This window comes from Chanodichthys erythropterus, chromosome 20 (genome assembly GCF_024489055.1).
Source record: "Chanodichthys erythropterus isolate Z2021 chromosome 20, ASM2448905v1, whole genome shotgun sequence".
In the NCBI taxonomy this organism is placed as follows: Eukaryota; Metazoa; Chordata; class Actinopteri; order Cypriniformes; family Xenocyprididae; genus Chanodichthys; species Chanodichthys erythropterus.
The window spans coordinates 7,470,233-7,758,590 of record NC_090240.1 but is presented as its reverse complement, the minus strand read 5'-3'; the positions used below and the strand labels follow the sequence as shown (position 1 = coordinate 7,758,590).

General features: G+C 37.8%; 9 protein-coding genes and 1 long non-coding RNA gene across 35 annotated transcripts; 5 read left to right on the top strand and 5 right to left on the bottom strand.

The window, feature by feature from the left end:
* Nucleotides 1-5,435: 5,435 nt before the first annotated feature.
* vgll4a (vestigial-like family member 4a) lies at nt 5,436-13,023 on the bottom strand. 4 transcript variants are annotated; one of them, XM_067372011.1, is made up of 5 exons: nt 12,378-13,023; nt 11,529-11,652; nt 11,181-11,442; nt 9,097-9,208; nt 5,436-8,854 (listed from the first exon to the last, which is right to left on the bottom strand). In XM_067372011.1, exons 1-5 carry the CDS (start codon nt 12,451-12,453, stop codon nt 8,649-8,651), a joined length of 780 nt encoding a protein of 259 aa, XP_067228112.1. In that variant the 5' UTR covers nt 12,454-13,023; the 3' UTR covers nt 5,436-8,648. The 4 variants fall into 4 exon arrangements, with proteins under 4 accessions (XP_067228112.1, XP_067228113.1, XP_067228114.1 ...); XM_067372012.1 differs by having other exon boundaries at nt 11,205-11,442; XM_067372013.1 differs by having other exon boundaries at nt 11,181-11,412.
* Nucleotides 13,024-19,672: 6,649 nt separating this feature from the next.
* syn2a (synapsin IIa) lies at nt 19,673-39,942 on the top strand. Its single transcript, XM_067371416.1, has 11 exons — nt 19,673-20,206; nt 29,373-29,430; nt 29,515-29,606; nt 36,656-36,812; nt 36,892-36,981; nt 37,083-37,145; nt 37,234-37,376; nt 37,472-37,546; nt 37,639-37,741; nt 37,893-38,030; nt 39,563-39,942. Exons 1-11 carry the CDS (start codon nt 19,890-19,892, stop codon nt 39,695-39,697), a joined length of 1,371 nt encoding a protein of 456 aa, XP_067227517.1. The 5' UTR covers nt 19,673-19,889; the 3' UTR covers nt 39,698-39,942.
* Nucleotides 39,943-54,293: 14,351 nt separating this feature from the next.
* Nucleotides 54,294-78,517, bottom strand: raf1a (Raf-1 proto-oncogene, serine/threonine kinase a). Of its 4 annotated transcripts, none has more exons than XM_067372174.1 (18): nt 78,431-78,517; nt 74,308-74,508; nt 73,799-73,911; nt 71,611-71,713; nt 71,354-71,511; nt 70,805-70,897; nt 68,176-68,329; nt 67,860-67,913; nt 64,654-64,678; nt 64,439-64,548; nt 62,694-62,811; nt 62,516-62,600; nt 62,003-62,179; nt 61,861-61,907; nt 58,900-59,018; nt 58,665-58,796; nt 57,798-57,932; nt 54,294-55,043 (listed from the first exon to the last, which is right to left on the bottom strand). In XM_067372174.1, exons 2-18 carry the CDS (start codon nt 74,482-74,484, stop codon nt 54,903-54,905), a joined length of 1,941 nt encoding a protein of 646 aa, XP_067228275.1. In that variant the 5' UTR covers nt 74,485-74,508; nt 78,431-78,517; the 3' UTR covers nt 54,294-54,902. The 4 variants fall into 4 exon arrangements, with proteins under 4 accessions (XP_067228275.1, XP_067228276.1, XP_067228277.1 ...); XM_067372175.1 differs by having other exon boundaries at nt 68,176-68,293; XM_067372176.1 differs by lacking the exon at nt 67,860-67,913.
* Nucleotides 78,518-81,128: 2,611 nt separating this feature from the next.
* cnbpa (CCHC-type zinc finger, nucleic acid binding protein a) lies at nt 81,129-87,452 on the top strand. Of its 2 annotated transcripts, none has more exons than XM_067371093.1 (5): nt 81,129-81,202; nt 82,345-82,456; nt 82,539-82,604; nt 82,710-82,908; nt 86,910-87,452. In XM_067371093.1, the coding sequence occupies exons 2-5, from the start codon at nt 82,348-82,350 to the stop codon at nt 87,025-87,027; spliced, it is 492 nt and encodes a 163-aa protein (XP_067227194.1). In that variant the 5' UTR covers nt 81,129-81,202; nt 82,345-82,347; the 3' UTR covers nt 87,028-87,452. The 2 variants fall into 2 exon arrangements, with proteins under 2 accessions (XP_067227194.1, XP_067227195.1); XM_067371094.1 differs by lacking the exon at nt 81,129-81,202 and adding an exon at nt 81,246-81,273.
* A 93-nt stretch (nt 87,453-87,545) lies between these two features.
* On the bottom strand, nt 87,546-99,826 carry gp9 (glycoprotein IX platelet). 3 transcript variants are annotated; one of them, XM_067371092.1, is made up of 5 exons: nt 99,728-99,812; nt 98,884-98,911; nt 92,901-96,301; nt 92,583-92,621; nt 87,546-90,879 (listed from the first exon to the last, which is right to left on the bottom strand). In XM_067371092.1, the coding sequence occupies exon 3, from the start codon at nt 96,298-96,300 to the stop codon at nt 95,608-95,610; it is 693 nt and encodes a 230-aa protein (XP_067227193.1). In that variant the 5' UTR covers nt 96,301; nt 98,884-98,911; nt 99,728-99,812; the 3' UTR covers nt 87,546-90,879; nt 92,583-92,621; nt 92,901-95,607. The 3 variants fall into 3 exon arrangements, with proteins under 3 accessions (XP_067227193.1, XP_067227192.1, XP_067227191.1); XM_067371091.1 differs by lacking the exon at nt 98,884-98,911 and having other exon boundaries at nt 92,583-92,656; nt 99,728-99,826; XM_067371090.1 differs by lacking the exon at nt 98,884-98,911 and having other exon boundaries at nt 99,728-99,826.
* A 5,594-nt stretch (nt 99,827-105,420) lies between these two features.
* On the bottom strand, nt 105,421-158,452 carry iqsec1a (IQ motif and Sec7 domain ArfGEF 1a). 8 transcript variants are annotated; one of them, XM_067372201.1, is made up of 16 exons: nt 138,576-138,663; nt 137,947-138,045; nt 135,346-135,398; nt 134,510-134,588; nt 131,023-131,302; nt 129,598-130,799; nt 123,726-123,887; nt 123,452-123,574; nt 123,061-123,227; nt 122,715-122,854; nt 122,444-122,473; nt 121,060-121,185; nt 120,838-120,937; nt 120,420-120,581; nt 119,612-119,791; nt 105,421-108,876 (listed from the first exon to the last, which is right to left on the bottom strand). In XM_067372201.1, exons 2-16 carry the CDS (start codon nt 137,970-137,972, stop codon nt 108,863-108,865), a joined length of 2,844 nt encoding a protein of 947 aa, XP_067228302.1. In that variant the 5' UTR covers nt 137,973-138,045; nt 138,576-138,663; the 3' UTR covers nt 105,421-108,862. The 8 variants fall into 8 exon arrangements, with proteins under 8 accessions (XP_067228302.1, XP_067228301.1, XP_067228303.1 ...); XM_067372200.1 differs by lacking the exon at nt 138,576-138,663 and having other exon boundaries at nt 137,947-138,083; XM_067372202.1 differs by lacking the exons at nt 137,947-138,045; nt 138,576-138,663 and having other exon boundaries at nt 134,510-134,716; nt 135,346-137,706.
* Nucleotides 137,847-227,782, bottom strand: LOC137009742 (IQ motif and SEC7 domain-containing protein 2). Of its 4 annotated transcripts, none has more exons than XM_067372209.1 (5): nt 227,252-227,782; nt 221,009-221,038; nt 220,679-220,786; nt 139,188-139,343; nt 137,847-138,716 (listed from the first exon to the last, which is right to left on the bottom strand). In XM_067372209.1, the coding sequence occupies exons 1-4, from the start codon at nt 227,479-227,481 to the stop codon at nt 139,232-139,234; spliced, it is 480 nt and encodes a 159-aa protein (XP_067228310.1). In that variant the 5' UTR covers nt 227,482-227,782; the 3' UTR covers nt 137,847-138,716; nt 139,188-139,231. The 4 variants fall into 4 exon arrangements, with proteins under 4 accessions (XP_067228310.1, XP_067228311.1, XP_067228309.1 ...); XM_067372210.1 differs by having other exon boundaries at nt 139,265-139,343; XM_067372208.1 differs by lacking the exons at nt 137,847-138,716; nt 139,188-139,343 and adding exons at nt 170,072-170,609; nt 175,267-175,353.
* Nucleotides 191,214-192,484, top strand: LOC137009743 (uncharacterized). The gene is made up of 3 exons (XR_010892954.1): nt 191,214-191,405; nt 191,512-191,549; nt 192,407-192,484. It is a non-coding gene; the product is annotated as an uncharacterized lncRNA (long non-coding RNA).
* Nucleotides 227,783-233,204: 5,422 nt separating the features above from the next.
* Nucleotides 233,205-248,837, top strand: hm13 (histocompatibility (minor) 13). 3 transcript variants are annotated; one of them, XM_067371381.1, is made up of 13 exons: nt 233,205-233,561; nt 235,886-235,984; nt 237,413-237,495; nt 237,591-237,679; nt 237,756-237,841; nt 242,134-242,259; nt 242,359-242,416; nt 242,719-242,802; nt 242,908-242,944; nt 243,036-243,138; nt 243,224-243,309; nt 247,134-247,280; nt 247,953-248,837. In XM_067371381.1, exons 1-13 carry the CDS (start codon nt 233,370-233,372, stop codon nt 248,020-248,022), a joined length of 1,260 nt encoding a protein of 419 aa, XP_067227482.1. In that variant the 5' UTR covers nt 233,205-233,369; the 3' UTR covers nt 248,023-248,837. The 3 variants fall into 3 exon arrangements, with proteins under 3 accessions (XP_067227482.1, XP_067227480.1, XP_067227481.1); XM_067371379.1 differs by lacking the exon at nt 247,134-247,280 and adding an exon at nt 236,647-236,712 and having other exon boundaries at nt 233,209-233,561; nt 247,953-248,834; XM_067371380.1 differs by lacking the exon at nt 247,134-247,280 and having other exon boundaries at nt 233,216-233,561; nt 247,953-248,831.
* An 8,709-nt stretch (nt 248,838-257,546) lies between these two features.
* Nucleotides 257,547-286,705, top strand: si:ch73-181d5.4 (death-inducer obliterator 1). 5 transcript variants are annotated; one of them, XM_067370901.1, is made up of 15 exons: nt 257,547-257,842; nt 261,198-261,955; nt 264,593-264,764; nt 265,465-265,746; nt 272,630-273,035; nt 277,184-277,547; nt 277,732-277,891; nt 277,997-278,080; nt 278,156-278,293; nt 278,470-278,617; nt 279,924-280,401; nt 280,508-280,649; nt 280,740-280,829; nt 280,952-281,147; nt 282,241-286,705. In XM_067370901.1, exons 1-15 carry the CDS (start codon nt 257,795-257,797, stop codon nt 285,999-286,001), a joined length of 7,227 nt encoding a protein of 2,408 aa, XP_067227002.1. In that variant the 5' UTR covers nt 257,547-257,794; the 3' UTR covers nt 286,002-286,705. The 5 variants fall into 5 exon arrangements, with proteins under 5 accessions (XP_067227002.1, XP_067227003.1, XP_067227005.1 ...); XM_067370902.1 differs by having other exon boundaries at nt 257,547-257,846; XM_067370904.1 differs by having other exon boundaries at nt 257,547-257,846; nt 261,194-261,955.
* Nucleotides 286,706-288,358: the final 1,653 nt, after the last annotated feature.

Below are 288,358 nucleotides of genomic sequence, written 5' to 3'. Positions count from 1 at the left end.
TGCCAAAGCCTGTCCCTTGTAAGCCTGTAAAAAATCTTGTGGAAGTGAGAAAACGAGCCTGTCTGCTGGGTAATCCTCAGAGAGAACACTTCATGGGAAGGCTTGTTCGGATCGGTTCGGATGCTGGAGAGGCTGAGGTCATTTTGTCCTTTGTGTTTTGGGGAAGAAAACAAAGTGGTGGATGGGACAGATAGATTTTTTTTTTTTTTCAATATTCAAAAATATATACTTACATTATTTAATAGTAATGGTCACTAAGCTTTTCATAGTTATTATTATTGATACATAACATATCAATAAAAGCTAGAGCAAAGAATTTTGATAAACTGATCAAGTTTTGAATGAGAATACATCTTTGTTCAGTATGTTGGCAGAATGAATCAATGCTAGGTCTACACTGACCTCTGCTGGCTCATTCAGACACTAGGCTGAATTGTGTAATCTAGTGAAATCTAATACAGGGAGCTTCTCATGGTTTGTCCTTTTAACCCCCTTATAATAGCTAGGTGATGCCTTTCTGTCATTTTGACAAATGCAAAAGCATCTAGTCAATTGTGCCTTCTTACAATATGTAATATTAATTTTTCCCCACATCTTGCAACGTGTTTAGTGTATAGTTTTTGTTCGTCTTGGGTCTACTTGCCTTTTAGTTACTGAAACCAGATCATCCAGATAATATAGTAATTAAATGTGAAAGCCAAACATTAAATGTATCAGAAATTATATATATATATATATATATATATATATATATATATATATATATATATATATATATAAAAGCAATATTTCTTGAAAACCAAAACAATGCATTATCACTACTGTGCATTCTGATCTGGCCTTCCTGCATATGTTTTGCAGATCTCTTAGGAGATCCCAGGAGCCGATCTTTTGTCTCAAGCTTCAGTATTCTTACATGTTGACAATATGTAATACTAGTTTGTCATCACATAAATTACATTTTAAAGGTGCCCTAGAATTAAAAATTGAATTTACCTTGGCATAGTTGAATAACAAGAGTTCAGTACATGGAAATGACATACAGTGAGTCTCAAACTCCATTGTTTCCTCCTTCTTATATAAATCTCATTTGTTTAAAAGACCTCCGAAGAACAGGCGAATCTCAACATAACACCGACTGTGACGCAAAAGTCGGGATCATTAATATGTACGCCCCCAATATTTGCATATGCCAGCTCATGTTCAAAGCATTAGAGAAGGGTAGGCAGTATTAACATCTGGATCTGTGCACAGCTGAATCATCAGACTAGGTAAGCAAGCAAGAACAATAGTGAAAAATGGCAGATGGAGCAATAATAACTGACATGATCCATGATAACATCCTATTTTTAGTGATATGTGTAAACTGTCTTTCTAAATGTTTTGTTAGCATGTTGCTAATGTACTGTTAAATGTGGTTAAAGTTACCATCGTTTCTTACTGTATTTGTACATAGCACAGCCTCAAACTCATTCAGAATCAAATATAAACATCCAAATAAATACTGTACTCACATAATCCAATGTTTGCATGCAGCATGCATGACGAACACTGTGTAAAGATCCATTTTGAGGGTTATATTAGCTGTGTGAACTTTGTTTATGCTGTTTTAAGGCAAGCGAGCTCCGTGGGCGGGGGAGTGCCAGATTTAAAGGGGCCGCAGCATGAATCGGCTCATATTTAATGATGCCCCAAAATAGGCAGTTAAAAAAAATAATTTGCTGAAACTTCACAGACACATTCAGTGGACACCTTAGACTTATATTACATCTTGTAAAAAAACGTTCGATGGCACCTTTAAAATAAAATAGAAAACAGTTCTTTAAATTGTAATATTACAATATTACTGTTTTTATTGGATGCACCGATATATCGGCTGATAAAACCAAATTTTCACACTATTGGCCGATAGTCTACAAACAGCAATAGTCAGGGTTGATATATCCTGTCAATTAAAAGAGGACAGGAAAAAGCACTGAATTTGTGCTTTGTGTAATGAAAATGCTAAGAAACCAGTTTGATGTTTCATATTAATAGTAATTATATGAATTGATAACATACAGAAAGTTAAGAAATATTTATTTAATCTTCAGAGTTTAGTCAATGTGTGTTAATATTAATTTGAGTAATGTGTTTGTTTATAACTTATACTAGTTACTGGTTAATCATCAAGTTGATGAAATGGAGAGAATAAAGTTTTTATTTGCATTTCTTTCAAAATATAATGATTAATTATTAATTATAATGAAATTATCATTAATTTAAGGTATAAAAGGCAGAAACCTCAAACTATCACTATCAGTATCGGTATAAGCAGATATCACTCTGAATAATCTGCTATCAGTATCAGTGGAGAAATTTAATACTGGTGCATCTCTAGTTTTTATTGTATTTTTGATCAATTAAATGATGTTATACTGACATGGTGTAATGAGTTGCACCTATGTTTGCTCAGCACTATGAGGTACAAACGAGAGTCAGTTTTAAAGGGGACATATCGTGAAAATCTGTTTTTTTCTGCTATATAATTGGGTCCCCAGTGCATCTACCAACCCAGACGTGGAAAAGTACAACCCAGACTTTGTTTTGGTAAGCCTTTCTCTGCAAGCATGTGAAAAAACGTGCCACTCAGATTCCGTTCCCCTAGAGACATAGGAAGGGGATCTTATTATAATATCACTGCCCCTTAATCTGCACGTTTCCACCCACGACGCCGCCATTTTGTTTTCGCAAGTGACAACGGTGTACCAGTTCTAACACCATGGTTAAAGTTTGAGCAAAGCATGCTTACTGTCATACACATTCTGGGGACACCAGAATATTACATTATTCTGTTATATAATATTTATTCTGTCAATATTATACTACATCTTGTGAAAGGGGGCATAATAGGTCACCTTTGGCTTTAAGTAATCTTCCATTTAAAAAAACAAAACAAAATACCAATGAATAACTGCACACTGGACATGAACATAAGAATGCAGACTAATTAATTTTGCTTTAGAAAATAGCTATATATAGTTATCAGTAGCTAAGAATGAATACGTTGAACTAAATCAAATCTGTATCATTATAAATCCAGTATGTAGAAGTCTAAAGGTGTCATATATGTGGGCTACTTATGTGAAATATTTCGCCTGCTTAAAGAAGCACTGGCAAATAAACTCCATTCATAATAATTCCAGAGCACTTTTTTACAATGCAGATTGTGTCAAAGATGCTTTACAGTGATAGAGTGAACATAATTTTGGCTGTACAGCAGCTCTAGAAGAAAATAGTGTCAAAGTTCAGAGTTGATTTATTTCTGTTGTAAAAGTCATTAGTTATTAATAGTTAATTTATCTAAGCAAGCCAGAGGCGACAGTGGCATAAAAACTATAACCGTGGTATTTTGATTGTATTTTGATAGTGATACATGTGGGTGCAGGAAAATGTTCCATCTCACATTCACAGGTAATTTTTTATTTTCTTTTTTACAAATAAATAAAGCACTTGAATGTAATGGCAATGCCACTCTGTCATTTCAAGATCATTTATATTACTATATATATATATATATATATACACACACTATAGTGCCAAAAGTTTTGGGATGCCTGTCTTTACGTGCACATGAACTTTAATGACATCTCATTCTTAATCCTTAGGGTTTAAAGGTGCCCTAGAATGTTTTTTCACAAGATGTAATATAAGTCTAAGGTGTTCCCTGAATGTGTCTGTGAAGTTTCAGCTCAAAATACACTAAAAAATATCATGTTATCATGGAACATGTCAGTTATTATTGCTCCACCTGCCATTTTTCGCTGTTGTCCTTGCTTGCTTACCTAGTCTGATGATTCAGCTGTGCACAGATCCAGACGTTAATACTGCCTGCCTTGTCTAATGCCTTGAACATGGACTGGCATATGCAAATATTGGGGGCGTACATATTAATGATCCCGACTGTTGCGTCACAGTCAGTGTTATGTTTAGATTCGCCTGTTCTTCGGAGGTCTTTTAAACAAATGAGATTTACACAAGAAGGAGGAAATGATGGGGTTTGAGACTCACTGTATGTCATTTCCATGTACTGAACTCGTGTTATTCAACTATGCCAAGGTAAATTCAATTTTCAATTCTAGGGCACCTTTAATATGGAGTTGGCCCACCCTTTGCAGCTATAATAGCCTCAATTCTTCTGGGAAGGCTTTCCACAAGGTTTATGAGTGTGTTTATGGGATTTTTTTTCTAGCAATCTTCTTCTAGAAGCATATTTGTGAGGTCAGGCAGTGATGTTGGCGAGAAGGCCTGGCTCACAGTCTCCGCTCTAATTCATCCCAAAGGTGTTCTGTCGGGTTGAGGTCAGGACTCAGGACTGGTGCACAGTCATGTTCGAACAGGAAGGGGCCATCCCAAAACTGTTCCCACAAAGTTGGGAGCATGAAATTGACCAAAATGTCTTGGTATGGTATTAAGAGTTCCTTTCACTGGAACTAAGGGGCCAAGCCCAACCCCTGAAAACAACCCCACACCATAATCTCCCCTCCACCAAACTTTACACTTGGCACAATGCAGTCAGGCAAGTACCGTTCTCCTGGCAACCACCAAACCCAGACTTATCCATTGGATTGCCAGACAGAGAAGCGTGATTCGTCACTCCAGAGAACACGTCTCCACCGCTCTAGAGTCCAGTGGCGGTGTGCTTTTCACCACTGCATCCGACGCTTTGCATTGCACTTGGTGATGTAAGGCTTGGATGCAGCTGCTCGGCCATGGAAACCCATTCCATGAAGCTCTTTACGCACTGTTCTTGAGCTAATCTGAAGGCCACATGAAGTTTGGAGGTCTGTAGCTATTGACTCTGCAGAAAGTTGGCGACTTGAAAGTTGGCCCCGATCTGTGATTTTACGTGGCCTACCACTTCGTGGTTGTTCCCAATTGTTTCAACTTTGTTATGACACCACTAACAGTTGACCGTGGAATATTTAGTAGTGAGGAAATTTCATGGCTTTCCTATTTGTGGTACTGATCAGATGTCTGATCCTGCTGTGTAGCCTCTGTAATTCTGTTGGTGAAGTCTCCTACGAACAGCAGATTGTGAGACCATCACCCCAGCTCAAGCAACTGCCCAAAACAAGCAACCATTGAAAATGGCAGCATTTAAGGGTTTTAATCATATTTATAGATGTCTTGACACCACAGTTAACGGAGCAATTTTGTCTTTTCTGTTCCAACTTCCAATACTTATGGAGGGCACTGTATAAAGGAGACTTTGTTCCATCACTAAAGAACCAGTTTAGCAAAGTAAGACAGCTCAACATGATTGCACTTATAACATCTATGTTATATAACTTCTAAATGAATACCTGACGGGAACATTACAAGGGGAAAAAATGAGAAAGAACAACAGTAAATGACAGATCATTGATTATGAGAAACTATATATTTATTCATCACACACAGCGTAATGATTGTCATATTTTACATTCTGAACAAAGCTGTATTGCTTCTCAAAGGGAAAAAAGAAAGACGAGATGAGGGAATAAACTAATTTAGTGTGAATCCTGCATTATTACACAACACACACACACCCACCCACACACACACACACCTACCTTATTACAAAATAGTTCTGGTTACTACAATCAACAAACAATAACCAAAAAATAATAATCAAAAAGGCCACCAAACAAATGCTCCAACAGAAGAAGAAGGTCCACTATTGTGTTTCCATGACTTTCCAAAAAAGGTGGATTACAAAATTGCCAAGTTTACAGTAACTCTCTCAGTAACCACAGCAGTGTCGACTATTTTTTTGTAATTTAATGCCAGCATAATAAAACACAAAATATAGTGTAATACATTTTTAACTGAAAATATAAAAAACACTTTTCTAGATATAATTTTGTTGATCATGGTAGAAATGTCAAAAGGGTCCATAGAGCTGAAACTCAATCAAACCAGCCGCTTACACAGCCCATCAGACTTGTTAGAATAATACAGACAACACTGTCCCAGCAGTTGCTTATCTTGATCATGTCAATGACAAATAAATCAAAGAGAAGAGCATAAAGAAAATATAAAACACATAAAGTCACGCATTAAAGAAAGGTGAAAGTCCCTGACCCTGAGCAGAGCCAGGCCACACGTCTCCAAAGAACAAGATCTTTACATTTTGCGTGGAACCATTTAGAATTTTTGAACAACGACATCATTTTATGACAATTAATCAGATCTTAATCCAACTGTAAGCATTTATCATGGCAGCATTCGCTGTATTGACTTTGGAAATGTGCTCAGTTTTCACGAAAATAATGGCACAGCACAAAATAAAATGTTACTGTTTTGGGGTTCTTTATGCAAAAAACCAAAACAAAATAAAAGTAAACATCTTGCTTTTTTTCTACTGATTTTGGGTTTCCAATATTTGAACACAGTTAGGTAAAAGCACTTGAATGTTTGTCCAATAGATCATGAATCATGACTCGGCTCCACAACTCAAACATGAAATACAGATGACACTTACTGAAACACTCTGATTTGTAGTGAAAACCCCAAAGACACTCCTACACTCTGAGGTTAATAAAACTACAATTAAGTGTTTCTTTGGTTGGCCATCATCTTTAAAGTTTACACTTAGAGCAGAGGTGTAGTCAAGAACAGGGGCCTGGTGTATAAATGTTGCATATGCACAAAATGGGCATAAAAATGTGAGAACGCAATCTTCCACTCACATATCAGGATTTATAAAAGTAAACCAGGCGTAGTAAAAGATTCCAGTAAAAGACTGTGTACGCACTCTTTAATGGAGTGAGCAAAGTAATGAAGTAAACAGAATGATTAAACTAATATACACATTTAGATTAAATATGTCACTCTCCTTAATGGAGTTAAGCACTGAAATTTCATGAAATCACTCCATTTTTATATACATTTTTAATAGAAATATTTGTAGTGGATGCGCTGCTTCTGAACACTTTTCCTGTGGCATGCTTTGTTGTAATGTTTTAAGTACAGCGAGGACTGCTTTGGCGCATGATAATTTCACTTTAAATTGTGTTCTAAATAGCAGAAATCATGTTCTGAGAAAATATTTTTGCACAAATATTGATCAGAAATGCGCGCTTGACTCCATCTAAGCAGATGGTATAGCAACATAGACGGTATAATGACAGAAACCACACAAAGGACTCATTCGTTGATTGGCTGGTCAATTGGCCGGTGTGAATAAGTCCGATGACACAGTACTAGGGCTGCATGATATATCGCACTATACTGCGATTATGAAATCGCAAAGGCTGCGATTGTTTTTTATGCGCAGCTTGTCAATGAAGTATGGCTCCAAATGCTAATCCATCTGAAAGCACTGCGAGTTTGAGTCGCTTATAATGTTCATTTGAAAAAGCAACACGCGTCAAACTTCTTTTCAGACACGAGAAGCATTTATTAGCTTCTTGTCCAACAAAAGACAACATTTAATAACGTGTTTTTACTCCAAACTCACTTCATAAGTTTAGCATCCTTCTGTGAGATGATGTGGCTTCTTACACAGAATAAGGCAGCTGTGTGTTTATTAGTCATGTTTAATTAATCGAAGCATTTCAATCTTCTGTTTATTCAGCTACAGAGATATGATGCATGTTATCTTCTTCTGTGGCAGGGCATTTGAGTTTCTGCGCAAGAGTGCCCTCTGGCTTTCAGTTGGAGAAGCATTTACTACTGATCACAGAGCCGTACAGCTCTGACAAGCTGCGCATTAAATAATCGCAGCCTTTGCCATATCGCGTGTGATTTTATCGCGATAAATCGTGCAGTCCTACATAGTACTGTACAATCTCTGCAGCAATCTAGCTTTTGTGCATACACACACTTTGAGGATGAAATATAAATGAGGCCCCAGACCCTTCAAGACCCAGATCCAGACTAGACCCCTAGAGACTGATACCCAGACCAAGATTAGACCCTTCAAGACCTCTGGCCTCATTTATAAAATGTTGTGTAGAAACAGTCCAACATTTGATCTTACGATCATTTCTCAACTGTGTGTACATAAACATATATAAAATGAACATACATAAAATGAACGTACGCACAGAAAATGCGCGTTTCAGTTCTCTCGCCTAATTAATGTCATTCACATTTTTTTAAAAAATCACCAGTAATCGTCCAAATCCTTTCATTTAAAATGGCGAGCTGCAAGATTAGCCTAGATTTCCTAAAGCCTGCAGTACACTGACAAGGACGTCTGCTCAGACACTGACGTGGCGCTAAGCACTTTTCCACATCACAGACTGTTTTTATAAATATGACAAACTTTTTTTCCTCACGTCTTTCTGTTGGCAGTACTGCTTACAGTTATTCGCACATTAGATAAAGAGATGTGGAAAATTTAAAAGAGCATGACTTGTTTTATATTAAAAAGTTATTTATAGTTCAACAAGCCGTGATGGATAACTCAATTTGGAACTCACATGCTGTGCAATGGGCAGGACGTGGACCAGCAACATATGTATATTTTAGGCTTAACTCTTGTGCATTTAATACACATAGAAAAAATCCTATTTCCAATAAGGCAGCTATTTAATATTACTGAAATGAATGCTGCAATCTTAGTCCAGTCATGGTCTGGGTCTTGACTACACCTCTGAAGTGAGCTAACATGAACAGGGCTAACATCGCCCCTCATGGTTCGGTGCTGTACCGCCACTGCCCTTGGCTTTGATCTGTAGCCAGGCGTCCCCCAGTGCTTTAGTGAAGTGGTCATCCACTGAGCCTGTGATGGACACGGAGTTAGAGACAGGCACGGGCTCCTCGTAGATCTGCCCCAGACTGCGGCGGAAGTGCTCCTCAATCACAGGGTCACACTCAGGGTTTGCTGAGAAAGAGAAAACCAAGAGATCATATAACCTCAACACTAAATCAATTATGGGAGACTTAAAGCCATTTCAAGAACCAATAATGAATTTATTAATTAATTTAAATTAAATCACCTACAAATGTATAAAGAGAAATCACTGTAATGTTATTGTAACGTGAATAATCACACCGGCAAGTAATGATGTGCTACTCAGACCAAACACACACTTCTGATTATGCAATCGTTCAAAGGTGAACTACCGTTGGTCTTGTTGGAGGATCCAGATGTGCAGCTGTTAGGGGACATGTGGCAGCTGGAAAGACTGCAAGGCCGGTTGCTGGCAGGGGCACAGGTGATTACAGATGGACGGTTCTGTTTGGAAACGTGACAAACATTCAACAACATGTGCTATAACAGTGAAGTCACTGATTGAGAATCAATAGTCGCCTTTCCACTATCCGGCACTTCAGCACGGCACGATTACAAACCATTTTAGAACGAGAATTCTCAACTGGTAAAATGGGTGTAGTGGCGTCACAGGATTGGTCTGTTGCCTGGCTGCCAGTTTCTCTGTAGCTGGCCAAGCATGCTATTTGAGTGACGTGAATTACATTACATACTTTTGTGAAGTCACCTTTATTTATATAGCACTTTATGCAATACAGATTGTACAAAGCAGCTTTGTTTGGAATCAGTGGTTCGGAGTGTGTATCAAACTGCCAAAGTCACGCCCCACAGTGTTGAACCATTGAAATTTCAAAACACTTATTACTTAAAGGTGCTCTATGTAAGAATGAAAGCTAGTGGCTGAAATGGGTACTGCAGTCCAAATTCAAAATATTGTTTGCCCCGCCCCCTCCTCTTCAGACTAGAAGCTCTCGCGGGTTGCCAGTTTGAAGACACGCAACAGGAGCGAGCTCAACTGACATTGGAAGGCAGGGAGACTTACACACTGTAAGATAATTTGTTGATTTATGATGAGTTGATATCGCGTTTTAATATGCTCCAGTTCATAGAGATTTTATAGATAGATGCTGAGGCTTTTTTGGTCGGGTAGAATCTGCAATATCTGACCCAGTTTGTTCGCTGGCTTCCATGGCTGCAATTCGCTGCAGGGGTGGCGAAATACTATTGGGTAAATTGGCAATGTGTGGTCTCGCACAGACCAAAACAAAAACAAAAATTTCGACACGGAACGCAATTTTTAAAGTAAAATAACTGGTTGTAGCAATGGTTTTCAGAGAAACATGTATGTGAACTCAGCATGTTTAATAAATATCTGCAAACATAATATGGTATTTAACAAAACCTTGTTTACTGAAATCACATGACTTTGGCAGTTTGATACACACTCCAAACCACTGATTCGAAACAAAAGATTCATAAAGCTTCATGAAGCAGTGTTTTGAAATCGCCCATCACTAGATACTGTTGAATAAAGTCGTTATTTTGTTTTTTTGGCACACAAAACGTATTCTCGTCACTTCATAATATTAAGATTGAACTAGTCACATGAACTGTTTTAAATATGTCTTTAGTAGCTTTCTGAGCATCTGAAATTGTTAATTGTCTTGCTGGCAATGGAGGTCTTACTGAGCCATCCGATTTCATCAAAAATATCTTAATTTGTGTTCTGAAGATGAATGAAAGTCTTACAGGTGTGGGACGACATGAGGGTAAGTAATTAATGACCGAAATTTGGGTGAACTAACCTTTTAATACAAAGTGGGACTGAGAACTAAAGCATTACAAATGATCCGGCTGCAAGAGAAGCATATCTTGCATAAAGAAAAGAGACTCAATGATCTTGTTTAATAGGTATTATATAGTGTTCCATTAAAGCTGTTGTGCATTTAATGCTTTAAACATTTTTATGAATGCATTTATTTCTTAATATTTTAATTCCAAATTCTCAACTGATTAAATTTGATAATTGTTTTTGTATCAATATAAAACATGATATTAATCAGGTGGTGCAACCATGTAAACTCTTGATTTAAAACAACAAATAATAGGTCAAAGTGAACAAATGGCTGAAAACTAGATTGTGATGAATTATTATATTGAATGCATTTTCTGGTATGTGATTATTTTTCTGTCTTTAAAAGTAAAATCAGATGCTAAAGATGCTAAATATCTGGCCACTAGAATGCAATAATAATAGATTTTAAACACTTTGAAATGTTATTTAACAACTGAAACTTGTTTAAACACTGTTCCTGACTCAAAAATATGCATTACGTCATACCTTTTTGAAGCTTTATTTGTCATTGACCCTTACGAAACGAGAACGGTTTGGCTCTATGGTGGAAAAGCGGCTAAAGTTTTAAAGAAAAACTCTTACTATTTCAGACTGTGTAAGTCTGACCTGCTGTGGTTTTGTGCCGGATCCAGGAATAAGAAGCATGCTCCTAGTAGGTTCTGAGCTTTGTTTGGTCATCTCAATTGGTTGATCCACCGCAAAAATGGGGAAAGGTGCGAATACATGACGGCTATGGAGAGCGCTCAGAGACGCCTGTCCAAATGAACTGTAATTCCATGACTCCTGATTTACAGCCTCTCCATTTGGATTTCTCCTAAAAAAATCACGAGAAAAAAAAAACATGCTGTGCAAAAAAAAAACGTTATATGATTTAACAATTCTACAGAAAAATTGTCTGCAGTGTCAATAACAGAACTGCAGCAGACGTACAGATGTGATCTCATTTTGTTCACGTGCTCTTCATCAGAGTCTTCGTTTTCATGGTGTTTTCTCTTTGTTGGGCTCACGGGTTGACAGCCTGAGTTCAGCAAAACCCCAGATGCCCCTGAGTCATCTATCAATAAATCAGATTCAAATTCATATCAAACATTGTGAAGCCTGAATTAAGGCACAATCATTACTGACAGTCTTATTACCCATAATACTAATAATGCTTAAAATCAACCACAAAGACATTAGATCACCATCATGCTATAATATGAAGACTAGAAAATCAATGAGCTTTAATTGTTAATGTGCAAATATTTTATTACAAATCTTATACTTCAGAATAGAGTCAAAAGGTCAGCAGTAAAAATATTTACTCTTAGACTAAAAAATGCAGAATGAAGAACAAAACTTATAAGGTTGAGACCCTTAAAAAGAAAATATCAGAAAATCACAGCAAGGCTTAGCTCAGGCTGAACAATGTAAAGATTTATGAATTATTAATTTTTTATTATTATTATTATTTTTTTTTTTTTTAAATATTTTACCATTTTTTTACATTTTAAAATAAGGTGTACACACACTTGTATTCATTGTGCAAGGAAAATATGTTTCTGAAATTATGTAAATGTTTCTGAAAATTAAAAGTATTTAAAGTATTTCTTTATGTTTTTCAAAACCATATGAAACTAACATGAACACCAAGATTACATTTCTAAGAAACTAACAGAGGCATTTTCATTAGTGCCTCCGACTTTTGGACCCTACTGTTCACAATGGTGCTGAATGATTATTCCATAATCAAATATTAAATATGTGTTGGGTTTAAGAGTTGTGAATGCTGTTACTTACCCTCATACGGATTACAATGCAGCCTGCTGATGTTATTGTTCATTTTATTGGTGTATCGATTAATCAAAATATCCATTTTATCACAAACATCCACATTTAAAGCAGAATTATTATCGGTTACTCCAGCTCATCTATAGAGCTGAATGTGTCGATCTTTCAGAAGGAGAAACATGAGGAAGCTTACAATTACTAATGGTAAGATGTGAACATAATAATAAGTTTACGTTGTTTTTAGCATTCTGGGCTAGCTATGAGCTCGGGCTGCAAGTTACACGCTAACCTGTCAGTCTGAAGTTTACTTTAGTGACTTCAATACAAAATACTAACTCATACTCGTCAAGCACGGACTGTTGCATGTAAAAAAGGTAAATAAAGCAGTCAGGTGATTATTAATTGTCGTGTTGTGACTGTAATATGCGAGTATACTGCTACAGCTGCTCGACAGGAGTCCCGTGCGTTTCCGCCTGAGTAAAAAAAACTGTTAATTTTTCTTTTCCCAAAACTCGATATTTAAATGTTATTTAACACAAAGGTTGGTTTATTTATATATATTACGAGTTATATTTTATATTTTCTGTCAAAGTTCTGTCATAGTCTCAATTAAACTGTATAAAACAGTTATGCAGTCATCAAAGACGACTGCTATTGGCCCATGCAACACGCGCTGAGAAAAGCTATACGTACCATGTGACAATTATACACATATGTCTATGGTTACAGCGCCATCTATCTGCTCTCCTGAAAGGGTAACCGTCTCATGCGAAACTCTCGCGACAGTATGCGTTGACGTCACTTTCCCGCCGGAACACGCATCCCCAGCAAGACTGAGTGGCAAAACATTCTGCAGCATGACTGGAATTAAAACGGGAGTAAAACAAACGAATATCTGCTTGAATTAAAAGCAGTTGGACTCAGTGTTCCTTACAACTCACCAAAGAACCAGTGGTCATGGAAATTGATGTGGCCAGGGATCGGGTTGATCAGGTGGCCATAGGGGGACCTTAAAAATCCTATATGGTGGCAGTAAAACGTACACTGGTAAAAGAAGTAGTAACCTGAATTGTAATCTATTTCTACTTTATCTAACCCACAAAAATCACTTCTACTTTATATAACTCACAAGTCACAAAATTATATTCATTTATTTGATGTAATTTGCTAGGTTAATATATAGATTAAATATGCAGATATATTTTTGACTTGCATGAAACCTGTTCATTTATATGTTCGTACATAAAGTGCATTGTTTAGGAAAGAACTGTAAAAAAAGAAAGAAAGAAAAGAAATGCACTGTTTCCTGTGATTGTATTTCCTGTGTAAATACATTTATACTAGTGATGCACCGAAATTCAAGATTGCACTCGGCCAAAAACCAAAAATGAAAACAAAGTTTATTTAATAACTAATTTATCAAATTTATTTAATAATCAAATAATACTTAACAAATAATAGTTGTGCAAACATTTAAATTTCACATTTTTTTATATCAACGTTATGATATACGTTATTTGTATATATGTTACGTTACGTTATTTTTTTATATCATGTTTTTATATCAACCTTTTCATAATAGAATTATATTTTGGTAAAATAAACATTTAAACAACGGCAGTAATAGCCTAACTTGTGAATATTTCCTGCATATATTTATCAAAATGCTCCTCTCTAGAATTATTTTTCCTAGTTAACTAATGAGTTATGGTCATTGAATAGCTTTACAGAGGTAAAAAAAAAATATAGAAGTGAAATTGTTTACTAGTTGTTTTATTGTTTTTCCACGTTTGAAAAACTGATTGAGTTTTGATTACATAAGATGATACATTTCAGCAATTTGTACTTTATCTATCAAGCTATACCTTCTGATGTATACTTCTGATTGCATCAGTTACTGATGTTTATGGGGAAAACTCAGTTTGTCTTCAAATAATGAAGCCTGAGTTGTTCACATCAATGCACCTGCACAGACAAATGGTATTTTAGCCCACCAAAATGGGTGGGGTCGACTGCCTATTTAACTTGCGCTGATTGCCATTTTCGTCAGAATTTCTTTCCTTCAAGCATGAAGATTTCTTTGCTGACTCCGAAGAAGAAGAAGATAGAAGCCTTTCTGCTCTCCGTTGAAGCAAGCCTTAAGCAACAGATTAACGGCACTGCAGCTGACTCATCGCTTTTTAAAAGATAAAAGTTGAGCCATGTTTGAATGTGGCTCATGCAGGGCTCCTCTGCTTCCTTTGGACACTGAGTATATCGCTTGCTTGGGCCCTGCCTATGCAGAGGCTGCGCTCACAATCACTTTTTTTTTAGGAAAGCGATCCCGCCTTGCACGCTCTCCCATTCTCTTCCCTCTCGAGCCGAGATGGAAGAAACAGCGGAGCTGCAGGACCGAGCAACTCGTGCCTTGCTCTCGAGTCTCTGGTGCTCTCCGCCCACGAAGACCAATGCCCCTCATCTCATGCGAGTGGCATGGTTGGTGGATCCGAGGATGCTTTGATGACACTATGTCTCTGGCTGTCTCTGAAGTAGAGGACTGCGCAAGCTCTTGAGATGACTCAACCCCACCGCCTAAAGAGCCGGATGCAATCAGGCCTCGGCAGGACTCAGAGCTCATCCGCATTCTCACAAAGGTAGTAGAAGAGCTGGGCTTAGAGTGGTTGGCTCCAGAGGAGCCCACCCGCAGCCACCTTGATGAATGGTTGACGGCAGAGAGAAAAAAAGGGTACTCCAGGCTTCTCCCATTGGAAGACGCCATCGTCATGCATCTCTGCCAGCCCTTGGCTGGAAGACTAAAGCAAGTCATCCCTCTAAGCCGTGCAGGACTACATCAGCCCTTGTGGCCAGAGCGTACGCCACAACGATCAAGCTGGATCCACCCTGCATACAATGACGGTCCTTCAGGTCCGTCTGGACTTGACCCAGCAGCCTTTAAAGAGCTGTGCATGGTGACCGACCTCGCCCTGAACACCACTAAGTCCGGAGCCCAAGCGATTGGCCGAGCTCTGGCCAGTTTGATGGTCCTTGAGCGTCACCTTTGGCTTAATTTAAAGGAGAGGACGCCGACAAGGCAGATCTCCTTGACTCTCCCATGTCTCCCTCAGGACTGTTTGGTTCACCCAGATTCATTATGAAGCAGAGACTTTCTCATTGAATAGTGGACGTGATAAGTCCTTGGGCTTGCAATGCCTTATAAGAGTGAGTGCCCACTCCAACAGGGCAATGGCCTCCCCTTGGGCTTGGGCTTGGTCTAGCGGAGTGTCCATTGCTGACATCTCTGCGGCGGCCGGCTGGTCCTTGCCGTCCACCTTTGTGTCCATGTGTTCTTTAACGGTCCGCTTGCAAACAAATGCTGTGACGTCAAACTCCCTTGTGAAAGAAGAACGCCATTGTGTTTACAACTGTGACGAGTGCTTACCAGGATTAACTAAACGCTGGATTTTCAAAAGGCTCCATTGTTGCAGTAAACTTGCACAACGTTCTTGAATGAATAATTTATTTGATGCATGCCGGTCTGTTATTGTAGGTACATCGACTTTACATTTTCACGCCCCTAAACATGACGCGGAACAAAATGAACTGTCAGTCATACTCTTGCATGGTCCTTGGCCTGAGCCCGTCTTGCCGTACAAACTTTTAAAGTCCAATCTCTCATGTAGCCTGCTATGGGGCCATTGTAACTAAGCGCCCCGGGGTACGGTTCGCAGGACAGCCTTCCGTTCTGCTCTAGTGTTGTAGTCTTACGCACCACCCGCAATCTGCAAATCCAGCGTCGGACTGGGACTTGTTTACACCATGTTCCAAATTATTATGCAAGTGACATATCAGTAAGATTTCAGTAGAATAAACGTTCATATTTTAGTTTTTCAAAGAAAATGTTTGTTTATTTTATCCATGTCTTTTTAGATAACTGGTATCAATCTCAGACAAAATAATTCGCCAGGTCTATGGAAACCCTACTTAGAGGTTGTTCCACATTATTAAGCAAGTCACAGTTCTCATGCAATATGGGGAGGAAGAAAGATCTTTCTGAAGATGAAAAGCATGAAATGGTGCAATGTTGTGCAAAAGGCATGAAAACTACTAATATTGTGTGAAACTGAATGGAGATTATCGAATTATCACAAGATTTGTGAGTGTTTTAGATCACAACTTAGTTTAACACAATTTAGAGCATAACTCGGTCAGATAAAGGCTTATTACAGTTTTTCTCAAATGCTAAAACACATTTCACAAACGTTTCCTCCATGTTCCCCAATGTCTAAACACAACACCCTTTTCTAAAGCTACATAAACACAACCACACCTTCTCACTTCAAAACTCAAACTTTCACACCAAAAGAGCAGATCGAGGCTTTCAAAAATGTAAACACTATACACATCATTACACACTACAGCAAAACAATTGAAAACACAATGCTCAATTTGTGAGAAGGTTCTTTGTTTCATAACTGCCAATGCATATTTTTAGAAACTTTACAGTAATGGATGTTCTTAGATCTCTGCAGAGGATTAGGCATTTAGATTTGTGAGTTTCATATGAAGAGTATAAATCTATAGTAAATTCTGCACGTACACTACTGTAACAACTCAATGCAAAAACAGAATCTATTGCACACAACAGTACTCTTGAAAACATGATCAGGGTGTGAAGTTTTTTTATTTACTTCATTCACACCGCACACACACACACACCACAATCACTGTGCGGCATCATGTCGCTGAGCTGCATCGGCCACATCACCTCATCCACATCGCAGGCTATATTGTCTCTTGCCAGGCACCGTGGGAAAAACGCCCTGGAATGGCCAGACCTCATGAGTACCTCTTCCAAGGATGGATTCGCCATCGTGTCCAACTGTAATATCCTCTATGAAAATGTGAAAGTGCACAGGTGTTCAGAACAACAGTCAATCAGGTAGCACAGTATTGTCCAGAAGTAATGCAGGCCACTGAGCAACACAGTATGTCCACTAACTGTACTGTGAACATGGATGTATACTTACTTGTACATACTCGTAACGTAGGTCTTTGTGTCAAAGGGAACCCTATAGACCCTATAGACCCGTTTCATCCGCATCTTTTGGCGCCGGAGAACTCGGTCTATTGTGGCCAAGCTGACATCAAAGCTCTCAAAGTTGACATTATCTGCAATGACTTTGTCTCTGATCTCCCGGAGTCTGATGAGGTTGTTCTCACGAGCCATATCCACAATGCAGGTTTCTTGTGCCGCTGTAAATATGGCAACCCTCCCACCTCTATGTGGCATTCTTTCAACTCTAAAGAAAGAAACATGTGTTGTCAATTGACATGTTTTACAATACAGTAACAACTGATTTGAAACCAATAGACTACTTTCACAGGCTTGTAAAATTGTATTGTGACAAAGAAAGCAATAGAGTACAATACCTGTTGTGTTGTCTGAATGCCCTGATAATGGTGGCCACGGTGAACCTACTCAGGTTTGGACGGACTCGTAGTCCTGCTTCAGCCATTGTCATGCCATGGACAATGACATGGTCAATGACTGTTGCTCGCATCTCATCCGTAATGATGGTGCGAGGTTGTATTGCTCTCCCTCCTGGACCTTCTCCTCTCCCTTGTTGGCCTGCTCCTCTTCCTCCTCTGATTTGAACTCCTCTTCCTCGTTGGCCTGCTCCTCTTCTTCCATGGCCAGCTCTTCTCCCTCCTCTGACTCGAATTCCTCTTCCCCTGACTCTGCCTTCATCCATTCTGTTTGTTTGGAATCTTCAGCAAACTGTGCACTCTGAACTTGCTTTTATACATGTGGTCACAGCATTAGCAACAAGTGTCTTCAATTTTGAGTCGTTGTGTGTAATGAATGATGTCAGGTGTGTTCATTGTGTTCAAATATTGCTGACTGTGGCAAGCATTTTGCATCACATGAGCTTTCATTTGAGAATATGAGCAGAGTTCTTTTGCAACTTGTGTTTTAGCAAAGAAAAATGTGTTAAGATTTATGAGAACGGAGGATTGTGTTTTGTGAATTGTGTCTTCATGTGAAATGTGTTTATGATATTGGAAAATGATAGCTAGATTTAGTAAATGTGTTTAGACAACTGGTCATTTGGTTTAGAGTATTGGCTTTTGTGTTTTAGCATTTGAGAAAAACTGTAATGAAAATTCCTGTCAAAAAAAATATTGTATTAAAAGGGCAGCTATAAAAAAAAAGCCAGTGTTGAGCAGCAAACAGGTAATTGAAGCTCCGGGTGTCTCTGGAGTCTCAAGAAGCTCTCCATGCAGGCTGGCAGTTGTGCGTAAAGATGCATTTCAGCCACTCCAAAGCAAAGCTTTGTAAGGTTTGGTTAGTATGATCTTAAAAGCAGCAAAAAAAACTGTCCTGTTTGCACCAGCACTAGACCATCTCTAACCAGAATAAACCAGTCTGGACCAACATGGAATTCATTCTGTTTTATGCTGGATTTTTCAGCAGGGCTTCTCACTCAACACGTAATCGACGTGGGCAGCGTTGTGGGGAAAAATGCCAAAAACATGGCTGTGGACAGCCAGCAACTAGTGCCTCATCTCAAAATCAATGCAAAAGAAACTTGCTATGATATATTATTTTGAGATATACTATAGATGTGATATTTGTTACAGCAGCCTCTGGCTCTCCTGCTGATGTAGTGACAAATTCAGAAATCAAAGAAATCCAGTCACAAGTGGACATTGAGAGGCATTTAAACACCAGGTGTACAATGTGTCTCTCTTGTCTTGACCACTTGTGATCGGATTGACCTAAACACATCTAGAAGATGTAATGGGGCAATAGAGCGAGCAACCTAGCTGACAAAATCACCAAATTCACATGCATAAGAATTGAACAGAAGGCTAATGATGAATAATGACACTGAGAAACTTTGAGAGACGCTAAATTGAAAATACACAATGAAGCATTAAAACAGGAGCATTTTTATTTGGCCCTCAAGATTGCATATCAATAATAAATTAAGGTCATACTGCATATTCATCAGAACATAAATACATCGCTCAAAGATACTGCAATGTCTTATCTTTTTACATGCCAACAAGAATCAAGTGTAAGCTGTGGTAAAGAATGCAATAAATCATGTAGAACGTGGTGTGAAACATGCACTGCTAGTTAAAGTAATTTCTCTAGGTGTACCTGCGAGAAAATCAAAATAGCACTGCTATGAGGGGAAGCTCACGTGCCAATTTCAGTCTTGTTTTCCCCACACATGTACTGCAGGAAACCTTCTGTCATGAAGGATGTGATCACGCAGTCTAGCATGGGGGAGGGGAGAGAGACCAAGCATCTCATGCAGAGATGCAGCAAGCGTCTGATTGGCTGCTTGCACATGTGACATCAGAGGTTGTGAAAGCTGAGAGGGGAGGAAACACTGCGACGATGCAAGGAGGGATCCCAGCATCTCACTTCGATGGGTGTTCAGCTCTGAGCTGGGGTAAATCCTCTGAATGTAGGCACTTGATATCTCCACATCTATTTCTAAACCAGTACTCCTCCTCCAGTCTGCAGTCATGAACTACCTTCGCCGGCGTCTGTCGGACAGCACCTTTATCTCCAACCTACCTAATGGCTACATGTCAGACCTGCAGAAACCAGATCCTCCTCAACCTCCACCCCCTGGACCAGTCTCAGGACCAGCTCCAGTGTCCCCAGGCCAGGAGAGAAAGCCCATCCAGCCCCAGCCATCAGGGACAGGCTTCTTCAGCTCCATCACCAATGTGGTGAAGCAGACGGCCGCCTCGGCAGGGCTGGTCGAGCAAACGCCTGTGCCCGCATCGTCCAAAAGACTCAAGATCCTGCTGGTCATCGATGAAGCCCAGCAGGACTGGTAAGAGCAATGGTCTTCACTTAAGCTCCTTCATAACCAGGCTTTATTTGGCTTCTCCTTGCATCCTTATTTATTGAACCATATATTTAGTGCTGAGCATAATCAGTATTTTGACTGGTGGAGAATATAGTAAATGCACATGCTTTATTGCTGCTATTGACTGGGAAAAGACAACGCCATCACTGCATAAATCTCAGGTCTCTGATTTACATGGCTAAAGTGTGTTTGATTCTATTATCAAACAAATAACAAATTATGTGATTATCTAGAAAAGAATTGTGAAATAAACGAAGCAGGAAATATCTGGAGCATTTCCAGAGTTTATAAAAAATCATAGACTCCTCAAATTGATGACACTCGTGCTTACATATTATTTCATATCTGATTTGTCCACAATTTCCCTGTAATTTCTTCAAAAGATTAATGTGAGTCTGAGTGAATTCATGCAACTTATCATTTAAATCTGTATTTGTATGCTTGCAGAAGAAATGGTCAGATATTGTTCAGTCAGGCACAAAAAGCTCAGCTGTTGATTTGTATGGTATAGGATGATGATTTTTATGATATAGTATGTGTCACATACCACATATCATATTTTCATGCTTGGTGTAAATAATCACATGACCAGAGTTGTTTAATTCCTGTCTGTCAAAGCTCCATAAAATAAAAAATAATAAGTGTCATGTTTAAAGGGTTTTTCATTAATATATGTATAATATGGATTGCTCATTTAAATCATGTATTCATGTAAATCGTCACAAGTGGAAAAAGCATTTTTTTTTTAGGTTTTTAGTTTTTAAGGTAACTATATAATTCCCAATTATAGAAACAAAGTGTTTGCTTCTCCTTTTTTCTTTCTTTCTTTTTTTAAATATTATGTTATTGCTTGTAGATTTCTATTGGGGCTTATTAAACAGCTGAGCTTTTTTTTTTTTTTAGAGAATTAATGAAATACGTATGCTTAGTTGGGAATAATTTGAGGTGAAATGGGTCACTTATACTCAAAGTGCCCATTGGTTTAAATGTGTTGCTCTAAACATCAATAACCCTGGCCTGAAAGCTCAGGACTGATGGATGACTGTTGTTTTATACTTGGCACGGTGACGATTAGACTACAATTTTAACCCATTTATGTCAAGACCATAATACAATGCTATCTTAAGTATAATTGAATAAACATCATGTCCTTTTTTTTCACTCAAAAAAATGAACTTTCAATGTTGTTAGTTTCACTCTAACCATCCTCGTTCACATTACTTAAAAACTCATGTAACTACATGAACTTAATTTAACCAAGTTGTTTGTACACTCAAAAAAAAAATAATTAATTGTTGGATTTACCTAAAAAAGTAATTGTCAAGTGGGTTTCACGCAACTACATCGAGTAATGTGTACAAATAACAATTTAGTTGTATGAACAAAAAAATACAGTATACTAAAAATGAGTGCTGTCATCTTTACTTAAGTGTTTGTTCAGTCAACTTATATTGCTGAGTAAAATGAACAAATTAATGTTGACATAACTAACTGGGCAGTGGATCTGTAGTTCCCAGCATACTTTCTAAGGGACTGCATTAAGAGAGTAAATTTAGGGATTAAAGTGTTATTTTATGTGTTTTTCAGTAAAGGGAAAGATTATGTTAGTTTATGTTCTTGTTTAATGTTCAGTTATGTTGGACATTTAGAGGAGTTTCTGTAATAAACTTTTATACATTTAACATTATTAAGTAAACTGCACATATAAATATTATGTAACAGTGACAAATTCAAATGATTTGAATTTACTCAAAGAAATTTTGTCAGCTTTACTTGAATTTATTTTGTTCATAAAACTAAATTTCTGTTTGTACAAATTACTCAATATAGTTGCGTGGAACCTCTTGACACTGCTTTTTTAAGTAAATCCAACAAATATTTGTTTTGAGTGTGTCTGCTTAATGTTCTCTTGGGCATATGAAGTATGTTGTCCACTGTGCCTGTCTTTTAGTACAATATCTTTATGTATGAGAGCTGCTTACTTGTTTAGTACATCCTCTCAACAGACACACACAGTGTAGCTTTCCAGTCTATTATAGGAACGAATATTCTGGAACTGTCAACAGCCAATGCTCTCTTTTGTATTGGGTTATGACCCAAAGCTTGCAGTGCAGACATTTAGGAATTAATAACGATATCTTCTGTACAGTATACTAGCCCTGTGAAACTGTGATGTTGTTAGCTAGTATATAACTGTACTAATGCTTTTACTCAACTACACCAACATACCTTTTACTACACATAAATAGCATTTTTGACTTCACATGAGATACTAAGTTTTTAGTTGGTGGTTTTAGATGGTTTTAAAGGTGGATCAGCAGCGAACATCTGTCTTCTGTGTTGCAAAGCAAATGTGACGGAGAAAGATGAGATTTTAGTCTGGCTCTGTTTCAGTATCCGCAAAGGAGAACCAGTCCCTGCAGCAGTGTTAATTTCACTGACCAATAATTTTTGTCATATTTTTTGCCAATGCCATTTTTTCAATGAAAACAAGATGATAACTAAATAAAAAACAGTTTGTGATGCCAAAATTTAACGGAAATCTATTGACCTTTTCCTCAATATATAAGTATGAGATGGAAATGTTAGGGAGGGGAGATTTGGGAAAAGATTCAGTCACAATGAATCTGCGTGGCTGGGAGGTTAGATGCGCACATTTGAATTGTAAAGTACTGATTTACCCAGAGGATTAATATCATACGCTTGCTGCATGTCTTATAAAACATTTAAAAATGTCAACATCTGTGAGAAAGAGAAAAACAAACGTATGGATTAAATTTCACATTTGATGTCAAGAAAAAAGGACCTTTTGCAAATCTTGTGGAGCGAAGCAACAATCTCTGGGAAAACACAAAGAAATTAACAATAGGTACAATCCGGGGCTGACAATAAGGACTGGAAGATGGTGACAGTTGAAGGAATTGACAGAAAGTTGATCATGCATTTACACGTGTTTTGCAAATTTAAACAATGAAGCAATTTTAGAAGAAGTGAAAGAAAACTCAGTTCAGATGGTTTTTTAGTGAGCACTCGGACAGCTGGTGAGTGCTGAATTGAGTTCTCTTTTGTGTCCTATTGCACTTGAAAGGAAAAATACACACAAAAATTGTATCAAACTACCTGTTTTGGCATGTATTGATTTGAACAGTTATGTCTTAAGTAAACAGTCTGGAGAAAATCAGATGCATATCATTGGATCCATGCTTTAGTTCTTAAAGTGACACTAGCCTAATAAACCTGCTGCTGTCTGAGTCAAAAAATGCCTATAAATCTCTCTTTATGCTACCTTATCACCAAATATTGGATTCAATCTTTTTGTCAACTTGTTTTCTTTCAATTATTACAGGTTTTGTATTTATTTTTAGAACTGATTGTAGGCCTTCTTTATCTGAGCTTATGTACCTCAGTTTTTGAGGTACTCATCTCCGTTCAAAAGAAAGCCTGTAATCCTCAAAATAGTTTGTTTGTGTACACGAACGTTTGTGTATGTATGCGGATGCACGAGTATGTATGTATCCACACATTCAGAGGTCCGAGGCCTTTATTTTTGCAAGCCCACATGTACATATGTGAACACAAACATGATGAACACAACTCCTGAACACTAAATGTTTCTCTGATTTCCCCCATTCATTTTCAATGGGCGGTCATTTTTGATCAATATAAGCTCAGATCAATGAGGCCTATGACCAATCAGTTTCAAAAATAAATATAAAACCTGTCATAATTGAAAGAAAACAAGCTGACAAAAAGATTGAATCCAATATTTAGTGATAATGTAGCATAATGAGAGATATATGCAATTTTTTGTAGGCCGGTCATTTTTGAATAGGAACACCACAAGTGTTACAATGTATTTTAGTCCAATGCGATAACATTAACTAGCATTTTCGGGTACATGGAAATCCTCTATAGGGTTTCAAATTTGTAAATTTCCGGAAACTTTCCACGGGAACTTAACCTGGGGAATTTTGGAAATATTCCAATTTGGAAACTTAACTGGAATTTGTGGGAATTTACGGGAATTTATGGGAATTAATTGGAAATTTTGGGAAATTTATATAAATGTATAATATTTACATAAAAGGTATCATATAAAAACAAATATAAACATTTTCTTTGGTCATACCATAAAATAACAGTTATTTATTTTTCACATTCAATTAATTCTAATTTAGTAAATATGTAAAATAAATATATTTTTATTGCAACAATTGTTATGTGTTATTTATTTCAATGTCACATGATCCTTCAGAAATCATTCTAATATGCTGATTTGATACTCAGTTATTATCATTGTTGGAAACAGTTGTGCTGCTGAATATGTTTTGGAACCTGTAATACTATTTTCAGGATTTACTTATTAATAAAACGTTAAAAAGAATAGAATTTATTCAAAATAGAAATCTTTTCTAACAATATCACTTTAATATCACTTTTATTTAACAATTTCACACATCCTTGCTAAATAAAAGTATTAATTTCTTTGAAAAAAAAAAAAAAAAAAACAAAGAAAAAAAATTACTGACCCCAAATTTTGAACGGTAGTGTATATTGTTACAAAAGATTCCTATTTTAAATAAATGCTGTTCTTTAAATTTTTATGAACTGTTTCCAACATTGATAACGGAGTATCATATTAGCATATTAGAATGATTTCTGAAGGATCATGTGACACTGAAGACTGGAGTAATGATGCTGAAAATTCAGCCTTGCATCACAGAAATAAATTATATTTTTATGTGTATCAAAATAGAAAGCCATTATTTTTAAAACTGTAGTTATGTTTCACAATATTACTGCTTTTTTCTGCATTTTTGATCAAATGTGCATGTTATGGACTGGGAGAATGCACAGCGCATGCAGGGGGTGTGGCCTCAGTAGCCCTGCAGTAAGTAGTGTGCTGTGTGAATGTCAGGGTAAAAATTCAACTACAATTGCATTAAATATGGTTGTTTTAACCAAAATTATGCTGCAAGATGTTCTTTTCAACTACATTTAAGTACCCTGTCATAGGCTAACCTGTAATTTTGCAAATTCCCTGTTTATTCCCATTAATTCCCGTTAATTGCCATATATTCCCGTTAATTCCCATGGAAAGTTTCCAGCTTTGAAAATTCCCGGAATTTTTCGACCCTAATCCTCTTCCGGTAAAAATGACCCGAACACAACACGAGGGTTAATATGGGTTTATACAAGGATCTATTTGATTATTTTATTCAATTTCTGGAGGAAGTATTACCTGAATACTACTGTTAGATCACCTGAAAAACTTAAAGCACAGTTTATTTCATGTGTATCTTTGTTCTATTGTATTTATTTCATATTTTCTTATGTTTGTTTCTTGTTTACTGACTGTTAGATTTTAGCCAACTAAATCTACTGAAGGATTAGTCGACAAAAATCTTATGATATTGAGTCGACTTAAACTAGACTAAAACTAAACAATTCAGATGACTACAACTAAATGACATTCAAGTCAAAAGATTATGACTAAAACTAAAACAACATTTGCTGTCAGAATGAGCAGTTCCCTGCAGTTAGTGCACTTCATGACTCTATTGCTGAAGTGTGTAATTACTATAACGAGAAGCTGAACCTCCACTGCTCTGAATTACAGCTCTTTATGTGACTGAGATGACAGCAGCTCAGCGACCTACTTCCAGCTTGGCTGCAATGTTGGCTCTATAAAACAGCCTAAACTGACCTGTTTTATAATCGACATATATATTTCAGCATATTTAACATATACAGTCACAGAATTTATTTTGTCAATGAAAATAAATGACATTGATCATTTAGATTGTGTGTGTGTGCACCTATCCTTACGTTAAAATGAAAAAGGCAACTTAATCAAGGAATTCCTGGAATATCACAGGTGGAATATTTAGGTGAAAAAAATATAGCAAAAATGTTGGTCACCATGGTAACTAGCCTGCTGCACAATATGCCATGATCTTCATGCCAACATGCCTGACAAAAATACCACCTTCACATACAGTGGCATGAAAAAGTATGTGAACCCCTTGCAGAATCTGTGAAAATTAGAATTATTTTAATAAAATAAGAGGGATAATAAAAAAAATGCATGTTATTTTTTTGTTTAGTACTGTCCTGAGTAAGATATTTTACATAAAAGATGTTTGCATTTAGTTCACAAGACAAAACAATAGCTTAATTTATTAAAATAACCCCGTTCATAAGTATGTGAACCATTGATTCTCAATACTGTGTGTGGTCACCTGATGATCCACGACTGTTTTTATGTTTTGTGATGATTGTTCATGAGTCTCTTGTTTGCCCTGAGCAGTTAAACTGAGCTCTGTTCTTCAGAAAAATCCTCCAGCTCCTGCAGATTCATCAGTTTTCAAGGATTTTTGCATATTTGAACCCTTTCCAGCAGTGACTATGATTTTAAGATCTGACTTTTCACACTGAGGACAACTGAGGGACTCAAATTCAACTATTAAAAAAGGTTCAAACATTCACTGATGCTCCAGAAGGAAAGACGATGCATTAAGAGCTGGGGGGTGAAAACTTTTGAACAGGATGAAGATGTCACAATTTTTCTTATTTTGTTTAAATATCATTGTTTTTCATTTAGTACTGCCCTTCGGAACCAACAGAAGATACTTGCATGTTTCCCGGCAGAAAAATTAAGTACAATTTACCTTGATATTTAAATTCAAAAGTTTTCACCCCTCTGCTCTTAATGCATCGTGTTTCCTTCTGAAGCATCAGTGAATGTTTGAACCTTTTTGAATAGTTGTGTTTTAGTCCCTCAGTTGTCCTCAGTGTGAAAAGATGAATCTCAAAGTCATACAGCCACTGCTGGAAAGGGTTCAAATATGCAAAAAATCCTTGAAAACTGATGAATCTGCAGGACCTGGAGGATTTTTCTGAAGAACAGAGCTCAGTTTAACTGCTCAGGACAAACAAGAGATTCATGAACAATCATCACAAAACATTAAAAAAACAAAACAGTCGTGGATCATCCAGTAACCACACACAGTATTGGGAATCAATGGTTCACATACTTATGAACGGGGTTATTTTAATAAATTCAGCTATTGTTTTGTCTTGTGAACTAAATGCAAACATCTTTTATGTAAAATATCTTACCCAGGACAGTACAAAACAAAAAATAACATGCATTTTTTAGTATCCCTCTTATTTTATTAAAATAATTCTAATTTTCACAGATTCTGCAAGGGGTTCACATGCCACTGTACTCTGACTTAGTGCTCTGAGTCTGTACTTAACACTTAAACTAAATGTGCTTTCTGAGGTGTACTATGAGTCACTTTTATATTTTGTGGTGTTCTGACCAATGATTGATTTATGATAACATGAATTACTTTATTATGAGCAAGTCTTGCATCATTTACAGCAAAGTGAAAAGTGGCATACATTATGTACAAATAAATCTGTTTGTTTGCTGTATTGAGCTGCTGTTTAGAGATTTGACTTTATTAAAGCCTGATACAGACAGTTATTCTTACATATTAGTGATGGAAAAATAGATCACATATTAAAATATTAAAATACATAATTTTAACCCTCTGGGCTTTGAGGATTTCTGGGGCCCTGGAGAAGTTTTGACATGCCCTGACATTTGTGCTTTTTTCATTTGTTCATAAACATATTAATGGGAAAAGTGTCATTACACTGTATTCAGCACAAACTAGGCTACAATAATATGTGAGGAACATCTATGTACATGTTTGTATTTTTGAAGGAATAACGTTTATGCGTGGTTATTGAAGAAAAAAAAAAAAAAAAAAAAAAAAAAAGTGAAGATTAGTTCACTTTTAAATAAACTTTTCCTGATAATTTACTCACCCCCATGTCATCCAAGATGTCCATGTCTTTCTTTCTTTAGTCAAAAAGAAATTACATTTTTTGATGAAAACATTCCAGGATTTTTTTCCATAAAATAGACTTCAATGGGCACCAAACAGTTGAAGGTCAAAATTAGTTTCACTGAAGCTTCAAACTGTTCAACACGATCCCAGGTGAGAAATAAGGGTCTTATCTAGTGTAACCATCGCTCATTTTCTGAAAAAAAATTAAAATTATATAAGTTTAATCTTGAACTAGCTCTCTTCTTCTTCTTTATTAGAATTCCGGCAGTGTAGACACTGCTAAGTGTATCACTGCCCTCCACAGGTCAAAGTTTTGAACTAATTTTTATATGCAATATGCTATTATATAACAATTAATTCAAACTTTGACCTGAGGACCTTAATTTTAATTTTTCTCAGAAAATGAGCAATGGTTTCATTAGATAAGACCTTTATTTCTGGGATTGTGTAGAACAATTTGAAGCTGCAGTGAAACTAATTTTGACCTTCAACTGTTTGGTGCCCATTGAAGTCTACTATATGGAAAAAAAATCCTGGAATGTTTTCATCAAAAACTTTAATTTCTTTTTGACTGAAGAAAGAAAGACATGGACATCTTGGATGACATGGGGGTGAGTAAATGATCAGGAAAAGTTTATTTAAAAGTGGATTAATCCTTTAAGTCACTGAAATAAGGCCACAAAACTAATATTATATATTATATAGACATGGCTTTCTTTTCATACAGATTACATAAACAGAATTTTTTTTTTTTTCAATTTGACTTGACACGATTTAAAACCTGACATTTCAACGTTTCTTTAGACATAAGTCTAATTTTTTTGTGATTAGTATTCACTAAGTTACAGTTCATTTTCTGAGAACTATCAGATTGGACTTTATTCAGGGGGAGATGAGAGATCACACATCATGTTAGTTTTCTTTAATTTGCACAAATAAAAGAAGATATTTCACAGATTAAAATGGTGTATAACTGTAATTTTGAGTGTTTTGTATTTTGAGTCTCTTTCACACTGGTAAGAAAAAAAACAGCGATACTGCCGACTCCAGAGTGTTAAGCCAAGTTTATTTTTTTATTTGCTTTTGAAATACTACATTAACCCCTATGAATTTCTGTATGATACCATTTATTTTGAATAAAAATACCCTGAGCATTTCAGTTTAGATAATTGTCTGAACAGAATAATCAAATCAGACACAACGGAAAAATATTTTAAGTGCATATTTTAGCACTTTTTTAAATCTTCTTTTTAACTTTCCTACAGGGCCAAACTCTTTAAAGGGAAAAAACTGAATGGAGATTATGATATTAAAGTTGAACAGGTGAGTTTATAAAAGACAAATCAAATCAAAGTATTCTTGTTTATTCCTTCAGTTGGTGACTGATTGGTTTCTTCTGTTTTTCAGGCTGAGTTCAGTGACATCAGTGTTGTGGCTCATGCTAAAGGATCATGTAACGTGGCTGTGCAGGTGCTGCAGAATGAAAACAAGGTTGTCAGGTAAACTTGTGTTTAAAAATCACCACAAACTATTCATATTGTACTGCAATAACTGAAATAATGTGCAATAACTATTGTATAGTATCTAAAAACAATAGTTTCTGTAATCTGTTGTGCTATAGTCTGTACAATCACAGCCATCAACATTTCTTAACCTTCAATCAGTATGAAAGCTGAATGAACTTGCTCAGAGAGAACTGATTTGATGTGTCACACATGAAAACTTGATCATTATCCTGGGATGTAATAAAGGAGCATTGTAATAAAAGCCCATTCATAATGATTTGAGTGGCTTGTCACCAAGACAACGATTCTGTGTAATTACACTAATGGCCCATGAATTCACATAAATACATAGTCTTCAGAGGCATATCCAAAAGTCTGTATAAAATTACTATATGAGACATAATATCAGATGTATTTAATTAAAATATGAAAATGACCTATGTTAGAAGTGTGTAAGTGCTGTGACCCACACAGACTACTGAATGAGCAAGGAATGGCTCAGTTACGTCCAGTTTATAATATCTCACAAAAGTTTGCGGTGATGGCCAGCTAGCCGCAGCTCAAATGTCCTGAATAGAAAAACTCCTGAACGCTGCCATTCCTCTGGTGGAGTGAGCTTGAAGTTGTTGAAGAGCCGCTTATGAAATATATGTGTTCCTTTATAAACGTCAGCCCAACACATGAAGAGCTGATTACTTTTCCATAGTAATTTTATCTTCTGCATGCACATAAGCAATGCAGTTGCTCCTCCGATGAGAAAAAAGGCGGTGGAAAAATGTCCATGCTGTATCATTGACTTTAAGAACAAAAGCCAGATTGGATTTAAAGGGATAGTTCACCCAAAAATTATTCCATGATTTACTCACCCTCAAGCCAACCTAGGTGTATATGACTATCTTCTTTCAGACGAACACAATCTGAGATATATTTAAAAATATCCTTGCTCTTTCAAGCTTTAAAATGGTGGTGAATGGGGGGCCTGTTTTGAAGCCCAAAATAAATGTTTTCATCCAGCATAAAAGTAATCCATATGGCTCCAGTGGGTTGAAGGCCTTCTGAAGCGAAGCGATGGGTTTTTGTAAGACAAAAATATCCATATTTAAAACTTTATAAAGTAAAATAACTAGCTTCTGGCAGACGGCCTATACTGCGCAAGTCAATTTGCACCACAAGAGTAACTCGTGACGCGTTGTATGAAGCTGGATGTAGGAGTATCGTAAGCCGCCTCTCAAGGCTCAAACAAATAGGGCTGGGCAACAAACCTAAGCTCCTCTTCTCTTATATCAAAATCCTCCGACATTTCTCTTTAAAATTCTTTTTTTAGACTTCTAATTCATGACCGGTGTTTTGTTTTGCTCTATCCTCTGAGCTTCCGCGTTCGTCGTTGCGTCATGCGTTGGGTCAGAGGTCAAGCTGGATGTAGGGCTTCAAAACAGGCCCCCCGTTCACACCCATTATAAAGCTTGGTAGAGGCAGGATACTTCTTAATATAACTGATTGTGTTCATCTGAAAGAAGATAGTCATATACACCTAGGATGGCTTGAGGGTGAGGAAATCATGGGATAATTTTCATTTTTGGGTAAACTATCCCTTTAACCCTTTGATGCATAACATGGGTCAAAAATGACCCGGCTGAGTTTTTATTTTCTATATCTTTGCAAGAAATTAATTTCTTCATTCAGTATTCCAGGTATTCCTCAATTAACTTGTTTTTGATCATAACAAATCCTCATTTTATTTTTTTCTTTCTTACTTTTTTAATAAAAATCATTTTTGTATCACTACCCTTCTAATGCATAACATGGGTCAAAAATGACCCGTATTCATTTCCTATGTAATTTCAAGAACGGTTGAGTGTTTCTTTGCTGAATCTTTAAAAGAAATGTATTTTATCATTCATTTATTCCAGGTATTACTTAAATAACATGTTTTTGATTGTAAAAAATCATTATGTTCATTTTTTCTTTCTTACTTTATAAACAAACACAGTTTTTGATGGTCTACATCAATTTTACACACATGGGTCAAAAATGACCCGTATTGATTTCCTATGGTATTTCAGTCAAGACTGAGTGTTTATTTGCTGAATCTTTGAAAGAAATGTATTTTGTCATTTATTTATTCCAGGTATTCCTTAAATATCTTGTTTTTTGATTTTCTACAAATAATTATGTTTATTTTTTCTTTCTTACTTTATAAACAAACACAGTTTCTACATCAATTTTACACACATGGGTCAAAAATGACCCATATAGAAATCTTTAATATTTGCAAATTTTTGCAAGTAGGAACATATTTACTGCAGACAACTGTTCATCTGCCACACATTTCACATCTTAACAAGGCTACTTTTGTATATTTGATGGATGTAAGTCTTATTATATTTAATATATTAGGCTATATATTTCATAATTTTTTATTTTTTGTCATAAATCAATGCAATTGGTCACCCTTTAAATCTGTCAATGTTCCTGAAAAGTAACAGTTTTGGACATATACAACATGGGTCTAAAGTGACCTGAATGAGTTATTACTTTCTATATCGCATATATTACAATAAATTAATTTTATCATTCATTATTCCATCTATTACTCAATAAACAAATCCTTGTTTTAATTTTTCCTTTCTTTTTGAATTAAATTTTTTTGTGTGTCATTACCTTTCTAAAGGCCAAAGTATACTTCACTTTTGTATGCATATGTGAGGGTCAGCATACAGATTTTTGTAACTTTTTATAATTTCCGCCGGATTTCTGTAACTGTGTATATGCAACCTGCACATACACATTTAAATTGCGTTTGTGCGCAAAGTAAACTTTCAGCTTTTTTTACAGTGATGTCATCATCCACCTCAGTTCTGTTGAGGACCAGCCGCTAACACTCTAGATAAAGAAAATCAAAATCACTGTTGGTCGATTCACTTATTATATATTTTCACTGTTGGACAGAAACCTTGTTCAAAACTGTTACATTTCAGGAACACTGATAGATGTAAAAAGTGACCAGTAGCATTGGTTTATGACAAAAAATACAAATTATGAAATATAATATACAGCCTATTATATGAAATATAATATGACTTTCATCCATCAAATATACAAAAGCAGCCATGTTGAGAGGTGAAATGTGTGGTGGATGAATAGTTGTCTGCAGTAAATATGTTCGTACTTGTGAAAATTTGCAAAGGTTTCTATATGGGTCATTTTTGACCCATGTGTGTAAAATTGATGTAGAAATACAAAAGCTGTGTATTTAAGATATTTAAGGAATACCTGGAATAAATAAATGACAAAATAAATTTCTTTCAAAGATTCAGAAAATAAACACTCAGTCTTGACTGAAATACCATAGAAAATCAATACGGGTCATTTTTGACCCATGTGTGTAAAATTGATGTAGACAAACAAAAACTGTGTTTGTTTATAAAGTAAGAAAGAAAAAATGAACATAATGATTTTTGTCAATCAAAAACAAGATATTTAAGGAATACCTGGAATAAATAAATGATAAAATACATTTCTTTTAAAGATTCAGCAAAGAAACACTCAACCGTTATTGAAATTATATAGGAAATGAATATGGGTCATTTTTGACCCATGTTATGTATTAGAAAGGGTTAAGCATGACTTTTAAATCATCCAACGCAAACTACATGCAAGAAGAATGTACAAAGTGTGTAATTCACTCGTAATGCAGGGGTGTCCAGATCCTGCTCCTGGAGGGCCAGTGTCCTACAGAGATCATCTCCAACCCCAATTAAACACAGCTAATCAAGCTCTTACTCGGCATGCTAGAAACTTCCAGGCAGTTGTGTTGAGGCAAGTTGGAGCTAAACTCTGCTGGACAGTGGCCCTCTAGGACCGTTTGGACACCCCTGCCATAATGCAATCAAGCAGTAACACTGTCTTCAGAGAATGTCAATGATAAGTCAATGCTCTCTAATGGATAAATATGGGGCTGTGAGAGCACTTGTAGAACCATATCAATGATCAACTGAGTGATATTTGGTCTCAATGTTGCAATATACATGACACAATATACAATAACACCAGACATGACAGTTATCTCTTGAGGCTGTCTATGTTGAATGCGACAAAGTAACTGTTGCAAATCCATTTGTTCTTTGTGTCAAAAGTAGCATGAGCTCATCAGTTTGTCTTGTCTTGGAATTCGTCTTGTTGTGTCGCATTGTGCCGCACCGCATGCACTAGAGACACCATTAATGATTATAATGGGCTGGTTCTATTTAATTTTGTCATGTCGCAATGCTGCTCTACACTGTTAGTCTCTGCGCCAGACTGTGAAACAGTCAACCACCCCCTTGCCTGTTTATATAGGCTACAAATGTTGTCTTTTAGACAACAAACCTCTCAAACCATTCTGCTGTTGAACACCACTCTCCAGACCATAAGTGATGCATTCATTAGTACCTTATTTAGAGTGATAGGATCTAATGAGGTCCCTTCTCTTGGAAAAGTGGGGGCTCTCCAGTGATGTAGAGCGTTCACACGCTCCTCTGAGATAATAACTCTGCGGCTGAGCCAGTGCCCAAAGCGCAAGCTCTGATTCGCTGTCCAGTGCTGATATTCTCTCATTCTCAACAGCCCTAGGGAAATGACAGCTACTGTTGAAGCTATCAACACCAATAACCTCAGACTGAGAGTGGCTGATCGCAATGACTCGATACGCTGAACTCTGAGAGGGATGGAGCTATAAACCCTTGGTACTGCTCTCTGTCCTCCTGTGGTGAACTGATCTCAGCCATATGTAGCCTGCCTCTTTTTCTCACCCAGGGGATTGGCAGGGAGGTGATTGGCTTCAGCCGTGGCATAGGACGGTTTTCCCTTAGCTTGAGCCATTTAGACTGTAACATCACATTAGCCAGATGATGAGGTGGTGGGGGCAATATCTGCAGTAATCTGGGTGGCTCTCGTTGTACTGTGATGTTTAGTTCATGTGAGCAGGCTAATAAAGGCTAGTTCCTGTTCTCCATATTTGAATATACAGCCATACAAAACCCTTAACAGGCACACGGTGGGAATATGGTTTGTCCCAATGCCTTTTCATCTCCACAACATATGCCAGGACTGATGGAGTGAATTGTTTAACCAGTATGAGGCATGATGGCAGTCACTTATCATGACAGAGATTCCTTTCTATCACTTGGCCCACCTGTTGAGAGGGCTAGACAAAAAAAAGTTTTGCCTCTGCCCTGCGGCAGACTTCCATGAGGTCTATTTCAACAGCAGAGGGAAGATCTCCACTCTGGTTGTTAGGTGGATGACGTGAAGTAGATTGTGTCAACCTCCTCATCTACATCATCATCAAGAACTCAGGATTGACAGCTGCTTATCTTCATCCTCCAATCCCGCAATACCTGTGAGCGGGGCTTGACATTAACAACTGTGGGTGTATTTCGGAAGCCACTTTGGTGGGATGAATTTATATAATATATACATTTTTCAAATGTAGTCTTTTAAAAAGTGTCTGGATGAATATTGTTGGTGTTACAGGGCTTGAATTTCTGCATGGAATTACACATATAGTGCATAATTTTACTCATTCCTGCAGATTTTGTTCTCACACCCAAAGTGCGGCACATAAAGCCACCTCTCAGTACTAAATTGAGGGGTTTTTTTGCTGCTTATTGCACGCAAACAGTCAGATACACACAAAATAATGTCAAAATGCCAGTCTTGGTGAGTATTCACGTAAACACAGTCAGTTATGTTTTAAGTGAACGTAAAAAGTTGAGAAAGAAAACGCATGTGTAACAGTATAATGGATCCGTGCGTCAGGTCTTAAAGTTATGAGATAATATTAAGAATCTCTATATGGCAGTTTTTCCCCATGGTATTGATGTCAAAGTTGAGGCTAGTGAAAATGCTGAGTGGCTAGCAAAGACTATAGAATAACACAAGACGCGTCACTCACATTGTTTTTAATGGGAGAAAGTGCAACGCGGAATATGGCAGAACAAGTCCCGCCTTCTAAATAAGAGCCAAATCACCAGTTGGTAAAGTCATTGCATCACTGCAGCAGCCATTAGAAGCTCTAGTTCCTATAGAAACAGTCAGAAGTGTGCCTCCGAAATGAGACACAAAAGACACGCATTTAGGACTGCACATGTGCATTAGCTTGATTCAACTTTAAAAATACAGTTTTTTGTTATGATTCGAGCATTTAGAAGCAAAATTTATGAAACAATTGTCAGATTTCATTGGTGATTTCAAATGTGAAATTTAATCGAAAACTTGGCAAACAGCTTTAGAGAATTTGAAGTTTCCCATTCAAAGAGATAAGAGCTGCACTTGAATGCCCGAGAGGCGTTTCAAAGATGGCCGCCGAGTGAAATGACTTGTCTTAAAGGGACTTTTGGGGCGGCTAGTAACTTTGAAAAACCACAAGCCACAGTGGCTGGTTAGCAAAAAAAAAAAAAAAAAAAGAATGTCAAGCCCTGTCTGTGAGGGTATCTCCCCCAATAGTCCAGTTTCTGTGGCTGCTCAGCCGCCTCCTCTCTGTGCTGAGGGGAGAAGCGCGGGTCCTTGTTTCCCGCTACCACAACCATGAGTCACCTTTCATGGGTCTTATTAGGGAAAATAGAACAAATAATGTTGGATAGATTTCTTTCTAAAAAATAACTTCAGTTTTTGATACAAATCGAATCAGATCTGACAATAAAGATGCTTATTCATAAGAATGGAAAAACTAGCCTCGCTGTTTTTCACTCTTGCAAAAAGACACACCCAGCCAAATGCAAAACAGGATTTACAGCACCAGCTGTTACAGGACCAGCTCAGTCTGTTAAACGGTAAATCCAGTAATGCGCTGTGAGTGCAGCTTCCAAAATCTTCACGGGAAGAATGTGAGAATAGTGCAGCAGGGATTATCTCTGTAATGATTGATCTGAAAGGATGTTAGAAGGAAAAACGTTATTCCAAATTATAGATGTTAAACGTTGCCACATGTACAACTTCACTGCAAAGATGGCTCAGAAAAATGAAGTTATTGGTGTGTGTTTGTGTACTGTATGCCCCTACAGGTCATTTAAGCCCGACTTTGTCCTGATCCGACAACATGCTTTCAGCATGACAGAGAACGAAGACTTCCGTAACTTAATCATCGGACTGCAGTACGCCGGTATTCCCAGCATCAACTCCCTGGAGTCCATCTACAACCTCTGTGACAAACCCTGGGCTGTAAGTTTGAGGACGTTCAGTCTGACATGCCGTTTGATAGATATGTGCTCCAACCTCATCTCTCTAAACTTATCTGCAGTTTGCATGTCTGATCAGCACTTGCAAGAAACTCGGACAGGAGAAATTTCCATTAATTGAACAGACGTTCTATCCCAACTATAAAGAAATGGTAAGAGATTGTTTCCCAAACAGTTTCCCCATTGATGTTATCAATTACTATATCTGCATAATTAAGTGAATAAATAATCTGTTTGTGCGAAAACAAACCAGGTGACCATGCCGGCATTTCCTGTTGTGGTGAAAATCGGGCACGCTCACTCTGGAGTGGGGAAGGTAACATTTAAACTTAAACAAGGCCTGTAAAAGAAGAGCTCTGTGTTCATGTAGTTAAACATCTAATCTAACTGTGTGTGTTGTTAAGGTGAAAGTGGATAACCACACAAAGTTTCAGGACATAGCTAGTGTGGTGGCCGTCACACAGACATACAGCACATGTGAACCATTCATCGAACCCAAATATGACATCAGGATTCAGAAAATTGGAAATGATTACAAGGCTTACATGTGAGTACAGATGCTATTCTGTAGAGTTTCTGAACACATCTCAGATTTAGCTAAATGCTGTTCTTGACAGATGAAGAATGCTCCTCGTTTCATAGGAGGACGTCAGTCTCAGGTAACTGGAAGTCCAACGTTGGCACTGCCATGGTGGAACAGGTGGCTATGACAGACAGGTAACACAAACAACAATGACAAGCGTTAAACATCTGCTACAGGCAAGCAAATATGCTTCAAACATGACTAAGCATGCTGCGCTCTTTTGCAGGTATAAGCTTTGGGTAGACACCTGCTGTGAAATATTTGGAGGCCTTGAAATTTGTGCTGTAAAAGCTATTCATGGAAAAGATGGAAAAGATTACATTACTGAGGTATGTGCTGTCCTTAAAACAGAGTTGTATACTAGTTGTGTAGATGTGACATAAAGATTGTGGAGCGTTTATGCAGGTTTGTGTCTTTGTACAAATTCAACTGTTTTACTCTTCATGTAAACGTGTAAACTAATACGTGTTTTTTGATTAGGTAATGGGTTCGTCTATGCCTTTAGTGGGGGACCATCAGGCTGAAGACCAGCAGCTAATCGCAGACATGGTCATTGCCAAAATGAATCATGTCATGGTACAAAATCCCAAAAGACCAACTGCTATTCAACCAAAACAGGTACATGATATAACAACACACTGCAAAGAAAAAAACTAAACAAAGCTGACTTACAAAAAAAGCTAGTTTTTCGTACTTTTTTCTCTTTTTCCCAATCACCAATCATGTCAATCAACTTCTAATCTCTGAAATAGGGGAGACTCAAGAGAAGCCAGGTTATTCCGATATACAGCTATGGAAAAAATTAAGAGACCACTCCAAGTTCAGAAATCAATGTTAAGTGGTCTCTTAATTTTTTCCATAGCTGTATATTTTTGATGGTATAAAAAAAATCGGGTAGATTTAGCAATATAACAGGTGTATGATGTATATTACGATGTTATGATGAACTATATGCCTTTCTCCACTGAGTTGTTGGACGTCATGGACTTGTAGACAAGCCTGTATAATTCACCCTTTCTCTAAATCTGTTTCTGGTTCAAACATATATGGCTGAATTAAACCAATATTTCCACTTGCCATTGTGCAGCGTTTACTACAGTAAAGTTGACAGAGTGGATCAGGCATTCTGAGCTGGTGTGAGTGAGTGGAGGCAGGTCTAATTTGCATATTCATGACTCTGTGTATACTAAATGAAGCAAGGGTGTAGAGTTACATTCAAGCTATTTTGAGGCATGAATAAATGTTTTTACAGGGAAAAAAGGTTTAAATATGGCATTTTGGTGATCAAAGATGAGTTTGATCACCAAAATTCAGCAACTAAGCAACTGAATGTTTCTGATGGGTTGGAGATCCAAATGCAGCTTTATTGGGACAATCCAGAATCGTAATCCATGTATCAGGCAAAAGGTCAAACACACAGGCAAACAATCCAAATGCGCAACTGGGCAGAAAACAGAGGCAAAAGGGCAATCCAGAAAACAGCCAAATAATAAAAAACAGGAGACCAGGATAACACTCAGAAATGCAGTGTAACAACATACAAGACTTCGCAATGAATGACAGAAAACATGGCTTATATAGGCAGAGTTAACAAGGATAATGAGACACAGATGGATCTAATCATGCATAATGAGTCCGGGAAAAAATGCAGTCCATGGTGAGATAACAAATACAGAAGGAGTGCCCTCTGGTGGCTATCATAGGCACTCCGGCTGGCTGGCGTGAGAGTTGTTTAGCATTTTTTTTTTCGTCATTTTTTTCAATGCCTACTGTGGCAAATATATTACCTTGATAGTCAAATATATTGAATCTAAAATTTCCAGTGAGATGCACATGTACCTAGGTACAAATCTTTAACATGATGACAACTGATAAGTATTAATTAAGAAGTAAAGAACTCTGAACTGTATGATAGCTAATATCTATTTAGAGTATTCTTGTTGTCTGTACATAAAATAATCAATGGACTCCAATTAAAATCTATGTTCAAGCTACTTCTTTACATTTGCTAGGAGAACATTTTGCAAACTGAATGTTTTATATAGTGTAGAACATGAAGTATAAGCACATAAGCAGCTTGAATGCTAAAACCACAATCTCTGTTACGAATGTGACATGTATGAGCAGATATGTTTGTTTCTTTGTTTCAGATGACTGCTGAAAAGGACGCTTTGGTTGAAGTAAAGAATGGCCCGCCACAGAAAGCTCCTCCACAGGGGTGTTTGCAGTACATTCTTGACTGTAATGGTGTTGCTGTGGGACCAAAATTAGTGCAAGCAAACTAACATAACCATGAAGACTCGACCCAGTTAAACTTCTGACAGGATGTGTTCGAACATTCAGACAGTGGCCCGAGGTGCAAGTGCACAAATAATCAGTAAGAAAAGTCTTAGTGTGGGCCTGGTCTGTATTTCAGTCTGTACTGTGTAACTCTCACTGTTGTGCGCTTGTGATGGTTGCTTTTGTTTCTATGTGAAGCGGTTTTCTCTTCAGGGTTGTTGTGTGTGATGATACAGCAGATTGTGCCTAGTGTTCAGTGCCACTCTTTCAACTGTACTTTATATATATATATATATATATATATATATATATATTTGTTTGTCTTATGTCTGTTATGTTTCAGTAAGTTGTGTACAAAGGGTTAGTGTGTGTGTGTGTGTGTGTGTGTGTGTGTGTGTGTCTGTGTCTGTGTACATGAAAGAATGGAGACTATAAAACGTAAATGAATACTTTAATTGCATGATCAGATCTGTGTGTCATTGCGTGTTAAACGGTGAGGTGTGTATTTTTTTTTTTCTTTTGTGATCACTGTTGAAATAATATGTATAATTTTTGCACTTCTAGTATTGTAAATGTGTTATAAAATATCAAAAATGTATTTGCTATGTTGAAAGCTATATTACTGGACATCAGTCATTTTTGGGTTGCAAAAATGTCAAGAATTTTTTTTTTTGTTAACACTATTGCAGAATTGCAAATTAAATAAATAAGCAGCAATAAAAATAAAACAACCACTGTACACTCTTACATTTTTAATGTCTATTTGTTTGATATGAGATACACAAACCCTGTCAACAAAATTCTGAAACCTCTCATTTGTCTATGAAAATAAAATCGCAATTACAGTATTATTGTCACAGACACGTCAGGTTCCACCTCACTGCAGTACCCACGCACTCAATCACCAGCCTTCTAATCACCGCCACCTGCACGTCATTAACTCTGCAATCACCAGCACCATAAAGCCACCACACTCACACACACTCACTGTCCGGTCTCGTTCGCACTACGACATATGTATGCTTACCTTAAGGAATCCCAAACGACTTACCTACCTGCTCCAGCGATCTCCTTCATCTCCTGGTCTCCCCGTGTGCAAACCTACCTGTGTGTGTGTGAGTGTCTCCATCGTCTCCCTCCACTGCATCTCTCATCCAGCATCTGCAAGTTTAAAAGGACAGTATTATATCCCATTCATCTCTCATCACGCTATATCTGCTTGTTATCACTCTGTGCTCAACTACTTGTTAATAAATACTTAACTGGATTGCTTCTACTTCAGTCTCCGTGTCTCTGTTGTAACAGAAGACCGGACCATAACAACTTCACAGTATGAGCACCAACTACCCGTTTCAAGAGCTCGTGGACACGCTGCGCCGAGCACTCACACCACAGCTATCGTCATCTTCCTCCAGCAACGCTTCCACTCCAGCACCAGCCAGCACCGCTTCCTCTCCAGCATTCACCGCCAGTCCCATGGCCAAACCGGCACCCTACTCTGGATCGGCGGAGGAATGCAGCGGATTCCTTCTCCAATGCGAACTGGTCCTGGAGATACAGCCGCAATTCTACACCACCGACACGGCTAAAATAGCGTTCATCATCTCGCAATTGCAAGGTAAGGCCCTGCAATGGGCAGACTCTCTGTGGACTCAAAAAGGCCCTGTGGTCAGATCATACTCGGCGTTCGTCTCTCACTTCCGGGAGGTCTTCGGGAAACCTCTGACGGATTCATCGACTGGTGAGAAACTCTACAATCTAAAACAACGTAATCTCTCTGTTAACGAATATGCCTTGCAGTTCCGAACGCTAGCCGCCACCAGCGGATGGAATGAACAAGCTCTCATCACATCATTCCGTCAGGGGTTGGAACCCAATATGCGGCTGCATCTCGCTGCATACGAGGACTCCATTGGACTTGAACGCTTCATCCAACTCGCCATTCGCGTGGGGTCCCGTATGCAGTCGTGTCTCCTAGAGCACCAGGGCCAGTCAACCATCACCAACCTCCTCCGTCGGTCCGAACCCGTCAGCCCTCCAGAACCAGCCACCGAACCCATGCAGATTGATCATTTTCGTCTCACCACAAATGAAAGACAAAGAAGGCTGACCCTGAACTTATGTTTATATTGTGGATTACCGGGGCATGTCATCTCCACATGCCCAACCCGTCCTCCTCGGCCCGTGGTGAGTGCAATTTTTCCCTCTATCCAAAAAATGAAACCACTCACTACTGTTGTAATCCTTACTGCTGCAAACACCTCTGTTCCAGTGGTGGCGCTCCTCGACTCAGGGTCAGCAGGAAATTTCATCTCTGGTGCCCTCTGCCAACAACTCAACCTCAAAGTCTCCCCGTCTCCGACTAGCTATCAAATCCACTCCATCACGGGCAAACCCCTGAGCCGTAAGAACATCCGTCATTATGTGGGACCTCTTCAACTCTGTCGGCATCCTGCACTCTGAGAAGGTACATCTGCTGGTTCTGGAGAAATCCACCGCTGACGTGGTTCTAGGGCGCCCGTGGCTAGAACAACACAATCCCACCATCTCTTGGCGCACGGGCGAAGTCCTGAAGTGGGGCGATCACTGCTTTCCCGACTGTTTCCCAGCGCTTCCTGTTCCAAAGTCTCCACTCTCCAAGTCTCTCTCCATGAACGCCACCTCTATCGAAAGCCCTGTCGAGAAACGCTCCGTGGATGTCCCCCCGGACTACGCCCCCTTCAGTGACGTTTTCTGCCCGCAGCGCGCCTCCAAACTTCCTCCACACCGGCCATGGGACTGTGCCATCGATCTGCTACCGGGTGAACCAGTGCTTAGGGGACGCATCTACCCCCTATCACTACCGGAGGAGAAGGCCATGGAGGAATACATCAAAGAGGCACTCGAACAGGGATACATCCGCCCGTCTACTTCCCCTGCTGCTTCAAGCTTCTTTTTCGTGGCAAAGAACTCCGTAACCAGCCCAAGTCTCTGTCCTGGTCCCAGCTTGCCACCAACGCCTTCGAGACCCTGAAAAGAGCCTTCACCACCGCTCCCCTCCTCGTCCACCCTAACCCGGACCTACCATTCATCGTGGAAGTGGACGCCTCCACCACCGGAGTGGGAGCGGTCCTTTCACAGCAGCAGGGGACGCCAAGTAGACTCCATCCATGCGCCTTCTTCTCCCGCAAGCTCAACCCGGCGGAGGTCAATTATGACATCGGTGACCGCGAACTCCTGGCCGTCAAGCTTGCCCTCGAGGAGTGGAGGCATTGGTTGGAGGGGGCTACTCATCCTTTTCAAGTTCTCACTGACTATAAAAATCTCGAATATCTGAAGGCTGCCAAAAGACTCAACCCTCGCCAAGCTCGCTGGGCCATGTTTTTCTCTAGATTCAATTTCTCCATCTCTTACCGCCCTGGTTCTAAGAACACTAAAGCTGACGCTCTGTCTCGTATCCATTCCCCTGAGGAAAAGCCCGAAGAGCCTGAAAAGATCCTGCCGGAGTCTATCTTCGTGAACCCTATCCAGTGGTCTGAAGAAACCATTCCCTCCTCCAATGCCTCCACACGCACTCCGCCGGGTTGCCCCCAAGGCTTGCAATACGTCACACGGGCACGTCGCACTCCACTTCTGCACAATACCCACTCATCACTTGGCACTGGTCACCCGGGGGTCAATGAGACCCTCTCGTTGCTCAAACAACGCTTCTGGTGGCCCAACATGGCCAACGACGTCAGAAGGTACGTGCAGGGCTGCAGGGAGTGCGCCATCTCCAAAAGTCCACGCCATCTTCCCACCGGCAAGCTACTTCCTCTGCCCGTTCCTGAGCGACCCTGGTCACACCTGGGAGTGGACTTCGTCACCGATCTCCCTGAGTCTGACGATCACACGTGCATCCTGGTGGTGGTAGACCGCTTCTCTAAGTCCTGCCGTTTGATACCCCTGGAGGGTCTACCTACCGCTATGGCCACGGCAGAGATGTTATTCAACCATGTTTTTCGCTATTATGGAATACCTGAAGATATAGTCTCCGACAGAGGACCCCAATTCATTTCCCACGTCTGGAAGGCCTTCTTCTCCCTCCTGGGTGTGACCGTCAGCCTGTCATCTGGATACCATCCTCAGTCGAACGGGCAGACGGAAAGGAAGATCCAGGAGATTGGCCGCTTCCTGCGTACCTTCTGTCACGGCCACCAGAACTCCTGGAACCAGTACCTGGGTTGGGCCGAGTACGCACAGAACTCCCTCCGTCAAGCCACAACTGGACTAATACCCTTCCAGTGCGTACTCGGCTACCAACCCCCGCTGTTCCCCTGGGATGGGGAACCCTCCAACGTCCCTGCAGTCGACTACTGGTTCCGGGAGAGCGAGAGGGTATGGGACTCAGCTCACCACCAACTGCAGAGAGCCCTGCGCAGACGCAAGAGGACAGCCGACCTTCGACGCTCCGACGCTCCAGTCTATCAACCGGGGCAGAAGGTCTGGCTGTCCACCAGGGACATCAGGATGCGTCTGCCCTGCAAGAAGCTGAGTCCCCGCTTCATTGGCCCGTTCACCATCCTTCGGCAGATCAACCCCGTCACTTACCGTCTCCAACTCCCTGCACAGTATAGTAGAATTCATCCTACTTTCCACGTTTCTCTACTAAAACCTCACCACCCTTCTGTTGTTCCCTCCACAGAACCTGACGTGGCAGCCGCCGAGCCTCCCCTTCCACTCATCCTGGAGGACGGCACAGCTTACGTGGTTCATGAGATCCTGGATTCCCGGCGCCGTGGTGGTCAGTTTGAGTACCTCGTTGACTGGGAAGGTTATGGCCCCGAGGAACGCTCATGGGTACCCAAGAATGATATCCTTGATCCTATCCTATTACAGAACTTCCACGCCAATCACCCGGACAGACCTGCCCCACGACCTAGAGGACGACCACCACGGCGTCCTTCGTCTCCTGGTCTCCCCGTGTGCAAACCTACCTGTGTGAGTGTCTCCATCGTCTCCCTCCACTGCATCTCTCATCCAGCATCTGCAAGTTTAAAAGGACAGTATTATATCCCATTCATCTCTCATCACGCTATATCTGCTTGTTTTGTTAATAAATACTTAACTGGATTGCTTCTACTTCAGTCTCCGTGTCTCTGTTGTAACAATTATCACATTTTGAGGAATTTATGATATACAACAAAATATTTAAGGAAAAAAGAAGGCAACTTTATTTTAAAGTATTTTTGTTGCAAGTTACATGCACTTATAGTAATAAGTGTATTATACATAATTACATGCCATCATCATCACCATCACAGTCATCATCTGATCACTTTGTTCTACATTACTACTTAATACTTAAAGGTGCCATCGAACGGTTTTTTTTTTTACAAGATGTAATATAAGTCTAAGGTGTCCCCTGAATGTGTCTGTGAAGTTTCAGCTCAAAATACCCCATAGATTTTTTTTAATTTTTTTTAACTGCCTATTTTGGGGCATAATTAGAAATGCGCCGATTCAGGCTGCGGCCCCTTTAATTGCTCACGCTCTCCGCCCCCTCCCGAGCTCTCGACTCATCATTTCATCATTGCATAAACAAAGTTCACACCGCTAATATAACCCTCAAAATGGATCTTTACAAAGTGTTCGTCATGCATGCTGCATGCATACATCGGATTATGTGAGTACAGTATTTATTTGGATGTTTACATTTGATTCTGAATGAGTTTGATAGTGCTCCGTGGCTAACGGCTAATGCTACACTGTTGGAGAAATTTATAAAGAATGAAGTTGTGTTTAAGCATTATACAGACTGCAAGTGTTTAAAAATGAAAATATCGACGGCTCTTGTCTCCATGAATACAGTAAGAAACAATGGTAACTTTAACCACATTAAACAGTACATTAGCAACATGCTAACGAAACATTTAGAAAGACAGTTTACAAATATCACTAAAAATATCATGATATCATGGATCATGTCAGTTATTATTGCTCCATCTGCCATTTTTTTGCTATTGTCCTTGTTTGCTTACCTAGTCTGATGATTCAACTGTGCACAGATCCAGACGTTAATACTGGCTGCCCTTGTCTAATGCCTTGAACATGAGCTGGCATATGCAAATATTGGGGGCGTACATATTAATGATCCCGACTGTTACGTAACAGTCGGTGTTATGTTGAGATTCGCCTGTTCTTCAGAGGTCTTGAGACAAATGAGATTTATATAAGAAGGAAGAAACAATGGAGTTTGAGACACACTGTATGTCATTTCCATGTACTTGAACTCTTGTTATTTAACTATGCCACGGTAAATTCAATTTTTAATTCGAGGGCACCTTTAAATGTATAATTACACTGTAACAAAGACACCTTAAAATAAAGAGTAATGAATAATAATTCCAGAAAGTGTTTATATATTATATATATATACATTGTCAAAGTCAGCCATTCAACCCATTCAAGTTACTGTATATATATATAACAGTAACTTGAATGGGTTGAATGGCTGACTTTGACAATGCAGTCATCTACAATTGAGCAATGTTATAGGGTCCAAATAATGTTTTTGTAGGTCTGCTCTAAATTTCAGCTAATTGACCACTTATTACTTCCTCAAATGTAGTCACTGTAAAATCGATCAACCCATAGGCAATAGTCTAATAGTGTATTATAATACATTCATAAAAGCATGGGGGTGGGTGGGCAGGTTATGGGCTAGGTTCATGGCACCTAGCTGGCATAACAGCAGCCTCTAGCATCAGTCACTATTGCACCTCTTCAGTCTCCAAGTTTCTCGGCCATGGAGGTCATCCAAAGCCCTGTCATCCTCAGTTATTCTACTTTGAACTGTGTTTTCGGTGTTGGAATGTCTGTTTTTGTTTTGGTCTGTGTGACTCCGCCCACTGCCAATTTACCCAATAGTATTTCGACACTCTGGGTTGCCACTTGGTGGAAAATACAGCATATCACAGCCATGGAAGCCAGCAAACAAACTAAGCCTTAGCATCCATTTAAAAATCTCTATGTCAAGAGAGATTAAAACAAAGATAAATGAATAGATTATCTAACAGACTTATTGCATTCCATTTTTACCTGCACTCCTTTCTGTTGCGTGTCCTCAATCTGGCAACCCGAGTGAGCATCAAGTCTGAGGAGGAGGGGGCGGGAGACTCTCTCCATTATTTTGAATTTGGACTGCAGTACCCATTTCAACCATTAGCTGTCAATTTTACATACTGCACTTTTAACTCCCGCCAGCATGTTTAAAAAAAAAAAAGTTGCCAGTCAGCACCAGCATTTTTCATCATTTTCACAAAAATTTCATGGCCCCCAGAATATTTTGTTGTGTGAATGTCTGTCCATCAACACTCCCAAAGCTTCACAGTTGTTTCTTCTTCATGGGTTCGACACATAGACTGTAAAAAAAGATGGACGACGCGACGTCGCTTCCTTCCATTGTAATGAACTGAAGCCAAAATGGCCGACCGAATGGGCGCTGACATGTTACGCAATACGTAAGTTTGGAGCCTGGGCATGCGCAGAAGGAACCGTCAGTGGAGCCGGAGGCGGAGTCGCGATATCAAACTTCCGCCCAGACGACTGCGTCATCATTCATGTATTTTAAATAGACTATAAAAATTATATACAATTTAAAATTCTACCTATAAAATAATAGGCTATTCTATTTCTAGAACAATAATACTTTTAAAACGGCAAATTCAGTAGATAAAATCAATATAAAATGCCACTAGAAACAACTCTAAATCGTCAGAAACGGTCCTGCCATTTTAAATCAAGTTCAACTAATGTTACAGGAGATCGATTGCTGTAATTAGAGTAAGCTATCATTAGTTTTGTCCTGCTAATTATTATTTTATACCCATAAAAATAAGTAACTGCCAGATAACGATCACCTGCTTTTTCCCGACATTGTTAACATTAGGTGTGTTATCTTAACTAATAACATTTATTAATTAGCTTATAACACCCATATTTAATGTTACAGAAAAAGGTTCAGTGATCCGTCAGATCCTGTAGGTCGGTTAGTACAGTTTACTGCTGAACAACTCATTTTGTTGGTGTTAAATAACAAAGAAATCGAAAATTAACAGTTAGTTAATACATCTTCAATCTCCCCTCGAAGCTCCGACAGTCCTCAGACAAGCTGAGCTGTCAATCAAGTTCGAATCATGACGACACGCCCCGTTTTTATAGCATCAAATTGCTAGCTAAAATCTAAATCATCACAAAAACGAACAATTGAATATATATCAGTGTGATAACAACTACCTTAAATGACCAAAACCATTTTTCATAAAGTTTTATTTGAAGCAGAATTTATTTTTAAGTTTTCACTGAAGTCTCATTCGACTGCATTGAGAGGGCGGGGTTTATGACCTGTACTGCATCCAGCCTCCAGGGGGCGATCAAAGAGCCCGTGGCTTCACTTTTCAGAACGTATGAGACACACCCGGTTCGACATTTAATTCGGGAACGAATGTTGATTTATATAATGTTACCTCTTCACCTTCATAGCACTTTATACAATACAGATTTCGAGAGCAGAGTTTCAGAGCAGCTTTAAAGTGATAACAGGAAAATTTATTCAATGATGCAAACAGAGCTCATTTTGGCTATACAGCAGCTCTAAAAGAAAATAGTGTTCATCTGAAGTTAGTTCAGTGTTGATTCAGTTCCATTGTAAAGGTCAAATTTAAAAATATATTTAGTTACCACTTGTTGTACACTATGAGTTCAAATGTACTATAAGTGGTATCTAAACACATTTTTTAATACCGAGATAGTATATTAAAAGCACATTTTAGTTCATATTTAATGCTGTCTCAAAATAGCACAGTTGAGTACACTTAGATGTTCTTAAGATGATCTTAAGTAGTACTAAAGAAGATTTTTTAGTATATTAAGTACAAAATTAGTGCACGAAAATAGAGCACTTTAAGTACGTTATAGAGAGTGTACTTTTTTTTTCACCTGGGAGAGGCCGTACCCACTTTGCTCATTTTAGAATACATTATTTATTTCCCATAGATCTGAACACGCTGAATTGAAGAAAGGCTATATCTAAACAGAGGTCATGACCATTACCATAGAAACAAGCTAACCAATTTAACTTCCTCTAATAGTAATTTTACAGTACTACATAATCATGCTGTCGTTTCCCCCCTACATGTAGTTAGAATAATATTACAATAATCAGAGGTTGAGTCTCACCCTATTCAGATTGGTCTAACAACAATCTGTTATTCTGAACAGAAAACCCATTAGCCTACACAGTCCAAGTATACATAACCAATGCCAATGTGTTAGTCGGAGCTCTAAAATATCAGTTGGTGTGCCCCACTTCTCCACCTAAGCTGTACTTTGTCCGTTACTAACCTGAGCATAGATTTGTGGGGTTATGGACTTAACGTAATCTATTAAAGTCAATAGTCTGTCAGAGTCTTAAAGGTGCCGTAGAACGCCTGTTTAAAAGATGTAATATAAGTTTAAGGTGTCCTCTGAATGTGTCTGTGAAGTTTCAGCTCAAAATACCCTATAGATTTTTTTAATTCATTTTTTAACTGTCTATTTTGGGGCATCATTAAATATGCGCCGATTCAGGCTGCAGCCCCTTTAAATTCTTGTGCTCCCTGCCCCCGGAGCTCGCACTTGCCTTAAAACAGCATAAACAAAGTTCACACAGCTAATATAACCCTCAAAATGGATGTTTACAAAGTGTTGGTCATGCAGCATGTCTAATGGCGCAAGTATGGTATTTATTTGGATGTTTACATTTCATTCTGAATGAGTTTGATAGTAGCCTATGTGTGGCTAATGGGCTAAAGCTAACATTACACACTGTTGGAGAGATTTATAAAGAATGAAGTTGTTTATGAATTATACAGACTGCAAGTGTTTAATAATGAAAATAACGACATGGCTCTGGTCTCCGTGAATACAGTAATAAACGATGGTAACTTTAACCACATTTAACAGTACATTAGCAACATGCTAACAAAACATTTAGAGAGACAATTTACAAATATCACTAAAAATATCATGTTATCATGGATCATGTCAGTTATTATTGCTCCATCTGCCATTTTTCGCTGTTGTTCTTGCTTGCTTACCTGATCTGATGATTCAGCTGTGCACATCCAGACTTTCTGCCCTTGTGTAATGCCTTGAACATGGGCTGGCAAATGCAAATATTGGGGTCATACATATTAATGATCCCGACTGTTACATTACAGTCGGTGTTATGTTGAGATTCGCCTGTTCTTCGGAGGTCTTTTAAACAAATGAGATTTATATAAGAAGGAGGAAGCAATGGAGTTTGAGACTCACTGTATGTCATTTTCATGTACTGAACTCTTGTTATTTAACTATGCCAAGGTAAATTAAATTTTTAATTCTAGGGCACCTTTAATCAGGTAAATTTATCATGCCAATCAATTCAAAGATAATTGATACAAAACATCAAATGCTGAAAAATAAAGAGTAAAAGATGGATACCTGACATCAGAAAGGGTCGACATGGCTACAGAATCGCGCCTTGAGCCTCCTGCAACATCTCTTTAAATAGTCAGAACAATACAGGAATTTCTTTCAAATGGAAACATGAGTTCACAATGGGAATTTGCAATAATCAGGGTCCCAGACTGAGTAGTTTACACCTTTTCAGGGACAGAAAGACATTTGCATGAAAGACCCTGTGAAAGGGCTCACACCTACCACAGAAAGCAAAATATCTCTAACCTCTTAAAACCTTATTACCTTTTATGACAGAGTATTTTATCTATCATATAGAAAACAATTGTAGAATTAGTTTGCTTAGAAGCTAGACGTGTTTTGAGGCCTCTTGGCCTATGTGACTGTAAGGGTCAGATGCCTGAGAAGTTAGCTTGGCCACTAAGCATATTTTGCTGATAGTTTTCAACCAGATAACAGGAGAATGTGAAATGAATCATTATTAAGGGTGTAAGGTGAAGTCCTCTTGCCTCCCGGGAGTGTTGATTGTTTTTGATACAATGTTTCCTTTTGCCTATGAAAAAGGGTTGACCATCAATTGGCACCACAAGAGATAAAGTCAAAAGATTTACATTTGGTTGGCAGTCGGCCACCCTTACAAAGAGAATTATCTCTTGCATAAGCACTGTAGAACTGTAGGGGTGGATCTTACACTGGTTTAACAGATAAGAAAAATGTATAAAACATGGCTAGAGAGATTCAGATGTGGAGCTGCCATCTCACTTTGTTGCTTGTCAATAAAGTTAAACTCCTGGGACCTGGAACTTCGACTCCGAGAGTTTTTCTTTGAGACCAGAACGGAAGGGACACAGAGACATCGAATTTGCCACAACAGTACCAGTCACACTGAGACATTTCAAATGATACCACACATGTAGAGTGTTGTTATGATAATTGATCACATTAAACCATATAGATTCTTGGGTGAATTTCAAATGGTTTCAGCTTGAGGAGAGAAGAGATGGGGGAAGAAGAGACAGAAATGTAAATTAAAGGTGATTTACTCAGTGTGATTGCATCTCGGGTGGGGATGCTAATTTCGCAATAGAGAGTTCAGATGTTAAAGGGTTAGTTCACCCAAAAATGAAAATTCTGTCATTTATTACTCACCCTCATGTCGTTCCACACCTTCGTTAATCTTCTGAATGCAAATTAAGATATTTTAGTTGAAATCCGATGGCTCCGTGAGGCCTTCATAGAGAGCAATGACCTTTCCTCTCTCAAGAGCCATAAAGTTACTAAAAACATATTTAAATCAGTTCATGTGAGTACAGTGGCTCAATATTAATATTATAAAGCGACAAGAATATTTTTGGTGCGCCAAAAAAACCAAAATAACGACTTATATAGTGATGGCCGATTTCAAAACAATGTTTCATGAAGCATCGGAGCACAAATTAATCAGTGTGTCGAATCATGATTTAGATCGCATGTCAAACTGCCAACGGCTGAAATCATGTGACTTTGGCGCTCTGATCAGCAGATTCGATACACTGATTCATTTATGCTCTGTTTTGAAATCGGCCATCACTAAATAAGTCGTTATTTTTTTTTTTTTTTTTTTTTGGTGCTCCAAAAATATTCTCGTCGCTTTATAATATTAATATTGAACCACTGTACTCACATGAACTGATTTAAATATGTTTTTAGTACCTTTATGGATCTTGAGAGAGGAAGTGACATTGCTCCCTATGAAGGCCTCACTGAGTCATCGGATTTCAACTAAAATATCTTAATTTGTGTTCCGAAGATGAACAAAGGTCTTATGGGTGTGGAACGGCATGAGGGTAAGTAATAAATTACAGAATTTGCATTTTTGGGTGAACTAACCCTTTAATTTCCAGAAATGTCCTTTGTCTGCTTAAGGAATATTTGTTCCTCAACCATGATAGCCCGGCATTTTCCAGATTCTCCAGTCTTACAAGGCTGCATAAAAAATCAGAAGTCAGATTGTGGATTGATATCATTCAAAATATTTTATCCAGCTCCTTTTGCTTTACACTGGTGTGGAGCCGTTTAATGATTGCATTATTTTACATGTGCGTCAGCAATGCTTTTATAACTTTTTTTGCTTCTTCTTCACCTGTTTTGGATCTAGAGATTCTGTTCTTTTCTGTGTGGCCAAAACACGACTATTTTCCCAATCAAATTCAGAAATAATGTCATGGATTGTCACACTTGATCTTAAGTTTCAAGTGAATGAACGCTAGTATACTGAAGTGCTTTGCTAGCTCATTTACATTCATGCATGATTTGGCAGACGCTTTTAAGTATACATGTTATCAGTTCAAGCATTCCCTGAGAATGAATCACAATCTTGATCATGAAAATCATTTTTATTCATAGGGTAATTGTCTTCATTCCAGCTGCTGTGTTCCACCCTAAGTACATAATCAGCCAGTGTTCAGATCTATCTCCCTACCTCAGCCCGATTCACAATGATAAGCTTGTAATAAGGTTTTATAATCTGGATGGTACTGGTGGGTTTCCACAGGAAATTCATATATACTGCCATTCGTCTTTGCGTCATTACATCACGTCTGTTTACATAAAGGAGTCCCAACTAGTAGGCTATATGTGAGGATGCTGCAGATGGCGGATCATTTATAGCCTTTTCTCACAGCAGCTGCAATAATTAATCTTATTTTGATGGCGGATTGTATGACAAACTAACGTTAGAGATTAGACTATAGGTTGAAATCTACAGCTAACGCTAACACACTAAATACACAGTCACGCAATGCTGGTGTTAACATTAACAATTTGAGAACAAAGTATAACAATAATAATAATAATTTGCATGGTTTGACGTGATCCGAGCTAATCGATCGTTAGATTTAATCACTATTGGTAGTGCGATTGTAATCCTTTTTTTCCTCAGTTGGTCAGAACAAAAGTGACAGACATGTTACTTACTTGTTCAGATGACATTTTCTGATGAAAATTCTTATTTTGGTCATACTTTCAAGACGTACAATCTGTGATTCCAAAGTACAGTATCCACCAGTGCAGTGACTGACAGCAAACATTAGATCATCCGCGCTGAGGAAAAATGCTTGAAAGCTGAACTGCAAGGCATATAGCAGCTACATCTCAACCTGTCCATTCAGTTGTTCCAATTATTACTGAAGAAAGTGATGACAACAATTCAAATTGAGTTACATTTTTAAACATATATAATATAATATAATATAATATAATATATAATATATAATATATAATATATAATATATATATATATATATATATATATATATATATATATATATATATATATATATATATATATATATATATATGAAGAAAAAAAATACATAATAATAGCCTTGACTTTGGAATATGACACAACCTAGGCGGTCCCATAATGAGATACTGAACGAATGTTAGAAAGAGAACCCCAGAGTTTTCATCTGTGCACAAGAGGATACACCTGGCACAGCAAATGTTCCTCAGATCTTTGCACAACTCTCTCTCTCTCTCTCTCTCTCAAGACTTACTGCAGTAACTACTGCCAATTTAGACAGCTAGAAATGATCAGCATTGCTCAAGAGTTGCCTAACATTAATGTGAACAGTGACAAATGTAACATTCATCCTGTTCAATCCTAGGTCACTGCATGCATTGTAACTAAATATGTTAATTATAACGGAACATACAGTTAAAACATTCATGATTCATTATAATACAACATTTTCTGAATTTACTTGCAAAAACTTGCATTACAAATTATGACGTTCAAAAATTTACACACCCTTGGCTCTTAATATCAGTGGCTGTTTGCAGTCTCTAAGTAGTAAAGCTGATGTTTTGCCACACAAAAGACGTGTGGGATTCACATGCAACTCATGATGCTCATGGAGGAAACACATGCTGACACATGAATCAACAGTATGAAAACCTCTGAACAAGATAATCTGTGCAATTGGAGTCATTATTTTGTATTGGAATATATTTAGATATCTGTTGTGCTTCTTCAAACCAGCTAAAAAAAAACTAATTACAAATTCTGCAAAGGCTATATTAATCTATGAGCAATATTGTTTAAAGCCTGTAATGGTTATAAAAAAGCATTAACCCAGCTTAAGAAAACACAAAGATGGAAAAGGGTTTTTAACTTAATTTTATTAAAATAACTGATTAAAAGTATGTACTCTATACATATCAAGAACAGCTTCAAAATACTTGACATCACAAAACTGATCTCAAATTGTGTAAGACTACGTTGCATCTTGAACACCACTCAATGGCAACTCAATACTAAATTATGAAGCTCTTTTTGTGTATATGATATATAAACATCATCGCTCTTTGAGCATTAAGGGAAACATCTTTTCAGACACATAAAAACGAGGGCTTGTTTACTTATAATCATGTTGTCGACGTCCCTGAATCTGTTCCAGCCTTCATTTCTGAGCTCATCATCAGCTGCAGCAGAGGTCTTCAATGAGCTGCTGTCCTGCAGAGTTCAGCTCCAACCCTCATTGAACATAAGAAGCAGCTAATCAAGCTCTTCAGGATCACACAGGAAGCTGAGCTGAAGCAGGGTGGAAATAAAATCCACATGATGGTGGATTGAAGACCTCTGAACTACAGGATGACTGGAGCTATCAATCTGAAAACTCAAGAGTTCCCTTCCCTTGTTTCAGCCGTCGGTTTATCAGTCACAAACTCTATAAATGGCACCACAGCAGCACAAAGCAACAGTATGGGGCTTTAGAAGACAGGCAGCTTCATGGAGGTGAGTGTGCAGGAGGTGATGTCTTCACTCTGGGACGCTCTGTGCAGCGAGGGTTCAGAGGCGCTGCGGTTGATTTTGGGCAGCGAGTGCTGCAGCAACTCAATGGAGGACAGAATCTGTGGACACAGAAGAGAGTAAGCAATCAAGTGCGTGTTATTTCCTGCATTTGCCACAGCTCACAGGAAAACTGTTTGTTTACTACATTTTTCAGTTACCAACCAGAATGAGGTATTTAACAGTGCTGTGAAATAAGTAAGGGATAAAACTAGGTTAGGCTAGGTATGCATTAAAGCATATAAATGCACAATGTGGAGGTAAAGAATCATCCAACGTGAAATTGCGTGTTTTAAAATTGTGGATTAAAATTTGTCCAGACAAATGTAGTTCTCTAAGGGTCCTTAGATCTAGAATTCTAAAGAGAAAGAAAGTAGTGCAGTACGATTACGGTAACACTTTACAATACGGTTCATTTGTTAAACATTAGTTAATGGATTAACTAACATGAACTAACAATGAGCAATACATTTGTTACTGTAGTTACTAATCTTCGTTAGTGTTAGTTAATGAGAATACAGTTGTTCATTCTTTGTTCATGTTAGTTCACAGTGCATTAACTAATGTTAACAAGCTTTTAATAATGTATTAGTAAATGTTGAAATTAACATTAACAAAGATTAATAAATGCTGTATAAGTGCAGTTCATTATTAGTTCATGTTAACTAATGTAGTTAACTAATGTTAACTAATGAACCGTATTGTAAAGTGTTACCAAGATTACATTTATTTGAATGAATTGAAGGAGTGAGAAAGAAAGAGCGAGTCTGTTTTTTGTCTGTGTTTTGATCAGGAGATTCAGTGCTCTTCCAGAAGACGTGTAATAGTGCCCCCTACCATATAATAGTGAAAACAAGGAAAGTTCTGTCAATGGCAGGGAATACAAAAGGTATAGTGTAAGGCCTGGAAGAATTCATCATGTGTAACCCCTGAGTAATTTGATGTAAAATGAGAATTACAAAAACTGTTGTTATTATTATCAGAAGCATAATGCCTATTTAAACAGTGGCTCTCAAAGTGTGGTGTGCGCCCCCCCGGGGGGAGCAGAAAAAAACAGCTGCCACAACAGCATTGAAGTGCATGAATAGTGGTTGGTGAACTGCCTTAATAAAGCAGCACTGAGCATCAATTCAACTGAATCGTCTTCAGCTTAGCAAACCAGTGCAAAAGAAAAATGCAAGTGATAAATCAAGCAAACATCAAGGTCAAGAGAGGTCTTCTTCATGTCAGCATTACAGACGGAGGTAACACAGGTAACTCAAGTAACTTGATAGTTTATTTGCAGGTGAGAAAGCAGAATAAACATGTGAGAGTTCAATATCAATGGCTAGTATAGCACACTTAGCTGGAAGGTAACTATCTATCTAGGTAACTAGGTAACTAGATGAAGGACCATGAAGTACAAAGATGATGAAGGTCGTAGACGGACAGGAACCTCAATGGGTGTAAGGTCAGTTAAGGATTCAGGTAAATTGTATGGTTGGTAACAACGTTAAGACCAGACACTAAGGTAAGGAAAGTGGCTGCAGATATAGTGAGGGTAATGGCTTGCAGGTGCAAGTGATTGGGGAGTGAGAACAGGTGTAAACCAGAGAGGATGATGGGAAGTATAGTGCTGAGGGTGACTGAGCTGGTGACTGTGACATTACTTCCGCCCTCCCGGAAAGCGTGACCTTGTGCAAAAATTCAGGGTGGTGGTGGAGATGGTGGGGTTGCATCCTGAAGGTATCCCTCATCGGTAAGCTTGTGGATGAGAGCGGGCACTGGGCTGAGCTCAGGGATGAGAGTGGGCATATGACACTGGTCAGGAGCTGGAGCCTTCACTTGACTCTGGTCAGTGACTTTCTGGAGCAAATTTGGGGATTTCACTCTCTGGAGTGGATTCATGGATTTCAATCTCTGGACTCTGGATAGGGACTGGAGTTTCAAGCAGTCATCTTGGCTGAGGGCTCAGGCACGGCGGCCATGAGGGGACTAGACTCTGGAATGGCGGCCATGAAGGGATGAGACTCTGGAATAGCGGCCTTGATCGGCCATTCACACACTGGAACGGACTTGGAGATGGCAGCCATGATGGAATGAGACTCTAGAATGGTGGCCATGAGCGGACATTCACACACTGGAACGGACTCAGAGATTGCACATACTGGAATAGACTAGGTGATTTCACATGCTGGAACTGAATCGGCGATTTCACACACTGAAATGGGTTTAGGAACATTACTCACTGAAACAGACTGGGGAAGAGGACTCACTGGAACTGACTGGGGATGATCTCTCAATGGAAACGACTGGTGAGTTTCTCTCACAGGGACTGATTCTAGCCCTAAATACTGAAGATGAGAAATCTTCTGGAGAGCTGTCTTGATGGCCATGATAGGTGGGTCCCTTTAGCTTTGCCTGCAGGTCCACGCTGTTCGAAAGAGCTTTCCTTGCCCGAGGGAAGACTGGAGACTCATGGCTAAATCCAGTCGGGGGGGCTAGGTTTAGCTGTTAAAGCTCCGCCCTTTTCTAGCAGCTCATTTGCATTTAAAGGGACACAAAAACTGTGTTTTTGCTCACACCCAAATATGGACAAATTTGACAAACTATAATAAATGATCTGTGGGGTATTTTGAGCTGAAAATTCAGACACATTCTGGGGACACCAGAGACTTAAATTACATATTGTGAAAAGGGGGCATACTAGTTACCCTCATCTTGGTCATTTTTTATATATGCCAAGCATGCTGGAAAACAAGCAGCAACTCTATAATGTCACTGATTTGTGTCATGTATGTTTAGTTGCATAATCTGTTAAAGGAAAGCAAACATACCTGGGGAAAAAGAGGCCTCTCGTCCTTGGACTTCTTGATGCAGTCAGCCACCAGCCTCTTCATGGCTTTAGGACATCTCTTATAGAGCTTACTGAGGTCTGGAGACAGATATCCCCGACCAACCATGAAAATGATCTGAATAAAATGGAAAATACAGAGCTTGAAGCACAGAAAACCACTATAAATATATACATTCAACAATTTGGTTCTAAAAATGCAACAGCACAGTATTGCATGACGCAGTCATTTATAGTTGGAATTGTTATTGTCATAGACTGATCTTTCTCATAATCTCTTTCTCATAAAACATGATAGTAATAAATCTAAAAAAAAAAAAAAAAAAAAAAAAAAGTCAAAAACATCCACATCACAATTTGACAAATAAAAAATAAATAAAATAATAATAATACATTTATATGATTTTGCTAATAACTGGACCCTTTTTTGTGAGGTTCACCCAACTACTGAGACTAAATTATTGTATGCTCTGATTTAGTGCTGAACTAACACAAACACACACATACAGACACACACACACACATAGGACAGGGGTTAGGGAGTAAGCCCAATGCGTGCTCTACAGTCTCTGGGGTCCTGATTAGTTTACACATCTAAATTTAGTCCAGAGGCTCTACAGAACATGGCTGAGAGAGATCCTGATCCATGTTCACAAACACATGCACAGTCATGCTGTATAAACCATTAGCTTCTTGCTTACTGAAAGGCTTGAAAGGCATTTGCTGGAGTGTTGTCCACTAAACTTAATATATTTCAAGTTCTTTCATGACTGCCCTTTCAAAATGAACTATTGAAAAACAATGCAACATTGACCAAAACCAAGCAGCTCTTTAGGCCTGTATGCGTTACCTGATCTCGGTTGGCTATCTGTGAGTAGGGCAGCTCCCCAGTCATTAATTCAAACAGCACAATGCCATAAGAATATACATCCGACTGGAAACTGTAAGGGTTGTTGTCCTGCATTCGGATCACCTCGGGTGCCTGACAGGGGAACAGCATAAATGTGGGTAAAGGGTCAATGACAGATGCTTGTTCAAAATGGAATGAAGCAGGCAGAATCTGAGATGCTAAGCACCAGACTGACCATCCATAAAATAGATCCCGAAGGCTGCTCCACCTGTTGAGAACCACTCCACCTGGCCTTCACAGTGGCCAGGCCAAAATCTCCAATCTTCACTGTCAGGCCTTCATGTAAGAAGATGTCTGTGCTTGAGTTAAAGTCAAAGTCGAGCATCTTTTGGCAATCTGCATAAAGGCTTGTCCACCTCCTTTTAGCCAAGAATAGCTCACTTCGACAGGAAGGTAAAAGCAGCTATGCATCTTCATGCATAAAGACCCATTTATGCAACCATATTACAAAGAAAGGGTTAAGTTAGTTTTACAGCACATCTTTTTTCCCTATATGTTATTAGAGTCATTTTAGATATATAAAGCTGGAGAAAAGTACAGGTTCAGGTCAGGCCTTTCTGGAGGACAGTAATGTTATTCCACTTACTGAGTAATTGTATATATGGACCATGCTTTGTCATTTTGGAACAGATTTTGTTGCAGAGAATTCTTTAGAACTCCATTACATGGATTAAGATTTATGCTCACTGGAATAACTGGATGATGTCACGATTTGCAATACACGCCCTTTATCATCTGTATAACATAAATCAAGGAGGTGTGTTCTTAAGAATGCATGTCTAAGATGTCAAGTAAGGCGGTCCAACATTCTTCGGTCTCTGGATGTAGTAAAACTGTGCATACTCTTTAAATGAAAAAAAATCAAACTTAAAAACAAACAAAATTTAAATAATGAGTAAATACATCATATTTAGGGACAGTTTTTGTTGAAAACTCCATACGTCACTCACTTGTGCACGTCTTGTCATATCCGTGAACAGAGAAAAGTTTCTCCGGCTGCTTTGACGCGTGTCTGGTGTGGGAGTGGCAGAGGTTAGTTGTCACAATGAGCGAGAAAGGTTGACATGGAGCCGCTAAATCTCCAGGAAATCACGTTTTAAACAAACGCCGAACAGAGAAGAGTCTGCTGGCAAAAAGAGAATGCGACAGAGCTCGTAATAAAACAAGAATCAACATTGGCAAGAACTGAGGGATTTGAAATGTTGTAAAAGCGATGCGGAGATAATGGAGTTTTTATTACTCGGCAGGTGTTCACTGTAAAGCATTATCTATTGTAAAGGGTCATTTCATTATGGTTGTTGTAGCTGTGCTGCAGTTCAAAGGGTTAGTTCATGCAAAAATGAAATTTCTGTCATTAATTACTCACCCTCATGTTGTCCCAAACCCGTAAGACCTTCGTTCATCTTCAGAACACAAATTAAGATATTTGAAATATATGAAATCAGAGGGTCCACACATAGGCAGCAACGTCATTGCACCTTTTGAGGTCCAGAAAGGTACTAAAGACATCATTGAAATAGTCAACATGACTGCAGTGGTTCAACCTTAATGTTATGAAGCGTCAATAATACTTTTTGTGCGCAAAAACAAAACAAAAATAACGACTTTATTCAACAAATTTGTCTGTTCTGTCATACTGCTAAACTATTTTCGTTGCAGAGCTTCAGTGTTTATGTCTGAACGAAGGCTCAGTATTGGCCAGCCGGCATTCGAACATAAACGCGGAAGCCTTCACTGTGCTTACTGCTTCAACTGCGTGAGGATAATGACAGAGAAGAGATTGTTGAATAAAGTTGTTCGTTTTGTTTTGGTTTTGCACACAAAAAGTATTCTCGTCACTTCATAACATTAAAGTTGAACCACTGCAGTCACGTCAACTGTTTTAACAATGTCTTTAGTACCTTTCTGGACCTTGAAAGTGGTGATTATATTGCTGTCTATGGACGAGTCATATACCTCTCGGATTTCATCAAAAATATCTTAATTTGTGTTCCAAAGGTCTTACAGGAACAGTAATTAATAATAATTAATGACAGAAATTTCAATTTTGGGTGAACTAACCCTTTATTTTCAAGGAAGTACTGTGTCTATTACTGGGTAAAAGCTATAGTAACGTCTTCAGGTAGTCAGCTTGAGATAATTTCCATCTAAACTAATTTTATCTCTTAAGCCTAGTAGTGAATGTTTTATGAGCTGTAGGATAATCATATTCATCCGCACAGTCACACAGAACCGAAGCACAACCAAAACAATGTCCTTCTACAAAATGCATGCAGTTACATAGTGTACCTTTAAGCATTATGTTATAACCAGGGTTTAAAATATCCGACAACCAGTCAAGTGTGGGTGAAAATCAACCATAGCGGGTAACAGGCAGCATTCAGTTTATGCCACTAATGCATTTTTCACAATCAGACTTCATAATATACCTAAATATATTAAAATGTAAGCTTTGACTTTGATAATCAGGTTTATTCTGATAATTTTTGTTTTGACTAATATTAGTTCTGAATGGTCAGTAAAAAAAAGTTTGAAAAAGTTAATTTTTAAATCCTGGTTAACATTGCAGCTGTAACACCCTGTAAAGTTCATGGTTTCTGGGTACACTGACGCAAGTCATGTGGGCCTTTTTTGCCGTCTTTCAAATATTCAATATAAAAGTCAGGAACATTGCAAAAATTGGCAAAACCTGGGACTTCCTTTACAGGCACCACAAGCCATAAATGTGATCAGAGCTTGTGATTTTGGAAAGCTTTTACCAGTTATTTTTTTGTGCAATATGTTATCAACTGCTCCAATGAGTGGTCAGTGCTGGGTTAAAAACAACCCAAGTTGGGTTGAAAATGAACAAAACCAGCGATTGGGTTGTTTTAACATGGCAGTTGGGTTAAATGTTTATGCATACTTTGGGTTAATTCTCAAGAAAGCAATATAATATTTTTTTTAACAATAGTTGAGTTACTACCCAGCATTTTGGGCAAACATTTAACCCAACCGCTGGGTTTGTCCATTTTCAACCCAACTTGGGTTGTTTTTAACAACATTTTTTAGAGTGTAAATGTACCTAAATAGCTATCACATCTGCCTTTAAACCTCAAAAGAACTGAATTAAATTATATGCCTTATAAAAGGATACTGTTTGATTTCATATCACGGTGGATGATGTTTTTTGCATGTAGATAGCTGTGAGGGGGAAAAAAAACCATGATAAATTATTGTTGAGACATTCATAATGAAGTTACAGACAAATCCATTCATTCACAGGATGTGAAACTCACTCCATGCCCTGAGCCGTCTGTCTGGCGATATCTATCAGCTGAAACATCTGGAAGTTGGTCTCTTGCACATGGAGGTGTTTATAGAGACTGCTGCCTTCACACCACTGCGTTACAATCGCAAGATTGTCTTTTGTCATGTAGCCCATGAACAACAGGATGTTGACATGTCTGGTTTTTCTGTTGGCAGCAAAAGTTTTTGCATAGACAATCAATGGAAGAACAAAGGCTTTCAGATTTCATCAAAAATAGCTTAATTTGTCTTCCGAAGATTAACGAAGGTCTTACGGGTTTGGAACGACATGAGGGTGAGTAATTAATGACAGAAAGTTCATTTTTGTGTGAACTAACCCTTTAATTTCTGGGTAAACAATTACTGTAATATGGCAAGATGCAATGTTGCCTGGAAAATGTAAACAAGCTTTGGTTATATTGTGCCTGTACAAGATGGATCAAAATCGCTGCCAATCAACAAAGCCGTCGACACACTGTTCTCAATCAACATCAACATCTCACCTCAGAACTGCCACCTCATTGCGGAAGGCTTGAAACTGCTCCGGTGTTGGGTTGGTGACTTTTAATATCTTCACAGCCACATCACCTACAGCCGGTTACAGCGCAAGTTAACTAGGTCACAACTTGTCATCTTAGTGACAGCTAGATTTTACCGAAACTGGGTTAAACCAATGCTTACCATGCCATTTCCCTTTGTGTACAGTTCCGAAGGAGCCCGACCCAATCCTGTTTAGCAGCATGACCTCATTAGCTTCAATCTCCCAGTAGTAGCTTGAGTCTCTTTTATCCCTTGGCCGCTAAAAAACAACAACTGATGTAAGCATTTAAGAAAGCGCGCTAAAACAGTCATATTGACCCCAAGAAACCTATTCCTTTAACAACAATTAAATACATTTTCAAACTAAATTATTATTACTGTAATGAATATTTAAAATCAAAGTACAATTGTAAATTGTACATCATTGTAGTATTTTAAATGTATTAAAATGTTCTTAACAGTGAAAATGCAATACAAAACGTGACACTTTAGTGACAGTAGCAGATGGTAATATCATGGTACTTGCATTACATAATGTGACACTGAATGAATATTGTACTCATAGAGCACAGTGTTTAGTAGGGCCGCCCCCTAATATTCAACTAAACATTAGAAGAGACTTAGTCATGTTATTATTTGGTTAGTCGCAGAAAAAAAGCCTCTTGGCGAAGTCACGTAGTCTGTGAGGGACAGATCGCTATCAGCAGGTCCCTGTAGTAATTACAGTATGTTGGGCAGGAAATCCAAACATTCGTTTATCATCCATCAACCTCAAATATGGCTTATCATTTAAAACATAATAAACATAGTAAGTAGTAGCAACTTTACATAGCTGCTCGCTCTAATGTTAACCTAGATAAATATGCGTTATTATTAGGCGCATTTTCAAGTGTTTGTGCCGAGTGTGGAAGCTGAAGTATAGCGCTTACTGCAAGACATGGAGACGCCGGCGCGATCACTGACATTTTTACCTGACAACATTGGAAACAACTTAAAATACTCTGTCATTTTTGGTTATAGATAACAGTAATACATAATTCGAACCTGTAAATGTTTTATTTTTTATTTGTATTATCTTGAAATGTCTACTTTTAAAAGAAATACTTTGTTTATGTAATCCGTATGAAAGGTGCAATTCTCTCTAGAGGTGCAAAGATGGCGAGTCACATCATCAACTTCACCTTTGCAGATGACACTGACTAAGAAAACACTTGTTTATTAATAAATAATTAAAATGTCCCCTTGCTATTTTTTCGGACACATAAATAATCAATTAATCAATCAATCAATTACTTTTTCCAGTGCTTTGCGGCAAGCTTTATGTGTAATAAAGCTTAGGCTATATATTACCAAAGACTATAGAATAACACAAGACGTGTCACTCGTATTGTTTTGAATGGGAGAAAGTGTAACACGCAATATGGCGGAGTAAGTCCCGCCTTCTAAATAAGAGCCAATCGCCGACTGGTAAAGTCATTGCGTCACTTCAGCGGCCGTTAGAATCACCGTTTTCTATAGAAACAGTCAGACGCGCGCCTCAGATTTAGGTCTGCGCATGCGCATCAGCTTGATCCAGCCTGAAAAATAGTTTTTTTTGTCATGATTCGAGTGTTTAGAAACTAAATTTATGCGCCGGTTGTTAGATTTCATTGAAATCTAACAACAAATCTGAAAAAATCTTTAATCGTAAGGTAATGATTAAACAGTTTTGGAGAATTTGATGTTTCCCCATTCAAAGAGATTGCATGATGCCCAGGATGCCTGAGAGGCGTTTCAAAGATGGCCGCCGAGTGAAATGACTTGTCTTAAAGGGACTTTGACTTCTGAGTTTCCTACAATACTACTTGACTAATGAGCAAACAGAAAGAAGACTTCACAGAGCTTACGATTGTGACCTTCTCCTGCGGGTTAAGGGATGGTGCCCGCTCTCTCTGGGCTGGGGTGGGTACATTGGGCTGACTCCAGCCCGTAGGGCTCTGATTCGGAGAACTGCCCGCTGCAGAGACGTGGTTAAACAAAAATTACATGATCCCAATTCATGCTCTAATTAAACTACAGCAAAAACATTTCTCATGAATCTGTTTTGATGTTTCATTCTTACCTGAGCTGTGAACACGTATGGCATCCTAGGTGAAAAGCAAACAGAAAAAAAAAAAACAGAAAAAAAAAACAGAAAAAAAAAAAAAAATCAAGAAATAACACAATCTTTCCACTCCTTAAAATCCTAGGGCACACTGCGAGACAGAAGCTTGTTGCTTGCACAGTTTGCATTAATTCTGTTGTGTTGCCTATGTTATGATGTGCACTGCATACAACTAGACTAGATCATTCGCTCACTTATGATCCTATAATTCCATGTTTAGAGTTGATTTTTGACAACAAACAATATGAAGAAAAAAATTTATATTTACATGCACAGTACAGAAGCAAGAGAAGAATGTTTAAGAGCTTGCTAAGAAAGAAACCATGTTTGATCAGTTTCTTTTTAGATTCCACTTACCATAGTCTCATGCTCTCCCAGTTCAATATCACTGGCTGTTGCTCATAGCTGCTAACCAGGAGAGTGTGCACACTGACTCAGCTAGATTTCAAATAGGTTTAAACTTTGTAGTAATGTAAATTTATCAGTGTTGTGAGGGGCACATGAAGCAATGACTTGGATCTGCAGCTTTCGTATAGGCCATAGTGGAGACTGGAGATGGTTATAACACAGAGTGAGTGTTTAACCACTATGTAGAAAAATAAACAACTCCCTTCTGGGTTATAATTTGATATGTGATCAGGTTAAGGCATTTTAAACAACAGAATTCGAAGTTAGCAGATTCTCTTGTTTAATTTGGTAAACTGTATAAAACTTACTTGACTTTCAAATAAATGTTAAAACATTAGAAATGTCACAGCTGAGCAGATGGGCAGGGATGTAACACTACTTTACACATTTATATCTACTGGACCCATAAAGGCTGCACAAAATAGTTCCAAAGAAATATGTTTTAATATTTAAATCTGTTTGCTGTTTGTTTTAGAAATAACAATAATAATGCACTCTTTGTACTTTACAGATGTTAAACCAAAAAATGTCACAACATTCCCAGTCTCCACAGCGAGCATAGTTGCAGACTTGAAGGGATAGATCAAACCCACTCAAAATACTATATGCTCAAGGTTGAGTAAATAATGTTGGGGTGAACCATCCCTTTCAAATACGAAAGAGTAACAAACTTGTAGTGTAGGCTTTATTGCAGCATGACAGAAAACAGGTAGAGTGAATTCTTAAGCACAGCAGCTCATGGACTGACCCAGCTCACTCACATCAAACACAGGCTGCATACAAACGTGCAAACTGCTGTCTGAGGGGGTTTTCACACCTGTAGATAATTTCCTTTGTTCTAAAACAGGGACTACACTCACTCAGAGCTTGACATTAACACCTGCCAACCTGCCAAATGCGAGTGTATCTCAGCAGTGGCGTGTAATGCGGTCACTCCTACTAGCTACTTTGGAGGGTTGAATTTCATATATAATATATAGATTTTTCAACTGTAGTCAACTAAGTGCAATGTAGTGTTGTCAAAAATATAAATTTTTGTATACATATCTCTCCGACACCGAGTTGACACACAAACCCACCTCGTTTCATTTGCTCCGGATGAATATTGTTGGTGTTACAGGGCTTGAATTTCAGCATGGGATTGAATGTATTACACATAATTTAACTCATTCCCACAGATTTTGTGCTCCTGTGCACATAAAGCCACCTTTCAGTACTAAATTGAGTTCTTTTTCGCTGCTTATTGCGCTTAAACAGTCAAATACACAAAATAATGTCAAAATGCTGGTCTTGGCGTGTTTTAATGTAAACAGTCAGTTATGTTTGAATTAAACAAACAGTTGAGAAAAAAAAGTGTGTAACATTATAATGGATCTGTGTGTCAGGTCTTAAAGTCACAGCAGCCTAATATACCTGCTGCCAAATTATGAGATAATATTAAAAATATCTATATGGCAGTTTTTTCCCCATGGTATCGATGTCAAAATTGTGGCCAGTGAAAATGCTGAGTGGCTAGTAAGCAAAAAAGTTAATGTCAAGCCCTGTATATAATAAAAATATATATATATATATATATATATATATATATATATATATATATATATATATATATATATATATATATATATATATATATATATATATATATATATATATATTTTTTTTTTTTTTTTTTTTTTTTATTTATTACATATACACACTACCGCTCAAACGTTTGGGATCGGTACGATTTTTAATGTTTTTAAAAGAAGTTTCATCTGCTCACCAAGGGTGCATTTAATTAAAAATACAGTAAAAACAGTAATATTGTGAAATATTATTGCAATTTAAAATGACTGTTTTCTATTTGAAAATATTTTAAAATGTAATTTATTCTTGTGTTGGCAAAGCTGAATTTTCAGCATCATTACTCCAGTCTTCAGTGTCACATGATCCTTCAGAAATCATTCTAATATGTCAATTTGCTGCTCAAGAAACATTTATTGTTTACTACTGTACAAAATATGTGTACAATTTTTTTTCAGGATTCTTTGAATAGAAAGTTCAAAAGAACAGTGTTTATTTGAAATCTAATCTTTTGTAACATTATAAAGGTCTTTACTGTCACTTTTGATTGATTTAATGCATCCTTGCTGAATAAAAGTATTAATTTCTTTTCAAAAACATAAAAATACAAATTCTTACTGACCCCAAACTTTTGAACAGCAGTGTAAAATGTTACAAAAGCTTTGTATTTTACATAAATGCTGTTCTCTTGAACTTTCTATTCATCAAGGAATCCTGAAAAAAAGGTACACAACTGTTTTCAACATTGATAATAATAACAAATATTTCTTGAGGAACTAATCATCATATTAGAACGATTTCTGAAGGATCATGTGACACTGAAGACTGGAGCAATGATGCTGAAAATTCAGTTTTGCCAACACGAGAATAAATTACTTTGTAAAATATATTATAGAAATGTAAAATATGTAAAATGTAAAATATATTATAGAAAGAAGCCTTATTCCTGCATTATGTGATACCTAACTGCTGCTTTTTATTTAACAATTCCCTTTATGAATTATGATAGCACTCGCCAGGTTCCGAAACAAATGCTCCAAACGAGCCAGGTGTGAAAACGACCTGAATCTCAAGCAGTGTAAGAAAGCATCTATCTGTTAAGCCACTACCTTACGCCTGGGCAGCGAGGCAGCAGAGCAGCTGCATTCTGTTTTAAACACAGCCGTACTGAGGAGAAGAACAATACCTACTCTTCTCTTCAGACAAAACTGCTGATGGCACCAAGAGCTTGGAGACGTGCCTAGCTACTCCCCAGCATGGTGCAACAACATGACAGTGAAGAGAAAAGGGAAAAGATGGAATGAAAGAGAGAGAAGAGAACAGCAAATCCAGTTAATATTTTTAGAAGCTTGAGAGCTCGACAACTGACACCCATAAGTGGTGATCACAAAAAGAGGGAAGTAGAGATGAAGAAATGTCAAGAAAAATTAATCTACATCACTGAGACAAGAGAGACCGAGGAGGAGTGGGACTTCCCATGTGGCTGATTCTGAGGTTTGTCATTACCTCAATCTGGCTGCTGTCGACAGGCAGGGTGGTGCTGAGCATGTTGACGTTGGGTGTGGAGGTGGAGCGCAGTCTCTGTGTCAGAGCCGCTCCGGACGGGGCGTACGGGCTGGTGTAACTGAAGACATGAGGGTTTGAATGTCTGTGCACCGAGCTAATGGAAATATGAATACACATCTCAGACTACTGCATATGGACGGACAGTGTTATGCTAAATACGACCCTTGCGGTATCTAGAAACAAGAATATCACAGAAACTAGGAGGTGGGTGGGGGAAACGTGTATTAAAAAAAGAATTTCAATTCATTACTTCATTTCAAAAATCCCACTAGATGGCCTTACCAACAACATATGTCATAGCTCCAATAATACACAGATGTTTTATAAAGTGTTTGCATAAGACCAAAACTAGATTTCTAGATTTTCCTGAAGAAAACGTGAGTGGCATTTACCCAAAACAAACTCGTGTTTCGAGTGTTTGCTTAATGGGCCAAGTCAAAAGAGACCACTATATATTGCTTGGGTTTCTTTTATAATCCAAGTCTGTTGTGCTGTTTTATTTTTAGTGCTGCTTGCCTCTTTGGGATGCGCTGCTCCTCCTGCAGCGTTTGTCATAGACCCGTGAATGAGGCATAAAATCGACCAGCTCATTGAGGAGAGGTGTGCTATGACTTTTTTAAGCAATCAGACCTACGATGTTCGCACAGAGGATGAAAAAGCAGGCAAAAAATTACATAGACTTAAAGGATTAGTTCACTTTCAAATTAAACTTTCCTGATAATTTACTCACCCCCATGTCATCCAAGATGTTCATATCTTTCTTTATTCAGTCGAAAAGAAATTAAGGTTTTTGATGAAAATATTCCAGGATTATTCTCCTTATAGTGGACTTCAATGGCCTCCAGACGGTTGAAGGTCAAAATTACAGTTTCAGTGCAGCTTCAAAGAGCTTTAAACGATACCAAATGAGGAATAAGGGTCATATCTAGTGAAACTTTATATGCTTTCATCATCATATGCTTTTTCATCAAAAAACCTTAATTTCTTTTCGACTAAAGAAAGAAAGACATGAACATCTTGGATGACATGGGGGTGAGTAAATTATCAGGAAAATTTTATTTGAAAATCCTTTAAAAGGTGTCCTAGAATTAAAAATTGAATTTACCTTGGCCTAGTTAAATAACAAGAGTTCAGTACATGGAAATGACATACACTGAGTCTCAAACTCCATTGTTTCCTCATTATATAAATCTCATTTGTTTAAAAGACTCATGTTCAAGGAATTACACAAGGGCAGCCAGTATTAACGCCTGGATCACAGCTGAATCATCAGACTAGGTAAGCAAGCAAGGACAATAGTGAAAAATGTCAGATGGAGCAATAATAACTGACATGATCCATGATTACATGATATTTTTAGTGATATTTGTAAATTGTCTTTCTAAATGTTTCGTTAGCATGTTGCTAATGTGCTGTTAAATGTGGTTAAAGTTACCATCGTTTCTTACTGTATTCATGGAGACAAAAAGATTTTTTAAACACTTGCAGTCTGTATAAGTCATAAACACAACTTCATTCTTTATAAATCTCTCCAACAGTGTGTAATGTTAGCTTTAGCCACAGAGCATAGCCTCAAACTCATTCAGAATCAAATGTAACCATCCAAACAAATACTATACTTACGCGATTAGAGTTGCTGCATGACAAACACTTTGTAAAGATCCATTTTGATGGTTATATTAGCTGTGTGAACTTTGTTTATGCTGTTTAAGGCAAGCGCGAGCTCTGGGGGGCAGGGAGCACGAGAATTTAAAGGGGCCGCAGCCTGAATCGGTGAATAATGATGCCCCAAAATAGGCAGTTAAAAAAAAATAATAAGCATCACAAATGCTTAAAGCTGTCTACACTGAACGCAACTAACCGACTATTGCAAAACACTTGTCTATGTCAGAAAAAGAACGGGGAATACGTTTACTGACGGGAATTTGTTGTGTAATGTTGTGTCGCGCTGCGCCACATCCAGTGTAGACAATATCACTGATTATAATGGGTTCTATTGTCTTCTCACATTCCACCCCAATCTATTGAAAAATAGATGAGAGGGATATAAATGAATCAGAACATCATATAGACACATGAGTTTGGCTCTTGATTTGGGCAGATATGCAGTCTGTTAGTTTAACCTACTAACTGTCTAGCCACGCCCTAGCAACTATTTAGAGCACCCTAGCAACCATGTAACTGAATAAACCATATTTCACCACTAGAAGATAATACAGACTCATGATTTGGCTCTCTTGTAGTTACATGCATCACTGCAGCATCTGCCGAGTTTTGCCACTGCAAGCACCACTCACATTTTCTTCAGGAAACGTACATTCTAGTTTATTTTACTATCCATCAGGCAAAAATGTAAATCTGATTGCCCAGGGAAGTAATAGCATACCTCTCAACACAAAATATTATTGAAGTATGTAAAGGATTAGAAAGGGTAATGTTTATTATACAGTTTCTCTAAGCAGAAGGAACTGGATGAAATATTCTGAATGATATCAATCCACAATCTGACCATGTTGGTTTGTTGGTTTTAAATCTGCTTTTTATTAGGTAATCTGAAATGTTGAGTTACCTGTTGGGGATTCTTGTCAGGGATTCCCTCATTCTCCGAGATGTAGGTGCAGGTAGAGACGGAGTCCCACTTTCACCCGGAGTTGGAAACAATCTGTCAGATGCATAGCAGTCAAGTTTCAAACATTCTGTAATAATTTGACTCATATGTACAATGAAAACATCTGAAAAGTCAATGGGGAAGTTCTCTATAAACTGATACTAAGGCTACCTCAGATAAACTAACAAATCTAATTTAAAAACAGATTGATGTAACTGTAGGCCAGTGACAGTCTTCCATATCGATGGTAACAAACAATTACCAGACTTTATGTAAAGTCTATTCAATGCTTTACCCCTCCGTTACAATGATGTAACATCTTTGAGTTATCTTTCTCAGCAAATACTGATGTTAATAGTCACAGTTCATCTGATCAATAAATCAGCATATCATGAAAACAATTAGATATTTTTTTTAATTGATTGTAAACCCTAATTTAAGTTGTTGGATATTTTTCAAAACAGTGATAACACAAAGAATGAGACATAAAAGAATAAAAGAGAGGCTTACAGAAGCTGTCTGATGTTAGTCCAGTCTACACACATTGTGGGCACTTTTGTGCTGCAGTGCTCATGGAACTTGTAGCCACACGTTTGGCACCGGAAACCATTTAACAGGAACTTCTGGCATATGTCGCAGAAAGCCAATTTCAGAAATGTTTTTCTAACCTAAAAATAAAATAAATAATGTTTTTATTTGAACTATGAATAGAATTGTTCAAGTGTGCTAAAAAAAAAAAAAAAAAAAAAAACCTGTGTAGCACTTACAAAATTGTGTGTGGTTAAGGGAACATGGTCTAAAACCTCCACTAGAAGTTCCTCCCCAATGAGAGAGGTAGAGTCTGTACTCCAGTCCATACGAGACTTCTTGCTGCAAACATAAACATACATTAACTTGCTTATGGGCTTGTTATACTACCGGTTATGAGGGACAATACCAATGTAGAGGGGAAACATTATGAATGAAACTTGACCACAACAGCTCCAACCGAACAGAACTGCTGTGATTTTGTGTCACGTACTTTTTGTACATGAGAAGTGCATTCAAACACACCACAAGCGGTGGCCGTGGTAATGAACAACAATACCTGAAGTAGTGGTGCACTGATCAGGAAATCTGAGGCAGACACTGATCAGCAATATTTTAACACTAAACTGATTGATATGATCAATATTAGCCCAAGCGATATTGGCCTAAGTGATTTCTGAGAAACGCTGTTGAAAATTGAAACCAACACCCAAACCAACAATTTTGTGAAAATTTGCTAGATGTCTGTTCTGAGTTGGAGCATAAAAAATATTGTGTTTGTACATAGTGCTGGTTGTGTAAACAGGACTAAGACAGAGTGGATCGGACCGATCACCACAACTCACTTGTAGCCAATCAGCAAGCGTATCCACTCATGAAGGGGGAGTAGAGAGAGTGAGCCAATCAGCAGTTGGGGGCGTGTCCACTCATGATGGGGGAGGAGAGTGAGTCAATTATAAATGGGGGGCATGTCCACTCGTGATGGGGGAGGAGAGAGAGCCAATCAGCAATAGGGGGCGTGTTAACTCATGATGGGGGAGGAGAGAGTGAACCAATCAGCAGTAGGGGGCGCGTCCACACATGATGACGGAGCAGAGAGAGTGAGTTAATCAGAAATAGGCGGCGTGTCAACTCATGATGGGGGAGGAACGAGAGTGAGCGAATCAGCAGTAGGCGGCGTGTCCACTCATGATGAGGGAGGAGAGAGAGTGAGCCAATCAGCTGTAGGGGGCATGTCCAATCATGATGGTGGAGGAGAGAGAGTGAGCCAATCAGCTGTAGGGGGCATGTCCAATCATAATGGGGGAGGAGAGAGTGAGCCAATCAGCAGTGGGGGGATGTGTCCACTCCTGATGGGGAGGAGAGAGATTCGATCAGCTGTAGGGGGCTTGTCCATTTATGATGGGGGAGGAGAGAGAGTGAGCCAATCAGCAGTAGGGGGCATGCTCACTCATGACAGGGGAGGAGAGAGAATAGAGCTGCACGATTAATCGAAAGTAAATGAAATTAAATCAAAATCATGTTTTGGCAAAGGCTGCAATTTTTCTCATGCACAGCTTGTCAGTGAAGCACGGCTCTGTGATCAGTAGTAAATGCTGCTCCATCCGAAGGCCAGAGGGCACTCTCACGCTGAAACTCCAAACTTGCTCCGCAGAAGAAAGGTAATGCACGCCTTTTATTAAATTTACTATATATTACTGACAGTATTCAGTTTTTTAAATGTTTTTAAATAATTACAATATTGAACAGTAAAAAAGGAAAATACTTTTAAAATTGCCACTAGCAGGTGGCATCAAATAACAGTCCTAACGAGTGAGTCATTGGAGTCATTCTTTCAAACGATTCATTCAAAACACTTATTCATTTACGAACAAAGCAAATGATGGTCTGTATGAACAGGTTATTGAATTACTTTCTCAAACTATTCGTTCAGAAATGCAGATTCATTTAGAAACAAAACCCCACTGTTTGTTGCTAAGAAGCATTCTGCTCCGGTTTTGTTTTTGTTGGAGAAACGAACAATATTTTGTCTAAAATGAAAGTAACATGCATTTAGTGCTGTGCAAGTGTCCATTTTGCACATATTGCAGTTAAAATAGATTGGCCGTTCGATGCACCTCTAAAAGCTAAATCACTTCATGACAGACAATTAATACAAAAGTCCTTTTTCATAATTACATTATATAAATAAATTAAATATGTACATTACTGTTAGTATTGAAAAAAAAGTGTACTCATAAAAAATATTGGTGGACAACATGCATTGTGAATCGCTGTGTAACCGTTACTCTTTGAAATGTAATCTAGTTGAATCGAGCAGCCAGTGGAGATTCACACCACTAGCAATTACACAGCCTGAATCTGAGCACAATCATGAGGTGCTCTGATTGCACGGCCAGCTTCGTCATTTCTGGTGTTTGAACTGACCTTCTCTGTCCGGGATGAAGACTGAAGACAGCGCAGCACTCCGGCTGGAGCCCTCGAACCTTCAGGGCTTTGATCAGGCAGCTGTGGAGCGTCACGCCTGGACGCACATTCACCTTCAAGAGGAGCATGGACATCAGTTAAAGAGCAGAAACACACAAGACCATCCACGCACATGCATTTAACTGCTCTTTCCATTCCTTTAACCAATAATATTTGCATTTTTTGAAAACCAGACTTAATTCCCTGCTATAATGAGCTCTGCCAAGGAAGAACTGGCTGCTGGATTTGATAGTCTGCAAGATTCATGCCAACAATAATATTTAAGTTTTGAGGCAGATTACTGCTGAGGAAATTGTTTCAATGTCTTGCAACTTTATTGCTTAGAATACTGTAATAGCACAGTTTTGACCATATTCTTCTGTGCCAGTTCTTATTTGCACTACTGAATGTTCACCACCTGTAAGCACACAGTGCTTTCCCTGCCGCTCTATCATGAACACAAGTCTCACCACTGTCCGCTGCTGGTTGGGCAGGAAGACTCGGATGGTACGGCTGGTTTTGGAGTCGTCTGAGGAGCGGCGCTGTGGAGACTGGATCACAGGAGACGTACATGAGCTCTCAAACACAGAATCCTTCGCTCCCAGACCGTTGGTGACGCTCCTCCACGCTCCTTGAAGCTGCTCCATTACAATACCCTCTAGCACTCACGTCTGGAAAAAGAGCAGCCAAAAGCAAAAAAAGTGATCAATTAACCCTTAAATGCATACCTAGGGTCTTTAGTGACCCGGGACGTCATACTACCCTCCTCCTCGTTCATTTTTTAAAGTTAGACATCAACCTTCTTGGTATTCCTCAATCAATTCATCATAAAAAATATAACAAGAAAAAAATCATAAAATTATAAAAGAATGCCTATTTTTGTATTTATTTTTTGTAAAAATTGTATGGGTCGCAAACGACCCGAGGTGTGTATGAGTGTATGTATATTTTTTCTGCACAATAATTTAATCTTAGATGACGGAATAAGTGCAATTCACCTTTATTCCACAAGGTGGCAATGTCTGATACACAATGCTGAAGTGACGACTCATTCAGACAGAAAACGAAATAATAAGAAAAACATGAAATGGCTCAGCGATTTACTGCAGAGCAAGTACTGAATGCAATCAAATATGACTGTAACAGTTACTGGATGAATCTGGTGAAGCTGCTAGCGATCAAAATAATGATTTTGAAGATGTTGAAAATTATATAATTTTGAGAATACGTTTGAGATTGCGAATGGGCTCATATTCGTGACCTCAAATATAAAACTAGCCCATTATTTGCTGAATTTACTGGGAAATGAGCTCTGACGAGGACAGTGAGGATGGCATTAAACATCTGCTCAAACTGAAAGCTTTCAGCTCCAAAAGGTAACAAAATATGATTTATTTTATTCTTCTGTAATTGTTACTCTAATATCAGAGGAGTTTTATATTATTGCGACAGGTAGAGATCCTTCCGTGTTAAATATAGATCCGGGTCGATAAAGACCCGAATATGTAAGAATGATTGGCGAAACTGTCATGCATTTAAGGGTTAAAGGAAGTTATAAGTAAATTGTAGGACTGAGACAATACACTTATCTCCTTATTCGATATTATCACGATTACCTGGGTGCCGATACAATATGTATTGTGGTTTTTTAGCACTGTGATTTGAAATTGCTATGTATTACAATTTTTGTTTGCTTTTTCAACTCTAGACCATGGGCAAAAGTTGTATTATACACTTATACATGATGGTGCAGGTTGTATATCCGTAGATGTCTCTCTGTCTGACATTTTTCACTTTCTCGTGTTTACTAGTAAGAGATATGACATCATGATACTCACGATACAACACATATCGCCTTCTCAGGGCTCAACGCTATTGTCTTCATTGTTTCTGACCCATAACCTTAATAAATAAAGTTGTGACACCAAAAACTACTAGCCTGACAAATACATTTCAAATATTGTTAAAGACAAGTAAACTGTCAGTAATAAAATAAAAATAATTAATCAGCAGGTTTATTAGGCTGCAGTCACTTTAAGAGCTGCATGGACCCAATATACTGATACACATGCATTTTATTTCTCAAATGTTTATGTTCACTTAAGACATAACAGACTATGGCCTTCGTTCATCTTCGGAACGCAAATTAAGATATTTTAGTTGAAATCCGATGGCAATGACATTTCTTCTCTCAAGATCCATTAATGTACTAAAAACATATTTAAATCAGTTCATGTGAGTACAGTGGTTCAATATTAATATTATAAAGCGACGAGAATATTTTTGGTGCGCCAAAAAAAAACAAAATAACGACTTATTTAGTGATGGCCGATTTCAAAACACTGCTTCAGGAAGCTTCAGAGCATAAATGAATCAGTGTATATATTATGAATCAGATCGCGTGTCAAACTGCCAATGGCTGAAATCACGTGACTTTGGTCTAGCTAGTCTCTGTTTTGTTTGACAACACTTCGAACGTCAACAGGAAGTTACTCCGCCCAGGATCGCTTAGAGCACCTTTAAGGTAGAACCACTGTACTCACATGAACTGATTTAATTATGTTTTTAGTACCTTTATGGATCTTGAGAGAGGAAGTACCATTGCTGTCTATGCAGACCTCACTGAGCCATCGGATTTAATCTAAAATATCTTAATTTGTGTTCCGAAGATGAACGACGGTCTTAAGGGTGTAGAACGACATGAGGGTGAGTAATTAATGACATTATTTTTATTGTTGGGTGAACTAACACTTTAATATTGATTCTAGAATAAAAAAAATAATAATTTAAATCATAAAAAAAAAAAAAAATTCCCCAGCCCTAGTAATATGTAATACGTTGAATCATTCAGGAACTCTTGAGCACAGCATGACTGAACAATACTTAGTGAGGTACCAAATACCAATAATCTATCACTAGTACTGATCTTCGATGACTGTTCCAAACAGACGAGGATCTACCTAGTCATTTTCTAAAAAAAAAATAATGCTTCATAAACATAAACAATCACCTTACAAGTGCTTCCACGAGACCGCCTTCCGTATTCTTCAAAAAGTTTACGCTGTATGTCCTACACCTTCCCTATTCAACTTACGGAAAAAACGGAACTGGTGCCACGTTAGTCCTCGTCTGGTATCGTTTAAAGCCCTTTGAAGCTGCACTGAAACTGTAATTTTGACCTTCAACTGTTTGGGGTCCATTGAAGTCCACTATAAGGAGAATAATCCTGGAATGTTTTCATCAAAAACCTTAATTTCTTTTCAACTGAAGAAAAAAGGACATGGACAACTTGGATGACATGGGGGTGAGTACATTTTCAGGAAAGTTTCAAATCTGCTGATGGACACTTGATAGAATCGATAGGAATTGACAGACTAAAGAGCTTGGATAAAAATCAGATCTGCATCAGTATATTGAATCGAAGCATTAAAGTGACGTCTCTGTCTTATGTTAATCAAACAACAAAAGACAAAGAGAAAATCACTCACTGCTCTTGACTGAATCACTTGTTTTGTAGATTTAATAAGAATCATTGAAATCAGTGTTAATTTACAATGTGGATAATATGCAGTGATATTTTACAGTATTTCTTACCTGAATACTACTGTTATTTTATTTGTATCGTGTTCTCTTTTTCTTACTGACTGTTTAGTTGTCTTTAATAATGTTTGAATTTCTATATTAGTTAAGCTAGTAGTTTTTGCTGTGCTATCTAAATTAGAATTGAGAATTGTGAAATTTCACTAGTATCTAAATTTGGTGTTTTGACAAAACTATTTATCAGAATACAAGGTTACATATGTCAAAAACAACGTTATTTATTTATTTATTTGTTAGTTTGTGGCGGCCTGAACAGACCAATAAAATTTGTACACTGTACTGTACCTGTACTTAGACAAGTGCACTGACATCTCTTCTCAAATACAGAATCTTACTGGAATTGTGTAAATCAGTGTCATAATAATCAAACACACATACGTAGCCTACAAGACACATAACTTTTGAATCTTTTACAGGAAAACCTCAAGTAAATCTAAAAACCTGTCAAAATAAAACCATCATGTAAGTTTAGGCCAAACAAGCTTCCTGCAGTAAATGAATAGCGTTATTGTTATCAGAGTTTGTACAGACGATATGGATCCCCAACAAACGCGGTTTCCCCCGTAAGCTCTTGATGTTTAATAACGCAGTTCAGTGTAAACGTATGTGCGTTTGTGTCGACTGTGTGCAGAAGAGACTCATAACAAACACAAACACAGTCGGTAAGATGTACGGAAGGGGTGTAAACTTCGTGGAAAATAAGTTAAACCTAAATAATGATCTTTATTCACAGGGCAATCATTACATGAAGGTATAAAGGTATTGTTTACACTGGCATGAACGGGTTGAAGGAACTGTTGAGCAACTCTTTTTACATCTGCGGCCCTATTTCTTCTTCTACATGAACCTATTAACGTTAAATCAAACAGCAAACTCTTCAAACATTTCACAGGCCTAGTTATATTTTTATAATCACTAGACGAAAAGCTGAGCTGAGATGCGACACGATCATTACAAAACTCATAATGCGTTTCAGGAGCGATAAACACTCACCAGAGAAAGTTTGAAGAGTTCAGCTCCGCCATAACCTGAAGAAACGACACAATGACGTCACCCACCGCCACAAGATGCGTAACTTCACACACACTCACACACACACACACACAGAGAGAGAGAGAGAGAGAGAGAGAGAGAGAGAGAGAGAGAGAGATAAATATATGAAATAAATATTAATAATTAATCTAAGGTCTTAGACAAAGAATATATCTGATGTTTGAATCTCTGAGTGAACTGCTTCTGAAATTAATCCTTTGTAAACCGTCACCTATGAGCCATTCGGAGGTTATAGCATATGGCTTTCCTCTCTCAAGATCCATTAATGTACTAAAAACATTTTTAAATTGTTTTTTTGTGAGTACAGTGGTTCAACATTAATATTATAAAGCGATGGGAATATTTTTGGTGCGCCAAAAAATAAATAAATAAATAAATAAATTAATTAAAAAATAAAGTCTTAGTGATGGCCAATTTCAAAACTTCATTAAGCTTCGGAGCGTTATGAATAAGTTATGTCGAATCATGATTCGGATCGCGTGTCATACCGCCAAACTGCTGAAATCACGTGACTTTAGCGCTCCAAACCGCTGATTCAACACACTGATTCATAACGCTCCGAAGCTTCCTGAAGCAGTGTTTTGAAATTGGCCATCACTATACAAGTCGTTATTTTGTTTATTTTGTTAATCAACCAACCAACTATTAATTTTCACGATTTTACGTGATATTAAAGCGGAACTCAGTAAGATTCGCGAAGCTCCCCCTACAGGTTCCTTCAGTGAATCCCACTGTCGTAAATACTCCAAGCGCAGCTCTGGACTACAACGACTACAACGCTCACCAGCGCAGTAGCTTTGCAAATACAGTACAAGAAATGGGTAATTTTTGAAATTGTCTTATAAAGTCATAATATAATTGAATTACCGTAAAGCATTTTATCACTCTCGCGTGAACGTGAACATGAGACGAGATTGTGTCGGGTCTGCGAAGCTCAACTTGCAAGTGCTGTTTTCTGGTGTAGACCCAGAGGGGGTTAGTGCTCGCCTCAAACACACCACTACAAGTCAATTAACCATCGTAACGACTTAGAAAACTATTTATGACGGTAAAAAAGTTACTTAGTTCTGCTTTAAGCAACATGGCTATTATATATTTTTAAATGATATTCATGAACACAATATGAATGGCTCACATAGGTGACGGTTTACAAAGGATTCATTTCAGAAGCATTTCACTCAGAGATTCAAACATCAGATATATTCTTTGTCTAAGATCTTATATTAATTATTAATATTTATATCATATCTTTATCTTGCTCTCTCTCTCTCTCTCTTTGTGTGTGTGTGCGTGAGGTGGGTGGGTTGACTTTTTGTGTGTGTGTGTGTGTTTTATTTTACAAGACAAATATAAGACATTGTAATACACATCAGAGCATATAAAACAACGAATACCAACAATAAAATAAAAAAAGAAAATGTATACAAAAAAATAACAATTAAAAACAAGAAAAAAATAATAGGGTACAAAGTGCGACATATTATTAGGGCAGTTCCATGAATTTGAAAAGCTTTAGAATTTGTATTGTTTTTATAAGCTTTTTGTTCTGTGATCTCATGTTTGAAAGAGTTTCAAAATATATTGTTATAAAAGGTCATATATGAGGGTTTCTTTAGAGTTATTTTTGTCTTATGAATATAAAACTTTGCTAAAATAATTAAAAGATTAGTAACATAATTTTGTTTTTGAGAAAAACATGGGTTTTGAAAACAAAGTAAAATGTCATGGGGTTCTAAATCAAGAGTTCTGTTTAATTTTTTTTGTTATGACTATTTTAAAGTCAGTCCAAAGAAATAGAAAAAGGGCAATAAAGAAATAAATGTTCAATATCCTCAGATGATGTGTTACAAAAAGTACATTTATCACAGACAGTAGCCTATGGATATATCTACTAATGGCTGCATTTACATGATAACATCTATAAATAATTTTGTAAATTATTTATTTTACTTTATAAGAAATTATGGTTAAGTCCAAATGCTGTGCCAAGATATACAATGAGGTTTAAGCCATTTTGATTGACCATAGTTGGTTGACTGAATGCAGAGTGTACTAAAAGAGGACCATACTTAGTACACATGGTATACTAATAGATAAGTCTAGATTTTCTTGACATTTACCGGTAATTGTGGACATGGATGCAGTTTTTAATAGCGTGACGCTAATTTTGTATCGTAATAAATTAATATGGTTGAATTCAAAACAGCATACTATTATAAAATATGACAGAAATAGTAATAGTAGTATGCTAGTACGCCACCGACAGAAGTTGTCCGCCCACTACTCCTACTCATAGACTGTAAAAAAAAATAAAAAAATCATATATATATATATATATATATATATATATATATATATATATATATATATATATATATATATATATATATATATATATATATATATAAGAAAAAAATCAGACTTTGAGACTGGTTTTGAAAAACCCGGCTAGAGAAGATAACTAACGATAATATCCCATTCTAAACATTTTCAACGGGGTTGTTTGTGTGGGCAGGACGGTGTATCTTTTCGATCAGTGATTGGACAGAACGGAGGGGTGTCTCCAGGCACTCGATCCTCATTGGTTATCCCGCTCTAAATCGGGATCTCTTATTGGCTACTGTATCTGTCGCTCAGTGGATTCATGCGCAGTGCTGAAGGGAGGAGTAAACAGCAGTGAGTCACAGCTAACAGGCTAGTGTTCCGTTATAGGTGAGTACAAATGTTATTAGCGATAAACTCACAATTTCAACTGGTTTCATTCATATTAACTTAATGATCAGGTACATCTTTAACACTGTCTTTGATTATGTTGACTGCGGGGTTCGTGTGTGTAGCGAGTGCGTGTTTAATCACGTGCGTTGAGCTAGCTGAGGCCTGCAGCAGCTCGTGCCTGCGCGGGAAAGTCTCATATAAGTGCACGTGCACGTGTGTGATTCCTAAAATAAAACCCACAGCAGATCATAAATACACACAGCACGGCAGAATATTGATAGAATTTAGTGTATTTGTGAAGTTTTTGTGTTGAACTAGAATGATGAGGCCCAGTGTTGAGGCTATGAGGTTGTGGAGCGTCTACACGTGACTTTCCTTCAGTCGTGTGTCATTTTATTCCCTATAAGTAATATCTATAAACGCATGTATTATTGATTTCATATGCAGGCTGTGCTCTAGTGTAACTGAGAGCAGTTACTGCGTTTCCATACGCTGTTGTATGATTTGATGATTAGTACAGGTGTTAAAACATCACGCAGATGTTTAGTTTTTTTTCATAACACCTCAGTTTAAATATATTTATGAGTATTTATGATTGTTTTCAATGTTAATTCTGTCAGGTTTGCTAGTCTTTAGCAGTAGCATTGACGCTAGGACACGTGCCATGTGCCATCAGCATTCCCATTTACAGTCATCCTTCACATGAGCTTGGGAAGGGCTTTTTATGTTTGTTTGGATTATTTAAGTTATTAAAGTTGGGTGTAACAATTATGCTAGCAAGTTCACACAACAAAGTTCAGTTCCAGTAATATTGTATCGACTATCCTAGAAATATGTATATCAATCATGAGAGTTGACACTGAAAATGTGCTTTTGAGAAGGAATGAATGAACTTAGATTATGTGGATACAGAAACTGCATGTATAGAAACACTTATAATTGTTATGAAAAATAATGCCTCAATGTAAAAAAATCCTAAACATAGACGTTTTTTTTCTTGTTAACGTTCGTCTTTGCAGCTTGAGGTTTCCACGTGAACTTTTAAACCTTGTAACAAACTTAATGTGTTTTTACGAGAGATCTGTAACACTGTATGTTTGGCATTAATGATGACCGAGTTTGTGACGTCATTTCCACAGATAATGGACATGAGTACCAGTGAGTGCTTTGGATGTGGCCGCTCCGGACACTGGATCAAAAACTGTCCTAACGCCGGCCGCGGTCGTGGCAGGGGCCGGGGACGAGGAAAGGGTAGGAATGCTTGAGTCATTTAAACACACGCTGCGTTTGTCCTGAAGCAGTGCTGACTAATGTGTCCTCTCTCTCTCTGTAGATCTGTTCTGTTACCGGTGTGGAGAGCAGGGCCACATCGCCAGAGACTGTGAACAGACGGAGGATGGTAAGATGCTCCGTCTCATCACACTTCCGTTAATTACAAATTTTGCCATCGTTGGCCCTCTATAGTGTTGATTAAAGGGTTTCTGTTGTTGTTGTTTAAATACAGCATGCTACAATTGCCACAGGAGTGGTCATATTTCCAGAGACTGTAAAGAGCCCAAAAAGGAAAGAGAGCAGTGTTGCTATAACTGCGGCAAAGCCGGTCACGTGGCCCGCGATTGTGATCACGCCAACGAGCAGAAGTGCTACTCCTGCGGGGGATTCGGACACATCCAGAAATTATGTGACAAGGTGAAATGTTACCGGTAAGTCAATTCCACAAGTCTTTAAAGAAATAGTTCACCCAAGTATAAGAATTATTTATTTACTCACCCCTATGCTGCAACCAAAAGGAGGTCCATTTCAAAGAAGCAGAAAAGGGTACTTTTACGTGACAACAATGTACTAAAAATTAAAAAGAAAATCGTTGACGTTATTTGCATACGGACAACAAAATTGTCAAAACGATCCCTGTTCACACGGATCCGTGAAAACGACTAAAAATGCTGTATTATTCATGCCAGGCCAGTAATTGGCGATGTGACTTTGTAAGGAAACACTACGCACCTTTAGTCCGAACACGTAATGCACGTGACATCGCCATATTCACAAATTCAAGTTTTTCTAGTTTACATAGAGACAATAACAGTATTGTTTGCAAAAACTTGCACTTTGAAACCCGTTTTCATAAGCTTGTGTTTTCAGGACCCCAAAACACTGTTGTATACGATCAAAGTGCATAAAAAGTTTTTAGTTGAAAATGATGTCGTGTAAACTGCCCCAAAATCATTGTATGCTTTTTCTAACATTATCTCATCTTTCACTCTTGTAGGGTTAGTTCACCCAAAAATTAAAATTCTGTCATTTATTACTCACCCTCATGCCGTTCCACACCCGTAAGACCTTCATTCATCTTCTGAATGCAAATTAAGATATTTTAGTTGAAATCCAATGGCTCAGCGAGGCCTGCATAGACAGCAATGGTACTTCCTCTCTCAAGATCCATAAAGGTACTAAAAACATATTTAAAACAGTTCATGTGAGTTCAGTGGTTCAATATTAATATTATAAAGCGATGAGAATACTTTTTGTGCACCAAAAAAAAACGAAATAATGACTTTTCAACAATGTCTCGTGATGGCCGATTTCAAAACACTGCTTCAGGGCTTTACGAATCAAATCAGAGATTAGGAGCGCCAAAGTCAGGTGATTTCAGCAGTTTAGCCATTTGATAGGAGATCTGAATCACTGATTCGATTCGTAAAGCTCCAAAGTAGTGTTTTGAAATCGGCCCATCACAAGATATTGTTGAAAAGTTTTTTTTTTTTGTTTTTTTTGGCGCACAAAAAGTATTTTCGTTGCTTTATAATATTAAGGTAGAACCACCGAACTCACATGAACTGATTTAAGAATGTTTTTAGTACCTTTATGGATCTTAAGATTTACAGTGGCATTGCTGTTTATGGAGGCCTCACTGAGCCATCGGATTTCATCAACAATATCTTAATTTGTGTTCTGAAGATAAACAAAGGTGTAGAACGGCATGAGGGTGAGTAATAAATGACATTTATTTAAATTTTGGGGTAAACTAACCCTTTAATAGTTTATTTTTAAACACGTTCTCTGTTTTACTTTCCACACTTTCAATCATTTTGACAAAAACCATTTACAATTACGGCATAACAGCATTCACTCTTCGTCACTCTCTCAGCCCCTCAGATAGCACTTTGGGCAGTGTAATGACCAGGCACTGAGAGCAAAGAAATAAAAATTGGAGAATGGATTAGGTTTTGAATGATTTAATAGGAATTAGTGGGCCTAATACAATATGAATACAAGGCTACATCAAGAGGAAACATTTTACTTACTCCGATTGTGACGTTTAGAACTTGGCTTTCAGATAACTGAGTGCTGCAAAAGCTTATCCTCATCCAGCGATCTCATAACATTGTGTTCAATTGACATCTGGGCAAGTGCGCTACGCAGACTGATTCAAGTTGAACACACCTACTGTCTTCATGAGTGAGTCGCTGAGTCATTCATTAGACCGATTCATTCAGTAACGCAACATCACTGTGTTGCGCTCAATGGCTCTACTATGGATCTGTTTCGAACAATTTTCGTTGGTGAAATGGAGCCAAAACTGACAATATTACATTATTATTACAATATTAATATATATCTTTAAATTTTTTTTTATGTAATTCACCTCATATTAACTTCTCATTTATTGAACTTGTATAAAATCAATATCACATTTGCAACAGTGTTGATCCCAGTGAAAACAGCACTCTTTCTCATGTGTGTGGTATAGGTAACTATCCAATTATAAATATTAAAAACAAGAAACTTACACAGGGACATTTTTTGCCCCATATCTTGAATTTTTGGGGCATTTTTTAAAAATTATTTTGCTGGCATTTTGCCATGGGCATCACCAAAATTTTAGCCAGCGAAAATTATCGAAAGAGAAAAATAGCCGGAAATACATGCCTCCCCACCCCTCAGTGTTCAGCGCTCAGGTTTCACTCTGGCTATTGCGTGGTGTGACGCCCTTCTCTATGTATGTGCGCTCGACTCTCTCACGTCCCAAGCAAACGCTCCACTCATGTAATGCTCATACTCACCAGAAAAAAGCAAAGTCCACTCAAATAACGTGTCAACATGAAATTTCTTTGTAGTAGACTTGTTTCTGTTTGCAATAGCCCTACTGGGCTGCTGTGGTATATCCAGGTATAACTCTGGTAAAATGACGATGGTTCACTGATCTGCTACACTCTGGAGTCACAATACCTAAATTATGACTTTGATACAATACCTGACTAAAATACCTCTATCAATACATTTTCGCATTCAGAATTTTCAGTTTCCGCCTAGAATGTATTTCGCAGCCTCACTAGTGTCTGTATTTTTGTATGTGGAATTTGAACAGTATTCACCATGTGAGTGTATGCTATGGGTGTTGTCATTAGCCGCTTTTCCACTTTCAGCGGACCAAGCTAGGCTAATAGCCCCGGACTTGCAGCACCGAGCCCAAAATCACGCTGTATTTCCACCGTCGGGCCAGAAGCTCTGCAGCGTTTCACTAAAACCCGCCCGTAACACACCTCTGTGGAACAACGTCACAAAACCTGTCATTTCACAAACAAATGGGAGTTTTATCAGAAAAATAATTAGAAAGAAATCAATGGAAACTAGCGAGATTGTAAAGTGAACATGATAAAAGCAGGCGTTTGTTGGCATTTTGTTGTTTACTTAACTTAAAAACCCAAGCATCGAGGTTTTACCAAACAAATTAATCATAATGAATTAATTTGTGTCAAGATTAAACATTAGTCACAGAAATAAAGTGGTATTTACTGTTATTTCTCAAAAGAGGACAAATGTACTTATTCAGTCTCGTCTGTTTTTGTTTATTTGTAGTCATAGGACCGTATGTTTACATCACATTTACAAAGAATAATAATTTCTACAAATTTTCCACCAAAAATACGACCTGAGGAGCTTTAGCATTCTCCAGTGACAGAGAAACAGAATCCCAAAAACATGGAGTTGCTTTATTTTATGAAATATGGGGAGCTAAATATGGATATCAGTCCGTTGAAAGACAAGACGTGCTGACAGATTAAAATAAATACACGATTGTGATAGCCTACGTATATTTGTCTGATTTCTTCAAGCCGTCGTATTTACCATGTTTACTTTGGTCTTTGTGATCAGAATCCACATCGGCTCACAAACAGAAGTTATTTCAAACACTTGCTGCTGTCTGAAAGTGAGTTTTGAGCTAAAATCATTTTAAAAGTCTTTAATGCTGATGTAAGCTGGTAACCTACATGTAATCATCGGCGCCTCCGTCTCCACACACAGATAAACTCCGCCTTTGTTCGTAACCACTCCCTCAAGCCCGAGCTGGCCCGCTTTGGACCAAGGTATTCGGTGGGCCGTTGGCCCCGAGGAAGCCCCGATGAGGCACGATCAAGCCCCGGAAGTGACCGTGGAAACGCGACTGGCCCTGGCACGCACTAGCTTTAGGCCCGACAGCGGAAACACGGCTAATGTAGACTCATTTTATTGCTGAGAGCTATGTGACTCTTTTTAACAATGTGTCCTTTTAGGTTCAGCAGAAAACATATCGGCACACAAGTTTGGGATGACATGAGCGATAGTACACACGTTCACATTTTGAACTACTACTACTGCCGAACAGAGTGCTGGATGAAGGGCTTGAATTGGTCAGAAAACTGAAATGCGTGTTGATTCACAGGTGTGGTGAGATTGGTCACGTGGCGGTGCAGTGCAGCAAGGCCACTGAGGTGAACTGCTACAACTGCGGCAAGACCGGTCATCTGGCGAGAGAGTGCACCATTGAAGCGTCTGCGTAACTCCTTTCCTCTGCCGCCCCCTCCTTTCCTGATTGATGGTTGTTTCTCTTCTCTAAATCCTCTTCATTGGCCAAAGCCTGGCAAACAGAGGCCTTTCTCAGGCCAGTGAGCAGCTTTGAGTTTTGTTTTTCCTTTGTTATAAAGAAGAGGGGTAAAAAAAAATCATATTGCGTTTAAAATGAGATGTTTATTTAGGTAGAGGTGTAATGTATGACGCTCGGTTAAAGGACCCCTTTCCACGCCGCTGGTGAGAAGATCCGTTACTGGGACGTCGTGCGCTACGGGGGACCTCTGGGATCACGGAAGTGAACCTCAGATGAAATGTAAGAGAGAAGTCAGGTGAAGAATCAATTCTGGCGTTTAGTTTTCTTTTTGTGGTTATATGGAGAAAAGTGTAAGCTGGCTTAAGAGGACAGACAAAACCATTGTCATCGCAGGAGGTCCATTACGGCAACGTGTCTGTCTATGGAAATGTTATATTGATATTTTCAATTAATTAGAATTTCAGAAGTCATATATTTTCTTTTCTTTTTTCTTTTTTTTGGCATTTTTATTTTGTTTGGCATTTTTCTAAAGTCATGTTTGCAGGTTCATCAACCGATGCTTGTTAATGCTGGAAGTTACAGAGTAATTTTAGTCCTTTCTACCTTAAATTATCCAGAACAATAGAGAGACACGTGGAATTAGCAACAATTTGCAAAAAGAATGTTTTCACAGAAATCAGATATTTTTGTACAATATCACTTGGACTACTGTAAGAATATCAGTGCTTGTATTCAGTTTTTAAGTCGGAGGAAATTGCAACTTAAGTCCTAGAACATAGATATGTAATTTTAAACTGTCAATAAAGCTGGAGGAGGATGGGGAGTCTGCCTGCATTCATGAGTTTATGATCTAGAAAAATATTAAATCATGAAAAATTAGGTCTTAAAAAACAACTTTATATTTTCTGAAGTGCATTAAAAACACACTGATGATTATTAAATGTCAACAGACACAATTAGCCCATTTAGTAATAACATGCACTGAAAAGTTTACACATTAAAGGGGGACCTATTATGCTTTTTTTGTGTGTGTGTGTGTAATGTTGCTGTTTGAGCATGAAAAAGCTCTGCAAAGTCCCTCCAGCGGGAGTTCTTCTCCGTCCGTGTCACTGTTTCTGAACTCCCTGACACACTTTGGGTGCTTCTCAACACTCAAATAGATGCTTCCTCTGTCCTCCAGCCTGTGACCCAGAACTTCTCTAATTGCACCACGAGCAGGCCCGGAACGAGGTTGAGGATGAACAGGTGTATCCTGAGCATGGATAAATTCTCCTTCCCCTTCGCATCTGTCACAATCATTTTAATTTATGCTTTACCTTTGCAGTTTAAATAAACCATACATCTCGCATATTTCAACAGGGCATCTTGCTTATTTATTATACATTTCTTAAAAATAATATTTCCCAAGAACTTCATTGAACAATATAAACCTAACAACCATAAATAGCCTAGTAAAAATAGAACATTTCTTCACCAGACAACAAGCTTTATACTTTAAATAAAGTAATAAAAATAAGTGACATGGGGTTCTCTGCAAGTTTAGGATCCTCTTATCAAATTACAGAAGTTCAAGGGATTCGTTTTGTGTTTTAATTTTAGCAAAAAGTAGTAAAGACAGTTCCTTGGGAAATATGATCTTGGAAGCGTTTTCAGGAATGTAAAAAGAATTTCCCAAATATAATGTTTAATAAGTCATGTTTCATCTTTTATAAAATTATTAAATATTACATTTTCTGATTTGTTAATTTATTAATTAACATGAAGCATTACATCTCTTACAGTATTTTCTCTTTGTTAGTTAATAAAAATCCACCTCTTTGTCATATATTCCCATTTCATTACTTCACATTGCATTAACTATTGTTTACAAATGCAACATTTGATTTTAATAATGTATTAGTAAATGTTGAAATTACCATTCACTAAGATTAAAAAATACTGTAGAAATGCATTATTAGTTCATGTTAACTAACATAGTTGACTAATGTTAACTAATAAACCTTATTGTAAAGTGTTACCATTTTTCTTTAATACAGATAAATCTTAAAATTTAGGGAATGACCAGTAATGCAAATCCTTCTAAAGGCAGGGGCAAATTTACAATCATAAAAAAGCTGTTCAGTTGTTTAAATCTGATCAACACATAAAAAAGTAGTTGTTAACATCAAGACCAAATCGAAATCAAATCTTAAAAATCCTCTGGAAGGATATACTCCGTTAAGACTTTTAAAGTGGAATTCCTTTACTTCTGATACAATTGGGAATTTAAAATATTTTGTTCTTAAAATCTTAGCTTCATTGTTGGAAAAGTATTGAAAAAAAAGATATAATTCCATAAAGACTGTGGTATTGTGGTATTGATTGTGGTATTGGGTAAATTTAGGTTAGTGAGAGCAATTCCGTTCACCAAAAGATAAAGGGTTACATAAAAAAATTCAGTTTTGAACAAAAAAGAAAAAGAAAAAAAGCCAATTCAATTAAATATAGTACCATTAATACATCCAGTATGATGGCTTTGAGACCTCCTTCATACTCTTTAACCAAAATTCCTTTTCTAATTTATTGTTTTTCTTTTCAAGATAAAATAAAAGTTGGACTGATTTATAGCTTTTATTGCATTCTCAGGAAATGAGATTGAGTAAGCAAGGTGGAGATGAGTCTAAAACGCATTACATTTTTGTAAAAAAAAATATGGCCAATAATAGAAATGTCTCTGAGACCACAAATTCAAATGACATTTAGATTATTGAAAAAATGTTGAGATGAATAAGTGAAGTATTATTCTTTGTAAAGTGTATAGATTGGTATTTAGCAGTATCTTTAACAGGATTATTTTAAAAAGTAGACAGGGGAGTGATGAACCGGTAGTAATTCACATGTTTTAAGATTTAATTTGAAGATGCCCTAGAGAAAAGCTCTATAGTTTGGAGAATTTTTGGAACTGGGTTATTGTTTTTCATGAATTAAATAATTGTTAAGCACAAGTCATATATTTTTGTGAATTGAGCACCCTTTAAAAAAAACTAAACATTTCAAAGGCTTTATCAATGCCTAGAAGCACAGTGATGTCTATTATTGAGAAGTGGAAGGTATTTGGTATAACAGACCCTCCCTGAATCAGGACGTTGCTCCAAACTGGATGAAAGAGCCAGGAGGAAACTGGTCAAAGAGGCTACCAAGAGGCCTACAGCAACTCTGAAGCAGTTACAGGAATTTATGACAGAGTGGTCATCGTGTGCATGTGACAAAAATATCACAAATTCTCCATAAATGTGTTTGTATGGGAAGGTTGCAAGAAAAACGCCACTCCTCAAGAAAGGCCACATGCAGTCACGACTTGAAGATTCTGAGGCCACGTGGAAAAAGGTGTGATGGTCAGATGAGACTAAAATTGAATTATTTGGCCCCGATATGTCTGGCAGAAATCCAGTATAGCTCACCATCCAAATAATGCCATTCCTACAGTAAAGCATGGTGGTAATATCCTGTTATGGAGGTGTTTCTATGCAGCAGGGGCTGGAGCAAGTGTCAGGATAGAAGGAAAAATGGATAGGGCAAATAGGATGAGGAAAATCTGCTGCCCTCTGCCAGAAAGTTGTCAATGAGTAGAAGGTTTACCTTCCAACATGACAATGACTCAAAGTACACATCAAAAACTGACCACGTTGGTTGAAGGAGAAAAATGTGAATGTCCTTGCTTGGCCTTGTCAGAGCCCAGACTTAAACCCCACTGAAAAGAACTGTGGAATGACTTGAAAACTGCAGTCCACAAACGGTCACCATCAAATTTAACTGAACTTGAGCAGTTCTGCAAAGAAGAGGAGGCAAATATTGCAAAGTTAGTAGCGATATATCCCAACAGACTAAAGGCTGTAATTAAAGCAAAAGGTGGCTCAACTAAATACTGACACAAGGGGGTGATCTTTTGTCCAACTCAGTGATTCTGATTTTTATTTATTTATTTATTTATTTATTTTTTCTGACATGTTGGAGTAATGTCTACATATATCTTGGATGTTATATGTTGTAAAACATAAATACATAAAACTGTGTCTGTCTTCATTTCAGGCTGCAAAGCAACAAAATGTGATTATTTTAAAGGGGGTGATTCTTTTCTCTGAGTTATAGTAGTTATTAAGCAGGGTTATTGGTCTAAAACAGACTATTCATTTATGATCTTTCCCAGGTTTGGGGATTAGAGTGATAATCCCTTGCTTCATAGTAGTTTGAATAGTGTGGGATTCAGATATTTATTTTAACGTGAAAAAATAAGGTCTTTAAGATACTCCCAAAAATGCCTTTAGAAGTTATTCGTTAATCCATCTGAACTCGGTGATGTGTCTAATGAGGAACATTTCATGGCTTTTCCCACTTCATCCATACTAATAGCTGCTTCATATACATTTTTGAAACTCTCATCTACTTTTGGGATCCAATCCTTGCTGTGGTCAGAGAAACCAGTGACATCTATGTGAATAACAGGAGTAGCACAGTTCACTGTAGAAATAGTACATTTCCTTAGAAATCTTATCAGGGTCTGTACTGATTTTTGATTAGCGTAGGGACATTCTAAAACGCTTAATGTGAAAAATGCTTAACGTGGCTTAATGTACTAAGAAAGTGATTTTAAAAGATCAAACTCACTAAATATCATGTTAATAAAGTATACTATGTGCAAAAAATCATATGAGCCCAAAATATGATCTTAACACGTTTTATAACACGTTAAGCCTTTTTCTTATAACGGTTTTCTATGGGAGAAAAAGGCTTAACATCTTATAAAACGCGTAAAGATCATATTTTGGATCAGAATTTTTCATCCAGGGCAAAAGGATGAGCTTCTTGGAGAAGAAAACATTGTGCTTTTTTATTTTACAAAAAAAAAGGGAAGATTGATTTTCTCTTTTAGATGTTTGTTTTACTGCTGATTTGACTGCATTTAATAATGTTTGAGAGAGGCCCCTGCAAGTGTTTAATTCCAGAAAACTAATTTGCTTATTTTTTGCTCTTATTTTTTATGTTTTCTTAGATGTTCTCTTATGTTTCACGTGTCAAACATGAGAGAACATCTAAGAAAACATTATAAATCTATGAGAGAAATTAAGCAAACTAATTTTCTGGAATTAAACACTTGCAGGGCCTCTCTCAAACGTTATTAAATGCAGCAATAAAACAAACATTATTTTCCTTAAATTAAAGATCTAAAGTGAACATACTTTATTAGCTTTGTCTTAAGCTTTTCTACCTCTTTAAAATGTAAAAAAACACTTTAATCTCTAAAGCCTTAAAACGTTAAAGTATTACTGTGAAAAAAGGCAAGTAAATAAATGAGCTGATGTAAAATCAACAAACTGACATTGAAAGAATTTCCTCTTTTTTCCCCCTTTTTTCTTTCTGATCCTTAAACTGCGAACTCACAAAAGTAACATCATCCCCTTTTAACTACAACAGAACAAGTAAGACATCTGTGTTGCAAACCCCTCTATGTTGTTGTTTTTTACATATACCTACCAACACAACATCATTGCCATAGAAACCATTGCAGATATTCTGGAAAACAAAAGAGTGATCTGAACAAATCAGATCTGAACAGTTGAGATATACATTGTGAATGTCAATAATTTTACATCAGATTCCAATCAAATACAAAAAATAATCAGATTTGCACTGACAGTGTGAACATAGCCTAAAGGGACCAGGCCCAGGTTTACATACTGAGAGTTGTCAAATTGGATCAAATCTTGAAAATTGGTTGTTAAAAAAGGATTCTTAAATTGTATTAGATCATGTAAACCAATTATGGTTTTAATCTGGCTGGATGGAGTGTACCTGTTGCTCGCAGCTCCATTTTGGTCAGCCCAAATATGGTTCTTGGACTAGTAGCTCTAGGAGGGCTCTCTTTGGGAGATTCCCAACAGGAGTGACCTTCTGTCTCAGGTGTTGGGCTCAATGCAGCACCCATGGCGTGAGATATGGAAACTGTGGGGTTAGCTCCTGAGGGGGACCAACTCTTAGATGCCGGTCTCTCAACCGAGGTTGTTGAGACCATCTTGAATGCTAAAGCTCCCTCTACAAGGAGATTGTACACTCTGAAATGCCGGCTCTTAGCAGCGTGGTGTGATTTGGATCCATTCCAGTCCACTGCCTAGTTGGCCTGTTGCTGGAAATTCTTCAAGAGCAGCTTTCAATGCTGGCCCCTGTGACGCTTAAGGTGTATACAGCAACTATTGCCACATGACACATGTTGATTGATGGAATGTCATTAGGGAGGCATTCCCTAATATCTTGCTTCTTACATGGAGCCAGACAGATGAGGTCTATCTGCCTACAGACAGTTCCTTCCTGGGACCTTTCTATAGTCCTGAGGGTTATTTGGCATTCCATTTGAACCCTTAGAGTCAGCATCTGAGAAACTTCTGACCCTTCCGGTGGTTTAAGTAGGAGATTTGCAGGCCCTTTCAGTTCCCTCATTCTGGTTAGACTTTGCCACTGGACTAGTCAAAGTATTATTGAACCCTAGGCCAGATTATGTTCTGAAGGTTCCATCTTGTACCTCTCAGTCGGTCATGCTTCAAGCTGCCTTCTCTCATCCATTCCGGTTGCCGGAGCAAGAACGCCTTAACTTATTGTGTCCAGTTCAGGCTATGAAGTGCCGTAAATCTAGTTAATTACTGTCCTGGAGTAGCCCAGGGATGGGCAAACTCCACTGTCCAGCAAAGTTTAGCGCCAACCCTGATAAACCTCACTCGCCCGTAGCCTTAACTAGCTACGTAGCCTTTGATTAGCTAGTTCAGGTGTGTTTGATTAAGGTTGGAGCTTAGCTCTTCAGGACAGTGGCCCTCCAGGACCGAGTTTGTCCATCACTGCTCTAGTCTATGGGATGCATGGGTTGCCTTCACCCCTAGAAGTTAAGACCCACTCTACTAGAAGTCTTGCCTTGTCTAAGGCACTTGCCAGTGCATGTCTTTGCAAGATGTTTGTGCTGCGGAAGGCTGGGCCTCACTACACACATTTATCAGGCTTCATAGCTTGGACATGGATTTGACCCCAGGTTCTAAGGTCCTTTTAGGTTTACTTATTTGATTTGCTTTCCAAATTTGTGCAAGCTTTGCTTTTTACCATTTTGTTGGGCAGGCATTTTGCAGTAATTGCATAGTGGGTATGCAGTTCCCCATAGTGTCAGCTCATGACACAGCATTGAGTTTCCTACAAAAGGCAATGTAACCCTAGTTCCCTTAGTAGGGAACAAGATGCTGTGTCTCATTGCCATACTCTAGGAATGCCTGCGCATCTTCCTTCAGACAAGAAAATCTGAAGATGTGATGATGCAGATGCCATCTTATGGTGTTGGTGACACAACACGTCATCATAACCTGCCAGCATGCTCAAGATACAGCTCCTCGTTCCCTTAACCAGGGTTACATAAGTAACCAAGATGTTTCTAACAATTGATTCTGTTTGTTGTTGGGGAGATAATGACCATTTAAAAGAAACTCAAAATAGAGGAGAATGTTTGTATTGTTTTATTGTGCTATTTCGGGCATTCAAGACCAATATCTATTTGAATAGCAGAATAAAATCCTGAAATCTCAAAAATTGCTCGACAAACCAATTAAATAACATATTTAAAATCAGCAATTATATATGACATGAACTTTCCCATGAATGTTGTTTCTTATGTTCAAATTGCAAATTGCATAAAACATTTTTTTAGGCTAGACGAGTGTTACGATTTTCGCCTGTCCCTGTCACGCCCCGGACTACATCTCCCACGATCCTCTCTGCCAGTCACATGTTCTCTCTTTGTTAATCACCACACCCAGCTGCAGCTCATTACACGGACTATAAAAGACTCATGCACATCACCTCAGGGCAAGGTCTTGTTTTCCCCCAGTGTTACATTTCCAAGAGTTTATCCTGTTTCCCTGTCTGTTCCGGTTCCGGTTCCCGATCCCTGTCTGGTTCTCCTGTTCTGTGATTGATAGCTGCCTGCCTTTTGACCACTGCCTGTACTTTGACTACGATCCTGCCTGTCTCTGATGTTCCTGTTCGCCCCGTTTGACCATGCCTGTACGACCACGCTCAACATTTAATAAAGCCTTGCATGTGGATCTTACTCTGACTCCCTCATCGTTACAACGAGTCAATGTGTATGTGCAATCCTAAGCACGAGTCTCAGGTTTCTATGGGAACCAGAGCTTCTAAGGGCAGCTGCAGTGACGCAATGACTTTATCAATCAGTGATTGGCTCTTTAACTTAGAAGGCAGGACGTATTGCGCATTGAATGTTGTCTGGGCAAGAATAAAAAATAAATACTTTTCAATTAATTAAATTATTTCAATTAATGTTTATTTCAATAGAGGTTGTTTTTATTTTATTTTTTTACCATAGTACACTGACTAAAATCCACCTTACAGAGCAAAAGTATAAATAAATGTAACTGGCAAGATTTGCCATTCTTATATTTCAGTCGATGTTGTTACATGCATACAATTATGCTACGCACAAGCAATGAAGGCATTAGTGTACGTTTATTCATGGAACTTTGATCTTGATGTTGTGTTGCTTGTGCAGGACGTCCAGTATCTGAGGGAGAATGTCCATGTTAAGTAAAGGCTTGTCAATGTCATCAGCTCCTGGGCTCAGTGACCCAATACTGCATCTCATCCTCACTCTATGTTTGGGTTTGAGTGATCGAAGAGATTCTGCCTCAAACCCAGTGTGTCTCTCATCGATTCCCAGAATAAAGGTAGAGTTTCTCGCTAGTTGCACGCACCACAGCAGCAAACCGATGAGAAAACACAGCATTAAGCATAAGATGGCATTATAAACCCACCCAGAGCAGTCATCAGAGACACAGGAAGATAAATCGGCATCAGTGAGCTCATCAATGGGCCTCTGGGCTAGTTCTGAAGGACTGGCACACACTGGCATCACAGAGATGGCTTTATTTCTCCTTAGCCATTGTCGGAAGTACAGGATACTGCAGTCACAGTGGAAAGGGTTCCCGGATAGATTGGCCAGCTGAAGATTGTGGAGCATGTCTAAATGGCCTGGAGTTATGGTGGTCAGGAGGTTGTTCTGTAGCAGAAGTTCGGTGATGCTGGAGTAAAGCTGAGGGACGAATCTCAGGCCATGTGAGCTGCAGTTCATCCTCACACCTTTAGATGGTACAGTCACGCACCTGACGCGTGCAAAGACTGAGCACAAAACAAGATATAAGAGCATCCTGTGTGAAGAAACCACATAGATTTGACAACAGTTAGAACAGTTATCTTCAGAAGCAGAGAGCTGTGTGTACATATTTAAAATTCATTAACATTATTCCAACTAATTGTGCAATAAATAAGTCTGAGTAGTTTCTATATATGTCATTCATTTGTCTTTGGGTACATCTGATTCACTTGGCTGTAGAAAGGAGGTAATATCCTCTTGACATCAGAAAGGCCTGTCAGTAATCATACAATACTGATATTAATAAGACAATCCCAGAATGCATAGTGACAAGCTCAGCGTAAATTAAATCCAATATGATGGATATGAGAGTGAGTAACTTTAATTATAAATTACCTACAAGAATCAATGAAAAATCCAGTAATGTGTATTTTTATGCTAATAAATTGCACTGTTAGTTTAGCTAAATGCAAATTTCAAACTCTACTGAAATCAGTTGAGATGCGTATGAAAGGAAATCATTTTTGAACCTAACCTTAAGTGTGTAAAAACAAATGTCTTGTATGTTAATGCACATTGGAATTGAGCAGCAGGATCATCGTTAGACTGCAAAAAAGAATGCTGTTCTTCGAATTTTTGTCTTGTTTCCAGTCCAAATATCTAAAACTTCTTAGGTCAAGAAGCATTTTCTTGTTTTTAGGAAAAATAAGTCAAAATTAAGCAAGTTTTTCCTTAAAACAAACAAAATAATCTGCCAGTGGGGTAAGCAAAATAATCTTAGTCCAAACTGAAAACAAGATAGTTTATCTTTGGTTTGAAATAAGATTATTTTGCTTACCCCATTGGCAGATTATTTTGCTTGTTTTAAGGAAAAACTTGCTTAATTTTGACTTATTTTTTCTTGTCAAGAAAATGGTTCTTGATTTAAGAACTTTAAGATATTTTGCATACATGAAAATCCCTCACCTTTCGGCGAAATTCGTCGTTTTGAAACCAAAATTGGTGACTTATGTGAATCGCGTAGATTCGGGAGTGCGAGATTCAGTAAACTGCGAACTGCGATTCAGTGAATTGCGAACAGGTGCGCGTGCAAGAAGGGAACGCGAGTGCATGGAAATATTAACGCAAAGGGCCTTGCATCACCAGTGCAGACCACCATCAGAAGCTGAAAGCACACCTGGCTTCTGCGATTTACCTGACTGAATTTGGTGAGTGATGGTTTAAATCATTTTAATATTTTCTGGTATATCTAAGTTAAATTACCCAGGAGCTCTGTTGACATAGACTTAGCTAACGTTAGCTACAACTTGATGAATTGAGTCATTGAACACAGCAGGAGAGAACGCAACGTTAGCCAGCTAGCTAAAGCTCCGGTGCAAAATTATTAGCTAATGCTACTGTTTTTGAGGAGGTAGATTTTGATGTGAGGGACTGACAAGGCAGAAGGTAAAGTGGTCCACCGTTCTATCAATAAGCAGACCTGCCAACCTGTACGCAATTTGCGTAGCGGATACGCATTTTGACTTCAAAGTACGCAGGTACGATTTGTCACTCTAAACTACGCAAAAACCTGGTGACGCCTCTGTGCACGCGCAGTCCTCAAATCAAGCAACAGCAAAAGAAGAAGAGGTCGACCAATCATAGTGCTAGGTTCTTCCCCCAAATAGCAAGTGGGGATGATTGACAGATGCGTAAAGCCTATCATTAAAAACAATAGAGTACCCCAGGGATGACATGTTTTTGTAGGCCAACCCGGAAGTTAGCGGCGCACGGGTTCCCTCGATTGAAAGCCTATGCATTTTCCCATAGACTTTTGGAAAATCGCAGAAAATAAGCTCTGTGTTTAACAAAGGGTTATGACACTTACACGTTTTGTCTATCAAGATAATCTTTACAAGTGAACACAACATTTATAGATTTTGAAGCCTAAATAAAGTCTTCAGATATAAAAGGCTAACAGTAGGCTATAAATGGACTAAGGCACACCATGGTCACGGATCAACGTCGTCACCACCAAGCGTCCTCAAACTTTATTTAGAAAACAACTTTATTTATAAACATGCTTGCTGATTATGATCTGCGCTGTTATGAATACTTATCCACTTTTTTAATGAGAAATGCTGTCAAAATGTCCCGTTTTTAATGATGACGTCTAAAGTCCCTGGCAAAGGAAGTAGACCCTTTTAGCAATTTGTTAGCAACCGCCGATTTTAAGACACAGTAAAAGTATAAAAAGTCACAAGTTGGTTATAACTGGTGTGTTTTATGTCATAGATCAAAACCTGAAAGTATTTAGAGGCTTTGTTAACCACAGACCTTATTTCAGGCGATTTAGCAAAAACCCATTCAAAAAACCCATAGACTTGACGGCGTTGGAACCGGAAGCCCTAAAATGCTAACTCGCTTCCAGGTTTTGCCTACAAAAATGCGTCATCCCTGAGGCACTCTATAAAGATTCCTGCTCGATCCCCCTTTATAATACTTAGTAAGGAGGCCATAATAATTTTTGACTCATGGCTGAAGTTAAGTTTCTCCAGCTCAAAAAAAAGCATCTCAAAATGCATCAGATTGATGCTTTAAAATATGGAATATTTAAATGTGTCTTCCGGGGGACCATGCCCATAATATCCTACTCACCTTTTTCACCCCTGACCCGTTTTCATGCCTGATTTTGACAAGACAAAACAAGACAAAAACTCTAAGTAGAACAGCATTTTTTGCAGTGTACACCCATTTTACTAAAAACTGTATTTCGTCTGACAATGGCGATTACTGTTTACCGACCTGAGATTCATACTCTGTGATATTGTTTCAGAAATTATGATGATTAGAATCAAAAGCGATGCCAAATTTCTGAATGAAACTCTTTTGATCTAATCAGTGAAATAGGTTTACAAAAAGTTCTGAAATAGGTTGTGATTCAGTTTGATCCATTCGGCCAGTTCACTCTCGCACTGAATCATTTACAGCAGATTCTCACACTGTAGTGGATTAGACTGAGCTACATGAGGTGGATATTTTAACCCGATCTCACAGCAATTCGTACGTATTTTACGAGGTGGCTAATTCGTACAAATTCATACGACCTCACTTGTACGAATTCATATGTTTTTTGCTAAATCGTATGTATTTTATGAATTGACAAATTCGTATGAATTCATACGAATGACCTACCCCAAACCCCAGCCCTAAACCTACCCGTACTGGGGTATAGACAAATCGTACAAATTCGTACAAGTGAGGTCGTATGAATTCATATGAATTAGCCACCTCATAAAATACGTAAGAATTGGTCATGAGATAGCATTGGATATTTACCTACAGTCCAAATCTAAATATAACTCCTTTAAGCAGAAATGCCAGATTCAACACTCATAACTATACCAACTAAATGTACCTTATTTGGTTACTTAAGTCACACTTAAAACAAAGTGTAAAAAGGCAGTTATGTGTGTGTGTGTATATTGGATGTAAGACTTACATTTTAGCATATGACAACATCTGAGGGTGTCTAATAATCATCCTGCCTGTAGGTGGAGAGGAACATCCACAGTTCTTTAAAATAGGTATTACTGGTGCTGTAAACCGTAAACCACTGGAAATGTTTTTCTTATAGTTTCTGTTGACCAATGAGAGGAGCATGGTGGGTCATGTGATCATCACAGGGGGTGGCCTGTGTGAGCAGGGGATAAGACTATCTGCCAGGAGCACATTAGAAATGCCCTGCGTGTTTATATCTGTACTTGAGATGAGTTCATAAATATTCAAAACTGAATAATTTGCTTAAAAGTATATGAACATCAATGAGAAATGTTTAGCCTGCAGTGGGTACATGCCACCGAAGCAAAAGTGATTTCATACCCATTATTGCTTATATTTATTAACTTATAACTTAACTGTTAACTTATAACAGTTATACACTACAACACTATTTTGTTCATGCTATTAATGAATGTTCACTAGATTTTAGTAATGTATTAGTAAATGTTGAAATTAACATTAACAAAGATTAATAAATGCTGTATAAGTGCAGTTCATTAGTAGTTCATGTTACCTGTAGTTAACTAATGTTAAAGTGTTACCAAATAAAAATGAAATGGTGAGATGTTGCCATGTATTGTATTTAGTTTATTTGCTTTAGAGTACATTTGACAACAATACTAAAAACAGAAAAGTTTTTCCTGTGAGTTTTTCGTGTACAGACAACACCATTGTCAAAATGTTGTTCATACGGATCCATGAAAACAACTAAAAATGCTGTATTCTGCTGCCAGGCCAGCAGATGGCGATGTCACTTTGTAAAGAAACATGGCGCGCCTATAGACATACACATCCACATGATGTCACCGTTCTCACAAATTCACGTGTTTCCAGTTTACACGGAGATGACAATGATATCGTTTTCAAAAACTTTAACTTTAAAACCTGTTTCAAAAGTTTGCATTCCCTTTCAGTCGGTCACGTTCGACGTACGTCAGTAGTGACCGACGAATTGTGATATCCCAATTCGTCGGTCACTACTGACGTACGTCTCCGTTCCCTCCTTCAGGGAACGAGGGTTACATACGTAACCGAGACGTTTTCATGCCCACAAAATGCCATTGTCGTGTAAATGACAGGCCAAAACACATAAAAAGTTTTCTATTTTAAGTTGAATATGGTGTTGTGTAAACGGCCCCCAGTTTCAAGTAATTTGTTCCCAAGGTTACTCATTTTTTTATTAATTAATATCCCCTGTTCCTTCTTTTACCCTTCAATGTTTGTATGTGTAATTATAGCCTTGTATTTCAATCTTTAGTCCGTTTTGTTTGGTTCTCCAGTGTCCCAGCATATGGTTATATCGAATTTGTTTTGGTGTTTTGCTAAAATAAAACTACTACTAATATCCTTATCTCTCCTCTCCTTTGTGGAATCAAGCCCAGACACATATATAATCTCAATTATCAAATGTTTTCAGAGCACTGCGTTCACAGTAAATGTTGCTTCTCTTCATCTCTGCAAGATGTCATGGTTGCACAAAGCAGGAGAGTTGAGGTTCCTTCTTAGCTGTGCCTTAGTTAATAAAAACAAAACACTTGAGATAACGATACGCTGGGGCACAGGAGAACAAGAAACACAGGAACCAAACCATCCGCATAAAAACATCAAGAACAGACAACTTAAGGCCCTGAAATACAGGGCTATAAATACATATTGAGGGGTAAAACAAGGAACAGGTGTGACTTACTATCAAACCAATGAGTAACCATAGAAACTGATGACTAGGAACTAAATACAAGCAAGGAATCTAAAAACAAAGAACGAAACAGAACATTAATGTGACACAAGCAATGGGTCTCTTTCACTAAACATGCACAAATCTGTGTACGAACAAATCATGATTCACCAAAAACTGTCATACTAAAATTTATTCTAAATTTGCAAAAAAAAGAAAAAAATGAAAAAAAGAAGAAGAAACAACTGAAACCACACGTATGCAAAAAGCACTTTTCTCTGTGTGGCTTTGTAATCATGTTAAAGGTGCCATAGAACTTCTTTTTAAAAGATGTAATATAAGTCTAAGGTGTCCCCTGAATGTGTCTTGTGAAGTTTCAGCTCAAAATACCCCATAGATTTTTTTAATTCATTTTTTTAACGGCCTATTTTGGGGCATCATTAACTATGCACCGATATATAGGTTGCGGCCCCTTTAAGTCTTGTGCTCCCCCTCCCCCGGAGCTCACGCTTGCCTTGAACAGCATAAACACAGTTTACACAGCTAATATAACCCTCAAAATAGATCTTTACAAGATGTTCATCATGCATGCTGCTTGCATAGGATCATGTAAGTATGGTATTTATTTGGATGTTTACATTTGATTCTGAATGAGTTTGATAGTGCTCCGTGGCTAAAGCTAACATTACACACTGTTGGAGAGATTTATAAAGAATGAAGTTGTGTTTATGAATTATACAGACTGCAAGTGTTTAAAAATGAAAATAGCGACGGCTCTCTTGTCTCCGTGAATACAGTAAGAAACGATGGTAACTTTAACCACATTTAACAGTACATTAGCAACATGCTAACGAAATATTTAGAAAGACAATTTACAAATATCACTAAAAATATCATGTTATCATGGATCATGTCAGTTATTATTGCTCCATCTGCCATTTTTCGCTGTTGTTCTTGCTTGCTTACCTAGTCTGATGATTCAGCTGTGCACATCCAGACGTTCTGCCCTTGTTTAATGGCTTGAACATGAGCTGGCATATGCAAATATTGGGGGTGTACACCCGACTGTTACGTAACAGTCGGTGTTATGTTGAGATTCGCCTGTTCTTCGGAGGTCTTTTAAACAAATGAGATTTATATAAGAAGGAGGAAGCAATGGAGTTTGAGACTCACTGTATGTCATTTCCAAGTACTGAACTCTTGTTATTTAACTATGCCAAGATAAATTCAATATTTAATTCTAGGGCACCTTAAAGAAGTTATATTTCATTTTAACATGACTATATATAATATAATATAATATAATATAATATAATATAATATAATATAATATAATATAATATAATATAATATAATATTATATTATATTATATTATATTATATAATATTATATTATATTATATTATATTATATTATATTATGCTGAATAAAGCAGCAGATTTATGTGTATGTACAGCTGGCTAATGAAAGGTCCGTATAAAAGTTTTTTGAGAATGGCACAGTTGGCATTGCTGGAGGATCTGGCGAGAGCATGTCTGCAGAGAGCGATGAAACGCTGTGCAGAGGAAAGGTTGTGTGAAAAGCCCTTATTTTTGGCTGTGTTTTATGCAAATGACTAGCCTTGTGCACTCTCATTTAGAATACTCCAAATTCACTAACATTAGAGCAAGTTTGAGAACAAATTCACATGCATGTTCTCCTGTGCGTACAAATATGAAATAATCCACACAATTATTAGTGAATGAGACCCAGTGTTCCCACTCATTTTGTTCTTGTTTAGCAAAAGAGCATCTCTCTATATCAGACTTGTACAGTGTACACACAAAAGCTGCTTAGGTCTACATCATGCAGACGCAACTTTAAAGTGCTATTTCTATTTGATTTGACCCCTGATGATCATATTTCTAAAAAAAAAAAAAAGCAGTTCATTTAGAAGTTACTAAATATGAAGCATGTTTTTAGGTCACTTTTTGGACAGTGCTGTATTAACTGTGCCATTCTTTACTAAGAAATTTGATTAAAAACCAATTTAAAAAACGGTCATGCAGAACAGTTGAATAGCCCAATATTAATATGAAAGCAAAGTCACCATGAAATCAAAAATTGACAATTCATAATTTTTATAGAATATTGCAGTATTTATTATAAATTGTTTATCCGTCATTGTTTTAAATTCACATCCCTCATAATCTTTGAATCAAAATAACTTGCAGTGATATCTCTTCTCTGATGACGAGGGCGGGGCAACCTGTCACTCACATGACATCCACCAATAGCAAACCACAACAATCAAATCAATTCCCCACCGACAAAATCAAGCCCCATGCTACATTTGTTCTTGTTCCAGAAGTGTTTCACTCAGATATACGGCACAATAGGGAAGAAAAGACTTTCATGCTGACTTTAAACTATTAAATAACTTCAGTAAATGTGTTATCTAAACACCCCTGAAACACACACATAAAACCTTTTTTTAACTGAGCTATTTAACCAAGGTATTTTTATATAAATCATTTGAAAATAAAGACACAACATCATATATTCATTTTATTTTATGCTCTGAATGTCGTCACAGTTTGAGTTTTACATTGACTGTACACTGACATAGATAACCAATACATTTAAAAAAAAAAAAAAAAAAAAAAAAAAAACCTCAAATTACAAGCATTCTCTGTTCTACAACAACTAAATAAAACAATGGCTGTTTCTATGAGCCATTTCTGGGAGTGGTTGATTTGGACAGTGTGATGATAGCAGCCTGTGAGGAGAGAGAGAGAGACATACAGACAGACAGACGGGAACACAGAAGACTGTACACACTATATACACTATGAGTTCCTAATGTGGTCCCCTAATATATTCATTATTACTGCTCAAATGTGTCTTTACAAGCCCTCTTTATATGGGCTAACGGTGGTTTACATGATCTGCATTGATCTCTGCAGTTACACACGACACAGTACTGAAACATGAGATAATGCTGAGATGAAACACATAAAAGGGCAGAATAAAAATATACAGTATCAGAAAGTGAAATAAAGAGTTCAGGCTGTGTTTTGCTTTTGAACCTTCAGTGCACATTGTTGGGGTCTCACCTGTCAATCAGATTATTATTAAGTTATTAACATTTTATGCAGAAAAAAAATCTTTGGAAAGTGTTAGTTTGAATAATATTATAAATACAGAGCTTAAATTTCCTGTTAAAGTCAACATGAAATGACGTTCACAAACCTATTTTACTACTTTAAAGGATTAGTTCACTTTCAAATAAATTTTTCCTGATAATTTACTCACCCCCATGTCATCCAAGATGTTCATGTCTTTCTTTCTTCAGTTGAAAAGAAATTAAGGATTTTGATGAAAACATTCCAGGATTATTCTCCTTATAGTGGACTTCAATGGCCTCCAGACGGTTGAAGGTCAAAATTAGTTTCAGTGCAGCTTCAAAGAGCTTTAAACAGTAACAGACGAGGAATAAGGGTCTTATCTAGCTAAACGATTGGTCATTTTCGAAAAAAAAAAAAAAAATGTATATGCTTTATATAAACAAATGATCGCCTTCCAAGTGGTTCCACCAAAACCGCACTTTCGTATTCTTCAAAAAGCTTACGCTGTATGTCCTACACCTTCCCTATTCTACTTACAGAACGAACGCAGCACCAGTTCCATTTTTTCCATATCCATTTTCCGATCAGTTGTTTATATAAAGCATATACATTAATTTTTTTTTTTTTTTTGAAAATGACCGATCGTTTCGCTAGATAAGGCCCTTATTCCTCGTCTGGTATCGTTTAAAGCCCTTTGAAGCTGCACTGAAACTGTAATTTTGACCTTCAACAGTGGAGTCCATTGAAGTTCACTATAAGGAGAAAAATCCTGGAATGTTTTCATCAAAAACCTTAATTTCTTTTCGACTAAAGAAAGAAAGACATGAACATCTTGGATGACATGGGGGTGAATAAATTATCAGGAACATTTTATTTGAAAGTGGACTAATCCTTTAATTGTGAGTGAAACTCAATATTAAAACTTTTTTTTTTTCTTTCTTTGAATGAATCGCACACAATAAGACCAGGAACATCTTTAGAAAGTAAACCGGGTGAGTTTTGGTTTCATGTCGACTTTAGTACACCAGAATGAATATTGCACTCAATATATGTGATATGTTCAAAAGAAAACCTAATGCTTTGGTTTGGGGTCATGAAAACATGATTACAAAACTGTGATACTGAAAAAACATGAAAAAGTGTTCTTCAGTTTTCAGCTTATATATCTGACCAGAATGCTTCATTTCACAGACCAGACGTTCATTTCTATAGATATACATTCCTCTAAACATATAGACGCTTGCATAATATAGCAGAATATTCACCTGAAACAATCTCCTGGTTAAAGTAAAAAAACAAAAGTACTTTTTACATGATTGCACTTCATTGCCATGGTAACACTGGTTTATTTTCTATAATAAATAAACACCCAAGAACAACATCAATAACATATCACAGTTAAAGCCTAGCCGATCACTTTGACGTCGCATTCGATGGAAAACACTCGTTTGATGAGAATCTACACGCCACTATGCTGAAGTAATGCTTTAGTCATCATGACCAACATATTGCACTTATGAAGAAACAAGAGCAATCTTTAATAGATAGAAAAATAATCCAGTCACTGGCCCTCAGAAGTCCTGTGCATAACTCCAAAGGAAAAGAAAAATATGGGGAAAAAATCCAAAAAAGTTCTTTTAAAAAATCTAGCTCCAGTTAAAGGCATGCAAACATATTTTAACATCTCCTCAAAACCCTTACTATCAGTCTGTGAGATCATGTGACGCTGTACTAGCAGCTCAAAGTTTGTGCTTCAAAATCAGCTTATATCGGGTCACAATGGAAGGTTTCTATTAGCATACTCCTTTACATATGACTTTGACTCAAACTGACCAAGATATTGTTCTTAAAAAGTTCTGAAAACATTTTTTTTACATTGTTCTATAACATCGCTTTTTGCTTACAATGGTTTGAGTTGCACTACTGTACTACTATACTACACACAAACACACAGCTGACGGGTGCAATGGTCATTGGCACGTTGATTTATGATTGTTAGACAACATATAGAGCTGTCATCTACAACAAATACAGCATTAGAACATCTACTCTGTCATTCTGCTAGTCTGAATGAATATCAGTCGCAAAAACCTAGGCAAACCTACTATTTCATTGTTTGTGTTTATATCTTCTGTGGGGTGAATCTAACAAAACCCATCGAGATCAGCAAAAAACCTTGCAAGAAAATATTTTGCATAAAGGCAACAAAGCCTGATTTTAGGACCATTAAGATTATTTGTAGATTGATATTCTAAGCACAAGTTTGCACACTTATTCAATTCTCAAAAAAGAAACATTTTGTGAATCCTATTAGAATTATATTACTGCAGTGTGGAAAAAATGTATTATTTGAATTGAAAAATATTTATACAGCATGATAATATTTATTCTACTGACTATAAGTAACTTTATAACTACATAACTTATTCTACTAACCTAAACCTAGCAGTCTACAAGTACTCTAATGAGAGTTAGTTGGCATGTAGTTGCAAAGTTACTTCTAGTCAGTGGAATATCTAAAGTGGACCACTGAAATGAAGTGTTACCAAAAATAAATAAATAATAATAATAATAAATGTGCAACGTGTCATGAAAATATGTCACAATCAGTGTTGGGTTCAATGCATTACTGTAAATTAATTACTCTTCCCCTGAAAATGTAAAGTAAGGGAATACTCTTGATTTTTCCTGTAATTGAATTAGTTCCTTTTGATGTAATTGCATTATACTCTATAGCACAATTCTATATAAAACAATAGTGGATTTAACAGTACAATTTAACATTTAATGTTAAAATTCATGTTTTTAATGTAACCTTCTACCTTTAAATACTTAATTTCAAGAATAAATTATGCAATTTCATATTATTTATTTGAAAGAATTGAAAGAGCAGTTTCATGTCTGTCCTTGTATTGATATGGGATTTGTTGAAGAAGTAATTTACGGAAAAGGATTAGGGCCAAGCAATAATAAAAAAATAAAACCATCTCGAGATTAAAGTTGTTAAATTTAGAAAAAAAAGTTGAGATAAAATGTTGAGAATAAAGTCGTTAAATTACGAAAAAAAAGGTGTTAAATTATGAGAGCAAATTCGTTAAATTATGAGAAAAATGACGTTAAATTTTGAGAAAAAAGTCGAGATAAAATGTTGAGAATAACCTCATTAAATAATGAGAAAAAAGTCGTTAAATTATGAGAAAAAATTTGTTAAATTACGAGAAAAATGTCGTTAAATTTAGAGAAAAAAGTCGAGATAAAATGTTGAGAATAAAATCATTAAATCACGAGAACAAATTCGTTAAATTATGAGAAAAATGTCATTAAATTTCGAGAAAAAAGTCAAGATAAAATGTTGAGAATAAATTCATTAAATTATGAGAAAAAAGTCGTTAAATTACAAGAACAAATTCGTTAAATTACGAGAAATTAAAATCGGAAAAAGTCGAGATAAAATGTTGAGAATTTGTTCTCAGAATTTAATGACTTTTTTCTCATAATTTAATGAGTTTATTCTCAACATTTTATTTAGACTTTTTTCTCTAAATTTAACGACTTTTTTCTCGAAATTTAACAACTCTATTCTCGAGATGGTTTTATTTTTTCATTATTGCTTGGCCCTAATCCTCTTCCGTAGTAATTAGTAGCTAGTAATTGATTACTTTTTTTAGAGTATCTTACCTAACACTGGTCACAATGCAATAGATCGTAATGGTCCTTTATTTTCTTTATGCAAAATATGATTGCTTAATTATAATCTTGTGTCCTTCACCCGTAGGCAGAATGCTAAAAGTATGAAAGACAGATATTGTTTCTGCACATGCGTCACTCCTTCCGAACTGCTTGGGTTTGGCTGGTATGGCTGAGTTTTGCTCATCGAGTGTCCGTTTAAAGTTAAGCTCAGACCAGCGTGCTGAGGGCGCAGTGTTTGCTGATCATGTGCTGATCTGTGTGCTGAAGGTTACTGCGCAGGGACTGTGAAAGCTGTCTGAAGAGATAGCGGCCACGCTGGCCGCGTGCTAGAGGGTGATAGTGCGGAGGCTTCTGGGGGAAGCGACATTGCTGTGAGTGGTGTGCGTGAGGCTGGGCGGTGTGGTGCAGGTTGAACGGATGTGGCGTGTGGAGTATGAGGGTGGGATGGGGAGGGAGAGGTGGCGGGCTGCCCATGACAGAGCGCTTGACCCGAGTGCTGCCAGACAGTGACCCGAGGAGGGAGGAGGAGGAGTTTGGAGCACCGTGTCTGTCAGGAAACAGATGCTCCCGGAAGGAAGGTTCTCTCTGGCTCAGAGGAGGACCACTAAAGATGGAGTCCTGCAAGGAAAGAGATGTGGACCAAACATTAACAACATTTAAAGCCATTCAGCTTACAGTCAACTGCATTTTGAACTGGAAATGTACAGTACAGATATACAAAATATACTGAAATACAGATGTGACTGCCCCTTCTAGAGAAGCTTTGGTTTGCTGATCTGTATTTTCATATTCATTTTCTCCACAGGCATTAATAAAAGTTCCCTTTTAGATCAGACACTTCAATGCTGTGTTAGCAGCTGACACTTTGGGAACTCTGGCCAGGATTCCCATGAGCGTCTTACCATGCATGCTTACATTTCACAGGAAACTGAGTGTAGAAAATTGGAGACTGTCCTTCAAAGTGTTGGTATTCATTTTCTTATAAAATGTAACTTTAAAGAGTTTAAAGACATTCTTTCATTGCAGCTTTTTATATAATTTCAATTGTGAGGTGCCTTTCCCCCCCCCAATCTTTCAACCCTCTTTTCAGCAGGGGTGGCATCTCTGTTTGGTAGATCTCATGCTAGGAATCCCACAATGTCTCATTGCTTTACAAACCTCTTAAGGTAGGACCTATACATATTACTTCAATTTATATATAAGGAATTTAATACTTTTTATACTTTCACTATATTCAGATAATTCAAACACAGCAAGACTGCAAAGAGAATTCATATTTTAACTCTTTCCCCACCAGCATTTTTTTATTTTTTTATTTTGCCAGCCAGCACTGGCATTTTTATCATTTTCACAAAACTTTCACGGAACCTAGAATATTTTGTTGTAGGAATATCTGGACATGCAAAAAAAAAGAAAAAACTAGCTTGATGCTTTCTGTTTTTATCAACAATTGAATGTGGGTAAGTTTCATAAAATATTTTGAACTAAAAGCTGAGAAAATCATGTTTTTGTCAAAAACTTTATCCGGATGAGATTCAGAACGATGATCAAAACCTAGATGGAGAAGATTGAGTCCATCAACAGATTTAGATTCTGTTTCATGAGTTCACCCTTACATAGGGCTGCACGATTAATCGCACGATTAGGAAAAGAACATTGATATCGTGCTTAAACGGTTTGGCTTAGTGTTGAGCATCCTTCTGTGAGATGATGTGGCTTCTTACACAAAATAAGGCAGTTGTGTGTTTATTAGTCATGTTTAATCAATCAAAGTGTTTCAATCTTCAGTTTATTCAGCTACAGCCATAGTGTGATTCCCATCAGTAATGTGTCGTTCTTGAATGATTCGTTCATTTTGAACAAATCTTAATGTGACTCGGGAAGAACGAGTCGTCTCGGGGGCTGATTCGTTCAGTCGCGCATGCACAATATTCAATAGGTTCTGTACTGCTAGTAGTAGATCATCTATTTCAGTCAATGCAGTCTGAGCCGGAAAGAGACTTGATTAGTTAATTTCATGAGTCTTTTGGGTTTTTGAGTCGTGATTAATGTCAGAAATAGCATATGGGTCTGTCACATGATTAGGAACGACTCAAAAACCCGAAAGACTCATGAACTAATCAATTCTCTTTCCGGCTCAGACTGCATTGGTTTAGCATATGGGGCTGCCTGTCACGTGATTAAGGAATGACTTAAACCTGAAGACTTGTCAGACAAGAGGTGAGGTGAGCTTATCATAAACTGAAGTATTAGAATTAATTAATCTTTTCTGTATCTTATAGCATTGTAGTTTTGTATTGTTTGTAGTGTGATCAACGTTTGTGTCAGTAGTAGATGTGTTGGGGAAGTAACACATAACATTTTAATAACATTTTGCTAAAATGAATGAAATGAACGAAATGACTCGAAAAAAGATTTGTTCATTTTTCTGATTTTTCGGTAAAATGAGTCGAACTTCCCATCACTAATTCCCATAGGGATTTCCTGGAATGACGTGTGTTATCTACTTCTACAGCAGGGCATATTTGTAGTTTCTGCGCAAAAGCGCCCTCTGGCTTTCAGATGAAGAAACATTTACTACTGATCACAAAGCTGTACAGCTCTGACAAGCTGCGCATAAAATAATCACCAGCCTTTGCCAAATCATAACCTAACATATAATCAGATATAGAAAAGTGTGCACATTTGGTATGCTGTCCAAAGGGGAGGGCTCCAAGCTCAGAATTTGGCCTGAACCCAAAGTACTCCCCCCATCTTTGGATGGAATAGGAAATATTTGCGGGAAGGAGCCTGGTCACTCAACCGGGAGGGCCCACGCAGCATCTGACGGGAATAGCTCAGAGTTGGACGGGTGGGCCCTACCGGCTGACAAATGAGGTGCACGTCATTTTAACCGCAAGGCCCACGTAGCATCTGATGGGAGTTCAATGCTGAAAGGGGAAAGCATGGCCGTTTCAACCGGAAGGCCTCCCACAACATCCGACAGGAGCCTGTAGATCACAGCATCAGAGAGATGAGCCCCATTGGCTAACAAACAAGTTCCACATGATTTTTTTTTTTTTTTAAATGCCCGCAGCATTGGAATAGAACTAGCCGCTCACAGTATCAGATGGGTCGGCCCCACCAGTGGTTAAACGGGGGAAGCAGATCTTTTAACTGCACGAATGGGACGGCTCACACAGCATCCGACAGGAACTAACCACTCAAGGCATCACTGCCTCCGAATTGGGAGCCCATGCTGCAACTCAAAGAGGGGCGCCCAGTGGCACAAATGGGAGAACTCTCACTGCAACCGAATGGGAGGGCTCAACTGGCACTTTGCGGATGTAATTGATGGAGCCCGCTAACAGGGAGCCCCCACAGCATTCGAACCTGGGAGCCCACAGATGCTGTTATTATTTAAGTTTGGTATGCTGAGAACGGTGGAGTTTGGATAGGGCAGATATGGTGGATTTGAAGTTTCACAAAACTGGACTGGTTAGCTGATGAGGGTTTGATGGGCTTTTTTGATATGGAACTGATTAGACCTGATAAAACTTTTGAAAACATCTGATGAGCATTTACCAAGAATTTGGATCTGGGACTGGGAGAGGCCTTTTTGGGCTGCTGTAGTTACTGTCCCTATGCAGAATGCGTGACTGGACACCTGGCTGAATGAGAATTTTTTTTGTTTTTTTTAAGCATCTGAGAGGAGCCTGCAGCTCACGGCATCAGATGGGTGAGCCTCGCTAGCAGGCGAATGATGTAAGAGCTTTTTGGGCAGCTGTGGTTGCTGCCCCTATTCGAAATGAGTGACTGAAAAAATTGTCAGCTGGATTGGATGAGAATTTTTTTACAGGTGTTTTTGGAACCAAAAACGTGTGACAGGGTGGTCGGAGTCATCTTAGGTTGGATGGGGATTTGACTTGAGAGCTTCTGAAGTTTAAGAGAGACAAGACAGTGGTACAGCTGAATAGGTTACGAGAGATCGAAGTTGTAAATGAAGTGGCATTTTTAGCTTAATCTCTGCTTTGTTTGCGGTATTTGTGGAGTGATAGCCTGATTGAAGGGTGGAGATACATCTAGTCAGTATGTCCAGAATTATGGGTTGTCTAACATCTGGGTAGGGAGGGTAGGATCTTTGAATACCTTTCATAAGGAGTGAGGTCTGCACATTGTTTATTTCAGGGGAGGTTATGCTATAAATTCATTTATGAAGGAATTGGATTCCACTTAAGTATCCTCTAATGGAACTAGTTTGGAGGCCTTTGATGCTATTAAGATAACAAATAAATGATGAAATGGAGAGCAGGGAAAAATCAGGAAACAGCATTTTATACATGATATGGAATGTCTTAAAAACTCTCCAAGCTGTCAGGTATTATTGGAGGGTTCTGGGGAAAACGGCTTTGAGGATAGCGCCAAGCGATTCATCAAGAAGTAGTTTTAGTGGGTGATTTATGGGAAGATCAGCTCAGGATAGTGAGGTACAAGGGTTGGGGTTGTATCGACCTCTGGAGCCAGCAGCCTGCAGTAGAATTGCAGCCTTTTCATTTTTCAGCCAGTGTGTTTCGGGTTTAAATAGTATATATATGTCAGTTTCTTAAGCTCATATGATCATTGTTTAATTTGTGCTGTCTAGGGGGGAACACTGAGCAAACTATTTTGGTGTAGTGACTGAAACACAGGACAGAACACGAGAAGATTTTGATCTGTGTTCTTGAGAATGACTGAAAAATTGGTGTAATCAATTAAGTGATTTGACTCGCTGGGTGGGAGCAGAGCACCACCACTGGTGACATTCAGCATGACGGGCTCGGGCATTGCTTCGTACGGTGCCACGACAGGACCGGGCTTTATTCATTCTCTGTGAGAACTGCATGTCTGAGTTGATCAGCGCTTGCCTCAATCCTAATACTGTCCATTTTTCAATGGGAGAGATGGCCAAAGTATAATAAGATGGCGGGGAGTGTGGCGGATGTGTCACCGGTGGGGGTGATGGTAGTCTTCGGCATCTTGGTGTGCAGGCCCCCTTTGGAGCAGGTGCTCAAGCCTGGGGCTCAGAGGCAGAACCAGGCAGAGAGTGAGTGATCCTGGGGCCAGCAGGTTGCAGTGGAGGATCCGAGGAGAAGTGAGAACTCGTTATCAGAGGGAAAGAATTTTATTTTCTTTCATGATAGTAATCGGACAGGGCCAAATGCTGGAAAACTGTTGTAGGGTAGAGGTAGGTTGTGTATATATATACCTCCTCTCATGCTAATTAGGTTCATTATCTGAACATACTGCTCCCAAACTTTGTTAATAAAACATCATTAGATGTTTGATGGTCAAGTTTTTTTTTACATGCTTTTGCTTCTTCTTCACCCTGTGTTTTGATCTGGAGATTCTGTTCCTTTTCAGAAGATACATAACAGCGCCCCCTACCGTATAATGGCTGGGAAAGAGTTAATCAACAGACACAAGATGTAAACATTAGACAGATGTCTGCATTTGCTGTAATCCTTTTGTAGAGGAGAAATCAAAAGAAGATGTGCTGTAGAACATTCATATCAAAATTGTTCAATCTAACAATCTTGAATCTCGCACATGCACCCAGGTAGGAAGAAGAGATCTTTGACATGCAGAGCTGCAAAAACGCATTGCTCTTTGGAGTGAGCAGTACTTCAGGCATTCAGCTGTCTTATTTCTTTATCTTTGACAGAAGATTACATTGTTTGATTCCCAATGTTAGATATTTTGAATGGATGAAGTAAGAAGAACTAAGCAGCAATCCACTTTGAATCAATAGGCCAACTCAAACCATCCACCTGTCAAAATGACAGAATGAAATATAATGAACAATACAAAATTGAAATCCACATTTTTAATGATCTGACGCAGTGTTCAAAGTTCCAATCAGCATGATGAGACTTGCAGGCAGGGCTGGCGCCAGTGGAGAACTGCAGAGGGGGGATGACGTAAAGAAAGAGTGCGATGCCGTAACACAATGTATCCTCAGCTAGAAGAATATTTGTGGCCTATTCACATTTTTGGACTGTAAACAAACCTGTCGCTAATACAACTATGAAACTAAAAGGTAATGAGCAAATACAAATGGCAGAGCATTGAATAATATTACTACATAAAACAAAGGAAAATTGTCAAGACCAATGTATTTGAAAATAAACACGTTTTAGACCACAAGATATAAAACGTCTTTGATACACAATTTCAGTGGTTTAACCATGAATACAGACAGATTACCATTATACTACCACCAGCAAAAGTAATTAATTGTCTGCTTTTGACTAACTATGACCAATTATCTAGCCCTCTAAACCAGGGGTCTCCAAACTTGGTCCTGGAGGGCCACTGTCCTGCAGAGTTTAGTTCCAACACCAATTAAACACACCTGAACCAGCTAAACATGATCTAATTAGGCATAGTAAAAATTTCCAGGTAGGTGTGTTGAGGCAAGTTGGAGTTAAACTCTGCAGGACAGTGGCCCTCCAGGACTGAGTTTGGAGACCCCTGCTCTAAACAACAAATATTTTATCATACCTTTACCCTACTCAGTAGTGATGTGTAAATGTGACTTTGTGAAATAGACCGTCCTTAACTAAAATGTTGCTATAGTAGCCTAATAATATTAATACTAGAAAGCCTATGCACTTGGCAATGGTGTTTTTTTAAATAGTCTAAGGATAGTCCAGGCGACGCCCCCTCATGGCCCTCCCCTCCTGTGGCACCAGCCCTGCTTGACACCAGGCACTGACTAAAGATGAGAAACTTGAGTAAAAAAGAAGCTTCACTCTGTGTCTGTATATGTGAAGTTCATAAACCATCTAACAGACACAAGTGAATTAAAGGAACATCAAGAAGCCATCATCAGATTGTTTGAAAAAACATGCATGCTTAAACATAGGCGTCAGCTCTTTCTTACCATCTGCACAAGCCCTAGTTTCAGTAGGCGAGCAGTTCATGCATGCGCGTGAGCAGGCAGGCGGGTTAGGCATCAATAAATAAGTTACAAGAAAGAAAAGAATGAACGTTTGACTCATGAAGCACAGTATGTGCAAAGAAATGAGCATTACATGTTATTAAATAAAATAATTACTACCCACTGCCTACTTACTTCCATACTGTGGTCTAGAGATCCTGCACTGGTACGGCACCCATGCTTGCCTGTCCAAGACATGCAGTAGCATAAATTAGAGATGTAACATCCCTCCTCTCTAAGTGCCACAAAACGGATGTAAACACAGAGCAAGCTGAAACTTTTTGAACCTTCTGGGTCACTATCAACATGGCTGCCAGTATTAGCAAATACGCATAAGAAGACACATTGCTCAGTGAATGGTTAAAAACAAGAAGCACTTTTGCTGCCCCCCTGCCTGGTTCAGTAGTAACAATTCCAAGGAACAGTTTTAATTTGGCCAAAAAAAATGTAGATCTACATTTACTGTTAGTGAAAACTTTTTAACGTATCAGAATGAATCAGTTCAGCAATTTTGTGACTTTATCCACCAATCATTTTCACAATGATGTCTCATCATCAGTGCACTCAGCATGTTGAATGTTTGCCTAATTTTCTCAAATGACCCTTAACATGTCCCAGTCTCACTCCACTCCTACAAGTATATATTCCTATCTTGTCATTTACAGTCAGTGAACAAGCGTGGCCTGGTGGTTACTTGACAAAAAAAGTACAAAGTTGCTTTCCAGAACCTTCACCCTCTCTTTTCCTCTGTGGTGGAATGAGATGGCAAACCTGTGTACATGTGTACCACCCTCAGTGACAAAACTCCTGCTTCAAACTGCTACCTGTCTGTTGTTATTCTCTTGTTGCAGCAAATTTTGCCTAACCAAACACCCTGAATCAAACTGGGGATGTTTCTACTGTAACAGTAGTGGCATCCATATTTTTTGTGAACATACAAACTTGTTTGATAGCATATGTGTATAACTTTGTGTCTGTGGTGAGCATGCCAATAGGGATGAACTCTTAAGCTGTTTATCCACCATTAAAATGGCCTCACATGGAGTAGGTCTAATGGTACACAATGGTATCACCAAGGATGCTGCCACAACAGTTTGTGACGGATCTCTTGCCCTGCTCTGAACTGATTCAGGCAATTCTGCCTGCATCGTGCATGAAAACAAACCTAGCCTGTGTACATTATCGAGAAGTAAGTCTTGATGTCAAAATACCCACTCCTCCGAATACACTAGAATCAGCCAATCATCAAAGTTATTGAACACCCAGGCACCCTAGAGCCTCAATGGAGCCAGAGTGGCATCCATATTTTTTGTGAACATACGAGGCATCAAGGCTAGGTCAAAAGGAACAACCTTGAACTGGTAAGCGTTGCCTGAAGCAAACATGAGGTTCTCCCTTTGTCTCTAGACCAACCCTGCTACTGGAGAGTGACCTTCCTGCAGACTTCCGTTTCAACCCTGCTCCAATACTCCTGCCTGTAATGTTCAAATAAACCTGAACACCTTGATTAGCTACTTCAGGTGTGTTTGTTTGTTTGTAAATATGCATCCTTCAGATCAAATTCATCAGATTCAAGTCCAAGATCAGTTGCAAACCACAATTTCGGGACCAGAAAATATCAACTGTCAAATCAGATTCCTTTTGGAAAGGAGGCATTTCCTCTATGGCTCCTTTCTCTAACAAGGAATTAATTCCTGCCTCAATACAGGAGCCTCCCGAAAACCAACTGTTATGGGGAGCACTCCAATGAAGTGAAGTGGGCATGGCCAAAACTGGAGAGAATACTAGAGATCTTCTAGACTTGAACACAACTATCTATGTGCAAACATCTCCCTGTTGTAACCACAACACTATAGTCATGTAAAATACAGTACATCTCCTCCGAGGGCATTGTTGCATAAAGCACAAGTGAGAAAACTGTAAAAAAATGCACAGGTATAGTCGTCCGAAATGTAGAACATGGCGGACGTGACTCAGTATAAGGGGCCAAACATGCACCAAGAGAACACACCTTGTGGTAACCACAACATTATGTTCAACCCAAAAGGGGAAAATTAACAACCCAACTCAATATGTGGGGCCCAACATATACCATGGGGTTGCTGAAAAATGATGAATCCAATAATTCAAAGCACAGGCAGATAAACCATCTTCCTGAAAAACAAAAATCTGAGGGATGATGGCGCGAGCACTTACTTTTACAGCATTGGTGACACTCTGCTTCAGAGGGCAGTGACAGCACCATCAGCCAATGAATTAGTGTGAATCTATATGGGCTTCAGACAACTGTCAAACCTGGGGGTTTTCCCATAGTGTCAGCTACAATAGCATTGTTGAGCGAACTCTGGGGTCGGCTCAAATTCCGAGCTTGAAACCCTCCCCTTGGACAGCATGCCAAATATAGGGCATACACTCTAAAAAAAAAATGCTGGGTTACAAAACAACCCAAGGTTAAATGTTTGTCCCAACCTGCTGGGTAGTTTTATTTAACTCAACAATTGTTTAAAAATGACTGTATTGTTTGCTTAAAATGAACCCAAAATATGTTTGAAATTAACATTTATTAAAAAGTTTAATGAATAATAATAAAACAATAAACATTTATTAAATTGCTTATTAATAAATGTTCACCTTTTGATTATTGTTGCCTATAGTAATTATATTTCTGACTTTTAATTTTGGGTTCATTTTAAGCCAGCCATATAGTAATTTTTAAACAATAGTTGGGTTAAATAAAACTGCCCAGCACGTCGGGCAAACACTTAACCCAAGCGCTGGGTTTGCCCATTTTCAACCCAACTTGGATTGTTTTTAACCCAGCATTTTTTAGAGTGTACTTTACTCTATCTGATTACATGTACGTGTGACCTCATGAAATTGTATATTTATGAATTATTCATCTACTTGATGATTTAATGCACTAGCACTGCTGTAGTATATATAACAGCCGTCTCTGAAGGCAGAATGCTAGTTTGTAGTGAAATGGAAACTAATTCCTCGTCAAATTAGAATGATATCTTAGCTTTACCAAAAATATATAACATCTGTCATTTTATTTTTTTAAAGATATGTCCAGATGTGCAGTCTATCAACAACATTTGAGCGGAAGCACTAGGAACGGCCATGAGCTGACGGTGTAAACGCAGCTTCAAATGAAAGTGAATAGGTTCAAATTGTAAACGTTAAAATACTCATTTTTTTCAATAGTACAGCAACAAGAAACCATGCGTGTTAAGATTATTTTAGTGTAAAATCACTACAGCACTTGAGCAAAGTTATTCCACATTTTGACAACTTATAAACCCTATACAACATAAACCTTAAAACTTTGAACAGATTTTTTTTCTTTTTGTGGCAATCAATATGCCACAAACGCTGTCAATTGAGTATAATTTGTATTGAAACCAGAATATTATTTTAAGAATACGTCGGTTGAGCAGGATTGTGACTGACCCTTGCTCCACTTTCTGTGGACCCCCAAGAGCTCTGACACAAATATTGAAAAAAGATTTAGAATACAAACAGTGGATTCCTATGGACCTATTCACACCACGGCTGAACTTTTGCTTGCCAACATTCTTTGTTCTGTGAATAAGAACTGCAAACCCTGTAGGACCCATCATTCTGCAGTCATCTAATTGTACCAGTGAAACTCAAAATGTTATTTATAATATATTGATATGTGAAAATATTATGTTTAAGCTGAACTTCAAGAATATCATTCTACATAGGGAATCAAACAAAAACATAACATAGTGGGCTCCACAAATATTGGCACCCTTGGTAAATATGAGCAAAATTTGTTTTTGCAATTTTTCTTCTTAGTCTTTCTTTCAAAATATTCACAGAAATCTATCTTTTAATTAAAGTCAATGCAATATAATACATGTATTCTACAATTATTGGGAATCCATACAAATTCTGATGAGTAAAAATCTACCTGAAGTATATTCCCATTCATACGGTATGTTTTTAAGTTCACCTTAGTGATCAGGAACACTTAAGTGACAAGTCTGTTTCATTGGGCACTAAATATGAAGTCATCCATCTCTACGGAAAACACCTCAGTTGTTTGAATAAATCCGTCACGTCACCATTTAAATGTTTAAATTTCAAAAAATGAATTGGAGTAGAACAAGAACACGGCAGTCCCCGCCCCAAACCCCATAAGATAAACCTGCAGGTTGAGCTGAAGAACAGAGTCCACAAGCAATAATTATTTTAAGATAATTGCTTTCAATTATTTGACTTATTGTGAATATTTTGAATGAAAGACTAAGAGAAGAAATTGCAAAAACAAATTTTAACAGTCAGTTTTGTTCATATTTACCAATATACAGTATATTTACATTCTGGTTGTGCTGCACATAAGTACATCAGATACAGTGAACTCACCTGCTTCAGAAAGATCACGCAAGGAGCTGCTGAGTGCACTCCGCTTTAGTCCCTCTCCCATGGCGTAAGTGTCATCCAGACTAGTGCGGCCCATGGTGCCATTTCCTGTCTCTTTCTTTAATCCAGACATGCTCTGAGACATACTGGGCCTGACCACCCCTTTCTGCTTCTCCAGCTCAGCTACAAACATTCAAACACACACATTTCATACATATGTCATACATATCCACATGGACAACAAACTAGAGCTGTTTGCTTTAGCGGATACTCATACTTCATATTTCTCTTCCCATAACATACTAAACCATAAAAATCTAAATGACCCTGGCATGTCCATTAGAAATGAAGGCAAAGTTAATATGCGCTAACACGTAATTGCAATCAAATATTTGAATCGAAGCCAAGCAAGAAATTAGGATAAATGTAAAAATGTCACAATGCATATCCAATTGATTTTCACATTTCAAAGTGGCCCAGATTGGAACGCAGTGGAACGTAGCCTCTGACCTGTACAATTAAACATGCAAATGACGTTTAATATGATTGGGTGGCTTTGTCGCATGTAAAATAAGTAACAGCATTACGGCAAAACAGAAAATATGTTTATGAGCCCATGGTTGTCAAATCATAACCATAAATATGAGTCATTTTTGCAGTTTCTCCTCTCTTTAATCCTTAACTATAATTATGCATCTGTTGGTATTCTCTGTAAAGAGCATGATGCTCAGAGATGTCTGAAAACTACAGGGCTGCTCACAAAACCTAGTTTGGTAAAGGTGGGGGTCAGGAAGAATAAAGGCCTGTTTACACTCTATCCGGTACTTTTCCATTTCCTGGACCTCAGCGATGGATTCTCGCAGGTCGCTGGTGAATTTCTTGCGGTCCTGAGGGTTGGGAGCATTGAAATTTATCAGGACTTTGAAGTCAGCACCTGGAATGACTGAAGTCAGCCGGATACCATTCGGATAGACTGAGAAAAATAAGAAAATGTCATTTTACTCCATAAAAATTCATATAAAGTAAATAAATTATACATTTATCTGGATTCATATGGTACACACAGCATTATGCAGGACTGAGAGTGCCATGAAATGAAGGAATAATATATATATATTACATTATGGTGAATTAATACATTGATAACTGATTCCTTCATTTTTAAATGACACTGAAGAAAGTTCTTGTAGTATTTCATATTCATTTCTGATTGTGTATGTATTTCTTACACTGATTCTCAAAGAGCATCACTTGCATCCCGTACAAAGAGAAAGACTGCCTGAAACTATATGTCACTGAATTTTTCTTCTTTTGGAAGATCTTGGTAACCTGTCACAAAAATGCAACAATCACAGTGATCAATAGCCACATATCTGTACATTATCTGTATCATCTTTAATAGACATTGTAACATGATGTAATTTGTTATGTGTATTTTTGCGTTCTCTCACCACCAGGAGGTCATTAAACAGGAAGATCTCCCGCTGATGCTGGCCGAGTTTTTGCAGTCTGTTTGGATCCGGGACCTCAAACAGTCTGCAGTAGCACACGAGCCTGCGATGAGCCTGAGACAGCACCTGCAACACACACACAAACATGTTTATTTCTCTAGCATGGTGGGGACGTTCCATTGACCTCTATTTATTTTTATACTGAACTATGATATTTTCTATGCCCTTACTGTAAATGCAACCCACAGATAAACTGTTTTTGCATTTTTATAAAGTCATTAAAGGGGAGCTATAATACCCCTTTTCACAATATGTAATATAATTGTCAGTAACAGTGTTCAGCCTTACATTGTTCAAACCAGAGTCAGACAGTGATGGAGAGACTCAGGAAGAAGTTACAACTTTTAGAACGAAACTGGATGTTTCTGAATGGTTAGTGGATAAATTTATGTAGTTTCTGTGGGGTTGATTCAACTCATCGACTAGCATGTGCCGTCACGTTTATCTTTTGTGCAAAACTCGTATGGACACCCACTGTCAATAGTGTACCTGTTTGCTAAACAGAGCCATACACACCAGGCTAACATTTATGATTGCTATCAAATGCTGTGAATGGTCTAATATTTTTTGCCAAAATATTGATCAGACAGAAACGCTCCTTTCAACGTTCCAACAAGACTCTAAATAGTGTTCTGTGCTCGTCTATGCAGCCAACGACAGAAATTAACATGCCTTGCTCGAACTTTTGCCATGGTGTTAGAACTGGTACACCATTGTCGCTTGCAAAAACAAAATGGCGGCACCATGGGTGGAAACGTGCAGATTAAGGGCCGGTGATATAATAAGTTCCCCTTCCTACGTCTCTAGGGGAGCGAAATCTGAGCAAAATTACTGGGTTGTCCTTTTTCACGTTTTCTGGGTTGGCAGATGCACTGGGGAATCGATTATAGCACTCAAACACGGAAAAAGTCTGATTTTCATGATATGTCCCCTGTAAGTATGTTTTTAAGCCATTCGTTTCATGAGGACTGTTGGCTACTCCCCACATGTAGCTAAATTTACACATACACCCACACATGTTGGGATTCCATGTTTTATGTGGACTTTCCATTATTATACTGTACAGACTGTATATTCTCTCCCAGAAACCTACCCCTAAACCTACCCATCAGAGAAAACTTTCTGCATTTTATATTTTCAAAAAACATCACTTAGTATGATTTACAAGCTGTTTTTCTCATGGGGACCAAAAAATGTCCACACAAGGACAAGGGTTTTGGATATTGCCTTCTTTTTGGGGACATTTTGTCTCCATAATGTAGGGTTTACCAGGACCACACACACAAACAAATGATTTGCCATAAACATCATGATGTATACTTACACATCCAAGGCCATGGTGAAGCGATCCCATCTGTAATGCAAGAGTTATATGGGTGAATCATGCAATCCACTAATCGTGATTTAAAATTGTGGTATCAACATTGTTGAGAAATGATAAGACCTCTTTAAGCTATGACAGACTCTCTGTATCTTCATTAATTACATGGGCAGTATCTGGGGAAGTCTTATCTTTTAGCAACTTTTAGTACAGTTTCATGGACTACAGAGAGCAGCATTATGATAAACGTAGAGTACGACCGGGTTGAACTTACTTGCTTCTTGCCCACAATGAGTTTCTCCACCTTCTGCACCTGAGACACATGGTCATCATTTGTTTTAAGCTCCTTCTTTTGGATCCGCTCGTAAATCCCAACCAGCATCTCCCGAGGGATGTCCTCTCCATCATCAACCCCTTTCAACATACACATACAAGACTATAACACAGTTTACAGCTACTGAATTGGCATGTCATGTCATTCCTTATTTGGACTCTTCTGTGATCATGTATCATGTCCAACTGAGCTGTAGCCATGGACTCATCCTTAACAGATATGATAAATGGATATGAATGTCAGCTCATTTAATAGAGTGAAAGCAACAGTGTGTTTCAATCAAAACCTCGTAGATTCTTGATGAAGTCCTCAAGCTTCATCTTGCGTTCCATCTTGACGTTGGGGCTGTACATGTCTGTGTTGAGGAGGATAATGGCGAATGCCAGGATGAAGATGGTGTCAGGGTTACGGAACTGACGGACCACATCAGGATTACAGATGCAGTAGCGCTGGCTAAACAAAGACACGCCACAGATCATTCTATCTCGTTAATCACACTAAAATCAAATGCAATGAAAATGATCTTTCTACAATTAGTGCTGTAGCATCTTTGGCTGTTTGATTATCTTTTTACCTTGTTTATTTGTCATTTCTAAGTTACTTCATAATGATTTCAGAGATAAAAAACTGAATGAAGGTTCAGTATAGTAGATATATGTTTCGTGATGTGACAGCACCTGTAAGCCTCGATCAGGCGCTCCACCTTCTGTGCTTCCCCCTGAACCCGGATTTGAGCCTGGAATTTCCGCAAAGCTTCATCCAGCTCCATCCCTGAGAAATCCAACTCATCCACCACACAGCTGCAACAGACACACATGACTTCAAATGTCATGTCTACACATGCCTGTGGCATACAACAGTTGACACTTTGAAAAACTACATTTATCTAATAATAACACAATGGGTAGCAAAAAGGGTATTAAGTAGTATGAAAAAAATGCAAATACTTACTCTAAAACATCCCTATTAAACTGTTTCTGTCTGTTTCCGAGAAATTCACCAATCATCTGTCTACTCAAGCCTTTCCTCTGCAGCAGGAAGTGGGCCACGCCCACGGGTGTGTCAGGAATAAATCCCCTCTCCGTTAGGTACTGTATTCCCTTCTCTGGCTTTCTGAAAGCAGATGATCAGTTGAAGTTAACCAAAGACAGCACTTCTGAAATTCCCTCTAAAAAAGGAAAGGTTTCATTTGTTGAGCTGCTCTAACAGCTAAACGCCATATACACAAAAACACAATTACTCAAGCATGTTTCCATTTTGATTTCTGTCATTATTTGTACAATGGCAACATTCTCAGTGCCCTTTGTGTTTCCTTGACTTACTACTGAATTAACAGGGTACTTACTGAAGTTAATTGAGAAATTGGACAGCAAAAACATATATATTAAAAAATATATATTTTCATTTTATTTTTATAAACACTTTTTATTTTTTAAAGGTAAAGTATGTAGTTTCTGTGACTCTTATCACTTAGCAGAAAGCATATTTTGCAAACGCCCCTTTTGCATGTCACACTTCCCCCAACTCAAACATCACAATCACATGGGTGCTTATGGGTGCTTGTTGTAGGTATGTCTCAACAGGTAAAAGTAGCTACTTTAGAGAACAAAACATATTAGGAATACTGTTTGCTGTATTGCCATTTGTTGTGAGATAGCAATTTAGTGAGTGTCTCTTTTATAAATAAACCCATCCAACATATCCAAACATGGCACATTTTTTTTACATAATGCACCACAACTATTTGAGGCTGTCTACATGGCTTGCACTCCTGGGGGTATTCCAGAAAGCAAGGTTATTTTACCATAAAACATACCCTGAACTCTCAGTTTATTAACCTTGGTTACTCACGGTATGCTGAATCCAAAAATGTGTCTTTTTGAAAATTTTAGACCTGGCCTGCCTCTGGGTGTTTTTTTATTACTCCAGCAAGAGCAGTCCAAGGCACGCCTGCCCATGGAAGGTCCTCAGGGAGATTTTGACGCTTATGTGCAGTGGGTGCTGGTGAATAACGGATCTCCGTTCGCCATCTGCCTCACTGACGAGGACATCACCAGCCCCACTCCGGACCCAGAGCCCAGCCAGCCACCCCAACACCCTGCCCGTAGGCTATGCCAGAGCCCACCGCAGACATGGAGCACCATTGCCCTGGAGCCAAAGCCCAGTGGCATGTCTGACCAGGTGCATTAGCTGGCTATGTCTGTGCCCATAGAGTTCGAGGGGATGGATGGAGCCCTGCCCACACTCCTGCCACTTAGGCTGAGCTGCAGCTGGCCTCTGCGTAATATTATGAGGATTTGGAAGAAGAAATTCCCATCACCACTGTTCCCGCCCAGCTCCAAGTCTCCTGTGTCCCCGCTGGTCCCACCCAGCTTCAAGTCTCCTGTGTCCCCGCTGGTCCCACCCAGCTCCAAGTCTCCTGTGTTTCCTCTGGTCCTGCTCAGCTCCGAGTCTCTTGTGTCTCCAAAGATCCTGCCAAGCCTCTCTCTCCCACCCCCTCTGCCTATAACAGCCAGTTCCTCTGCCCTGCCACCACTGTTTCCCTTCAGTCCCTCAGCTCCACCTCTAACTCTACTCTGCAGCATGGATCTACCTTGGGTCTTCCAGTCTCCAGCTCCACCTTGGCAAAAGGATCCCCTGGGTCCGCCTCCAGTCACCGAGCCCCTCACTCCACCTTGGCTCGTCGACCAATCGGCTCCACCTTAGCTCCTCCTTTGGCTCCACCTGGGACCATCATCCCTATGGCTGATGACGACCCTCCCACTCTGCCTTGGTCAGTTGTCATTCTGCCTGCGCCACAGACTTCCAGACCTTTAGCTGCGCTTCATTCCTCTAACCCTTTGTCTCCGTCGGGCTGTGCCTTCCCTTCAACTCTGCTTTGGTCCTCAGTCCCACCGGCTTCGCCTCAGTCCTCTGGCACCCTGGCTCCACCTCTAATGCATGTTGCTCGGTCTCCAGATCCATCGGCTCCATCTCTGTATGTGTAGGTCTGCAGGCCAAGTCTCCCCCATGGCTCCCTCCTTCGACTCTGCCGTGGGTCTTCATCCTGAGCCTTTGTCCCGAGCCTTCATCCTGTCACTGCCACCCTGGTTTCTCTTGCCAGCATTCCCTGTTTTCTGCCCTTCATCCACCTCCAGAGTCCCCACCTTCCCTCCCTAATTAGACTGTTCTGTTATGCTTTGCTCATTAGTTCTTTTTGTTTAATAAATAGTAATTTGATTCATCTTTGATTCTTGAATAAAAGTTCTTAAATAAAAATAAATAAAATAAAAATTAGATTACAATAAGTAAATAAATAATGCATCTAACAATACAGTCTATAAAAACATGTAAAAAAACATGACAATGTAACTTAATATAAATTTTTCACAGTATAAATTGGGTCTTTATACACAAAAAAATAGCCACGCCAAACTCTCCACCTGCTACAGTAGCCATGTCTTCAAACTCCCAACGTGCTAGAGTAGCCACGGCCAAACTTCAACTTCAAATCTTACATGCTTCACCTTTAAATGGTTTTTCTGCTAATTCGCATTTTCTTTTAATCACCATGACATTGTATTGATTGCCATAGTTTAGATTAAACATTTAATTGTAACTGAGTTTCCCCTTAATGACACTGAAATATCATGATTTCACTGTCTATTTTTTCTAAAATGCTTTTTTTTTGTGGCAAATGCAGATTTTGTTCCTGCACTTTCTGTTCAACCTTGTTATGCTGTGACATTTCATACTTATATAAGAAATGCTTTGATATTTCAGACATCATATTTGAAGGCTAACTGTCATGTTAGCCATGTGAGGGCACTCCACCCCAGACTATTGCCTCACCATATTGGTTTTGTTTTCTGTTTTTTTTCTGGACTATTTTCATGGTTTTTGACTCTTGCCTGGCTGTATGACATTGATTTTGGATATCCCTAAATAAAGCTGCACTTGGATCTATCTCAAGTCTCAGAGCACCATGACATAAACCTTGATCAACTTCAGATCCAGCAGTATGGGGATTCAGATTATTCCTCCGGCCACTAAGAAGGAGTGGATGGCTCGACTTCGGGCTTTGACTGTGCTGCACCAACATGGGATAGAGGTAGGAGACTTTGCCCAGACTTTTTTGAGCATGGTGGTGGGGCTGAATTATAATGATGTTGCTCTTAAAGATATCTTTAATAAATGCCTTGATGACCCTTTGCCTCTATGGGAGATGGATGGACTTCAGATCCTGGATTTTTGAGGCTTCGTCAGATATCTCCACCATAATAGCCAATGGGCAATACCAGGTCAACCTATACCCTTACGCAGAGAACATCCCACCATCCCTCCCTCATTGAGTCAAAACCCTGGCTTTCTGAATCACACTGGGAAGCGCAGGTTAAGGAGAAAGAGGCCAGTCCCTGGTCCGCTCCAGCCGGGGAGTCTGCTCAAGAGCCCGCTCCAGCCCTCGAGTCTGCTCCAGCGCCCTGCTCTAGCCCGTGAGTCCAGGTCACTCTGGGCAATGCCTCGGAGGGCGTTCCTGAGCTCCCTGCCTGTCCTGTTACAGCCCTATTGGCCACCCCCACAACTTCTCTGTGCCTTATGTTTCAGTTTTTCCTAGTCAGCTGTTTTGGCCTCTAGATCCACCTGATCCGCCATGGGGGTCCTCAAGCATGTCTACACTGCAGTGGTGGTCGTCTGCTCATCTGTGGTAGTCTACAAGACCATCTGCATGACTGTGGTGGTCATCTGCTCCACCATGGGGATCTTCAAGCCTGTCTGCATGGCTGTGGTGGTCATCTGCTTCTCTGTGGGGGCCTTCAAGCCCGTTTGCGCTGCTGTGGTGGCAGCCTTCCCTGCACTGGCCACCTGATTGGCCTGTTCCGCCCTGGCCGCCTGCAAAGCCTTCGTCCCTTGTACCTCTGCCCCTCCACGGACCTGGTCCACCATCCCTTCCCTTGGTCCTCCCCAGTCCACCTCCCTCCTGAAATTTTTTGTTTTGTGTTTTTGCCATGTTGGAGCATCTGGCATCCGCTCCGTAGAGAAGGGATAATGTCTTGATCACCAGTTGGAGTGCCCTGGTTAGCCACCTGAGGGCACTCAACCCTAGATGATTGCATCACCATATTTGACTTCACTTCCCATAATCCCTTGTCCCGGACTCATTACTCTCATTGCACTCAGCTGTTATCACTCATGTTATTAGTGTCTGTCTACCCAGTTGTTTCAGTCTTTGTCATCGAGGTTTAGTTTATTGTTACATGCACGTCTGAGCACTTTGTTAGTTTTGTTTTCTGTTTTTTGCGTGGAAACTTTTCATGGTTTTTGACTTTTGCCCGGCTGTATGACATTGATTTTTGGATATCCCTAAATAAAGCTGCACTTGGATCTACCTCAAGTCTCAGAGCACCGTGACACTTACAGTCTTTCTTAATATATCATTGGCAAATGTAGTGTGAAGCAGTAACATTTACTGACTAAGACCATTCTTAGCATTTTTTGCACATTTTGATCACTGTGAGGTATTCCAGAGAGCAAGGTTAACTTACCGTCACATATACCCTGAACTCTTGGTTGATTAACCAAAACCTTGCTTATTCGAGGTATGCAGGTTCCAAAACTGTGGTCTGGAGTAAGTTCGTTCAACCCGAGTTCTCGACATTCTGGAGTCACCATGGAAACGGATGCTAAAAAGAAGTGCACCATAATTCTTCTTTCTTCTTTTGTTTAATGGCAAATTACATTCTTAGTGCATATCGCCACCTACGGGTCAATCGTGCAATAATTTTTTAATCTTATGTTTTAATCGTTATTCAGTTGTTTTTTTTATTATTGTGAACAAAAATTATATTCTTTGTTTGATGCTAATTATTAACTTAAAGATTGCTTGAACCAAAAAAAAAAAAAAAACAGTCTGTGCTTGCAAAGATAATATGCCTGTAAATTTTTAGCCATTTTGGTTTAACATTTCTTGTAAGGTAAGAAGTATCACAAATGTATTTTTATTATAGAAATACATTATATAGAAATCATCCCATTGCAAAAAAAAAAAAAAAAAAAAAAAAAACCTGGAGTGCAGATCCACGATGTGTGAGATGAGAAAAAAATTAAATTAAATAAATAAATTAGAGTAAAACATTGCGTTATAATAGTGCTTTATAATTAAATATAAATATATATATAACTAGAAATATATAATATTGTGTGAAATCTGTCATGCCCACTGGAGCCTCATCATGCGCTGAACATCTCTGAAGAAAACTAACCCTGGAACATGAGCTGTTCTGCAGCAGTTTGTGCTCAGAGAATAAGTTGCTATAGCTACTTACATACCCTGAAAGTTACCTCAGGTTTTGGAACCAAAAGGTGAGGTTATCCATTTACTCTGAATAAACTTTCTGGAATTCCCCTCTGATCATCAACCCTGAAATATTTTACACATATAACAGGGTTGACACACAACATGTCTTAAAAAAGAAAAATTCTAATGTTTTCTTGATTTATAATGTGTAACTTAAAAGGCTCACTAAAACTGAGCGATCACATGTCTTGAATAGGAAATAGTGGTTAAGGAAAGTTGTCATCCAATGTATATGGCAGTCACAGGCCTGGTACTCTGAAAATGTGATTTCTTGAAAGTTCAAAGTTTTGCCAAGTTTTGTTAAAAATGCTAAAATTTCATGCTAAAATTAAACAGAATTGGTTATAAAAGTCTTAAAAATATTATTACAATTACAGATTTCAGCCCATTCACACAAAAATGATACACACTTCAAACCAGAGCCATTCATACCCAGTTCTTCTGGTGATAAAATATGTATTTTGTGTATAATGTCATTGAAATACATACTTATTGAAGAGGTTGAGGCCAATGCGGTACTGTCTCTTGCGCATGAGATCACTGCTGAACGCTGGAGAGTCCCAACTGTTGCGAGTGTCTTTGTGGTAGGTCTGCTTGCTGAGACTATCTCTAGATGAGGATTCTGAGTTTATTGTATCAATGGAATTTGAATTGCTGTTGATACTGTCATTGTCTCCATCTGAAAATTCTGATTCTGTCTTGCTCTGTCGGTTGCCGTTGGTGGCCAGGTGGCTCTCCACCTGTCGGGGTCTACGTGGCTCTTCGTCTAGAGAAAGCGAGGGAACTCTAGGAGGTAGTCCATGTGAGATGTGTTTGGGAATGGCCTGTGGTCCTGCAACAGTCTGTTCATTAATATTTTGTGGCTGGACCAAACTATGCTCAGAACGATCGCTTGTATCTGCTGAGCTGTCACTGGGAGGCTCAATGGTCAACAGGGGTAAGTCCATACAGAGCTGTGAATGCCCCTGGCATTCGAGGGATGGAGTGCTCCTGTAGCTAGTGTCCGTGTCCAACTTGTCATCCTTGGCCTCCATGGACCAATACTCTTGCGAGGAGCCGATGGACTGTGTGCGCTGCTCAGACTCGGTGCTGGATGGCTGATCTATAGAGCAGGAAGGCTGAACCAGTGGAGAGAGCTCATCTTCATCGATAAAGAGTGTCACGTCACAGATCTCATCCAGTTTGTGGTGCTCATCAGGCTGAGGGAGCTCATCCTCCTGCTGCAGGCCCTCTTGACAAACTGTTTGTTCAGGCTGGATCTCCTCTCTGCGTAGACTACGGCAGTTCAGTGCATCGTCAATTGACTCTGCCAATGACTTTACTTGCCTTGAGAAAGTGTCCTCTAGCTCTGTGATTGTATCTGTTAAATCGTTTTGAGGTTCTGGGGCCTCCAAAATAACAGGAACCTTCTCTCCAGCCTGCACCATGGCTCCCACTTGGCTGGTATCATCCAGGAGAGACATTTGCTTCCCCTCAAAAACAGAGCCGTGGACTTTCTCGGGTCCTTCAAAGGAAAACTGCATCCTCATGTTGGATAAAAGAATCCTGCGGGTCATGCGGTTCTCCGACATAGAACTCCTGAGACGTTCAAAGTTCTTGTTCATTTGGTATTGGCGGAAAGCTGTCTGGATGGTCCGTGCAGCATGGCGGGTTATGAAACGGCCTCCATATTTCCGCTCAAGCATTTCCACCTGGGAAAATCAGGAAATATGCGAAAGGAAATATATTTAGATGGTATCATAACAAAGTGATTAGGGTTAACCATTTAAACAATAGTGTTTACAGTTAAACAAGATGAGGTCTATTTGAAACACACACAACACTGGTAATACTCATGACTATGGAAACTACAAAATCCGTTATATAGGTTAGTTCAAACTTCTGGTCCAATACTTATTTGCAATGACACTGTACCTTCTTGTCCTGAAGGTCTGTGGAGAGCTCATAGCTTTCAGAGAGGGAGCGTGAGCGTTTGATGGCCTCCTCCTCTGCCTGCTTGCGGAGAATAGATTGAGAGTGTTGTAGTTTGGGTCGCTGAGGGCGCTGTGGGCCTGGCTGGATGCTGTGGCTGTACACTGAGCCTTCAAACTGGTCAGGACTCAAGGAAGAACTGTGACTGACAGGGCCATGGCCATATCCTATGCTGGTGTCCAAGGAAGGGCCAGGCTCGCTGTTTTGAATATTCCCCTCCACACTAGACAAGACAGGAAAGCAAACCATGTAATACACATTGACATGGTACAGTGGGTTTCATTCATTAACAAGGTCTGCAAGGTTCTCATGCAAACTTTCTTCTGGCTTCAGAACATGTGCTTATGTGCAAACATTTTTTTCTGGTAACACTTTATTTCGATATTCCGCTTTAGACATTCTGCTAACTTTTACATTCTAAGTAACTTTGCAACTAAATGTCATCTAGCAGTCATTAGATTATTAGTAGACTGTCTGCTTAATATCTACTAACACTTTATTTTGATGCTCCCAACTGACAGTCTACTGATTATATGTAACTGAGTAACTACATGTCAACTTATTCTACTAACCCGAACAATAAACTAACAGTCTACTACAGTCTACTAATACTCTAATGAGAGTTAGTTGACATGTAGTTGCAAAGTTAATAGAATGTCTAAAGTGGACCATCAAAATTGTGCGTAACCTTCTAACCCTTTCTAATGTTGATTAAACCCCCCAGTTCTAAATGAGCAAATGTACAGTCATTAGCAGCTCTCTATGTCAGTGCTTCCTGTTCCTAGAGGCACACCAAAGCCTTGTTTTCACCAAAATTTGTCCCAGGAACTTTTTTCCCAGGGGGGTATTCAAAAAAGCAGGTTATGTGACATACCCAGGAATGTTTAAGGGTAAGTAAGCTGATAACTGCAGGAACCAGTGGAGCAGGTTATTTGCAGGGTTAGTTTGCTTAAGAGGTATTTAGATGCATGTTATATAATTAATATAGTTGTATAAATGTAACTAAATTTGTTATATAGTTACAGTTATATATATAATATTATAAAGCGGTGATGTTTAAATGTTTATTGTATATGCATTTATTTTGCTGTCATCTCACACATGGATCTGTTTTTGTTTTGATTTTTATAACAGGACGTTTTCTATGCTATAATTTCTATAATAAAATATGTATGCGATATTAAAAAGTGAATAAAGATTACTTATTAAATGAAAAGATTGAAAAAATTATTGCACAACCATTAAAATGTTCTCTAAGTAGGTTATGTAAATCACCATTAAACTAAAGAAGAAGAAGGAAGTAGAATATCGCTTTTTTCTTAGTGTCTGTTTCCATGGTAAATTCATGGTAAAATCAATTCGTTGCTCTGTTGAGAATGCCTTGTGTGTTAACCGGGAGCATACTCTGAGTTGGCTGAATTTACTCCTGCGTTTTTGGAAACAGCACACCACGAGTAAGCAAAGTTTGAGTTAATCAACCGAGAGTTCAGGCTATATGTGACGGTAAGTTAACCTTGCTTTCTGGAATACCCCTTTTTTCCCCAGACCTGTTGCTGTCTGTGTTTCCAGCTCAGTTTAAAGTACAATGAAGATTAGTCCAGTGACGTAGGACTGCGCATGACTTTCCAGTTCCTGCTGAATTTTGTCCTCCGCAAATAAGCTTAATAAAGCCTGAACCTTGTCGTCGATCCATCGGTCGTAATTTTTAAACTCCATTGTTGATTCGAATAGCAAACAACTCTTACTGCACACACTGAAATAAAATGCTGCATGGAGTCAACCAATAAAAATGCTGCATGAACTCAACCAATCAGCATGTTCAGTGCCCAAGTCCCACCCCTGAAGTTTGAAAAAGTACTACCTCATGAGCAGGGACTTTCTGAGGGAGAAATTTTTACCCGGAACTTCATTTAGACTCTGGTTCCTGTGGTCGAAACACACAGAGTACCACCCCAAAGTCCCTAGATCCTGTGGTAAGTTCCTGCAGTGGAAACAAGCCTCAACTGTACACATTTTCAAACTCTTCCTGATCACTTGCACCTGATTCGACTCATCAGCTCAATAGTAGAGACTCCAAGACCTGAAATTGATGTTTACTGTTGGTGTGCCTCCAAGAACAGGGTTGGCAAACACTGCTCTATCTCTAAAGATGCTCTCTTACACAAGATCTTCAAGTTAAACCAAGTGTCAAATTCCCAACACCAGCTGAAATTTAAAAATATACTAAACATATTTTTGTGATTGTATTTTCATACTGAACCTATCACAAAATGAACTATCATGACTTAGAGGCCATTCACACTAAACCTGTTTTGGTTTAAATGTCATTTAGCTTGAGTGCTGCAATTTTTGGAATGACCAGACACATCAATCTAGCGTTACCATAGAAAACAACAATGTAACAACAATGTGGTGCAATGTAACTTAGAAGGTAGTTAGAGAAATCATGCTGTTTAAAGCTTCACTGATCACTCCAGAGAAGAAATCAAATATTCTCCTCCTCATTTGTGGAATAAGATGCAGTGTTCTGAATGTTTTGCCAGCCACTACACTTTTTAAGTGCATGGGCATGCTATAAAAAATAACATTCGGTTGTGTTCATATTCAACACTTGTGAGATTATTGCTGATTACTCACTAATAAATCATAATTTCAGCTTTAAAGGTATTGCACAAACGCAGGTTTTAGGCACAAATACCTGCATCTTTAAGCCTTGTTAACATTTGAACAGCACGTATGACCTGATTTCCAAGACTAAGCAAACTAAGAATATGAAATATGAGCCAACATATAAAAAGGCTTGCTAAGGAAAGGATCAATATTATTATTGCTCAAACTTCGTCCTGCACTGTTTGTGCCATAGACCTGGATGATACCATAAATCATGCAGCTTGTGAATGAGAACTGGGTTGCTTTTCAAAGCAATCAGACCTGGGATTCAAGACAATGGGCTTAAATTGAATAATGGACAAACTAAAATATCATAGAAATATTCTGGCTTGGGTCTATTTGCATTTGGTCCACTAACTAACAACCTCCCAGAAGTAGCCATTAAAAAGAAAACATAGCAACTTCTCACAACAACTTAGCATTGTATTGGCGAGTTTGGGGGGGTTATATAAACTAAAACATCCTTCTGATAGCAGACTTCATTGAAAATCATCTAGTATCCCAGAGAACAACTGAAACAAACATTTATGGTAAAATTAAATTATGTTTCGATGCCTAACCAGAACTGATTCAAATCAAATTCTACTAAATATATTGAAGTGATTGAGTTAAGAAAGTTTTCTGATGGTCTGCACATCTATCCAGCACAAGTAACAGAAGACCTGTTTACACTGCATGAGACACGTGTCCTATATTTACATTACTTTAGACCTCAGTCAGAGCATATATAATCTGCCATATTTACATGAACATTACTCACTAACTCTTACTCTCTGCAGCATGTTGACGTGAATGTCGTCCAAAGAAAGATCCAAAGAAGTCCAGTTTCTTCTGCTTATCTGCCATTATGAGCCACAAGTTCAAAGGGCAGTTTAGTTTCCAGCACAGAGCCAAAGTCTGCTCTGATGAAACCAATCATTTACAAACCAGCACATCAATCACACTCTGCGTAGAGCTACGAGCTGGCCTGCAAGTAAATCATTTTGCTCAAATCATATAGAAAAGAAACTTCCTTCAACAACTTCCTCTTTCAGGTTTGAAGTCATCCCTACAGTCACATGCAGCACTGTACAAACAACTGTAAACTGACACGACAAAGCAGCAGGAGGGAATGACCTCAAATGTAAACTCAGCACACCTTTTTATGCAATGAAGTAAAATGCAGTTGATTTTTACACATCCTCAATTTAATATTTTGTTTATCAGTTTTACAGAATGGTTTTAAGCAAAATAAAAGGCTATAAACATACTGGTTTAGCTTAGTCATAAGAATAGCATTAGTACATAAATAGTACTGGTATTGAAATGTCAATGCTTGCTATCAGACACCACTTTTCAATACCTCATACAACCCAAGTCAATACAAGTACAGCACAGAAATGTTTATTCCTAATTATGAAGTATGTCAGCATATTTAAAAAAAAAAAAAAAAAAAAAAAAAAGGACAACAGGGTGAAGATCTCAGTGATCTTCAGACATCCACACACACATACATACATGTCCACACGTAGAGTACATGCAGTCATGGAGATGTGCTGTTGACAAAATGAAATTCACACTTCTTGCATAATTTCTCTAGAGATGAATCTCACGCACCATCTGTCCTGGCAAACACTGACACTTTCCTCTTGCGCGGGTGGCAAGCCTGCCTAGTGTTCAAACACAAATGCCAGCACACAGTTTAGAAACCATGTCATATCAGTTTGGGTGAGATGAGGAACAACAGTGTGCATTTACTGATGACTTGTATTTAGAGATGACTATAACCTAATGATGCAGCATGCAAAATATTATTAGGGGAAATTTTGTTATTTTAAATGAATTTTGTTGTTTTAAATTGACCCATGACCACAATCCCTGTCATTCTGTTTAGGAGTAGGGGTAGTGTAGGGGGATAGAATGTACAGTTTGTACAGTATAAAAACCATTAGGTCTATGGAATGACATACAAAAATGACATACAAAATGTTCTTTTAAGGTCTTTTTTCATAATATAACTTCAAATATGCATTTTTTTATTTTTTAAAAAACACACCAAGAGAGGACCTGCAACTGATGTCTACCTTTCTAACAGGGATATAGAAAGGTAGAAAGGTAGACTCTATAGCCTGCAATGTGTGTGTGTGAACACAAAGTGAAGTCTGGTTTCCTTATGTAACTTATGTAATATATATATATATAATGTTCAGACAGCCATCAGAAATCACAACAAGCATTTTTTAGTCCTCACTAAGATAGCAAAACAAACCTGTGTGTGTGTGTGTGTGTGTGTGTGTGTGTGTGTGTGTGTGTGTGTGTGTGTGTGTGTGAGAGAGAGAGAGAGAGAGAGAGAGTGCATGTGTGTGTGTGTGTGTGTGTGTGTGAGAGAGAGAGAGAGAGAGAGAGAGAGAGAGAGAGAGAGAGAGAGAGAGAGTGCAGGTAGGTGTGTGTGTGTGTGTGTGTGTGTGTGTGTGTGTGTGTGTGTGTGTGTGTGTGTGTTTGAGAGTGTTGGTGTTGGCTGTCGTTCAGGAAAAAACAGGCAAAATGAACATCCCTAGTTCATATATTTAAATTGTCAACATAAAATTTTTATATCTCACCTCCAAAAACTTTACAGTTTTTACAGAGATGGTAAGAAATGGCAAAGCAATCAAAAAGGTGTCACACTTTACCATCTAACATGGGAACGGAGGCATTTTGTTTAATAAAATCACTATTTACTGTATAAAGTGGTGACCTGCAATTGTTATTTATTGCAACTGTAATCTTAAAGAGCTATTTCTTTCCCTAAAGAAAATACACTGTAATAATATTTTTGCATAGGAAGCATAGACAGTATCTATCAAGAGAGAACATTAAATAAGTCAAATAATATTGTGAATGATAAGAGGCGTCCTCTCACCTCTGCTTTTGAATTGCTGCCATCTGGTCAACAGTATTTTTTTCCCCTGCTGTATGAAAAATTCTAATGGTCTTTCCTCAAGCAATTCAAAGTTTTACATTTTTGATAACTGATGGTTTGGTCATTCTTTTTTAATTGTATATTGTTTATATATGATAATATACACTTATTTTGATCTCTGATGACTGTCTGAAAATTATATATATAAAGTTACATAAGAAAAACAGACTTCACTTTATGTTCACACACACAGTTCCATTGCAGGCAATGGAGGTCCCCTGTTGGATAGATAGACATCGGTCAGAGTTGCAGGTCCTCTCTTGGCATATGTTAAAAAAAAAAAAAATGCATATTTGAATTTAGATTATTCATTAATATATTGATTGATATTAATTTTGTATGTAATTTTTGTTTCTTCGAAATGACCAGAAACAATGGTCCCCTCTTGGCCAGTGTAGAGTGACAGTCCCCTGTTAGTAATACGTGTGTGTGTGTGTGTGAGTGAGCTATGAAAGTGAATGACTCTTCTAGTAAAGTCATTTCCCCATCACAGTAAAAAGGAACAGCTGTTGTATGATTGAGGGGAAAATGAAGAACAGTGTAAGATGACATCATTTCCTCTTCAGGGTTTCATTACTGTGTACAGATTTACAAAACCCTACAGTCTGAATTGTGTTTCTTACATTAAATCAAGAGTGGCCACCATAAACACTAGATGGTTTCTAGCAGAAAACTGACAAAAAGAAAAAAAAAAAAACATTCAAAGTAATATGTTCTCCCACGCTTCTCTGCAGTTCCATTGTCTTGATTATTATTAAAATGAACTAATACCCAATCCAAATACCAACAAAAAACCTTGATGGTACTGACATTATTTAACAAGTACTTTTTTAGAATTTGGCATTTTTTGTTTTGTTTTTGTGAGTACTTCATTCAAGGAAATGTGCTTTTTGAGTCTTTATGAGCATCCAGACAAAATGGTGAGTCCCCATAAAACATGGAAACCCAGTGTGAGTGTGTGATTGTGTGTGTGTGTGTGTGTGTGTGTGTGTGTGTGTGTGTGTGTGTAGGACGACGTGGTGTCTGTCAAAGCATCCCCACTGGGTGTCTGACAAATAGCAGGGGGATTCCAGCATTCCAAGTGAATAACGGTGGATGAGAAAAGGGGCTGGCAAAATCTTTGGGACTTTTAGGGGCCCAACATGTTAATGAAGAGCAGATTTCAGCTGTGTGTGTGTGTGTGTGTGTGTGTGTGTGTGTGTGTGTGTGTGTGTGTGTGTGTGTGTGTGTGTGTGTGTGTGTGTGTGTGCGCGTGCCTGTGTGTGTGTATGTGTCTGAGCATGCCGGTTGTCTCAAGTGGATTTCCATATGTGCCTGCCACATGCCGCAGACCAGATGACCCACTTGCAGATTTACTGTAGATGACATAAGAATGTCCCAGAGTCAAACACATCACATATACAACATACAATGGCCCCAAAAACTATTTGGACACTTTAGCCACAAAGTCACACTTAAAAATCAATTGTATTAGATAACTAGAATAAATGCTGGTATCAAATGGTTTGATATTTAAAGCAAAATGTAAGCAAAATGGGAGGAAAAAATAATATTGTAAAAGCAACAAAAAACAACAACAGATATACAGCTCAAAAGACTGAGAAAGAGTATTGTGACCAGTGTTGGGGAAAGTTACTTTTAAAAGTAATGCTTTACAATATTGTGTTACTCTCGTTATTGTTACATTGTTAGAGAGTATTGTTGCATTGTTACTTTTGCTTTACTTTTTCTCACCCAGGCTGGCTTTGCTTTTAATAACAAACAAAAAAAGTTGTATTTTGGCAAATGTTAAGACCCTATCACACCTAAAGTGAAATGAATAAGCCTCAGGCTGAAGGAAATGTAAATTCACTCCTGTACAGTAGAGGGCGCAGCTCAAACAAACCTTTCAGTTGTGCTGCCATTCTGGACCACAGAACAAAGTTTGACACTCTTACCTCAGCAGTAAAAACAAACAAATTAAACACAAGTGTCAGTGTGATGTTTGTGCTTATTAGTATGGTTGAATTGGATCATCGAAGGTCAGCTGCAAAGACATAAAATAAAAAAATGTCTTTATTAAAATGAGATTAAATACATAAAGTCTATTTGTGTTATTTAACATACAGTATTTAATTTTTGCAGGTTTGCATAATATTCTTAGTTTGCATCTGACAGGTTTTTTTAATTCATTTTGAGGAATACTCAAATGTATTTTTGTCCAAGTGAGCTAGTGAACTAGTAGCAGGAAGTTCGGATCAGTTTTACTGACTCAGATCTCTGAATCTTGTTCAGCAAAATGAACAAAACTGTTTTTCAAGTCATTTTGTTCATTTCAGCAGAATATAATTGAAATGTTACATGTTAAATTCCCCAACACCTAATACTTATGCAAACGTTTATCACATTTGGAATAAAAAATAAACTATAGGCTGATGCAGCTATGAAGGCCAAATCATGAGTAAGAAATTATTAATTAATTGCTTAGCAATGTCTTCAGGCTATGAAGTCTGTTCACCTCACATCCCTATCCGATTCGTCCTTTCTTTTGTCACCTCACATTTATCCCGTCTGTTCCCAAGAAAGATTAGATACCTCTTGCGTCTTCGGGTTCGAGTCATTAGTCCCGTCAGTGTCTGAACTGGGCCGTGACAGCCTCGTATGCAATGTAGTACTGGAAAAACAGAAATGATTAGTTCGCCTTTTGAGTCTTCGGGTTCAAGTCGTTCATTCATCCCGTCACAGCCCCATAGGCAGAAACAGAAATAAGTCCTTCATTGTTCTGTCACATGACCGCTTCCCAAAAAAAAAAAAAACTAACTACGCACTTTTGTAAGGAACGTTGTGAATGAACTAATTAGTTTTTTTCAACACGGCAGTCACGTCACGTGAAAAAAGAACGAAGGACTCAAACCCGGAGACTCAAAAGATGGACTAATCGTTTCTGTTTCTGCATTCAGCCTATGGGGCTGTGACGAGATGACTAACGACTTGAACCCGAAAGAATTGAGAAGTGAACTAATCACTGTACAGAACCTATGGGATGTTGCGTATGCACGGTCAATATAAAATGAACGAATCATTCTCTGAGAGAATAGTCTCAGTCATATTAAAAATTCGTTCAAAATGAAAGATTCGTTCAAAATTAACGACACATCACTATCTAGAACTACAATACCCATCATGTTTACACAGGACAGGAGAGCTTTTAGTCAATAAACAGGAAAACAAAGTAACTTGACGTTAACTTATTTGAAAAAGCAAATCACTGATTCTGACACTTTTTTGGTTTGTCAAACATTAGTGGAGCATGTTCATACGTAGCTGTGCTGAACTGACTGATCTACTTGACACTAGTTGCTTAAAGGTGCCATAGAATGCTTTTTCACAAGATGTAATATAAGTCTAAGGTGTCCCCTGAATATGTCTGTGAAGTTTCAGCTCAAAATACCCCCTAGATTTTTTTATTATTCAATTTTTTAACTGCCTATTTTGGGGCATAATTAGAAATGCGCTGATTCAGTGCATGTCCCCTTTAAATACTCACGCTCCCCGCCCCCAAGCTCACAACTCTATAAAACATTGCATAAACAAAGTTCACACAGCTAATACAACCCTCAAAATGGATCTTTACAAAGTGTTCGTCATGCAGCATATCAGATCATGTAAGTATAGTATTTATTTGGATGTTTATTTGATTATGAATGAGTTTGATAGTAACCTAGGCTGCGGCTAACAGGATTTTAAAGCTTACATTACACACTGTTGGAGAGATTTATAAAGAATACATTTTTATGATTTTTTTGTTTTGTTTATGAATTATACAGACTGTAAGTGTTTAATAATGAAAATAACGACATGGCTCTGTTCTCCGTGAATACAGTAAGAAACGATGGTAACTTTAACCACATTTAACAGTACATTAGCAACATGATAACGAAACATTTAGAAAGACAATTTACAAATATCACTAAAATATCATGATATCATGGATCATGTCAGTTATTATTGCTCCATCTGCCATTTTCCACTATTGTTCTTGCTTGCTTACCTGCATAAAGTCTGTTGATTCAGCTTTGCTGCTCCAGATGTTAATACTGGCTTGTCTAATGCCTTGAACATGAGCTGGCATATGCACAATTTTGGGGCGTACATATTAATGATCCCGACTGTTGCGTCACAGTCTGTGTTATGTTGAGATTCGCCTGTTCTTCAGAGGTCTTTTGCACAAATCAAATTTACATAAGAAGGAGGAAACAATAGTGTTTGAGACTCACTGTATGTCATTTCCATGTACAGAACTATAATTAAACTACTGTATGCTGAGGTAAATTCAATTTTCAATTCTAAGGCACCTTTAAATTCATTACAAGAGTGATTTAGAAAAATAAAGTCTGTTCTGAGAACAGCTTCATTAGTTTATGGATGCCACTTGCTTTGATATTTTGTTTTCTAATTCAATAACATTAGGGGATTTAAACTATGACTTAAATGTTGTAATAGTTTGAAGCCTCTATATATTAGATCTCTTTCAATTGATCACTGCATTATTGGATGATACAATTACTGGCAATCAAAATAATCCCACAGACATCAAATAAACAACAATATTACAGAGAGTGTCCCAAGTGAAAGAGTTTGCTATAGGACAGTTGGCACAGGAAGTGAGGTGGCTGTTGTGTGTCCTGCAGCAGAGGAAGCAGCTGTCCCCTGCTGATCTCTCTGGGTGTTATTCTGTTATCTAGCTCAGCACTGCCGACATGTGACATTACACACAATACTACACAAGAACACAACACACAAATGTTCAGCTGAAAGCTCAGGCCTAGATTTCCATCACTACAGGATAAAAACAAATTCCACAAAAGGTTAAAAAACACAAACTGCTACTTTAATTTGAAAATCCTTGCCTCAAGACCTTCCAATATTTAACAGAGAAGCACAGACCTTCCATAACAACAGTGGACATTATAAATAAACCATAACATGAGCCTTTAAAGTGCTCCTCTGCACGAAAACCTCGAATAAGACGTCTAACTTCAGTCAAGGACATCTCTGACTAATAAATAACCCATATATATTCAGTTTCAGACTGTCTTTGCGAGGAACTCTTCTTGTGTGTTAGAGAAGGACTGTCATGTAACACATGGGATAAAAAAAAAACACCTTCATTAATGTGATCATCTCATAAATATAGAGCAATGCTGGTGTCAGGACACATGACCAGTGCCACAGAGACCACAGAATGAATGGAACCTGTGCTGAATTTACAGAAACCAGGTCAAGAGCATGTGATGTGCTTCTATAGGTGCAGGGTTTCAATACTGACATTATTGTATATTACATTGTGTTGTGAAACCATTACTGACTTGAGAAAGGCCACTTCAGTAACATACTCCAGTATAAACAAATAATTTTGACTTTAATGCCATACATTATTAATAAATGCATACTTAGTCAAACCGCATTGTTTAAATACTAGTTCAGACCCACAAACACTAGTTATAGTGCAGTCTTACCAGCTGTCCAGCTCCAGTTCAAGCAGAGACTGTGTTTTCTCGGAGTTGCACTGCAAACACCACATGTCTGCGGAAGAATGCGCGTCCACAAAGCAACAAACTCCACCATCACTGGATCCAAAAACTCCACAGCTCTGAGCTCAGCAGAATAACAGTTCTCCTGCTCACCGACCGCTGTCACAGACAGAGCCTCTCTCTCTCTCCTTCTCTCAGCGTGAGGGGGCAGGTCTGTGTCACATCAACCAGGAGGAATTCCACCAACAGATCTGATGCCAATAGCTTTGAAACGCAAACCCTGTTTTAGATGTAAGAGGCTGTAGCAGGGAGAAGGAGGGAAGGAATGAACACTCACTTCTGCGCAGACCGGCACAGGAATGCAAGTGGGAAATCGAGGAAGCACCTCTATTAATAGAGCCTTTCAGAGAGAGAGAGAGAGAGAGAGAGAGAGATTGTCCTGTTCAAACTATCCAGCATTTGCTGCTCTACTCTGACCATCATGTGTTTATGATTCATGTGTTTAGACTCTCAAAGACAAATTAACACTCTTTCTCAGCATTATAAAAACATGCTGCATGAAAAAAAGACGCTGAGTATTTGACCTTGCTTGAGTGACCTCTCTTTGACTTTATATGGGAATTTTTAAAACGTTACAGTCCTTGATGCTGATTGGTCAATAGCCATGTTTCATCTATGATACAGTACAGCTGCACTCTAAAAAATGCTGGGTTAAAAAATAACCCAAGTTGGGTTAAGTATGGACAAACCCAGTGATTGGATTGTTTTAACCCAATGGCTGGGTTAAATGTTTGCCCAACCTGCTGGGTAGTTTTATTTAACTCAACTATTGTTTAAAAATTACTGTATTGCCTGCTTAAAATGAACCCAACATAGGTTGGAAACTAACATTTATTAATAAATTTAATAAATATTAATTAAATAAACATTTATTAAATTGTTTATTAATAAATGTTTATCTTTTTATTATTATTGTTGCCTCTAGTAATTATGTTTCTGATTTTTAATTTCCAACATATTTTAGGTTCATTTTAAGCCAGCCATATAGTCATTTTTAATCAATAGTTGAGTTAAATAAAACTGCCCAAAACATTTAACCCAACCACTGGGTTAAAACAACCCAATCACTGAGTTTGTCCATTTCCAACCCAACTTGGGTTGTTTTTAACCCAGCAATTTTTAGAGTGCATGACAGCTTCACCAAATCACCGTATCACTGAAGACTTTAAATATAGAAAGTTGGTGCTCTCATATTACTATGAATGGGAGACATTACAATATGTACAATATGGCGGAATAAGACCCGCCTTCTAAATAAAAGAGCCAATCAATGATTAGTAAAGTCATTGCGTCACTGCGGCTGCATTGGCGGATCTATAGCCTGAAAAATGATCTTTTTTAACACTATTTGAACATAAGAAACAACATTTATGAGACAGTTGTCAGATTTCATTGGTGATTTTTTAAATATGATATTTATATGAAACTTTGGTATCACTGCATAACACCCTTAGCAACCACCTTTAGCAACATAAACAAACAATATACTGTCACAACAGTATATTTCATGTATATATTCCAGTATTCCATGTATTTATGCATTTCTAAATTAACTCTATTATTTATATAATCAAGTATGATTGAGCCCTGCTGGAGTAATGTCTGCGTCGTTCACCTGTACGCTTGAGGCCATAGCATTCCCCGTCAAAGAAAGTCTCAGGCAGGAGATACGTGTGTGTGTGTGTGTGTGTGTGTGTGTGTGTGTGTGTGTGTGTGTGTGTGTGTGTGTGTGTGTGTGTGTGTGTGTGTGTGTGTGTGATAGAGAGAGAGAAAGTGTACACTGTTTAATGATGCTTTTGGTGTCTTATTAGGCAAACTCGCACTGTGCCGCGAACCGGTCTGGTTTAAACTAAAAGACAGGAAACATGTTTTCTCATACTGAGAGATAAACAGATGTTTGTGTGTAAGACATATCATATTGTGTCAAAAAATAAATGACACAGCGCATGAGGACAGTTCCAGTCTCTGTAAAGAGGCCTTACATATAACATTCTCTTGCCATTTACTGGGGGTTGAAGGGTATAACACAGGCACTCTGCTTTCCTGAGATCACAGGAGACATCTATTTGATGTTTGCTTTTACATCTGCAAGATGTATTTTTAGTGTTTGCTCATCTGCCATATGTCTCTAAGACGTTTCCTGTCGGATGATAAATAGAAATCTTCGAGACGTACCTGTGCTATCTGAGTTCATATCATGCCACACAACAGTGACTGCTTTCATTACACTGCGTTCCAAATTATTATGCAATTGACATATCAGTAAGATTTCAGTACAATAAACATTCAGATTTTAGTTTTTCTAAGTTAAAAAATAAAAATGTTTGTTTATTTATCCATGTCTTTTTAGATAACTGGTATCAATCTCAAATAATTTGCCAGATCTATTGAAACCCTACTTAGAGGTTGTTCCACATTATTAAGCAAGAAGAAAAGGATCTTTCTGAAGATGAAAAGCATGAAATGGTTCAATGTTGTGCAAAAGGCATGAAAACAACTAATTTTGTGTGAAACTGAATGGAGATTATCAAATTATCATAAGATTTGTGAGTGATTTAGAGCACAGCAAAACTCTGTCAGATAAAGGCTTATTAATGAAAGTTCCTGTCAAAAAAATTAATTGTATTAAAAGGGCAGCTATAAAAAAAGCCAGTGTTGAGCAGCAAACAGGTATTTGAAGCTGCTGGTGTCTCTGGAGTCTCAAGAAGCTCTCCATGCAGGCTGGCAGTTGTGCGTAAAGATGCATTTCAGCCACTCCAAACCAAACCTCACAAAGAGAAACATTTACATTTATTTATTTTTTTTATAGCTGCCCTTTTAATACAATTCATTTTTTTGACAGGAACTTTCCTCAATAAGCCTTTATCTGACCGAGTTCTGCTGTGCTCTAAATCACTCACAAATATTATGATAATTCGATAATCTCCATTCAGTTTCACACAATATTAGTTGTTTTCATGCCTTTTGCACAACATTGCACTATTTCATGCTTTTCATCTTCAGAAAGATCTTTCTTCCTCCCCATATTGCATGAGAACTGTGACTTGCTTAATAATGTGGAACAACCTCTAAGTAGGGTTTCCATAGATCTGGGAAATTATTTTGTCTGAGATTGATACCAGTTATCTAAAAAGACATGGATAAATAAACAAACAAACAAACAAACAAACAAACAAACACTTTCTTAGAAAAACTAAAATCTGAATGTTTATTGTACTGAAATCTTACTGATTTGTCTCTTGCATAATAATTTGGAACGCAGTGTACACATAATAATAAAATCATATGATTTTTTTCTGTATCAATTTACTTTGAAGCCTTTATGGAGGTTGTCTGAGTTCATTTTCCTTTATTCTCAATTTCTATCTCTTTCTGTTCTTAGTTATGGTGACAATTTTGTCATTACAGCACATAAACTCATTCATTGAATCATTAGGAATAGATATTATACAAAAAGCTACATCATATATTGATTAAACTACATCATTACTATTTCACATTACAACCATCAATGTTTCAGGGAAACATCTGTCATCTGCGTTTGTTGGGCTTTAAATATTTCAAAATTCTAAATATATGGTCAAAAACTGCAAACACTTAAAACCAATTATTCACAAAAAATATAAATTTAGGATTTTTGATTGTCTAATAAAATTTTCATCCATTGGGATTACACAATTTAAAGATAAACAAATTAACTTTATGAATATTTGTCAGTCATACACAAATAAAACAGGTCAGATTTCTGCACTCAAAAAATCATGGTATAGTTTGTCAACTATTTGCATTATTTGATTTTGTTTAAATAATTATATTTTCAAAATGCATTTATTCAAATTGCATAGAATCTGGTCATTGTGAAAGTTTTTTGAAGTACATTTATTTAGCTAAAAAGTAAGAACATAGTTAAACAAGCAATTTAAATTAGTTTAAATAATGTATTTATTGATCATAAATATATAAACAATATATAAACCTGATTGTTGCATATTTAAAACACATTCATTTTACTATTACAGAAATCAAACCTATTTCTTACCTTGTTTTGTTTATATGACTGACAATTATGACATCACATTAAGTTTATTAGTTTGTTTATGTTACAACTGTGTAATCCAAATGGATGGAAATTTTATATGCAATTCAGATACAGTACATCTATGATAATTTGGCTTTTGTATGACAGAGCATTATAAATACAGGTGGAGTCAGAAGAGTGTCGCGTGGACTGACAGTACTGATGGTGAAGAGGTGCGGGAGGGTTCACTGGCCCGCTCTGAATAATAGCATCTGAGGTGACAGGAAAAAGAGAAAATAAGTACCAGATGGCCAACCGTTTCCTTTACAAGGACACCAATCACTGCGCCTGCATTGCTGGATGAAGGTGACCACGTCCTCTAATTAGAAGCGGGACATTTCTATCCCTGTGGAGAAAATGACTGCTTCCTTTGGTCTGCTGCGTCTAAAACTTCAAACCTTGCATTGCTAAAGAAGGGAACTAATTACAAGTTCAGAGAAGAAATGTGAAGCCGTACAAACATCCATTAGTCAACAGTTACAAAGAAAGATTGACACTGACAACTGATGTCTCTGATCATGTGACAGAACGGGACGGGGCTGTTTTATTCGGTCGCAGTGAAGTGCAGCTGTCCCATACAGCCAACTTACGCATGCGTCACCTGTCACATCCCCAATCCCACGTTTACTCCTCAGTTCACCACTGCAGAAAACAGTCATGCACACGGCAAGCTTCAAAAAAGGACATAGGAAACGCTTGAATGTGTCCACTTTATGATGATCATATACTTGGGGAAGGGCTCACTGTTTGGACAGACTGTTATTGATGGAAGGAGTCTGTCCGACTTGTTTGCAGTCAGGCTGATGTCAGATCCGGGAACTCCAACTGGCCCTCCATAAAACATCTGCTTCAACTCAAAGCATGTGCCTTCAATGACTAACTCCCACCAGGCCCACAAACCCTGGTGTCTGGCCAGTTATTATTATATTCTCATTAACCAGCCTTAAGTAATCTCAAAGTTTTATGGTTTAACAAGAACTGACCAGAAAATATGAAGAGAAAAGGGACCCCCACCCTCAAGGGTGTTGAAAAGCTACAGCAACCCTGAAAAAAAGCAGAAACTGATGTCATTCCATATTTCTGATTCTGATGTGCTTTTCCTCAAAGCAGACCTGTTATGTGGTCAAAACTGCTGTGGCTCGTTCGACGGGCTGAGGATCTGGTGTGGGATCAGAAGGACTCCAAGAAGAAGATCTGGGGCAAAGTGTTTTTGCTCCTTCGGAAAGGGGACGCCATTGTGTCGGGGACGTGTGTCGTCACGAGCCGGAGGGTTTAATTTGGATTTGTCTGTGCATGTTTTTTTTTTTACTCTTATAGATGGAGTTCCCATTGCCATGCATTATACAACTGACAGACTGCAACAGATGGAGTTAAAAATCATCATTTGTGTTCTACTGAAGAAAAAAGCCGAGCTCCTGGAGGCGTGCCTGCTGTCAGTGCCGTGGGCAGAGCTAAAAAGTCACGAGCGTTTGTGATTGTCTGTTAGTTGCGACATCATTATAAATAAAAAGGGGAAAAAAAAAACATTTGTGTCGTTTACATTTTATGCACTTGCACGCTGATTGCCAAGAAAACACAGACATCTGATGCAGCTTTACTCACCATCCGCGATCTGCAAATCCAGCACCAAACTGGGACTTGTTTACAAAGTACTCATCACCAAAATCCCAGGAACAAACAAACCTACGTACACAACTCTGTTGCTGCCCCGGAAAAACAAACTTCATCCACGCTGGGTTATTTGGGAAGCTGAAAAAGGTAATCCTTCCCTCAAAACCAAAAACACACTTCTTTGGTGAGAGGATCTTCGTCTCATTTTGAAGGCTGTGTCCTCCGGAGGTCGCATTTGAAGGCTGCATACTTCATCAAGGATGTCATATTTAAGAAAAGTAACCATAATAAAATTGAGTGATATTCATTGTGAGGCGTAAAATACTGTAATTAATGGTTATTTTTCTTAAATGAGACTGCCTCGATGATGTATGCAGCCTTAAAGAGAAAAATTCTGAGACATGTCCACAACCGGAAGTTGTATATTTGGCACAGAAATACTCTGTCATACGTCCATCTCGTGTTTTGAAACTTTAGCCATGTTTAGCATGAGAATGCAACTCTTTAACAGTGTAAATAAGTTAGAATGCATGAAATAGCATTACACCCCCTTTAAAAATATCTATATGGCAGATTTTTCCCCATTTTCCCCAGTTAACGTCAAGCCCTGTTTACAGCTATATGCTCGGTTTATGTAAAAAATTCCAGCAAGTATTACTCATTCTGACAGCAAGGGCATCTTCACTGAAGTGTTTGCATTAAGCAGATAGATCACAGCAGAAAAAGACAGCACAATAATGTTGAACTACTGTATCTTCTCATTTTGGTGGAATATTTGTTGTTGGACATTAAAGTGTGCAGAAGACGAGGGGCTGCACAGTAGAACTTTATGTAACAAAACAAAAGAGAGTCATCCGAAGGAGGAGGCAATGCTGTGCAAAGACAACTCCAGACAGCGAGGAACTGAAACTGAGGACATTATATACACAGGAACTGATGAACTAAATGATGAACAGGTGTGTGATAATCACTAGGCATTTCTCAATGTCAAGGAAGGATCCTCGGAAGCCAGAATTTCGAGGATGCTACATCATCAACATCCGTCGAAGGACTGTTCCAATGTCGAGGATCCTCAGAATTTCAAACAAGGACTGAGTCCTTCGTTCGAAAAATATCCCATATACAGAAAAGGATGCATATGTGTAGCCTTCGCGCTCTAAAATCACCCACAATCCTATGCGTGCAGCTTTGCAATCTTGTTCAAAAAATTCAAAAAAAATGTCGGACGTTAGCAGGCAATATGCTTTCAAATGTAAGTATATTTACGTTACCAAACATTTGTAGTAGTAAATATGTCAGATAAATAAAGTTTACGTTTAAATGACAGTACAAATTACTACCGTATTGATATTATAAATTATACAAATACCAGTTACCTTATTGATGGCTAACTGAACCGGACCGTCATTTAACAATTGTTAGCTTGGTTGCCGTCACCGCCATTTCTTTTACCTTTTCACTGACGTAATGACGCAATGACGTGCACTTGCTAGTCTGTTCCATTTACGTGTTCTCCGAATGCTAAAGAGGAGCCTCGCCTAGCCTCTGAAGGAAGTGACTTGGAAGGACCAGTCCTGCCAAGGAAGTATCCTTGACATTGAAAAACGCCTACTGATACAATGAATAACCATGGCAACAAGCATAAACAGAAACACAGGAAATTACAAAAACAAACGACAAGTCCTTGAAAACGAAACAGAAAAACTGCGTCTGAAATCGAATACTTCTCTACTATATCAGGGTTTATGCTTATGCTTATGTGGTAGCATTTGTGCGAGTGCATGGTTATGCACTCAGTTAAATTCACTCTTGCCCAATAGAACGCCGTTGTATCAGCAGCTGCTGCAGTCCGTAACTTTTTTGTGTTCAAAATGAACAAAATTTATATAATGAACGAGTACATCATGAATCCATTTTACAAACCGCGTTTTTGTCTTATCCTGACCTGAATCACTACGATACGCCTATAATAAGTGTTTATATTCTGACTATTTTAGACCGGTCGGCTCGGCTCCACTGTGGACTAGTCCAATACCTGAGTGACTTGTCATAGACATAAAGAAAGAGAAGTAGCTCCGGCTACTTATGTTTTTCCTTTAACAGAGGCCAGAGATGCTGAAGACAGATGCAAAGAGGAGAATATTCTGTAGCAGGCAGAGCAGCTCACTGTTCACAATGCTCGAAATATAGGAAAAAAAAATTAGATATTGAATTGGGGTGAGGGTTTATATGAATGTATCTCTGAAGGGAACTTGCTGTCTTCAGAAAAGTTTCAATGGCAGTGGCATCATAAATGGGTTCATTTTAAGTGAGCAATACAGTAATGTTTAAACAATAGTTGAGTTAAATAAAACTACCCAGCTTAACTTATTAATAAATGTTCATTTATTAAACATATTAATAAATGTTAATTTTCATCATAAATGGGTTCATTTTAAGTGAGTAATACAGTAATTTTTAAACAATAGTTGAGTTAAATAAAACTACCCAGCAGGTTGGGCAAACAATTAACCCAAACACTGGGTTAAAACAACCCATTCACTGGGTTTGTCCATTTTCAACCCAACTTGGGTTGTTTTTAAACCAGCATTTCTTAGAGTGTAGGATTAAATTAATCATCAACTAAATAAGCTCCAGGGCTCATTGGCTAGCATAAATGACTTTTCAGCTCTTGCTCTCGAGTGAGAAAGACTCTATTTTCTCAGGCCTCAAGCTCACACGGATCCTCTAAACTTCACTGAACTCCAGTGACAGGGGAACTCTTTCATGAGAATGCATGGAGACAAATACTGTGCCAAAACTCTTGCTTTGACGTGTGTAGTGATGACAATGCAGAAAAAGAAACTTGGGTCTTAACCTTAGGTTACACACACTCACTGACGGAAGAGCTCACAAGTGCCTTACTCAAACACACGTACTGTCTGGAACATTTGGTGCTGAGATCAGCTAGACCCAACAACAGCATCAGTGCCACCTCAACACAAACATACCGTCACATGAGTCAATGAAAAATGAGGATGTCCAAGGAAAATATGTCTGCAAATAATTCAATCAAGTGTGTATTCATGTTGGGTTTTATACATTTTTGTAAAAAAATTTATATCATTAAAAAAAAGCTTACTTGATGGTAAACTTACACATTTGCTCAGCACGCACATGAGATATCAGAATTAAAAATATACATTCTTTATTATTAAACCAAAATACAAAGCAGCTTTACAGAAAATCCATGATACTAATGCTTATAATCTTAATATCTTCAATGACTTAAAGTTGCATTTATCAGATTAGAGCTGTGCGATAATTTAGTTTGATTTTAGCGATGATAGTTGAGCAGTTGAGATTTGCTATATATCCTTAAACTGTATGTATGAGATGTACTATATATCCAACTTTAAATATATTGCTGGTTGATAATTTTGTTTAAATTATGCAATGATTTGATCAATTAAGAAGTTGATATTTCTTATTTATATTGCTTTATGTCAGTATACTGTAGGTAGAGTTATTACTTCATTATATGTTGAGGTTGAGGGTTATGAGTTTAGATGAGTTTATCATTTTTGCTGTTGATTTAACCAGTGCTGAGCAGCAGGTCTGTGAGAAGACGACAGCAGCAGACAGTACAGCACAGTGACAGAAGATCCCAAGCTTATCTCAAAGATCTCTGCTGCTGTCATACTTGACTTGATGCCAATGTTTTTTGAGCTTTTTCTAAGGATTTACATAAGGAAGACTGGTTTTGAGTTGGTTCTTCCAGTAGGAGAGAAGACACTGAATCATTCATGAGAATATCGCATTCCCTCTCTGACCGAACACAGAACACAGAACACACGACACCCAACACTTCCACTGCTCATCGGCAGCTTACATAAGAGGCTCTCAGATATGATTGTACATTGTTTATAGTTTGTGTACCAGTAGATGGGGCAACAACATCACATCTGAACTCTAGTTTCCAGCACTGAACTACTGTATAGTGGTGCAGTCAGTGTAATAGTTAAAGCTTGCAGCCAATAAGTAAGGTTGCTGGTTCAATCCCAGAGAAACTTGCCATGAACTTTCATCCAAGATACTTAACCCTGTAAATTTGACGTATGAAAAAATACTCAGGAAAAAAAAAAAAAAAAAAAACTTTTTGCTTTTAAAAAGAACAGTTTATCAAACCTTTAGACAAAATATATAAATAATTCATCATATTTAATACATCAGGCTTTTATTGCTCATATTGCTCAGAATAAGCAGAATATGAAGCTCACACTCCAGGAGGAAAAAACAGCTCAATTTTATTCAGAGGCCCAAGCAGAGCAAAATAAGCAATTTAAAGAACTTGCTGATATTTCTATGACCAGAAAGTATGAAATTCTGATGCATATAATGTACATTGGTGAGATCTTTAAAACAGTATAGAAGATACTGACATAAAATAAATATAAATATCAGTCAGCTCTCTATATCTGCTAATCATATGTCTTAGTAAGATTAAATGCTTAGTTGTATGATCAAAGCTCTGTAGTTTTAAAACATATAATGCAATGCAATAACATTATGAGAGAAGAACAAACAAAATTTCTCAAAAGCCTGATCATATTTGACACTCATGATTTTTCTAAAAAAAAAAAAAAAAATGTATAAATTATCAAGTAAACCTGAGTTGCTTCAGTAAGTGTTAATCCTGAAATATTACTAACAATATCAAGGTGATTCTTACGTTTACTTGATAAAAATCTGTAAAGATTTCACAGCAAAAACACTACTGAACCATGAGCTGAAGGTGGATATTTGTACAATTATACTAAAAGACTTTTACTTGATAAAAAGTCTAAACTATCAATCATGGAAATGTATCAACTATGATACAGTAGGCTTTATTGGGTTAATCTTAGTTTATTTTTTATAAATTATCAGACTTATTCAACTGGTGGACAATACAATTGGTGAATAAGTCCCATAGACTTACACTGAAGGAGGCATCCCAGTTAGAACTGGGAGGAAGTGGCAGGCACAGAAGGCAGTTGAGCAGGCAGAAGCGAGGCTGAGACACGCCATGTTGGTAGGCTCCGTGGCAGCCGGACAAACTGGGATTGGTAGCTACACGAGACCATGCTACGACAAAGCCTAGGAGAGAGAGGGACATCACCTGATCCAAGGAGAGATCCATGCAGGTGGAAGAGGAATGCTGGAGTAGGACAGTGGCTATGCGCAGGAGCTTGGACTACTTAGGACCATACAACTATAAGATCAACTGGGCAGAACTTTGGAAGACAGAACCAGCTAGATTCAATTTTCTGATCCAGTCAGTGTATGATGTCCTTCTAACCCCAGCCAACTTGCATTGTTGGGGTTTAGCTAATACCCTGGCATGCCCACTGTGCCTGGCAAGAGGTTCCTTAGGGCACATCTTGAACTGCTGCCCAAAAGCCTTGGGAAAGGTGGAGCATTGCGCAGGTGCTGAGGGCAGTTGACACCATCTGCATTGCAATCCAACAGAGCAAACATCAGCTCCCAATAAGGCACAACATCACCTTTGTCAGGGTGGGAGAGACAACTCAGGTGGAGCCCAGGGCCTCATTTGGGCTGCTAAACTCAGCTCGTGATTGGCAGCTGAAGGCTGACCTAGTGAAGCAGCTGGAATTTCTGGAAAACACTGCAAGAACAACGCTCAGGCCAGATTTGGTCTTAAAATCTGACTGTTCCAAGCAAGTTGTCATGTTGGAACTTACTGTCCCTTGGGAAGACTGGATAGAGGAGGCCCAGGAGCGCAAAAAGGCCAAGTATCTGGAACTAGCAGAGGAATGTAGAAGGCATGGGTGAAGGGTCTGCTGCGAGTCCATTGAGGTGGACTGCAGGGACTTTACAGGACAGCCTCTACATCGGACACTCAGTCTCACTATTAGAGGTTTGCAGGTAAGAAGAGCCACCAAGAACATCAAAGAAGCTGTGAAAAAAGCTTAAAGGTGGCTGTGGATCAAGAGGGGTGGATCCATGGTGTAGTGCACTGGACTTACTTCACTTGGGCTATTAAGCAACTACCCACCCTAATAGCTGCTTAGTCATGCAAACAAAATTAACCTGAACACCCTAGAAACTAAATAGTAAAGGCCTGTTTACACCAAAGAAGATAATTATAACCATGACAATATAGTTTTAAAAATCAGTCAAAATATAAAAGAATAGCAGAATCCACACCACAAGTATAATAATAACAGGACAGGGCAACGATATCATTGGAATCACTTTCAGAATGATTTTTTTTCCAGCTGAAACTGAATAATTGCAGGGTTTAATGGCTGTTTTTACACAACTCTTCATCACCAATGACATAATTGCCATTTCATCTATTTCTGGAACTAGTAATGGGAGTAAATGCATAGCTCTTGGCTGGTTTTGCACTGAAGCTAAGCAGGGTTGAGTCTGGTCAGTAGCTGGATGGGAAACATTCTCTGCAATCATTAAAAGTCCCATGGTTCTTAAACCTGCTTGCATAAAAATGGGAAGAAAAAAAAAACTGCAGACAACATGTGACCTTGCACTATAAAAACCTAAGATACCAGCAGCACGTGGATGTAGTTTATTTAAGGACGGGCAGCAGTCCTGAAACACCTGGCAGTCTCTGTTAATATGGAAACAGTATACTCTAGCCTACAAGTGGCCATTCCATTATCAAGACTTACACACACACACACACACACACACACACTAAACAGTGCTGTCAACATGAGTGTTTCCGGCTGTCTCCTGTCAGGTTGGATGCTGCTGACTGCAGCACTAGAGCCACATGACTATATGAGATTCAGCTGGGGAAACACAGATTCTAATAATACACTGGAGATGAAACCACAGCCAATCCCTTTGCTCTCTGAACCCCACCCCCTTCTGTCAGAGTCCCACTCCTCCGCTATATGAGCTCACCCCTTTACCATCAGCATCCCACCCCATCTTATCCCAGAGGCCTGCCAGCCTCGCCCATTATGGAAGTTAGAGTTACATTTATTCACTTTCATCAAAAGTGATTTTCTGTACAAATGAGGAACATCACAAGCAAGGTTGAGCAGTCAACAGAAGATCATATATTGGATACAGACTAGTCACCTGCTGAAACACCATCAGCCTCTGATATCTTCCTGTGTCAAAAAAATCATACAGAAATGGCAAATAGAGCACTGAAGGCGTCATAATTTGGAATAATCCTAATGGGTTAAAATAAAAATCTTCCAAGTATGAAATAAGATCAAACTGATATTACAAATTGTTTATTTAAATATCACTTCACAAAGAACAGCTCAGATCAGCTTGGTTTCCAATGTTGGATAAGGTTAGTTTTACTGGTTAGAGCTGGTTTTACTGACCAGTAGCTACACCAGTACAGCAATCCTGCAAGTGATGCAAAAGTTAGTTGGTGAAGTTGGTTGGTTGTGTTTCAGTGATTTCAATTTGTGATAAATATTTGTTTTTCTTTTTTTTTTTTTGGCAGAAACAGAGTAAATGGGAGATACTAGCTATGTTTCAGTCCAAAGTCCAAACATGCGTAAATATTGAGTGTCCATCCCATGTGTTCAAGAGAACAAAATATTCACTTCCTGGGAAACTGCATTGCGCAAGTATCAGTAATAAAATAATAAAAAGTTGCTGTAGTTGGAAGCCTGTGATTTTTCCCCTACATAATAAATGACTTGTAATAAATTAAAATACATAACTTAATTACTGTTTGGAGGCGGATGCCTGATGTTTGGGAGCTCAATTGTTTGGCTCTGAGAGGTCATTATAACAAATCATTCTGATGACAGGTTTTGGCTCAGGCATTTCAGAATGACTAAAACAATATTTTAGATGGTGTGGTGCAATGAGATTAGTCCAGTTATCCAATCACATGATCTGCTGAGGCAAAGTCACATGTTGCGCATTGAGGGATTTATCCAGTATAGTTTCCATCGTAGTTTATGCGCATACATAAACAATGAATAAAAAAAAATCATCTGCCTCAACGGAGCGAATACATTTTTTAACGCACATTTTAAGAATTTGTGCACATCTTGGTGTTTCCATCCAGTTTTTTTATGCAATATCTCAAAATTTGCATAAAATTGTGTGGAACGAATCATTTTCTTTCCAAACACTTCAAAACTCCAAATCATTTTCCAACCACTGACCATTAACTGGCAGTCAGTGGTTCAGTACAGACTCATAAAACCTGAAGGATGGTGGATGGTGACCTCCAGCAGTGATCAAATATCAGTCAAACTTACTGAAGTACTGTACACTTTAAGCAAAAGCCTTCTCTTTAAACGTGATGTGCAGGGCTTGACATTAACACCCGCAAGCCAGCCAAATGCGGGTGGATTTCAGCAGTGGCGTGTAACAGTCACTCCTACTAGCCACTTTGGTGGGTTGAATTTTATATAGTATTTTCCAATTGTAGACTTTTAAAAAGGTATATGAAATAATAAACTAAGTACAATGTAATGTTGTCAAAAATATCGATAGTGAAATATCTGAAAAGCTTCCAATGCTCATTTTCCGCATAATAGATACACGACACCAGCTGCTCTTTCTCTCTCTCTCATCTCTCCGACAGCGAGCCGACACACAGACCCGCCTCGTTTCATCTCTCTTGGCGAGTATTCACGTAAACACAGTCAGTTATGTTTTAAGAGAATGTAAAGAGTTGAGAAAGAAAACGTATGTGTAACAGTATAATGGATCAGGTGTGCGTCAGGTCTTAAAGTGACACCAGCCTAATACACCTGCTGCCAAATTATGAGATAATATTAAAAATATCTATATGGCAGTTTTTCCCCATGGTATTGATTAAAAAAGCTGAGTGGCTATTAGAGGTGTGAACCTACACTGGTCTCACGGTTCGGTTCGATTACGATTATCAAGTCATCGATTCAGTTCGATTCGATTATCTCGATGCATCACGATGCATTGATGATGCACTGCATCCTTATTTTTCAATTTTGCTTCACATGTATACAATTTTGTCAATAAATACAAATACGAAACCCGGGGTTTTCCACTACAGAAAAGGGCCGTATATCCTTTGCAATAAAAGATGCCACTGCTCTGGTAATTCTCTGCCATCTCACTGAGTTTGGCGGCAACGTTGATATAAGTTGATAAATTTTTGGCTGAGCTGGATCCACGATGGCACTGACAGGCGTTTGCAGCTCGGGGTGAAAACGACTGACGTGGTTTCTCATGTTGGTGGTATTACCCCCTGCATATTTTATTTTTGCGTGACATGATTTGCACACAGCGTGTGTCTTGTCAAGGTCGGGGTTACAGTGTTGTTGATAAAAGCCGAAATGTGCCCAAATGTCGGCTTTTGAAGTGGTTGGAGCATTTTTTATTGCACGCTCAGGCGTTTCGCCTCCCTCTGCCATTGTGTGCCGCGACTAAGCACACGGTGCTGACGTCAGAAATGCGTTAGTACATTATAACCGGTTATGGGCTATTACTGAACCGAAACCGAATCGTCCTCATCTGCATCGCGATGCACCGTAGAAACGATTAATTTTGACACCCCTAGTGGCTAGTAACTTTGGAAAACCACAAGCCACAATGGCTGGTGAGCAAAAAAGTTAAAGGATTAGTTCACGTTCAAATTAACATTTCCTGATAATTTACTCAACCCATGTCATCCAAGATGTTCATGTCTTTCTTTCTTCAGTTGAAAAGAAATTAAGGTTTTTGATGAAAACATTCCAGGATTTTTCTCCATATAGTGGACTTCACTGGATCTCAAACGGTTGAAGGTCAAAATTACAGTTTACAGCGATCCCAGACGAGAAGTAAGGGCCTTATCTAGAGAAACCATTGCTCATTTTCTAAATTTTGTTTTTTAATTTTATATGTTTTAACCATAAATGCTCATCTTGAACTAGCTCTCTTCTTCTTCTCTATTAGAATTCCAGCAGTGTAGACACTGCTAAGTGTATCACTGCCCTCCACAGGTCAAAGTTTGAACTAAATTGTCATATACAATATGCTAGAGCAAGTATATAACAATTAGTTCAAACTTTAACCTGTGGAGGGCAGTAATACAGGAATTCTAATAGAGAAGAAGACGTTTTAATTTGAAAGTGAACTAATCCTTTAATGTCAAGCCTGGTGTAATAAAATATGTAATAAAAACAAATGAACAGAAAGCAAACCTATTTATGTGTTCCTTTTAAGACACACTGAACAGTCATGATATGAATTCATTTATAGCACACATATATCACTACTGTTTTTAGACGATAATGTCTTTACTAACTTAATTACTTCACTGAATTAAAACCACAGTCAATGCTGGATTGTTAATCATCTCATACTGTGTGATGCTGTTTATCAGATAATTAATCAACTTTAAAGAGTAGATGAAGGATTAGGCAAAGTCAAAGAACACTGTTTTTCATGATACTCAAGTCTATGAAGTTTAGCATTTATCGGACCATGAGTGTGTGTTAAATGGACAGAAAAGAGAGGCACACTCACATCAGAGGCAGCAGACGGGAGCTCAGAGAAGACCACTGATGTCCACCAATGTCCAAGCAGAACAACCAGAAGTCCAGCACCAAACCATCAGTGAGCCTGTGTGTCAGCAGAGTCTGCTACAGGTCGGGACGGCCAGTAAATAAGTAATGCTGTCTACTGTCTCAGATGAGTAGATCAAGTTATCTGAGGTCTCCGATGTCACGCAGTGTGTTTGCTGAGAGTTCCTTCTCAAAAACATCATCTACCTCACAGAAACTCCAGTTTAAGTGACAGCCTTTTTAGAACCATTCAGATTTTTTGCATTGAGACATTACTTTCATGATGTAATTTCCTGGTGTAATCAGGACAGATGTGTGCTTCATTGGGCTTCTATATATAGTAGAACATTTCCTTTTAAATCTGACACACTCTCTCCAGAAAACATGGTCCAAATATTCCACAGTCTCACAGACACACACACCCAGAACCCTCTGACTAATGATCTCTTTTGAAGATATCTGTCAAAGACTATTAGAAACCCCTCTCTGACTAGGAATATTCTGAACCAGAACAAACAAACAAAACAAAACAAAATGTAGTTTATCTGAATGGAGTTTATATTGTGTCACTCATTGCAAGAGAATACAACTTCTATTCAAATTACTCAAATTTATGATCAAAGTAATATTTGATCTAATGTTTGATCCAAACAGCAGAGACAGAACTGGGTTACCCAGCTGCGGCTCATGTCTCAATCAGCTCCCTAGTTCAGTAGTCAGGGCCTGATCAGAGTCGGCCATTTTAAGGGCCGTCTCAATTTCAAAATCCTTCACTGAAACATTCGCTCCCTAAAAATTCCCACAATGTACCACAAAAACCAGGGAGCAATGGTAGACAGGCAGTGAACACATCAACAGTAGTTAACATTTATAAATAATATTTGGCAGGATATGTTTAAATGGCATACAAACTAATATCAAAAAGATACAAGTCCTGTCTCTTGTTGATTAATACCAGCGGTGTTGTTCTATAATGTTGTACATTGACATTGTATGCAGTCATGTTACTGGAAATTGAGTAATCACTGTCCAAATGTGTAGTGAACCAGGGTCCTTACCAGTCCCTGGGTTTGTGTACATGATATACTGATTCATGAGCTCAGGAGATAATTGAGATGCACACAATGTAAATATGTGGTGAAAAATGGAACTACAACGTGCTCTAATTGAGAGCCATTGGGGAAGATTTCAGGATGCCGCACTTATTTTCGTGTTACCTTATGTAAACCTCGCTCCAGATTAGTCTGTTCTTCCTATGTGGAACAGTGTTAATTTAACTGATGAATAATTTGCACCATAATTTTCGTCAACAACATTTTTCTACTGACAAAAATCTATTGACATTTTCGGCAACAAATAAAAACGAGATGAAAATGATAGGGAGAGATGATTTGGGAAGAAATCCAGTCAAAATGATGTCCTGCAAGGTAGAATTTTTTACATTTGAATTGTAAGGTACTGATCTACCTGGTGGGATATAAGTTGGCATACATTTGCTCATGTCATTTAAAAATGTAAACGTCTGGGAGAAAGAGCAGAGCAGACATATGGATAAATCTGAGAAAGTGTGACGATGTGAAAGAAAGTTCAATTCAGTCTGGTTTCTGCACGCACACAGAAAGCCGCCTCTCAGAAATCAGCGCACGAGTATGGAATTGAGCTCTCTTTTGCATCTTTTCTCACTCGAACAAACGAATACACACAACATTATGTCAGAATATCCATTTTGGAAATATCTCTTATATTCTTTCTACCTCCACAATTCTTCCACAACATTCTAAAACAACATCCTGAGGCACTAAATACTACATTCAGGCGGTGTGTCCACCAAAGCGTTTTTAGCCAGCTGAAAACGCTAGGCGCTCTGCTTAAAACGCCCGTCTGTGAGCGCTTGAGAGCGCTTCTGCAGCGTAGCGTTTTTTTCCATTGAGGCGCTTTGTTGCTATGATACGGAATATCAGTTGGCCAGTGTTATATTTGTCCCACCCCTCCTTCACTCTGATTGGATGTCTGGCTAAAAAGTGACAGTGATGAGCGCAGCGTTTTACTCAAAGTTGAACATTCTTCAACTCGAGGCGACCAGTAAAAAACGCCGAGCTCTCAGCGCTTGAGCGTAAAAAAGACGCTCAGCGGCTCGTTACGCTCCTGCCGTTTAAAAGAACGCGCCGCTCCCATTGAAAACAACTGAAAAAGTACAATCGGAGATGGAAAAAACTCGTAGGTGAAAGCCTATCGATTAACGTTTGAGTGCCACCCTCAGGCTGAATAAATCAAGGACATTAGACTTCTGTCAAAAGTGTGTCTGCATGTGATCGGTGATCATACAAAATTTTTATCATAATCAAGAGCTAAGACCAAGAATCTGCCCTAACTAAATTTACGCTCAGGAGTTAACACTACTGGTGTTACCTCAAAAACTACAATTAAATTTGATCAAAAGCTCAATAGAGCACATTTCTCTGTATTATTCTCTGTATTTGGCTAAAGTGTACTTCGCTTTTTACACGTATGTGAGGGTCAGTGTACAGTGCACAACGTGAATTTTATCATCAGAATAGTACACACGTACTCAATGCGCACCGCCGTATTATGGTACTTTGTACGCTCAGGTTTCACATGCGCATGTAATTTTTTTGTGTGCAGTAATTACTTTATCCACAAGGTGGCAACTGTGCCCTGGGGGTGTATCGATTCACAAGGTAGTCAAAGAAAAATTTACCAAAATGCGTGCAAGCTACAGCGACAATCAGAGATTGTATATTATAGGGAGATGAGAGGGTCTGTACCATCAGAGAAAGCTTAACGCATAACTTAATCACGTGTGGCACCGCTCAGCTAGTCGTGTAATGGCAGTGACATCAGCCTTAACATTCCCTAGTCTGCCTTCTCTTAAAAAAAAATAAATTTTTATCAAGCTAAAATCTACATATAGTTCCCAACGAAAGTATTATTTAGTGTAAAACATGCTGAAGATTAGCGAACAGGCTGTCGATTAATTAAATGATTAGCTATTTCCCTACAAAAGCTGTTTAATCAGCATAGTGAAGCCTCTCATCCATTGATATCCATTCAAAAAACGGCCTCTGGTCTCTTTCCCCGCGTACCGCCAGAGGCTGAGCGTTAGCATTAGCCGTTATGCTTTTTTGGCTAAAGGTTGCAGGCTTGCCTTCCAGTGGCTTTGGCGACAATGGAGGCCTACACAGACGAGAGATTGTGCGAAGAGGTTAGAAAGTACCCTCATTTGTACAACTGTAGCATAACAGAATACAAAGATGTTTATATGGGTTGTAACTCATAAAGGTATTGCAATTTCTTGCAATGCACATGTGTCGAATGCCTGTGTTCGCGTACGAGTCAAGTGAAATATACTTTGCAAGGCTGTGCGTTCGACTGTGCGCATACACTAAAAACAAAGTACACTTTCTGCTTTAAAACAACATTCCAATTAAACTGTATAAAAATGTTTTTTACAAGTTACAGATAATTGGAGCATGTTTCACAAGAAACTACTATTTCAGTCTTTCTACTTGAAAATTTCACGTTTAATTCAATGTGTTACTGTGCTGTTTCTTTGTAATAATTTGTGAAATTTACTAGAAATTTCTGAGAGAAAATTGTTTCAATCCCACACCATTTTCTTTTCTGTGTAGCAACCTATGTGATACATTTCAGAGTTAAACAGAATATTCAATGAGAAAATATGTAGGGCGAGATTTGATGCTATCTATAGGGAATTGACTGGAAGATGAAAAGTGGGAATTGTGCAGCAGCACGGAGTCAGAGCTGAATGTGAGCTGACAGCTTTTTGATAGAGATAGAGCATGACCACGTCTCCTAATGCTAACACCATGTCAAATCTAACTTTAATTGGCGTAACCTTTATAACATGTTAATAGCGCTAAATTACTGAATAAACTATTTGTAAGATTTTAGAAGGACTGCCTTACCAACAACAACCAGCTGAAAACAATAGATATTTGTCTATTGGTTAACATTAACCAATAACCCACACGGCCAAGGTGACATTAGTCAAAAAGTCATTTTAATAAATGATTAAAACACACACAAAATATTGTGCAAATAGGGTCAATTACCATCACCATGTTGAATATAAATTGTGTTCCTTCTATCAGCATGCAAAATGTTTATTATCTGCTGTAGACAACTCACACTTACCTTTTGAAAAATGCACTATTAGGCTGCAGGCACAAAAACTGCCAGTAATCCAAACACAGAGCTTTGAATCTTGACATTTTCAGGGCTGAACGCTCAGTCACATGGCAGAACGATCAAACTCCATTTTCACCTGAGAGATGCGAGTCAAAGATTCATGCAGCAGAGATCATCACTGAACATCTTCCATGCTGACTGCACTGCTGAAACCAGTCTGATGGGACAAACGGACATGACAGCCCAACACAGAACCCAAAGACAAGTCCAGCACACTCCGTGAGATTTCTATGGCATTCAGCCCCTTGATAAGGAAACCGGGTCAGGTACAGATCCACCCTCACTGCATCAGCTTCAGTGTCTTCACTATAGAAACTCCCAGAGGATGGAGTCATGCACCTCAACGTATATAAGATTCACATGTGTTCGCTGGCTCAAAGAGTGAACTTCCAGAGTACAGGTGCTCCTCGCTGCAGGATTTTCCTCAGCTGTTCTCAACGAGTGCATTTCACCCACTGCATCCATGAAGAGATCTCCACCTATATATGCTGAATGCCGGTTGCCTGGCAACAACATCACTACTGAACTTGCAAATGGTTTGCTGACAATACTCTGGTGGTTCGGCTGTTTGAGGGGAGGGACTCCCTCAATACTATGATGTCATGTACATAAACCACGTTGTATTTGAATTCTACTGCATTGAAAAGTAAGGCAGTCTTTCAATAAACTAAACCAGCATTTCTCAATTGCTATGTTTCCATCAGACCCATCAGTAAAGCTCAGGTAACCTTCAAAATGGCCATTATTCAGATCACGGGACCAGAATATTATAAAGAAGGGCTGAATACTAATTCACCACCTATCTACCCAATATATGAAGAGTTCCTTTGGAAAAACCTCTAAAGCCGGGCACACATTTAACGACTAGCTAAAACATTCTAAGACTGTGCTCAACATACAGCGATTGTTTCCTGCGACTGAAGCAGATTTATATACTTAAGGCTGGAATACACTACACGATTTTTAAAATCTGAACAGATTTTTAAAACACTAGGCATCATACACTTGCCGACGTTGTAAATGGTTACAAAGAAAAGCTGGGCATCATACACTACCAGACTTTACAATTGTTCGGAACACAAACAGAAACACACGTCTGGTTGCTAGGAGACGCATGACAGACAGGCGAAACAAATGCAGGAGATTTATGCATGTCGTGCGCGAGCTCGCGGCTCCATCTAGCGGCTGTAAGCGGTATATAATAGTGTCACAACATGATTACTCTTCAAGCGCCATGATTCGTGAGCTGAAAGAGGTAAGTTTTTCCTTACTACCCGATCTTGTACAGTAGTCTCATTTTTTTCTCGATCTTTGTGACTTCGCACCCTTGATTTGCATTGCTTGGGCAGCGTATGACTGTACTGTGTAACGTTATACTGTATTTATTAGCAACACATATTGTTCACTGATATGTGTTCTAAAATCAGCTCAAAATATCAAACAGGCTTGATATCCTCCGACTGGATGGAATCAAAATCTGAAGCTAAAAAATTGGAGTCTGTGACCATAAAATACTATGCGATTTTCCATGGAATCTGTCGGCTCAAATCTGCAGACTAGCTCTGACTTTTGTCAACTAGCGTCAACTTGTTCAGACTGTAAATCGGAATTTCGGGAAATCGGGGCAAAAGTCATGTAGTGTATCCCAGCCTTTACACATGGACACCGACTGTAATCGCCGACTGAGCGCAACTGGCTCTGTCCGGACGCGTTTGAGCGCGATCGGTCATAAGTATCAATTTATATTCATAATCGGCCTTACAATCGTTAAAGCCGTGCGCACACTTAACGACTGTAAGGCCGATTATGAATATAAATTGATACTTATGCTTCAGTCGAGGAAACAATCGCTGTATGTTGAGCTCAGTCTTAGAATGTTTTAGCTAGTCGTTAAATGTGTGCCCGGCTTAAGTCTGTCTGACATGTTTTCTTTTAAATGAGCATTTTTTACCAGGCTCCTACGTTTAGGTTCAGTAATTTCACTTTAATGGCAATGAAAAGGTTATTAGTCAGTTATTGAAATGCCTTATTTTCAAAAATTTCACTTTAGTCAATTCATTGGTATTTAACTAATTTGACTGCCTTTTGCTGCAAAAGGCAACAAGTCCATGAGTCCTTTTTTGCAAAAACCTCCATGTCCACCTCTTTGGATAACAAGACAGTAAAACGACAGTTTCTGTCGGTTTTACAGCAGCAAAAGGAACACTTTTATTTGCTACTCATGAAATCCTGTCATTGTAACGATGGACAAAACATGATAAAAATTGAAAGCCGGCTCATACGCACACCGTCATTCACCTTGAAATCATATGATTTGATTCTTGTCTTTCGATTGTTTCTTCTGTAGACTTTCAGGCTTTTGCGTTTAGCGGTTTCTGCCAATGAACCGGTATTTCTGAATGGGCTGACGCTGGGATTTAGTGGATTTGAAATGAAAGTATTTGATGAATGTATACTATGTGCGGAGAGCGTTCGCTCAATATCATCTAATTTTTGATGGAGATGGTGTTTAGCAGTTTTTGCATCCGAACTCTTCATATTTAAAACAGAGATTGATTAGTGTGTCCCAAATGTCTTGTGTTTTATTTATATAGCACCAAAAGTTGACTAAAGTGCTTTACACATGAAACAAGAGTACAACACAATTTACATATAAAACACCACATGTACAACACCAAATTTTAAAAGTTGCTAATGGCTACCAACAATAAATGTGCTTTCAAGCTAATTTTTGAACACTGGTAGAGACTTGGGAGACCTAAAGAATAAAGGCAGCTCATTCCAGTTTCAGACTTATTATTGCAAAGGCTTTTTGTTTGCATCTTGTCCTAGGCACTATGAGGAGTTTTTAATTTTCTGATCTCGATGTTCTAGGAGGATTATGTGGAAGCAGTAAATTTGCAAGATAAGGGGGATCCTGATTATTTAAAGATTTATACACAAAAAAGTACATTTTAATTCTGAAATGGACTGGGAGCCAATGTAAAGAGGCAAATACTGGAGTGACAGATTTGTGTTTCTTTAGCCTCTTTAGAAGCCTCGCCGCATTATGTACTGTTTGTAATCGTGCTAGGGATGCAGAGGGGATGCCAAAATATACAGAAAGTTAATCTAACCATGAAAGGATGAAAGTGTGAAAAACTCTTTCAAAGAGTTGCTTTGCTTAACCATTTTTAAGTTATCATCATCAGATTTTACAGTACGGTGCCAAGGAGCTCAAATTTAAAAGGACCGTAATTGAGCCATTTGCTTAACCAAAGAAAATCACCTCTGTTTTGTCCTCGTTAACTTTAAAAAAATGTACAGTATCCAATTTTTTGATATCTTAAGAGACGCTAATAATGAATCCAGTGAGTTGGTAGAATGCCTTAATGGTAAGTATAATCGAGTGTAATCAGCATAACAATGGAAAGACACACAGTTTTTCCTAAAAATGCTACCCAGTGGAAGCAAATATAGAGAAAAGATAGTAGGAGCAAGGATAGAGCCTTGCGGAACCCCCCCAAGGAAGAAGTCTTTTGCCAGAGGTGGAATTTCCATAGCTAAAAAGTATCCATCACTTAGATAGGATTGAAACCATTTTAGAACCATAACTTAGTTCTAAACCTACCAAGTTTGATCACTTCAGCAGAGGATGCTTAAAGTCAACACTACATGCTTAAAAATCAAGCACGCTCCACAGAATGCTAAGAAGCAAGGCGGTCGCGGACAACGGCCAGAGGCAGTGAAGAGACCACACAGTTGGACTTCCTTCTGGTCACCAGGAACAACTTTAATTTAAAAGCATCGGGCCTGATTCATGAAACAGGAGCAGAACGAATTTATAATCATTCGCTTTTTGGATTTATGAAAATGTTGGTATTTTCAAAACGTTAGTTCACATGAAAGAATTTACACCTGTTCCCTACCACATTTAAATACTGCATAAAACATTTGAATGTTCTGGGTTCTTTTAGGCAGACTGATGACACTGCATTTTGATGCACTATGTAGCATAACATTTCAGGAGTTAGATTTTTTTTATGAAAATACTATTTAAACAGCAAGTGGCGTTTCAGTAACTGTCAAAAGTGTGTAAATATGTGAGGCAAACGATTGGCTGTCTGTTGATACCCTGCTGAAAAGTACAGCATAAATCAGCATGAATTCCATGTTGGTCCAGGCTGGTTTAAGATGGTTTGAGCTGGTTTGAGTTGGTTTGAGCTGGTTTTATGCTGGTCTAGCTGGTGGACCAGCCTAGTCATGCTGTTCTCAAGCAAAAATGAGCTGGTACAGCTGGTCCACTGGCAGCAATCCTGGATATTCAGCAGGGCATCTAGCCCAGGGATGGGCAACTCTGGCCCACAACATCCACTTTCCTGCAGAGATTAATGCTGGTTCACACTGTGCGATTTTGACCAAGATTTGGTCGTCTGAGACAAATTTTGCGAATTTTTCAAATTTTACCTCCGACGAAATTCTGGCAGTGTCAGAAGATTTGGCGCACAATCCTCCAGTGTGACTTCTATGACGAACGTCAAATTGTCTTCATTTTTCCAAGACAAGCCGTGATCAAAATTAATGATAGAGATGTCGTTGTTAGCCACCATTTCAGTCCCGCGTGTAATGCAGCTCACTGTCAACGAATGTGTATATTTTGATGATGTAAAACTCCGGACAAGTTTTCATGTGCGACTGTCAGACTGTCGTGCAGTCTGACATTAACGACAGCTGAGATCCCACAGTGTGACATGAGGATCATGTTCGTACAGTCTGACAAGTAACCATCGCAAAGGACTATTATAAATCGCACAGTGTGAACCCGGCTTTAGCTGCAACCTTAATCAGACACACCTGTACAAGTTAATGAGGGTCTTCAGGAGTACTAGATAGTTACAAGAAGATGAGTTTGATCATGGTTGAAGCTAAGCTCTTCAGGAAAGTGGATCTTGAGGGCCAGAGTTGCCCAGCCTTGATAGCCAAAACATTCCAACACCTCATCATTTCACACTGCACAAGTCTGACATGGCAATGCAGAGTTAACATAACCCCGGATAAAAAGAGGTACTAACCCTACTTATAGACTACAAGTGCAAAACGTTATTCTAACCGGGGAAAAAGTAAGTTCACCTAAAAATGACATTTCTGTCATTAATTACTGAGGGTGACATGATGGTGCCATGTCGTTCCACAGTCGTAAGGCCTTCGTTCATCTTCAGAACACAAATTAAGATATTGTTGAAGAAATTCGAGGGTTTCTGAACCACACATAGGCAGCAACTAAAGACTGACAGCTTAGGAGACTGAGGGGAAAGAAGAAATTGTTGAATAAAGTTGTTATTTTTGTTTTGTTTTTGTGCATAAAAAGTATTCTCGTCGCTTCATAACATTAAGGTTGAACCACTGCAGTCACGTTGACTGTTTTAACGTTGTCTTTACTACCTTTCTGGACCTCAAAAGGTGCAATGATGTTGCTGCCTATGAGTGGATCAGAAACCCTCGGATTTCATAAAAAAAATCTTAATTTGTGTTCTGAAGATGAACGAAGGTCTTACGGGTGTGGAATGACATGAGGGTGAGTACTTAATGACAGAAAATTAATTTTGGGTGAACAAACCCTGTAAGCTAGCCTATATATCACTAGCACACCAGAATTCTCTGCTTAGGACCAGCATACTGAATAATGGTCTATAACTAGTGCTCCATTTCCCCCCACAATCCAAAGACATGTAGGACAGGAGAATAGTTGGTGGTAAAATAATAAAACACTAAAACACTGTAGACCCTGCTAAAAATGTTTTAGATATTTAAAAAAAAAAAAAAAATTCTTGGTTATGCAAACATTAAAGGGGCTCTATGTATGAATGCCACCCAGTGGTCGAAGTAGGTACTGCAGTCCAAATTCAAAATATTGTGTGCCCCGCCCCCTCGTTCAAAGACGCGGGTGGCCAAGGACATGCAACAAGAGAGAGCGCAATTTACAAAGAAAGCTGAGAAGACTTACACACTGTAAGCTGATGAGTTTATTTATTTGTGTTTTAATATGCTGTTGTTCATAGAGATTTTTAGATGGATGCAGAGGCTTTTTAGGTTGGGTCAGAATCTACGATTCTCTGACCCAGCTTGTTTGCTGGTTTCCATGGCTGCAATACGGCAAAAACTGGCAACCTGTAATGTCGAAATACTATTGGATAAACTGGTTTGCACAGACCAAAACAAAGACACGGAACGCACATTTTCAAAGTAGAATATCTGGCTGTAGCATTGTTTTTCTGAGGAACAAGAAGGTGAACTTAACATGTTTCCTAAATATCTGCAAACATATTGGGGTATTTTTATGCTTTATTAAAGTAAAAATCCTACATAGAGCCCCTTTAAGGGAACATTTCATCTTATCATTTTGCAAACATTACGGGAATGCTTTAGAATGTTCAGAGAACGTTCAAAAGTAACAAGTATAACATTTAAAAAACATTAGAGGAACGTCCAACTAAAACATTTCAGAAAAAAAAAAAAAAAAACGTTCCATGAATGATGTATAAATAATGTTTTTGTGCTAGCATTTTAAATACTAGGTAACTTTGAAAGAACATTCTGTTAACTTTACTGGGAGAACATTTGTTCATAACTTGCCAGAACATTAGCCAAAGTTCTGTGAATGTTCCCTGTTAGCTGGGGCCTCTACTCATACATTCTGTGAACTGTACATTAATTTCCTGTTTAAGATTGTCCTTTGTGTTAGTTTATAAAAATGTGCAGAATGCAACAATTCACATACTCGGTCCAAAATGAAGTACTGTTAAACTTTTGCATTTGATGAAGTACTTACTTAAGGACATTTAATAAACATTCTATAAAGTATGCATGTAGTATGACACACCATACTACTTACAACATAGCATCCTGGCAGCGTCACATGACCTACAGCACAACATGCTGTGTTTTTTTTTTTCACCTAATCCTTTTATAAATACTCCCTATTTGGACATACTAGCCATTTTATGTTCTGTGTTTCAAATTGCAATGCGCACAGCATTACCTTCCATTTACATTGCGAAGAATGAACAGGAAAAATATCAGCCACGAACTTGTTCGTGACTTGAAGGTTTTCCAAAAAATTTGATAACAAAACTGCAAGATAAATATAACATGAGCTGATGCCACATGTTATGTCATGAGATCATGTGGCAAACATATAGCATACTCCTGTTTTTATGGTTACATATTGCAAAAGCTTTCACTAAAAACACAGTAAGAAGTATACAGAACATACTAAGCAGAATGAACACAGTCCTTATCAATCGCTCAAGAATAACTAAAAACAATGCACAAGTAAAAGAAAAATAATTTAACATATGTAAAAAAAAATCATATATAAGAGGGTCAAAAATTTAGCTTTTAATTTGAATGGTTACATATTCAAGACAATAAGCTATGATATCAGGCAAAGCAAATACAGTTGTGATACATCAATTGATGTTTAAATAGATATTGCTTTTTCATGTCATGCATCACTCTGAGAATCTGCTCTTTCATTCTTCCACACTGTCCAAAATACAATCTGTATCTTTGTATTAGAGATACACGTTTGTGGTTAAACACTTGACTGCATGATTCAGTTCTAGCACTACGGTTGTGTTCTTCCAGCGTTTATGGACTGAACTTTTAAATGAACTACTGCAGATAGATTTCCATCTGTCCTTCGTGTGAATGCAACAGCACACACAATGATGTTTATTCCCCAGAGGAACACACTGTTCCCTCAGGAGATGAATAGATGGATGGATGAATGCATGTAGCTCTATTAGAAGAACGCTTTGTGAGAGAGGACAGATCCTTGGCTGGGCAGGAGATGTTATTCCTGCTATCTTGAAGGACTGCTGCTTCCAGATGGAGGACAACAGAACTGATGCAGCACATTCTCATTCCTGTGAGAGAAGCACACTATAAGAACAGCACACATAATGCATCTAGGCCAGCGGTTCTCAGCAAAATTTGCTTCAGGACCCAAATTTTACACTGGACATCAAGTGTCGGTGTAACACGACAGCAAAATTATTAATGTACAAAGGTGAACAAAAACGTTTTATATGACCATGAACTGCACAGATGCAAAATTATTAACATGACCAGTGGCGGACCGTCAGAGGAACAGAGGCTCCTTAAAAAAATACTCAAAAATGATTGTAGGTAAAGCCATAATACCATAATACTAACATAATATTTTTTTTTTTTTTATGCGCAATACAAGGTGATTCCATATTATTGATTTACACACAGTGCTAGAGGAGGCTGAGAGCATAAAGACTCCTCTCATTACTAATCTGACCAATCAGAATAGATATTCAAATAGTCATATGCTTCCGTAAAAACACTTCCAAAAAAGTGAAACAAGCCTTCCATTCATACATGTATTGGTTTTATTCTGCAGACGGCACTGTGTGATTTGTTCAAATAGTTCCCTATGTTGACAAGTGTTGGTGATCGGAAACACAAGGTGCTGTCAGTTATCAAGTCTTTATATTTTCCATATATAGAAGTGTGATTATCACAACAACTGTGATAAACCCAAGTCTAAAATTGCTTTAACACAGCTAATGATCAACCAATTTCCACCTCAGCCTCCTCAAAAATGTCCCCCACCAGCCGCCACTGAACATGACATAAGAGTAAATAAATAAGGGAATTGACCATTTTGTTCAGCACAAATGTGAAGTACCTGTATTTAATGTAAACTGTGTGCTTTTGTTGTTAGCTTTTATTTTTTTGGAGGATGAAGGCATGTCTTGTTGGCATCTGTATCATTTGGCGTTTCATAAATGTGCCAAAATATATGTTTAGTTGGACATCAACAATAACAAATTTGAAAAACGTTTCCTTTCTGTCTTTAAAGGTTGATAAGCCAATTTTTTATTTTTTTTTGCTTTTTATTATTACTTGCATTTTGTTACTCGCTTTTATTCCTCAAAAAGACCTGGGACTCATTTTGGGTCATGACCCATCAGTTGAGAACCACTGGTCTAGGCATCCTAAAGCATACATCATTTGACTTCTCATTCAAGCAAGCTTTAGATGTCTATAATTCTGATTATAGACCAATTCCAATGTCTACAAACACTGCAGCACATGTACACTAAATGATGGCAAAAAACCTGGCAAAATGTTGTATGCAAAAAAAATAAAAAAAAATAAATAAAAAAATTATATGTATATATATATATATATATATATATATATATATATATATATATATATATATATATATATATATGTATATATATATATATATATATATAATGAGAAGGACAAACTTAAATTAAACAAATTAGTTCAGTTAAATTAACTGTTATGAGTATTTAGAACTTTCTTTTTCTTTTAAGTTCACAGCACTGACATTTCAAGTAAACTGAACTGTTTCATTGTTTTGAGTTTTATGCACTCATTTCTTTTAATAATCTTTTAAGTTATTAACTTAAGTTTAATTGAAACTGTGTTGGGATTTCCATTTCCCAGCATGCTTTGCCCGTGGCACTCGAAAGGGAGAGTAAATGCTTTTTTGTGCAAGATTAATGTTAAGTGGGAGATTTAGTAGTGATTCATGTTTTGTTATGCTAATTTAGAAGAGTTTCTGTTTATGTGGGTTTTTGGAGAGCTACCATCATGTTGACAAGCACATGCTGCTTGGTTTGAGATCAGGTAAGTTACATGCTTTTATTAACGTGTTAGCAAATTAAACAAGTTGACATATTGCTAGCAAAATATTTATATTGAGATAACCTGATAATTTTAAGTTAAATGTCTAATTTAGTGTATTCAAATATATCAAGTTAAGAACAATGAAAATGTACAAAATAAAAATCTTACTTAAGCTTTGAGTTTTTTTTAACAAATTCTTATTTAACTTTTTTTGAGTTCTGACAGCTTATTAGGGTTTACAGTAAACTCATTTGAAAGAACTCAAAATAAAAAAAAGTTAATTACATTTTTTATGTTAATTGCTAACTCAGTACTTCATGTTAGGAGCAATTAACACACGAGTAGGAAAAACTCAAAACTTGATAGTTCTGCTTACTTACAATTGGGAACATCATTACTCAAAAAATGTGATGTAACTGATTACCTCAAATTTTTTGAGTTAGCCCAACTTATTTGGGTTTACAGTGTAGCATGGGATGCCTTGGGAGTGAGAACGGTTTGTTTTTGAAGCCAACAGCACAACATTGTAAACTGACAAGATAGTGTTGGGTTTATGCTGTTTGCATCAGTCTTTTGAGAATAACTACTTGGGTTATTTTTGCCATCACTTCTGCATGTAACATATGCTGTGACATTGACAAAAGATTGGTCTATAATAACACATGGCTCACATCATGTTATTTTAATAATAATAATAATAATAATAATAAATAAGTTAATGAAATTCCAGTTCATGAGAATAATAGGACTGACAATAGACATCTGTTAAAAAAAAAAAAAAAAAAAACTCTATGAATCAGACTCTACAATGCAGAAGCTTCAAAACCTCAAGGAAAATATTAAACAAATCTAATGAAATATACAACTGCAGAACATACATAAAATATAAATTATCATAAATTGTGGTTCCTTTTATATTGTAAATCCAGTGCCAACGGTGACTACTCATCTATGAAGCAGATTGAGCCACATGCAACGACGTTCACGCAGCAGTGGTTAACTGTGCTGACAGTCACTACCGTTAAAACTGACAGCTTCTCCCAGTTCACAGAAATCGTTCAATCATTCATCACCTGATGTAAATAACAGGAGTTTAACAAGAGATTAATACCCATAAATTCAGCTGGAGATCCCACTGAACCATTCACAATGCTTCAGATTTTATTTAGACAAAATCATCATCAAAAAGCTATTGCAGTTTTGTGGGTTTAAATAATTTGAATTGTAATGTACATTACGTACATATCTTCTATCAAATAATTAGTCATTTCAAGACTTGTTTGGCAGTTTGATAGTATGGAAACAAAAAAAAAATCATTCTCATGAACTGGAATTACAGTAAACTGTCTAATAAAAACATATGTCAGGAGAAAACATCAAATTTCAAAATATCTGTTCTGACACTACAGATAGTTCTTCATTTGAACTAACAGCTTTAACAAAGTTTGAAAGTTCTTCAACAACAAAGTATGTTATCTACACTTAAATAAACAGTTTCAGGTACCATCATATTATCTGAGATCAAGCTAGCCAACATTATTATTATTGAAAATTATTATACATTAAACCTTTAAAATTAGGGTGCGTTCACGCCATGTTGAAATTGCGAAATTTGTAAAACCTTGTAAAAAGCATTCGCGTTCTCACAGAGCTCGTAATTACAACTTGTAATCTGTGAACATTCTGAGAGCTCCTACCTGTACCTCCTGACCACTACAGATTAATTTAGAAATTGATAGTGTTGCCACTAGAAATGCATTTCGCCATCCAAGGACGTGAACAACTCCGAATAGAACGTCACGCGTTGTTATCTCAAATTTACGGTAATAACGACATGCCGTGAACGCAGTATAAGACACAACAAAATATGAAACAAGTTGATGAAATGCATTTAAAGGATAAGTTTACTTCAGAATAAAATTTCCTGATAATTTACTCACCCCCATGTCATCCAAGATGTTCATCTTTCTTTCTTCAGTCGAAAAGAAATTAAGGTTTTTGAGGAAAACATTCCAGGATTTTTCTTCATATAGTGGACTTCACTGGGGTTCAACAGGTTGAAGGTCCAAATGTCAGTTTGGAATAAGGGTCTTATCTAGTGAAAGGATTGAAGTGAAAGGATTGGCCATTTTCTAAAAAAATAAAAATAAAAATAAAAATGTATATACTTTTTAACCACAAATGCTCTTCTTGCACTGCTCTGAAATGCTCCACGCATTACGTAATCACGCTGGAAAGATCATGCGTGACGTAGACGGAAGTACCGATCCAGTGTCTACAAAGCGAGTGTGCAAAGACTAAGTCAAATGCCCTTTACACACAAAATAAAAAAAAGATAAAAAAGATGTCAATTTTGGCCAATTTTGAAGTTGGAGGAAAAAATGTTTTTGTCCTTATCACGGTACTTCCGCCTACATCACGTTGGACCTTTCCAACATGATTACGTAATGTGTGGCACATCGCAGAGCAGCAAGACAAGCATTTTTGGTTAAACAGTATATAAATTTGTATTTTTTTTTTTAGAAAATGACCGATCATTTCACTAGATAAGACCCTTATTCCTCGTCTGGGATCGTGTAGAGCCCTTTGAAGCTGCACTGAAACTGACATTTGGACCTTCAACCCATTGAACCCCAGTGAAGTCCACTATATGAAGAAAAATCCTGGAATGTTTTCCTCAAAAAACCTTAATTTGTTTTCGACTGAAGAAAGACATAAACATCTTGGATGACATGGAGGTGAATAAATTGTGAACTAATCCTTTAACTTCACTACTGTATAACATGGTGAACAATAATACTGCTAGTGAGAGAACGTGACGTAACTGTTTCTAACTGAATTGAGTGTGATGAGAAGCCTCTGTCAGTCTGGACAGTGAGCGCCTCTTACCTGCACTCAGAGAGAGGAGCAGGTACAGCTAGCTGCTTAGAGCGACACGGTGCAGGACAGCAGTACTGGTGCAAAGCATTTACATACCTACGACACAAGGAGAAACAAACACGTCATACACCCGCCGTCATCTACTCAACACTATAAAAATACTTCACCCCATCAGCTTCCTGATGTCTTGATTACTCTTGCCACTGATTTGCCATCGTGTTTCTATGATGATTCAAATACACACAAGACAGAATCTGATGAGGTCAGGTGATGTGTTTAGACAATGGAAATATCCAATGGTTTGCTGTTAGTGGAATTAAAATACATATTCTCATCTCCAGATAACATTATAATCGCTCCCATCTTTTGAAAGGGTTTGCTGTGTACATTTCATGTACAGAAATGCATGTTTGTGTCTGATATCGATGAGAAAATGACAGGTGAAGATATGAGTTCATTTCTCCATGAGTCCTCAGGTCTTTATGTAACTCTGCACCAGACTGCCATCAAACAAACCGCGTCACTGCTTCAGTCTCAGACGCACATTTTCATACACTTCAGGATGGAACAGGGAAAGTTCACAGATGTCATTAGAGCATTCCAGTGTTTGTCACACATAACTGCTTCTCATGAGTGACCGCAGCAAAAAAATAGAATCTTGATTTTTTCAGAACAATTGACCGATTCACAATTTCAAGATTTTTTAATGTTTAACTTAAAAAAAACGTAACTACAATATGATTCAAGTAAGATTCCCTTTATTAACCATCTGGTTAAAAACAGTTCTATTCCAAGTGGACCACACCTGAAGTGATCAACATGGTGTAAATGTAAAACAAATGCACGAAATATGAAGGCACATATTGTACAAACTTATCTTAAACATACTCAGAAATAATATAATAATATAAATTAATTAATTGTTTGAATTAATTTGATAATTTATGATTAATGTTTTTTGCTTTGACTGTTTAGAATTTGTTTTTTGTGTTACATGTTTATGTGAAATTTTAGTATGGCCATCTTGGCCAGGACTCCCTGGAAGAAGAGATTTATTTTAATCTCAATGGGACCTTCCTGGAAAAATTAAGGTAAAAATATTATATATATATATATATATATATATATATTTTTTTTTTTCTTAAAAAAGCTAAATATTTCTTAGCCAAAAAGTAATAGCAATAATTAACAGCAGTAATAGGCTGTTATCAGAAAATAACAGCACCTTTCATTCTGACACCATCATGCAAACATTAAATATCAAACATATAGTTATAGTTCTTCACAGGTTTTTGAATGTGAATGTGTCTGAAGTTTCAGCTCAAAATACCCCATAGATTTTTTTTTATTAATTTTTTTAACTGCCTATTTTGGGGCATCATTAACTATGCACCGATTCAGGCTGCGGCCCCTTTAAATCGCGCGCTCCCTGCCCCCTGAGTTCTCGACAATAATACAGTGCATTTACAAAGTTCACACAGCTAATATAACCCTCAAATGGATCTTTACAAGATGTTCGTCATGCATACTGCATGCATGCGTCGGATCATGTGAGTATAGTATTTATTTGGATGTTTACATTTAATTCTGAATGAGTTTGATAGTGCTCCGTGGCTAAAGCTAACATTACACACTGTTGGAGAGATTTATAAAGAATGAAGTTGTGTTTGTGCATTATAAGACTGCAAGTGTTTAAAAATGAAAATAGCGACGGCTCTTGTCTCCGTGAATACAGTAAAAAGCAATGGTAACTTTAAACACATTTAACAGTACATTAGCAACATGCCAACGAAACATTTAGAAAGACAATTCACAAATATCACTAAAAATATCATGATATCATGGATCATGTCAGTTATTATCGCTCCATCTGCCATTTTTTGCTATTGTCCTTGCTTGCTTACCTAGTCTGATGATTCAAGTGTGCACATCCAGACGTTAATACTGGCTGCCCTTGTGTAATGCCTTGAACATGAGCTGGCATATGCAAATATTGGGGTCATACATATTAATGATCCCGACTGTTATGTAACAGTCGATGTTATGTTGAGATTCGCCTGTTTTTCGGAGGTCTTTTAAACAAATGAGATTTACACAAGAAGGAGGAAACAATGGTGTTTGAGACTCACTGTATGTCATTTCCATGTACTGAACTCTTGTTATTCAACTATGCCGAGGTAAATTCAATTTTTGATTCTAGGGCACCTTTACGGGTTATCATTGCTGTATTGTCAATAATTATGTCTAATTATAACGTTTGCTAACATTTTTATTCAAAATCATGATTTCTTGATTTAAAAATAATAAAATAAAGGCAAAACATTTACTTGAAAAAAATCTGAAAAATCACCCGACCCTATTGGCTTCCTGCTATAAATATGTGGCAAATAAAGTTCATGGCTGAAACATAAAATAAAGGCTACCCTGTTGAAAAAAATCCAGAATTGCTGGTCACTAGCATAAAGTATGTTTTGCATGCTGGGTATGTTTGTTGCCAACAATGCCAGCATGTTAAGCAGGAGTGCCTGTGGACCCGCTAGACCAGCTCAGTTTTGTTTCAGAACAGCATGACTAGGCTGCTCCACCAGCTAGACCAGCACTATACCAGCTCAAACCAGCCTGGACCAACATGGAATTTGTGCTTGTTTATGCAGGGATTTTCAGCATGGGTATTGCTTATTTAAAATACAAAAATACAAAAACAGCTGTCCCAACTGTTTCATGAGGAAACGTGTCACCACAGGGCAGAACTGTGTTGTTTAGTGGTTTCATGGGGTCTTTTAACTCAATGTGAAATGTAATTGTCACTGTGTGTGACACTGGTTTCAAGTGTTTCAACATCACTTCAGTACAATGTGTCCTTCAGTGAATCATACTAACAGAAGCAGGGCTGCAATAGTAATCAGAATAAAACTGAAATTGTGATATATGGCCAGATGCTAATATATTAAATCACAAATCAATGTTTTTATTTTACAGTGAAATATTACAATATTTCTTGTTATTTCAGGACCAAGCACCAAAGATGTCCATTGGCATTATTATTATTATTATTATTCTTCCGCTCGAGTCTATGGCATTTATGAAATTTGGTACACTGATAGAGGACAGACACAAAATTAACTACAGCAAATTTGGTGTCTCTAGATCAAACTCCCTAACACCACCACTTGTCCAAAATTACATGAAGCTTTTCCCACCAAATTTTGCCACCAAAAAACCTACTTTTTCAAGCTCATCTTAGAAGCTCCTTCTAGCTCTTTCATGAAAATCAAATCAGATCATCTTTAGACTTTTTTGGCAAAAAGTTATCAAAAGATTTTTGATAAACCCAAACATTCTCGAATAACACGCAAACAAATTTGAAGAAGAGCATACCAGTTTGGACGTGAGGCTATATCTCTGCAACGCTTTAGAGTATATTGACCAAACTTGGTCCATGTCATCAAATGCATGACCTGAGGCTACAGGCTGGTCCAGAGATAACTTCCACAGGGTTTGGCCAAAAATGATAAAACTGGTCTTGTTAGATTCAGGGCAGCATGCCGAGTTGAATGATATCCGATTTAATGATATCGGCCATTTTGGGCGTCAGCCATTTTGCATTTTGTAGCAAAATGCTGTATTTTTTTTTTTTTTTTTTTTACACATTAGCGTATCATTAAGAAACTTAGTATGGGTCATCAGCATGATGCCCTGAAGGAGCCTAAGAGGTTTCAAGACAGTGCCACCTAGTGGTGAAATCAAATATTTATATGCTCATAACTTTTGATGTGGTTGACTTATTTTCATGGGAGTCATCTCCTTAGATTCCTGAATCCTTGAGTCCTACAATACTTAACATGCTAGGTTTTGCCTTATGGTTTGTGCAACGTTGCGATTTAGCGTTAAAACAGCGTTCGTGATATCTTCGAAACGGTTAGTTCGATCAAGATGAAACCACTGTAGGAAACAATCAGAAACATAGGTTGTTGGCTATATGCTAATGCAAAAATGCCAAAATTTTGATATTAAGTGGCAAGAAAATGCAATCAAAGTCGTACATGGGTCATTTTTTTATGTACTCATACATATACATATCTATAACTTCTAAATGAAATGAGATATTTTCACCAAATTTGACACTTATTGATGGGCACACTCTGAAGACAAATACAAAAAAAGTGGTGGGATTGAGTCTGTTGGTGGCGCTATAACTGAACAAAATAATAAATTGCCACAAACTTCAAAAAAGTATATGAAATTAAAGGAACACTCCACTTTTTTGAAAATAGGCTCATTTTAGTTGAGTTTTTCCGATCACCGGGTCTGGCAGTACCACTTTTAGCATAGCTTAGCATAGTTCATTGAATCTAATGAGACCAATAGCATCTCGCAACTTTGCTGCCGTACCATGGGTGCAGCAGGCACAATGATATTATGCAGCGGCTGTGACCCCCTGTTTGCACAGGGAGCGTGCCTTGCAACCATGGAGACATTTGTGAGAGGCGCTGCGTAATATCATTGCACTGCTGCACCCATGGTACGGCAGCAAAGTTCCTTGATTATTACGCCTGAATGAGAGTATAGTTCCTAGCCATATCGGCCTAGAAAATCGCAACTTTTCATTTTCTGTCGGCCTTGATACACGATGTAACTACAGAAGAGTTGAGTTTTAAATAGGAAAATATTGAAACTCTTTGGTCATTTTTTTGAGCGAGATGATCAGATTCAATGAACTATGCTAAGCTATGCTAAAAGTGGTACCGCCAGACCCGGAGATCGGCTGAATGGATTTGAAAACAGTAAAACTCAATTGTTTAACTCTAGGGGAGTTGGAAAATTAGCCTATTTTCAAAAAAAGTGGAGTGTTCCTTTAAATGCTATATTTTACTGATGATTTTACTTCTTGTTTGCTTTATTGTGTGTGGCCCCTTAATGGCTGCTTGCAGCTAGCTATATTTATTATTATTATTATTATTATTATTATTATTATTATTATTATTATTATATATTTATTATTCTTATAGCCATATTGATATTTTGCAGCCCTACAAGTACCATACATGTACAGAGACACAAGAACTTTATAGCAACAACATCTGTCTTGCAACACAAAATAACAAAATAAATATATTTCTGATTATAATGATAACTGGATGCCACTGGCTGAATTACTAATGCGATGTGATGAGGTCATATAATGAAGCATACTACTAAAGGAAACACTTATTAGTGCACACTTCATACTGCATGCTTTTTGCAACAACATCAACAACAAAACAATAGCTAGCAGTAAACAGTTGGCACTGTGCAGTACACCAGCATTCCTCACCAAATCACCTTGAATTCAGCATTTCAGCGCAAATTCTCTCCAGCATGAATTAGTGCTAATGTGTCCTTCAGTTTAACCCCGGTCACCTTGAGAGGGTCAAATAAACAAACACTGATGCTGTTTCAGATGCTTGTACTCTGTTACGCTTTATATGCTGGAAAGAGCGAGAACATACAAATACTGCACATGAAGGATAAATGCATCACACCTCACAGTTTATAGCAGCATATTCTGCTCCAAAGCATGTGACTGTGAAATTGCGTCATAAAGCACATCAGCTCCAGCCAAACACACACACACACACACACACACACACACACACACACAGAGCTCCTCATGTTTTGTTTGACACATGGAAACACCTCAAACACAGCGCTATCACTGTCATTCACTACAACAGCGCATCCTGCTCATTTCATGACCACAACTGCTTCGCCATCATTATGCCTATCATCACACACACACACACTTGCAAGCCCATCAAAAAGCATCCACATAAAACACAATTAAGCACAGGTGCACTGTGGTAAAAACAGTGTGCAAGCGAACTGCTGCAGATCAAATCATTTACTCACATCATGCTGAGTCTGTGCGCCATGGCCGCGGCTCTGCGTGTGCTCGTGTGCCGTGAGTGCGTACACTCGCTCATTCAGGCTGCTCTCAGTGAAACAGAGCCCCGTTCGTGGCCCGTGACGTCACATGAGCATCACACACTTGCATCAGCAGCAGCCCAAAGCAAGAGGCGCTTCGTTACATGCTGCGGGGAGAACACACTTGATTTATGAATGTGTGTGTGTGAGTGTGGACATGGAAGCACACGTGTGAGTGCATGTGAGATTTCTTCATGTGTAAGACATGCTCTGCCTCCTCCATCTGCAGGCTTTAGTTCAGTCCGCAGCCAAGGCGGCTGATTGGCTCTCTGGTCTCCATAGAAACAGGTGGAGAGAGAGCTCCTGAACACAGAGCCCATTACACACGTAATAGTACATCAGCAGCCAGAGGTCAAGAAGATAAGAGAGAACGTGTTTCTGTCCTGAAAAATGAAACGGCATTAACAACAGGGGGCCTATTGTGCTTGTTTCCATCTTCATCTTTCTTTAGTGTGTAATGTTGCTGTTTGAGCATTAAAAAGCTCTCCAAAGTCCCTCCAGCAGGAGTTATTCTCTATATCAATGTCACTGTTTCTGAACTCCATTGTAATCTTGAGTTTTCTTCGCAATATTCCTCATTTAAATAATTCATACACAGAATAAAGTGGTGGGGCCTGGTTGAGTTATAGTGTATTGAAACTGGCAGTTACGGTAAGGGACAGGGCATTTCCCAAACACGCTTGAAGTGCTTGACCAATCACAACACACCGCTCCAGCCAACCAATCAGAAGGAGGGGCTTCATAGAGACAGGAACTAAACAGAGCGTTACTGACAGACTAAGGGTGCGTTCCACTCCACATTTAGACATACACTCCAGAACTTCCCTAAGCACTTCTCCTCAGGGAATCCCTGCCACCATTTTGAAGCGAGTTCCACTTTTTATTTCAGTTTATATGGATAGACCCTCGTTCCCTCGTACTCTGTTGTACACTTCAAGGTGCTTTATATCCCACAATTCAACTTGATTGTGACGTCACAGCAGATCACGCTTAACTGTAGTGTTTAATATATTATGTTGAGATTTAATCAAATAAGCTACCTTATGTTCACAGTCAAAGTGTTAAACTATTAATTTTTTGTTTTGTTTGTGTAATTTTATTTTTCTCCAACATATACCTATGATTTTATATTTACTCTCCAACAACTGATGAATGTGTTATTTAGAATGACAAGAATATTGTGTTTAACAACAAATCTTTATTTTTAGAAACTGAAATGATAACGGTATTACTGTACTAGTGAGAGTTATTGGACAACTAAGTATCACATAATACTCAGAAGAACTAACGGTGTGAAGATTTTAGATCATGTTACATACCATTTTAAACTGAACCGATGCAATATATGTGACCCTGGACCACAAAACCAGTCATAAATTGCACAGGTATATATTTATAGCAATAGCCAACATGTGCCAAAATATGCCAAAAATGCCAAATGCCACATATGCCAAAAATCATTAGGATATTAAGTAAAGATCATGTTCCATGAAGATATTTTGTAAATTTCCTACTGTAAATATATCAAAAAAGTATTTTTGTGAGTGAATATGCATTGCTAAGGACAACTTTAAAGGCGATTTTCTCAATATTTTGATTTTTTTTTCACCCTCAGATTCCAGATTCACAAACCGTTGTATCTCTGCCAAATATTGTCATATCCTAATAAACCATACATCAATGGAAAGATTGTTTATTCAGCTTTCAGATTATGAATTTTTAAATAAAACGAGAGTACATAATACGTATTCATTAATGTAATGTTTTTCCCTGGATAATTTATTTGGTTTATTTCATCTGACGCTGACATGACTGTAACAGTGAATATACTGTGTAAATCCTCTGTATAATTTCGTGTATATGATGTTCTTGTTCTGCATTAAAAAGACAAACAATTTTTTTTTTTTTTTACTATGGGGAAAAAATGACATGGAAAGGAATCCATGGAGTATTTTATATTAAGTATTCTCATGTTACGTGGCAAATTTCACATCCATTAATTCAAGTGGACTAAAAGGAAACCCAATATTATCAGATGAAGAATAAAATTAAGCTTTATTTTGAAACACTGCAAGGAATTTCAAGCTGTAGAGCTATGGACATCTACAATTTCTCCAAATCATCCTTTTAGTCTAAATATACATGTATGCCCTCTTCTTTATTTGTGAATTATTATTGATTGTTTCATAACTGATCATATTTTACGTTTGTTATGTGTGTCACGATCACCATCTGAAGGGCCCTGGTTGTCCACCAGAGGGCGCTCCTCTATTGTTCATTGCCTGCTATTTTGATTAGGATTCTGGACTGTCCTAATAATGCTGCTGCATTTGGATCTTCACTCAAGTCTCGGAGCAGTTTCTAACAGAAAACCTCGCCATGTACAGATTCAGCAGCTGAATGAGACCCAAATGCATTATGGACCTGATCAACCAGTTACTGTAGCTTCATCAAGGAAGCCTGTCAATCGAGGAATATGTGCATCGATTCTATGAGTTGTCTTATCATGTACCTTTTGATGAAGTTCTGCTTAAGGACCTTTCTGTTAAGAAACTGCTCAGTAGATATAGAGTAAAGATCCAAATGCAGCATTTACAGGTGTGTCTCAATAAATTAAAATATCATGAAAAAGTTCTTTTTTTTCTGTAATTTAATTCAAAAAGTAAAACTTAAATATATTCTAGATTTATTAGACAAAGTAAAATATTTCCAGACTTTTTTGTTTTCATTTTGATGATTACAGCTTGCTGCTCATCAAAATAAAATAAAAAAATCAGTATCTCAAATTATTAGAATATTTAATTTCAAGTTTTATTAAATTACCATTCCCAGGCTATAAATACTGGGTTTAGGTCAGTAATCCCAACAGCAGTCATGGGGAAGTCTGCTGACTTGACAGTTGTCCAGAAGGCGATCATCAAGACCCTCTACAATGAGGGTAAGCCAGGATTTGGCACCTGCCCACACTGCCAAAGGTACCAAAAGCTGGTTCAATGACCATGGTATTACTGTGCTTGATTGGCCAGCAAACTCGCCTGACCTGAACCCCATAGAGAATCTATGGGGTATTGTCAAGAGGAAGATGAGAGACACCAGACCCAACAATGCAGATGACCTGAAAGCCGCTATCAAAGCAACCTGGGCTTCCATTACACCTGAGCAGTGCTACAGGCTGATCGCCTCCATGCCACGCCGCATTGATGCAGTAATTCATGCAAAGGGAGGCCCAACCAAGTGTTGAGTGCATAGAAATGAACATACTTTTCAGAAGCCTGACATTTCTGTTTAAAATATCCTTTTTTTTATTGATCTTATGAAGTATTCTAATTTACTGAGATAGTGAATTGGTGGGTTTTTGTTAAATGTGAGCCAAAATCATCACAATTAATAGAACTAAAGACTTCAAGTACTTCAGTCTGTGTGCATTGAATTTAGTTAATACACGAGTTCCACAATTTGAGTCGAATTACTGAAATAAATTAACTTTTCCACACCATTCTAATTTATTGAGATGCACCTGTATTAGGACAGTCCAGAATCCTAATCAAAACAGCAGGAAATGAACAATAGGGGAGTGCCCTCTGGTGGACAACCAGGGCCCTTCAGCTGGTGATCAAGACAGTGTGCTATGGCAGTGTTTCTCAAACCTGTTCTGGAGGGCACATTTTGTATGGCTGGTGTTACTCAGGACAGGTTTGAGAAACCGCTCTATGGTATCTAAATAGTGCGTTTTATTTATTCACCTTATTCAGTTCTGCCAATGCTCACAAATCTGTTTTTATAACATTACAAAAGTCTTTGTGTATAAATAAATATATTATATTAAATCTAGAAATATTTATTTATTACTTATGTTGTCATGTTTATCAAAATAAGACAACAGTTTAAAAAGAATAAGCTTATTATGCTGACCTTTATTCTTGTAGATGCAGGTGCTGAATTAAGCAGTACATAAAGTATTAAATGAAGTCGTTCTGTTGCTACATGTAAAAGTCTGAAACGTCCGTTTGTTTGACAAATGCATCTAACCAACTTCATCTGCAAACACTGTGTAAGAGTCATGACAGGCAGCGGAAAGTGCTTAATTTTCAACTCCCCCCTAAATTCAAATGGCAAATCACACCGACCGGTAAGTTCATTTGAGATCGCCTTGAATGTAGATGAAAGTATGCAGCTCCAGTCATCCTCTATTCTACTAAGCTGACGGAAGTAAGAATACACTGCTTCGATTCGACACAGGAGTTGCGTGACTTCATGTGAAATGGGCCTATTATTAGAAACTTCCAGGCAGGTGTGTTGGAGCTGAACTCTGCTGGACAGGAGCAGAGTTTGACACTGATTCATGATTCACAGGAATGAGCCAGGGTCAGGTGGTCAAAAGGATGACGAATATATTAAAGGCTCTACAAACATCAAGCAATGCGCCTATCTTTTAACTATATGTGTAATATGCTTAAAAAGATAGTTCACCCAAAAATGAAAATTCTGTTATCATTTACTCACCCTCATGTCGTTCCAAACCCGTAAGACCTTTGTACATCTTCATAAAACAAATGAAGATCTTTTTGATGAAATCTGAGAGATGCAACTACCAATTGTAACTACAGATTGAATGACACACAAGATCAAACCTCTTCCGGAAGCTCAAACGTGCTGCGTAATACGCGGGAATGAACCTCATTGTTTACGCAACACGTTTGAGCATAAATTCAATTCAATCATATAAAGCAATCGAGTCTCTTCAGAAAATCTGGACTAAACCGCTCAATTCATGTGGATTAGTTTTCCGATCTCTTTATGAACTTTTTGAAGCGTCAAAGTGGTAGTTGCAAAGGCAGTCTATGGAGGGACAGACATCTCTCAGATTTCATTTGTGTTCTGAAGATGAACGAAAGTCTTACGGGTGTGGAACAACATGAGGGTGAGTAATTAATTTCATTTTGGGGTGGTGAACTAACCCTTTATTAGCAGCGTTTCCACTGCCGGGCCAAAGGCGGACGTGCTAGTGCGTGCCAGGGACGGTCGCATTTCCAATGTCACTTTCGGGGCATGATCTTGCCTCTTCGGTGCTTCCTCGGTGCCAAAGGCACGGGTTTTTCAGCCCGCCGAAAACCTTGGTCCAAAGCGGGCCAGCTGGGGCTTGAGGCGTGGTCGAGGTGAAAGGCGGAGCCAATCGTAGTCAGGTGATGGTCTACACGCTGAAATAGGTTGGGTTGTGTGACGTTTGATCAAGGGAGGTGTTTTAGATCAGTGCTGCGGAGCTAGCGGACCGACAGTGGAAACGCAACTTGATTTTGGCCTCGGTGCCTAAGGTCTGTGGCCAGTCCGGCACGCTGTTAGCCCTGGCTCGCACTGGCCCGACAGTGGAAAAGCGGCTAATGATGAGGTTCCTTATATTGGCATGTAACATAATATAGCCACCAGATGGCAGTACAGTTAACCACAAGTTCAGAAACAAATGCAGAGATCATGCCAGATGACTCGATCATGTTTAAAGTGATAGTTCACTCAAAAATGAAAATTCTGTCAGTTTTTACTCACCCTCAAGTTGATCCAAACGGTATGAATTTATTTCTTCTGCTGAACACGAAAGAAGATATTTTGTTGGTAACCAAACACTTGATGGACCCCACTGACATAGTTTGGAAGAAAAATAAACTATGGAAGTCAATGCGGTCCATCAACTATTTGGTTACTAACATTCCTCAAAATATCTTCTCTTGTGTTCAGCAGAAGAAAGAAATTCATACAGGTTTGGAACAACATTTTTGGGTGAACTAACCCTTTAACTACTAGAACGTCATTTTTTGTCTGCAGACACTCACCATACAGTGTGTTATGATTTTAAACATGTAACACGGACAGAGGTGCGGAATCCATGGTAAATTTGTTAAATTCTTTGGATGAATAAATCAAATGTAGGGCTGTACAATTAGTCGAATGGACTAGTGTCTGTGAATATTAGACCACAAAAAAAAGACTGATTGAATGTCAGCATGTTCTGCGTGTCTCTGTAAGTGAGCGGTGCGGTTTCATACTCGAGCACGTGGTGATTTCAGAACTTCATTTCATTTGATAAAAACTGTCACCAGATACCCACACAAACTCAAAGGTCTTCACTACAACTAGCCTTAACTTGGAAAAATTATGATATAAATATATTACTACCAAAGACTATAGAATAACACAAGACGCGTCACTTGTATTGTTTTGAATGGGAGAAAGTGCAACACGCAATATGGTGGAATAAGTCCCACCTTCTAAATAAGAGCCAATCGTCGACTGGTAAAGTCACGCGTCACTGCAGCTGCCGTTAGAAGCACTGGTTCCTATAGAAACAGTCAGACGTGCACCTCCGAAATGAGACACAAGAGATGCGCATTTAGGACTGTGCATGCACATTAGCTTGATCTAGCCAGAAAAATAGTTTGTCATGATTCGAGTGTTTAGAAACAAAATTTATGAGACAGATGTTGTCAGATTTCATTGGTTATTTCAAATCTGAAATTTAATCGAAATCTTGGCAAACAACTTTAGAGAATTTGATGTTTCCCCATTCAAAGAGATAGGAGCTGCACTTGAATGCCTGAGAGGCGTTTCAAAGATGGCCGCAGAGTGAAGTGACTCGTCTTAAAGGGACTTTGTTACTACTCTACAAAAAAGTCATAATACAGTATATAAATTTTTTACAAGTATAAATTTTTTGATAAGTAACATCATACATTTTTCGTCCATGTTTTAAACCTGTTTTGCAGTATTTTTTTGCCAAAAAAATAAAGAAATAAATAAAAGGAATTTGCAAATTTTTGATAATAAACTTGTATTAAATCATAGGGCCATATTATTGTTAAAATTGTATTAAATTAATTATTAATAAACATTATTAAATATTAATAAAAATTTTATTATAAACTTTTCATTAAACAATTACAGTGGAGTCCAGAATTAGGGGGAAAAATAAACTATTTGAGAAGAAATAAGACCGATTTCATAGGCCCTACACGTCTGGACTGGTTCCCTCGGTCTCTGCTTAACACACACTGACAGCTCGTGGCATGAGCGTGAAGGACACGGCGCTGCATTGGAACGAGGCTTTGTTTCAGACAGCTCATTTGTGTGATGCTCCCGAAGCCCTGAGCTGAAAGCTATGCCACACATCACATGAATATGTATGTCCTCTGAGTGAATTCTTATCACATTCACTGCACTGCATGAGTAAATGCAGATGTACAATCATGCTCACATGCATAGACCTGTCATGTATCATATTTCTGTGGTAACCATGTCACATGTTATAGCTTCTGTCTTAAAGTGGCAGTACTCACTGAAATACGGCTTTCAGTACTTGTGCATCACTTACGGTATTATGCTAGTAATCACAGTATACTGTATTATAGGTATATATATAACAGTACACTCACAGGCCACTTTATTCGGTACACCTCACTAGAACCGGGTTGGACCTCCTTTTGTCTTCAGAACTGCCTTAATTTTTTGTGGCATATATTCAACAAGGTGTTTAAACATTCCTCAGAGATTGAACCATGACACATTCAAAGTCACTTAAATCACCTTTCTTCCCCATCCGGATACTAAATATAAAGTTTATAAAGTGGCTGGTGAGTGTATATTTGCAAAACATGATGAGTCTCAACCCTCATTCCGATCCTCTATTGATTCATTGGTAATCATTCATTGATGAATGGTTTTTGTAGCTCTAGGTGTGTGTTAATTAGCAATCAAGACATGATGACTGAAAAGATCCTAGACTTAAAACTAAAGAGTTTCTTCCCAGTCAGTGAAAACGGCTGAAGCACAGAGTGAAATGGGGGGAAAGCTTCAGGTCACCTTCAAGTCTCACATCTGGAATAGTAATATCCACATAACACATCTCAACACATTCAAGCATGAACATTTCAAACTGTGAAAATGTCCAGTATAAGCAGCTCACATACGAATATAAAGTCACTATTTCAATTTCTGCACTAAAATAAGTTAACCCTTGTAAGCAGTTCATTTGGGATGTACACTCAAGCTGCTGACAATGAAATGATTTGGGTTTTTTTGTTTGTTTGTTTTTTTAAATCTCACTTTATTAATGTTTTACTCTACATTTGTGCAGTTTTGGTGGAATTTATGGCATGTTTTAAATTTATATAAATAAAATTAATACATTTTCCTAAAAAAATAAATTATGTAAAATTCACTTTAAAAAGCTCCACATGTCTAATTTTCATTCACAGAGATAACATGGACAATTTGCCGTGGTTTAGTGTAACATTTTTGCCATCCATTGGAAAATATAGCTTTAAAAGTAAAAAAAAAAAAAAAAGTCACCAATAGATGGCTATAAAGCTGCACTACTGCTATTTGACATGTTTTTTGACTAACTGAAAGACATCTTTCCATACGTTTTTTTTTTTTTTTTTTTCAGTTGGATTCATATGTACATATTATGAAATCATTATGAATTATGAATTATGAAACACTTTTGTCCAAGTTTTTTAGAAGGTTTTTTATACTAAAGTAAGTTTTGTACTGAAGTTTGTGCTAAATTGTATTTTCTCATCCTTTCATCTCTGTGTCTGTGTGTGTGTGTGTGTGTGTGTGTGTGTGTGTGTGTGTGTGTGTGTGTGTGTGTGTGTGTGTGTGTGTGTGTGTGTGTGTGTGTGTGTGTGTGTTGGCATATGTGGTTTATGAGACCAATTTTCAGGTTTACATACCAGCATTACAAGACCAATCGGTTTATGAGACCAATTTTAGTGGTCTCGTAATTCGGGAAATTTAACTTGTTATAATTATTGACTAATAATAATTTAAATAACTATTAATACTTGTATGTTTACTACATTACTGCTTTTATTAATTAATGTTGCTATTTTACTGTTACGACACTCCCTACCTTTTTTATAACCTTTACAAACATGGTCCTCATAAACCATGTTGTGTATGTGTAAACTCGGAACAGCGCCCCTGTAGGTGGGAATTGGTATTGCAAGGTATACACATTAGCGCCAAATTATACCAATAATAACCAACTGCAGAACCGCAGAACCATACGTCATGACAGTCTGAGGACGACAGCGCCAGACTAACAGCCTGAGGGCGGAAGTGGGCGGAGTAATAGTCTCACGTTGGATGTGGGCGGAGTTGACGACAAACAAGCAAACAATCATGGCGGAAGAAGCGAACACGGTAAAAAGTTTCTTTGTGTTGTGCTTTTAATCGATCACGTTTATGTGTTGTGTATTTATTCGATCGTTAACACTTAACATGACTCAGATATTTTGTAAATGGGCTTCAAAGTCACTTTATCACGTCTTTTGATATTTTACAAATCGTCTCACGTTGCTTGCGCCCAGGTGAATAAATACTATAGTCATTTATAGTAAATACTATAGTGTTTTTGAACCATACTATAGTACTATAAATACTTGAATTAATTTATTGTGGTAATTCTATAGTTGCTGTGATAATATGGCAGCTATAATAATATAAACAAATTACTTTACCCAATATTGTACTAAGTTTTCTACAATTTTAGGGTATATTATACTACAATATACACTACAGTTTACTGTAGTAAAAACTAAAGTATACTATTTATACTAGTTTATCAGTTCACTATAGTTAATATTATAGTATTATGTAGCATTCATTAGTGTTGTAAATACAGTATGGTTCAAAAACACTATAGTATTTACTATAGTATTTTTTCACCTGGGTGTTTACATATTCATGGTTTGTTATTTTACTTGTTGTTGGTACTGTATTTTATTTAATTGGTTACATTTTACAATACTGATCAGTGTTTTTGTGGATTTTAGAGGCATATTAGTATCGGGAGATGCTCCGCTTTACTTCATTTACAGCGATGCAAAACGTGCTGCAACAACTTCCACTGCCCAGTGCTCTTAAACCGACCAGACGGCACAGGTTGAATGCACAGCTTCAAATTCACTTAAAAACTGTCGTTCATGGAGGTATGAACGTTTCTTTTGTATTCTGAATTTAAAATGTTGTTTTTGCAATGAAGTAAGTAGTAATTTTGACTTTAGAAGAATGAAACTTGTTTCTTTTATGCAATTTTTATGGTTATATATCTAAGTTTTTCTTTGATTTTGCAATGCAGTAAATTGACAAGCAGAATCACCCCAGAACAAGAGAAGCTGATCAAAAACAAGGTTAGTTTTATAAGACTTTCATAAACACATAAGCTACTTATACAGATGGTGTGTTATATCTGTCACATCTTTTCAGGAATAACTTAATAATATTCTATTGTTTTAGAAACAGTTGACCGGCTGTGTGGGATCTTCATGTTAATGGTAAGCAAAAAAAAAGGAAAAGTTAAAAGTTTTTAAAAATGTATGAACTTCTCTTTTCATTAGAATGAAAAACATATATGAGGGCTTTTCATACTTTAAATAGTTAACCCTGGGTGATTGTTAACCCCAGGTAAACAGAATCCTGGGTTATCTTGATTCACGTTTCACACTGATCATCATTTACCTGAGGTTAACAATTAATCCTGAGTATTCATATGCACTGTACATTACTAAACCCTGGTTAACATCCTTATTTGCAGTGTCAGTGTCACTGATTGGATGAACAAAGCACACAATATGTTTTCATAAATGCTTAGGCATTGCACATCCTCATTACATATAGTCAACTTCCTCATTACATATAGATCAAGTTTATCCTGAATGAACATTTCAGACTATAAAAGAATTAAACAGTATTTTCTGCTCTGCAATTGTTGCATTTTCTGTCAGCATTTGTTGTTTTTTTTCTTTCCAATGCTGAATTTTCTATTTATATACAATGCACAGTGTTTCTGTGACTGTCAAAAGCATGTAAATATACAAGCAATATGTGGAGCGTTACTTTACCCACGGTTAAAAGTGGTGTTTAGGACGACGATAACCCGGGGTTAAATGTAGCGTGAAAAGCCATGTGAATTGCTTGCCTTTTAAAAAAAAAAAAAAAATTATACTGAACATAACTGATTAATTTCATTGGTGACAGAGTATGATTTAAGTCTTCAATATATAAACATGAGAAAAACAGAATGTCAAAACTTTATTATACATGCTGTGCTGCATCCTGACTACAACACAAAGTGTTGTTAAATACACTTTTAACATCTCATCCCATTTGTTTATACCCTTCTCTCATGAAGGAACCACGGATCACAGAAGACTTCTGCGCTGCACAACAATCAAAGGTCTTTACGGGTTTAGTGGAAGAGCTGTGCTTTCTGGATATTGAAAGAAAAAGACCAGGAACAAGAACTTTCACAGGCTGAAACAGATGATGACAGACAACTGGCCAAAGAGCCTTTAGTGTTTTGCTTTCAAATTAAGGATGATATGGACATTTTACAAAAAAGTTTATTTTTTTAGATTTAATTTGTCATCATGTACCTGCTGTTCAATCTACACTCAATTTGGTTTGATTTTGTATTTTTTTAGAGCAAAGCACAGCTAGTGGCTATATAATGCTTTTGCTCTTACATTTTAGTACATTTTATTAAAATTAAATAAATATCTTTTGTTTTTGGGTTTGATGGATCTGAATGTGTTTAATTCATGCATTCTAGTGTACAACCGTGTAATGCGTATTATATATTATGAAAAACAATGATTCATTCTGAAATGCTTAAGTAAAATATTTTATGACAAATTAATAAATGTTTATCGATTTTAGTGTTTAAGCTTTGTTGTGTTCAATTTATATTCAGTTAATCATTTAAGACATAAAACAAATTTATGAACTTTTAAAATATTAAAAGGTTACAAGGGGATTTTAATACACACATAGGCTATATATATATATCTTAACGTGATTGTGTATATGATTAAGCTATTAACACAATGTGAATCTATATCTATAATTTCAGTTAGATCGTTTTAATACAATATTTCACATTAACATGGTTTTAAACTTTAAAATGCTCCAAATGGAGCGATGCCTACGGAGATAAATTGGCTCCGCCCACTTCCGCCCTCAGGCTGTTAGTCTGGCACTGTCGTCCTCAGACTGTCATGACGTATGGTTCTGTGGTTCTGCAGTTAGTCCTATCTCAATTATACACACATTGGCGCCAAATTAAGCATTCACGCAGTGTACGTCAAGAAGAGCAGTTCGGTGAACAACGCAGCAGCATCTATGGTGAAAAAGTAAGTACTTAATATATTTTATTTTTTTATATACGTTAATTTCAGTTGTCAAATATTCATTTGATGTCATTTAATCATTTAAAACTGTATTGTTAGTAATGGCGCGTAAGAGGAGCACTGCTTGTAGAAGCGGCTAAGAGACGCAAAGATAATGTATGTTAGATCGCAACAAATGTGTTAATCATAAAGAAATACTTTAATTTAAATTAAATATATCATCGTGAAATAAAGTGGCCTTGGGCAGAGCACACGGCTAGGTCACTGCATCTAAAAAGAAAACACTTGTGCGATATATATCGAGTTTACGTGGTCTGAGCGGGAGAATTCGCCGGTTCAGCCGGTTGAGGTGCACTCTAATACGGGGACGCTTGTCTCTCGTTCCCCTGGCCACGGCCTGGAGACTGGAGCGTGCAATTTTCACACCCAAACCACTGCCTGCTGCTGTTTCTCTTTGCGTTTAAAGAGAAAAGTTAACAAACAACAGGGCCAGTGTTAGGAGTAATGCATTACTAATCAATCTAATTAATGTAATTGAATTATTTTTCTTGAAAAAGTAAAATAAGTGATAGGTTTAAAATGATTATTCCACATTATCAACAACGTGATATATATATATATATAGATATATATATATATATATATATATATATATACACACACACACACACACAGGTGTGTATATATATATATATATATATATATATATATATATATATATATATTTCACACATGTGTATATATATGTATATGTATATATATAGCACTTAATTAATATTACACTGTTTATCTGTGTTTATCTGTGATTGACTTGACATGATATTTTGTAGTGAGTCTGAGTCGTCGGACCAGAGGACTCAATCCTTTAAAAGATGCAGAAATACATGTCAAAATGGGGAAGGACAAAGACATAACTGGGAGATACATTAATCCCATCAAAGGTAAGGGTTTTTTTTTTTTTTTGGTTTCGCATAAACTATCTCTTAACTACATAACTTCTATTATACAGGATACACAGTGGTCCACCGTAAATACAGTCTGTGACCTGTACAGAGATTTATATATATAATATTAGATTTATATATAATATTAAAACAGTAAAATTTTAGCTTTCTATTTGATAGATTTCTGTGATGCGCAGCTGAATTTTCAGCATCATTACTCCAGTCTTCAATGTCACATGATATACTGATTTGCTGATTATCAATATTTAAAACAGTTGAGTACATTCTTTTTCACGATTCTTTGATGAATAGAAAAATCCAAAGATCAGTATTTATCTGAAATAAAACACTTTTGTTGTTTGTTACACTATTCTGTTCAAAAGTTTGGAGTCAGTATAATTTTTATTTTTTGGGGAAAGAAATTATAGAAATTAGTAATTTTATTTAGCAAGGATGCTTAAAATTAATCAAAAGTCATGATAAAGGAATTTATAATGTTAAAAAATTTCAGATAGTGTTTATTTCGATATCGGATCTATATTGTATTGACCGAAATTAAGAAATATATTGTGATATAAATTTTGTCCATATCGTCCAGCCCTACTTCAAAATAGTCACATCATAATGACTTAATTAGGATAAGTTCATTTCCAGAATAAAGATTTCCTGATAATTTACTCACCATGCATTTTGGATGTTCAATCATTGGCCACCAGTGAAGTCACAATATGGAGAAAAAACCTTAATCTCAAAAACCTTAATTTCTTTACGACTGAAGAAACAAACACATGAACATCTTGAATAACATGAGCGTGAGTAAATTATAAGGAAATTTTTGTTCTGGAAGTGAATTTATCCTTTAAGCGTGCTCCAGCCTAGTGTGGGTACTCCATAAGTTTAATCTAAAGTCAGGGCTCCAGGTGCACAGGCACTACTGCCCACAAATTATAGAATTATAAAACTTGGGAGACTAGTAAACGACAGTCAAAAGCCAAATGGCAAAATAAAAAAAATTGAACTGGACGGAAAGCCTCATCTTTGTTTATTTGCTATAAAAGACATAAATTTATAAAGATGACGAGATCACATATAATTATGGAGGACTAGTCTTGCCATGGCGTTCTCACTCTGGGCAGGAACTGTGCAAGGTAGAATATTTTCAAATGATATTCAAGTATTTATACTAATATCATCCAGTAGTTTCAGTTTTTTTTCTGTCTTCCAGTTTGTCCATGAGCCTGTCGCTGCAGCCATAATGGGGAAGTGAAGTCATTTCTGCTAAAGAGGTTTGTTAACACTTTTGTCAATTTATTTTTGTTATAACAAGACCTGAAGTGAAATTCTCTCATTACTACAAAATGTGTTTCAGCAGTACACTATTGTTAAAACAGTTGTGTGTTATCAGTATACTGAAAGCCTTGTGTCCTCATAAACCATGAGTAAACACACACAAGTGTTGTTAAACTATACTCTACTGCTGAATCACATTCAATAGTCATGTGTGTCCTCATAAACCATGAGTAAAACACACACAAGTGTTGTTAAACTATACTCTACTGCTGAGTCACATTCAGTAGTCATGTGTGTCCTCATAAACCATGAGTAAAACACACACAAGTGTTGTTAAACTATACTCTACTGCTGAGTCACATTCAATAGTCACTTGTGTCCTCATAAACCATGAGTAAAACACACACAAGTGTTGTTAAACTATACTCTACTGCTGAGTCACATTCAATAGTCACTTGTGTCCTCATAAACCATGAGTAAAACACACACAAGTGTTGTTAAACAATACTCAACTGCTTAGTCACATTCAGTAGTCATGTGTGTCCTCATAAACCATGAGTAAAACACACACAAGTGTTGTTAAACTATACTCTACTGCTGAGTCACATTCAATAGTCATGTGTGTCCTCATAAACCATGAGTAAAACACACACAAGTGTTGTTAAACTATACTCTACAGCTGAGTCTCATTCAATAGTCACGTGTCCTCATAAACCATGAGTAAAACACACACAAGTGTTGTTAAACTATACTCTACTGCTTAGTCACATTCAGTAGTCATGTGTGTCCTCATAAACCATGAGTAAAACACACACAAGTGTTGTTAAACTATACTCTACTGCTGAGTCACATTCAATAGTCATGTGTGTCCTCATAAACCATGAGTAAAACACACACAAGTGTTGTTAAACTATACTCTACAGCTGAGTCTCATTCAATAGTCACGTGTCCTCATAAACCATGAGTAAAACACACACAAGTGTTGTTAAACTATACTCTACTGCTGAGTCACATTCAATAGTCGTGTGTCCTCATAAACCATGAGTAAAACACACACAAGTGTTGTTAAACTATACTCTACTGCTGAGTCACATTCAATAGTCATGTGTGTACTCATAAACCATGAGTAAAACACACACAAGTGTTGTTAAACTATACTCTACTGCTGAGTCACATTCAATAGTCACGTGTGTCCTCATAAACCATGAGTAAAACACACACAAGTGTTGTTAAACTATACTCTACTGCTGAGTCACATTCAATAGTCGTGTGTCCTCATAAACCATGAGTAAAACACACACAAGTGTTGTTAAACAATACTCAACTGCTTAGTCACATTCAATAGTCATGTGTCCTCATAAACCATGAGTAAAACACACACAAGTGTTGTTAAACAATACTCTACTGCTGAGTCACATTCAATAGTCACGTGTCCTCATAAACCATGAGTAAAACACACACAAGTGTTGTTAAACTATACTCTACTGCTGAGTCTCATTCAATAGTCATGTGTGTCCTCATAAACCATGAGTAAAACACACACAAGTGTTGTTAAACTATACTCTACTGCTGAGTCACATTCAATAGTCATGTGTGTACTCATAAACCATGAGTAAAACACACACAAGTGTTGTTAAACTATACTCTACTGCTGAGTCACATTCAATAGTCATGTGTGTACTCATAAACCATGAGTAAAACACACACAAGTGTTGTTAAACAATACTCAACTGCTTAGTCACATTCAATAGTCATGTGTGTCCTCATAAACCATGAGTAAAACACACACAAGTGTTGTTAAACAATACTCAACTGCTTAGTCACATTCAATAGTCATGTGTGTCCTCATAAACCATGAGTAAAACACACACAAGTGTTGTTAAACAATACTCTACTGCTGAGTCACATTCAATAGTCATGTGTGTACTCATAAACCATGAGTAAAACACACACAAGTGTTGTTAAACAATACTCAACTGCTTAGTCACATTCAATAGTCATGTGTGTCCTCATAAACCATGAGTAAAACACACACAAGTGTTGTTAAACTATACTCTACTGCTTAGTCACATTCAATAGTCATGTGTGTCCTCATAAACCATGAGTAAAACACACACAAGTGTTGTTAAACAATACTCAACTGCTTAGTCACATTCAATAGTCATGTGTGTCCTCATAAACCATGAGTAAAACACACACAAGTGTTGTTAAACTATACTCTACTGCTGTCACATTCAATAGTCATGTGTGTCCTCATAAACCATGAGTAAAACACACACAAGTGTTGTTAAACTATACTCTACTGCTGTCACATTCAATAGTCATGTGTGTCCTCATAAACCATGAGTAAAACACACACAAGTGTTGTTAAACTATACTCTACTGCTGAGTCACATTCAATAGTCACTTGTGTCCTCATAAACCATGAGTAAAACACACACAAGTGTTGTTAAACTATACTCTACTGCTGTCACATTCAATAGTCATGTGTGTCCTCATAAACCATGAGTAAAACACACACAAGTGTTGTTAAACTATACTCTACTGCTGAGTCACATTCAATAGTCATGTGTGTACTCATAAACCATGAGTAAAACACACACAAGTGTTGTTAAACTATACTCTACTGCTGTCACATTCAATAGTCATGTGTGTCCTCATAAACCATGAGTAAAACACACACAAGTGTTGTTAAACTATACTCTACTGCTGAGTCACATTCAATAGTCATGTGTGTCCTCATAAACCATGAGTAAAACACACACAAGTGTTGTTAAACTATACTCTACTGCTGAGTCACATTCAATAGTCATGTGTGTCCTCATAAACCATGAGTAAAACACACACAAGTGTTGTTAAACTATACTCTACTGCTGAGTCACATTCAATAGTCATGTGTGTCCTCATAAACCATGAGTAAAACACACACAAGTGTTGTTAAACTATACTCTACTGCTGAGTCACATTCAATAGTCATGTGTGTACTCATAAACCATGAGTAAAACACACACAAGTGTTGTTAAACTATACTCTACTGCTGTCACATTCAATAGTCATGTGTGTCCTCATAAACCATGAGTAAAACACACACAAGTGTTGTTAAACTATACTCTACTGCTTAGTCACATTCAATAGTCATGTGTGTCCTCATAAACCATGAGTAAAACACACACAAGTGTTGTTAAACTATACTCAACTGCTTAGTCACATTCAATAGTCATGTGTGTCCTCATAAACCATGAGTAAAACACACACAAGTGTTGTTAAACAATACTCAACTGCTTAGTCACATTCAATAGTCATGTGTGTCCTCATAAACCATGAGTAAAACACACACAAGTGTTGTTAAACTATACTCTACTGCTGTCACATTCAATAGTCACTTGTGTCCTCATAAACCATGAGTAAAACACACACAAGTGTTGTTAAACTATACTCTACTGCTGAGTCACATTCAATAGTCACTTGTGTCCTCATAAACCATGAGTAAAACACACACAAGTGTTGTTAAACTATACTCTACTGCTGAGTCACATTCAATAGTCACTTGTGTCCTCATAAACCATGAGTAAAACACACACAAGTGTTGTTAAACTATACTCTACTGCTGAGTCACATTCAATAGTCACTTGTGTCCTCATAAACCATGAGTAAAACACACACAAGTGTTGTTAAACTATACTCTACTGCTGAGTCACATTCAATAGTCACTTGTGTCCTCATAAACCATGAGTAAAACACACACAAGTGTTGTTAAACTATACTCTACTGCTGAGTCACATTCAGTAGTCATGTGTGTCCTCATAAACCATGAGTAAAACACACACAAGTGTTGTTAAACTATACTCTACTGCTGAGTCACATTCAATAGTCATGTGTGTACTCATAAACCATGAGTAAAACACACACAAGTGTTGTTAAACAATACTCAACTGCTTAGTCACATTCAATAGTCATGTGTCCTCATAAACCATGAGTAAAACACACACAAGTGTTGTTAAACAATGCTCTACTGCTGAGTCACATTCAATAGTCACGTGTCCTCATAAACCATGAGTAAAACACACACAAGTGTTGTTAAACTATACTCTACTGCTGAGTCTCATTCAGTAGTCATGTGTGTCCTCATAAACCATGAGTAAAACACACACAAGTGTTGTTAAACAATACTCAACTGCTTAGTCACATTCAATAGTCATGTGTGTCCTCATAAACCATGAGTAAAACACACACGTGTTGTTAAACTATACTCTACTGCTTAGTCACATTCAATAGTCATGTGTGTCCTCATAAACCATGAGTAAAACACACACAAGTGTTGTTAAACAATACTCAACTGCTTAGTCACATTCAATAGTCATGTGTGTCCTCATAAACCATGAGTAAAACACACACAAGTGTTGTTAAACTATACTCTACTGCTGTCACATTCAATAGTCATGTGTGTCCTCATAAACCATGAGTAAAACACACACAAGTGTTGTTAAACTATACTCTACTGCTGAGTCACATTCAGTAGTCATGTGTGTCCTCATAAACCTTGAGTAAAACACACACAAGTGTTGTTAAACTATACTCTACTGCTGAGTCACATTCAATAGTCACTTGTGTCCTCATAAACCATGAGTAAAACACACACAAGTGTTGTTAAACTATACTCTACTGCTGTCACATTCAATAGTCATGTGTGTCCTCATAAACCATGAGTAAAACACACACAAGTGTTGTTAAACTATACTCTACTGCTGAGTCACATTCAATAGTCATGTGTGTACTCATAAACCATGAGTAAAACACACACAAGTGTTGTTAAACAATACTCAACTGCTTAGTCACATTCAATAGTCATGTGTGTCCTCATAAACCATGAGTAAAACACACACAAGTGTTGTTAAACTATACTCTACTGCTGAGTCACATTCAGTAGTCATGTGTGTCCTCATAAACCATGAGTAAAACACACACAAGTGTTGTTAAACTATACTCTACTGCTGAGTCACATTCAATAGTCACTTGTGTCCTCATAAACCATGAGTAAAACACACACAAGTGTTGTTAAACTATACTCTACTGCTGAGTCACATTCAATAGTCACTTGTGTCCTCATAAACCATGAGTAAAACACACACAAGTGTTGTTAAACTATACTCTACTGCTGAGTCACATTCAGTAGTCATGTGTGTCCTCATAAACCATGAGTAAAACACACACAAGTGTTGTTAAACTATACTCTACTGCTGAGTCACATTCAATAGTCATGTGTGTACTCATAAACCATGAGTAAAACACACACAAGTGTTGTTAAACAATACTCAACTGCTTAGTCACATTCAATAGTCATGTGTCCTCATAAACCATGAGTAAAACACACACAAGTGTTGTTAAACAATACTCTACTGCTGAGTCACATTCAATAGTCACGTGTCCTCATAAACCATGAGTAAAACACACACAAGTGTTGTTAAACTATACTCTACTGCTGAGTCTCATTCAATAGTCATGTGTGTCCTCATAAACCATGAGTAAAACACACACAAGTGTTGTTAAACTATACTCTACTGCTGAGTCACATTCAATAGTCATGTGTGTACTCATAAACCATGAGTAAAACACACACAAGTGTTGTTAAACAATACTCAACTGCTTAGTCACATTCAATAGTCATGTGTGTCCTCATAAACCATGAGTAAAACACACACAAGTGTTGTTAAACAATACTCAACTGCTTAGTCACATTCAATAGTCATGTGTGTCCTCATAAACCATGAGTAAAACACACACAAGTGTTGTTAAACTATACTCTACTGCTTAGTCACATTCAATAGTCATGTGTGTCCTCATAAACCATGAGTAAAACACACACAAGTGTTGTTAAACAATACTCAACTGCTTAGTCACATTCAATAGTCATGTGTGTCCTCATAAACCATGAGTAAAACACACACAAGTGTTGTTAAACTATACTCTACTGCTGTCACATTCAATAGTCATGTGTGTCCTCATAAACCATGAGTAAAACACACACAAGTGTTGTTAAACTATACTCTACTGCTGTCACATTCAATAGTCATGTGTGTCCTCATAAACCATGAGTAAAACACACACAAGTGTTGTTAAACTATACTCTACTGCTGAGTCACATTCAATAGTCACTTGTGTCCTCATAAACCATGAGTAAAACACACACAAGTGTTGTTAAACTATACTCTACTGCTGAGTCACATTCAATAGTCATGTGTGTCCTCATAAACCATGAGTAAAACACACACAAGTGTTGTTAAACTATACTCTACTGCTGAGTCACATTCAATAGTCATGTGTGTACTCATAAACCATGAGTAAAACACACACAAGTGTTGTTAAACAATACTCAACTGCTTAGTCACATTCAATAGTCATGTGTGTCCTCATAAACCATGAGTAAAACACACACAAGTGTTGTTAAACAATACTCAACTGCTTAGTCACATTCAATAGTCATGTGTGTCCTCATAAACCATGAGTAAAACACACACAAGTGTTGTTAAACTATACTCTACTGCTTAGTCACATTCAATAGTCATGTGTGTCCTCATAAACCATGAGTAAAACACACACAAGTGTTGTTAAACAATACTCAACTGCTTAGTCACATTCAATAGTCATGTGTGTCCTCATAAACCATGAGTAAAACACACACAAGTGTTGTTAAACAATACTCAACTGCTTAGTCACATTCAATAGTCATGTGTGTCCTCATAAACCATGAGTAAAACACACACAAGTGTTGTTAAACTATACTCTACTGCTGTCACATTCAATAGTCACTTGTGTCCTCATAAACCATGAGTAAAACACACACAAGTGTTGTTAAACTATACTCAACTGCTTAGTCACATTCAATAGTCATGTGTGTCCTCATAAACCATGAGTAAAACACACACAAGTGTTGTTAAACTATACTCTACTGCTGAGTCACATTATTTCTCCTTTCTCTTATTTTCTGTCTTCCAGTTTGTCCATGAGCCTGTCGCTGCAGCCATAAAGGGAAGTGAAGTCACTTCTGCTAAAGAGGTTTGTTAACACTTTTGTCAATTTAGTTTCGTTATAACAAGAACTGAAGTGAAATTCTCTCATTACTACAAAATGTGTTTCAGCAGTACACTATTGTTAAAACAGTTGTGTGTTATCAGTATACTGAAAGCCTTGTGTCCTCATAAACCATGAGTAAAACACACACAAGTGTTGTTAAACTATACTCTACTGCTGAGTCACATTCAATAGTCATGTGTGTCCTCATAAACCATGAGTAAAACACACACAAGTGTTGTTAAACTATACTCTACTGCTGAGTCACATTCAGTAGTCATGTGTGTCCTCATAAACCATGAGTAAAACACACACAAGTGTTGTTAAACTATACTCTACTGCTGAGTCACATTCAATAGTCACTTGTGTCCTCATAAACCATGAGTAAAACACACACAAGTGTTGTTAAACTATACTCTACAGCTGAGTCTCATTCAATAGTCATGTGTGTCCTCATAAACCATGAGTAAAACACACACAAGTGTTGTTAAACTATACTCTACTGCTGAGTCACATTCAGTAGTCATGTGTGTCCTCATAAACCATGAGTAAAACACACACAAGTGTTGTTAAACTATACTCTACTGCTGAGTCACATTCAATAGTCACTTGTGTCCTCATAAACCATGAGTAAAACACACACAAGTGTTGTTAAACTATACTCTACTGCTGAGTCACATTCAGTAGTCATGTGTGTCCTCATAAACCATGAGTTAAACACACACAAGTGTTGTTAAACTATACTCTACTGCTGAGTCACATTCAGTAGTCATGTGTGTCCTCATAAACCATGAGTAAAACACACACAAGTGTTGTTAAACTATACTCTACTGCTGAGTCACATTCAATAGTCACTTGTGTCCTCATAAACCATGAGTAAAACACACACAAGTGTTGTTAAACTATACTCTACTGCTGAGTCACATTCAATAGTCACTTGTGTCCTCATAAACCATGAGTAAAACACACACAAGTGTTGTTAAACTATACTCTACTGCTGAGTCACATTCAGTAGTCATGTGTGTCCTCATAAACCATGAGTAAAACACACACAAGTGTTGTTAAACTATACTCTACTGCTGAGTCACATTCAATAGTCACTTGTGTCCTCATAAACCATGAGTAAAACACACACAAGTGTTGTTAAACTATACTCTACTGCTGAGTCACATTCAATAGTCACTTGTGTCCTCATAAACCATGAGTAAAACACACACAAGTGTTGTTAAACTATACTCTACTGCTGAGTCACATTCAATAGTCACTTGTGTCCTCATAAACCATGAGTAAAACACACACAAGTGTTGTTAAACTATACTCTACTGCTGAGTCACATTCAATAGTCATGTGTGTCCTCATAAACCATGAGTAAAACACACACAAGTGTTGTTAAACTATACTCTACTGCTGAGTCACATTCAATAGTCACTTGTGTCCTCATAAACCATGAGTAAAACACACACAAGTGTTGTTAAACTATACTCTACTGCTGAGTCACATTCAATAGTCACTTGTGTCCTCATAAACCATGAGTAAAACACACACAAGTGTTGTTAAACTATACTCTACTGCTGAGTCACATTCAATAGTCACTTGTGTCCTCATAAACCATGAGTAAAACACACACAAGTGTTGTTAAACTATACTCTACTGCTGAGTCACATTCAATAGTCACTTGTGTCCTCATAAACCATGAGTAAAACACACACAAGTGTTGTTAAACTATACTCTACTGCTGAATCACATGCAATAGTCATGTGTGTCCTCATAAACCATGAGTAAAACACACACAAGTGTTGTTAAACTATACTCTACTGCTGAGTCACATTCAGTAGTCATGTGTGTCCTCATAAACCATGAGTAAAACACACACAAGTGTTGTTAAACTATACTCTACTGCTGAGTCACATTCAATAGTCATGTGTGTCCTCATAAACCATGAGTAAAACACACACAAGTGTTGTTAAACTATACTCTACTGCTGAGTCACATTATTTCTCCTTTCTCTTATTTTCTGTCTTCCAGTTTGTCCATGAGCCTGTCGCTGCAGCCATAACGGGAAGTGAAGTCACTTCTGTTAAAGAGGTTTGTTAACACTTTTGTCAATTTAGTTTCGTTATAACAAGAACTGAAGTGAAATTCTCTCATTACTACAAAATGTGTTTCAGCAGTACACTATTGTTAAAACAGTTGTGTGTTATCAGTATACTGAAAGCCTTGTGTCCTCATAAACCATGAGTAAAACACACACAAGTGTTGTTAAACTATACTCTACAGCTGAGTCTCATTCAATAGTCATGTGTGTCCTCATAAACCATGAGTAAAACACACACAAGTGTTGTTAAACTATACTCTACTGCTGAGTCACATTCAGTAGTCATGTGTGTCCTCATAAACCATGAGTAAAACACACACAAGTGTTGTTAAACTATACTCTACTGCTGAGTCACATTATTTCTCCTTTCTCTTATTTTCTGTCTTCCAGTTTGTCCATGAGCCTGTCGCTGCAGCCATAACGGGAAGTGAAGTCACTTCTGTTAAAGAGGTTTGTTAACACTTTTGTCAATTTAGTTTCGTTATAACAAGAACTGAAGTGAAATTCTCTCATTACTACAAAATGTGTTTCAGCAGTACACTATTGTTAAAACAGTTGTGTGTTATCAGTATACTGAAAGCCTTGTGTCCTCATAAACCATGAGTAAAACACACACAAGTGTTGTTAAACTATACTCTACTGCTGAGTCACATTCAGTAGTCATGTGTGTCCTCATAAACCATGAGTAAAACACACACAAGTGTTGTTAAACTATACTCTACTGCTGAGTCACATTCAATAGTCATGTGTGTCCTCATAAACCATGAGTAAAACACACACAAGTGTTGTTAAACTATACTCTACTGCTGAGTCACATTCAATAGTCATGTGTGTCCTCATAAACCATGAGTAAAACACACACAAGTGTTGTTAAACTATACTCTACTGCTGAGTCACATTCAATAGTCACTTGTGTCCTCATAAACCATGAGTAAAACACACACAAGTGTTGTTAAACTATACTCTACTGCTGAGTCACATTCAATAGTCATGTGTGTCCTCATAAACCATGAGTAAAACACACACAAGTGTTGTTAAACTATACTCTACTGCTGAGTCACATTCAGTAGTCATGTGTGTCCTCATAAACCATGAGTAAAACACACACAAGTGTTGTTAAACTATACTCTACTGCTGAGTCACATTCAATAGTCATGTGTGTCCTCATAAACCATGAGTAAAACACACACAAGTGTTGTTAAACTATACTCTACTGCTGAGTCACATTCAATAGTCACTTGTGTCCTCATAAACCATGAGTAAAACACACACAAGTGTTGTTAAACTATACTCTACTGCTGAATCACATTCAATAGTCATGTGTGTCCTCATAAACCATGAGTAAAACACACACAAGTGTTGTTAAACTATACTCTACTGCTGAGTCACATTCAATAGTCATGTGTGTCCTCATAAACCATGAGTAAAACACACACAAGTGTTGTTAAACTATACTCTACTGCTGAGTCACATTCAATAGTCATGTGTGTCCTCATAAACCATGAGTAAAACACACACAAGTGTTGTTAAACTATACTCTACTGCTGAGTCACATTCAATAGTCATGTGTGTCCTCATAAACCATGAGTAAAACACACACAAGTGTTGTTAAACTATACTCTACTGCTGAGTCACATTCAATAGTCATGTGTGTCCTCATAAACCATGAGTAAAACACACACAAGTGTTGTTAAACTATACTCTACTGCTGAGTCACATTCAATAGTCATGTGTGTCCTCATAAACCATGAGTAAAACACACACAAGTGTTGTTAAACTATACTCTACTGCTGAGTCACATTCAATAGTCACTTGTGTCCTCATAAACCATGAGTAAAACACACACAAGTGTTGTTAAACTATACTCTACTGCTGAGTCACATTCAGTAGTCATGTGTGTCCTCATAAACCATGAGTAAAACACACACAAGTGTTGTTAAACTATACTCTACTGCTGAGTCACATTCAATAGTCATGTGTGTCCTCATAAACCATGAGTAAAACACACACAAGTGTTGTTAAACTATACTCTACTGCTGAGTCACATTCAATAGTCATGTGTGTCCTCATAAACCATGAGTAAAACACACACAAGTGTTGTTAAACTATACTCTACTGCTGAGTCACATTCAGTAGTCATGTGTGTCCTCATAAACCATGAGTAAAACACACACAAGTGTTGTTAAACTATACTCTACTGCTGAGTCACATTCAATAGTCACTTGTGTCCTCATAAACCATGAGTAAAACACACACAAGTGTTGTTAAACTATACTCTACTGCTGAGTCACATTCAATAGTCATGTGTGTCCTCATAAACCATGAGTAAAACACACACAAGTGTTGTTAAACTATACTCTACTGCTGAGTCACATTCAATAGTCATGTGTGTCCTCATAAACCATGAGTAAAACACACACAAGTGTTGTTAAACTATACTCTACTGCTGAGTCACATTCAATAGTCATGTGTGTCCTCATAAACCATGAGTAAAACACACACAAGTGTTGTTAAACTATACTCTACTGCTGAGTCACATTCAATAGTCATGTGTGTCGTCATAAACCATGAGTAAAACACACACAAGTGTTGTTAAACTATACTCTACTGCTGAGTCACATTCAATAGTCATGTGTGTCCTCATAAACCATGAGTAAAACACACACAAGTGTTGTTAAACTATACTCTACTGCTGAGTCACATTCAATAGTCATGTGTGTCCTCATAAACCATGAGTAAAACACACACAAGTGTTGTTAAACTATACTCTACTGCTGAGTCACATTCAATAGTCACTTGTGTCCTCATAAACCATGAGTAAAACACACACAAGTGTTGTTAAACTATACTCTACTGCTGAGTCACATTCAATAGTCATGTGTGTCCTCATAAACCATGAGTAAAACACACACAAGTGTTGTTAAACTATACTCTACTGCTGAGTCACATTCAATAGTCACTTGTGTCCTCATAAACCATGAGTAAAACACACACAAGTGTTGTTAAACTATACTCTACTGCTGAGTCACATTCAATAGTCATGTGTGTCCTCATAAACCATGAGTAAAACACACACAAGTGTTGTTAAACTATACTCTACTGCTGAGTCACATTCAATAGTCATGTGTGTCCTCATAAACCATGAGTAAAACACACACAAGTGTTGTTAAACTATACTCTACTGCTGAGTCACATTCAATAGTCACTTGTGTCCTCATAAACCATGAGTAAAACACACACAAGTGTTGTTAAACTATACTCTACTGCTGAGTCACATTCAATAGTCATGTGTGTCCTCATAAACCATGAGTAAAACACACACAAGTGTTGTTAAACTATACTCTACTGCTGAGTCACATTCAATAGTCATGTGTGTCCTCATAAACCATGAGTAAAACACACACAAGTGTTGTTAAACTATACTCTACTGCTGAGTCACATTCAATAGTCATGTGTGTCCTCATAAACCATGAGTAAAACACACACAAGTGTTGTTAAACTATACTCTACTGCTGAGTCACATTCAATAGTCATGTGTGTCCTCATAAACCATGAGTAAAACACACACAAGTGTTGTTAAACTATACTCTACTGCTGAGTCACATTCAATAGTCATGTGTGTCCTCATAAACCATGAGTAAAACACACACAAGTGTTGTTAAACTATACTCTACTGCTGAGTCACATTCAATAGTCATGTGTGTCCTCATAAACCATGAGTAAAACACACACAAGTGTTGTTAAACTATACTCTACTGCTGAGTCACATTCAATAGTCATGTGTGTCCTCATAAACCATGAGTAAAACACACACAAGTGTTGTTAAACTATACTCTACTGCTGAGTCACATTCAATAGTCATGTGTGTCCTCATAAACCATGAGTAAAACACACACAAGTGTTGTTAAACTATACTCTACTGCTGAGTCACATTCAATAGTCACTTGTGTCCTCATAAACCATGAGTAAAACACACACAAGTGTTGTTAAACTATACTCTACTGCTGAGTCACATTCAATAGTCATGTGTGTCCTCATAAACCATGAGTAAAACACACACAAGTGTTGTTAAACTATACTCTACTGCTGAGTCACATTCAATAGTCATGTGTGTCCTCATAAACCATGAGTAAAACACACACAAGTGTTGTTAAACTATACTCTACTGCTGAGTCACATTCAATAGTCATGTGTGTCCTCATAAACCATGAGTAAAACACACACAAGTGTTGTTAAACTATACTCTACTGCTGAGTCACATTCAATAGTCATGTGTGTCCTCATAAACCATGAGTAAAACACACACAAGTGTTGTTAAACTATACTCTACTGCTGAGTCACATTCAATAGTCATGTGTGTCCTCATAAACCATGAGTAAAACACACACAAGTGTTGTTAAACTATACTCTACTGCTGAGTCACATTCAATAGTCATGTGTGTCCTCATAAACCATGAGTAAAACACACACAAGTGTTGTTAAACTATACTCTACTGCTGAGTCACATTCAATAGTCATGTGTGTCCTCATAAACCATGAGTAAAACACACACAAGTGTTGTTAAACTATACTCTACTGCTGAGTCACATTCAATAGTCATGTGTGTCCTCATAAACCATGAGTAAAACACACACAAGTGTTGTTAAACTATACTCTACTGCTGAGTCACATTCAATAGTCATGTGTGTCCTCATAAACCATGAGTAAAACACACACAAGTGTTGTTAAACTATACTCTACTGCTGAGTCACAGTCAATAGTCACGTGTGTCCTCATAAACCATGAGTAAAACACACACAAGTGTTGTTAAACTATACTCTACTGCTGAGTCACATTCAATAGTCATGTGTGTCCTCATAAACCATGAGTAAAACACACACAAGTGTTGTTAAACTATACTCTACTGCTGAGTCACATTCAATAGTCACTTGTGTCCTCATAAACCATGAGTAAAACACACACAAGTGTTGTTAAACTATACTCTACTGCTGAGTCACATTCAATAGTCATGTGTGTCCTCATAAACCATGAGTAAAACACACACAAGTGTTGTTAAACTATACTCTACTGCTGAGTCACATTCAATAGTCACTTGTGTCCTCATAAACCATGAGTAAAACACACACAAGTGTTGTTAAACTATACTCTACTGCTGAGTCACATTCAATAGTCACTTGTGTCCTCATAAACCATGAGTAAAACACACACAAGTGTTGTTAAACTATACTCTACTGCTGAGTCACATTCAATAGTCATGTGTGTCCTCATAAACCATGAGTAAAACACACACAAGTGTTGTTAAACTATACTCTACTGCTGAGTCACATTCAATAGTCATGTGTGTCCTCATAAACCATGAGTAAAACACACACAAGTGTTGTTAAACTATACTCTACTGCTGAGTCACATTCAATAGTCATGTGTGTCCTCATAAACCATGAGTAAAACACACACAAGTGTTGTTAAACTATACTCTACTGCTGAGTCACATTCAATAGTCATGTGTGTCCTCATAAACCATGAGTAAAACACACACAAGTGTTGTTAAACTATACTCTACTGCTGAGTCACATTCAATAGTCATGTGTGTCCTCATAAACCATGAGTAAAACACACACAAGTGTTGTTAAACTATACTCTACTGCTGAGTCACATTCAATAGTCATGTGTGTCCTCATAAACCATGAGTAAAACACACACAAGTGTTGTTAAACTATACTCTACTGCTGAGTCACATTCAGTAGTCACTTGTGTCCTCATAAACCATGAGTAAAACACACACAAGTGTTGTTAAACTATACTCTACTGCTGAGTCACATTCAATAGTCACTTGTGTCCTCATAAACCATGAGTAAAACACACACAAGTGTTGTTAAACTATACTCTACTGCTGAGTCACATTCAATAGTCATGTGTGTCCTCATAAACCATGAGTAAAACACACACAAGTGTTGTTAAACTATACTCTACTGCTGAGTCACATTCAATAGTCATGTGTGTCCTCATAAACCATGAGTAAAACACACAAGTGTTGTTAAACTATACTCTACAGCTGAGTCTCATTCAATAGTCATGTGTGTCCTCATAAACCATGAGTAAAACACACACAAGTGTTGTTAAACTATACTCTACTGCTGAGTCACATTCAATAGTCATGTGTGTCCTCATAAACCATGAGTAAAACACACACAAGTGTTGTTAAACTATACTCTACTGCTGAGTCACATTCAATAGTCACTTGTGTCCTCATAAACCATGAGTAAAACACACACAAGTGTTGTTAAACTATACTCTACTGCTGAGTCACATTCAATAGTCACTTGTGTCCTCATAAACCATGAGTAAAACACACACAAGTGTTGTTAAACTATACTCTACTGCTGAGTCACATTCAATAGTCACTTGTGTCCTCATAAACCATGAGTAAAACACACACAAGTGTTGTTAAACTATACTCTACTGCTGAGTCACATTCAATAGTCACTTGTGTCCTCATAAACCATGAGTAAAACACACACAAGTGTTGTTAAACTATACTCTACTGCTGAGTCACATTCAATAGTCATGTGTGTCCTCATAAACCATGAGTAAAACACACACAAGTGTTGTTAAACTATACTCTACTGCTGAGTCACATTCAATAGTCATGTGTGTCCTCATAAACCATGAGTAAAACACACACAAGTGTTGTTAAACTATACTCAACTGCTTAGTCACATTCAATAGTCATGTGTGTCCTCATAAACCATGAGTAAAACACACACAAGTGTTGTTAAACTATACTCTACTGCTGAGTCACATTCAATAGTCATGTGTGTCCTCATAAACCATGAGTAAAACACACACAAGTGTTGTTAAACTATACTCTACTGCTGAGTCACATTCAATAGTCATGTGTGTCCTCATAAACCATGAGTAAAACACACACAAGTGTTGTTAAACTATACTCTACTGCTGAGTCACATTCAATAGTCACTTGTGTCCTCATAAACCATGAGTAAAACACACACAAGTGTTGTTAAACTATACTCTACTGCTGAGTCACATTCAATAGTCACTTGTGTCCTCATAAACCATGAGTAAAACACACACAAGTGTTGTTAAACTATACTCTACTGCTGAGTCACATTCAATAGTCACTTGTGTCCTCATAAACCATGAGTAAAACACACACAAGTGTTGTTAAACTATACTCTACTGCTGAGTCACATTCAATAGTCATGTGTGTCCTCATAAACCATGAGTAAAACACACACAAGTGTTGTTAAACTATACTCTACTGCTGAGTCACATTCAATAGTCATGTGTGTCCTCATAAACCATGAGTAAAACACACACAAGTGTTGTTAAACTATACTCTACTGCTGAGTCACATTCAATAGTCACGTGTGTCCTCATAAACCATGAGTAAAACACACACAAGTGTTGTTAAACTATACTCTACTGCTGAGTCACATTCAATAGTCACGTGTGTCCTCATAAACCATGAGTAAAACACACACAAGTGTTGTTAAACAATACTCAACTGCTTAGTCACATTCAATAGTCATGTGTGTCCTCATAAACCATGAGTAAAACACACACAAGTGTTGTTAAACTATACTCTACAGCTGAGTCACATTCAATAGTCATGTGTGTCCTCATAAACCATGAGTAAAACACACACAAGTGTTGTTAAACTATACTCTACTGCTGAGTCACATTCAATAGTCATGTGTGTCCTCATAAACCATGAGTAAAACACACACAAGTGTTGTTAAACTATACTCTACTGCTGAGTCACATTCAATAGTCATGTGTGTCCTCATAAACCATGAGTAAAACACACACAAGTGTTGTTAAACTATACTCTACTGCTTAGTCACATTCAATAGTCATGTGTGTCCTCATAAACCATGAGTAAAACACACACAAGTGTTGTTAAACTATACTCTACTGCTGAGTCACATTCAATAGTCATGTGTGTCCTCATAAACCATGAGTAAAACACACACAAGTGTTGTTAAACTATACTCTACTGCTGTCACATTCAATAGTCATGTGTGTCCTCATAAACCATGAGTAAAACACACACAAGTGTTGTTAAACTATACTCTACTGCTGAGTCACATTCAATAGTCATGTGTGTCCTCATAAACCATGAGTAAAACACACACAAGTGTTGTTAAACTATACTCTACTGCTGAGTCACATTCAATAGTCACGTGTGTCCTCATAAACCATGAGTAAAACACACACAAGTGTTGTTAAACTATACTCTACTGCTGAGTCACATTCAATAGTCATGTGTGTCCTCATAAACCATGAGTAAAACACACACAAGTGTTGTTAAACTATACTCTACAGCTGAGTCACATTCAATAGTCATGTGTGTCCTCATAAACCATGAGTAAAACACACACAAGTGTTGTTAAACTATACTCTACTGCTGAGTCACATTCAATAGTCATGTGTGTCCTCATAAACCATGAGTAAAACACACACAAGTGTTGTTAAACTATACTCTACTGCTGAGTCACATTCAATAGTCATGTGTGTCCTCATAAACCATGAGTAAAACACACACAAGTGTTGTTAAACTATACTCTACTGCTGAGTCACATTCAATAGTCATGTGTGTCCTCATAAACCATGAGTAAAACACACACAAGTGTTGTTAAACTATACTCTACTGCTGAGTCACATTCAATAGTCACGTGTGTCCTCATAAACCATGAGTAAAACACACACAAGTGTTGTTAAACTATACTCTACTGCTGAGTCACATTCAATAGTCACGTGTGTCCTCATAAACCATGAGTAAAACACACACAAGTGTTGTTAAACTATACTCTACAGCTGAGTCTCATTCAATAGTCATGTGTGTCCTCATAAACCATGAGTAAAACACACACAAGTGTTGTTAAACTATACTCTACTGCTGTCACATTCAATAGTCATGTGTGTCCTCATAAACCATGAGTAAAACACACACAAGTGTTGTTAAACTATACTCTACTGCTGTCACATTCAATAGTCATGTGTGTCCTCATAAACCATGAGTAAAACACACACAAGTGTTGTTAAACTATACTCTACAGCTGAGTCACATTCAATAGTCATGTGTGTCCTCATAAACCATGAGTAAAACACACACAAGTGTTGTTAAACTATACTCTACAGCTGAGTCTCATTCAATAGTCATGTGTGTACTCATAAACCATGAGTAAAACACACACAAGTGTTGTTAAACTATACTCTACTGCTGAGTCACATTCAATAGTCACGTGTGTCCTCATAAACCATGAGTAAAACACACACAAGTGTTGTTAAACTATACTCTACTGCTGAGTCACATTCAATAGTCATGTGTCCTCATAAACCATGAGTAAAACACACACAAGTGTTGTTAAACAATACTCTACTGCTGTCACATTCAATAGTCACATGTGTCCTCATAAACCATGAGTAAAACACACACAAGTGTTGTTAAACTATACTCTACTGCTGAGTCACATTCAATAGTCACATGTGTCCTCATAAACCATGAGTAAAACACACACAAGTGTTGTTAAACTATACTCTACTGCTGAGTCACATTCAATAGTCATGTGTGTCCTCATAAACCATGAGTAAAACACACACAAGTGTTGTTAAACTATACTCTACTGCTGAGTCACATTCAATAGTCATGTGTGTCCTCATAAACCATGAGTAAAACACACACAAGTGTTGTTAAACTATACTCTACTGCTGAGTCACATTCAATAGTCATGTGTCCTCATAAACCATGAGTAAAACACACACAAGTGTTGTTAAACTATACTCTACTGCTGAGTCACATTCAATAGTCATGTGTGTCCTCATAAACCATGAGTAAAACACACACAAGTGTTGTTAAACTATACTCTACTGCTGAGTCACATTCAGTAGTCATGTGTGTCCTCATAAACCATGAGTAAAACACACACAAGTGTTGTTAAACTATACTCTACTGCTGAATCACATGCAATAGTCATGTGTGTCGTCATAAACCATGAGTAAAACACACACAAGTGTTGTTAAACTATACTCTACTGCTGAGTCACATTCAGTAGTCATGTGTGTCCTCATAAACCATGAGTAAAACACACACAAGTGTTGTTAAACTATACTCTACTGCTGAATCACATTCAATAGTCATGTGTGTCCTCATAAACCATGAGTAAAACACACACAAGTGTTGTTAAACTATACTCTACAGCTGAGTCACATTCAATAGTCATGTGTGTCCTCATAAACCATGAGTAAAACACACACAAGTGTTGTTAAACTATACTCTACAGCTGAGTCACATTCAATAGTCATGTGTGTCCTCATAAACCATGAGTAAAACACACACAAGTGTTGTTAAACTATACTCTACTGCTGAGTCACATTCAATAGTCACGTGTGTCCTCATAAACCATGAGTAAAACACACACAAGTGTTGTTAAACTATACTCTACTGCTGAGTCACATTCAGTAGTCATGTGTGTCCTCATAAACCATGAGTAAAACACACACAAGTGTTGTTAAACTATACTCTACTGCTGAGTCACATTCAGTAGTCATGTGTGTCCTCATAAACCATGAGTAAAACACACACAAGTGTTGTTAAACTATACTCTACTGCTGAGTCACATTCAATAGTCACATGTGTCCTCATAAACCATGAGTAAAACACACACAAGTGTTGTTAAACAATACTCTACTGCTGTCACATTCAATAGTCACATGTGTCCTCATAAACCATGAGTAAAACACACACAAGTGTTGTTAAACTATACTCTACTGCTGAGTCACATTCAATAGTCACTTGTGTCCTCATAAACCATGAGTAAAACACACACAAGTGTTGTTAAACTATACTCTACTGCTGAGTCACATTCAATAGTCATGTGTCCTCATAAACCATGAGTAAAACACACACAAGTGTTGTTAAACTATACTCTACTGCTGAGTCACATTCAATAGTCATGTGTGTCGTCATAAACCATGAGTAAAACACACACAAGTGTTGTTAAACTATACTCTACTGCTGAGTCACATTCAATAGTCACTTGTGTCCTCATAAACCATGAGTAAAACACACACAAGTGTTGTTAAACTATACTCTACTGCTGTCACATTCAATAGTCATGTGTGTCCTCACTTGTTTTTATGGACTTTCCAGGACCCTTTCTGTGTGTATGTTGTCTCGATTGTTCAGTGGAGATGCAGAAGGGTTTCCCTTACTGTAATATACCTACAAAACAGTAACCTGTAATAGGCTAACCTGCGTTTTGGAGTTGCCATTCATTCATCTTACAACTGCAGTATTGCCCAGTGGTTTATACCTCAAAGCATTGTAAAACGATGATTTGCCTATCCATATCCACAGAGCCTTTGAAAAGGAGGAAACTGTGCCTGAAGGACACATCTGATAGATCAAACACTAAAAGAAATCTCTCTGAAAACAATGGTATGGTAAAGTTGGGTTTAAATCCTAATTTAATTTTAATTTTATTAATGTAATACCTAGATTAAGGGTCTTCAACTAAAATAGCTTGAGTTCCAGTAATTTCCTAGTTCTCAATTCTGTTTATAGGTATACCCCCCGTTTCACAGACAAGGCTTAAGCCTAGTCCTAGACTAAAATGTAAATCTGAGCTATTTCAGCTGAAAGAAACTTGCATTGTCTGATTCTAAAACATGTCAGTGTCTTTGTTTGTCTTAAGATGCACAACAGTAATGTTTTTTTCTAAGGCATGTTTATAAAAATTACTTAAGTGTCCTAATTGAACTGTGGCCTAATCCTGGCTTAGGCTAAGCCCAGTCTATGAAACCGGGCCATAATTTCAAATTACATCTAGCCATATGGGCATACAATCCCATTTAATTTTGGGTTGGCTTACCTGTTCTTAAATACAAACACAGTCATTCTCAATTTGAGTAAACATTACTTAATTACACAAATCTTTGTGTTAGTTCAGTCAGGGAAGCAGGTCTGGTTAAACAAAACGTCACAAAAAATGGTAGGCAGTAATGCTAACATTTTATCATTGTTTCTTTTCAGTCCCGCCATGGAAAAAATCTGAGGTGAAAGCTGTTATGCGACACTTCAGACAAAACAGAAGTAAAGGCTGCTTGGCATCGATGAGGAGTATGAGGGCTGCAAAAATTTAGAGAATCCAGTCCTACAACACCGGACGGTCCAAAATATCAGAGACTTTTCCGTAACCGATGGGTAACCTTAAAACGCATGGAGTTTTATTAATGACTAATTAAATTACTGTACATTTTTAAAAGTAAAGTTTTGTTATTGTTATAGTAATGTTTTGAATGCAATGTAATATAAAGTGCTGTCAAAAAATTAATCGAAATTAATCGCATTCCAAAATAAGTTTTTTTACATACTTTATACACATGCATATACAGTATATATTTTGAAAGTATTTACATGTATATACATTTATATATTTATAATATTATGATTTATATTATATATAAATATATAAACATTTTTTTCTTATATACACATATGTTTATATATATAATTTAATATATATATGTGTGTGTGTGTGTGTGTATATATGTATGTATATATATGTATAGTGTATATATATATATATATATATATATATATATATATATATATATATATATATATATATATATACACATACATACATACATACATACATACCATTTAAAGGCCTTTGCAGGTGTTTTGAGTTAATTAGCTGATTAGAGTGTGGCACCAGGTGTCTTCAATATTGAACCTTTTCACAATATTCTAATTTTCTGAGATACTGAATTTGGGATTTTCCTTAGTTGTCAGTTATAATCATCAAAATTAATAAATAAACATTTCAAATATATCAGTCTGTGTGTAATGAATGAATGAATATAATATACAAGTTTCACTTTTTGAATGGAATTAGTGAAAGAAATCAACTTTTTGATGATATTCTAATTATATGACCAGCACCTGTGTGTGTATATATGTATATATATATATATATATATATATATATATATATATATATATATATATATATATATACACACACACACACACACATAATAAATATACACAGTATGTACTCATGTAAACAAAAACTTATTTTGGATGCGATTAACCATGATTAGTCTTTTGACAGCACTAGAATCTAATCTTATTGTTTTCACAAGTAACGTTTTGTCATTGAATGACAGTGTTCTTAAATGATTTACTGTTTTTAAAAGTAATGTTTTTTTTTTTTTTAATTCCTGTGAGTGAAAATGTTTTTTTTTTACCCAATCAAAAAGATTGGTAAAGTTTTTTTACTCCTACTAATACTGTTGATTTTTTTCATTTATTTTTTATTTTATGATTTTAAGGTTCTGTTAAGCATCAAGAAAAAAACAATCAGCAATTTAAAAAAAAAAAAAAAAAATACAAAACCTGAACTGCCTCAGTTGATCATGGAATAATGTGTATAATGTGACAGTAACGGTCACACCATTCGTTCTGAGAAATAAATACAACAAACACTGCATTAAAAATTGAGTTTTTACATTAATAGTTTGATATAGCCTAGTTAAGCAACATGAGACTACCAGTAGTGTTGTTTCTTGAATATCAGCACAATTGCAGATTTTACATTGATTTTATTCATTTAATGAATGAATAGTTGCAATAAGTGACTTACACTTTTAAATAAATACATTAAATTAGTTAAAGCGAAAAGATCTCAGACTTTGCAACGTCCAGCTTTACAATAAATATTTACACCTGTTGCATCAACTAAAACTACAATGAGACAGAACTATGCCTGTCGTAGACAATGCGTGTCCACGCTGACACATTCTTCCGCTGTGATAGCTGAGATGACATTCACACTGCAATGGCTACAACTACCAATATAGAACTGAACTGCTCAAGACATGGTAACAAGTGAAGCCACCCCACACCATGATTTCATTGAGTACACATTTTCTAAAAAGTCTGCATTGCACTTGTCTCCTTGCTCATTCCCATGACCGATTAAAAATGAAGCTTTATGTGACACTGGGTTTTACTGACGTCTCTGGTTGAAAAAACAAAAATTTGAATTTTGTGATAAAACTGATAGAATTTGAAAGCTACTTTATTTCTGATTAAATGTAACAAAGCACAAAACTTAATGTGATTATTGAACTGCAGGCATGCTAGAAATAATGAATGGAATTAAAGACGTTAAATATTTCCAAGCATTTACATTGTCCTTCCAAGCAAAATGTCAAATGGTAGTTTTTTTTTAATAATCCCAGATCATATATAATATTTTACTGCATAATTAGGTTACAAATCAATTGTGAAATTGATTTTCTTTTTTATTATAATTGAACTGGTTTATGCAGGTGTTTAGCTGGGGAAAGCCAGGAGCCGTGCTATTGTCATGAAGACCCTTCTTTCAGTAGCAGAGCAAACTAACGTTATTAATGTTTGTCAGTCCCCTTAAACCAGGATTGAGGCTAGGTTTGTGTGTTGTGTGTAAAAGTGGTCTCGTAAACCAGGTGTCCTCATAAACCACTATTATGACCGACCCCGCAAGACTGTGAAATGTCACATATTTAATATCTGTGTGTTATGAAAGTGAAAAAAATTTTTTGAAGCCTGATTTGTCTTTTGTAGATCAAATAAAAATTTTTGACACGACTTTCATGTTGATTGGATGTTGGGAAAGGTGTGTCCCCGTAAACCACCAAAAAGTCACAATGACCTCATAAACCACATATGTCAGTATGTGTGTGTGTGTGTGTGTGTGTGTGTGTGTGTGTGTGTGTGTGTGTGTGTGTGTGTGTGTGTGTGTGTGTGTGTGTGTGTGTGTGTGTGTGTGTGTGTGTGTGTGTGTGTTTGTGTGTGTGTGTGTGTGTGTGTAAGCATGATCATTTTGACTTGTGGATCTTTTAAAGTGTTGCCACTTCATTTCTGTGTATGTGTGTTCTTCTGATTTTGAGGATGAATTTTATCCATTTTCTCAAGGGATCTTTTTTTATAGATCTACAAAGTGTTGACAGTGTTACAAAGTTTCATGCCATTTGGATCAAGAGAAAAAAATTAATTTCAGCAAACGTCATTTGGGGTCAAAAAGGCCCCGAATAGCTTACAAGGGTTAAATATCCTGTATATTCTGTATATTCAACAATTCATTATGGTATTTTTGAGAATGCATTAATTTATTCAATTTAACGTTCAGCAATCATGTCTGGAAGTCAAGGTTAAACCCTGACCGCTGTCACAGAGACAGCTGGGATTTCTCACAGCACATATTTCAGTGATATCGGTCAAATATCTGGCAACATCTTATGTGTGTTCTTTCAGAAAATAAATGTTTACAGCACCTGTAATTATCAGCCTTAATTGCCTATGTTCATTGTCTTTTATATACACTTACACTTACACATTCATCACACGTCCTCACTGAGCTTATGTCTTATCATACATTCAGTGTTTTCACCAGATTGATGCAGCATATGTGTGATTTATACACACACATCATGAAGTGAATCTATCTGATGCTTCACAAGTTTAACAGTCATTAACACTCATTTAAACTTTACTTTTATTCTGTTAATTAATACTGTATCTGCTATTATAAATATAAATAAAATTCTGTGGGTGTTTCGGCTAATGTTTATTTAATAAAGCACTGAATGAACTGAAGAGATTACTTTTGTATGTTATATGAGCTATAATATACTATCATTAATAAATGAGTAAAAATTAATTAATGCATTGTGATGTACTGTAAAGTTTTCATCATAAAGGGAATAATTACCGTGTGTTTTATTAGCTATAAAATACTATCATTTACAATGAAAATAAACTTCTAGTGTTATACAATCCAAATAAAGAATAGAGTTGACTGTACCCGAGAGTTGCAGAGGTCCACTGTCGGCTGGGCACAGTTCTCCTGCAAACGGCCGATCTGAGGTTGTTGGGAATGTCTGTCACTTCCACAGGAAGTGAGGTGTGTCTTCTGCAGAACACACACACATTCAACATCACAAGAGTATGAGCAGAGTGTCCAAGCTGATGCTGCTCCTATCAAATAAAGTGGATGAGGACTGGGAGAACTGCTGTCACCTAGTGTGACACATCCACATGAAAATACAAACATCTAGCAATGTGTTAGCAGCTACTTAGAGTAATGTGGATTATAATGGACATTATGTACAATACAAGCAAAAATAAGACATACCTGACGATTCTTGTGCTGCCATATTCTGATCTGGAACACACAAATGGTATTTTTCAGGAAATTAAATCTCTAAGCAGAGCAGAACAAGTATATCACCATATATTAACAAAACCATATATCAGGATAGATATATTTAGGGCCCTATAAAATCCATTTTATTTTTTCCCAAATTCCGGTTTATTTTTTCCCAAATTCCGTTTTTTCCGTTTTAATTTTTCTGGATTCTGTTTTTTTTTTCCTTTTTATTTATTTTTTGACTCCATTTTAATGGTTAAATTAAATTTTAGTAATCAAAAAGCATGTCTAATTTATTGAAATAATGAATCTTGTCCAATTTACCAACAATTTTAAAAAGTTTAACAAAAAAATGAAATTTTTTTAGGGCCCTATGTTTTATTCTTTCCCCTCAAATTTTATTTTTACCAAATTCTTTTTTCTGGATTCCATTTTAATGGTTTAATTCCATTTTAATAATCAAAAAGCAAGTCTAATAAATTGAATTCTTAAAAACAACAATATTAATTAAAAAATATATTTTTATGCATTTTTTTCTTCAGAAGTTCTGTTGTGTATTTAAATTTTTCTGGCAATCAAATGAACGCATACAATTTAATTTATCTTTTAATCATGAAATTAAACTTTGTCAAACAATGTGCTGCACAACAGAGCTTTACTGTTAAAATTAAAACATGGAAGAAACACTGAGATTATTGTTTAATATATATTTCAATAATTTATTATTAAATTAATTTATCTAAATTCTACTGTTCAACAGTAATATGTTTCTGTCAAGTTAAATCAAACTTTTATTTTGACGGTTTGCCTAGAGCTTTGAATTTCTCTGTGTTTATGACGGTAGTTTTCTCAAATGAAGTGGTTAAATGCTGATGAAGTGACTTTCAGAGCAGCTCTGGAGATGAATTTGTGGGTTCATATAGTGAGGAGACAGAGGACGAAAACACAGCGAGCGTCGCATGTGCTTCAGCGTGCGTGCGCACCCCTGCGCGAGTGTGTGTGAGGCGGTGTGACGTAAATGAAACTGCGCTTACGCATCATTCATTTCAGAGGCACACAGGCATGCAGGATTCATGTTTAAATAGTCTTTTTGCGGTTTAATATTCAGTCATTAGTCTATATCGTGATTTAATTTACGTGTACTGACCTGCTTTTAATTCATTCATCAAAAATTTGTCAAATTCCGTGACATTCCGCGTTATATAGTAAATTCCGTTTTTATGACTGGATTCTGCAATTCCGTCCGCGATTCCGTGATCGCGGAAATTATAGGGCCCTATATATTCTGGATAACAAAATAACTGGTAACACTTTAGTATGGGGAACACATTCACTATTAACAACAACTTCTGCCTCAATAAACTCCTAATTACTGCTTATTAATAATTAGTATGTTAGCTGTTAAGTTTAGGTATTGGGAAGGATTAAGGGATGTAGAATATGGTCATGCAAAATAATGCATTAATATGTGCTTTATGAGCACTAATATACAGCCAATATCCTAGTAATATGCATGATAATAAGCAACTAGTTAAAAGTGAGAATTAAACCCTGGAATAAAGCACTACCAAATCACATTATAAACCTCATAGATGGTTGAGTACACAGTGCAGTGTATTGCATGTCGAGGCCCGTCGCAATTGGTCGATATAATCGACTGCGTCAACGCTGATAATTAGTCCACGTCAACATCTTTAATCGACTGATCATTGTATATTATTTTAAATTTAGTTTTCACGCTTTGACTAAAACAACCGTTTCCTCCACACCACAAGTGTGAGCTAACATTACGCGCGTCACCTAAAAGTTTCCAAGGATGATGGGTGAAGCGGAGTCGAGTGTGATGTCAAATGAGTTTGTTAGCAAACGTTTTTTCAAAGGATTAGCTGATAATAAAAAGGTGGTTTGTACACTGGTTTCGTTGGCATATCACAGCAGCACAAGCTCGATGCATGAACATCTGAAGAGGAAACATATAGGGGTTATTCTGGGTGATGGGCCGCCGGAAAAGGCAAAGCCACAGCCACCGTAAGTGTTTTGTCCAATAAATTAACTCAGCCTTAGTAGGTAGAACGTTTAGCATCTGCCTGCAATACCGGAGGCTGCATTTTCAGGACTGCATTTCTAGGACTGCAGTTCTAGGGCCCTAGTTGTTTAATTGATTAAAGGTGCTAAAGAGGATGCTTTGTTTTATACATTTTTGCAATATTACTTGAAATTGTCTTTACTAACTGATAAAAGACTATTTATTAGGTGCACTGAAAGGAATAATATTAATATACATCTGTGCACGAGGTAGGGCCTTAAAAACAACAGCCAATCGTTTACGCGATCAATCAATGATCAATGCTTGTCAATCACTGCCATGACGTTCCTTGTGAGAAGACGAGCACGGCTGCGCGCTCTAGTAACTTTCCACACTCCACATCGCCGCATGCGATGTTTTTGACAGGAGACAGGAGTAACAACTGCAGATTATGCGTTACCTGCGGTGAGTCCAACATAATGAATCCACTAACATGACACAGTGAATGCCGGTGGTAAACAAACACTCGTGTTCCAATACTCGTGAAAACATCTCAACTTTTTAGAATGCCGAAAGCGCACCATAGGTCATGTGACAAGACCCAACCAATCAGCTTCGGCCTTTCCATAACAACACTGAAAGCTCAGCCGAACAGCTGATCAAAGCTGTACAGGGCGGGTTTTTATTTCTCATCTCCATATATCTAGTAGTAAATCTAATGCAAGAGCTAGAAATCTCCTCGTCATCGTGGAGAGCACAGTTCATGGTTGTATAGCAAAGACAGACGCCATGGGAGTGCAAGCGCTTTGGAAAGGAAGAGAAAGTGGTGCGGCCGAGCTTTCCACGCGTTTTTAGACGTGATATGTGAACGGCCCCTTACCAAGCGGCAACCTCCCCCAGTTTTTCTTGATGCCAATACGGAAGTGACTTAAACTGCGGTTCATTGACTGGCAGCTAGGAACATGCTCCAAACAACAGCAGAATCTCATTGACCCCCATGTTAAAATGCGCAACTTTACAGCAGAAAAAAACACGTTTACAGCTGGTACAATTTGTGGTTTTGGCCTATACTGCTAATTTTGCCCTTCATGACAGATCTGAGGAGGGTTAATTTTTTATAACATATCCGTTTAAATTATTTGAAGCCTTAAAGTCCTGCATAATTAAGGGCGTGGTCACTTGAGTGACAGGTCGATTTCCGCAGCTGTCTGTGAGCTGTCACTTTATCTCAGCTAATTCCAGCTGCTGAATTTGGCATCTCTGCTATGTTTGTGCTTTTTTTCTGAATTATTTTATACAATTACATAATAATATGGCTTGCTGCATTAATGGTGGAGACTCGAGACAGATGTGCACTTGTGTAGATGTGCACATATGCGGAAGATAAACAGAACACACATTGTTGGATCATGACATTGGCTAAAAGTTTTGTTCGTGAAATTTCCTACAATGACAAAGCCAGGAGGATTATAAAATCCGACAGCACTGCTTGGATATTATAACTAAAATTGTTGCATTTTGAAAAATTATACTTTGGACGCGGGCTCATTTGTTTGTGAGATATATACACGATTATATACAGTTTTACAACAAACACTGCACAGGTTGCATATTTTCTTGAAAAACGATGATGGAGAGCAGATCATTCAGAAGAAATGTGATGCAAACAATGGACAATATATCAATATTTCATGGATTTAATGCTTTTGTGGACAAAAGCATTTGTTTTCTCATTCGATAAGCTGTTTGGCATAAAGACGAGCGCAACTCCCGACTGCATTTCTGAATGAATGTGTTTGGCAGACCACTCATGTCTTCAGAGCTCCTGCTCATATTCACTGTCACTTCTCACAGGAAAGATCATTCACAACTCAACTGGCTGGACAAAACCACACAGAAGGAACTCTGATGTGTCCTCCAGCTTCCTGTAAGTGTCCTCCCGTCCCCCCAGTTTCCCTGATTCAGCATCTGAATAGAGAGCTGGGTCATGTGACCTGCCAGTGGTCGGCTGCCTGGCGGGAAGTGTCAGGAGCCATTGATTTATGGCAGATGTTGTGCTCTGTGCTCCTCCCACTCTGGCTCCAAGGAATAACATTATATTTAGGGTGCAAACACAGATGGTGTGAGGACCCTATTGTAATTGCTCAGTCAATTATTGTTCTTCTACTAAATGAATCACATTTTTGAGGGCCTAAACATGCATGAAAACTCATGAAACTTTGCACATGTGTCAGAAGTGGTAAAAAAATTTACATCTGATATGGGTTTCAGACTTAGGTGTGGCAAAATGGCTCATTAGCGGCACCTACAAAATTTCAATTAAGCACCCTTCACACTACGTTTCACGCACAGGTGTAAAATTCGATAGACACATGTAACAGCCCAATACCAACAAAAAAGTCCCTGGGTGCAAAACTTGAAAGCCCAACAGATATTTTGAATTTTCTCTGCAAAGTTTTTGCAGCAGTTTTTGCCATTTCCAGATGTGGTACTTTAACAAACTCCTCCTAGAACTTTAATCAGATCAACATCATTTGGTCAGTCTAATCTAAAGGCCTTTGCGATTTTAAAGGGTTAGTTCACCCAAAAATGAAAATAATGTCATTTATTACTCACCCTCATGTCGTTCTACACCCGTAAGACCTCAGTTCATCATTGGAACACAAATTAAGATATTGTTGATTAAATCCGATGGCTGAGGTCTTTATAGAAAGCAAAGCAACTGAAACTCTCAAGATCCATTAATGTACTAAAAACATATTTGAAACAGTTCATGTAAGTTCAGTGGTTCAATATTAATATTATAAGGCAACAAGAATACTTTTTGTGCACCCAAAAAAACCCACAAAATAATGACTTTTCAACAATATCTATATGGGCCGATTTCAAAACACTGCTTCAGAGCTTTACGAATCGAATCAAAGTGCAAAAGTCACGTGATTTTAGCAGTTTAATTCATCACTGATTCGAAATAAAAAAATTCATAAAGCTCAGAAGCTTCATGAAGCAGTGTTTTGAAATTGGCCCATATAGATATTGTTGAAAAGTCATTATTTTGTTTGTTTTTTTTGTTCACAAAAATATTCTCGTCGCTTTATAATATTAATATTGAACCACTGAACTCACATGAACTGTTTCAAATATGTTTTTAGTACCTTTATAGATCTTGAGAGTTTGAATGGCTTTGCTCTCAATAGAGGCCATCGGATTTCATCAAAAATATCTTAATTTGTGTTCCGAAGATTAACGAAGGTCTTACGGGTGTAGAACGACATGAGGGTGAGTAATAAATGACATTATTTTCATTTTGGGTGAACTAACCCTTTAAATTGCAAAGATCTAGAGTTTTCACTGAAGGGTGTGTCTGTGGCAGCCTGACAAAATTTAATGTTTCGCCATGAAAGAGGAAGTTCCAATCGGGCATCCAATGTCAGATCATTGGTATATCTGTCTTTATTCAGTAGTTGCTGTAACTAGCTCGGGTGGCAGTGACACGGTCATGTGACCTGTCAGCTGAAGTTTGAACCCCGCTCCTTCCTTGTCAAGAAGTGTGGTTCTTCTATTAATGCTTGAAATAACCACAGACTGGGAAGAAGAAAGAAAATCAACCAGGAGTGGGACTCTAAAGTGTGATGTTGTGATTTGTACAGTGTGTAAAACTACTCATGTCACCTGACATGTTTAGAGGTTGTTGCAGAGCAGAGGTGTGAGACACATGGGTACCAGGAGGATTTCCTGAGCATGGCAAACTTTGGACATTTTATCACTTGGTGTTAAAGTGGGAGTACATTCAACCAACACCTGCAACACTGACTGCTCATGTGACCTCTTGAGTCACACACACCAATTAAGAATGGCAGACATTTTTTGAGATTGACAGTCCCTCTTAAACCAGCCTAAGCTGGTTTCCCAGATTGGTTTGATGGCTGGTTTTAAATGGTACATTGTGGTCAGACTGGAAGACTAACTACAGCTAAAAGCATTAACTGATGAAAACAGACACATTTAAGCTTACTTTAATAGTATTCTAGACGTAGGGAACACTGCAATGAAGTATTTTTCAATATTAAACCAAACACGTCCCAAAACAAAAAGACTAACTCTAGTTAAAACAATACATTACAATAAATAAACCAGTGTATTGGTGTCCACCTTCATAGGCTAGCAATTGTGAGCATGTAATGTGAGTGTGGGACTCTTACTGCTGCTGCGGGCTGTTGTCCCGGACGGAGCGCAGTCTGCAGGTGAGCAGATGCCGCTGGTACTCGTGCCTCAGGCGGCTGTTCTCGGCGCACAGGTCGGACACATGCTGCTCCAGCTCGAAGATGCGCCTCTTCTGCCGCTCCAGCAGCGTCTGCTGGGTCTCTATGATCTTATTCAGCTCCTTCAGATAGCCCGCCGCCTTCGTCGGATTCTCGGTCCGGCTGTCCATCGTCTTCTCATTCAACCTCACTAACCTGGGTCAAATGTTCCCCGTTTCCCCGATAAAATGACGCGCTGTGATGTATGACATGAGCGCACGTCCCGCGCTCAGCCATTCTGATGTGAAAAACTGACTCTGCGTCTCTTGGCTTTGTGCCACTAGAGGTAATAATATTGCTATAAGTTAAATATAGTTTCCATTACAGTTCAGTTCAGAAGAGAATATCAAATCCATTGGCCTAACACCAGAAAGCACTTAAATTGTGACGCAGCATGCAACGCGACGCAACAACGCAGCTGTCTACACTGCAAACGCGCGACGTCGAATAAACCCGCCGCACGCATAAACAAAGGCCTTGATTGGTCGACTAGTTGCTACGTCACGACTGCACCCGCAACCCTGAAAGACGCGTCACGCTTGCAGTGCTGCAGCGTTCTGAGTTTGTCGCGTCGCGTCTTAGTATTAGTGTAGATGTGTTTGAATGGATTATTACAGTTCAGCGTCTCAACGGTTCAATACAATATATGGCAGTAGAGTTAGTAGCATTTTAATATTGTAGAATATTAATGTTTTGCTGTGTAAATTGTTAAGCAGTTAGTAGATACCTTTTAATGATAATGTGTGAATGTGTATGAGATCTATACTAAAATGCTTTTGACAGCTGACATTATTTAAATAAACCTTAAAACATAAACAAGTGTAATTCTACATATCCTCCTGGGACGCGGGAATAGACTTCTGTCCTCTGTAACGTTAGTGGGCATTATATTTTAGTAAAGAAATTTTAGTAAAGAGCACATTCAGGGCTTTGCAGAGATAACACATTTGTAGAGGTTTCACTATGACAATAACAACTCATTGGTCTTTAAATATGACTGAAAATCAAAATTAGCACTCTTATGGAAATATGATAATATTTTGTAATTATCATTTTTCTGATTAATTTTCAAATTGTTTGTTATAAATCAACATCTCAGGAAAATCTAATTAAAATATGACTTTCTGTTATGAAATAGGACAGTGATTTCATACATGACCTCTGTAGATTACACCGGGACTTAAATCATGTTTATCAGGCATTTTAGGAGATACAACAAGTGAATAGGGAAATTATAAAAAAAATATATAATATTTATTTTAATTATTAGATATTATTATGAAAATGTTGCCAATTATTACTCCCATTATTACACTTACATGTTGCTCCAAGAATAGGCTACATTCATATGCAAATTAGATACAGTGTATAGATGCATTGCATTGAATGGGAAAATCCATGTATGACAGTTTTACCCACATATTGCATAAAGTAAAATGGTATATCAATTCATTCTGTTCTACCTTTCATGACATAGTTGAGAAACAACTTTAAAGTTTGGTTAAAAAAAATCATGAAGCCTAAAAATTTAATTGGTGTTTAAAAAAAATTATTTTCATGTCATGTTATTTTTTAAACAACTTAGTCCTGGTGTCCACTAGAGAACATATAGCATAACATATGAAATTCAATTTTTATTATTATTATTATTATTTGTTTCTTATGCTCTAAACAATATAATGACATGAAAAAATACTAAATTCAAAAAACTTTTTTTTTTTTTTCAGGAGATATAAACTGTTAAAATTACTCTGCCATACAGTACATGGCAGACTAAACTGTAGACCTATAAAAAGAAGACTAACATGGCTGAAGTCAAGCGTCTTTCATTTTTTTTGTTCATGTTCAGAGAAAGGCTCAGTCGTATGTCACTTTCCACATGAGAACAGTGTAATCAGGCACTGGAGCTTGTGTGTGTGTGTGTGTGTGTGTGTGTGTGTGTGTGTGTGTGTGTGTGTGTGTGTGTGTGTGTGTGTGTGTGTGTGTGTGTGTGTGTGTGTGTGTGTGTGTGTGTGTGTGTGTGTGTGTGTGTGTGTGTGTGTGTGCTTTTGTTTATATGACATTGTGGGGACCAAATGTCCCCACAATGTAATATAAACCTGAGTTCACCTACATCGTGGGGACCAGCCACCGGTCCACACAATGTAAATGAATTAATAAAAATACTAAATGATGTTTTTGTGAGAAAATACATTTCTGAAAATTAGTGAAAATTGTCCCATGATTTACTCGCCCTCAAGCCATCCTAAGTGTATATGACTATCTTCTTTCAGATGAACACAGTCTGAGATATATAAAAAAATATTCTTGCCCTTTCAAGCTTTATAATGGGGGTCTCGATTTTGAAAAATAATGCATTCATCCATCGTAAAAGTAATCCATATGACTTCAGTGGGTTAATAAAGGCCTTCTGAAATGAAGCAATGGTTTTTTGTGAGAAAAATATCCATATTTAAAGCTTTATAAACTATAATAACTTGCTTCCTGCAGACGGCTGTACTGAAATGGAATGCCACAGGAGTAACCCGTGACATGATATATGATGCAGGATGTCTTTTCTTATATCGAAATCTTCCGCATTCAAAGCATTTCTCTTTAAAATGTCTTTTTTTAGACTTCTAATTCGTGACCGGTGTTTTATTTTGCTTTATCCTCTGTGTTTATGCGTTCATCAATGCGTCATGTGTCGGGTCAGAGGTCACTCTTCCTCCGGAATCGACTTGCGTGTGGCCGTCTGCTGGAAGCTAGTTATTTTAGTTTATAAATGGATATTTTTTTTTTACAAAAATGCATAGTTTTGCTTCAGAAGGCCTTTATTAACCCTCTGGAGTCATATGGATACTTTTTATGATGAATGAATGCATTTTTGTGGGCTTCAAAATCTCAGGCACCATTCACTACCATTATAATGCTTGGAAGAGATAAATATATCTCTAATTGTGTTCATCTGAAAGAAAAAAAAGTTATATACACCTAGGATGGCTTGAGGGTGAGTAAATTATTTTTATTTTTTGGTGAACTATCCCTTTAAGTGATGTATTAAAGTCTCCACCAATCACAAGCCTGCATTAAAGAGCCTCTGAAGAAATAAAACTTGAGGTTACTGTTCAGGGCTGCATTATAATGCAAAAGCATCGTAAGCCTAAGTTGATTGTAAAACAATTGCCACCTGGTCTCTGCAATCAACTTAGGCTTACGATGCTTTTGAGAAATCCAGAGATCATACAAATATATCCATTTTTATAAAGGTAGGCCATTCAGATTTGACATGATCAGCTGCTGAAATCTGATGGCTGCTGCATCCATGGTTATATATGAAATGGAGGCCAGCTAGTAGTTGCTGTGCTTGTGCAAGTAAACCTCACTCCTCTGATCTCAAGAGATGCTCTAGCGACTGATGCTAGAGGCTGCAGCCTTTAGCCTAGAGCATCCGACTCCCACGCCAGAGACCCAGGATCGAGGCCCGTGCATTATGGGGCGAGTAAGACCTGGGTGAGTGGATACATATAGCCAAGTCATATTATTAAAGCAGCTTACGGCATCAATACAGATTTTTAGTGGTTCAAATTCTACTTTTATTTACTTTTAATTCTAGCACAGTCCCTATAGCTGTGCAAAACATGGTCAAGATCTGACCAATGGCATTGAATAGTTCAAAAAAGTATGTCATGTTTCTACATATAATCTTAAAAATTCAAAATACAGAAAGAAGAAGAAGAAAATTAGTACAAAAACAATAGTGTTCCAGCACCGTCTTGGACCCCTATAATAATAATCTTTAGGAAACAAACGGGCCCTGTGCACTTTACAGCTTGAGCCCTAAAATCACTAGTGTTCAGTGCCTACAAGCCTCAAGCACTAGAAAGGACACAGACTTATAAGGATTCAACCTTCGTTTGAGATGCACACTGGTTAAAAGGAAAATTCACATATTCTCATATATTCTCATCGCTTTATAATATTAAAGGTGCCCTAGAATTGAAAATGGAATTTACCTCAGCAAAGTTAAATAATTAGAGTTCTGTACATGGAAATGACATACAGTGAGTCTCAAACCCCATTGTTTCCTCCTTCTTATATAAATTTGATCTCTGAAGAACAGGCGAATCTCAACATAACACTGACTGTTAATCAACAGTCGGGATCATTAATATGTACGCCCCCAACTTTTGCATATGCCAGCCCATGTTCAAGGCATTAGACAAGCCAGTATTAACGTCTGGAGCAGCATAGCCGATTCAACAGACTTTATGCAGGTAAGCAAGCAAGGACAACAGCAAAAAATGGCAGATGGAGCAATAATAACTGTTCATGATCAATGATATCATGATATTTTTAGTGATATTCATTCTAAATGTTTTGTTAGCATGTTGCTAATGTACTGTTAAATGTGGTTAAAGTTACCATCGTTTCTTACTGTATTCACGGAGACAAGAACCATCGCTATTTTCATTATTAAACACTTGAAGTCTGTATAATGCATAAACACAACTTCATTCTTTATAAATCTCTCCAACAGTGTGTAATGTTAGCTTTAGCCACGAAGCACAATCAAACAGAATCAAATGTAAACATCCAAATAAATACTATACTTACATGATCTGATATGCTGCATGACGAACACTTTGTAAAGATTCATTTTGATGGTTATATTAGCTGTGTGAACTTTGTTTATGCAGTGTATTATAGAGTTGCGAGCTTGGGGGCGGGGAGCGCAAGCATTTAAAGGGGACGCGCGCTGAATCGGCACATTTATAATGATGCCCCAAAATAGGCAGTTAAAAAATTGAATAATAAAAAATCTATGGGGTATTTGGAGCTGAAACTTCACAGACACATTCAGGGGACACATTAGACTTATATTACATCTTGTGAAAAAGGGTTCGGGCACCTTTAAGGTAGAACCACTGTACTCACCTGAACTGATTTAAATATGTTTTTAGTACCTTTATGGATTATGAGAGAGGAAGTACCATTGTTGTCTATGCAGACCTCGCCGAGCCATCAGATTTCATCAAAAAATATCTTAATTTGTGTTCCGAAGATGAATGAAGGCCTTACGGGTGTGGAACGACATGGGGGTAAGTAATAAATTACATTATTTTCAGTTTTGGGTGAATTTTGGGGGATATGAGGTTCTTTCTTACCTATTTACCATGACATTACTATTACATAACTACACCATTGGCTTGCATACAATTTTTTTTCCCTTATTTTTTATTTAGTTACTTAAACGACAATCTAAATTAAAGTTGATTCTGGATATTGATCTGCCATCTGCTAAAATTCCACTAAAAAAAAAAAAATGAGTCAGATTGTATTCACAAATTATGTATTTCAATAAACCAAATGTAAAAAAAAAATCACTAACTTTAGAATAAGAAAGTATATTTAAAAAAAAATGTAAATAAAACCAATAGCAATAAGCAAATGAACAGTTGTATGTGTGTTTATTTATTTATTGTCTGTTTAGACAGATAATATTACAAAAAGCGAACAGTGTTTTTTAATGAGGGAAACATCAAATGGCGTTCGAACAGATCCCAAAGGCCACATGAGGGTAAATTATTTATTAGTATGAATTTCTTAAATCACTAAACTTCAACAACATACGGCCAGATCCCTTGAGCGCAGCTGCTGACGCTTTGAAGTGACGCTCGAGTGATTCTTCCAAGAATATTCCAGTATACAAATAATATTTCCTTCCATTCCTCATCCTCATCTTCTTCCCTCGCATCCTGAGGGAGGTGGAGCTGGCTGATGAAGAAAGGAAACGAGGAAGCGCACATAAGAGAAGCGCCCTCAGAATACTGCAGCAGCAGTTCTTCCTCCGCTCCGCCGGGTGTCAGTACACTTGTCCGTGTGCGTCTGTGATTGAACAGTGAAGAACGCTCAGACTTCACCGGGCTCAGTTAGGAAACGTGGCCTTAAAGCGAATCGAGTCCATCTCAATGAGAAGCACACTCAGTTGACACTCTCAGCACATTTATTTCTAAGGGTCACCGTATCTGAGTTAAACATGGCGGATGTGGAGCAGACCGCATCGGTGCCCGACGGATCCAGCAACGGTTCGGACGCGGTGAACGGGACCGCGGCTCGGTTCGTGTCCAGCGCCGAGGGCACAGCTCTGGCGTACGGCAGCCTGCTGCTCATGGCCCTTCTGCCCATCTTCTTCGGAGCGCTGCGGTCGGTGGGCTGCTCCAAAAGCAAGGTAAAGTTACTGAGATACTGTATGTATGTATGAGAGAATGAGTGGAGGCAATGCAAAAGACACATGGATGTTTAAATATATTAATGCTCTGTGCAGACGTGAATTTCGTCAGAGTTTGAGGTGCTGCAGGTAATGATGCTGACTGATTCACAGGCCTGTTATAGTGCCATATGTCACTCAGCACATCTCTTCAACATGATGAGCGCGTACTGGATATTGTGTTTAATTGAACACTTATGATTACTCTAAAGTCATATTCCAACTGAACCATATTCCACACATCTTACATCTCTAAATTTAGTCAATTTTGGTTGTCCGGCTGGACTAGGATCATCAGTTCAATGTGAATAATGTAGTAGATGCACTTATTAGAAACTTAACAACTATTCAGATTAGATAACTGTCTAATATACATCTAAGGTAATTTACACGGGAAGTTTTTTATAAATGTAAATTATGTTGTGTTTAAAAGTAGCCTGCATATAAGCTAGCTGCCCATACAGAGATCACTTAAATTGAAATATATTAATAATAAATCGATTTTCTCATATTTAAATGTCTTAAATCTAAATAGAGGAAATATATTTTATACTGAAATATATTTAAATATTTGATTTTGGCCCCTTGGCAATATTTTCACATGTTAAACATATGTAAATACATTTTTACTGGAAATATTTACATATCTCCTTTTTATGTAAATTAGTTTAAATATCAGTCTATGTAAAACATTAATTTGCAAAATATGCATATTATAATGTTTTCTTTTATATGTAAATTGTAAATCTATTTTGAAACATATTCAAATATTCAATTAATGCTCCTTTTTCACATATATTTTGTGCCTCCATATATCTAAATATTTTCATTTTATATGCGTTCATAATTTGATTCTCCTCTAAATTAAACTGTCAAAATGGCACATTTTTCAGAACGTTGACCTGGTGGACATCATCTAAATTAGTTTGCTATGAGGGCTGGGTATCGATTCAGATGTCCCAATTTGATTCGATTTCGATTTTCAAGGTGTCAATTTAAAATTTTTTTTTTTTTAACTGCCTATTTTGGGGCATAATTAGAAATGCACCAATTCAGGCTGCGGCCCCTTTAATTGTTTGCGCTCTCCGCCCCCTCCCGAGCTCTCGACTCTATCATTAAACAAAGTTCACACAGCTAATATAACCTTCAAAATGGATCTTTACAAAGTGTTCGTCATGGAGAATGTCTAATCGCCTAAGTATAGTATTTATTTGGATGTTTACATTTGATTCTGAATGAGTTTGATGGTGTTCCGTGGCTAACGGCTAATGCTAAACTGTTGGAGAGATTTATAAAGAATGAAGTTGTGTTTGTGCATTATACAGACTGCAAGTGTTTAAAAATTTAAATAGCGACGGCTCTTGTCTCCGTGAATACAGTAAGAAACAATGGTAACTTTAACCACATTTAACAGTACATTAGCAACATGCTAACGAAACATTTAGAAAGACAATTTACAAATATCTCTAAAAATATCATGATATCATGGATCATGTCAGTTATTATTGCTCCATCTGCCATTTTTCGCTGTTGTCCTCGCTTGCTTACCTAGTCTGATTCGGCTGTGCAGATCCAGCCGTCCTGCCCTTGTCTAATGCTTTGAACATGAGCTGGCATATGCAAATATTGGGGGCGTACATATTAATGATCCCGACTGTTACGTAACAGTCGGTGTTATGTTGAGATTCGCCTGTTCTTCGGAAGTCTTTTACACAAATGAGATTTATATAAGAAGGAGGAAACAATGGTGTTTGAGACTCACTGTATGTCATTTCCATGTACTGAACTCTTGTTATTTAACTATGCCGAGGTAAATTTTCAATTCGATGGTACCTTTAAATCTAATGCATTGAATATACAATAATGACATGCATGCGTTCTTTCTCTACTGCTTACCAAGATACTCGCAAAGGCAGAGATTTTGAGATAAATTTGTGTGAATTTATCCGTTTAGATGCAAGGAGAGGTGAAAGAGAATTAATTTTCTTCTCACACAGCGCGCGCGAGTTCTTTCACTTGAATGCTTACGTTGGCAAAGCTTGAAAACGCGTGCAAATGATAATCTTTACTGACCATACAGCGCTTCTTAATTTTAATAACAAAAATGAGGTAGTTATTTTATGGTATTATATTGTGATGTATATCATTACTGTGAAATAATATTTCTCATATTTTGAAATAAGAATGTGGTCGTATCGCCCACCACTATGAAATAATATGCAAAGCTACACTAAGGTTTGTTAGACAGTGTCTGTGTATTTAGTGAATGTCTATGTCTCTGTCAGAGTCCCTCAGATATGCCTGAGACCATCACGAGCAGAGACGCCGCTCGCTTCCCCATCATCGCCAGCTGCACTCTCTTCGGCCTGTATCTCTTCTTCAAGGTCACAACTCTCTCTCTCTCTGTTTGTGTGTGTGTGTGTGTGTGTGTGTGTGTGTGTGTGTGTGTGTGTGTACGCCTTTTTGTGACATCAAGACACAAATTTGTATAATGACATGGGTATGACATGGGTATTACAAGGAGAAGGGTGACTTATGAGGACATTACCCCATGTCCCCATTTTTCGAAAGGCTTATAAATAACAAAAATGTGCACAGTTTCTTATGATTGGTAGGTGTAGGGCGATAGGAAATACAGTTTGTAGAGTATAAAAACCATTACGCCTATGGAATGTCCCCACAATTCACAAAAACAAACTTTTTCAAGATTTATTCAATTCAATTAATAGTAATGTTCCATTGAATTGAATAATTCTTACATATTCATATTATGAATTAAAGGCACAATATGTAAGATTGGGTTAAAATATCGAAAAACCACTATAACAGTGTTATATATTTTGTTGACTTGTGTACTTAAATTATACCAGATGTTTCCAAGAATGTTTAAATCCAGAGAAAAAAAGCTATTTTAACCAGGACATGGAGCGTATCCGTGCATCACCTATCAATGACATCATACTCGCATTACCCTCGATTTCCGGTTTTATTTTGTAGAAACCATGGAAACACCAAAGACGCTTTAATATATTGTGTGTTTTATTAGACAGGTGAGCAACTGATCGGATACATTCATCGACAGAAAACTAATCATGTTATACAGCTAAACACAGTAAGTCTTATTGTTTAAAATTCGTTTTCTTGATTTACAGCGAGTACCATGATTTACCATGACTAATATTGATCTAGTTTACCACAGTGTGCAACAAGTGTCTCATAGAAACCGCTAAGCGAATGCATGTCATAACATAATTTTCAACACACAAATGTGTCTAATATGATAAACAGCGTTGCGTTAACCCTCATGCTCATTACCGGAAGAAGCGGAAGCGTTGACTGTGGCATAATAAAAGTCCCTCTGCTGTCAAGCCATGTGTCGCGCTCGTCTCTCATTAGCAATCGCTCAGGCGGCCTCGTTCAGCTCCAACAGCACTCGGCCCTGCTCTGCGTCATACTACAGTAACGTTAATAATCTCATCCATGAACATGATTTCTGCCGAGTCCCATCCTGATTCTTTTCCACCAGTTGTAGACATGAAGACAACGCCTCCCATGATTTCGCAAAATCAAGGCGTCATCAAGCTACGCCTGTGTTTTGAATAGGTGACCTCTAGAGGCGAAGAGTTACATATTGTGCCTTTAAGAATTTAAATGAGTTTAAAAAAAAACAGAGCTTAATAAAACATTTTGTAAGTAGGGCTGGGAAAAATATTTTCTGACGTTTAATACTTTAAGGTGTTTAAAAACAAGCAAAAACACTGTATAGACTCATTAAAGTGATTGTGAAGGATTTCTTGACTTTGTCTCTGTAGATTTTCTCTCAAGAGTACATAAACCTGCTGCTCTCCATGTATTTCTTCGTGCTGGGAATATTAGCGCTGTCTCACACAATGAGGTAGGACACACCTAGAGCTTAGTGTGTTTTGTAAATGTGTGTAATCCTTTAATGTGACGTGATTTAGGCTGACTCTTCTGCTCTTGCTGTGCCAGTCCCTTCATGTACAGAGTTTTCCCTGCTAACCTGCCAAATAAGCAGTACCAGCTGCTGTTCACCCAGGGTTCAGGAGACAGCAAAGAGGGTGAGATGCCACTGCACATTTACACAGCTTTGTGTCTGATGGAGAAGCTCTGTCTAAAGCCTGTTTTCTCCCACAGAGATCGTCAACTACGAGTTTGACACGAAGGATCTGATCTGCCTGTGCGTCAGCAGTGTGGTCGGCGTCTGGTACGTCCTCAAGAAGGTAGAGTAGATCTGTCTTCATTTAGAGCAGCTTTTTATAGAGCTCTGACAGCAATTACACTGTTTTATATATAAAGTGTAGTTAATCCCGCTGATGTTTATATAGGCCAAATGGATTATAAGGCTGGCACAGCTATATTCTGTGTGTAAAAGACAAGAGAAGTACCACGACTTACATGTACAGTAGTGGCCAAAAGCGAAGTCCAGACTAATAAACCTGTAGCTGAAGTTTTTTTCCAAAGTGACTTCCGTTGTGTTCAAGATACACATTTCACCTGTTCGTGTGTTCCCTGAGATCCAGGGGTGTTGTTGTTAACTGTGATATTTAAGAAACGAAATATTGATATTGTCTTAAAGGTTAGTTCACCCAAAAATGAGAGCTTTCTGTCCCTCCATTGAAAATGTATGTACGGTACACTGTCCATGTCCAGAAAGGTAATAAAAACATCATCAAAGTAGTCCATGTGACATCAGTGGGTTAGTTAGAAGTTTTTCGAAGCATTGAAAATACATTTTGGTCCAAAAATAACAAAAACTACGACTTTATTCAGCATTGTCTTCTCTTCCGGGTCTGTTGTCAATCCGCGTTCATGACTCCGCAGTGACGCTGCTTGTGACAGCGGTTGCTGCTGTGTAGGAGCTTCTTCCATCGCTCTTAGTTCTTCGTCCGTGTATTCGGGTTCAAATAAATATGGCTGAGCAAAAAAATGCAAGTCTTCCTCTGCCGTAATCCTTAGACATGTTTGCGAAGGTTGTTTTGTTTACAGCGTGCGTCTCCCTCAGACTGTAAACGAAGCTCGGGCGCACCAGATAACACGTCAGCAGCGTCACAACAGATCCGGAAGAGAAGACAATGCTGAATAAAGTCATAGTTTTTGTTATTTTTGGACCAAAATGTATTTTCGATGCTACAACAAATTCTAACTGACCCTCTGATGTCACATGGTCTACTTTGATGATGTTTTTATTACCTTTCTGGACATGGACAGTATACCGTACATACATTTTCAATGGAGGGACAGAAAGCTCTCTGACTAAATCTAAAATATTTTAAACTGTTTTCCGAAGATGAATGAAGGTCTTACGGGTTTGGAACGACATGAGGGTGAATCATTAATGACATAATTTTTAATTTTTTGGGTGATTTAACCCTTTAATAATACACTAAAGATAAAATTGTGTGAAAGAAAGGAGTTTCAGTGTGTAGATGGATCTGCGGCTCAAGATCATGTCAGAGGAGATGGCAGGCATAAGAAAGACTTGCGCTCAAATAAAGGTACCTTGTCATTGTGGTTTTTTTTAGATTCTGTAAAACAGATGGCATGTCCAACAGGAAGTGCAGTAAGTGTCATTCAGCAGGAAGTTATTTTTGTGCACATTTTGTTAATAGTGAAAGCTGTTTTGCCTTATTTTTTTTAACCTGACAGATCTGAGAAACAATGTTGTAGGAACAGAGTAACAGATTTTTTTTTTTTTACAAGTCTTGTAAAAGTGGTCTTCTTGCACTGCTGGGTTATATTGGTATGCATAGTTTATTTAAATAAAACAGGCTATTTAAATAATCAAGTTGTTGGTAGTTATCAGGTTATTTGTGTGCATGTAAAGCAGCAGCTGGTAATAATGGAGACGTAAAGTGAGCTGTGCTGCTAGTTTACATCACTAGTAGAGTTTCCTCATGCTGCTCAACAAGAGCTGCTGATGGAGAGACTCCGGTCAAGGCAGCAGTGAATCACACAAGTTCAGGTAGTTGTGGTTGAGTCATGCTCCACAAAACTGGATAACAGCTCACCGTTCTGTTTGTTCTGCTGTATCTGTCACACTCAGCTATCTAAAAATGATCCATGTTTGACGTTTTCAACAGAATCCTAAACACTGATTTCAACTGCACACTACAACATTAAGGGAACAGATCACACACATACACACACACACTGAGGTTTAGTAGAGTCAGTATGGCATTCAAAATCTAATTTAAACTTAAATAATCACTTATGATTTTGAAAAGTTTAAAGGCACAATATGTATGATTTTTTTTTTTATTAAAATATTCAAAAAACACGAACAGCATTATGTATTTTGTTGACTTGTGTATACTCGCTTTATCCCCAGATGTTTCCAACAATGTTTAAATCCAGATAATTAAGTTGTTTTAACCAGAACTGTGTAACTGACATCATATCCACATGACCCTCGATTTCTGGTTTTACTTTATAGAAACCATGGCGACATCATTGATGCATTAATATATTGTGTGTTTTATTAGATGGGTGAGCAACTTTTTGTTTGGATACATTCATCGACAGAAACTAATCATTGTTTAAATCTGTTGTTTTCTTGATTTACTGCGAGTACCATATTTTACCATGCCTCAGAGACAACACTATTTTGTCAAATGGCTAACAGCATAATCAGAGTTTTCGCCATCATACAATATATTTTAAAATTAATTGGATGTCATTTAGCAACACAAGTAATCCAGTTTTTATTATGACATTCTAATATCGATCTAGCTTACAAGTCTCTCATAGCAGCTGCCGAGCGAAAAGCACAGATTAATGTTATAACAATCAAATGTATTTAGTGTGATTGTTTTAAAGGGTTAGTTCACCCAAAAATGAACATTCTGTCATTAATTACTTACGGGTGTGGAACAACGTTAGGGTAAGACTTTCGTTCATCTTCGAAACACAAATTAAGATATTTTTGATAAAATCCGATGGCTCAGTGTGGCCTGCATCGCCAGCAAGATAATTAACACTTTCATTGCCCAGAAAGCTATGAAGTGACGAGAACTTTTTGTGCACCAAAAAAACAATTTCTAGTGATGGGTGATTTCAAAACATTGCTTCAAAGCTTAATGAATCTTGTTTCGAATTGGTGGTTCAGAGAGTGTATCAAACTGCCAAAGTCTCCGCCGCACAAAAAGTATTCTCGTTGCTTCATAACATTAAGGTTGAACCACTGTAGTGACATGAACTGTTTTAAATGCGTCTTTAGTAGCTTTCTGGGCATTGAAAGTGTTATTTGTCTTGCTCTCAATGGAGGCCTTACTGAGCCATCAGATTTTATCAAAAATATCTTAATTTGTGTTCTCAAGATGAACAAAGGTCTTACGGGTGTGGAACAACATGAGTGTGAGTTATTGACCCTTCGCAAAGACCCGCCCCCCCTTAGTTACTGTTGCTTTGTCCGACAAGCCGTTGCTTTGTCAGACAAGCCGTAGCGCTGTCATGCAACACGCAGTGAAAAATACATCGTGGAGCAAAGAGGATACTGACAACACGTCGACAGAGAAGAAAGAGCAGGTTACTTATGATATTAAACAAAGTCCCAGCTTTCAAACTGTGTCGTTTAAGAAATTCAAACAACAAAAAACATTTTGTGGCTCTTTAATGTGTCGTGACAGATTGCTGTAGCACCTCAGCTCGAGGCTCGTGAACCGATCATCTCTTCCTACTAGTCCATTTATAGCATCAAATAAATATGAATGAACATGAGAAGGAATGTTGTTTCAAACGCGGAAAAAGTCAGTACACACAATTTAAGTTTAACTCCACCAAGGATTCGGCATTCTGATTGGTTAGATCGCTTGTCAATCAAACTCTTGGCGAAGGGTCAATTAATGGCTCAATTTTCATTTTTGGGTGAACTAACCCTTTTACCATGTTAAACAGTGCTGCGTTTAACCCACATACGCAAAGAAAAGATTCAAAGCGACCGACTGCAGCATAAGCATAATAAAAGCTCCGCTGGACTCCTGCGGCTCTCTGCCCGCCCTGCTTCATACCACAGTAACGTTAATAAATCTTTAATACATTAGCTCATCCAAGAGCATGATTTCTGCCCGAGTCCTGTCGGATTGCTTTCTGTCGGCTGTGGAGGTGAGGACGACAACTCCCACGATTCCTTGCTCATTCACGGCGTTGTCAAGCTACGTGTTTGTTTTGAAGAAACGACCTCTATAGGTGAAAATGACATATTGTGCCTTTAAAACAACTATAATAAAAAAGATACTGCACTAGTTCTGTTACTAGGCTTGTGAGAATCAAGTGTGTGGGATAACATGATCATCAGGTTTCAAGTGAAATTTAATTTTTAAATCATTTTTAAAAATTGTTATTCATAAATATAAAATGAGTGATTATATTTCTAACAGTGTATATATTAAAAATTGGGTTTAAGTTCCATGTTTCAACATACATAATCAAGCACAAGCGTATTGATGATTCGTGTAGCTTGGCAGCGAGTGCTTGAGGTCTCTGTGGACGATCATCTCTGTGTGTCTCCTGACAGCACTGGGTCGCCAATAACCTGTTCGGTTTGGCTTTTGCCCTGAACGGAGTTGAGCTGCTCCACCTCAATAACGTCAGCACTGGCTGCATCCTGCTGGGAGGACTGTTCGTCTACGACGTGTTCTGGGTGAGTTAGGATCAATTAAAATTCACTTCGGAATGGCCTATTTAATATAGGTTATTAACATTTGTCCTGGGTTTTAGCATGTACTCTATTTGCTTTTAGGTTTTTGGCACCAACGTCATGGTGACAGTTGCCAAGTCCTTCGAAGCCCCAATTAAGTGTGAGTATCTGCTCCATACATCTCCAGAACAGAAGGCTGTTGCTCGCTGCTTCTCTGTATAGGTTTTACATTTTCCTCAGCGCATGGCTTACATTGTATAGTCGTGTGGAATTAGCTAGAAATTGCTCATTTGAAGTTTAATAAAATTCTCTACAAATCTTTATCCAGTCATCTCAAACGATTGAAACAAGTCATTAGGTTTATTTTGTCAAAAGGTGTAGAAACCCTGGTATTAAGATTCCTGTATTCACCTAAAAATACAGCACAAACACAGCTCATTCCCACTCTTCTTTTCCTTCTAGTGGTTTTCCCACAAGATTTGCTGGAAAAAGGTTTGGATGCCAGTAACTTTGCCATGCTGGGACTGGGGGACATTGTCATTCCGGGTAAATATACAAAGAGGATTTCTGAGACCTTTGGCTTGTTTGTTTTAGACAGCAGTATGTTAATGATTTGAAGCGAACGCTCATGACTGTCATCATTTCTGTCAGGAATCTTCATCGCTCTGCTCCTGCGCTTTGACGTCAGGTACAGTCCTTCATTTGATTGCATTTGATTTCAGCTGCTTGTGGATTCGATTTTCATACTCTTCTGTCATTTTCTTGTCTTCCTCTCTCAGTTTGAAGAAGAACACACGGACTTACTTCTACACCAGCTTCCTGGCTTACATCTTCGGCCTGGGTTTAACCATATTCGTCATGCACACCTTTAAACATGCCCAGGTATAACAACATTAACAATAAAAAACACTAATGTTGAACCCAATCTGGCTCTGAATGTGTGCTATAAAGGTTTTGTTTTTCCCAGCCTGCTTTGCTGTACCTGGTCCCTGCTTGTATTGGATTCCCAGTGCTGGTGGCTCTGTTGAAGGGAGAACTGACCGAGATGTTCAGGTAACTCTCCTCCTGATGTGGACCATGTTCAGAGCTTATGTCCAGGGTCAGGATGTAGTTTGTTCACTTTGCACACTTCTGCACTCACATTCATGCATTCATGTCACATGCGTCTTTCCTGCCGCCAATGCTGGCATGCCTGTCATGATGGGCTGCCTCGTTTCTGCTTCCTGAAGTCTTTTTTCTTTTTGTGCTGGGTAGTGCTTGTGTAAGGAATTTGAGATACTTGCAACTGTAGTTTAAAAGAGCACAAAGACATTTTCATTGCTCAAAACATCTGGAAAGAAATACACTGGACAGATGAACCGTTCTAGTGTGCATGTGTTGACTATCAAATTGAGTGTACTTTAATGTGAACACCATCATGTGTCCAGCTCACATGCAGCATGATTCACTTATAACATGCTTTGTGAACGAAGCTGGTTCACCTTCGTGTAATTAGAAATGTATATCCCAGTTAGTGGTTATTATACAGTTACAACAAGTGGTTTGTGAAGTTCTTCAGTGAAGATCCAACCACATTTTATGAGTATACAATTATAGACAAACACAATCTGACCAAATGAGCATACAAACTGCTTATACTTTTCACAATTTTTTTTTTTTTTTTTTTTTGAAAACACTGAACATTTATTCATAGTACAGGTTGGAGAAAGTAAGTTTACTGTTAAAGACTTTTCCGAAAGCTAGTTGGAGTCAGTTGTATACTAATGCTGGGTTCAGACTGCACTGTTTTTATCTGTTACGATAGTCGCTGTGTCAGATTATCTGACTTTTGATTCCTAAATTCTTGTCATGGACAAGAGAACATGCTTCCCGACCAATCATCGCTTGCCATCTTTAACGACATGCGTGATGTCATCGAGAAGGCGAAACTAGCGACTTGCAGAAACGAGTGTAAACAAACAATGGCTACTGAAGCGGTGTTGCTGAAGCGCCTCTGCTGTCGTTTGCCAGCATTTATCTTTTCATCACTGTGGTGGTCATTCCTCGAGGAAACCTCATAAAGGCTGGAGTATTGTTGCCATACCGTAGCTCCACAAACCTTTCCTCCATTGCGTAACTCCACCTAGCAGCACCAATACCATCGTCTCTGTTGTTTCCCCATGTTTGAATGCGGTGTACGCAAGAGCTCCTGTGCACCTATTGGTCAATGTCACAGATGTGATGGAACATGTCATGGAGGACCAAAAAAAGCATCAGACGCTGTGTTAGTGTCATGCACTATGACACTTTTTACAAGATGAAATGATCTTTGCGTACTGATGCCCATTGTAGTTTACAAATCACCATGACACCCTACGTCAAATGGATTTTGCCAAAATCGGGCTGATATTGTGTGTTCTGAACTGGCATAAAGAGACTGATTTGTGTCTCGCTGCCTTATAAGCTAATGACTTCACAGGCAGTGTTTGTGTTGGAAAGAACCTCCTGTAACTAGGGGTGTAATGGTACACAAATCTGACGGTTCGGTACGTACCTCGGTTTTGAAGTCATGGTTCGGTTTGGATTCGGTACAGCGGTTTAATGAACAAGTTGTCCCTGTCTTTAAATAAATTAAATTATTTCTTAAGAAGTTTAAGAATAAAAACCGTTATGTCTGCTAATGCTATGATCGTCTTCACTGTAGCTTGAACGCCGCTTGTGGCGCCTATACAGAGATCGGTGAAGAGCGTCAAAACCACATTTTCTGTTTAAATTTCGTGATAAAATGGATCAAATTTGAAAGAATGACACTTGCTTTCTTATCGAAAGTAGCAAAACGCAGAGCTTATTTTAAACTGAAGTGTTCCCAAACAGGAGACCTTAATGTTGCAATGTAATGCATTCGGTACACATGTGCACCGTACCGGAAGTCCTGTACCGAAACTGTTCCGTTACACCCCTACCTGTAACTGATATTGGACAGGATTCTGACCCAGTAAAACTGTCTAATGATCTACAACAAAATAGAAAGCTTTTGGTGAGTAACCAAGTGACTTTAAATATCACAATACTAGAAATTGAAAGCTGAAAAAATTGGGCAAAAACCTACATTTATACACAAACTGACTGTCATCCACAACTTTCAGATCATTTTCAGATCAGATTTTTTTTTTTTTTTTTTTTAGTCTTTAGTTCAACTGTCAAGGAAACACATGCACAGGTCATAGGCAGGGTGTAGTTTCACATCAGCATCACCACATATAGCCGGCACTTCAGCAATGTTTTACTAACAGACTTCAAAACTACTACTACAGTGATAGATCTGTATTCACAAATTGTCAAGAGTGCTTGTTATAAAATATTTTTTAAAAGTACACTAGAAGTACACTAGTTGTGAGTGGTGCAATGCGACACAGCAGAAGCAAAACCATTATAATCAGTGATGCTGTCTACACTGGATGCGACATGACATGACAAATCCCCCACAATAAACTATTGCCCCATTCAATTTCTGAAAAGATTTTTCTCTACAAAAGGGGGTCTCGGCAGAAAAGGTTTGGGAACCACTGTGCTAATACATGAATCATGTAAAAGAACTTAAAGGGGGACTGAGAAGTTAACTTTTCCTTGAGCTTTTGATATATAAGAGGTCATCATACTATAAGAATATCCTGTAAGTTTCAGAACTGAAAACTTCCTTGTTAGTCCAAAAACTGCTTTTAATGTTACCAAGCCCAGACATAATAGATAGCTGAAACTCTGCCACACTGGCATTAGTGAAATGAGGTGGAGAAAAGAGCACAAAATTTATTTGTATTCAGTACGTTTCACTGTGGATTCTTTGGTAAATCAATTGCATTTCGGCGCAGGCTTTGCAAACAGACTTTTACGATATGGACTTGACAGTAACGCAACAACATGGAAGTAACTGTATTAATTCTAATGCCTGATCTGATATGTAATGATTCATGTACATTCAGATGTTCTTTGTCTATGTGTCAGTAAAGAAAACCAGTGACTAAATGCTCAACTTCACGTTGTTTCTCTTAGTAGCATGAAAATAATCTGTTATTTAAACTGATCAAAGAATGCTCCCTTTACAATCACTGGAGCTGTCAATCAAACATCGCAAGTTTATCAGAGACTGAGTTTTGGACACGTGTCAACTCCCGTAATGATCAACAAGTCTCTTATTTACAGTGTGTTTGCACTGTTAGTTATGATGAAAGCATTTGTTAGTGTGCAGAAACTGAGTTGAATGATGAGATCACTGCTTTCATGCGCTCAACAACATTTGCCGCCTTTCATGTCACAATCTATATATAATGTCATAGATCTAAATGTAATGTAGTTAAACCTTGAGAACTGTAATAGTAAAAACATGCTAAAAGTTTTCAAGAGGGTAATACTTGGCTATTTCAAATCAAAAGATATCAGCCAATCACAGCAGTGGGCGTTTACACTGAAGTCTCACAGCAGACACGCCCCTTAAAACGGAGCGTTCAAATCAAAGGGCTAAAATCACGGTAGGAAAAATGCCTTTTATTTCCAAATGATGTAAAAATGCACCCCAGGAAACATTATAAAATAATAAAACGTGCAGTTCATGACCCCTTAAAGTCACCTTGAATAAGAATATATGAAGGCTGTACCAAAAGTTGGGCAGTGGCATAATAAGATGCCTTCTTTTGGCCAGCTTTTAAGGGTGCAGTATGTCTTGGACACTTGTTTCTCAGAAAGTAGCTGCCTATGTAGGCAGCAGACAGAGTTTGGAACATGTTTTGTCAGTTATTGCAATGGGTTTCTTCCTGTTTTAAGGCAACTTACAGACCTTCTTCTTTTGTGCTTTCTTCTTCATGTTACCTTCCTATTCTTCTCCTCTTCACTCTGGCATGCAGCTATGAGTCGTCAGATGAAGTTTTGCCCCACACCCCGCGGCTCACTCATTTCCCCACTGTGTCGGGCTCCCCGGCGAGTCTGGCCAACTCCATGCAGAGTTTCGGGCCGTCGTCCCCCCGCCGCCGCCGACACACACCCTCCGACATGTAACGACTGCATTCTTCTTTTCCATTACTGTCCTCTCCTGCCAGGTATCGGCCTTGATAATTCAGCTCGTCTTTCCTGCTCTTCTGTCAACATTCTCATGCCATTCAGGGTCATTTACACTAATGAACTTCAGTAGGCCTGTCTCATGTGTCATAGATTTTGCTTCCTGAAACCCCAATGAACTCAGGTAAAATGGCTGTAATGCACTACCTTTAGTGGTTTCTCACCTATATAACAAGACACCAGTGTAAATAAATCAGCTTAATGCTGAGGATAAGCTGTACTTTAGTCCAAGTAATGTAATTCATTAGTCTGAGTGCAAGCAAGTTGCAGTAGTTTTACAAGCGCTGGGATTATCATACATTTAAGATCCCAGTAGCCTTCTTTGTTTTCTGTGTATTAACTCATTTTACCTGTAGTTCCTGTCTTCAGGGAGCATTTAATGTTGTCAGTGCAACTTCCGGGACTTCTTGTGTCTGTCTGTTTCTTGCCGTGTCAGCGTACATCCGTCACTCATGTCCACTACAGCAGATGATCCATTATCAAAAAGTACAAGCTCACAGGAAACAATAGGGACAGAGCAGCCCAGCACCGCTCTCTCTTCATCCTTCTGTTTGAATACCGCTTCCCTGCCAGTCACTTGTTTTACTCACTTCTTGTGTGTCCTGCAGGTACGAAGAGTCTTCACCAGAGGAGGCGTCATCGAAAGAGGAAATAACAGAATCTGATAAAGACAAATAAAAGTGCAAAACGAGCCCTCATTCATGTTCAGCATTTGTTCATCATAGTGACGTGGTCGTGCAGCGGACTCTCGTGTTCGGAGTCGCTCACGGCAGTGACGTGATCTGTACTTCTGAACTCTTTTATTGACATACAGCAGCTTTTTCCCAGTGCCTGTGTTTTCTCCATGTTTCTATGTTCATTTCATTGCCTTCAGCCTTTATGTTCGAATTCATGCTTGATTATTTGCTTTCAAATGGTTTTAGTTACTATACAGTATTTGAATAGGGTAGAAGTTTGGCTCTCTGCATGTAATGTCAGATTACTATGCAGATTTATTAAACGTCTGATCATGTCACACAAGTCTGGTACCTATTCCTGTGTAGCTGGTTTCTGTTTTTGGTTTTACTCTAGGATCTTATAAGGGATTCAGTTTGTGAAACTCAAGTAATTTCTAACTTTTGTTAAATGTTAAGAAAAAGGCATTCTGGATTCAATATTTTTACTTTATGCAAGTATAAACAAAAGTGGGACCAAATATCTCCCTAGGAAGTGAAAGTGTTTTTATGTACTGAGGTTTTTTTTTTTTCTTTTTTTTCTGGATGTTTTGAAAGGTTTTGAGTTCAGTTTTCTATGTCATATTGTGTCCCAGTCATGTGTTTTACATCTGAAGCTCAGCTCGGTCACCGTCATTTTACAGTCTCCTCTTGTGTAATCTTTCTTTTATCAGTGTAAAATTGTAAAAGTTTAAGCTTATGTGAGGAGCATTTCTTCCTCAATATAACTCCTTATTTGCATTAAACTGTGGTGTTTACCACTGTAGAAAAGCATATCACCAGTGTTTGTTTTACTACTATTCTTCGTGAAATATATATTGCACGTTTGTATAGGCCTATACAGTTTTGCAAACAATATGAGAGAACACAGGAAGGGTTTGTGTTAACTATTGTGTAATGTTAAGGAATATGCAACCTTTTGCAGTTGCATTAACAGCAATCATCATCATCAGTGCTGCTATTGATAAACGAGCCTAGAATATCAGGCAATTTTTCTGCTGATCTTCACAGAATAGTAAAAACTATTTATAAAGGTGCAATATGTAATATTTTTGTAGTAAAATATCCAAAAACCACTAGGTCAGTGTTATATATTTTGTTCACTTGAGTACTTACAATATCCCAAATGTTCCCAATGATTTGTAAATCGTGAGAAAATTGCAATTTTAACCAAGGCTCCGGGACGTGTGAGGAGTCGCCTGTCAATTGCGTCATACCTGCGTTACCCTTGGTTTCTAGTTTTATTTTGTAGAAACCATGGAAACACCAAAAACTATTTAATATTTACATGTTTTATTAGACAAGGGAACAACTGTTTTGGATTATTTATTGACAGAAAAGGAATTGTTATATAACTCAACACGTTTAGTCTTATTGTTTAAATTTGTTTTTTTTTTAGTTTTTTTTTTATAACCATGCCTCAGAGAAAAACACAATTTGTAAAATAGCTAACATAACATAATCAAATGCAGCTTTATTTTTATTAACATTAATACATAATTTTCTCCATCATACAATACGTTTTAAAATTAATTGCATGCCATTTATCAACACAAGACCTCCAACATTTAATATGATATTCTAAAATCGATCTATCTTACTGCAGTGTGTAACAGTGTCTTGCAGCAGCCACTGAGCGAACACACAGAGTCCTCTAGCAGACAGAAAATTATTACATATTGTACCTTTAATTGTTCTTTTTCTCTGGCTCATGGTGTCTTCACTGGTGATTTAAATTTCAGTGCATTATTCTTAATTACTTGCACTGAATACTCCTCTGCATGGCAGTGAGCGGGTCCAACGAGTATGAACGAGGATGTGCTTTCTTGAGCTTCATACTCGTTGGTCCCATCAACTGCCATTATAAAGCTTGGATGCGTCAGGATATTTATTAATATAACTCCGATTGTGTTCATCAGAATGAAGAAAGTCATATACACCTAGGATGGCATGAGGGTGAGTAAATCTTGGGGTAGTTTTCATTTTAAAGTGTATAATCAGACAAATCTTTATGGATCCGACTTCTTTTATTTTTTCAGCAGCTTCACCCTGGAATGACTACATAATGGTCTAAAGACATGGTACAGTCAAACGGCAATAATCATTAGCAGACGGCAGTCCATAATGTCATATTCAGAGCACCTTTGAGTATAAAAGGGTGCCTGAGTCATCAACTCTTTTGTCTGAAGTAAATGTTCAGGCAAGCCCGAGGCATAGCAATGAGACACAGCATCTCGTTCCATTTCTCAAGGAACCTGGTGGCATACGCAACCTAAGACAATCCCTTTTGAAGTGGAACTTTGATGCTGCATCTTGGTGTTGAAGCTATGGAGTTCTGAACCAATGCCCACTACACCATGCTGAAGGAGTGCCTGAGCTAAGCTATGAATATGCACAAACATAGTGGGCCTAGCAACTAAATGACTCTATAGAATGCTTCAGTCAAAAACGCTTCAACCCCAAGGTTGACTGCAAAAAAAAAAAATATAATATATATATATATATATGTGTGTGTGGCTCTACTCCCTAAACTATGGAGCCCGCACATGACATGCAAGAAAAAATGATTTACTAATTCGTTCCCTCCCTTCTGTGCTCCATAACCAGGGACCAAATATCTCACTAGGAAGTGAAAGACCAGGGGAAATGTTTCCCAAAAGCATCGTAAGCTTAAGTTGATCGTAGCTCCATTGAAACCAATGGAGCTACGATCAACTTAGGCTTATGATGCTTTGGGGAAACGCTACCCAGGCTAGTACATCCTTCCTCCCTGATCTTGTGGGACAGGCATTGGCCCAAACCTCCAAGAGCAGAGCTATAAGGGGAGATGTGGCTATGTTCTGGTATGCCTTGCCAGTGCCTCAGCAATATTACCAAAGGGAGCATGCAGGGTGTTACAATCTCAGTAATTAGAACCTCAGCATAGACAAGGAGTGGAACTACTTGTTTTTCTAATGCCTCATTTCCACTGAGCGGTACGGTACAGTACAGTCCATACCGTAACACTTTTTTGGGTACCTTCCATTGGGATACCTAGCACAGTAGTCCGGCACTAAAGGGTGGAGCTAGACTCACTGCAGAACGTTGATTGGTTGACAGGGAATCGTCACTTGTGCGTACTACAAGATGAATGACAACACAAGGCCCCATTTTTTAAACAAAGTTGAAACACAATGTTGTTTCTTTTTGTGACAAATAACCACATGCCGGGAAGCAAGAACAAGATCTGCTGTATGTCCTCCATTCTTGTTTATTGTGTTGCTTTCTTCTTCGCGAAAGAATGACATTGATCGCTACTTTCCGGTTAACACCACGCCCTATCAGGTAAGGGTACTCATGGCGATGGAAACGCAAGCCGGATCCAAGCCGAAGTTTACCATCCCGAATCGTACTGAACTATACTGTAATGTCCTGTACCGCTCAGTGAAAATGAGGCATAAGATGTAGTCCAACTCCATGATACCCAAGCTACAGCCTTCAGTATTGCCACCCAACCAAGGGGATCATAGGCCCCTATACCATTATTCAGGAAAGGGAGGCAAACAAGAGAAGGACATATTACAGCTTGCCCAATAACTCTCATCCACCAGACTCTACACCTGAACGAAGCCACAGGGGAGCTTAAATTAAAGACCTAATGTCATGGGGGAGAGCAGTTCCTACCCTGAGTTGAATAAAGGAACTTCTCACAAGACCCGCTCTAGCTAGCATTTCACTTCTGCACTAAATTATAGTATGCTACAGATAACAGAGGGATGCACCGCAAGCGATCTACCTCTACTTGTCAGCACTCTTGAACACAGGAAGCATTTATCCAAAGGGGAGCATATATACCTACTTCAAGACCCAACAGTAGTCGGTGAGGGAGGTAAACAAAGTAGAGGGACACTTTATTGGCCACATAATTCTGTGCACCCTGCATCGACTCAAAGGAGGCACCTGTCTGGAGGGAGCAGGATATCCTCAGACATGCGATCACTCTCCAACACCTTGCTGAATGCATGAACACGCCAGCAAGTGTAACTGTATTTACTGCTCTTATTCGGCCTTATTTTCTTTTAAAAACAAAACCTACTCAATCCCTGTGTAAATTCAACAAGGTTGCAGTGTAAACAAGGCTTAACTATGGAAGGATGGTTGGGGTGAGTTGCAGCTCTTCTTGTTCCAGTTGCCTTTTTAAACTGTAGTTTTAATATGAGAGTGAAAAAAAAAAAAAAATGTGGAAGGAAAGACATTAATATTCTTATCAGTTCCCTTCCAGCAAATTGCAATTTACGAGGTGCCTATCTTTAGCGAAGCGGCGCGCCGAGCCACTTCTGGGACGTTTCTGAAACTCAAGCATTGACTAGAGTGAACACGGATCAACTCCAGTAGAATGTGCCGCAGAAGCGTGCAGTGTAAACAAGGCTTAATAAGAGGCTACCCTTAGCAGTGCTTAACATCAAGCATTGCACTGGACCTATCAGATGACGGGTCATAACAGGTCACATGCCACTTACATCAGGCTCAGAAGCTGGACTGATGATGTAAGTGCTTAACAACCTCTCCAAAATCAGTACATTTAAAATTTAATGAAATATCCTGTGAGATCTATTATAGTTTTTCACCATATATAGTAAACATACCTACATGTTTTTTCCATCTGTTACTGTTAAAATTACTAGCATTTTACAGTGTATGTTTGTAAATCAGTAACCATGAAAGTACGGCTTATTGGTGAAATTTTAATTGGTGGCTTACCAATTGAGAACAAATTCAGTACCTCCAATTTAAAAAAAAATAAATAAATTAGAATACATGTTCCATATTGTCATGGGACTCAGAGACAGATAGAAAATGATCTCAGTAGCAGACGATGCAGAACAGAAGATGGAGCAATCCAGGAAAGTGACCAAAACATCCAAGGCGGCTCCTGACGCCCCAGATTCCCCAGAGGAAGGCCACAGATCATGAGGGACAGAGGACCGGGGCATGACTGGAGGGTTGAGAGGACAGTAGGAGTAGGAGACCAGGGTGGAGCAGAGGGAGCTGGGGACAGTGACACTGAAGTAATCCAAAAGAGAATATATACAAAAATCAGATTACATTACTTTCATATTGAGATTCTTGGATTACGTTACTGATTAATTAATGCAACAGAACACATTTTTATAGGAGTCATGAATTGAGAAATCGAATTTTCATTGATCTTTTGACATATAAGAGGTCATTGTACTATCCAAACATAATGTAAATTTCAGAACTGAAAACTTTCATATTAGTCCAAAAACAGATTTTATTGGGTGAATATCAATCAGCATCCTAGGTAGTGAATTATTAAATCATGTACACGAATTCGGGCACTGATAAGGACAGTAAGAACCCTGACTCACTACACATTGGGACACTGATGACTGGTGACATGACAACACCCTCATTGTGCAGCATCACAACTGGTATTTATGAAAAACAGCAGAACTGATCATTATGACAATTTTAATGCTATTTACAGCACGTTATGATAAATACTTTGATTGGGACATTATATATTTTTACTGTTTACGTTCACATAAGGCAGTATATCGACTGTATTTTACCTGAATACTCACCCAGGCAAGCATAACCTAAATCTAAAATTAACACGTGCCAAGAGCCAAATGCAAAACAAATCGGCATTGGCGAGTTTATGAAAGAGTCAATCGCCAGTTGGTTGGTAACATTTTTATGAATTCTAACAATGCAATGTTGTGAGAACATGAATGTGAACAAATGTGAACGACGCTCAGGACAGTTGACGGGTCAGTGCTGCGTCGTCAATAAGTGCAAGAAGATGCAAAATTGAGCTCAATTTTTACTCAAAAAGCAGCATCTCAGACAGCCCACGAATACTGAATTGAGCTCTCTTTCACGTCTTCTTGTGCTTTAAAGTACAAATTCACAAAAAATGCCTGTCTTGGCGAGTATCCTAGTAAATGTAGTCGGTTATGGCTTAAGTGAATATAAACAGTCTTTCTTTTGACATTCAGGCATTTTTTGTGACGTGTTTCAGTATATTGGATGTGTTCGCTCTTAAAGTGAAAGCAGCCTAATATTCCTGCTGCTGTGTTTTTAAAGGTGCCCTCGAATCAGAATTTGAATTTACCTCGGCATAGTTGAATAACAAGAGTTCAGTACATGGAAAAGACATACATTGAGTTTCAAACCCCATTGTTTCCTCCTTCTTATGTAAATCTCATTTGTTTAAAAGACTTCCGGAAAACACTCGGATCTCAACATAACACCGACTGTTACGTACGTACATTAATATGTATGACCCCAATATTTGCATAATGCCAGCCCATTCGACGCATTAGACAAGGAAAGGCAGTATTAACGGCTGGATCTGTGCACGGACAAGGTAAGCAAGCAAAAACAACAGCGAAAAATGGCAGATGGAGCAATAATAACTGACATGATCAATGATAGCATGATATTTTTAGTGATATTTATAAATTGTCTTTCTAAATGTTTCATTAGCATGTTGCTAATGTACTGTTAAATGTGGTTAAAGTTACCATCGTTTCTTACTGTATTTAGGGAGACAAGAGCCGTCGCTATTTTCATTTTTAAACACTTGCAGTCTGTATAATTCATAAACACATCTTCATTCTTTATAAATCTCTCCAACAGTGTGTAATGTTAGCTTTAGCCACAGAGCATACAGCCTCAAACTCACACAGAATCAAACGTAACCATCTAAATAAATACTTTACTCACATAATTCGAAGCATGCATACAGCATGCATGACGAACATCTTGTAAAGATCCATTTAAGGGTTATATTAGCTGTGTGAACTTTGTAAATGCACTGTAATAGCTCGTGTGGCAGAGGAAGCGCATCTCTTAAAGGGGCCGTGCTGAAAAAATCAGTGCATAGTTAATGATGCCCCAAAATAGGCAGTTAAAAAAATTAATAAAAAAAAATCTATGGGGTATTTTGAGCTGAAACTTCACAGACACATTCAGGGGACACCTTAGACTTATATTACATCTTGTAAAAAAACAATCTAGGGCACCTTTAATGTTAATGACATGTAAATAAATGTAAAGAAGTAAATGGCCATCAGCAGGTGTGGCAAAAAGTTAGTTGTGTGTGTGTTTGACTGTTCAAGCACAAAACTCCATGAAAGGTGTCTTTTTGTCCGCGCTTCATGTGTGTGTGTGTCAGACAGACATGCAGCACTTTTCTCATTCTTTCATTTTTCTTTATCAGTCTATCTTGTCAATAAGACAAGCCTGGCTTTCCTACACATCAGTAAAGTGAGGAACAGTAATAAACTGATATAAAAATAAAGTATTCCATGCAAAACAAGTTATTTTCTTTAATGAAGAAGAATAATTACTAGCGTTAAAATAGTGTAGGCTAGTAATTCGAACTGCGTGCATTTGAAAGAAGGACGTTATTGTCCTCTGTTTACTGCAGTGCATTTTACACCAAGTTCCCAGCCTGCCAAATTAAAATAACAATGAATTTGAGAATGAACAGAGCTTTACTGATACACATCTGTGTGATTGTTAGTTTGCTCAAACTTAAGTAACCAACACTAGAGAACATGGACGGGAATGTGGTGGTAATTAAGTGCGGGGGACACGAAATAAGCGTCCATTCCCCGCAGCTGCTTACAAAGACAATAACCCAATGTCTGACTGCATAGTGATGGGAGAAACAACTTTTTGAAACTTTTAATCAACTGAACAAATTGCTTCGCAAAATGATTAATAGTTTGGAAGAGTTTGAAATGCTGGTCAGAACGGTAAGTGCAATGAAAACTCAGCCCACACATGCATAAAACACCAACAAATCAATTGCAAAAGTTTTATTTAAAGTGTAATATATGAAATGCAATTAACAAATCATCCACTACTATTATGATGTGTCTTTATAATATGTGTTATTTTATTAAATTGCAGGTCTTGTTTTATGAAGAGCTTGGTTAATCAGCCCAATAAGAGACCATTAACTACAGCTTTTTTTTTTATTATTATTATGTAAATGTGTTATTAAAAATGTTTAAAAACCATATTGACATTTTATGGGTTGACAGAGATCATCGCCCCCTAGAGGGGAACTTTGGAAACAGTTATGACGTAGGCTCAGCGTACCTCAGAGATGGGTCACCGTGATTTTGCCAAGTAAGACATGTTCCTGGATCAACATCCTGGAACAACATTCCAATCAACCAATCAGATTTGAGGGACAAGTTTACCATTTTAGGCAAGTTTAGGCTTGCAACCAGGGTTAGGTGCTTCTACATCAATGTTATTCACTTATCTTTCCCCTCTGATTTTAGGGATAAGTTATGGGTAGGATTAGGTTTAGAGGTAGGAATAGGGTTAAGACTAAATTTTCAGACTGGAATGTTGTTCCAGGATCAAAATACGTTGATCCTGGAACATGTCTTGGCAAAATCACGGTAACCCTCAGAGATGACGTGTTTTTGTGTGCAAAACCCGAAAGCTGGTTAGCATTTTAGGACTTCTGGTTCTGTCGCCCTAAAGTTTATGGGTTTTTTTTAATGGGTTTTTGGTAAATAACCTGAAATTAACTAAATCATCTGTGGTTAACAAAGCCTCTAAATATTTTCAAGTTTTGATCTATGACATAAAACACACCAGTTATAGCCCGCTTGTGATTTTTTAAACCTTTATTGTGTCTTAAAAACGGCGGTTGCTAAAAGGGTCTACTTCCTTTGGTGGAGACTTTAGCCATCATCATGACAAACAGGACATTTGGACAGCATTTCTCATGAAAAAGTGGATAAGTATTCATACACATAATCAGCAAGCATATATATTTTTTTTTAAATAAAGTTGTTTTCTAAATAAAATTTAAGGAAGCTTGGTCTTATTTTTGTGGTCTAATGTGTAATAATGCAGGTCTAAATAAAAGTGAGATGCTTGTAATAAGCAAATTCTGCAAAATTATATGTTCATAGCAGTCAGACCTTCACCAGTATTGAATCCAGAAAGAACAGGAGACGACTTTTGGTTTGCTTCTTAAAGGGTTAGTTCACCCAAAAATGAAAATTCTGTCATTTATTACTCACCCTCATGCCGTTCCACACCCGTAAGACCTTCATTCATCTTCGGAACACAAATTAAGATATTTTAGTTGAAATCCGATGGCTCTGTGAGGCCTTCATAGGAGCAATGACATTTCCTCTCTCAAGATCCATTAATGTACTAAAAACATATTCATGTGATAACAGTTCATGTGACTACAGTGGTTCAATATTAATATTATAAAGCGACGAGAATATTTTTGATATTTTTGAAGATGAACGAAGATCTTACGGGTGTGGAACGGCATGAGGGTGAGTAAAATATATAATAATGACAGAATTTTCATTTTTGAGTGAACTAACCATAGGAACTAACCCTTTAAGATGCAATGCAACTGCTGTGTGTCCTCCAGTCTGCCGGTGTCGCTGTTCGTTTCCGGCGAGGCGTCGCGTGGCCTCTCTCCTCCTCATTCAGTGCGTCACGCCCCTCTGGACAAAATGGAAGAACACTGCGCGTTTATTTGTTTGAGTGCACTATACATTAATAATCACTAATAAGTTTACTTACATAAATCAAAGTGTGCGTGTAAACGCAGACATTGCGCGGAGCGAGCCTGCGTTGAAGCGTGAGTTTTACACCATTGCTGTTCACAGATCAACGTCTAGCTCGAGCCGCAGCGATTACCTTACAGAGATGAACCTTTAACATGACCATTGATGAACTTCAAAGTGAGCCTTCAGCTGAACAAGAGTTTAGTTCATAGTGTGGGTGAGCGAGGAGCATTACATTTCTAACTGTTTATTCATCAGCTCTCTCTGCCATGTGCTGTTTGTCTCTTATATAAACCATGTGGAAGTTTAATGATGGTTTTTAACCTGTCAGCGTCTCACTGTATCGCTAATTTACATTTCTAAAGAGACCTCTGACTAAATGAAAGCGATTTTGGTCAGTTAATTTTCTGAGTTTGACTGCAGTTCATGATGATGTGGTCTTATTTTTGTGGTCTAATGTGTAATAATGCAGGTCTAAATAAAAGTGAGGTGCTTGTAATAAGCAAATTCTGCAAAATTATATGTTCATAGCAGTCAGATCTTCACCAGTATTGAATCCAGACAGAACAGGAGACGACTTTTGGTTTGCTTCTTAAAGGGTTAGTTCACCCAAAAATGAAAATTCTGTCATTTATTACTCACCCTCATGCTGTTCCACACCTCTGAGACCTTCGTTCATCTTCAGAACACAAATTAAGATATTTTTGATGAAATCCGATGGCTCAGCCAGGCCTGCATAGACAGCAATGGTACTTCCTCTCTCAAGATCCATAAAGGTACTAAAAACATATTTAAATCTGTTCATGTGAGTACACTGGTTCTATCTTAATATTATAAAGTGACGAGAATATTTTTTGTGTCAAAAAACAAAAACAATAATGACTTTAACAATATCTATTGATGGCCGATTTCAAAACACTGCTTCGGAGCGTTATGAATCTTTTGCGTCGAATCAGTTATTCGGATCATGTATCAAACAATCAAACCGCCAAACTGCTGAAATCACATGACTTTGGCACTCCAATCCACTGATTTGATTCGTAAAGCTCAGAAGCTTCATGAAGCATTGTTTTGAAATCGGTCATCACTAGAGAATGTTAAAAAGTCGTTATTTTGTTTTTTTGGCCCACAACAAAATATTCTCGTTGCTTTATAATATTAAGATTGAACCACTGTACTCACATGAAATGATTTAAATATGTTTTTAGTACATTAATGGATCTTGAGAGAGGAAGTACCATTGCTGTCTATGCAGGCCTCACTGAGTCTTAGGGGTGTGGAACGACATGAGGGTGAGTAATTAATGACATTATTTTCATTTTTGGGTGAACTAACCCTTTAAATATGTTTAATTTGGTTATGCCTTCTGCTACTACTAGTTATGGAAGCTTGTTTACTTTCCACCATGGAATAGTTTAAAACAATTTAAAGGTGTAATGTGTAAATTTTAGGAGGATCTATTGACAGAAATGCAATATAATATCTATATAACTATGTTTTCAGTGGTGTATAAAGACCTTACATAATGAACCATTTTGCTTTTATTACCTTAGAATGAGTAATTTCTATCTACATACACCATGGGTCGGGTCCCCTTACATAAGTCACCATTTTGCGCCGGCATGTTTCTACAGTAGTCCTAAATGGACAAACTGCTCTATAGACTGGCTTCTCTCTGCTGTCTCAGACGACATCTTTGTCCTGTGTTGGCCACCGTAGCCAGGGTTGCCAGGTTTTAACAACAAAACCCACCCAGTTGCTACTCAAATCTAGCCCAAAACTAGCCCAATTGTGTTTCAGGGGGGTCCCACAGTTAAAATCACGTTCGGGGGGGTAAAATCCGCGTTTTCGGCGGGGTTCCTCTATTAAAGTCCCCCTGTAGTAAGTTATTTTTTTCCCTTAAAACTCATCATTGAGCACCAAAATGACATTAAAAAAAAATTCAAGTGAAAAAAAATTTTCATGCCTTAAAATAGCTTGTACACCCTTGTCTCATTTAATATACACAGATCTATGAATATGCAAATTAGCCCCGCCTCCACTGGCTCAGACGTTTTCCTCTGGAAATGGATGTTTGACAATTTCATTGCTTTCAGCTTTAAAATTTCAGATGAAATTCTTGCGACGGTTCTGTCATTAATATGATTAGCCTTTTGCTTGACTACGTTCTCAAACAGCTAATAATGTGTTGCTAATGTTACACACACCATTCCCGTTCTTCATCTCAGAGTCAGACAGCTGCCTTCTAACAATCAGTATCCTTACAAACACTTTGAACTCAGAACGTCAGTGGAGAAAGGCTTATAGTTCATCATAACATCGCAATAGACTCACTATATTGATAAATCAACATAATTTTTCATATCAACAGAATATATACCGGGATAACCTGGCTTCTCTCAAGACTTTCCTGCTTCAGAGCAGTCATAGTTACTGATATGCCAAGGCCTGCCAGCACGTTGTTGTGATTGGTTGCAAGGTAGTCTGTGATGTCACAAACACCCACAATTTCAAACCGCGGGTTTTAGACTGTCTTTGGTTTACTGCAGTTTCAAACATAAAATACTCAGCAATGGTGCTGACTTATGAATTTGCACATGGTTTGTCTTAAAGCATATTAAAACACTACATAGACATATAAACAACATTAAAAAATTAATTTTCACCACAGGGGTCTTTAAAATTTGCATTCCAGGGGCAAAATATCATGTTATTTGGGGTTGCTTCAGCCCGTGGGCATGAAAAACAACCTGTGGCAACGGTGTAAAAGTTGCCCAAATCCACGGGAAAACTTTTAACTTTTATTCAGGGGCGGAAACAAGCTTCAATAAATAGCAGTGTGATGCTTTCAGCTCAATTAAACAAATTTTTACCATTTTCAATTACATTCCACTGCGTTTCCCTCAAAAACAGTGCAGGCGATGCAAGTCTGTCTGGGCCTGATCGAATCTTACATTGGTGCTGAAAATGACAAAACCAGTTGTTTAGCCTGTTTTCATTTCATCAATGTGTTTGAACACCCCTACATTACAGGCGTTCAAATTTTTGGTTCATTCTGATGTTCTGCTGCCTTCTTTCCCAAAAGATAACCAGTAAAAACAACATAAAAGAATGAAAATAGTTCCTCTGTTTCTCTCTATACATACATTTATCAGTTAGAGCGGGAATGAAGGCTTGTATACCTTTGTGCAAGTGTTTGTGTAACAACACTATGTGGAGTGTAAACAGGTGAACTGACCAATGAGAGATCAGATTTACTGACATGTGACTTGCATAAACACATTTTTAGCACACTTTGAAATGTTGTCCTGTGAAAGCGAACCAAACCAAGAAGAATATGTAAGTCCCTTGTAACAAGTCCCTGTTTCAGAACAAAGCAAACGATTTACAGGTCTGAAAGAGGCAGACAGAGCTATGTTTCAGAACTTCAACAATCAGCAGTTATAATAGTAATGCTATTAGGATCTCAGATTGCGCAATTGTTCGTCTTTAGTTGTAGTTGAAGTGGGTCATGTTATCATGAAGATAATGATTTGTATTTCTTCTTTGCTTTTGTCCCTTGAGCCAGATGGAGGAGGACGGCTGCTCCAGCGCTGAGGCCTCGGCCAAGTCTTGGGGTTTCCGCCGAAGCACCATCGCCAGACGGGAGTTCCTGGAAGCCGTCGGCTCGGTGGACAGCAGCCCTCCCGCACCGCGCCGCAGAGGTCGAGGCAGGGGTCGCGGCAGGGGTCGTGGCCGAGGTAAACGGGCCTCTGAGGCCGGCGGGAACTCTGTAGCCTCCAAGCGAGGTCGCGGGGGTCGAGGACAGGTGCTGGAGCCTGCGCTCACACCTGCAGATGAGAATGAAGATCAGGTGAGTGCAGAAGAGCTGCGGTGCTTCTCTGCGGAGCTGAAGTTAGACAAGGAGCACGTCAGTGAAGGAGTCGTGTCGGATCGAGCTGAAGACAGCGATGATCTCAATCTCCAGGAGATCCGTAAGCGTGCTGTGGCTCGACGGCTGCAAGAGCTCAAGCATGGAGAGATGGGTGATGTGGAAGCTACAGAAGATACGGATGTAGAGCCCCCGTTACTGATGGAACAGGAAGATGCCACGGTTATCACTTCAGCTGGAGGAATGATGTGTTCTTCCACGGACGGAGCGGCAAATTCTGTCACCGCAGCAGAAGCCCAGAAAGCCATCGGAGGGGGAGGAAGTGCAATAAGTGCAAAGGAAGACTGTGAGGAAGAGCATCAGGCTGAAGACGAGGAGCAGTTCTCTCATAATGACACTGAGAGGATGGACCAGGAGGCTGTGTGTTCCTTGTGTCAGCAGAGACACAATGACAGGTGAGCGTCACGTTGACTTCAGGGTTTGATTGTAGGACTGCAACAACTAATCGAAAAAAACGATAACGAAAATCATCGACAATGAATGTCATTATCGCTGTGCTCTTTAATGTGTGATATGTTTCCTCAGCGCAAAATGTTAATTTTACGGTTATATCCTTATCTGTAAGTTTTACAAATTCACACAAGTATTTCCATTTTGCGTGAAGGCTCGTCCTGACAGTCTGCGTTAAACTTTAGATTTTACTGAACGAGCGCTGGCGGGCAGGATGTGGAATAGTGTGTTTTGTCAATAAAATAAAATAAAAAGAACATTGGGCTTTTAATCTGATTAATCAAATAATGAATCTGCCAACTAAGCGATTTATCAAATTAATCGTTAGTTGCAGCCCTATTTGATTGTGTAGTTTGACAGTGACTCAGCATGGCACCAGTTATGTGGTGTGATTTGAGCAACATGAAAGTAGTGCTGGTTTTAGTTACCTGGATATTGTGACTGACCAATCAGAATCGAGCATTCCGGAGAGCTGTGTAATTAATTGCTGGATGTTGTTGAACATTAAATGGATAGTTCCTCCAAAAACTCAAACTCGACCCTAAAGTCTTTTCAAACTTGTATGTTAGGTCAAATGTTCTATTTTCCAGATTTGATATTTTATTTTTAAGAATGAGCACAAGATGTGTACTACTTAAAAATAGTAGATTTGAGATTATTGCTCTAATTTTATTCTCAGGAAAACGCGAGAACATCCAGCCTCCAGGGTCTGGATTCATAAAAATCATAAGAAAACTGTTGAGAAGGAAGACTTTTATAAGAACGTTGCTAGTGCAATTCTTAAGAGGTTCTCAATTTGTTTTCTGTACTCAAGTCACAGTAATGTAAGTGACAAATGAGTTTGTTGGAGAGATTTATAAAGAATGAAGTTGTGTTTATGAATTATACAGACTGCAAGTGTTTAAAAATGAAAATAGCGACGGCTCTTGTCTCCGTGAATACAGTAAGAAACGATGGTAACTTTAACCACATTTAACAGTATATTAGCAACATGCTAACGAAACATTTAGAAAGACAATTTACAAATATCACTAAAAATATCATGATATCATGGATCATGTCAGTTATTATTGCTCCATCTGCCATTTTTCGCTATTGTCCTTGCTTGCTTACCTAGTCTGATGATTGGCTGTTCCCATCGAGACGTTAATACTGGCTGCCCTTGTGTAATTCCTTTCATAATGTTGGGAACATGAGCTGGCATATGCAAATATTGGGCATGATTTCAGAGGTGTAAATTGTGCCTGAAAACCATACTTGAGTAAAAGTACTGATACCTTACATCGAAAATGACTTCACTACAAGTTACAAGTAACCAATTCCAGCACGACTTGAGTAAAATTCTTAAAGTATCTGATTTTAACAGTACTTAAGCGATTTACTCATGCTGAATGTAGGCTCAGAGATGCACTAGTCCTGAGAGACATGCCAGTGAAAATAAGAAATAATCGATTTGTAAGATGAGAAATCAAGTTTATTTTCTTAAATCAAAATAAAACTGAACACCTCAATGTTGCAATAAATCAGGGTCGACACAACAACCTTTTAAATGTCTACAAACTCTCAAGTCTCAGTTGAGCTCAAGTGCACAGAAAGGCCATAAAGTAAACTAATATCCTTCAAAACGGTCTTGTCAATATAGTGGATGAATAAAACAATGTTAAGTAAAATTAAATAGTCAAAGTCTACTGCATGTGCTGGTTTGAGCGCAAGTTTTGGGTGAGTAAAGGTAAAATGCACAAGATATAGTACCTTCAATGCCCTTAGATGGCGATATCTCTTCTTTTTCTGCAGCAGTTTATTTCTGCTATAAAGTTAGCTGCCATGAAAAATTTTATTTGTAATTGCATTACTCATCACAAATGTAGTGGAGTAAAAAGTACATTTACTTGCTCAAAAATGTAGTCAAGTAGAGAGTAAAAGTTGCCAATATCTTTGATACTCAGTACAACTACAAAGTAGCCAAAAAGATACTTAAGTACAGTAACTAATTACATTTACTCAAGTACTTTACACCTCTGCGTGATTTACAGTATACAGTGGCAGGTTTATCAGAAAGCTAGATCAGAAAACAGCTGGAGCAGAGGTTAGGCGTCTTGGTTAATGGTTGTGGAGTGTTAATTGCTCACAGAAGAGATGCATCTTCAGCTGCTGCAGATCAGATGAAGTTCAACAGCTTCACCTGTAAATACCAAAACCATGTTGCTCCACAAGTGTTTTATGCAAAATCAAGCAAATGCTACATTATCATGCTATCATAAATCGAAAAAAAAAAAGCAAAAATAATATAACATCAATTGACAATATAATTATTTTTTAAAAACATGAAGCACGATTTAAAATGTACATATGATCAGAGTCACTGCTGACAGACTGATTCACCGTGTCCAACACCATTGAGTCATATCAGCCGATCAATCGCATCCTGACTCAGTTCAATTTCAATTTTTGTTCTTTTCCTCAAACATTTATTTTAGTTTTACCTGTTCTTTTTAATATATGATGCATTACCCTCATTCATAAAGCTTCTTTATGCATTTATTGAAATGTTCATATATTGATATTGCCGAACTGTCTGTCAGGTTGATGATCTGCTGTAGCTTGTGTCGAGAGTGGCGTCATGTGGACTGTGTCAGCAGCTCAGAGGCCGGAGCTGGTGTCCCGCAGAGGAATGGAGAAGAGTTCGTCTGTCCCACATGCTCCAACTGCCAGGACAACCTCAGCAGACAACACCAGATCAGCTCATGCCATGCGGTAATTTGTTCATCTTCTGCAGTTCAGTCAATGATTAGGTGTAATGGAGTTTAAGCTTCAGTAGAAATACAAAGTCTGTCTAAAAGATTTAAAACCCATACTGTTCAGTCTCCATCAGTGTCTTATAAGGAAAGTGCATTTCTATGCTGAATTCTCACTTGTACCAAGCAGGATTTGAAGGGATAGTTCACTCAAAAATGAACATTTTTTAATTTTCTCTCCATCATGTCCTCCAAAACCTGTGTGACTTTTGTTTTCTGTTGAACACAAAACAAGATATGCTGAAAGTCTTTCGTTGTACACACAAATTATCATCTTTTTGTGTAAAAAGAGAACAATAGGTAATTTTAGTCATATTTTAGTAATCTTATTGAAAATGAAGAAACTGAACACTGTAGACATTTTTAGCCATAAGGTTATTATTGATTAACATTTGAGTCAGTCTAGTCTAGCCATAACCAATCGTTTTTTGTCATTAGTCGAGAAAATAGAGAAAGATTGCTGTGCTGTTCCCTATCGCAAAAAACTTCAACAACCCTGCTTCATTTTTAGCACCACCCCTCTGTTGATCAGAATGTCTGCGCAGGAATGCAAACATGTGAATGTTCGTTCTGTTTTTTTAACAAAAGCCTTGTAGCTGTCAAAAGTCCTCTGGATGCCACAGAAAATGACTCTATCTAATCGGTGTGTTGTGTCTCAGGTGGGGGTCAAGCAGCTGCTGGAGGAGGAGGTGAAGATGAAGGTGGAGGAGGAGGTGAAGGTGGAGGAGATGAAGGTGATGGTGGATGAGAAGGTGAAGGTGGAGGAGGCTGCTTCTCCTAAATGCATTGGTCCAGGCTGCAGTAATGACGCTCTGCCAGAGTCGGTGTACTGTGGTCATCAGTGTATTGTGCGCCATGCAGCGATGACCATGAAGTCTCTCTCTGAACCCAAAATTGAGAACCCAAAACCTGCTGCTCCACCAACTGAACCGTCTATCAAGGTAATGATTATTTCCTCCCTAACAGAGCTGTCTCTCCGGTCTGTGGTGCAAGTCATAACGCAGGTTTTACAGAGGGAATGTGTGGTTTTCTTGTTGTCCAATGCCGTAATTCTGAACTTGGGATGGGCGATATCTTATCGTTTGCGATATACCGTTGAAAACTCTCCTCAAGATAATAATGTAAGTCTAGTTGATGACGTAGTTTCGTGCGTGACCGATTCACTGTTCACGTGCGGAGTGAAAACAAGCATGGCGGAAGGCGGACGTGAGGCTGAGGAGGAGCTTGTTGTTAAGTGAGAAGCTACCTCCACAATTTGGAATTGGTTTGGTTAGAGAAAATCAGATGCGGAGCAAACTACCCTAATAACTATAAACAAATGTTCAATGCAAGAGCCGTATGCTCTATGAGCAGTCATTCACGCCCTCATCATCCGGGTGTTGATAGCGTGCGAGCGCAGGTGAGACCTGAACATCTCACGTTGCTATCTGTGTTAAACTAAACTCATTTAAACCTTGCAAATTTAAACATTCAACCGTAAGACGCCAAAGAGAACTTGTGCGCGCTGTGAGGAGATTTGTGTGTACTCATCCGAAGCGCGTACATGGAGAGTTGCATCACAGTAGGGCTGGGCGATATATCGCATGAGATTGTCACGCGCATTTCGTCAGTAAAGCCGGTTCCCTGATTACCGCTAAATCACCATCACCTGCTTTCAAATGGAGCACCATTTAATAGACACTGACAAGCTACGCAATATCGCATTCATTATCGAAGGCGATTCATCTGCGATAATGAACGCGATATTGTGTAGCTTATCAGTGATCTACGGCTCTGTCTATTAAATGCTGCTCCATTTGAAAGCAGGTGATGGCGATTTAGCGGTAATCAGGGAACCGGCTTTACTGACGAAATGCGCGTGACAATCTCATGCGATATATCGCCCAGCCCTACATCACAGCGATATTTTGTAAACTATCTGAAAACATAGTTGGGATCGTTACTTTTTGATACAGTGTTTGCACTATTTTTACAATTTGTTCCATGGGACAAGAGTGAAAATTTAACTACCTAATTGGTGGTATCATGTTCCACATACGTATTATATTTACATTCTAAGAGTGTGTTATTGACTGTTTCACACTAAACTTCTTTACTTTATCAGGTTACTTTTAGGGATGTGCAACGATTAATCGTGATTAATTGTTAGCAAAATAAAAGTCTGTTTACGTAATATATGTGTGTGTGGTCTGTGTATAATTATGTATATATAAATACAGACACATACATGTTTATATTTAAGAAAAATGTTAGATTTATATATAAATTATTTATATTTACATGTACTATAAAATATACATACATATATATACATAACTATTATAAACAGAACACACACATATATTTCGTAAACACAGACTTATTTTGCAAACGATTAATCTCGATTAATCGTTGCACATCCCTAGTTACTTTAACATGTTTGTTACTTTATCAGGATTTATTTGCAGTTGTACTCTGTTGTAATTTTGAAACACAACTGAAGACATGGTTGGTGATTGTTACTTTTGCTGTTTGCACTATTTTTGCCACTGTTTGCACCATGAGAGTATAAATAAATACAGAATCTTTGTTTACATTTTAAACTTGTAATTGATTTTGATTATTATTGTGTAATTGTTGTTGTGTGATGATTTTTTTTTTTTTTAGCACAGTCACTGGAACACAACTTAAACATAACAATCTATTTTACAGAAGAAAATTATATATATATATATATATATATATATAATCTATATCTATCATCATTGGTATCGTTATCGCAATAAATGCCTGAAATTTTCGTGACACATTTTTTAGACCATATCGCCCATCCCTACTCTGAACTTTGATAACGGCATTTTTCATTTGTGTCATTTATGTATGTATTAATTTGTCTTTCTGTATTAATGTATTATAAAGCCCGTTCACTGTTATATGCCCGATGTAGTTTCTGTGATGAGTACATTGACATGAATGAAGGGAAATCATTCACTCGCTCTCATGCCTTTCCAGCCTCTAAGACATTCTTCTGTTGAAGATAAAAAAAGTCATTTTGTAAAATGTTTAAATGAATTTCCACACCAGGAATATTGGATCCAGTCTCTTTACCAGAAGGCATCTGTTTTGTCTGATATCCAAAACTCTCAGCAGAGTATTGTCTTGTACCCAAAACTATGTTAACTAAAAGTCTTCTATCAGCCTGGGAAGTTGACAGAGGGAAGTTGACAGAGGAAACAGTTAGCAGGAAGCAGGTGGCTTTGTCAAACCAACATAATAAAACTCTATGTGGTTCGTTATCCAGAGAGAGTTTTTTTCAAACACACTTATAAGAAGTGCAGGGTGACGGAAATACGAATGAGTAGTTTGGAGCCAGCTATGTTAAATGAGATCTTCAGGCAAGTACAAGTCTCTGCAGGACATTAATGATTGATGAGCGAGGCCATAAACAGAGGTGCATTTTTTTTTTAGAGCATTACTGATTTGCCCACATCAGAGTGTTGATAGGGTTTAGGGGTGGGGTTGGGTGAAGGGGATCATTTTCATTGCATGATATATAAACACCCACCAGTTTGAAAACACCTACAAATACAGAAACGCCCACTTTTGTTCCGCAGAGACCTCATACTCACTTCAGGACCAAGCAAAGCATCCGACAAGCCTCGGTTTTAATAGTTTAATCATTGAATAGTGAAATAGTTCAAGTAGTGATGCACTGAAATGAAAATTCTGGGCAAAAACACAGCATGCACTTGTCTGACAACTGAAATCGAAAAAAAACTTTTTATTTATTTATTTTTTTAATTTATATAACTGTAAATTAAATTCATAAATTTAATGAGTCTAAATTGGAAAAACTACAAGCTATCACAGTTTTATTGAAAGTAACAACACAATTTGATAGAAAATATCTTAAAGGCTTTTACTCACCCTCATGTCATTCCACACCTGTAAGACCTTCGTTCATCTTCAGAACACAAATTAAGAGATATTTGATAAAATTTGATGGCTCAGTGAGGCCTCCATTGTCAGCAAGATCACTTCCTTTATCAGTGCCCAGAAAGGTACTAAAGAGATATTTAAAACAGTGGTTCAACCTTAATAATAAAAAGTGATGAGAATACTTTTTTTGTGCGGCAAAAATAAATAACGACTTTATTCAACAATATCTAGTGATGGGCGATTTCAAAACACCGCTTCATGAAGCTTCGAAGCTTTACGAATCTTTTGTTTCGAATCAGTGGTTCAGAGCGCGTATCAAACTGCCATAGTCACGTGATTTCAGCATTGTTACATCATAAGTTTTTTGAAATTTCAGTGGTTCATGTGACTTTGATACACGCTCCGAAGCACTGATTCAAAATAATTATACAAATAAAGTCCTACAAACCTGATTATGACTATATCTAAAACACTAGTAAAGTAATGATCTCAGCAGCTCTAGGTTAGGTTCTCTTAGCTCTTAGATGTCAGGTTTCTCTTGAACTCTTTGAAGTTCATCTTTCTGGCACGAGAGACGGTTTCTCTTCTCATCCAGAACATGAGATACAGCTCTGAACACTCCCTCACTCTCTGTGCTGGTGCTTGGGACAGATGAATACCTGTGCGTAAGACACGCAAGCAGTGCGAAGGGATCTTTGTTCATTCAAATTGTTGCTTCTGGTAAAAGGGGCCAGATTCAATGCTTGTGGACACACATGGGGGCTGGATACTTCTCATTTATAATATATATATATAAATATAAATATTAGCTGCACAATTAATCGTTAAAAGATTGCGTGGGTGTTTGAATCGAGATCACAATCTCATTCCTATATGAAAACCATTTGCCTGTATCTATTTTCACTGCCGCTGAGCCAGAGAGAGCCGTTGTCATGCATAGGTATCACGAATCTTGTCAAGCATGCCGGGAAGCGAGGAAGCGTACACCTCATCACTTGTACATGTCCGTTTCTCTGGCACACTGGTGTCTCCTTCACCAGATTCTTCCATCAGCTCTGCCTATATCATTTCCCATGCACGCTGCTTTTCCTTTGTGCCATAGTAATGTTCTTTAAATCGAGGATCTAGTACTGTTACAGTACAGTACAGTGGGTTGGACTCAGTGTCTTGAAAGCATGTTAACTGCCTTCAGACCCTTTTTAGCTGTTTTTCCACATCTTCTTCAAGCAGACCACTCCAGTTCTGCGATCAGGGCTGGATGATAAAAAATATTGATATCAATTTTTTTTTTTTTTTTGCCTTGAATGTATTGCCTCGCTATTAAAGTGTTTCAATATCAAAAACCTTCTAGATGTTTATCATCAAAATCTTGAGCATAATTTTGATTAAGTTTGATGATGATGACATGAATCCCTTAGGAGGAGAATTTAAAAGTTCACTAAATTCACTTTTCATGAAAAACAAAATGGGACTTCCTGTTGGGCAGAGCTTATATCTGTGTGAAAGTTGTTTGACTCAATGAAAACTATATATGTATAGCATTTCATACATATTTTTGAAAGAAATCATGTACAATATATGCACCACACATAAAATGTGTGCAGAGACTCCCACCCCATCACACCTATTTATACACCTTTTGCTCTGGCATAATGGCCGACGACTCTGACGTGCCAAATGTAATGGTTTTTTTTGACCATGGGACCCTAAAAGCCCCTGAAACCTTGGGGGAAAAAAAAAAGAGTAATCCTTAGCAAAACTGTCAATATAGAAAAACGTTTTTGACAGTATTGACCAGTGTTAAAATACACTTGATAATATAGTTTCAGACACCATTACAAATGACTGAAATGAGTGCACTATATAGGGCAATTTCAGACATAGTATTGGTGGTGCTTTATTTTAGTCATTGTAGCTACATTGAAGCTGAAGAACAGTCCTGACAATTTACATGAAGGAGACTGTTAAGGTCACAGTAAAAATAATTTGGGACAGCAGGAGAAGGATGCAGTGTCCCTGATCACCTGTGTGAACCTGCTATAGTCCTACTGCAGGAGGTGTGAGGACTGCATATGTGAACAGAGCGATTAAACTACATTGTCCATAATGTAAGACGCCTAAGTTACAAGGAGACAGAAGGACAGCTGATCGTCCTCCAGTGCCAAACCATGTACCAAACCAGACGTTTTCAAGAACCTGCAAGAGTTTGCTGGAAAAGTGGAATAAAATCAGCTGCAGTCCATGAGGATCAGATGAACTGTAGGACATAAAGGGATGTAGGACTTCAGGAAAATTCACTTTTATATTGTTTTTTAACTAAATTATGTGTCTGCAGTGTGTACACAACCAGCCTATTGTGGTAAAAGTCCATCCACTCTAGTTTTCCCCCCCTATAAATCTGAAGCAGTGTTTTAAAATGAGCAATTCAGGAATGTGCTTCAATGTGACATCACATTGCATAGGCCCCACCCACTACTGGTGAATCTGCCCTATTAGCTCCTCCCCTGAGTGAGCTGTACGCATTCAGCATGTTTATCTCCCCGCCGAGCATTTAACAGCAGCATTCAAGTAAGAAATGTATTAAGTTATTTAATCAAAAGCAGTGAGTGATTTTGTTTTTCTTTTGTTGTTTGGTTCATATTAACAGTATCCGCTTGTTAAGTCGTGACGTATGGAACGTCGTTTCTGGGTCCAAGCCTCAACTCATTTCACTTCTCGACAGCTATTTATGAGCTCTATTTATTCATATTAAACATTTAACATTTTAAAAAGTTAAACATTTAAAATACTTAGTCTACACAACAGTCTCCGTGCTCACAGCGTCACAGACATTAATATTTTAACGATTTATAAAAGATGAATCACTGTCTGGCCATCTGGGATTTTGGTATGGAGATAAAAGTTATGACTATAATTTTTTGGTAGTATTACACCACATCGTGTGTGTACATATTAGCACCGTTTGTTGTTTTCTTGTAGTACGAGGTGGAGCGTTTGGACCCGGAAGCACTGTCGCATGACGTCAGACTTAACAACCGTATATCACACTGCTGTCAATTTAATACACAGGTCTAATATACATGTGATTTCTTCCCCTGCTGTTTATGTTCACAGACATAACCAACTATGTGTGTTTTTGACATGACCCTGTGTGTATCTGACAGTTTAAGCTCAATAAGACGTGAAAGAGAACTTAGTTTAATACTCACGGGACGCACTGTCTGACAGACAGCTTTCTGTGCCCGTGCTTCAGATGTGTGCGCTCAAAAAACCATATATCAGAAGTTTAGACTGATATAGCTTTAAAACGCATGCAGATAATAAACATTGATGATGAAGAACTGCAATGTCACATGAGTGTGGCCACTATATAGATGATAATCAAAATCAAACAGATGTTTTCGTTTTTGGCAGAGTATCTGAGACTTGAGCTGTACAAGCTCCACCCTCTTCTGGATAGGGGGTGGGAGCAGCAGCTCATTTGCATTTAAAAGCACATGCACCAAAACAGCATGTTTTTGCTTCCACTCAAAAATGGGCGTTTACAACATGCTATAATAAATGATCTGTGGGGTATTTTGAGCTGAAACTTCACAGACACATTCTGGGGACACCTGAGATCTGTCTGTTTGTGAAACTTTAGTTTGTCTCAGTTGCTGAATCTTTTTATGTTCATACAAATATTTACATGTTAAGACATGCAGTTGATAGTGAGAGGACGTTTCTTTTTTTGCATATATTTGAAGTGAACAGTTGATGAGTGTCACTTTCAAAGAATGCAATGCATTTCAATGATTAATAAAATAAAAAAATATACAGGTCGTGCAATCACATTTTGAATCACGTTGAAGTGAGTGTTTGTTACTCTGTGTGCCCAGTGTTCACTTCTATGCTTTCACATTTCAGAGTGAGAAACGATCATTTCTTGCAAAGCTTTTCAAAGTGAAGATCAATAAGACGCCTGCACAGGAAGAGCATGTGAGCAAACAAGAAAAAATGGATGAAGAGTCACGGTGTTCAGCTACAGTCACTGACCCTGTACAGCCAACCACATCATCAGCCCCTGTACAGCCAACCGCATCATCTCCTGTACAGCCAACCGCATCAAGTCCAGTACAGCCAGCCACATCATCATCTCCAGTACAGCCAACCGCATCATCTCCTGTACAGCCAACCGCATCATCTCCTGTACAGCCAACCGCATCATCAAGTCCTGTGCAGCCAACCGCATCATCTCCTGTACAGCCAACCGCATCGTCAAGTCTTGTACAGCCAGCCGCAGCATCACCTCCTGCTCTAGATTACAAACCCAGTATGTATCATGTGCTCTCTTCACAGACACAAGGAGATGCTTTCTCTCTCGCTCTCTCTGTGCTCGTTTACATGCACATTCTTAATAAGCCACCAGTGCACATGCTTTTGTAAACATGTTAACTCTTTCCTTTCATCTGCATACAGTCATTTTCTGCATACAGTGATAAACGGCTTAAGCATAAACCGATCGACGCAGCTAGGTTTTTGCCATTTACCCCAATTTCGCCCAGCATGTAAACACCTTTAACCTGTGTTTTAAATCTTCTTAACCCTTTGGCCCTCTTCAGTCATTTTTGACTGAATAATTTTAGATTTTGAAATGTTAAAAATCGTAGCTTCGTTGGAATGAGATGACACTTGGTGACTTTTGTTGCATTAGCAATATGAACACACAAAAAAATTCAAGGACATGATTCGGACATGTTAAAGGGCCGTAAAAAAAGTCACTTACCTTCTTTTCAGTCAAAAATGACCGACATAGGAAATGAATGAGAAATACGAATATATATATATACATACATACACACGAAAACTCAAATCTTTTGTTGGTACAAACTAGAAATCAGACACTGCAGAAAAAAAGTGCACAGCACTGAAGGGGGGACACTCTAAAATGCCAAGAGTGAAAAATACACCCCCAACCCCCTCCCCTCACACATAAATATGAACTAGCATGACTATAAGACAGAGCAAGTTTATACAAATGTGTGAAATAAAATAAAAAACAGAACAGTAAAAAAAAACAAGAAAGAGGTTACACTCTAAAACACAAAACAGAAACACCCACACAAACACACTCACATTCACAGACAAACACATTGCATAATTTTTTCTTTTTTTTTTACTCTCACCAAGTGGCACTAATCTACCTTCAAAAAAAAGGATTTTAAATGCCTTTTAATATGGAATACTGCTTTAATTTAATAAAATAATTTGTATTTTCAGTGGGAAAAAATAGCTAATAAATATTGCACAGTATCATAAAATACCCTCAATTTTATATAATAATCAAACAATATTATTGAACAAAAATATATTACATTGGTTTTCCTGAAAAACAAAAAAGTTACTTTTCAAGGCTTCGGTCACAAACAATCAATCTGTAATTTTCCTGCTGCCATTTTGAAGTACTCTGGAGTTTTAATGCATTATCTAACATCACTCACATATTTATCACAACACAATTCACAATTGGAAAACTCAAGAGTCGGATACATGGTTATTACCTTGTCACTTCGATACTGATTTTTTTTTTTTTTTTAACTATAAGCACAATTTTCTTGTGTTGCTGGGTTATTGGTTTGCATATAAATCGGTAAAACTTCATTTCAGTAAACTGACTTTTGGTAGTTATTAGCGTGTTGGTGTGCATTTAAACGTGCTCCCTCTCACACACACACACAAACATACTCGCCTCTCCTCAGCTAATTTTGTCATTGGAGTGACAATCGTTGGATGATCATATTTCACAGATTTAGTATTTACAAAGAATCTTCCATTGAAAATTCATCAGGTAATATTCATCAGTATTATTGATCTGACTGCACTGACACTATTGAATGAGAACTGAACTGAGCTGGATTATGACATCAATGTTTTCTCCAGAGCTGATTATAGCTGAATTAAACTCAGTCTATAATTAATGAACTTTACACAGTTCTTGAACTGAACTGAACTGGATCAACACTGACTTCAGCTGAACAATGACAGTATTTTCTTTTAGAGCTGCTGTACAGCTGTCATTGATCATTTACCTGCTTATCCCTTTAAAGCTGCTTTGAATCAATCTGTGTTGTATAAAGCACATTAATATAAAGGTGACTTGACTTAAAAAATAGAAAAAATAGGGCAAGAATCTGGAAGGATGCCTTTTCCAAGATGGGCTTGAACTTGCGTCACCTACATGAACAACACCGCACAGTGTGACCACATTACAGACTTACAAGTCTTACACAGTCGCTTATGAAACAAGGGCACATTTAGGGTGTGATGGTTTGGAGTGTTCAAATTTGGGCCAAAAACTATGCGAACCACGCTCAGACCCCTGACATTCTCAAAACACTGTTACATGGACTCACTGGTCAAATACTAGTATCCACAGCTAAGATCAAGGGCTGCCACAGTTTGTCATATTTCATGTCAACATTTGTTTAAAAATGATTTTTTTGGCAGACACATTTCTTCACCAATAATTCATGTACTTATTTCTATTTTAATGTTTTAAAATAACAACAAAATACCTCCTTTGTGTGCACTTCTACAGCATTTCATCTCTTTAAAGCACCAGCAATAACAAATTAATTCAGATCCTCTTGTTTCGCTTCACATGAAGCACAAACAAGGACATTTGCACATACAGATGGCTCCAAACTACAAAACACAGCATCTCTACCATTAAAACAGGGTGTGAGGTCTTGAGAATGTGTTACAGTACAAGTCTGTCATTTCTGCATCACAAGCAGTATCAAACTTAATGCGGGTTATGTGCTACAAACTTCCATATTCTGTAAAACGGGTCGCATCACTTCTGGTTCAGGTCTTTTATATGTGCTTTGTTAAATATAGAGCTGTTTTACTTAAAAGGAGTGAGCAAAGAAAGTATAACCAGTGTCCATCGCAGTTTGATCTAAATCTAAAGTTTTTTTATTTTTATTTTTCTTCTTCTCACTAACAATCAGATATTTAAAGTGAATAAAATGCCAGCAATAAAGACAACTAGCTAGGTTAGCGATTACCTTAAAAGTCTATAGATATCGACATCAGTTCATGCTGCCATTAACACTTTCTCAGACAAGCAGATGCGATGAGACTAATTTTCCCGTCTTTCATACGATGTTCGGCATAAAGCCCATTCTAATTCATTGAGTTTGATGCAGAGCTATTTGTGTGGCAGACATGGGCCGCATTTGGGAATTGTGTTTGAAAAACAAATTACAAGTACACTTTACCTTTTAACTTGTGGACAGTTGGATCAGGAACAGATCACTCTGTTTTTAGGATAGACCACCATTTCAGTTTCACACCAAAACTCAAATGTTCACAATGGTAGACTGGTAAACACAGTAGACTTTAATTATGCATTTATGGTGAAATTACTACATTTTCTCATTCATTTTGAGCACAAAGAATGCTGTCATTGTATGGTCAGCAAAAATAGACTCGTTCTGCAAAAATAGAAATGTACCACATACGTACTGCTCATGTGAGAAATCCTGCTTGAGTAGAATCTAAATAAGTCCAGAAACTCACCTGTATATGACAACTGGTTTTCTAACACAAGGCTTTTCTATAAATCAAAACTCTTGCATCTGAATAAATGAGAAAGCTACACAACATAGAATTATGATATCAGGAAATGAGTATGAGGAAGTGGTTGATCTGTAGGGCTGCAGCTCACCAAATCTGTGGTGAAAAATGGAGATTGTCCTACTTGTAAAGTTGCACTCTGGAATGAAACCTGTCCACTTTCTCATCTGTCAGCACCAGAAACACATGGGACATTTCACTTATGAATTCCTCTAGCTGCCCTCTTGACCCATTACCCACTAAACTCCTTACAAACTCCTTATTACTCATGAATAATGTCCACAAACTTTTAAAACTGCAACTGTTAGGCCCCTACTGAAGAAAAGTAATCTTGATTCATCTGTGAACTATGGACCAATCTCTAAATCTCCATTTATTGTTCATATAATGGTGCCTATACAGCTCAATCTCGATGACTTTTTACACAGACATTTTATTGAAAAGATTTTGTTAAAAGATGACGTTTACTGGATATATTACTGTAGTTATTTGTGCAACAATACACATACACGTATTTTTAGTTCATTACATTAAATCATTATGTACAGTTTGGTTTTACAGCGTTATTTTTTTGAACACATAAAAGCTAAATGACTGAATAGACTCAGAATAGAATTGTTAAATGATACACACGTGGTGTCTTGACCTTAGAGATCAAACCAGAGTCCAGCAGTGCTGAGGTGAGCGACCTACAGTCCCAATTTTCATAATTAGTCCCAAAATGGGCTTGCTTCTTAAGCGTCCCTAGCCAAACTTTTGAAATACATAATCAGTTGTGTGTGTTTTAACAAATACTTCATATCTTTATATCATTCCCTTTATTCTGTTTATATTTTTAAGCCATTAAAGACAAAGATGAAGTTGAGAGCAGTACCAGCACACCCCAGAACCGAGCTTCGGATCTGACTCTGGATGCTCCCCCTTCTGAAAAGACTCCTGCAGCCCCAGTAATCAAGAGGTCCACTCCAGGAAGAGCAAAGAAAACCATGCCAGGCTCTCCACGACTGGAGCTTCTGAAAGGGGCTCTCAGTAAAAGCCCTTTAACCTTCACTAAAAAGCCTTCTGAATCCAAGGCAGCTGCTGAGTCCAGCAGAGCTCCAGAACTTGTGACCAGCAGAGCCTCAGCGGAAGATCCTGCTGTGGACAGTCCTCTCCTGATCAGACAAAACATCCGCCGCTCTCTAAGTCAAATTCTGCTCAGAAGGTTAGAGTTTCACATGAAACTTTTTAAGTAATTTGATGTAACTTACGGCTTTGTAGTCCACTTTGCTTAAAATGATAACTGGAATTCTATATTTAATCCACATTCAGTCATTTGTGTGCTAGTCCTTGTTGCTGCTGCTGCTGCTTACAGAGGTTTCTAATCTTGTGATTATCATCTTCTTTAGGTTAAATCAGAGTGATGATTTAAACATTTCTGAGAATGAAATTGAAAAGCTGGCTGTGGACATGGAGAAAGAGCTGTTCAATATGTGTTACACCACAGATGAGGAGTATAAGAATAAATACCAGTGTCTCATCCTTAGCTTGAAAGATCCCCAAAACAAGGTTATTTTATGTGCATTTTCTTTGTATTTACTTCATTTAGATGTTGTTTCATAATGTGTGGAGTCTTAAATTTATCCTAATATGTTGATTTTAATATGTTTTCAGGAACTTTGTCATCAGGTTTTGAAAGGAAACATACCTCCAGTCAGGCTCGTTCATTTGAGTCAGCAGGACATGACATCTGTTGAGGTAAAGTATTGGATTGGTCACAAAAAAATTCATGTAAAGTAAGTCGATGTAGAGCGTTTTGATTGTTTTTGACAGGAAACTGCTGCTGACTCTTCTGCGAAGGAGGAATCATCATCTCTTCGTTCTGTGAAAATGGAAGAAGCTCCTCCTGCTCCTCCTGAGGAAGTTATGAGTGTAGAGACCACACAGCCATTGAGCACAAACACTCCCTCAGTGAGTTGAATTTTAGACAAAGTTAGCAAAAGACTTTGACAAACACATTGCAGATCATCCGCTGCAGCTTGACTACACAATCTCAGATTGTATGTGGGCTTTTTAAACTGCTAAAACACAGTGGCATTTCTCTTCCTCTGAACAATCAAGAAATAAAGCCTTTTGCCTATCCTTAGGAAGAGAAACAGTCCCTGTCTCAACCGAAGCAGACTCCGGCGAGGGAAATGATCTTAGATGCTCCAGACCTGATCAGCAGCATGTTGAAAGACACAACAACAGAACATAAACACCATCTCTTTGACCTTAATTGCAGGATATGTACAGGTATGTAAGCGAAAACACATAATGAACTGAAAAAAAACTTCACATGCACTGCCTGCTTTAATGGAGATTTATGTCTTTATGTAAGTAAGGTATGGGAGGCTGTGCATACTCTAGATATTACAGTGTAATTAACCCTTAAATGCATGTCTTTTCGCCAATCATTCTTACATATTCAGGTCTTTATCGACCTGGATCTATATCTAACACAGAAGGATCTCTACCTGTCGCAATAATATAAAACTCCTCTGATATTAGAGTAACAATTACAGAAGAATAAAATAAATCGTATTTTGTTACCTTTTGGAGCTGAAAGGGCTCAGTTTGAGCAGATGTTTTATGCCATCATCACTGTCCTCGTCAGAGCTCATTTCCCAGTAAATTCAGCAAATAATGGGCTAGTTTTATGTTTGAGGTCACGAATATGAGCCCATTCGCAATCTCAAACGTATTCTCAAAACTATATAATTTTCAACATCTTCAAAATCAATATTTTGATCGCTAACAGCTTCATCAGATTCATCCTGTAACAGTTACAGTCATATTTGATTGCGTTTAGTACTTGCTCTGCAGTAAATCGCTGAGCCATTTCATGTTTTTCTTATTATTTCTGTCTGAATGAGTCGTCATTTCAGCATTGTGTATCAGACATTGCCTCATTGTGGAATAAAGGTGAATTGCACTTATTCCGTCATCTAAGATTCAATTATTGTTGTGCAGAAAAAATATATGTACACACCTCGGGTCGTTTGCGACCCTATACAATTTTTACAAAAAATGAATACAAAAATAGGCATTCTTTTATAATTGTATGATTTTTTTTCTTGTTATATTCTTTATAATGAATTGATTGTGGAATACCAAGAAGGTTGATGTCTAACTTTAAAAAATGAACGAGGAGGATGGTAGTGAATGATGTCCCGGGTCATTAGAGAGGTTAAACATGCATTTAAGGGTTAAACATTATTTATTATCTGATAAAACTTATTGGTGGGTTCTGTTATACCCAGTATGGGTGTTGCACGTCAGAGCTGTTACTATATATAGAATGACTTTTATGTATTAAAATATATACTTTATATCTACTTGACATATATTTTAAAATTATTGGATCACTGTATTGACCAATCAGTATCCAGAACAATAGCTATATGTAGTATATAAGTATTGCAAACCACAGCCTAAACAAATAGTCCCTGCAACTTTCTTCCATAACTTGCATGTCAAGCAAAAGGCCAGAGATAGTCAAAAATAAAAACAGTTTTGAAGTTGCTGCCCTGCCCCATACTTAAAGATTTCTTACCTGCAGGCCAAGTATCAACTGATAATGATCCTGCAACCAAGAAGCCCAAGATGAAGACAGTGAAAGAAGACCCAGAAAAGGAGAAATCTCCATGTGTTGTTCAGATGAAAGATGAAGCACTGGAGTCACTGGCACTGGACTCTGATATCATTGAGTCCCCTGCGTCTCCCAATGCAGAGGACTTGGACTCGAAGTTACCATCAGCAGATTTCTCTCCTGTTTTGATTCCTTCAGTTCCCACTGTGTCCATCTCTAGAAGAGATCCCCGTACAGCACAATACCGACAAACTCTGCCATCATCTGCTGGCTCAGAGTTTGTCTCACCCCCACACCAGCATCCGCCTCCAGTAAAGGCTGTCATGGACCCTCTTAAAGAGACACTGCCACCACATGTGTCTGTACATTTGCCTGCTCCAATGCCCAAATCTATCCTCATGAAACCTTCGCCAGCCTCACTGGACACTTCATATGGCTCAACGACAAGGTGCATGCAGACATGTTTTGGATGTAACTTTAACAATGAATAATACAATTAATTGTTAACCTAAATATTTCTAATGCATTCTAATAATGTGGCTTTCTTTTTCAAGGCTGGCAGACTGCGATAAAGGAACAAGGCAGTTTTTATCTAAACAGAACATTTTATGGAAAGGCTTTCTTAACATGCCAACGGTGGCCAAATTTGTCACAAAGGGATACTTAATTTCTGGCTCTCCTGACTTTCTGAAAGAGGTTGGCCTTTTTAAACCTAACTAAATGATTATTATTTTTGATTATAAGATACATTTTCTTGGGTGTTACATGTATGCATTCTCTGTTTAGGACTTACCAGACACTATACAAGTTGGAGGCAGGATATTACCTCAGACTGTCTGGGAATATGTTGATTTGATAAAGACATCAGAGGCAAAGGTAAGCCCATGACCTCAAATGTATTATTAATAACATCATTAAAATAATAATTATATTAAATGCACATTATTTAGGTAAATGCCCTTGATAAAAATCCATTTGCACTATTTCTTTGAATACAGGAGCTGTCATTAATCCGGTTTCATCCAAGTTCTGATGAAGAGGAGGTTGCATACGTGTCCCTGTTTTCATATTTCAACAGTCGTAGGAGATTTGGGGTTGTTTCTAATATTTGTAAACACATCAAAGATCTTTACCTCATTCCGCTGTGTGCAAAACAGTCCATCCCTGCAGCACTGCTTCCCATTGAGGGACCAGGTATATCATGCGCATATTACATACTGGGGTGTGACGAGACAGATAGCTCACGAGACAAAACACAAGATTTTTACACAGTATTTTTAAGAAATCCTCAGTGATGAAATACATGACTAGAAAAATAGTCTGCAGATGCATTTGAAATGTTTTAACTAATCATCCTGTAATTATTGTCCTTTCAGTTCTACTTTCTGAGTATGAATAAATCATATGCAGTAAAAGACAACAATACTCAAACACTGTAAAAGGTTTTGCCACAAACTCAAATGACTGACTGGCTTCTTTCCTGTATGATTTCATATGAGTCTCTTCAGACCTTAGATCTGTACATGATTTATGAACTTTTGACCTCCTAACTGAAGTATAGTATTGTATAAATAAAAATGAATAACACTGTTTTATCTTAGTCTTATTAAGTGCAAACAATAATCAAAGTACTCTCTCAATATTCAAAGTGCAAATAGAGACCCAATTTTCTATAAGCATGATACAAAGCTAAGAGATGGTTACAACTACACAGTCCAGTCTAAGATAGGTTTCATATTGGGAGATATTTGCATGCATCAGGGAGTCGTTTTAAAAACGCAGGGAATTGAATTTGCGTTTTAAAGCAATTTTTGCGTTTAACTTTTGCTTTCATGATTGTACATACTCATACATGAATAGGGAGCGGTAGTGCTGAGTGCACATTCTACAAGATAAGACATTTGTCAGATGCTTAGGCTCCGCCATGGTCTTGTCAGTCATCTCGTCACTTACACTCATCATGTGATCAGTGAACTCTGATTTCTGCTGGACTACGTATGACTCTGCAGTTCATGTTAGATGAGCTGGATGGGATTGAAGCGACCTTTGTTCAACTGAATTAAATGGTTTTTATTTTTTATAAAAAGTAAATGTAAACGTAGCACCGACATATTCTATGCTAATTTCACCCTCACACTGCTTCATGGCAATACGAGAAATCTCGTCACATTTTAATCTTGCGAGATCTCATGGCACAAGATCTTGTCACACCCCTACTACATATACTGATCTGTTTTGAAATCAGGTGATAATGATTTTGACCTTTTTATATTATGACTTCTCTTAGGGCTTGAACAGGATCACCCTAATATCCTAATAGGGTTAGCAGTCTGTCAGAAACTGAAGCGTCCTGAGGGATTGCCACAAGATGTTGGTGAAAAGAAATCTAGGTCCTTGATTTGTGCGGATGGAATGGAAACCAGCAATTCTACCTCACTAAATGATCTTGGGCAACATAACATTAAGGCTTGTGATGCTGATCTCTTCCTCAACTCAAATCCTTGTGGATCTTTACCTTCAGTTGGGTTATCAGACCCATTATACTCTGCCAGCTCTCTGTGTGGCCCATCTAGACTGTTATCTGTGTCGAAACCCACCCCATCTGTAAATGCAGGCCCATCCAAAGACTCCCCCCCACTTCAGACTATACTTAACACATTATTTGGTCCAAAGAAACAACCCCCTGATGCCACAGAGTGTAATATAAGCTTGTCAACAGATAAGGTTCTGCCTTGTCAACAGATGTCCAAACATGATGATCCAATGGAGTTAGATGATGATAGGCCTTATGATCCTGAGGAGTATGATCCAGCTATTTCTAATGAGGCCCTGGTTCCTTTTACTCCAGCTGAAGTTTTGGAGCCTAAAGTTCTATATGCAGCCACTACTAATGATGATGATGATGATGATAGACCGTATGATCCAGAGGAAGAGTACAGTGCAGTTGCTAATGCTCATACTGTCAGAAATAATATACCCAAAACCTCAGAGGCTAAAAATATCGAAGAGACCACTACAGTTACAAGTGACGTAGCCTATGATCCAGAGGACGAGACAGTGTTTGAGGAGATGCAAAATTACCTCACAAGTAACGATTTACCTCACAAATCCACTCTCTCTGAACATAAAATTTCACATTACAATGATAAAATCTCAAGTACAACATTCTCTGAGCAGCAAAAAATTCTTGAAGAGCTGAATAGGCAGATAGAGGAACAGAAAAGACAGTTAGAAGAACAGGCAGAAAATCTACGCCTTCAGAAGGAAGCCATTGGCGTTTCCATGGCCCATTTCTCTGTTTCTGATGCTCTGATGTCACCCCCACCACAGTTTGGCAGGGACGAAGAGGAAGAAATAGAAAAAACACTCTATTGTCCAATAATTAATCAGAATAGGGATCCACGGATCTGTCGAAAAGCCAGCCAGGATGTGCAGATTGATGATGCTGAATGCGAGGCTGTAGAAAAAGAAAGTGCGCAAGAATTATTAAACTTGGAAGAGACCAAGGATATAGAAGTGAACAAATCATTAATCACAAATAAAGAGAAATTGGCTTCTGATAATGCAATACCAAAAGAATGGTCACCAGAAACTACACAACTACAGAACACTAAAAGTTCACGTTCAGAGTATAACTACAAAAAAGGAGGCAGTAGAAGGTCCACATTGAGCAAGTCTAGGTCACCAAGAAGGAGGTCGTGGCGTGAACACAGGTCATACCACCAAGACAGGGCATCTTCAAGAGCATCACATGTTAGATCCTCAAAGGATGTCTCAGACAAACACCATAGAAGCAGACAGTCATCAGAGCATTCCTCTAGGGGAAGTTACAGTGACAGAAGGAGTGCTACATCATCAAGGAACAGGCATCATCGTCACCACCACAGAGACTCATCTTCACCCTCACGGAATAGGAGGAGAAGTCATCGTTCACACTCAAGCCGGAGGGACAAATGTTCGCAGGATGACATTGGCCAGTCTCGTAAGACTGACCAGCAAGGGCTTGGACCTTTGTCAGAGCATAACACTCAATCTTCACAACATGACTCTGACCAGGTGTCAGGCAGTGATAGCATGCAATCTGCAGGGCAAATTGAGAATAACTGTAAAGACAAACAATTGGCAGAAGTTCAGCAAGGTGGTTCTTTAAATATAAAGCATGAGGCTGATCAAAGCCAGGGACTTCAGACATTCCAGAATCCAGGGGAAGCTTGTTCTCAGCCTCTATTAAATAAGTCATTTGACAAAAATCAGCCATTTTCTAACCGATCTGAAATGAAGAGAGATAATTTGCCCCCAAGCAAAATTAACTCGTCTTCTAAACAAGGACCACTACTGCCTACACCCTGTCTGCGAGGCACAGGTAATATTGCCCATGGTGATACTGACCTGCCTTTAAAAAGAGTTACACCAGCATTACAGCCACAAACATTTCACCATGATCCCATAAGTCCATCTACCCAGCCGCCACATAACCGAACAGCTCATTATTCTGAGCCTGGCCAGACTGATCAAAAGAGAGGCATGCCACCAGTTCACAGGTCGAATTATTTACATAATGAGACAGACAAATTACATTCAGGAGATTACCCACAAAGGGCTTTCCATTCACAACATAGAAACTTACCTCAATCTGAGAGTGATCAATTCTATTGCGGAGAACTGCCTCAAAATAAAAGAGGTGACTTTTTTATGCATGATGCAGGACACAACACTCAGCCTTGTGCTTCTCAAAAAGAAGGATTCCCCACATGGGAGCGTGGCAAGTTTGATCGCCAAAAACATCCGAACCATATGCTCAGAAGATTTTCACTGGAAGAGACAGACCAGGGCCATCAAAGTCAGAAACCCAGGCCTGCCCAGTTACATGAATGCAATTTTCAAGAGCCTGGTAGATTGTCTGACAAAAAAATTAGATCTTCTACGCAGGGGCAGCATTTTCATAAGGACGAATCTGTCCAGTTTCAGCAAAGAGAGTCCCTATTAGGGCCTGTCCCTGTGCACAAGGGCAATTTTAGACCTCCTAATCCTAGAGAGCATTTTCAACCTTCCACCTTTGATAAATGGAAACCATCAGAAGAGCTGAGAAGTCCTAAATTTGGTCAGCCCAGGGGCCAGTCCTCAGCCTTTGAAGCAAGTGGACATGCTTCCCCCCAAGATGTTTGTGAAGGGAAAAGCCCTAACTGCCACCAAACATTTGCAGAGGATGCAGAAGACAGCATACAAACAGGTTTTTCAAGACGGGCTCCAACACACGCTCAAGACCTGGCAAGTGGGCCAACGCATAGCCAGTTTGAAGGACAACGATATACTGAAATCAAAGGTCAACCACGAGGGCTTCAAAAATCTGAGTTTAGAGGACGAAGAAGGGGCATTGGTGGGACGTTTTTTGCAAGGGGTCATAAAATGAATGCACAAATGAGGGGACCTCGCTTTGATTCACCACAGCAGTTTTTGGGCCAAAGAGAACCATCTCCTGATTTCCATGGACAGAGAAGACCTTCGCCTCAAAATTGTGACAGTTTTGACGACCATAATGAAGCCCATTCATCTGGTTTTCATTCCAACCATTCCACTACCACCCCTACTCAGTTTAGGAAACCACTACATCAGAATCAATGTGAGATTCAAAATTTGGGGCAACCACGCGCAACTTTTGAGTGCCAACCCAAACAGACAAATATACGCCCTTTGCGACGATCTGGTCTACTCCCCACCCCACCTGGAAGTCCAATTAATCTGAACACTTCCCAGGTACACAGACGTAACTCCCACAACGAATGCGACCGGTCACAGGGACTACCTGACACAAGACAGGATGTCAGTGGACATTGCATTCGTGAAGAGAATCCAAGCATTGTTAACAGTTTTAAACTTCAGCCACGTGATAACTCAAAACGTTTAATTCAGGAGGAACAAAGAGTCGAGTATGAAAGTAGACCGGGAGAACCAAGTGTTCAGGACAGAGGTTATGGACGGGCATGCAGAAGGGCAAGAGGACGCAATGGCAGATGTAGAGATGAAAAAAGGGCAAATATGTGGAGATAGTCAACAACAGAGAAGGAAAATATGACAGTGGAGATATTGATTCAGTCAGAAAAGTAGAATCGATGGGGAATAAAGGAACAAGACAACCCATCTGAGGGTTTAAATATGTGCAAGTTCAAGCTTAGAAAGACTTTGTTATAAGCCTGTACACTGATAGATCTCAGTCAGAATACATTGTTCTGGAAAGTGAAGCAGTTATTGATAAACCTGTTTGATGTTTCTTGAAAGATTGAAGGTTTGTTCACCCTGCCATATCAACTTACTTTAAGTTGATTACTGAAAAAGAAACAATTTTTTTGTTTTTTGTTTTGTTTTGTGGAAGCAGGACATGTTCATGTAAACTACCGACAAAAGTCTGTGAATGTTTTATTTTTATTTTTTTTATCTCTTGCAATTGCAAAAATGTTCTCATGAGCTATAAATAGCGGTGTACATTTATGTTCATAGATTTTTAAGTAGTTTTCTAAATGTACATTTGTAAGTATTTCAGAATTTCAAAAAATGGAACCTTGTCTATTTCCACTGATTTCATTTAGTAAACAGCTGAACCACACAGTCTGACTAGTGCACTTAATGATCTCTAGTTGTGTTTTCTCAAAGGGATTCTCCACCCAAAAATAATAATTCTGTCATCATTTACTCACACCCATGTGGTACCAAAACTACAATGGGGTACAGCGGGGCTAAAGGCACACCGAGGTAAAAGGCGCATTTGATTTTTTTTTTTTTTTTTTTTTTACACTAAACTACTGGATGGGACAAAAACTTTCCAAAACATCCACTTTTAAGATGAATATGGAAATTTGTCTGATCCTTGACACAGTTGCGGACAGCAGTGCAATTTTGATTTTTTTAAATGTAGATTTAAGTAGCAAATGGAATCTATATGATTGAAAATATTATGAGACAAAGGTCTTGTTAATGTTTATCAGTTTTAAAGCAACAGTTTTTCAATAACAGAAGAATATGTAAAAGTATATGGTATTTTGGATAAATGTTCTCCTGCTGTTGGAGTGAAAGACAATTAACATGATAATAAACAGCTGGCTGACTTTCCATTTGATAACACGACATGGTTAGATTCAGATGGTAAATATCATATATAAAATTGGGTGTCCATCTTAGAGATAATACCCATATTTATACTGAAACCATCAAATTTAAAAAATATATTAATCATATATAATAAAATATCATTTATTGTTACTACTGTAAATATATATTAAATTATTATGGGATCTCATTCAATGCTTTCAGAATATTTTTCTTTTAAATCTTTTTACATTTTTAAAATATATTTATTGAACAAAAATTAGTCATTTTATCACTCATAGTACAAACTTAATAGAAAAAAGTACAAACTTTGCTAAAGTGATTGTTTTGAACAAGTATTAACTTTATTAAAAACATTATTTTAGCTAAAGCATTTGTATCAATACTGTTTGTCTTTTGCCCCATGCTGGTTTTGCCCTGTGTCTGTGTGGGGTAAAACGCCCCCTCACCACCTCATACATTTGTAGGATTAAAATAAACCACTTTTATGATTTATTTTCACACAAAATTTGTTGCGCCATTTATGTTCAATACAAACATATATAATTAATCATACACTATGGGAGTAGTGAAAAGCACATTTTTCTTAAGGTGTGCCTTTAGGCACATTGTAGTGGAGACTGGGGTAAGATGAGCCACCCCCTGTATTTTGGCAGCTGTACCCTTTTATTGTCATGTGACCATATATTTTAGAACTACCCATTATTTCTGCCAAACTAAAAGGAGAAGCACATGGGAGGAGTGGAAGCTGCCAGTTTAATTTAAAAACAGTTTTTGGCTTGTCAAAGTAAAATTTTAACATAACAGATGTAATGGCTGTTTCATCAAAGCAAATTTGTCCAGGTCTAAAAATGTTTATGATGCATATTGGTAATTTAGCAATGTATAAAACCGTGCAAATCATATGGCTAAATATTATCCTGAATTGGTAAGCTGGCTTGTTTGTCCCAAAATGGCAGCTCTGGTGCAAATTGAGCCAAATGCTGTGGGGTAAATTGAGCCAGCGTTTACCCCACCATAAGACACTGAAATTATACCAGTTTATACTTAACTTCAATGTAATATTATGCAACTGGTTTATTTATTTATTTATTTATTTGAGTTTATTTGATAGGAACAGTGTACAAGTACACCAAATCCTTCTCTGATATGAACCAGAGGATGTTTAATCATATATATCTTCCCACCTGTAGTCTCTAATGGCCTAGCATGGTCGACATTGCAGAAAAACTACCATGTCAAGAACCTTTTGACTAAAATGTTTATTAGTTTCAGTGACATTTATTCATTCTAATTCAGCTATT

Excerpts from the sequence above, each read along its gene's own strand:
- raf1a (XM_067372174.1), bottom strand. The coding sequence starts at position 74,484 with ATGGAGCAGCTTCAAGGAGCGTGGAGGAGCGTCACCAACGGTCTGGGA. Across the intron at positions 68,330-70,804 it reads CTGACAAGAATCCCCAACAG|CTCGGTGCACAGACATTCAA; the intron begins GTAACTCAACAT and ends TATTTCCATTAG. Across the intron at positions 58,797-58,899 it reads CGGGATCTATTTTATGGATG|GCACCCGAGGTGATCCGAAT; the intron begins GTCAGTCTGGTG and ends TTCCCCTGTCAG.
- LOC137009742 (XM_067372208.1), bottom strand. The coding sequence starts at position 227,481 with ATGGACAGCCGGACCGAGAATCCGACGAAGGCGGCGGGCTATCTGAAG. Across the intron at positions 221,039-227,251 it reads GACAACAGCCCGCAGCAGCA|ATCAGAATATGGCAGCACAA; the intron begins GTAAGAGTCCCA and ends TGTGTGTTCCAG. Across the intron at positions 170,610-175,266 it reads GCTCCTCTCTCTGAGTGCAG|GAATGAGAATGTGCTGCATC; the intron begins GTAAGAGGCGCT and ends CTTCTCTCACAG.
- cnbpa (XM_067371093.1), top strand. The coding sequence starts at position 82,348 with ATGGACATGAGTACCAGTGAGTGCTTTGGATGTGGCCGCTCCGGACAC. Across the intron at positions 82,457-82,538 it reads GGGCCGGGGACGAGGAAAGG|ATCTGTTCTGTTACCGGTGT; the intron begins GTAGGAATGCTT and ends CTCTCTCTGTAG. Across the intron at positions 82,605-82,709 it reads CTGTGAACAGACGGAGGATG|CATGCTACAATTGCCACAGG; the intron begins GTAAGATGCTCC and ends GTTTAAATACAG.
- iqsec1a (XM_067372200.1), bottom strand. The coding sequence starts at position 138,083 with ATGTGTTTGACTCTGGGACATTCTTATGTCATCTACAGTAAATCTGCA. Across the intron at positions 122,855-123,060 it reads CTTCATCAAGAATCTACGAG|GGGTTGATGATGGAGAGGAC; the intron begins GTTTTGATTGAA and ends GTATGTTGAAAG. Across the intron at positions 120,938-121,059 it reads TGTTTAATGACCTCCTGGTG|GTTACCAAGATCTTCCAAAA; the intron begins GTGAGAGAACGC and ends TTTTTGTGACAG.
- gp9 (XM_067371091.1), bottom strand. The coding sequence starts at position 99,768 with ATGATTATTAGACACCCTCAGATGTTGTCATATGCTAAAAT. Across the intron at positions 96,302-99,727 it reads ATGTTGTCATATGCTAAAAT|GATGCTCTTATATCTTGTTT; the intron begins GTAAGTCTTACA and ends TTCTTCACACAG.
- hm13 (XM_067371381.1), top strand. The coding sequence starts at position 233,370 with ATGGCGGATGTGGAGCAGACCGCATCGGTGCCCGACGGATCCAGCAAC. Across the intron at positions 242,417-242,718 it reads CTTCGAAGCCCCAATTAAGT|TGGTTTTCCCACAAGATTTG; the intron begins GTGAGTATCTGC and ends TTTTCCTTCTAG. Across the intron at positions 247,281-247,952 it reads CGACACACACCCTCCGACAT|GTACGAAGAGTCTTCACCAG; the intron begins GTAACGACTGCA and ends TGTGTCCTGCAG.
- vgll4a (XM_067372011.1), bottom strand. The coding sequence starts at position 12,453 with ATGGATATTTTGATTAATCGATACACCAATAAAATGAACAATAACATC. Across the intron at positions 11,653-12,377 it reads GCATTGTAATCCGTATGAGG|ATGACTCAGGGGCATCTGGG; the intron begins GTAAGTAACAGC and ends ATTTATTGATAG. Across the intron at positions 9,209-11,180 it reads GACTTACACAGTCTGAAATA|AACCGTCCATCTGTAATCAC; the intron begins GTAAGAGTTTTT and ends GTTTCCAAACAG.
- syn2a (XM_067371416.1), top strand. The coding sequence starts at position 19,890 with ATGAACTACCTTCGCCGGCGTCTGTCGGACAGCACCTTTATCTCCAAC. Across the intron at positions 36,982-37,082 it reads ATCCCAACTATAAAGAAATG|GTGACCATGCCGGCATTTCC; the intron begins GTAAGAGATTGT and ends AAAACAAACCAG. Across the intron at positions 37,377-37,471 it reads AATGATTACAAGGCTTACAT|GAGGACGTCAGTCTCAGGTA; the intron begins GTGAGTACAGAT and ends CTCGTTTCATAG.
- si:ch73-181d5.4 (XM_067370901.1), top strand. The coding sequence starts at position 257,795 with ATGAACTTCAAAGTGAGCCTTCAGCTGAACAAGAGTTTAGTTCATAGT. Across the intron at positions 261,956-264,592 it reads CAGCAGAGACACAATGACAG|GTTGATGATCTGCTGTAGCT; the intron begins GTGAGCGTCACG and ends ACTGTCTGTCAG. Across the intron at positions 280,830-280,951 it reads TAAAGACATCAGAGGCAAAG|GAGCTGTCATTAATCCGGTT; the intron begins GTAAGCCCATGA and ends CTTTGAATACAG.